Source organism: Strongylocentrotus purpuratus, unplaced genomic scaffold (assembly GCF_000002235.5).
Source record: "Strongylocentrotus purpuratus isolate Spur 01 unplaced genomic scaffold, Spur_5.0 spur5_scaffold_21, whole genome shotgun sequence".
Lineage (NCBI taxonomy): Eukaryota > Metazoa > Echinodermata > Echinoidea > Camarodonta > Strongylocentrotidae > Strongylocentrotus > Strongylocentrotus purpuratus.
The window spans coordinates 35,090,463-35,351,668 of record NW_022145607.1 but is presented as its reverse complement, the minus strand read 5'-3'; the positions used below and the strand labels follow the sequence as shown (position 1 = coordinate 35,351,668).

At 37.6% G+C, this 261,206-nt stretch overlaps 17 protein-coding genes and 4 non-coding genes across 28 annotated transcripts; 12 read left to right on the top strand and 9 right to left on the bottom strand.

Annotated features, from left to right (window-relative positions):
- Positions 1 to 3,762: 3,762 nt before the first annotated feature.
- LOC592432 (SWI/SNF-related matrix-associated actin-dependent regulator of chromatin subfamily A containing DEAD/H box 1) lies at positions 3,763 to 25,174 on the bottom strand. The gene is made up of 19 exons (XM_030994360.1): positions 24,895 to 25,174; positions 23,910 to 24,065; positions 22,562 to 23,028; positions 20,681 to 20,847; positions 19,707 to 19,811; positions 19,349 to 19,629; positions 17,739 to 18,004; positions 16,744 to 16,955; positions 15,063 to 15,153; positions 13,454 to 13,689; positions 12,998 to 13,133; positions 11,410 to 11,544; positions 9,676 to 9,783; positions 8,964 to 9,206; positions 8,136 to 8,324; positions 7,347 to 7,465; positions 6,015 to 6,197; positions 4,713 to 4,822; positions 3,763 to 4,026 (listed from the first exon to the last, which is right to left on the bottom strand). The coding sequence occupies exons 1-19, from the start codon at positions 25,124 to 25,126 to the stop codon at positions 3,962 to 3,964; spliced, it is 3,501 nt and encodes a 1,166-aa protein (XP_030850220.1). The 5' UTR covers positions 25,127 to 25,174; the 3' UTR covers positions 3,763 to 3,961.
- A 5,100-nt stretch (positions 25,175 to 30,274) lies between these two features.
- Positions 30,275 to 44,471, top strand: LOC579174 (CAAX prenyl protease 1 homolog). Its single transcript, XM_030994610.1, has 11 exons — positions 30,275 to 30,425; positions 32,693 to 32,839; positions 34,917 to 35,003; positions 35,455 to 35,571; positions 35,953 to 36,105; positions 37,107 to 37,248; positions 38,100 to 38,212; positions 39,416 to 39,625; positions 41,581 to 41,724; positions 43,354 to 43,582; positions 43,714 to 44,471. The coding sequence occupies exons 1-10, from the start codon at positions 30,312 to 30,314 to the stop codon at positions 43,570 to 43,572; spliced, it is 1,446 nt and encodes a 481-aa protein (XP_030850470.1). The 5' UTR covers positions 30,275 to 30,311; the 3' UTR covers positions 43,573 to 43,582; positions 43,714 to 44,471.
- A 5,327-nt stretch (positions 44,472 to 49,798) lies between these two features.
- On the bottom strand, positions 49,799 to 55,275 carry LOC579239 (peroxiredoxin-4). Its single transcript, XM_779367.5, has 6 exons — positions 54,939 to 55,275; positions 53,708 to 53,825; positions 52,932 to 53,048; positions 51,813 to 51,935; positions 51,132 to 51,297; positions 49,799 to 50,069 (listed from the first exon to the last, which is right to left on the bottom strand). The coding sequence occupies exons 1-6, from the start codon at positions 55,093 to 55,095 to the stop codon at positions 50,004 to 50,006; spliced, it is 747 nt and encodes a 248-aa protein (XP_784460.3). The 5' UTR covers positions 55,096 to 55,275; the 3' UTR covers positions 49,799 to 50,003.
- Positions 55,276 to 64,795: 9,520 nt separating this feature from the next.
- TRNAW-CCA lies at positions 64,796 to 64,867 on the bottom strand. Its single transcript has one exon. It is a non-coding gene; the product is annotated as a tRNA-Trp (tRNA).
- A 229-nt stretch (positions 64,868 to 65,096) lies between these two features.
- LOC105445674 (60S ribosomal protein L13a-like) lies at positions 65,097 to 79,275 on the top strand. The gene is made up of 8 exons (XM_030994609.1): positions 65,097 to 65,152; positions 67,553 to 67,625; positions 68,437 to 68,502; positions 69,026 to 69,127; positions 70,716 to 70,801; positions 73,706 to 73,765; positions 74,384 to 74,506; positions 79,109 to 79,275. Exons 1-8 carry the CDS (start codon positions 65,135 to 65,137, stop codon positions 79,190 to 79,192), a joined length of 612 nt encoding a protein of 203 aa, XP_030850469.1. The 5' UTR covers positions 65,097 to 65,134; the 3' UTR covers positions 79,193 to 79,275.
- Positions 68,261 to 68,346, top strand: LOC115928362. Its single transcript, XR_004066036.1, has one exon. It is a non-coding gene; the product is annotated as a small nucleolar RNA Z195/SNORD33/SNORD32 family (small nucleolar RNA).
- LOC115928363 lies at positions 71,483 to 71,558 on the top strand. Its single transcript, XR_004066037.1, has one exon. It is a non-coding gene; the product is annotated as a small nucleolar RNA SNORD34 (small nucleolar RNA).
- Positions 79,276 to 83,411: 4,136 nt separating the features above from the next.
- On the top strand, positions 83,412 to 95,268 carry LOC579361 (superoxide dismutase [Cu-Zn]). Of its 2 annotated transcripts, none has more exons than XM_030994608.1 (5): positions 83,412 to 83,465; positions 90,905 to 90,995; positions 92,192 to 92,261; positions 93,092 to 93,209; positions 93,968 to 95,268. In XM_030994608.1, exons 1-5 carry the CDS (start codon positions 83,427 to 83,429, stop codon positions 94,073 to 94,075), a joined length of 426 nt encoding a protein of 141 aa, XP_030850468.1. In that variant the 5' UTR covers positions 83,412 to 83,426; the 3' UTR covers positions 94,076 to 95,268. The 2 variants fall into 2 exon arrangements, with proteins under 2 accessions (XP_030850468.1, XP_784574.2); XM_779481.5 differs by lacking the exon at positions 83,412 to 83,465 and adding an exon at positions 83,473 to 83,820.
- Positions 93,591 to 93,659, top strand: LOC115928360. Its single transcript, XR_004066034.1, has one exon. It is a non-coding gene; the product is annotated as a small nucleolar RNA SNORD34 (small nucleolar RNA).
- Positions 95,269 to 101,741: 6,473 nt separating the features above from the next.
- On the bottom strand, positions 101,742 to 123,116 carry LOC578790 (SR-related and CTD-associated factor 4). Its single transcript, XM_030994607.1, has 14 exons — positions 122,957 to 123,116; positions 119,403 to 119,531; positions 118,395 to 118,463; positions 116,426 to 116,609; positions 115,370 to 115,533; positions 114,152 to 114,400; positions 112,615 to 112,697; positions 112,019 to 112,154; positions 110,727 to 110,890; positions 109,198 to 109,550; positions 108,521 to 108,621; positions 107,464 to 107,571; positions 106,473 to 106,647; positions 101,742 to 105,324 (listed from the first exon to the last, which is right to left on the bottom strand). Exons 1-14 carry the CDS (start codon positions 122,984 to 122,986, stop codon positions 102,290 to 102,292), a joined length of 4,980 nt encoding a protein of 1,659 aa, XP_030850467.1. The 5' UTR covers positions 122,987 to 123,116; the 3' UTR covers positions 101,742 to 102,289.
- Positions 123,117 to 129,085: 5,969 nt separating this feature from the next.
- Positions 129,086 to 147,861, top strand: LOC590951 (mitogen-activated protein kinase kinase kinase 7). 3 transcript variants are annotated; one of them, XM_030994605.1, is made up of 16 exons: positions 129,086 to 129,287; positions 129,953 to 130,063; positions 131,085 to 131,338; positions 132,026 to 132,150; positions 132,707 to 132,835; positions 133,337 to 133,394; positions 134,053 to 134,125; positions 135,057 to 135,108; positions 136,157 to 136,302; positions 137,574 to 137,691; positions 142,426 to 142,536; positions 144,609 to 144,661; positions 145,075 to 145,134; positions 145,728 to 145,783; positions 146,621 to 146,714; positions 147,426 to 147,861. In XM_030994605.1, the coding sequence occupies exons 1-16, from the start codon at positions 129,219 to 129,221 to the stop codon at positions 147,513 to 147,515; spliced, it is 1,599 nt and encodes a 532-aa protein (XP_030850465.1). In that variant the 5' UTR covers positions 129,086 to 129,218; the 3' UTR covers positions 147,516 to 147,861. The 3 variants fall into 3 exon arrangements, with proteins under 3 accessions (XP_030850465.1, XP_030850464.1, XP_030850466.1); XM_030994604.1 differs by having other exon boundaries at positions 141,985 to 142,536; XM_030994606.1 differs by lacking the exon at positions 142,426 to 142,536.
- Positions 147,862 to 156,466: 8,605 nt separating this feature from the next.
- On the bottom strand, positions 156,467 to 159,102 carry LOC105440090. The gene is made up of 2 exons (XM_011669850.2): positions 158,319 to 159,102; positions 156,467 to 157,902 (listed from the first exon to the last, which is right to left on the bottom strand). The coding sequence occupies exon 2, from the start codon at positions 157,722 to 157,724 to the stop codon at positions 156,666 to 156,668; it is 1,059 nt and encodes a 352-aa protein (XP_011668152.1). The 5' UTR covers positions 157,725 to 157,902; positions 158,319 to 159,102; the 3' UTR covers positions 156,467 to 156,665.
- Positions 159,103 to 163,871: 4,769 nt separating this feature from the next.
- LOC105440091 (C-type lectin domain family 10 member A-like) lies at positions 163,872 to 169,127 on the top strand. The gene is made up of 6 exons (XM_030994359.1): positions 163,872 to 164,036; positions 164,362 to 164,463; positions 165,922 to 166,413; positions 167,386 to 167,682; positions 168,508 to 168,714; positions 169,117 to 169,127. The coding sequence occupies exons 1-6, from the start codon at positions 163,979 to 163,981 to the stop codon at positions 169,125 to 169,127; spliced, it is 1,167 nt and encodes a 388-aa protein (XP_030850219.1). The 5' UTR covers positions 163,872 to 163,978.
- A 1,246-nt stretch (positions 169,128 to 170,373) lies between these two features.
- LOC100887950 (methyltransferase-like protein 27) lies at positions 170,374 to 173,662 on the bottom strand. The gene is made up of 5 exons (XM_030995471.1): positions 173,525 to 173,662; positions 172,685 to 172,807; positions 172,098 to 172,236; positions 171,430 to 171,522; positions 170,374 to 170,590 (listed from the first exon to the last, which is right to left on the bottom strand). Exons 1-5 carry the CDS (start codon positions 173,645 to 173,647, stop codon positions 170,400 to 170,402), a joined length of 669 nt encoding a protein of 222 aa, XP_030851331.1. The 5' UTR covers positions 173,648 to 173,662; the 3' UTR covers positions 170,374 to 170,399.
- Positions 173,663 to 175,578: 1,916 nt separating this feature from the next.
- On the top strand, positions 175,579 to 186,605 carry LOC591053 (UDP-glucuronosyltransferase 1-2). The gene is made up of 8 exons (XM_790635.5): positions 175,579 to 176,283; positions 176,878 to 177,127; positions 177,280 to 177,484; positions 178,936 to 179,113; positions 182,611 to 182,667; positions 182,978 to 183,143; positions 183,559 to 183,777; positions 185,836 to 186,605. Exons 1-8 carry the CDS (start codon positions 176,020 to 176,022, stop codon positions 185,916 to 185,918), a joined length of 1,422 nt encoding a protein of 473 aa, XP_795728.5. The 5' UTR covers positions 175,579 to 176,019; the 3' UTR covers positions 185,919 to 186,605.
- Positions 186,606 to 188,528: 1,923 nt separating this feature from the next.
- LOC591076 (glutathione S-transferase) lies at positions 188,529 to 199,084 on the bottom strand. Its single transcript, XM_030994603.1, has 6 exons — positions 198,817 to 199,084; positions 195,051 to 195,102; positions 193,906 to 194,037; positions 191,227 to 191,368; positions 189,490 to 189,633; positions 188,529 to 189,257 (listed from the first exon to the last, which is right to left on the bottom strand). Exons 4-6 carry the CDS (start codon positions 191,350 to 191,352, stop codon positions 189,138 to 189,140), a joined length of 390 nt encoding a protein of 129 aa, XP_030850463.1. The 5' UTR covers positions 191,353 to 191,368; positions 193,906 to 194,037; positions 195,051 to 195,102; positions 198,817 to 199,084; the 3' UTR covers positions 188,529 to 189,137.
- A 2,561-nt stretch (positions 199,085 to 201,645) lies between these two features.
- LOC580572 (protein D3) lies at positions 201,646 to 206,210 on the top strand. 2 transcript variants are annotated; one of them, XM_011669854.2, is made up of 4 exons: positions 201,646 to 201,855; positions 202,227 to 202,372; positions 203,881 to 204,088; positions 205,648 to 206,210. In XM_011669854.2, the coding sequence occupies exons 2-4, from the start codon at positions 202,247 to 202,249 to the stop codon at positions 205,869 to 205,871; spliced, it is 558 nt and encodes a 185-aa protein (XP_011668156.1). In that variant the 5' UTR covers positions 201,646 to 201,855; positions 202,227 to 202,246; the 3' UTR covers positions 205,872 to 206,210. The 2 variants fall into 2 exon arrangements, with proteins under 2 accessions (XP_011668156.1, XP_011668157.1); XM_011669855.2 differs by having other exon boundaries at positions 201,647 to 201,855; positions 202,247 to 202,372.
- A 1,860-nt stretch (positions 206,211 to 208,070) lies between these two features.
- On the top strand, positions 208,071 to 223,088 carry LOC105440092 (protein D2). Its single transcript, XM_011669856.2, has 4 exons — positions 208,071 to 208,404; positions 212,882 to 213,046; positions 219,490 to 219,685; positions 222,396 to 223,088. Exons 2-4 carry the CDS (start codon positions 212,918 to 212,920, stop codon positions 222,635 to 222,637), a joined length of 567 nt encoding a protein of 188 aa, XP_011668158.1. The 5' UTR covers positions 208,071 to 208,404; positions 212,882 to 212,917; the 3' UTR covers positions 222,638 to 223,088.
- Positions 223,089 to 224,258: 1,170 nt separating this feature from the next.
- LOC588570 (protein D3) lies at positions 224,259 to 228,988 on the bottom strand. Its single transcript, XM_788247.5, has 4 exons — positions 228,868 to 228,988; positions 227,935 to 228,073; positions 226,400 to 226,592; positions 224,259 to 225,677 (listed from the first exon to the last, which is right to left on the bottom strand). Exons 2-4 carry the CDS (start codon positions 228,064 to 228,066, stop codon positions 225,433 to 225,435), a joined length of 570 nt encoding a protein of 189 aa, XP_793340.4. The 5' UTR covers positions 228,067 to 228,073; positions 228,868 to 228,988; the 3' UTR covers positions 224,259 to 225,432.
- Positions 228,989 to 231,405: 2,417 nt separating this feature from the next.
- On the bottom strand, positions 231,406 to 249,832 carry LOC588545 (DNA mismatch repair protein Mlh1). Of its 4 annotated transcripts, none has more exons than XM_030994601.1 (19): positions 249,734 to 249,832; positions 248,388 to 248,610; positions 247,840 to 247,930; positions 246,653 to 246,751; positions 246,241 to 246,314; positions 245,240 to 245,312; positions 244,107 to 244,241; positions 243,525 to 243,613; positions 242,693 to 242,805; positions 242,227 to 242,320; positions 241,320 to 241,473; positions 239,613 to 239,944; positions 238,435 to 238,607; positions 237,362 to 237,470; positions 236,761 to 236,824; positions 235,869 to 236,033; positions 234,111 to 234,203; positions 233,015 to 233,122; positions 231,406 to 232,485 (listed from the first exon to the last, which is right to left on the bottom strand). In XM_030994601.1, the coding sequence occupies exons 2-19, from the start codon at positions 248,492 to 248,494 to the stop codon at positions 232,312 to 232,314; spliced, it is 2,247 nt and encodes a 748-aa protein (XP_030850461.1). In that variant the 5' UTR covers positions 248,495 to 248,610; positions 249,734 to 249,832; the 3' UTR covers positions 231,406 to 232,311. The 4 variants fall into 4 exon arrangements, with proteins under 4 accessions (XP_030850461.1, XP_030850460.1, XP_030850458.1 ...); XM_030994600.1 differs by lacking the exon at positions 249,734 to 249,832 and adding an exon at positions 249,611 to 249,722; XM_030994598.1 differs by lacking the exon at positions 249,734 to 249,832 and adding an exon at positions 249,413 to 249,651.
- A 120-nt stretch (positions 249,833 to 249,952) lies between these two features.
- Positions 249,953 to 252,476, top strand: LOC105440093 (syntaxin-binding protein 5-like). The gene is made up of 2 exons (XM_011669857.2): positions 249,953 to 250,096; positions 252,356 to 252,476. The coding sequence occupies exons 1-2, from the start codon at positions 249,980 to 249,982 to the stop codon at positions 252,464 to 252,466; spliced, it is 228 nt and encodes a 75-aa protein (XP_011668159.1). The 5' UTR covers positions 249,953 to 249,979; the 3' UTR covers positions 252,467 to 252,476.
- Positions 252,477 to 261,206: the final 8,730 nt, after the last annotated feature.

The window sequence follows — 261,206 nt, the reverse complement described above, 5'->3', positions numbered from 1 at the left end:
TTCAAAATAAGTACGTTTACTGTTTGAAAATGTCACTGCACATCGTGAATATTCATTACAATTACAACCACTTAAAATAAATAAAACTTTAAAAAATTACCAAACTAATTGGATCTTCGACTGCTCAGTCAAAAATGATGCCTCCACCATAAAGCGATTTTAAAAACCAAAACAGAAGCAATTTAAAAAACATAAATTTGATTGTAATCCATTAACAGGTTCTCAGAATATCGTAATTAATTTTTTTTTTCATATACATGTATGACCCTGTGATCTTTGACTACATGACCCTAAAATCTAATCAGTTCATTGGCTCTTCAAGATACATACATGACCCAAGTTTGGGGGTACAGACGGACGGACAACCCCTGGCTACTTTGTAGCGGAGGCATAAAAAGTGTGCAGCAAAGCCTTGCCTTAAAAAGACGCCTATCACATAGCACCAGTAAAATGAAATTCATACTTATTCGTGAACATTTTCACGAATGAAATCATTGAAATAAGATGAATTACCACAATAAAAAGGAATGTATAAAGAGTTCGATAACACAGGCAAATCCAAATCAATAAAAATAAGACTAGACATTTCGTGCCAAGTCCCACCAAATCACAGGTTTAAAAAAAGAGCCATTTGACACCGAGGTCTGCACATTGAGAAGTTGAAAGTCATATATTAGTAAATATGTTATAAAATCTGATGAAAGAAATAATTTTAATACTAACCACTAAAAGTATATCATGTCATTTCCAGGTACTTCAAGTGACATTTTGTTTTCATGAATACTTTCTTTTTTAACTGTCCCCATTCACCGTTAAAAAATCATTGTTTGAAATGGACCAATCAACAATCCCCTTTGTCATACATATTTGGGCTGCTACGCTGGAATGCTATGATTAAAAAGTAAAAGCTTCAAAGTATTCCATTAAATGGGTTTGCAAGTTTCAATATAAAAATCACATCTTTCAGATGGAGATGTTCACAGTCAGTCCCTACATGTATATCATAGGCCATTTTAATATTTCAATCATATTCAAATGCATCCATCTTTGTCAAGTGCCTCATTACGATATGTTTCATTCACTCGTCACAAGTAATTGTATTTTGATAGTCACAATGCAAATGATACATTATGTGGTGTTACACTGGGCAAGCAATAATGGTTGTCTGACCTAGCACCAACTATTTTACAAAAATGCTTTCTGGCTTTAGAAATACATAAATAAGAGGTGATTGTCATAGCTAAACAAAATTGAATACATTTTGAAAATTGTCTATCAGATCCTAATTGATGCATGTGTATAAAATCCAATTGTGCACACAACTCAAGTGCATTGAAGTTACTTCCTTAGGGGACATGTAACAACTGTTTTCCCTTCATGTTCTTCAAGCATTAACCAATAAACTGTCTGGTATTTAACATGTAAGGTGGAGAGGGAGTGGATCTTAAGGCTTATCAGTACTAGTTTACAGGAGGGATTAGACGGCCCTGCAAGGTCACTGGACAGGTGGTTATCTCATCAAATCAGCTCTCAGTTAACATCAGAAAAAGAGGATCATGGGGGACCAATGGTCACCGATTAGGCATTGTTTAATAAAGAGAGGGCGCAAGTAGCTACAAGTAGTGCAGTGGGCCTTTAAGACAATGAACAAATTGTGTTGGCATTTGGTCCCTTTACCGGTAACTGTTGACCTTTTCCACAGTCTTCCTGCAAATACTGTCACAATGCAGATCAGTATCCAGCAATATCTCTGACCATTCAAAGAATTGAGAATAGCAATACGATATACACATTCAGGTAGACTTTAAGGCCTAGTTCAGATATGCTGTGGATAAGCTACTGCATTAAATGATACATGATGTATGTGTAATACACTTCACATTTTTGTATCTTGTAACTCAGAACTCAGTTAAAGATAAAGTTGAGTTCTGGTCATTCGATTGCATTGTGGAATGGATCAGAAAAGTTGATCATCTAGCACATAAGTATTGGTGTGTACTGCAAGGTTCTGGAGTCATCAAAATCATAATAAATTTGGCCCAGTCTTGGTAAAGTAACAAGCACTGTACACAGAAGGATGTATATGGGACTACACAAATGGTGTCGGGGCTACTATACCTTGATTTCCTTATCTTTCTATGCTCATTACTCAGCCGGTATACATTTTCTTCAAAATTGTTTAGCATATGACATTTATTTGTAATCTTGAACATTCAGCGTAAGTTTCGTTTGATTCTGTGAAAATTCATTTTCTTTTTTTTTACCAGAACTTAAGTTTATCTTTAAGCGCAGTTGCCATTCATCGAGCAGCATATCTAAACTTGCCTTGCTAGAAAGAAAAAGGAATAATGCCTCCAAAAGTTAGATTGATCCTTCTTCAAACCCTCTTTGTCAGAGTAATACCCAAGTCATACCAACGAGACCAACAAGGGACCAAACTATGATCAGGACTCGATTGCCAAGAATAGATCAGGGACCCGTTTCACAAAGCCTTTTTTCAATGACAAATGACAAAAATCAGTGACAAATCTGTTGACAGCCAATCAGAAGCAAGGATTTCAGTAGCTTATAACAAAAACTGTCATTTGTCACTGATGACAAGTTTTGTGAAACACCCCCCAGATTAGAGTTAGCTTCTTTGTGTGACTGAGGCATATCTCATTGTCCCTTGGTTTAATACATGCAGGTGGATTTGTCCATGTTCAAGCATTGCACAGTGTATTGAATACCTGGGTCCTGTAACATTAACAATTATGATTAATTTCATCTCCCCAGGGGGTGTTTCATAAAGCTTTGCGTAAAGTAACGCACGACTTTACGAATGACTTGAATATGAAGAGCTAAATGGGATTCTCAAATGCTTTAATTGCATAAGCTAAAGTTGAAATATGCAGATGTAGATTAAGCTTATCATTATTAACAAAACATTTTGATGCAAAGTGTATTTTTGGCTACAATTTAATTGAGATTATGGGAAATACGGTCATGCTTTGTTAAAATGTCAGAAATTTTTTTTGGACATTCCATTTGGCTCTTCATATTTAAATCATTGGTAAAGTCATTCGTAACTTTACACACAGCTTTATGAAACACCCCCCAGATTAATTACATCTTCTTCAATCAGTTGTAACTATAAATAAATTTCATGTACAGATAGATACAAGGCGTGGAAATATGCAATTAATTGCAGCAAGACTGAAGATATCTACAATAGATTTTTATGATTGATTGTAAGTCAATTCTCCATGTTACAGGACCCTTTCCAAATGTGGGAATGGAATTACATCAAACTCAAAGACATGTATCAGAGATAACTTTCTTTGGGGGCTTGCGAATTTCACATACCAAAATAACACACATTCTAAAAATATATTATTTTCTTCTTCACTGGCAGGCAAGCTTGTATCACACACAGCTCAGGCTCATCGTCATATAGAGTGGTGAAGTGTGAAGTCATCAAAAATATTTTTTTAGATTTCGTAATATTTTTTTCATTTTCCGTAAGAGCATCAAAAATAATGTCCAAATATAGAAAACCAATTGAAAATGTTAAGTATTAGCTGAGATATTACCATCTGAATGAAAAGATTTTCTATAGGAGCTCAGTGTTATATTGCTCTGGTTCCTAATGTTATGAACCAGAGCAAAATAACACTGAGATCCTATACGAACTCTATTCATTAAGATGGTCATATCTCAGCCAAAACATTTTCAACTGGTTTTCGACATTTGGACATTATTTGTTATGCTCCTTCAGAAAATGAAGGAGAAATTGTAAAAATAGATTTTTATGATGTCACAGCTTTGGTACTCTATTGATTACTACTCAGCGTCATATCCAGTAAGTAACCATGTGAGTGGTTCATTCGGTTCAATCCAACTCGTGAATACGAACGAGGTAATTCTTTATAGTAGAATGCACATGAAGGAATACGAGGTAGTGATGATACAGGGTGTATCATCATAAATCAAGAGCATCCCTGAGCAGACTAGCAATGTCTTTATCTTCATCCTTTCCTTCTTCACCTGAAAGATAGAAATTAGAGAAACATACCGTTAAAATATGTATTGATGATGATGATTTGGATTATTCATCATTGCAAATGTTTTCGTTTATTTCTTTTTTGGCCTCATAATTTTTTATTTTTTTTTAAAGATGAAAAATTGTATTTTAAGATTTTAAGATTGTATTTCACTCTTATTATCGTACTACAATATGATTTAATCGTACTGGTTGGCATCTCAGGGACAGTATTGACCGACTTTTACATGCCCTTTCCCCTTCCCACCTCAACATTCAATTCTGGATCCAACACTTATTGATTATACAACAACTACTGTAATCGAAAACAAAATGAATACTCATGATAATACAACATCACTTGGTTTCTCTGCATGTTTAATACTGAAACATGTTTTATCATACTTGGGGTGATAGTGAGCACTAAAAAAAGTGGGGGTTTCCTCAAGCACCCCCTCCCCCTTGAGTATTAAAAAAATGGCATCTAACAAAATTCCCCCTTTTGAATGAGAAAATTTGGAAAAAATCAGCAAAAATAAGGAAATAAGGATAAAATCAGGAATTAAATAAAATAATAATAATAAAATCAGCGGAGAAAGAAAAAATCACGAAACCGATTTAAATCAAGTAATTATCAGGCCTGTATACTGTGAGGATCTTGAAAGGTCTTTACTTGACTTGGACTGCTTACCTGAGATTCCACTGGTCATCTGTTTTTCTAGCTTGAGTTTGTACTTGGCACAGGATAACATCCCTTCCTCTATCGTCTGCTTACTCACAAGGCGTATTACACTCACTTCCCTGGGAAAATATATGCACAATAATTAAGTACTGTTAAATATCAGGCATGATTGAATTGAATTGAATTGATAATGGTTTTATTTAGAATAAAAGAACAACAATGCATCACGGCCTAAAAGGCCGACAAAAATCAGTGAAAAATCTGGTGATAACCAATCAGAAGCAAGGATTTCAGTACCTTATAACAAGAATTGTCATTTGTCACTGATGACAAGTTTTGTGAAACACCCCCTGGCAGGAAGGTACCAGAGCTGCCAACCTCCAGAACAGAAAACCAATATTTACAAGGCTCAAAATCAGTAATTTTGGGAATAAATCGGTAATTTCCTAAGCGGCGCTAAGGGCTATGAATCTAAAAATAAAACGGCATGCCAACACTGCGCAGATGCATATGCACATGATTGTTTGAAATTTTGGTGATTTTACTCACAAAAAGTTGCTAAATGTTGATTGTCAGGTCATGACAACACATCAGTTTTCCATGAAAAATTGGCTTCTATTAAGAGAATACCACCATACTGCACAGCACTCGCTACAATAAATTATATTTATGCAACAACAAAAAACAACATAAGTTTAGACAACATTCCGTAATGATCGTTAATTTCTGTACCAATTACAGGAAATCCGTACTAGTTGGCAGCTGTGGGAGACTCTACAAGATACATTGTAGAAAAGCCCAAAACCACAACTTGACCCCATGTTTCTTATGTATGTAAAATTGTAAATGAATGGAGAAAAAAAATTGACCCCATCTGATATCAGTTACGTAGCTCAAAAGTGTTCCTGAAAGTCAAGAACCAGACAATCACACAAAATAAAATAACAATTTCATCAGGGGGGTGTTTCACAAAGATCCTACGTCAAACTAAACTCTAAGTTGGACTTAAAAGTTATGGAGAGCCATTTTTAGCCTTAAAATAAAATATATTTAAAAGTGAAAATTGAAGTATTTTAGACTTTTTTATAAATTCCACATCAAGAACATGAAATCTCCTTGATAATATAAAATATGAATGATTTGAATGAATCAACATTTTATGCCATTCAAATTAACTTTTACAAAATATTTTCATAGATGCTAACGGCTTTCCATAATTGTTAAATCCAACTTAGAGATAAGTTCAACTTAGGATCTTTGTGAAACACCCCCCAGGGCTGATTAAAACTTTCCTGGCAGGCAGGTACATACCTAGTCTGTCCGACTCTATGACATCTATCTTCAGCTTGTTTGTCATTGTAGGGATTGAAGTCTATATCATGTAGGATGACAGTGTTAGCTGCAGTCAGGTTGATGCCCACGCCACCAGCTCGAGTCGATAGCATGAAGATGAAGACAGAGTCATTCTTGTTGAACTTGTCAATCAGCTGTGCTCTAGATGTATTAAGCAATCACAAATCAGGTGTGAGTCCTAGTGTGAGTCATTCATTAATAAGATGCATTTGCCTCAAAGGTACTTTGTCCCATTTGCAGGCCAAAAGAATGAACAGGTTAAAGATAAAGATCCGTTCTGGTCATGCGATTGCATTGTGAAAGAAAAGGTGTGGAAAGGATCAGAAAAAATTGATCATGTAACATATAAGTATTGGTGTTTACTGCAAAGTTCTGGAGTCATCAAAATCAAAATAAATTTGGCCCAGTCTTGGTAAAGTAACAAGCACTGTACAGAGAAATATGTATATGGGACTACACAAATGGTGTCGGGGCTACAAACCTTGATTTCCTAATCTTTCTATGCTCATTACTCAGCCAGTATACATCTTCTACCAAAATTGTTTGGCAAATGACATTTATTTGTAATCTTGAACATTCAGTGTAAGTTTCGTTTGATTCTGTGAGAATTCATTTTCTTTTTTTTTACCAGAACTCACCTTTATCTTTAAATTCAAACGGCATTAGAAAGACAATAGTAATTAGAACTTCCCTCAAAAACGAAAGGGCTTGAAAATGGCTTTTAGAGGGAAAATAACGACCATTAGTTTTCAAATTGACTTAAGTGATTGCAATCACCTAATTAATAGTCTGATTTTCAAACCCTTATACCAGAATGGTCGGACATTTTGTGCTGCACAAAGATTCAATCAGTTCAATTTTGGCCATTACAAGTACCCGTAGTTGGTTATTGATGTAGACAAATGCTCATGCACCTGTTACAGCTCATTTTATGCATGTTATTATCAAAGAAAAAAAGATGTCTGTCAGTCACTCAATAGTATCTGGCAGCGAAGTCTAGAAGGTAAACAGGTTCCTTGCATAATTTGAATATAAGTACACTGCTCATGTTTAAATTTCACAGATAGGACATCCATGACATATTCATAAAACCTACAAAGTCCTACAGAGTTTGATGTGGCTGCAAAAGGGACATACACTAGTATCTTTAAATCCAATTATGATCATCTTCAGTTTTCAGCACTTCAAATAAAGGTAGAAAAGCATTGAAAAGGAAGGTACAACTGCTAATGAATAATGAATATATTTCTGCTACTCCGAAGGAAGAAAGGAAAAAGGATTATTTCTCACCTCTCTGCAACGGGTGTCTGTCCATCCATGCGGACAAACTTGTGTCCTCTGATCTTGAGATATTCTTGTACTATATCGAGGACCATTACAAACTGACTGAAGAGAAGCACTCGACTTCCCTGTGCATGAAAACGATTCGAAAACAACAAATTATTAATTTCTGAATACACAAACAATGTCTCAAAGCACTTAACAAATGACAATGCCCCCCCCCCCCCCAGGAATCTCTTGTAAACATTAATAGAATAGATTGATTAAGTCTGCCCTTTAAACAATTTTATTCCAGTTGGTAAAAAGATAAAAGGAAATCAGTAACCTATTTTCTCTCTCCCTTTTCTTTTTCTTTATCATCCTAAGCAAATAGCTAAGTGTTATGTGCTATACAAGAATGGTTTACTATTATCAGGGGTGATAGTGAGCACTAAAAAAAAAGGGGGGGGGGGTTCCTCAACCACGCCCAGTTGAGTAAAAAAAAAGAGGATTCGGGGGGAAAAAAATCTAACAAAATTCTATCCCTTTTGAGTAAGAAAATTGGGGGAAAATAGGGAATAGAGAAAATAGGGGGAGTATTGGGATAAAAACAGGAATGTTTTTTTTTTTTAATCAGGTAAAAAAAAGAAAAACAAAAATTGGGGACAAAAAAATTGGGAAGAAAAAAAAAACTAGAAAAAAAAATCTGGAAAAAAAATATAAAAAATTGGGAAGCCGATTTAAATAGGGTAATTATCAGGCCTGTATTATTATGTTTATTGGATCAATGGTACACAGCTCCATGAAGTGTCTACTCACCTGCTCCTTAAGGTCAGCCAGCATCTTATCCAGGAGCTGGAACTTTCCTGACTGTGTGACCAGGTCCTGGTCCAGCCTGTACTCTCGTAGGCCACTATATTCATGGCACAATCTGTGAAGCTCATAATCACTCATCACCTCCATGTCTTCATAGATGTACTCCTCATTGGCATCGTAATGGGTAGGCTCCTGTCAAAGATAAAGTTAAAGGGAGTCACTCGTCAGTTTCCATGTGCAGAAGGCCATAATTCGCTGACACCAGACTTGGTGGAAATACCATTAATGGGAGTACAAATCTGCACACAGCAAACCCGTTGGCCAGTCAAGAATTCCCCCCCTAATATCTCAGAGAATACTTGAGATTCTCTGGGTGACGGAAAAGCAAAGCATTACATAAGGTCTAATGGTCATAAAACTAAACGCTAACCCTGGTGATTGACAACACCTGTTATTAGGTAAACACCCTAACGGTGTCGATTTCCCCATGAGAGCTGACTAGTGAGTGTCTTTAAAGAGAAGGTTGAGTTCTGGGAAGAGCGTTATCATTGTTATTATGCAAGTGTGGAAGAACATTAGATAAAAAAATGTTCCATAAAAAGCATGGCTCTTTATAAGAAGGGTGAAGAGAGACAGCAAGTTAGAGAGAGCGAGAGAGAAAGATAAGACAAACACACGTCGTCAGACAGAAAGGGAGAGACTGTAGAGGTAGAAAGAGAAAGGGAGAGGAAGAACGAGAAACAGAGAAAGAAACAAAGAAAGATGAGGCACTGCGAGACAAAGAGACATTACGCAAGAGTAAGAAAGAGAGAGAGAGAGATCTAAACTTACATCCATCATTAGCTTGGCCATTTTCCTCAGCTTCTGGTTGTCATAGTGACCTCTACGAAGAAGTGGATGGTTGGCCTGCTTCCTGAGTTCCATCATGGCGCAGGACATCTTGCCAGCTTTATTCTCTGAGCTCTTGATCTCTTTGGAAATGGACGCCACAAGGTCATTGTAACCTTTCTTCTGTTCTTCTGTCATCTCGACATGCTCGACCCGTTCTTTCTTCTTCGGTAGCTGGCTTAGTACCTGATAGAAAAAAGGATGTTGATTTGGGGCATGACTGATTTGTCCTTACTGAATATGTGGTAATCAAATAACCTCAATGAGAGTGGAAAGGGGGAGGGAGGTTTCATCCCTTTAAATGTTTCCCTATCAAAATGTTGCAGGACTTTTTTTCTCTTAATCACAAGTTTTCAAGGTATTCCGGTGACAATAGAGTGGTGAAGTGTGACATCATCAAATATCTATTTTTAGAATTTCTCAATTTTTTCTTCAATTTCCGAAAGAGCATCAAAAATAATGTCCAAATGTCGAAAAACCAATTGAATATGTTAAGTATTGGCTGAGATATAACCATCTTAATAAATAGACTTTCTATGGGAACTGTTATTTGCTCTGGTTCGAGTTAAATAAATAACCATATTATTATTTTATTAATGATAATAAAAAAAACATTAAATATTTGTGGGTCTGCGCATCAAACTCATATACATACATCATCTTTGATCCTGCGAAGTAAAAATGGCTGCATGATCTGTTTAGCATGCGCTATCCTCTCCATCTCATAGCTGCTCTGCTCATGAGGGTTTTCTGATTTTTGTTTCTGCAAAAGAAAGACAAAGAATATACAAACTTTACCTTTTTCCATTCATACAAACGCTTTGTATGTTATGAACAATCTGTATGTTCTATGACACTAGCTCTCACTACAATAAGCCAGTTCACGGTTGCAGTCTGAGCATGAGCAGATAAAGGTCATTGCAGAACAAATTTTGAAATACAGAGACAAAATACTGGATATGTGCTCATGAAAGTTATGTCATCATTATTCATTCATGCACAATCAATGCACTCCATGATACACTGGTGGAAGTATTCTTTGAAAAGGGGAAACAAAGGCTATTTATAAAGCACCTCCATAGCTGTAGGAGTGATTATTTCAAAATGTACAAAGTGGGACCTCTTCTTGTTTTGAAGATCTGTGGATATTCAGGGTCATTGCAGTAATGTGCTAACCATGAACTGGTCTATTGCTCTTCACTTGCCCAAAGTCCTACCTTCAAACCTGTACCAATCACTTTACCTAACCCTAAACCTAATTAATTCCCAATTGCAACCCTAAACCTAACCCACTTTCTGCACCACTTTCTGGTTATGATGAGCCTGCACTTGGGTAAAGATTGTGACAAAGCCATTTGGATTGAAGATAATACAAAGTTTTGGTATGTGGTCGTGAATTTGGTTCAAATGAACATATTGGAAGCATATGCGATTCTACAATAATCAGTGATCGTTGTCGCGGTTAAAATCGAATCTGAAGTTATGAAATTGTAAATAATTATTTTTCTAGTGCTTATAATACATCAACAGGGGCATCCAAATATATCAAAATTGTAAAGAATCACTATCACCCAATTTTCAAAATTTCCAAAAGCTTTGTATTACCTTTAAATGATTATGTGGTATAAAAGAATCATCAATGGTTGTTTAGTCAAGTGAAATGTTTTTGTTGAAGAGAAAAAAATCAAGAAACAATTACATTAGAAAGCACCAACACAGATATGCACATGTGGGACAAGGTAATGCTTTTTTTAGCCTCAACGGGTTTCATGACGTCATCTTTCTTTGCTTATTGCTCGCTTCTTCTGAAACATGTCATCACAATTTAAGTAGAAATAATCTATCTATAGTTTCTGGTATTGAATGTAAACAATCTATGTTCTGTAATCTCTGGAAGCTCATATTGAATGGGATCTCATACTTCATGGTTTAATACTTCATAATCTTAGCTAGTCACATCACACCTGAATGCTAGAGGTGAGACAGGTTGTTCATTAAAGGGATCCGGTAACTTTGTCTCAGATCCTTAAAAAAAATCCTGGATTTAGCTCATGCTGCAATGATAATTTAAACCTTCAGGTCATTCAGGAATCCCATGACTTAAGCTGATCACCTGTCTGATTATCAAGATATTTATGATTGAAAATCGAAATCAAATTTGGTGTTTTTCTATTGGTTTTCATAACACTGCAGTCTATGGGGGAAAATGAGTATGGTAAAGCCGGTCACTCAAAGGGGGAAAGATTTTTACTCTTTTGAGGCACTTCATGATCATTTTGAAGTGCAATTTTTTTTAGGGCTTCACCATATCACAGACACTGATAACACGAAGGGCCATGCATCGCAGATTTAACATCGTTAAACGATGCCTTTAAGATCTAATACCTACCTTCATACTGAAAACTCTGGTGAGTTCGTCTGCCTTACCACCAAACATCTTTGGCAGTGTGAAAGCTAATAGGGAGATGAGTTCTTGAAGGTTGTTTTGTAGAGGTGTCCCTGTGAGTAGAAGTCTCTTTTCAGCCTGATGGATAATAAAGATGGAGAGCAATTTCTGTCAGCTTAAATTCTTCATTTCTTCCTTTAAATTTTGTTTTGTTTTTGACAACTTGAAGATTGTGCGATCGCAAATGAAATTTTTATCTTGTATTATGTTACAAATAAAAAGCCAAGTAATCACACTCACCCCCCCCCCCCCTAAAAAAAAAAAAAAAAAAAAAATTTAAATGATCAACATAAGATAATACTTTTGACCAAATTTGACTCAAAATAATCACTTGAAAACAGAACAGAAGAATCAGAAGAAAATTAAGAAACATTGTAGAATGGTGCCATTTTAATTTATTTGACTGTTCAGTTTTCAGATTTTCTCTAAGTATCCAGTTATCTGTCTCTCTTATTTTCACTTTCATTCAAGCGATTATATGATGCAAGCTCAATTGCTCTGTAGTCAATTTCCCAATCCAACAGAATTTCTGGCTTCAACCCGAGATCAAACCCTAACCCTGGAACTAACATAATACCAATTGTAACCTTATATCTTTAATTCATATCCTTCCATAAGGCTGCTTGCACTTTACCGTTATAGTGCTTTGTACTAAGAGCGCGCTATCAATTGGTTGCTTCATTCATGCGAGCGAGATACCTCTTAGCTGCTTTATGCATGCATGCTCGCATTCGTAATAGCAGTTATTGTTTGTGCTCATTGCACTGTGCCTGGTATTTCGAACACGCTATTGAGAGTACCATCACGTTAATCCGATTATCTCAAAATTAACTTGGCACAGGAGGTTTTGACGCTTGGCACAGGGGGATTTGATCCTTGGCACAATGGGGATTAGCCCTGTGGCATTAGGCTGTATTCATAATGGCAGGATAAGAGTTAAAAAGCCCAGTACACATGTGGGTCACCAGAACTGCCAACCTCAACTGAACAAAAATCCTATTATTTTCCCAAAAAAATCCTATTTTGAAAATAAAAACCCTATTTTTGATCGATAAGTACTTTCTCACTTGAAAAATGCATATTTTTTTTTTTGGGGGGGGGGGTTCCAATTTGCATAAGTTTTTACATACAGGAAGAAATTTTTCAATGGACCAATGGTATGAGTATGCATGATTTCGTCATGACAAGTGTTCGATGAGCCAATGAACATCCCCAAAATGCTGATGTGAGATACTTGTAGGATACTTTACAGGAGAGAATGGGCTATTTGACCATGGCACACAAACAGACACACACACACACAAAAAAAATTGAAGAAAAAAAAATGTTAAAAAATTAAATAAAAATAAAAAATCGTTTTTTTTTCGTTTTTTGTTTTTTTTAATCATATTTTTTGAGGAAAAATCGTACTATCGTATTTACTTCTAAAAATCGTACGAAATACGATAAAATCGTAATGGTTGGCAGCTCTGGGTCACCCTTCAAGCAACCAAAATCATTGGTGTTAAAGTTGAAGAATTCTCCTACTCACCCTAATCTTCATGAGATGTTGGTATCTCTGAGATTTCATGTTCTTCAGCATATGACCTTCATCAAAGATAGCATACTGCATAGGTAGTTTCTTGAATATCCCTCTATCCTCAGGGGTATTTGCACATAGATTATACCTGGAAAGGAAAGTTCGGACTTCTTTAATATTCTGCACCATTAACAATACAAACTAGTTGGAGCTTCGACTGCATGACCTTTGACCTTGTGACCCTAAAATCAAATCAGTTCATTGGCTCTGCAAGAAACATTCTTGTCTTGAATATAATGGTAATCCGTCCACCTGTTCTAATAATAGTGTGATCACGAGCTGTTTTTGCATACATAATGAGCCCCACTATTCATTGAAGTCTCAAAGATTCATACCAAGACACTCTCTTCCTCTAAAATTCTTTCTCTGTTTGTCCCCACAGGAAAACATAAATGAAATGCCACTTACGAAGTTACAATCACATGGCATGACATGTTGTCGTAGAGCAAGGCATCGCGAATCTCTTGTCTGTCCTTTTGTGATCCGTGATAGAGGATGCAATCGAGGGCCGGACACCAGGTCTGGAGCTCCCGCATCCAGTTGTCGAGAGTGGACGATGGGGCTACAATGAGATGCGGTCCCTTGTTATTCTCCTCAAGGAGATGACAGAGGAAGGCAATGACTTGGATTGTCTTCCCAAGACCCTACATTAAAGAGAATGGGTGGTATTCTCACATAATCTAAATTACTTATATGAACTATTACGGTCAGGAAGGAGATTGCGCTCATTGAAATGACGGACAGGCCGATATTTGGGCTCATATGTTCCATACTCTATTCGTTTGTACAATCAAATGAAGTGAGGAGCATGTGGGCCCAAGTATCGGCTTGGCATGGTTTTCCTTCATTCCTTCTTTCACACTGATGTTAAATCTTTTTCATCATTTTCAATGAGTAATACTAGAATATAAAAATATTTCTATCTTGTCTATCTTTTATTTTGATGGTTCTTCTATGATTATAAACACAACCATATAGTTTCTCATATACTGGTATATATTACATATTTGTACCATGTGTGACCAAAACAAATTTCCATGTATTCTTGTGAATTTGGATGAATAAACAAAATTGAATTGAAAGAGAAAATAATTTCACAAGCTTACTACAAACACAGCAAAAACATATGTACATGAATAAGAATATTTTGTAAGGTCTATTAAAAATCTACAAGAAATATAAATTTGTAAGAAAATCAGAAGAAAACAGGATGTATAGTATACATAACTCTTATGTACATGTACTACATAAGAACCATTCCCATTTGTTTTTCCAGTTTCTTTCACAATGCAATCACAAAAAGTGAAGTTACCAAAGTACTCTATACACTTTACTTGACATGCATGCAAATTTTCATGGCTTAGGGGGGGGGGGGCCTTAGAAGCCCCCGTCCCCCCCCCCCCCCCCCCCCTCCTCACCAGGCTTTGTAGTTTCAAAATAATTTTATCAAACGAATTCGTTTTCACTGGCCGCCTGCCGTAGCAACAAACGGAATTAACAAAAGACTTAACTCCGTTTCGTTGACATTCATCCGTTGACGAAAGACTTCATGCATGGCTGATTGTCAACGAAACGGAGTTAAGTCTTTTGTCAATTCTGCTTGTTGGTAAAATTATGGAAATACAAGCACTACTTTAAACAAACAGAACTTTGTTATTCCTTCCTCATTTTTCCTGATTGAGGTGTCATATGAAAGAGTATAAACTCAACTTTCTAGAAATGTGATTTTCTCTTTAATATTCAGATACCGTCCGCCAAAAGACTTTTTGGTTTCCTCTCTTTAAATTGATTTTAATCACTCATGCTTGAAATATGCATCATATGAGTTACATCACATGAAAGAAGAGGATCTAAGCTGTCCAAACATGTGTCATTTATTAATCATAAATTTTACTAAGTTATGATAAAACATTGATAATTCTCAGTTTCATTTTTTCTGGGACGCACTGTATAGGGTTAACAGGCCATTCAATCAGTGTAGAAAATTGAGTGAGGAGCATTTGTTGTAAAAGCTTACCATCTCATCGGCCAGTATACCATTGACTTTCTCTGTGTGCATGAGCTTCAACCAGTTGAGGCCCACCAACTGATAGGGTTTCAACTGCATACTGTACAAAAGCAAAAGCAACGTTTTCAATTAATGCCATGAGTGCAATTCTAATTTCATCTTGAAATACTTATTCTCACACTTCGTGTTTTGTTCATTTGTGACCTAGGAAAAACAGACTGGTGATGCAAATTGAATTCAAATGAAGACAAAAATTCCCATGTTGAAATTATTGATATTGAAGATGGTGATAATGATGTTGTTTATAGCTGAAAACGTTGACGTTGATGATGATAATAACAAACAAAAAACAAACTAGATTGATCTTCCGACTGCGTGCAGTCGAAAGTGATTGGAAAGCATGATAACGGAAGCAATTTTCAAAATTAAAGTTTGATTGTAATCCATTAAGAGGTTATAAGAATATTGTGATTACAAGTTATTTTTCATATATCTGTATATGCATGACCCTTTGATCTTTGATCTCATGACCCTAAAATGTAATCAGTTCATTGGATCTGCAAGATACATTCATGTCCTGAGTTTGATAGTAATCCATCCGTCGGTTCTAATGATAATGCGTTCACATAGTTCACAACCTTTTTTTGCATACATAATGAGCCCCATGACCTTTGACCTGTGACCTCATGACCCTAAAATCTAATCAGTTCATTGGCTCTGCAAGATACATACACGTCTTGAGTTTGATGGTAATCTGTCTATCAGTTCTAATAATAATGTGATCACAAGCTATTTTTGCATACATAACTAGCCCTATGACGTTTGACCTGTGACCTCATGACCCCCAACTCTAATCAGTTCATTGGCTCTGCAAGATACATAAATGATCCAAGTTTGGCGGGTATCCACCTATCGGTTCTTGAGATAACGCGATCACGAGAGCGGGACGTACAGATGCACGTACGGACGGACGGACATAATGTAGAGACACTGATTTTCCGCGATCACAGAAAACGGACGGAATTCACGGAAATGACCATTTGAAATGGAAAATGCAATTTCGAACGGAAAGTCGCGGAAGACCCATTTCACCTCAAAACTTTTCATTTTTCAAGAAGAAAATCGTAAAACTTACACTATTTTTGTGATTTGTTATGCAGTGAATAAGTATCGGGCCTAAAATCATGGTTAACTCTGAATATTTAGCAATATTCGTCAGATTCTTAAGAGACTGGGCGGCGCTGCCATTTTGTTTCGCTGGACCGATAGAGATTGTGACACAAAACACGGTACAAATAGCAGCGAATCAATCCGATTATGCCAGCTCGGCGCCTAGTATTATGTAGACGTAATACTAGGCACACACACGCCAGCAGGGTGCGCTAAGTGCGGCGAGATAGTACACACGCTGTTGTACAGTTCGAAAAAGGGGCTGGCATGTGCGCCTAAAATCGATCGATCGCTGACATGACAGCCAAGACTGAAATGTTTTTGTCGACGTTGGTACTAGCTCAGCCTCTATCTGTATCTGTTTCATTCCTTCAGGAATATGTTGTGTTCTGACACATGCCGCTAAAGCCTCGGTCGCAAATGCCATTACGAACTGCTACGAACACCGTACGAACGATTTTCAGACAATGGAAATTCGGGAAGACAATGGAAAAACAGGGAGAAAAACACGGAATGTTACCTTCTGTTGAGCAGGGCTGGTTGTCTTGTAAGTTGACCATTGACCGCCAGGTCCGGGTTCTCAATGACCGACGTGACCTTCCTCTGGATGCGGTCTGAGATGCTGACGCACTTAGCCATCAGGTCCGTCATGACTCTACGCTCCTGGAACACTGCCTCACAATTCCAGATGAGACCAGAGCTCAGCGTCTTGGCCTCGTCAAACCTCTCCACCTGAACAACAAACACAAAACAAAACAAAACAAACAAATAACAAACAAATAACAAACAAATAACTTTTCATTGCAAGGGTGAATTAGGTAGCCTACTTTGAAGGGAAACCTTGACAGCATATGAGCAAGGAGATATAGGTCCAAAAACATTGCCTCACATCCCCAGACCAAACCACAGTTCAGGGGGGCGTTTCACAAAACTTGTCATCAGTGACAAATGACAGTTTTTGTTATAAGCTACTGAAATCCTTGCTTCTGATTGGTTATCAGTAGACATGTCACTGATTTTTGTCATTTGTCATTGTAAAAAGGCTTTGTGAGACGGGCCCCAGCTGTTTGGTCTCATTGAATCTCTCCAACTGAACATAAAAGAATAACAGTCTAACCTGCCTATTAATGTAATCACTATTTCTTTTCTATTCAAAATGTATTACAGTCTACATATATCACCTAATAAAGGAAGCAATATAGGTCAACATAACAGATAGATAGCCACTGAGACAAGGGTGACTGAACAGAGTTCTACGAGACAGACGTACATAGACGTAGCATATTCTAAGATGGAAATATATACTTAAAAGCAAGTTATTTTTCAAGAAACCACAAAAAACAGGGAACCTTAAAGTTGAAGTTCTAACACAAAATTTGATAAACAATAAGAACAGTTTGAAATTTTGAAAAATCATATAATTTCATAATTGGAGGGTATATAATAAGATGATAGTACTGCCCAACGGAAAACCCATCACTCGGAAAAGAACTGGAAATTTATTGTCATCCTTACCAGATCAGCAAAATCGTCAAATGGTCTGATAGAGATGATCTTCTCTGCCTTGCCCTTGGAGCATCCATCGATGCTGATCATCTCCTCTGCCGTAGCATCATTGAAGAAAGAGACGGCCATTGCCCTGAACTCTGGACTAACCTCTTCCTCCCCCTCATACTCAGAACCACTATCGCCATAGTGGAGATCCTCCTCTGAATCGCTGTATCGTGGCGCCCGTGGTGGTTTGTTAGGTTTGGTGATGGTTGCTTTTGTAGCTAGAAAGTGATTTGAATTTATTTCCATATTTCACAAATAAATTTAAACAAGTAATTATACAAACAAACAATACATTCAAAAAACGAAATACAATTAAATGAATAAATTGGAGACTAAAGTACAATAAAATATTACATAATCAACAATTTGTTTGTATATATGGGGGAACCAAAAAGAAGCAAGGCTTGTAAAAATATTTGGTTCCCAGGGGTAATTGTATCTAATCAATATTGATCAAGAAAAATTTAACAAAAGAAAACGAACAAGGTAAGAACAAAAAATAAAGAAAAAAATAAAGAAAAGAAAAGAAAAGCGTGAATATTTAGACGAAATGAATTTGTAAAATATAATAAAAGTAAAAAATAATGAGTTATTACACTTGCACCACAATCCTACCCTTCCTTGTATTACAGCTCTGAATTCAAAAGAAATTTGATGCTCAGGACAATTGGTAAATGAAATTCAAAGAGATTTCTCTACTCCTCCAAAATTCTTACTATATTATCTAGTATCTATGACTACAAGTTCTGAATATTTGAGCCATGATTTTTAATGCATCGAGTGAAAACATACACTCTCTAGTAACATCAGAAAACAAAAGACAATAGAATTTAAATCATCATCTGGAATTGTCTTAGTAAGTTTCTAATGTTTAAAGAACATTCCTACCCTACATTTCCTGTGTTAAAAAACATGCATTGTGTAAATGAGGTGTCCATTGTTTCCTCATTCACTCGGGCCTCAAGAAAGGCCTCAGGGAGAGTACCCCCAACATAATACTTCAATGATATTAAAGAGCCAAGTGATTTGTAAAACTAAATTATAGTTTTTATTCTGTAATCTTGAAATGTATGTTATTACTATCAATATGCTTGATGAATTTCAAAAAATTCAATCTGGAACTTGGAAGTCTGGTTAATTTGGTTTCTTACACTAACCGATTCGTTTTTTTTAACTCCTTCGTTAAACGATTGATGTGACCGCTATATGCAAATTTTGGCATACTACATTGTACGTCATCGTCATTACTCGACCGGTCCTACGCTATGCATGCCATATATTACTGTATAATGTGCTTGCAATGTGTACATAAAAACTTACAAAATCTGGACTGGTGATACTACTATGTAAATTTTCCTCTACGAGATTCACAGAATATATTGACTATTGCCGAAGCAAATTGTTATGATAATGATGAAAGTTGCATGGGTCAAGCATGGATCAAAGAAAAAATGACATCAATTTATTTGTTCAGTATTTATCAAATATGGTAAACACAACATTAATTTTTATTTTTGAACACATCAAAATAAGAATAACTCAGCTCTTTAAATGATTTGTAGCTTTATTACCTGCTTTGGCCTGCATTTTATTGGCAGTTGTCTTGGCTGAAGAACTGCTTTCATCTGAGAGAAACCCTGACCACACTTTCCGGAAGGGTTTCTTTCCTGCGATGCCATTCTGCGCCGACGATCCTTTTTTGTAGAACCCATTTGCAATCTTTCCTGAACCAGCACCAGTTTCGTCTTTGCTCTTGCTCTCATCATCATCGTCGTCGTCATCGTCATCATCGTCCTTCCTGCTGTCCAAAGACTTAACCTCGCTCTTCTTAACAGGAGACACATCCTCCATACTGTCAGACGAAAACGTTCTTATCCTCCGAAAGGTCTTCTTCGGCTTAACCTCTTTGTTCTTCTGTGGGACTTCTACGATGTCTTCATCGTCATCTGAAGAGCTGATGACCCTCTTGGGTTGTGGGCGTTTCTTCTTGGGCTGACTTGTGGATGGTTTCTGCAGCCATCCACTAAATGCATCCTGGACATACACATAAAGAGAAATATGAACTATTGGCGCTACACCACCTTTAAGTTAAGAGCAAGTGTCTTGACTTATCCACCAAAAAGGTTTTTTTACCATTATTTAGAATGAAATGTTGGTATTTAAACTTGCAGTATCTCTTTACAGAAGCATTACTTAAAGCTTATAAGTACTAGTTTATAGTAGGGATTAGACCACCCTGCAAGGTCACTGGACAGGTGGTTATCTCATCAACTCAGCTCTCAATTAACATAAGAAAAAGAGGATCATGGGGGACCAATGGTCACCGATTAGGCTTTGTTTTCTGTATAGAGGTAGCAAGTAATTATAAGTAGGACAGTGGGGCTTTAAAAGCTGAAATCTGAATATAGGATAAAAGCAGAATGAAATCCAGAAGTATTTCTTCTTTTCTTCTTCTTTTGTTGTTGTAATAACCAATACAGGGATGAGACAGAGAAATTCCTTAAAAGGAGGAAGATTAAATGGGGTCCGGGGGCAAGGCCCCTGGCGGGGGTAAAAACCATACTTAAATCATTTTATTCACCATCCATCAGCTTTCATAATCTTGGAATGTATTTTGTAGTTGTTGTTGTTTTGTTTTTTTATCATCATCAGCGCCCTCTTAAAGGGGTAAAAGGGGACCATGCTGCCTTTCTGCAGAAACTTTAGAATATATTTACGTAAAAGGACAAGCTTTCCTTGCATTCTGAAGTTCTGAATTTAAGAAATAATTGTTACCCCATCTAGCTTAAAGGGATTCTACAACATTGTTCAGATGAGGGATTTTTTTCCCACCCACCCCCCCCCCCCCCCCCACTCTCATCCCTGCAATAACATGCAAGATTTGGATACCCAAGCCTAATTACCTGGTAGTTCTTTGATTCTTCATTGACCTTCTTGGTAACAAGGGCTTCTTAGTTTCAAGTGTAGGTGAGGTGCAAACCTTGCGCCTTGGGGGACTCCCAAGCAGCATGAGGTCATTGGCTGCCTTGTTGATGTTCCAATCTGTGCACTGCAAGGCCCTCTTCAGTTCCTAAAAGACATGAAAGCAAAATCATTCACATACATTATACAATCAAACCTGCTTTAAACCTGCTTTAGTGACTACCTGTCTACAACGACCATATTTTTGTTTCCCTTGAAAATGGTTTCTCATTGAAACATGTAGTAACCTGTCTACAAAGACCACTTTTTGTGTTTCCCTTGGGCGATCGCTGTTGACAGGTTTGACTGTACATGTACATGATAATAGCCATTTGCTGTCCGTTCGGGGGTGGAGGGGCCCTGACCTCTTTACACAAAGTAAGTGTTCTTCAGGCTCCTAACAGATAAAATTGTAGCTCCTTAATTGTCACTGTCATATATCATAGCCGTCAAATGGTACATATACAATATATGGTTTTGTATTTGAACTGACATAATGTATTTGTTAGTTCCATTATGCTATACTGTAACCATTTGCTGTCTGCTTGGGCCGGGAAGGGAGCTGACCTGTTCCTATTTTTACTGAGTTAAAATCCCTCATCCCTCATTCCGCGGTTTTTTTTACTTTGAAAGTGTGGTTTCTTTGATTGTTCATTAACCCCTATCCTGTGTATTTACAAACAAAAGAATTAAGTTACCAGAATCGGTTTCATATCCCCTTTTGAATGGTTTAAAATGCCATCACATTTATATACAATTATAATTTGAGAAATAATAGCGTTGCAATTAATAATAATGATAATCTTTTAAAATCCACTCCAAATTTTATATAACTGAAATTGGAAATTCTTTTTGCCCAATTGATCGTGAGCCCGGCAGCCACTGAGCAGCGCCAGATCGACGTTGCTCTATCCCTTATTGTTGAACGCCAAACAAGGTAGCAGCAACTCCTGTCTTTTAACATCTTTTAGTGGTATGACGCGGCCAGGGTTCGAACCCACAACCTCCTGGTTGTGAGGCGGACACTCTACTGACTGAGCAAACACACCGGTACAATTATGTTCATTCTTTATGGGATGTCGTCTGCTTGGGCAGGATTGGTTCATATTGTGACGGCATTAAAACATCATTATCTTTCCGGCGAATCTCTTGTATATCCCAGATCCTTTGCAGGTGGTTTCATTTGTATTTTTATAAATCACCCGATATGTAGTTGACCTAAAACTTGTACGATGGCCATCTGTTAGCTTACCAGTTTCTATTAATGTTATTCACCACATTTGTGATTTTCTTGGAACAGGCACTTCAAAGGCGAATTTCCTATCTGCATTTTCTCTTTGACTGCAGATTGAATAAAACAGTTACACAATCCAAAGCGGCGTCCGTCCCTTTTTATCGATTGATCAAGTTATAATTATGTGTTACTAAAGAATTTGAATCTGGTCATGCGATTGCATTGTGAAAGAAAAGGTGTGGAATGGATCAGAAAAAGTTGATCATGTAGCATGTAAGTATTGGTGTGTACTGCATGGTTCTGGAGTCATCAAAATCATAATAAATTTGGTCCAGTCTTGGTAAAGTAACAAGCACTGTACACAGAAAGATGTATATGGGACTACACAAATGGTGTCAGGCCTACTAACCTTGATTTCCTTATCTTTCTATGCTCATTACTCGGCCAGTATATATTTTCTACCAAAATAGTTTGGCAAATGACATTTATTTGTAATCTTGAACATTCAGTGCAAGTTTTGTTCGATTCTGTGAGAATTCATTTTCCTTTTTTTACCAGAACTCAAGTTTATCTTTAAGATGATCCTAACCTTGTGATCCTTATGTGGGAAGCAGACCCTTAGCTGTTCCATGGCATCTCTCTTCATCTTATCCTCCTCCTCTTTCTCATCTTCATCACCACCCTCCTCTCCACCGCTTGACATCTCGGAGAGCTTTCTCTTCAACCCGCCAGACTGGTGCTGAGGTTGTGAACCCTCGGAACGATCTTCGTAGCTGTAAAGCACAGTCTCCAAGCTGTTCTGTGTCTCTACATCTGATATGCGAGTCGAGTCGGACTTTGTCTCAGAGTTTGATTTCATGTCCTGACTTTTGCCGGCAGAATGCGAACTTGATTCTTCCCTCCGTAACATTGACTCACTGTCCGATTCACTCTCATCAGAGTCAACAAAGCAGATCTGCTTCTTCTTGGTCCGACGGGAAGAAGACGGGCTGGATTGCTTTCCGTTTCCATTCGTAAGATGCTGTTGCTTGCCAAATGTGGGGCTCTTAGTACCGCCTGAACAAAAGGTGAAAGTAAAAGAGGTGTGTCGTCAGCAAGTTTTTAGAAAGGTTTTAATGAAATACATAATTAGTGACAAAAGAGTAAAAGCAAATAAACAAAATCATGAAATATGTAATTTTTTGACAATGCATGATTGATAAAGCAAACTCAATAGGGCCCTGCCATACACTCACGGCGAACAGTGGCATACAAACCTAGCCGTTGAGAGAGCACTGGGACCCGTTTCACAAAGCCTTTTTTCAATGACAAATGACAAATCTGTTGATGACCAATCAGAAGCAAGGATTTCAGTAGCTTATAACAAAAACTGTCATTTGTCACTGATGACAAGTTTTGTGAAACACCTCCCTGGTCTTTACTAGATGATGAAATATGAACCAATGATTGAGGGAAGGTGTAGGAAGGGTCATATACTCATCTTTTATCTTTTCCTTTCTGTCTTTCTTTTTTTCTTTCTTTCTCTCCTTTGCTATTTTCTAGAAAAGGAGATACTGCATACCCTTTTCCAACCCATGGACTATATCTCTTACCAAAATAGATATAAAGTCAAACCTGCTTTAGTGACCACCTGTCTACAAAGACCACCTGTCTACAAGGGCCACATTTGTTGTTTCCCTTGAAAATGGTTTCTCATTGAATCATGTACTAAAGGAACCTGTCTACGAAGACCACCTGTCTACAAAGGCCACTTTTTGTGTTTCCCTTGGGCGGTTGCTATAGACAGGTTTGACTGTAGTTTGTTTACCCCAAAGTTTCTTCTAGGCTTAAAGAAAGATTGTGTTAACCCACTGACGAAAGGGTTCCTGAAGCCTACAGGAATGTGAAATTTACAGGCTACTGAGCTGAGGTTAGTGAGCAGAAGAACTTTGAAGTACCTGTGGTAGGTGAGAGAAGGCTGGAAATGGTTGATTTGATAAGCGATCTCTGACTGTTCTCTGCAAGTCTTTTCTTGGCAGAAGGGAACACAGGGCTGCCTGATTCTATGGACTCCGGTAAGTCTGATGTTGGTGTCTCCGGAATGCATAAAATAGCTGAGATTTAAAGAAGTAAAGATCAACTTCAACTTGTAAATTCTATCAAATGTGAAAATTCAATAAATCATTAAAAAATAACCAAATTTATTGACCCTATCTCTTAAAATATGCACAGTAGGGGAAATACTTGTTGCATGCTTTTGGGGGGTGGAAAAGTGCATATTTTCTGCACCCCCGTCAACTTCAGTCAAAGAACTTTGATAGCGATTAACATGTCAGATGTCGAACAATGCCACTTTTAAAAAATATAAAATATGAACAAAAAAAATGACGTCTTTTTAAATACAGATTTTTAAAAAATAGACATTAGAACATAGATAGAAGATGTTTATGTTTATCTTGCGTTGATTTAAGCCCAATAGCTACAGCCATCTCAAAATGAGAAGCCTTGCACCTGGGTATTGGCCTGCTTATTTTTATGACTTTTTTAGATGCAGCGTGCACGCACGATCGGACATCAAATTTTTAGATCGCGATATCTCCAAAATCCTTTGACGATAAATTTTCTAGTTGAACAAATTGGTAGTAAAATACTTTGCCGTCCATTTGGTATTAATTAAAATAAATACATTTGTGTAGAATACGAGAAAACATGGATCGAATATCACATTTTCTAATAATGTTCTAAAATCTGAGCGAACATTGGTCACCCATTCATTCAAGAGGTCTGAGCATAAACTCTACTACAAAGTACAACTACAATAAAAGTAGGATCTACAAAATACAAGTACAATACTACATCATCACTCATCATTATTGCATATTAAACACTGCTAGAGTAGATTCAATGACAATTTTGATAAGCAATGATTATGATTAGATTTACCATCTGAATCTGGCGTTGTTGAGCGAGACAGTGTTGAATCCCCATTCATTTCACTGTGTTTCGCATTCACAGACGACGAATTTTCACAAATGCTCGACGTCTCTAGAACATTGTAACTTGATCCGGAAGCATTCAATTTCTTTTTCGCTTTCTGTTCAAATTTGAAACGATTTAGTAAAGAAGAAACACGAGTAGAAGCCATTATTACAAAATGTCTCCTCAACTCATTCATACAACAAGTACAAAGTGGTTCTCTTTACAGTAATCGTAATTGCACAACGGTAGCCTTGTAGCACTCTTTTTAATATTTGTATTCCTATATCATAAAATCTCCCATAAAATGTATTACCTATTCATTCGAGATAGTGCTTTGCTACATAATTAGATATAACCGAACTATTCAAATTTCTTATTTTGCTTAAAATTATGTTTAATTAACATGATTATTGATATAATACATATATTTTTCATCGCCGATTAATTATAATAGCGTCTGACTTAAAGGTCAAATTAACAAGTCCTAGCGCGCCGAGATCAGTGTAGCGCGCGCCTTTGAACAACAACGACAACAAAACTTTTTTATTTGGCTACTTTTGGCGACCAATAGCCGGTCGAAGTTAGCCCAGAAAACAATAGAATTCACGCTGTGGTGTCTTCGAAAAGGAAAATGGAAATGAATGTGTAACATGGGTTATAAAGAAAGAAAAAATAGATAAAATCGTGGCATATTAAAGCAGAACATATACCTTACAAACTGGTACATTTCAGGCGTTGAAAACGTCTAATTTCAATTTAAAGCTTATCTGCCGTAGTTTACAGGAGGGATTAAACCGCTCTACAAGGTCACCAGACAGGTGGTTATCTCATCAACTCAGCTCTCAGTTAACATAAGAAAAAGAGGATCATGGGGACCAATGGTCACCGATTAGGCATTGTTTGTTATATAGAGGGCGCAAGTAGCTACCAGTAGTGCAGTGGGCCTTTAAAGTTGAGATCATGATACACCCATTTAGGAAAACGGGGAAAACGCAATTCTACGGAGTTTATTAGTTATAAGCAAACGATTAGATGTACGTAATTTTTAGCATGTTAAGACAATTCTTTTAAAAAAAAAAAAAAAAAAAAAAAACGAAATTAAACTTTAAAAAATATAAATTCTTTAGTTTTAAGAGAATTTGGCCGAATTTTAAGAGTTGCGTTTGATGAAATACAATTATAAACCGGCAAATGCCGGGTTTATACGCTCTGTTCTTCCAATAATCCCCGAAATGCGTTTCTAACTTTGAAGGATTTTAAGACTATTGTAGGACATTTTAACTAAATAATGACCTTCCCCAATTTGAAGCTGAGATCTTATAGGTCACATGCCGAAACTTTTTGCCTGGGTCTTAATTATTCTAGAGTTAGAGCTCAAACTGGCAATTCGGAAGGCGTTATCTGCGCAATATAGATTATTATGGCTTACTTTTTCAACTTTGAAGGCTGTTAAAACTATCGTATGATATTTTAAATAAATAATGACCTGCACCAATTTAAAGCTGAGATTTAATTATTCTTTACACTTATATTTGTCACATGCCAAAACTATTTGTCTGGGCCTTATTGTTTTAGATTTAATATATAGGGCTAAAACTGGCATATCGGAAGGCTTAATATTCGCGCAATACGGATTATTATTACCAAAATGCGCTTTCAACTTTGAAGGCTGTTATAACTATCGTATGATATTTTAAACGAATAATGGCCTATACACCTTAAGGCAGAGATCCTACTTTTTACACTCAATTAGGTCACTTGCTGAAACTTTTTGTCTGGGTCTCAATATTATTTAGATTGATTTTAGATCTCAAACTGGCATATCGGAAGGCTTATCCGTGCACGCAATATAGATTATTATGGCTAAAATACTTATTTCAACGGCTGAATGCTGTTAAAACTATCGTATAACATTTTAACTAAATTATGGCCTACACCAATTTAAAGCTGAGATCTATGTCTTTACACTCATATAGGTTGCATGCCGAAAACTTCTTGTCTGAGTCTTATTGTTTCAGATTGAAGGTGGGGCTCAAACTGGCATATCGGTAAGACTTATCCGCGCAATATACAGATAACCATGGCCAAAATGCGTTTTTCAACTTTGAAGGCTGTTAAAACTATCGTATAACATTAAACATTTTAACTAAATTATGGCCTACATGATTGAATTTCAGATCTTACTCTTTATACTCTCATATAGGTCCAGGCCCGTACAAACTAGGGGTTCGCGGGGTTCGTGCGAACCCCCCCCCCTCCCTTTAAACAACAAATTAATAATAGTGCTCAACGAGAGGGAAAGGGGAAAAAAGGGAAAAAAGAAAAGGAAAAGAAAGGAAAGAAAGGAAAAGAAAGGAAAGAAAGGAAAAGAAAGGAGAAAAGGAAAAAAAGAAGGAAAAAAAGGAGAAAAAGAAGGAAAAAAAGGAGAAAAAGGAAACAAAAGATACGGGTGATGAAAGAGAGGAGAGAGAATTTTTTTTCCCTACGAACTGTAACTTTGTATCCGCTGTGACGACTTCGAAAGAGACTACAACTATAATACTTGTGTGGTTTATCTGTGTTTCGCCTTCTTACAATATCAGCAAAAGAAATCAGAGGTTTAACATTTTCGGGGAAACTAAATTCAGACAAGGATTAAAAGTCTAGAGTGGTACGACAAATCGTATTCTTTCTTTGATAAATTAATGAAATGTCAAAGCTTCCTTTAGCGCGGAAGGGGGGCAGGCGCGTAGCCATGCAGGGGGGCGGTGGGGCGGTCGCCCCCCCCCCCCCAAAAAAAAAGGGACGTAGGAAAAAAAAGGGAAAAGGAGTCGAGAACGGTACAACGAATCGTCTTCTTTCTCTAATAATTTAATGAAACGTGAAAGCTTCCGCGCTTCGCGCGGAAAGGGGGAAACTGAGTTCAAATTAAGGATTAGGAGTCGGGAAAGGTACTACGAATCGTCTTCTTTGTCTAATAATACGTCAAAGCTTCCGCGCTTCGCGCAGGAGGAGGAGGGGGGGGGGGACTGAATTCAGACAAGGATTAAGAGTTGAGAAAGGTTCAACGAATTGTCTTCTTTCTCTAATAATTTAATGAAACGTCAAAGATCAGCGAGAGGGGGGGGGGGGGGAACAGAAATCAGACAAGGATTAAGAAGTCGAGAACGGTATACTTTGAGTCGTCTTCTTTCTCTAATAATTTAATGAAACTTCAAAGTTTTGCGCGGGAGAGGGACTGAATACAGATAAGGATTAAGAGTCGAGAAAGGTACAACGAATCATCTTCTTTGTCTAATAATACGTCAAAGCTTTCGCGCTATGCGCAGGAGGGGCGCACTGAATTCAAACAAGGATTGCGAGTCGAGAAAGGTACAACGAATCGTCTTCTCTGCACCCACCCACCTAGAGAGCACGCTGCGCGCGCTCTTTAAGTGATTCGCACGCTTCGCGTGCTCACGACCGCCCCCCCCCTAAAATAAAATCCTGGATACGCGCTTGAGGGGGGGGGGGGGATCTGAATTCAGACAAGGATAAAGAGTCAAGAACTGTACAACAAATCGTCTTCTTTCTATACTAATATAATGAAACGTACGTCAAAGCTTCCGCGCTTCGCGCATGCAGGAGGGGGAAACTGAATTCAGACATAAAAGCCCCTCTGCACTACTTTGGCCAGAAGGGATTATACCTCCCTGCAAGGTCACTGACAGGTGGTTATCTCATCAAATCAGCCCTCAACTAACATAAGAAAAATGGGATCATGTGGAACCAACAGGCACCGATTATTAGGCATTGTTTGCTATAAAGAGGGCGCAGGTAGCTTGGGGCTTCAAGAGTCGAAAAACGGTACAACGAATCGCCTTCTTTCTCGTCTAAGCTTCCGCGCTTCGCGCGGGAGGGGGGATCCTCCCTTCCTTTACCCTCCCCCCCAGGGAGCGGGCTTTGCGCGCTCTTTAAGACAGCCATTCGCATGCTTCGCGTGCTCACTACCCCCCCCCCCCCCCCTCCCCCCCCCCCCCCCGCATAGGCCTACTGACTAAGTTGACAAAATAAATCGCATATTTATGTCGTCCAGGAAAATGACCATCTGCGCATACGCGAGTACAATAGATAGTTCATAGGAAAAATATTTTAGCCTTCGGCCCCGGGTTAATAATATTAAATTTGTAGACATTTTATAGGACATTTGTCGGTAATTGGTGGCTAGTTTTGTCGTTCCTATGCCTCCACACCTCCCCCCCCCCCACCCCACCCCCAATGAAAAAGGTCTAGCGACGTCCCTGCTTGCAATGTCTCACTTTCACCTCTGGCTCAAAGTTGGCAACCCTAAAGAACCCCCCCCCCCCTCCCCCCCCCCCCCCCCACCCCCCCTAAAAAAAAATAGCTTGTACGGGCTTGAGGTCACATGCCGAAACCTTTTGTCTGGGTCTTATTGTTTCAGATTGAATTTTAAACGCATTTTGTCCAATTATATAATATACTCGAAATGCCCGGATAAACCCTGTAGGCTATACCCGTATATGACTTGTAGAGTCCTAGATTCAATCCAAAACAGTAACCCAGACAAATTGCTTCGGCATGTGACATAATTATGTGAGAGTAAAGAATAGGATCTCATGCACCTTTCAAATGGTGTCAGTCATTATTTAGTTAAAATGTCAGTTTTAAAAGCCCTCAAAGTATGAAACGCAGTTGTCGTGGTCGAGTGAATACGTTGCCGGACTGTCGATCACAATGTCCGCGGTTTGAGTCCCGCCGCGGCACTAATGTCCTTTGACGAGACATTGATTTATACTTGCCACACTCCACCCAGGTGAAGTAAATGGGGACCTGTAGGAATTTTTTCCTTGAAACGCAGCACGCGTAACAGCTGCACTGCTAAAGCCAGGGTAATTGTGCTGCATTATTGTAGAGCGCTTAAAAACTTCTGATAAAATAAGTGTTAGGCGCTATATAGACTCTAGGCCTATTATTATTTTGTCCAATTATATTATACTCGAAATGCCCGGATCAACGCTGTAAACCAGTCATATGCCGGTTTGAGCCCTATATCAAAAACAGTAAGACCCATACAAATTGATTTGGCATACGACATATATCAGAGTAAAGAGTAAGATCTCAACTTTCAAATGGTGTCAGTCATTGTTTAGTTTAAATATCATACAATAGTGTTTAATACATCCAAATCTCTTACTAGTAGGCTAGTAAGTACTCTTTGCCGTTACCGTCACCCGCAAAATGCAAAATTTTCTTTTTTCATTTCGATTGTACGATTTAGAGACACTATAGACCTCATTATTGGTGGCTAGCCTCCTCCTTATTGGTCGCCAGTTTTAACGAACGTAGCTTTGTGGAAAAAAAAGCGACGAAATTAGAGTGGGTCTCATCGATCACGAACAAAAATGGAGATGTCTGGAAAGGAAATCGGGCTTTATAATCCAGAAAACATATTCTGGGCAATCTTTACCTTCATGTGGATCGTCTATGTGTGGGAAACGTACCTTTCTCATCGCCAGGTGAATATTTTCAGTCGGCATATGCACAGAAAGTGCATTGTAATTGGCTGCCCCATGTATTGAATTTTATGTTATTGTTTTTTTTTAATGCCTAGCCTAGGTCTACGTCTAGTTGATATTCAAAACATATAGACAAAGTAGACACAAACTTAACGAAGAAAAAAGGACTGTGCGCTAACTGAAGCACAATACAATTACATACCGTCCCAATGGTCGTGTGTTACTGTTAATAGGGTGTCTGATCGCGCACCCGATGTTGTGTGCTAAAATTCTTCCCATAGAGATTACACGCATCCCTATGCAGCCTACGTGCATTGCGCGACCATGCAAAAAAAGTCAAATTTTTTTTTTCAAATCGAGATTCAAACCTTTATCAGTTGTGATCCTGAAGGTGATAATCAATGAATGAGGTGTCATATGAAAGAGCAGGTGAATTCCAATATTTCCAAAGGGGCGTAGAGTAAAGGAGCCCGTAATCGGCCAGCTCCCGTTTTCGGCCGATTGGTTGGATACAAGGTAAAATCACTCTAAAATACATCGCATAATAGCATAACACATATCCCACACATACCATACCATGCCAGTGTCACTGAAGAACCACATTTGCAATGGAAAATATATCCTAAAATATCACATTTTAGCGATGTAATCGCCGGTCCCTCTACCCAAATCTGAAAAATCGAGTATCTTACGCGTGTCTGTAAGAAATATGGGTACCATAAAATGAGCTTTATTTCAAGTATTTTTCAGATTTAAAGCCCGATTTTGTGCTAGTCGCAAGCTCAAAAGTATGTCATCGCATGTATTAAATCAATGCAGCCGCACACGCGCGACGCACACACGATATCTCTATCTAATTCAGATTCCAACTTCCGATCACCGCTGTGCCCGTCTTCGGCCAGGCGAGCACCAGGGAGCTCCGGCGTGGGATACCTGCTCCGCCCGCTTGTGCTGTACATCAGCGCGGAAACGCACGGCGCGCGCGAGCGCTTCCTATTGACTTTGTACATGCGGCCGTAAACTGAAACGCTCGGCCGATAACGGGCTCCAAAACAGTGAAAATTGAAATGGATATTGTCATGGCAATTCGTGATTTTTTTCTGGGATTCTTTTTTTGTGTAAATAATAATAATATTTGCTTCATGATTTGAACAAGAAATGATAATAAATAGGAAGTAAAGAGTCCTAAAAATAGGATTTTGTCTTAAGTGGCCGAAAACGGGCTACTTTACTCTAGCCCCCGAAATTCTAAAAATATCTTGGTCAAAACAGCAATTTAAACATTGTGTCCTGGCTAACTCTGAGGTTTGTCACTTTTGAGATATGACGCCCCGATCGATAAGTAGTCCCAGTCCTAAGGAACAATTCTATGTGATTATATTTTCGCTAGCCCCCAGGGATCACAACTGATAACAGTTTAAAAATACCCTTCTCGCTATTTGGTGGATCAGCTAATTAGGGGGCATGCGCTCCGCTCAGTCCAAACCATGGTTACATCGCGTAACATCTCCGCGCACGAACGAAACCCCAAATTCAATTACACATTATAGTGACTGAAATTATGGTTGGAAATTCCCTCGATAAACCCGGAAGTGAATACACGTTATAGTCAATGGCAATATCGCGGAGACAACGTGCGTTGTCTCCGCGATATTGCCATTGACTATAACGTGCATTCACTTTCGGATTTATTGTGCGACGATTGCCAACCATACTAGTCAATCGCACATGTCGCGGAGACAGCGTAGCTCAAGCTGCAAGTCGCGGATTGGCTTAGCAGCATGCGTACGATATGCATACGCTTGCATATCGCGCGATACAGCTGTTTGGCTAAATTTAGCAAAACAACATCACTTTGCGTGGACGTCTTTTTCGACGATTTTGACCAAAATGATATGAATATACCAGCGTGTTGGAGGGGCTGTAACTTTTGATAGAAACATCGGTGAGACTTGAAATTTGAAATGTATTATTCTGATAACATTTTTTATTCAAATATCAAACAAAAATGGTGAAAAACGATCCCAAATTGAAATTTGAAAAATCGTTCAGACACCCTACTGTTAAGTTAGCTTTACGTGCGACATCCTTTTAGTTTTAAGGCAATGTGACGTCACTGCCAGTTCCTTAAAAATAAAACTGTTGTGCAAATCTTAAAGTCCCTAATATCACTTCCTGAATGGTGAAAATAAGTATGAATTGAAGTGAAAGGGTCTCAAATAATGTGCAAGTAATTTTTTCACTTTACCTTTTTTTTCTTCCTGCAGCGGAATGTGTACAGAAACACTAAAGATGTCCCTTCATCTCTCAAGGATGTGATTGACAATGAGACCTTCGAGAAAGCCAGGCTCTATGGACTTGATAAAAGTAGCTTCGGATTCTGGCATGGGATCTATGAACAGATTGAATCATCTGTAAGTCACTTAGAGCCAGGAGTTAGAGCATGGCTCCACACTCATTTTTAGGGAAGGGGGTTCGGATTAAACTTCCTTCTTCCCCCTTTTCCATTTTCCATCTTCTTATTGTGACAGGTCGAAATGTTTCCTAATTCTATTTGTTGAGGAGGTCCCTGAATGAAGGGATCCATGTCTCTGAATAAGGAGATCCCTTTAAGTGTACTTCTGAGGTGGTCCCTAAAAGGGGAAGTTCACTTTGACCTTAAGTCTGAGAGGGGTGATATGGGGTGATTTGGAGAGAAGAATGGTGGTCCCTAAAAGGGGAAGTTAACTTTGACCTTAAGTCAGAGAGGGTATGGGGTGATTTGGAGAGAAGAATAGATTTTTTGCCACATCATAGGGGAAGTGCACTTTGACCTTGAGTCAGAGAGGGTATAGGGTAATGAGAGAAAGGATATGTTGCCAGATCACAGATTGAGAGGGATGAGCATAGACCATGCATCCACTCAGGACTTAGGAGGTTGGATTTGACAGAGAAGCTAACTCTGAGTAGAACTTCATACGTAATAGTATTTCTGCAGCATCTATGAGGTCTCACTTCATCACTTGGTTGGAGATGGCAGTTAGTTGGAGATGGTGCACTATCTACATGTAGTTGGTCTAATTCTAGTCTCGTTGTCTCGTTAGGAGTCTCTCCTCGAGAGCTCAAGAGGGGGTTGATCCATCCTCAAAATAAATACCACCTACAACTCTAAATGACTTCGTCGAGTGTCATATGTGCCTGCTGTTACATTATCTGTTTTACTTCTCGTTTCGTGTCGTTTCGTGGTTGTTTGTTGTTTTGTAATATTGTCTTGTTTTCCAAGTCATTGTAGGCAAAATTTGAAATGATTATAATTTTTTCTGGTGGATCTACAAACAACAAGCACTGCTTTTTAGTGGATCCCCCTCGCCCCCCCCCCCCCCCCCCCCATTTCCTCAGAAATTAAGAATTTCTTCTAATAATTTTATAATGTGCAAAGTGTATTTGTATAGTTATCAGAAAAAATGAATTATGTATGAAAAAAATGTAATACCTTAGTTTATCTTTCTGTGGGGAAATGAAATAAATATGAATTAAATTGAGTATGAGGCCTATTTAAAAGTTTCGAATTTGGGTACCTGACTTATTTTTGGGGGTGCCCATGTCTCCCAGGTGTCTGTAGCGTCAATCCTTGCTTAGAGTATTGGTGAAAGAATTTTATTCAGTAAGGGTGTTAGCCATGTAGGTGTGATCTTATGCTTTTTTAAAGTTGTTATTAATTTTTTATTTTCTCTCAAGAACCAAGTGGTTCCTGAATTAAGCAAATGAGAATAGGAGTATTCATGAGTTAATGGTCTATATCAGTATGATTTATTAAGCTTTGATGCAAAGGGGAAAAATACAAGTCAATTGTTGCATATTTTTCTATGATTCCTTATAAACCTTGATCCTGAAGTTTAAGATTAGACTTGACATATTTTCTTCTATTCTGTTCTTCTTTCCCTCTCTCTCTCTCTCTCTCTCTCTCTATCTCTCTCTCATGTACTTTAAAAATTTACCCTAGATTTATTAGACTGTTATTTTGATATCAGTTTCTAAAGAATGTATGTCCTGAGTCTCAACAAACATGCATTTCCGAGTTCCAAGTAAATAATGATTGAAACTTTTGACAATTTGGATTTTTCCTGAGAAAGAAACACATGAGTTGAGCTATCACAATATGATAATAATAATAATAGTGTAAACTTATAGTGCAGGGACGCTCATGGCGCTAGCTCAGCAACGGTTCTCTTTAATACACGTACAAGTAAAGTAAATGTTTATTTGATATTAATAGAGTTACACTATCAGAAATTCAAAAACAATTTTGCAACATATGTATCACCCATTTCAATCCTCAGCTCAGGAGGAAAAATCTGAGGTTTCAATTGTCTTTCATTTGTGTTCTAGATCAATATGATTGTATAATGAAAGTGCAAATGAATTTTGCTGAATGCATGTAGATATTTATTTGAAGTAATGGCCAGGTGGAAATATCTGAGGTTCAGTTGCCTTTGATTTGTATTCTGCTAGATCATCCTAGTGCTTGGCGGTATCCCATACCTGTGGATGATGGCCGGAAGGGTCACAGGTCACTTTGGCTTTGGACAAGAATATGAGGTGAGTATCTCTGCTATGTCATCTGAATATACATGTACTTTCCATCCTGTGTTTTATTAATTTGGTGTCTTGGGATTCAGGATTTGCAAATGGCTGATAATATACTAAATGGAAAAGTGGGTTCTAGTCATATTGTTTTTGTAATCATTGTACTTTACTGCTTTTAATGTGTAATATTTGTATTTTGTATACATGGGATTGTGCAATATCATCTGCGAACCCTGGTTCAAAGGTAACCATTTCTTTCCTCTTCTCCTTGCTTCTCATTTCCCTCTCTTTCTCTATTATTTCTTAAATAGTTGAATTTATTACATGTATGTTGACTTTGTATATAGTGTGAATTTCTGATTTTGATGGCCAAATAATGAAATAAATAATAATAATAATATTACAGGTATTGCAACCATGTGTCTCTTTTAAGGAGTTTTCCATTTCTTATTTTGTCCCCCAGATCACACAATCTTTGGCCTTCATGCTGCTTGCCTCTGTGTTCTCTACATTTGTTGGACTGCCCTGGGTTCTGTACAGTACGTTTGTGATTGAGGAGAGGCATGGCTTCAACAAACAGGTAACAGCGATTGACCCGAAAATCTTGAAATCTATTGTCAGCTTTAAAAAATTAAAATAAAATTACCTTTTTTTTTTTTAGAAGAAAAAATTAAAGCATTCAAAAGTGAGAAATATTAACCCTAGGAGGGAGGGGAAAGAAAAAAAAGTTTTACAAAAAAATTATTTCTGACGGACTGACCCATGATTTGGCACCTAAAGGGCAATACAAAATCTTTTTTTGTTAGGCGTTAGATTGGGAAGGCAATGGATTTTAGGGTCTAAATAATCAAGTTTTTCTTGTGCCTTTTACCCATTTGGCAACGAAAGCTTTATTTTAGATTTTTACTGTTGCAATATCCATATGAAACGTCATGTATTGTTCTTTGTGCTCTTTTTTTAGACCCTGGGATTTTTCTTCAAAGATCAGGTGAAGAAGTACATTCTCATGCAACTGATATCCCTTCCTATCCTAAGTGGTCTACTCTACATCATCAAGATAGGTGGACAATACTTCTTCATCTATGCCTGGGTCTTTACCCTCGTTATCTCATTGGTAAGGACATTTTGTCAATTTTCTCTTTTCTGCCCCCAAATTGATTCACTTTCTTTGGTCAGTTTGCCTCTCTGTTTTTTGTTTTTACTCTGTCACTAAATAGCTGCCTCAATTTTCTCTTTTTGTTCTTTATCTTCCTTTACCTCTGCACACAGGTAATTGCTGAGCAATGAAAAACAAAACATTGTGATTGGCTAATGTTCCTGCTAGATTGCTTCTTAACTCATATCCAGCCATAAGGCCGCATGCACGCAACCGTTATAGTGCTTTGTACACGCGAGCGCACTATCGATTGGCTGCTTAACTCACGCAAGTGAGCTACTGCTTCGCTGCTTCATGCATGTTTGCTCGCATTCGTAATAGCAGTTATTGTTCATGTACATTGCACTGTGCTGAGTGCTTCCCACGCGCTATAGATCGCACCTTCAGATTATCAGATTATCTCAAAATAAACTTGGCACAGGGGGGATTTGTGGCCTGGCACAATGGAGATTAGCCCTGTGGCTCTGGGCTGTATTCATTATGGCAGGATAAGAGCTAAATAGGCATATCTTTGATTATTACGGACCTGGGGGAAAGCATGGGTGTTTCATATTCAGGGGTTCGGAAGTAGAAGATTCGCAATAAACAAATTCAAAATGTGTGAATACTCTTTTGTTAATTGTGATGATCATGAATAACATTTTGTATGTTTAACATAAATCTGACATTTTCTTCATTGATGAAAGGAATAAGCCTAATGAAAAAGTTTACTCAACCACATCAAATAATGAGAAAGTTATGTGGTGGTGGTTATTTTACCTGACTGCATTATAACATTTCAATATATGATCTTCCGTTTCTGATCCTCTGCGCGAGGTTGACTGTAGTTACTTTTAAATGACTGGTCAGTTCACTGTCCCAGTGTATTCAATGTGATTACATTAAATAATAAGTGTAGACTTGAATAAACCTGCCATAACTTTGCTAACTTTGTCTTTTTTTCTTAATTTAATTGTCAGTTCCTGATCACAGTATATGCCGACTACATTGCTCCACTCTTTGACAAGTTTACACCCCTCCCTGAAGGAGATCTGAGAACCAAGATTGAAGAATTGGCAAAGAGCATTGATTTCCCACTCTACAAACTATATGTTGTTGAAGGTAAAATATATATATATATTTATCTCTTTATGCACAAGTGAAGAGCCCTGTCTTCCACCTGTCATTAAATGAAATTGTGTATTCTGATGCTTAATTCTCGCGTTTCACAATACATGCGCCACCAACGTTCATACCATGAGAGGCACCAGCACGTCAACATCATTTTTTTTAATCCGATGGAATTTTCACTAAGGCTATGTCTTGGCTCCTCATCTCGCCGATAGTATCGAGATCACAAGATGTCTAGCTAGTAATCTCTTTGTGAAACGGTTTGGGAAGATCAGAGACATCTCCGTAGTTAGCGGATAAAGGAATGACTGTCTGGTTGTTGGTTTCGAGAAACAGCCCCCTGATTTGTCAAGAAAGTTGTTGACCCATCTCCCCAAATTACCACGCTAGAGTGACTGTCGCAACTGAAATGAACGAGGGCGCAAGGATTGTGAAACGCGAGAATTTATATGAGCTCTTGTGAAGAACTTTGTATTCTCACTGTTCAAACTCAATGTCATCTTAGATATAGATGAAATTTCATGTTCTTATCCTAATGATCTCTATGAACTCGAGTAAAGAGGATTGTATTTTATTTGTTGTTGGAGATATATATCTTAATTGCTCTGAAACACTGTTGTGGCTTCTAGACCTTTTCCATGATCTTAAATGCATTGAATTTTATCAATATGTACTTGTTAAACTTTTGAAACCATACAAAAAAAGACAAGCATAATATTAAATCAAAATACACATAAGAAATTGATTAAACAAAAAGATTCACAGGATAACCTTAGTGACCAATCATATTTTAAACTCAGAAATAATAGCCGAGATATTCCCGATGTTTCTCTATATTACAGGCTCCAAACGTTCCTCTCACAGTAATGCATATTTCTATGGATTCTTTAAAAACAAGAGAATTGTTCTCTTTGATACCCTCCTAGAAGACTACAAACCAGCCGTTACAGAAGAGGTAAGTTTAAAGGGGATTTTTACAGACATCTGAGCAGTCGTTTTACAAAATCATATTACACTTGTTGTAATCCTAAAAGAGCTAATCAGTAAATATGAGACCATATTACCCTCTCATGAAAAGCCTATGGACTTTACGTGTTAAAAAAGATGTAAATAAAGTCTCATATTCACTGCGTCGTATTTTGTCATTTTCATTGTGCATCTATTATGGGTACGAGAACCTGCACACTTTGCGCGCACTCTATTGTGACGTACATGTAACAATCACACCAAATTAGGTACACCGTTTGCAGTGTATTGACAATTTCGTCAAGCACTGGATGCACAGTGCTGGTTTGACAAAGTTTTTTTGAGTTCTATGAGATTGTCATGGTTGATTTATGTATTTGCTCTAGATGTCTGATTTGGATAACAATATTGACTGGCTTAACTTTCGGGAGATACCACATATATTGCCCTCACAAGACCCATATTGCCCTCGTCTTTGACTCGGGGCAATATGAGTCTAGTTTGGGAAATATATGTTGTATCTCCCTCAAGGTCAATCCATATTATATAATTATCACCTGAAAAGAATCCATCAGACACTCAATTTTTGTTAAACCACAGCAGTTCAGAATTTTCTTATTTTCTAAATTATTCAGTTTTCATCCACAAACTATTTTTATTTTCATTCCTTCATAGTAGGAATGGATATAAAAATGTTTAATTAATGAACCAATGTGAAAGAAGATATCTAAATTTAACCAAAGATTGCCAATATGTACAGGATAATTATATACTATTGGCTGCCCTTGAGTGGTATCGTATATCAGAAATATTGCATTCAGCTCATGAAAATCGCACGAGTTGAAGACAAGTGCAATATTAATGCCAGCTGAATGCGACATATCTAATATACCAGGAAAGAAAGCCAATATTATTGTGACATTTAGAGGATTGAAAAGATCAACTTATTTATACCAAATTCCAATGATAATGCACTACATAAAACAAGAAGTTTCATGGCAAATTCCCAATCCAGCAGTATCTTGTCTAGTCTTAAAGCAAAATTTGGTCAGTCAAATTGAAAGATGATCCAAATTTTGAATATAAAGTGGTGTTTAAACACAAAAATAGCAACGCATTTTACATTATATACAGATCTTTTTGTGATTGATTCCCTCGCTCTTCTATCTCCCTTTCACTATTTTAATGACAGAAAAAAACAGATGAAGAAGAGACAAAACCTGCCGATGCAGAGGGAGATGGGGAAGAAGAGCAGAAGGTAGATGAAGAGAAGAAAACAGAAGAGGAGGGAGAGAAGAAGAAGAAGACGGGATGCAACACAGAAGAGGTTCTTGCTGTTCTAGCCCATGAGCTTGGTCATTGGAAGCTAGGACATAATCTCAAGAATCTTATTATTAGCCAGGTAAATCATTTAATACTTGAAATTTTGCAAGTCCAGGTAAATTATCCTACATGTTATTACTGGCTACATCATAGATTTATTGGGTGTTATTCTCATAAGTTGAGCTTCTATAGAATGCTAGGTGGCATCTCCCTCCTTCAATATTCATGTCAAAGATAATCTACCAAAGACTTTGTTGAAATTCAGTTCATACAAATATTATCTTTTTCTTCCCATTACATTACAGAATTCATTTTTTTTTACACTTTTAATTGCAGGATCAAAATAATCTGTACAGGGTAAATGAGTTGGCAACAGGCACTCCATAAAAGTGTGGACTAAGTTAAGCCAGGCTTAACTTAGTACGCGCTATCGCAATACCACCCATCATATCTGATGATTTTATCACAAAAGGAAGATGGCAATTTTGCTTGTAATCTATAACATTTCCTTTTTTATACTGATTCCATACCTGATATCTGTTGAAGAAAGAGAGAGAGATAATCCAAATATGTGTGCCGCTGCTCAGCATTGTTGTACAGTCAAACCTGTCTATAGCGACCGCCCGTGGGAAACACAAAAAGTGGTCTTTGTAAACAGGTGGTCTTTATAGACAGGTTCCTTTAGTACATGTTTCAATGAAAAACCATTTTCAAGGGAAACAAAAAATGTGGCCTTTGTAGACAGGTGGTGTTTGTAGACAGGTGTTCACTAAAGCAGGTTTGACTGTAGTGCCTTGATGCACAACCTTGGCTTTAAAGCTCCTAAAGGTCTATTTTTCCAGGCATTGGCCTTGGACTTGGGCTTGGATGTGAGGGTTTAAAGCCTTGACATTTTCTAGCAAATTTAAGGCATTATCAAGGCATCAATAACAAATTGTTAAAAATAGTTTGAATTCTTTGTGGGATAACACTGTTATGAAGGCAAAATAACAAATGTATCAAAACATAATAATAATAATAATAATAATAATACATATGATTTATAAGGCGCCAAATCCACTTGACAGTCAAATGCTCAAGGCGCAGCTTGTGCAAAAGATGAAATACATACATGATACATTTATACAAAGTGCGATAGGAAAGGTAATAGGCCTCAAAAATGAAAAACCTGCACCCGGTACTATTTATAACAGGTGCAGATACTGTTGCATAATTAGCTGCTCGGTTGGCATAGGCTTCTACTTATCTGTTATATTCATCCCATGGTCATACAAATCACCTGGCTTTATAAGCTTATTAAATCTGAATTAGCAGTTATTCATCAACCCTCGAAATGTATCAATAGTTATGAAGTATTGATCTGCCTTTAATGAATTGTTTTGCAATTAATCAATGGGACAGATATTTAAAATCAGATTGCAAAGTTACCAAATAACTTAAGTCAATTCAAGAATCCTACCACTAGATCATGGATCAGACAACGACAAAATGGTCCTGCTACGTGCTATAACCTGCTTTAGCAGTGTAAACATTACATTTTTTAGAGAGTCCTTTTCATTTAAACATATTATTCATTACCTGTAAGATCAGATAAATATTCAGGATATTTCCTTAGAGGTATAGACCACTTCTGGTCATGCAATTGCATTGTGAAAGGAACGTTGTGGAATAGATCAGAAAAGGTTGATCATCTAGCATATAAATATTGGTGTGTACTGCAAGGTTCTGGAATTATCAAAATGATAAGAAATTTGGCCCAGTTTTGGTACAGTTACAAGCACTGTACACAGAAAGATGTATATAGGACTACGGGATATCAATCCAGGCCAGATAGATAAGATAACTTACCAAAATATATGAATTAGTTGTCGGTTTCCCGGCAAAATTTGTATCCTCACGTATTAGACAAAACATATTCTTTCACATGATTGGTAAAAAGAGCTTCCATTTCATTTTTTGAGAGGGGGGCATTTCCAAAACTGGTCTATACCTTTAAGCATTTGTTTTGTGATGTTCTTCCTTGTCTCCATACAGGTGAATATATTATTGTGTCTCTTCCTATTTGCCCTCCTGATTGAGAGGACAGAATTCTTCAATGCCTTTGGTTTCTACGACGCATACCCCACCCTCATTGGACTCCTCATCATATTCCAGTTCATCTTCTCACCGTATAATGAGGTATGTAATGTTAACTGCTCTGCTTGTTAACTATGCTTTTCTGCTATGGGGAGTGTTTCACAAAGACTAAGATCGACATTAAGTTGGACTTAACTATGGCAGGCCATTCATGCCACTGATTGCTATCACCATTGGTCTCTGAATTATGATCTTTAGATAATATTTTTTCCTTCAATAATGAACTATCAAAAAATGTAAATTTGTGACCACAAATGATACGTCCCTTCAGAGACCGATGCCAGTAAATGGTAAGAGCAAACAGTGGCATGAACAGCCTGCCATAGTTAAGTCCAACTTAACGTTGATCTTAGTCTTTGTGAAACACTCCCCTGGTCCCATATTCATGAAAATGCGCAGTTGACCTAAAGTAAGACATTGGACCGTACTGTGTCCCGACACATATGGTCATGTAGTCACAATTCCAACACAGATAATCAAGTAACACCACCTTTAAACCTTCCATTGCTAAATATTGTTTCACTTGTAGTTCCAAACAGTGTAAGGTTTGTTTATACTCCACTTCAGTTCAGTAGAAACATATTGATATCGAATCCCAGTTGTAGGAATCCACCGATGTATCACAAATAATCTAAGCAATATTGAGAATAGATTCCACATATTAAGAAAGGTGCTTGCCATGGGCTTGAAATGTTTGTAATACTCTGCAGTTCCTCCTGCGTTTGGAGTTTGCATGTCAGAAAAGCCAACTTCATAGGTAAAATGGTAAAAATTTGCATCCATTTGTTGTACTTTAACCCTACGTTAACTGGGGGGGGGTCAATTTGACCCCCCCCTGTAGAAATTTCGCGACTACTCCGAAACCGCGGCAGATATAAAATTTTCCTCTCGTGACTTTTTACTTTCGAGTGTTACGCATCTTTTAAAACAATTTTTTTGAAAATCGGACCTACGGTTACAAGGTCGCGTGACCTTTTGTCTTTGCATGTCAGCCCGAAAATCGCTCATTTTCGTGATTTGTGTACAAAACATATGTAAAAGTCATTTTTCCTAAAAATAGATAAAACATTGGTTATTCAGTCTTGTTTAAAGTTTAGATGTCTGTTTTGGGGTCAAAATAGTTGAATTGTAGTTATAAATGAAATAAAACAACAAAAACAATAAAATACATAAGTTAAAAAAACAATGAAATACATAAGAAATTATAAAAACAAGAGATAACATAAGGAATAACCTGGCTCTTCCAATTTTTTGTGTTGTATTATTATTCCAAATGGTCTAATAAATATATGTAGTGAAAAAGAATACTTAAATATTAATAATCTATGATTTATGGGCCGAAATGTGAATTTTATGACCTTATTTGCATAAATTACCATAAATATGCAAATGAGTGAATTTTTCAAAAATTTGAAATTACCATAGTATTCTATACACTTCACTTGACATGCATGCAAATTTTCGCGGCGATCGGCGGTGAAACGGCCGAGATCTTAGGGGGGGGTCAAATTGACCCCCCCCCCCCAGTAAAAACCTGGTCTGAAATAGCCCAGTTAAAATAGGGTTAATTTATACATCCTGGCAGAAAATACTGTGTTACCGGTACTTTTTAATACATGGAAGCCTGTAGCTAGACCATTTACATTTGATTTGGTGTTCCTATTCAAACAGGTTCTATCCTTCTGCATGACCGTGTTGACGAGGCGTTTTGAGTTCCAGGCTGATGCCTTCGCCAAGTCCCTCCAGAGGGCGTCCTATCTGCGTATGGCCCTCATCAAACTCCACAAGGACAATCTAGGCTTCCCTGTCGCTGATTGGCTCTTCTCTGCTGTTCACTACTCACATCCTCCTCTCCTAGAGAGATTAGCTGCCCTAGGCAAGACTGACTAGGTCTAGATAGTCAAAGCTCCACAAGGACAATCTATGCTTCTCCGTCGATGACTGGCTCTTCTCTGCTGTTCACTACTCACATCCTCCTCTCTTAGAGAGATTAGCTGCCCTAGGCAAGACTGACTAGGACGGACTAGATAACCAAAGGCCACCGAACGTGTCATCCTGACTAGACTGGATTTTAAAAGAACCTGAAAAAGGATTGCAGAAATGACTCCTTTCGAAATGTGAAATTTACATGATTAAGGTCCCAAATTGTCACATGAAATTTAAAATACAAACCACAGGGTGTTGTAAACATTCAAGTTTATAGAGTAGAGGCCTAATCTGCTGTGATTTTGTTGTAATGTCATGCCAGTTGCATGAGTGGTGACCAACTGGTCACCAAATTGAATTTCCTCTTACAGAAAGGTTTGAAATATGATGCAATATATATATTAATATTCATGTGATCATTCAGGACTTCAGTCAGTTTCATCTCACATTCAATGATGTTTCTTTGAAGTCTTATCGTAGTTGGATCGCGAGGTTGTTGGTGGCCTGATGGAAATCTGATCATTCCTGGTATTGCCTCATTCCCCTATTACCTGTAGCTTATACAAGTGGAATTGCATGGTAAACTATTCATTGATGAAAGTATAGATGCACAAAGTAAGAAGTATTGTAAGACTTAAAGAGAAGGTTGAGTTCTGGGAAGAGGTGTAAAATAATTTGTAAGCGTTATCATTGTTATTATGCAAGTGTGGAAGAACATCAGATAAAACATGTTCCCTGAAATGCATGGCTCTCCAAATACTTTCATATTCTAGATATGGCATGTAACAGCATGAAAATTGGGACAGATTTTCATGCCACATGTTTGTGTAGTCCTATATACATCTTTCTGTGTACAGTGCTTGTACCAAGACTGGGCCAAATTGTTTATGATTTTGATGACTCCAGAACCTTGCAGTACAAACCAATACTTACATGCTACATGATCAACTTTTTCTGATCCATTCCACACCTTTTCTTTCACAATGCAATCGCATGACCAGAACTCAACTTTATCTTTTAATAACCCATTGCCTATAGGAAGGTGTATATAATCCAGTTTGCGAATGGGCAGATAAATTTTATTCGTATAAAAATCGTAAAACCCACCAAGTTGAATACAGGGTATGTGCTTATGAAAGTTACATTATTCATTTATAAACTGATGGTACATTCTGTGGATCACAGGTGGAAGAACTCTTCTCAAGAGGGCAAATGAAGGGTATTCATACAGTACAGCCATGAATTTAGGTATGATTATTCTAATATGCGCAAAGTGGTTTTCCATGTGTATTAAAAAGATTTGTGGATATTGAGGGTCATTTGTACTATGTGCTAACTTCAAACTGGTCTATTGGACAGTGAAGATGATATTGGTACATGTCGAGGGGTCGGTAACACCAAGACGGTTTATGTGTCACTGAGCACTTGGGCCTTAAGGAGTTAAGTCTGTTTCACTAGCCACTGACTTCAACGGGGTGTTGGGTGGAGTTAAGTCTTTGTGTTTCCTAGAAAGCCCACATTTTTCTGAACATACTCATTTTGGCAAAATGTAGAGTTACGTCTTTGTGTCACTGAACCCTTGATGTTTACTTTAAGAAACTGTATTTCATTTCTCTTGGACATTGTGTTTTATTATTGAAGTACATGTAGATCAAAGCTTAGTGTGGAAAGCAAATCGGATCACTGATCTACATGTATTTCTTTATATTTACTTTATTTTTCTGGTACTAATACCGCTTAAAAATATATAAAAAGTTTGAGAAGTTATGCAGGGTCAAATTTATAGAAATCATCACCCGCTTCACTCAAATTGCTCTCACATTTATCAAACAATTTTTATTTTTAGAAAAAATTCTTGATCGCCAGTATCAAGAGGTACTCTGATCGTTCACTAAATATTGTCTACGTCTTGTAGCTATTGCTTCTGTGGTATTATGATATTGTACCTGTATTCTACTGGATGTCATGCTTTTTGTTTAAATGCACATTTTTCTTCTTTTTCTTCTTTTTCAATAGAAAATTTCAGCTGTTAATAAACCTTCCATCGTTCACTTCAACAAATCAGTGTTTTATTATGTGTATTGATCATGGGAAAAGGTACGATTATATGCCACAACTTCATGGTATGATATTAAATCTCTTCAGTTAAAAAAAATATCCTATTGTGTATTATGTGGGTTCTTTAACTTGTGATATTTCATAAACCTCCATTGCCAAGTAAATTAATTCCTTTGTCATTTCTAAGTGATATATCAATGTATAATAGGTGTTGATGGAATTAGATCTGAAAAGTTCTGTAGATAAATAATAAACCTGAATAAAACCAAACAAAAACATAGTGGTAATACTGTGCATGTACATGTATTAATGAAAAGAGGCAAAGTGAGAGGGGGAGGCGCAGCTCTATGCACAGTGTCCCATATCTGAATGTTCCTGAGAACCAGGGAAATTCAGTATGTGGATTAAGTCAGTATTTTACGTAGCCTTTTTGACGATTAAAGATTACATCCGAGCATGTTGCTTTAGTAAGCCCACTTGAAGGCAAATAAACTTGTGCACAATAAATGTGTTGCATTACAAATTAAAGTACCTAGGACTTTTTGTTTCAATTGATAAACTCCCATTTCTTTACTGTACAGTACATAGGCAAGGCATTGTCCCCTCATGGATATTGTTCTGCTCCTTCTTTTGAAACATCATTACATCATGATGACTGCACATTGCTGAACAACATCCATTGACATAGTCAAAACAAATTAAGTCCTAGGTACTCCAATTTGAACAGCTGCTCTTATACCTAGGTGGGGGTGCTGCTTAACTTTTTGCTCGCTTAATAATTTTCAAAGCTCTTTGAAGTTTGAACAATATCCATTGACATACCCGGTAGTCAAAACAGATTTATAGGTACTCCAATTTGAACAGCTGCTCTTATACCTAGGTGGGTGTGCTGCTTAACTTTTTGCTAGGTTAATAATTTCCAAAGCTTTTTGGAAGCACTTTTATTATGTGTATCTATCACAGAGGTATGATTGTATCCTACAACATATATTGACCGTTAGTCGAACAAATTTAAGTCTTGGGTACTCCAATTTGAACAGCTGCTCTTATACTTAGGTGGGGTGCTGTTTAACTTTTCGCTAGGTTAATAATTTCCAAAGCTTTTTGAAAGCGCATAAACGTTGTATAATGTGATATGCGCTATACAAGAACCGAATATTATTATTAATGGGAAAGTGAAATATTCATTTTTCATAGAATACCTGCTCCTTCTTAGTTGGGCTATGAACTTATCAATACCCCTTGTAAATATGTGCTAATATCATTTTGCACAGCTAATGACAACTGCTAATAAAGGCCTCCAAAGTATTTGGCTTAAGCCTGCTTACACCGAGGTTTAAAACTTGGCGAACTAGATGTATTTTACCTACTACACTGAAAGACGAATTTAAAAATGTGTATTTATTTCATAAGTATTGCATTGAATACCTGCTGAGAAGCCCATGACTATGTGTATGGACAAAAGTGTGATGAGGACAGTATGAAAGGGTGATGAAGACAATATGAAAGAGAGATGAGGACATTATGAAAGGGTAATGAGGACAGTATGAAAGGGTGATGAGGACAGTATGAAAGAGAGATGAGGACAGTATGAAAGGGAGATGAGGACAGTATGAAAGGGAGATGAGGACAGTATGAAAGAGAGATGAGGACAGTATGAAAGGGAGATGAGGACAGTATGAAAGGGAGATAAGGACAGTATGAAAGAGAGATGAGGACAGTATGAAAGGGAGATGAGGACAGTATGAAAGAGAGATGAGGACAGTATGAAAGGGTGATGAGGACAGTATGAAAGGGTGATGAGGACAGTATGAAAGGGAGATGAGGACAGTATGAAAGGGTGATGAGGACAGTATGAAAGGGAGATGAGGACAGTATGAAAGGGAGATGAGGACAGTATGAAAGGGAGATGAGGACAGTATGAAAGGGAGATGAGGACAGTATGAAAAGGTGATGAGGACAGTATGAAAGAAGATGAGGACAGTATGAAAGAGAGATGAGGACAGTATGAAAGGGTGATGAGGACAGTATGAAAGAGAGATGAGGACAGTATGAAAAGGTGATGAGGACAGTATGAAAGAAGATGAGGACAGTATGAAAGAGAGATGAGGACAGTATGAAAGGGTGACGAGGACAGTATGAAAGGGTGATGAGGACAGTATGAAAGGGAGATGAGGACAGTATGAAAAGGTGATGAGGACAGTATGAAAAAAGATGAGGACAGTATGAAAGAGAGATGAGGACAGTATGAAAGGGAGATGAGGACAGTATGAAAGGGTGATGAGGACAGTATGAAAGGGTGACGAGGACAGTATGAAAGGGTGATGAGGACAGTATGAAAAAAGATCAGACGAGAAGGGGAAGGGTGGACGTGAGTTCGGCTATCAACATCAATCAACACGTACACACAGCTAAAATGAATGACTAGAGAACCGACTGGCAAGAAATCTAGGAAAGTTGAATTTATTTGATTCTCAAGAAATGCAGAGAAATTGCTGCAGTAATGACAAATTTAACAGGATACAAAAAACAATTTAGAATCGCTTGAATATACTAAAAATAGATATAAAGTACCGGGTAAGTAGAAACACTGGAAAATGCTTGGAAAGGCTAATAAAGTAATAGCCAAGTACAAGCATAATCTTTAACCTTAAAAGTTTGGACATTAATTGTAAATCCTTTGCAGAAATTTGGTCATAAAATTCTTCCAATCAGGGAAAAGGAGATCCACAAGAACAAAACCTTACGTTTGAGAAAAATCTTAAAAACAGAGTGTGAGCATACTGGACCAACTTCAGTAAACTTCTACATTGTAATACCTACACAATTCAAAGATTTGATGATGAATTTAAAAAATGGTAGCACAGTTCACTACTCTATACACTGACCATGACCAAGCAAACCGGAATGCCTATGAAAAATAAAGAATAAATACATGATTAGATGACCCTTAACTTCTATAAAGAAGCGTGTTGTACAGTACAGGTACATCATATTGCATTTAACTACATGAAAAATCAGAGCTACATTTAAATCCTGAACAATGGTAATGGTTAACATGCAAATTTCATCTCACAAAGAAAACAAGATTTTATCCAGTTATTCTAAAATAAAATAAAATAAATTAATTATCCAATATTTGTTCAATTCAATCATATACCAAATTTCCCATACAAGCGTTATTCAGCATGCACTACTAGTATTTCCTTAAATTCCTTCTCACTAATTCCATTCAAGAAAAACAAACAGGTTAAACAAGACAAAAGCAAACAGAATTCTACATAAACTACATTCTTGAATAAGTTAATCGCTCTTTTGCATTCTAGTAAATGTTTCTCCAAAGACAAAAGTACAATATATTCAAAACTACAAGGAAAGTGACAAAAGACAGTAATACCATCTGGGGAAAAAACTACAAAAGGAATTTTATGTATCAACAATTCTAACTCAATCTCCTTGAAGAACCATAAAGGGGAAAAGATGCAATTTCCCTACAAAACACAGTGTAAACACAAAGTATACAACACAACAGAAAAAGATGTAGTCATTTGAACAAACTTTAAGTAGCTAACAAAGTCTTTTAAATACTAAGGTAGAGTAAAAATGTTTCTAAAACGGCCGCCTAGGGGAAAAGAATCAAAGTGGCCACTGAAGACAGAAGGTCTTTGTAGAAAGGTTCTACAACACACATATTCTACTAGATAGGGGCCATAATGAGTGACTACAGAAAGATGGCCCTTATAGAGAGGTGAACACTATAACAGTTTGGACTGTATTTGATTTGGATCAACAGACGTTCATTTGACACCAGGATCCATATACATAAAACCTTTAATACTAAGCTAGTTGTCAACTAATGACAAAGGCTATAGTACATAGTTTAACCAACTAGGCTTGGTAAGGTTCAATGAATATGAGCCCTAGGGCATGTTTCACAAAGATCCTAGTCAAACTTAACTCTAAGTTGGACTTAAATATTATGGAGAGCCATTTGTAGCCTTAAAATAAAATATATTCAAATACAAAATTGAAGTATCATAAATTACACATCAAGAACATGAAATCTCCTTGATAATAGAAAATATGAATGATTTGAATTGAACATTTTATGCCTTTTAACATAACTTTTACAAAATATTTTCAAAGATGCTAACAGCTATCCATAATTTTTGAGTCCAACTTAGAGATAAGTTCAACTTAGGATCTTTGTGAAACAGCCCCAGCTCTAGAAGTATGCAAACCCGTTATATATTATTACTGAAGAGAAATAAACAGGGGAAAGAAAAAAAATCATTAACGATGTTGGATTATTGAAAGATTGATGAGATGAATGTGGACTATGCATTGCCTCCGTTAGGTTGCTTAGCAAAGTACTTGAGTTTATCAGCCGGGTTGGGTATAATCTGAAAGAAAGAAAGAAATTAAGAAAAGGTTTTACTGATTAGTTTCATGCTGGTAGGTTACATCTAACATTTCAGTCGTCTACGGTAATCATTCTGGCAAGGAAACTAAGATACTTGCAGTCCCTTAAAGTACAACTTAAAGATACTATGTCCCTTTTGCAGCCAACATCAAATTCTGTAGAACTTTTTAGTAATTATGAATATGTCATGTATGTCCTATCTGTGAAATTTAAACGTTAGCAGTGTCCTAATATTCAAATTTGCAAGGAAACCTGTTTACTGGCTAGACTTCACTGTCAGACACTATTGAGTGACTGACTGGCTTTTTTTCTTCTTTGGTAATAACATACATAAAATAAGTTGTAAAGGGTACATCAGCATTTGTCTACATCAATAACCCACTTCTTATAAAGGCCAAAATTAAACTGATTGAATCTTTGCACAGCATAAAACATACGACCATTCATGACAATGGTCTGAAAATCAGACTATTACTTACTGGCTCTGTAGCTCCTAAGTCGATTTTACAACTAATAGTCGTTATTTACCCACTTAAAGACCTTTTCAAGCCCCCTTTTTTTTATCGGAAGTTCTAAATTAGTATTATCTTTCAAATGCCGTTGGAATTTAACCTTTTCATTTTTTTACCCTGCAAATGGACATAGTACCTTTAACAACAGTATCAAGACATCATCAAGCTAAGTAGATTAAGGAGAAGGCTTACAAGAAACATGGCTATGTCCTAAACACATATGTAATCAGTGGGGTAGCTGGGGGGAGGGGGCAATCGAATGGCCCAAAAATGAGAGCAAGGGGAGAGATGAAGGAAAAAGGAAAAGAATATGAGATAAGGATGTAGATTGTTCAATGTACTTTGTGAATATGAAGGGAGAAAGAAAGAAAATGTTGACGATAAATTCAGAGAACAAGAATATAAAGCAAAGAAGATGAATGAAGAACGAGGAAAAAGTAGGAGATGATAAAGAAGAAGAAGAAGAAGAAGAAAATGGAGAAGGAGAAGAAAATAAGAATCAGTAGGAAGGAGAAGGAGGAAGGACTTACTGTATCACTGCCTGGTTTCCATCCAGCTGGGCACACCTCTCCGTGTTTATCCGTATACTGGAATGCTTGAACTAATCTTAACGTCTCATCTACCGATCGGCCAACAGGGAGATCGTTCATAGTGATTTGGCGTAATACACCCTTATCATCAATGATAAACAATCCTCTGTAAAACAATCAAGACAACATTCCATATTAAAAACATCCAACTGAATTCTTGATCACTAGTATTAAAGGTAAAGACCAATTTTGGAAACGCCCCCCTCTAAAAAAAAAAAAATGGAAGCTCTTATTACCAATCATTTCAAAGAATATGTTTTGACTAATAGGTGATCATACAAATTTTGCCGAGAAACCGCCTACTTATTGATATATTTGGTAAATTATTATATCTATTTGGACCAGATAGATAAAGCACACGTGTCACACACGTGTGCGTAGTCCCATATACATCTTTCTGTGTACAGTGCTTGTAATTTTACCAAGACTGGGCCAAATTTCTTATTATTTTAATGATTCCAGAACCTGGCAGTAGTAGTACACACCAATACTTATATGCTAGATGATCAACCTTTTCTGATCGATTCCAAAGCGTTTCTTTCACAATGCAATCGCATGACCATAACTGGTCTTTACCTTTAATTCTGTAAATACATGTATCATATCAAAGCAAGATCTTACCTTAGAGTATGCCCTAAATCTTCCAGGAGAACTCCATAGTCTTTAGCAATTTGATGGGTAAGATCTGAAAGGATTGGCAGTTTGATAGGACCAAGACCTCCTTGTGTTCTTGGTGTGTTTATCCTGAAAATAAAATAAGCATGGTAGAATAAGGGTTTGATGATGCCATATCAGTTTGATGGGTAAGATCTGAGAGGATTGGCAGTTTGATAGGACCGAGACCTCCTTGTGTTCTTGGTGTGTTTATCCTGAAAATACAATAAGCATGGTAGAACAAGGGTTTGATGATGCCATATCAGTTTGATGGGTAAGATCTGAGAGGATTGGCAGTTTGACAGGACCAAGACCTCCTTGTGTTCTTGGTGTGTTTATCCTGAAAATACAATAAGCATGGTAGAATAAGGGTTTGATGATGCCATATCAGTTTGATGGGTAAGATCTGAGAGGATTAGCAGTTTGATAGGACCAAGACCTCCTTGTGTTCTTGGTGTGTTTATCCTGAAAATACAATAAGCATGGTAGAATAAGGGTTTGATGATGCCATATCAGTTTGATGGGTAAGATCTGAGAGGATTAGCAGTTTGATAGGACCAAGACCTCCTTGTGTTCTTGGTGTGCTTATCCTGAAAATACAATACACATGGTAGAAATAGGGGTACTTTGATGATGCCATATCATGTTAATTTTGCAGAACCAGGAAATTTAATGCGAAAAAAACTTTGACATTTTCTGTGAGTGGTCTAGATTTGTCAGATAATTCAATGCTCTTAATAACTGAATCACAACAATGAATCTAAGGAAAATCATAAAAGTCCACCCACCCCCCCCCCCCCCCACAAAAGCTAAGCCTATGGTATGTTACTTTGAAAATGGCAATATTTAACAATTCACAGAGTCACAGTACCATCAACATCATACAGCTGTGAAAGATTAAACAACAGGTTAACTATTTTTTATTTTAATTGTTATAAAACCACTTACCATATGCTAGTAAGGAACCCTTCTTTGCCATAATTTTTATAGAAACTTTCTGTATTTCAATTAAAGTAGTCCAAACTACCATATCCCCCTAGGAAGCAAACCCTATTTAATACCATAACTGCTCACATCCATACTCACCAGGCAAGATGAGTGAACTGAGAGTCAACAGAGATAGCAACCACCTCGGTGTTGATGGCTCTGAATTCATCAACTCTGTCACTGAAGGCAATGATTTCAGTTGGGCAGACAAACGTACTACACGAAAGATAAAACAACAATTAAAGAAGACAGCAATTATATATTAAACAGGGTAAGAAAAAATGTTCACAATTTTGTATATTTTCATAGAAAAATACTGGACTCTGTACAGTCTAACACACAGATTTAAGTTAAAGTGATCTATATTTGCTAGGTTTTGAACGTTCACCCTATATTTAACAGGGTAAAAAAAAAATGTTCACAATTTTGTATATTTCATAGAAAAATACTGGACTCTATACAGTCTAACACACAGATTGAAGTTAAAGTGACCTAGTTTGTTAGGCTTTAAACGTTCACCCTTTTTGAAGAATGGAGAAATGTTTGCATGTTCCTATAGTCTTCAGGCAGGGTACCGTAACCTGTTTCCAGTGATTTTCTGAACGATGTAAATAGGGCTGGTGCAATTTCTTGAGGACAAGTTTGTTTATTTAAAGTAATGCTTGCATTTTCATTATTTGATTAAACGAATTCGTTTTCACTGGCTACCTATCATTGCAACAAACAGAAGATCAGCCACGCACAAAGAAGACGAAAGACTTGATGTATGGCTGATCGTCAACGAAACGGAGTTAAGTCTTTTGTCAACTCTGTTTGTTGAAACAGCAGGCAGATTTATTATTGAATCACATAATAATTGTCAAGTTGAAACTTACAAGTCAAGAGGATAAAAGACCAGGACAAGGTATTTTCCAGCAAAGTCTGAAAGCTTCATAGCTTTGAATTCTCCCTCTACAACAGCTGTGCCTTCGAAGACAGGAGCTGGTTTGGATACTAGATAATAGAATTAAAAAGTGATGTTGGATAAAGGGTTTCATTCTTGTGCACAATTTAAGTTTACATGTAGGTTAAAGGTAAAGACCAGTATTGGAAACACCCCAATTTCAAAAAATGAAATGGAAGCTCTTATTAACGATCATGTGAAAGAATATGTTTAGATCAATACACGATGATAAAAATTTTGCCGGGAAACCGCCTACTAATTGATATATTTGGTAAATTAGTTTATCTAGATCTACATGGCCTGTGAGAGATAAACGCATGTGTCGCGCACATGTGCGTATAGTCCCATATACATCTTTCTGCGTACAGTGCTTGTAACTTTACGAAAACTGGACCAAATTTCTTATCATTTTGATGATTCCAGAACCTTGCAGTACACACCAATTAAAGAATGTTAGATGATCAACCTTTTCTGATCGATTCCACATTTCTTTCACAATGCAATCTCATGACAATAACTGGTCTTTACCTTTAAAGGTTAAAAATCTGTTTCTTCATATTCAGTTAATTAGTGATAAGCAATAACAGCTGCAAACTGAAATCTTCTGCAGAAAATAATAACTAATTTGGTGGATAGTGATTCTTTACAACTTTGGATGCCCCTGTGGATGCCCCTGACTGAGGCAAGCAAGATTATAAATCTAGATATAAAAATTAGACAGTATAGAAAGCGTCTGCCTGTCAATTATCCCAGGATCGAATCCCACCCAGGCGGATGACTGAAGCCTGCATTGTATGATAACGTGCCCCTTCTCTTATAGACTATTAAGTGGACAACACTGTCCCTTATTAGACAGGACGTTAAATGGAGGCCCCATGACCATCCATCATGTCCATGTAGATCTACAGGAGAGTCACAACCTTCGCATGTTAAGAACCCACTGCACTATTTGTATAAGATTAAAGAGAAACCCCTGTGCAGTGGTCCACCTGCAAAAGCTGCACAACCCAGTAATAGTTACTTGTCTGCCAAGCGCAAACCCCAGCCCAGAAACCATATTCACACGGGTGGCGTAGCCCAGCCCGCGCGCCCGGCGCCCGCGACCTACTACTGGAGGCACTGAGTGGTAGGAAAGCTAGAGCATAGACAGCTGGAAAACTTACTCTGAACTTTACTCCAATGTACTGCATGAGCAGTAGAGCGAGGGGTCTCTCCAGGATAAACATGGCCTCCTGCAAAACTGTGGCAAGCCTCCTCAGCTGCTACCAGTGTAGAAACTGCTAGAATCAAGCTTAAAATTCGAATCATCTTGGAGTTCATAAAATTGAACGGAGCGAGATGGGACTATCAACAACAGCCTGACCTGGCGCGCGCTGCTAGCTATATAGCTGCTGCATGCTGACGATGGCCTTGCCTGAGCTGCTGCGCTGGCATGCAGCTCAGCTAGCGCTGTAGCTACTCGAGGGAACGGCGCGGGGAAGTTCGCGTACGCGACGCTAATTCCTTCAGACCGCAGCGTGCGCGATAATGAGGCTGTGCGGCAATTTTTACTCAGATTCCCGTTCGGTGAAAAGCTCGCTTACAACGCTCTCGTAAAACACGAGACCAGCCACGGGATTTTGGTAGCATCATTTTGTCGGCCTCGTATGGCTTACAGTGTAATTCATCATGGCGGAATCGTGGGGTAAGTCAATCTCTGAAATTTTCGCTGTTCTTTGACACCAAATTCGCCCAAATTATTTAATTTTTTTCCTTACTTTTATCGCAAACAAAAAGAGCGTTTTTTAGTCCTCGGAAATTAACTACTCATTACATAGTGCCGTATTTTGCTAGTTCCTGACTGGTATTGATAACATTTTTTCGAATTTTTGCATCCTACGTCGACTTTGATAACCAGTCCATCGTTTGATGTTGAAAACACGTAGACGCAAGTAATGTTTGAATACGAAATATGCCCAAATTGTTGGACTATATTTTGGAAATCTACCGGAAGTAGACGGAAAATGATTCGAAACCGCGGGAAATTGCTATGGTTACGGCCTTTTAGTCAGGTATGGCCGGGTTTCTTGTGGATCGCTGTGCTATTGTGTGGCGCATACAGTAGTCCCATGTGTATATATTTTTGTCAGCTTTTTAGTTTTTGTTGTCGCAAATCGACAGCCAAACCAATGTAAATAAATCGACTGCGGACACTGCTCATTAGTCATTGCTATTTATTATAAATCTAGATCAAATGATATGTTTTAAATGTATATTTACAAGGGTTTAAACATGTTTAGACAAGTAATGAAAGGGGTTTGATAACTGTGATCGAATTGTAAAGAACTGGAATCCTGAGCTGAGCTTAGCTGGATATTGGATTTGGAATGACAAATTACAGGATAATTAATTCTATTAATTTGGGTTTCTCAAACTTTGGTTCTGCCTTCTGGTCAACTCAAACCTTACAGCCAGCCACAGAAATAAGCAGCATTGCCTTGTGCGAGTTGTATATATTATGATTATGAACAGAGCAAAATTAAAACAAAAAGCCAAAGTAAAAGTTAAACACTTACATTTTAGAACTTGTGCACATCTTGAAAAATGAAGGGAAAACTTCATGAATCTGACACCTGTAATTTGTTTTCATTTAAAAATTAAATTTGAAAGCAAGCTACTTTGATAAGTTCTTTTCAAATTCCCATACATTGAACTGAGCCATTTTATTCTTCTTATCATTTGTTGTTGTTTTTCTGACAGACGCACTCAACCATCAAAACTTGCGGGACATTGACAGACATCACACATCAGTCTCCATTGCATTCCTGGATCAACATTTGCTGGACTCCATGCCTTTGTTCATTTTAATGGTTATTTACTTCAAGACTCATCAGCAGTTTTGCTTCACGTTGGAACAAACAATCTTGAACGGGGAGTTTGGGAGGACGAGAAGGATTTTGTTCAGCTTAATCCTGTCAATAAACAAAAATCTCTGATACTTCCAAAGTTCCAAGGTGTGATTCGAGAGCTTCACACGAACAAAGCATTTATTATATTAATAGAAAACTGACTGAACAACAATCATTTGTTGTTGTTTTTCTGATGCACTCAACCATCGAAGCTTGCGGAACATTGACAGACGTCAATCTTCGTTGTATAAAGTAGCATTTACCGAGGAAGAAGAAAGAAGAACTGTCACCTTTATACAATTTAACAATATTTAACTCTAATAATACTTTTATTCTCAGCAACACATTTTATGCGTGTGATGGTCTCAATATAAATGTCAAAGTCAGTTCATAAATAAAATATAAATATTAGAAAATGCACACTTTATTGCTAGTCTTATCGCATTTATTATTAGTAGTAGTGTTAAATAATACATTTTTTGTTTAACCATTGTCCGTTTACTAGGCTATTCAGAAGAAACCAGAGCTGGCCTTCTTCTGGGTTAGTTAGCATAAATTTTGATTAAGAAATGTAAATCACACAGACCTGTTAAATAATAGCCCCCCCCCCCCACAAAAGAAAAACAATCTTTTTAAAAGATATTTTTTGCAGATTTGTATTTCATCCAGAAATAGTACCTACACAGGTAAATATAATATAAATAGTCAAGCATTGACATATTTTGATATGTTGGTGATGATGATTGTGATGGTGGTGATGGCGACGGTGGAGATGATGGCTATGGTGATGATGTCAGTGGTGAAGGCGATCATGATGGCTATGGTGATGATGATAATGATGACGGTGATTATGATAATGGCAATGGTGATGGCGATCATGATAACAGTGATCATGACGACGATGATTATAGTGATGATGGCGATGATGATCTTGATGGCAATGCTGATGGTGGTGATGATGAGGGTGATTATGATGGCAATGCTGGTCCTTATGGTGATGGTGGTGGTAATGATCGTGATTCGTGATGGCAATGATGACGGTGATTATTATGGCGATGATGATCGTGGTTACGATGATGATCATGATGACGGTGATTATGATGATGGCGATGATGATTGTGATGGCAATGCTAATGGTGGGGATGATGATGTAGGTGGTGACGGCGATGATGGTTATGGTGATGATGATAATGATTGTGATGGCGATGACGATTGTGATGATTTTGAAGATGAAAATTAGAATTCGACAAGTTTTATTTGAGCCCTTCAGCCCACCACACATTAATATTTCTAACCGAGGGTCAAACAAACCCCGAAAATAAATTTTCAGATATATATATATACCGAGGGTCATTTAAAAAAAAAAAAGTTTTATTTGAGCCCTAGCCCACCAAACACTAATATTTCTATCCGAGGGTCTTGAAAACAAACCCCGAAAATAAATTTTCAGATATATATATATTCCGCGGGTCACTTTAAAACAGAATCAAACAGAAAAGAGAATAAGGGAAAGAATTTTGTAATATTTTATTTCCAGGAATACACATGAACTGGAGTAACACAATTGACAAAAGAACTATGAAATAAAATATTACCATCCTCGAATGTCTGGGAATTACCCAAAGAAATTCCTGTTTAAGGCTCTTATCATTAGCCCACGGTTTACAAATATAAAAACATGTTTCAGAACTTTTACAACCATGATATTATTAGCAGGGATGGGAACAATCATATTTTCAATTTTCAATCACATTGCCCCCCCCCCCCCCCTGGAAAGTTTGTATTTACACAAACATACATTTCATAACGAATAATGTGTCTTCTTTGTTAAAATGATATCAAAGCCTGGCCAAAAATAGCCTATATAGACACTTAAATCCCCTTTTCTGTCCCTAGAGCTGGTATTCTATATTGTACTTGATTGTACTTGTGTGCGTATCTGTGTCCAACTTTGTACTTTCCGCTCACTTCTATAAGTAGGTAGCGCATGAATATCGTACACAATAATAAGTATGTGGGGCAGTACAAAACCTCTACTACCGGGGGTTACGCACACGAGAGTAATTCATGAGTATCCTTAATCTCCGTTTACCTTCCGTGCGTGTTCGCATATAGCGCGCAGACTGGTTGGACCGCGAATCGACGCAGAGCTTTATATAACGTGGTATCCCCCGGTTGATCTCGATGCGAAACGCTCGTCGATCGGCCATGTCTTATTTTCCGCCGAAGTCTATTATGCATCAGCTACTACTTTGCTAGTTCCTGACTGGTATTGAGACAGACATTGACAGGAAGTATAATATTATGTTAGAAAAATATCTACATTATGTGGTAAGCCAAAATTCAGCGAGACGCACCCCCGATAAAAATGGTTATTTAGCATGTATATCCGACTCTTCAAAAAAAAAAATTTGCAAGTTTTATTTGGTGTTTTTTTCACATTTTGAAACTTCACTTACTATTTATTGAATAGTACATTATAATGTTTATAGTTCTGGCTCAATATTCATGACGAATTCAATGTCATTAAATGAATCCTGAGCATAGCAGAAAGATGAGAACTGTGCCATGTTTTTGCTTATTACGTATTCATGAGGAGAAAAAACGTGCATACGACTTGAGTAAATACGTGCGATTTGGCGAGCGCTGCGGTCTGACTGTGGATAAGCAGACTTATCAGGGCCCAGCGCGCCTGTAAAGTGTTGCGATATTGATCCGAATCAATCAATCAATTTGCAGATGAAAAAGCGAAATGATTTTAATTCTTTTGCATCTGGGATCATTTTGCACTCCTGGGCAGTGGCGAATCCACGGGGGCCCGGCCCCCCTCCCCCTGTTAATTTTACAATTTTTTGGAGATGGCCCCCCCCCCGGCGCTCAAGGGGGGGGGGGGGTGCAATTTTTCGAGGCCCCCCCCCCCAAAAAAAAATGTGCTCACTACCCCCCCCCCCCCCCCCCCCCCCCCCAGGTAACATGTAACTTATTTTTCTTTTGGGAAATTTTATATTCTATTTTTCTGTTTGAACTTTACCATTGAAACAAAAGCTTCGAAAATAAGTTCTTTTCCCTTAAACCTACAGGAGTAAATGTAATATTTTAAACATAAACAGAGAAAAATTATACATGAGAGGCGTGTTTGTCCCTTGACTGTATCCCAAACAAATAATTAAAATTTGACAGAGTCAGATTACAACTGTGATCAGTGCCAGTGTTAATCTTATCCACCAATTTTTCCCACTGCAGTGGTACAACAGATACTTTTCTACAGTCACAAAACAAGTGATCTAAAGTTTCTGGAAATAATTAGCAGACTCCTTTCTCCCAATCTTGAACCAAAATGCATTAAAACCAATAGTATTACGGAAATTTTGAAATAAAAACTCCTTAACTGAGTCTCAATTGTGCAACAAAAGTTACTCGTATGAATATTCGACCAATCCTCTTTGGGTTGATGGCCAAAGAGTTCCTCCCATTTACTCTCTCTTTTGGCATTAGTACAACTGTATTTCTTTAGCAGAATATTGTATGTATAATTAGACATTTTCTTTTGACTTAATAGATCTTTAAAAATTCGATTAAATATATTCTCATCCACATTAAGAGAATTATCAAACCACTCCAAAAATATGCCATTCATGGGGGAGTCATATTTTCTTCGGTCTCTAAAAGGAATGTCAAACTCAATTACGAGGTCTTCAAATGTTTTGGGGTTACCAAAACCATTATGTAATTGAAAAATGAAATTATTTTCATACCAAACTGGATAGAAAAAATATTAATGTGTTCTATATATATATATATACCAGGGCAAAGTCTCACCTCCCTGTATATACATTTCTATTCCACCAAATGAAATCTTGTAAATGAAACTGACATGAACCCAATTCTCTTTTCATCTCTTGCTTATATAAATACCATGTCTTAAAGGTGATACAAAGTTTTGGAAAATTTCGAAAATTGGGTGGATAGTGATTCTTTACAATATTTTGATGCCCCTGTGGATGCATTGTAAGCACTAAAAAATTTAGCCCCTAAAACACTTCTGCTTTCGAGAAAAATTGAATATACAAATTTACCGGTGCTCCCGGTAAATTTCGATAAATTTCAAATAGCGCCTACGGCCGTATATAGCTGCGACCATGAAAATCACAGAATATGTAGTTGTGATATATAATTTCCAAACGGGAATATAATCGGTCGATTTCAGTCAAGAAACATTGTTTTATAGCTTAATTATTTATTGACCTTGAGAGGGAGCTATACAACATAAATAGTTTATTATTTATAATTTCATAACTTTAAACTCGATTTCAACCGCGACAAATATCACTGAATATTGTAAGATCGCATATGCTTCTAATATGTTCATTTGAACCAAATTCATGACCCCATACCGAAACTTTGTATTACCTTTAATAGACGCTGTTAACTGGCAATTTTTAATTTTTGCCAAAACCGAATCTGGGGCATCTGCCTTAAAAAGGGCAAGATAGTCATCACAAAATGTAGACAGAATATATATTTCGATTGTTTTCCAACAGCTTTCATATTTATCGTTTAAGAGTTTAGCCATCCACAAAACTTTCTGCGCTTGTGCAAAAACTAAAGGATTAATCATCCTTAGACCCCCTTCTTCAAAATCATTGCATAATATATCTCTCTGTCATTGCCATTGCTCGAAATGAATTTAAAAAGCAAACCATGTAATCTTTTAAAGAAAGAGTTTGGCAGGTCAATGCATAATACTGAAATCAAAAATAACATTCGGGGGAGTAAAAGCGACATTTCAACAGCAATTTTGCCCAACAAGGATAGGCTTCTATGCCTCCAACAATTTAAAATCTGTAGTATAATGACAAGTCTGAGAACTAAAGCAAAATAGACCCTTTATAGAGCAGCACATACCCGCAGAGGCGGCACTCCCGAGAGGGGGGGGGGGGAGGGGCAGCCCGGGGGGGCAGGGGGCACAGTGCCCCCACTTGTTCAATTACCCGAAAAGTGCCCCTTTAACTTTGTAAGAAGTGCCCCTTTTTACATAGGAAAGGTGCCCCTTTTACTTTGAAAAATGCCCCTATTGATTTGTAAAAGTGCCCCTTTTCCTTCGACAAGTTCCGATTTTTCCTTTGCAATAAGTGTCATTTTTCCATTCTGATAAGTGTCCCTTTTCAGGTACGAGAAGTGCCCCTTTTCCTTTTCTTATAAGTGCCCCCTTCACTTCCAATAAATGCCCCTATCAAAATCCGGTCGGTGCCCCTTTTCTTTCAACTAATGCACATTTTCCTTTATTATAAGTGCCCATTTTTCATTCCCATAAGTGCCACTTTTCATATTTGGTCATTGCTCCTTTTCTTTTCTGATAAGTGTCCCCTTTTCCTCTCACTATTAAATGCGCCCCTAATTTCAAGCGACTAAGAGCAATTTCTCCTAAAGCTCGCATTTATAGATGATATACTTATGTTACCTATCAAAGGCCTTTGCAGTATATCGTTATGAGAATGTGCTTATAACCCCATCAGGATTGTTTTTTCCTCTTTATAAGATGCAATTTTTCGCACTGCGACCTCAAAAATCTTTAAAATTTTCCTCGCTCGCAAATTAATATTCAGATCACCAAACCCCACTGCAAAGTATGATGTATAAAGTGAAACAGATATTGAAAATCATCCCTGATAATGTAATTACAATGTATAGGGGTTTATACCAAAGTCTTAAAAATTGTGCATTTTTGTTTTGAGATTTTCCTTTGTAGGTGCCCCTTTTTTCCATAAAGTGTGTCCATTTTCTTGGTGCCCCCCCCCCCAACTTTGGAAGCATACCCGCATTAGTCGAGTATAATCATGCATAGGCGTCAGGCGCGTACGCAAGATTTTTTCAAGGGGGGGGGGGGGGGGGTTTTAACATTTATAAATCGGGCCGAAAATTTCGCAACGACTCAGCCAGCCGCTGAATAAGCGGGGGGGGGGGGGGGGGGGAGGTCACTTTTTTTTTTTTTTGGTCCCAAAAAAATCGCAACGACTCAGCCGACCGCTGAATAAGCGGGGGGGGGGGGGGGGGGGGGGGGGGGGGGGGGGGGGGGTAAGAGGACACATTTTTTTTTTTTGGGGTCTCGAAATTTGAAAATTTGACATTTTGCTCCGTTGGGGGGGGGGGGGTAAGGTCAGCTTTTTTAGGTCAACCATGGGAATTTTTTTTTTTTTAATAAAAAAAATTAAAAAAAATCCAAAAGGGGGGGGGGGGTTTTAGAGAAATTTAGGGGGGGTTTACACACAAAAAATTACCAAAGGGGGGGGGGTTTAACCCCCCAAACACCCCCCCCCCCCCTGTGTACGCGCCTGATAGGCGTATATGCTCCCATCCATACTTTGCAGGTTTAAAATCGTGGGTTATTTATGTTCAGATGTGGCGCTCCAGGGGAGGGGGGGGGGGGGGCAACCAAGGCGACCCAAGGAAGTGCCCTTTTTACATAGGAAAAGTGCCCCCTTTTACCTCCGATAAGTGCCCCCTTTTTCTTTCAGATAGAAAGCTGTTCCACATTCTTATAAGTATACCCTTTACCACCTCTGATAAGTGCCCACTCACTACTTCTTGTATTTGCCCCTATCCAAATAATACTGAGAGGTGCCCCTTTTACCAGTTGACAAGAAGTGGCGGATCCCTTTCCCTTTCCTTCCTTCTCTCTTATTTCTGTGATGGGAGAGGGAGGCAACAGCCTGGGAAGCAAGTCCCTTTTGCCCCCCCCCCCCTTTCTTTTCTTTTCCCTCCTCTTTCTTTCCCTTTCCCTTCTTTTCTTTCTCTCTCTCTCTCTCTCTCTCTCTCTCTCTTTTGTGGGGGGGGGGGGGGGAGGAGGGTAAGGCCCGGTCGGCCCTCTCGGATCCGCGCCTGCCACCAAGTACCAAGTAGCATATAATGCAGGGGCGGCGGAGCGTCTTCAGAAGTAGGGGAGGCACAAAAAAAAAGAAAAAAAAAGAAAAAAAAGGGACACCTACAAAGGAAAACCTAAACCATTTTTAGACATTGGTATAATTTATACCCCTACATCGTCATTATTGTAATTATGCTACTAGGGATGACATCAATATTTGTTTCTTTTTTTACGTGGTACAATATACTATAAGGGTTATTAAAGAGAAAGGGGCTCTACGTCGCCTTGAATTATGGGTGTATGTTATCAGGGGCGTACGCAGGATTTTTTTCAAGGGGGGGGGGGGTTAAAATCTGGCCTAAAATATTTTGCTCCCGAACCACCCCCCCCCCCCTGCGTACGCCCCTGTATGTTATGGAGAATGGAAAAGTAGGCACTTATCAAAAAGGGAAAAAGGACAGTAATTAATTAGAAAAGAAAAGGTGCTCGTGTCAAAGTAAATAGGGCAATTATCAGAGGTGAAACGGCACTTCTTGCACTTAAAAAGGGCCGCACTTGACAGAGATAAAAACTGGCACTTGTGGGAATGGAAATGGGGAATCTGTTTAAGGAAAAGGGCACCTATCAGATTTTCTTAGGGGATTTTGTCAGATGTTAAAAGGGGCATTTTGAAAAGGGGGAGGGACTCATTAAAAAAAAGGAAAAGGAGCACTTATGCGATGGATGGTACTTATTGGAAAGGAAAAGGGGCTCTTATCAGAGGTGAAAAGTAGCATTTCAAAGAAAGGGAAGGGAGTTCTTATTACGAAGGAAGAAGTGCACTTCTTAAAATGGAAAAGGGCCACGAGTCAAAATAAAATAGGGGAAAGATATCGGAGGTGAAAAGGGGAATTTCTCGCACATGAAAAGAGGTACCACGGTACTCACCAGAAACGAAAAGTGAGGAAAAGGACAAATATTGTAAATGAAAAGAGGCACTTGTCCTATGTAAAAGGGGGCACTTTGGGGATACCTGAAAATTGGGGGCATAGTGCCCCCCCCCCTCCCATCGGGATTGCCGCCTCTGGCATAATGGGCAAAAGTCAGAAACAACCCTCGTTGATCTCAAGCAAGTGTTCACCTTATTGAACGCTCAGCAGAAACACTAGTATGTTCGAAGGTCACCATAATTTTCAGAAAGGTTGTTATAGCGCTTCCATTCATCAGCCTTGATGAATTCAACAAACAGAAGAAGAAATGTAAAAGATTATTATGAAAAAAAAAATCATGTTGACCCCGACGTGATTCGAACACGCAGCCTTCTGATCTGGAGTCAGACGCGCTACCGTTGCGCCACGGAGTCTTCCTGTTGGATAGGGAGTTATAAGCATATTTATCTAAATTAAAGATTGATCTCCAATACTGTTTTGTTTTTTTGTATAAACATTTGCATTTCAAGTTTGAAAAAAAATAAGTAATCGAGATTTAAATGTTCATTAGTACTTCATCATAATTATTTCTTATCATTCTACATTTTTATGTCAAATAAAAAATTTCTTCGCTGAAAATAGTTGTGAACGTTGTAATGACGTCAGAGTTGAAAGGTCATTTATCGGTCTTTTTGGCAGCCATGTCGAGTTTTGCGAAGGTAGTTATAGTGTAATCCTCCGATTAGAATTGTCCCTGTACTAAAATTATGAGGATGGAAGTAAAAAAACTCTTATGATTCGAGAGTATAATAATCATGTTATAAAGTACTCTGAGTTCGGTTGATCTTAGGGGTTCATAAATATGAAAAATTACTTTTAAAATTGTAAGATTGAACTGCGCTCGCACCTACATGAATTATCTGCATAACGCATGGCAGCATGGAAGGCCAGGCGCACTTGCATTGGACGTGGGCCATCGTGCGTACGTTGTGCATGTGCCACTTCCAGCTCGGTGTGCGGCGCCATGCCATGCCCATTTGCTGCAGCGTTTTGTTCCATGCGACTCTAGCTGTTCTCGTTACGCTCGTCTTAAACTAGATCTAGAATATAAAATGTAGCCAGGATTCAGTCATTGAATTGCATGTAGCCATGCACTGCCACTGTTCATGTGATGAATGTCGTGTTGACAACGAATTCAGACGGTGAGAAGTTGAGTGAGTGGCTTGGCAGTTCCATGGCATGCCTGTGCTTAGCGTTGTCGTTGAGCGACTTGCAAAATTGGGAGTGAGAGGACTGAGCTGAGGCCAGTACTATTTTGATAGTATATTTTACTGGAAAGGGAGAAGTGCCTTGTCCACACCATTTCTGTACTTTGTGGCACCTTTTTTGTCAGGGTGCGAGAATGTCGGGAGAAGATGTGACACCAAGATCAAGATGTTCTGTGTTCAGTGCGTTGGGTGAAATGTTGTATTAATCGAGAAGAGATTTGCAGAGTTTCATGGCTGGGTGTGATTTCTATTAATGTGAATACATCTACTAACGGTCTTGAAACTTAACGATCAAGGCCAAGGAGAGTGTGCAACATGTGATTGGTGAGACTCTGCTGCTCTGTATGTGAAGAGCGGATGAACCAAGAGTCACTTGATGCACCCTTTGAATTAATGTTGTAACAGATCGTATTGCATTTATGTGTACCATGCATGCGCTGGGCGAGATTCAGGTTTTTTTTTTTTTTTTATACCCAATGTTTTATGCCTATTCATCAAGAATGAAATACAGTTAGAGAAGATGTCGGTTTGCATATAATTGCCTTGCAACTAAATATAATTAGGGTAGAGTACCCAGTATTCGGTCACTTAAGGGGAAATCACTAATATTTTGAATTCTTATCTCTTTCATTGGGCAATCTACCCATCAAAAGAAAAGAAATTTATTCCTCTAACAGGATTTTATAGTCACTGAAAATATAGAATAACGATAAGCAAAAGACTTCCGAAAGAAGACGGAGCATTTTTCTGCCCAGAATTCGGTCGCGCCGACTAGAATTCGGTCACGCGATTTGTGCGTGGTATCTCCGTTGCAAAGGAGCGTAGCGTATTTGCGCACTATTTTCACACAATTGCGCGATAAAGCACTGAATGTCAATGCGTTGACCGAATACTGGCTGAGCGATACCGCATGGCAAGGGTATCGTATAAATACCTCTTGCACATCGGCAAGTGCGTCATTTGCAAATTCGCTGCGATGGAGCGAACACGGAAGTGATTCTCTTCACACACATACTAAATTCATTGTGACAGCACACGTAGTTGTTTCGCAATAGACTTCTACATATGGCTATGCATGTTAGCGCATGTGCTAAGAGAACGCGAAAGTGCGGAAAGTTGTGCGACACTGACCAATTTCGAGCTAAGTTGGAGATCTTTCCGGGGCCCTAAATCTGATTTAATTTTGAGAGTTAAGAAAAGTTGTTCAGCTGCCTGATTTGTGCAAGTTTCGTGGCTCATAAATTATTTTTTTAATTGTTACAGCTGTTGAAACGGCTGTCTGACCGAATACTGGGAATAGACCGAATACTGGGCGCGCTACCCTATCCATTTTGTTCAATAGTAATAACTACAAGTATTCTTTTAATAGTTGTCTGAAATCAGCCTTTCAATGATGATACCTCACTGTTTCGAGTGACAAGCTATGAGAAAAAATTCTTTTACATGCACTACCATCTGAGTTGGGCTGAATTTCAGTTCGATAGTAGATCTAGTCTATTGCATTTTTAAAATTAATTTTTGTAAATTGAATAGGATGGAAAAGATGTGTTTTGAATAGCAAGTCTGAGATTTGTTCTATCATTTACGATCCATACACTTTACCTAAACAATTGAAGAAATTTGTCCTAATTTTGCATTTTATTTCTTTTTCTCCATTCTCAATTGTGTGATGTTATAAGACATTACATTTTTGTTCTACACAGCGTCGGTTAATAACAAGCAGTTCTCACCCGACGTGTGCATGGTACAGAAACTTTATTCAAGATTCAGGTTTTCTTTTGTACTCAATGTTTTATACCTATTCAACAAGAATGAATTTAAAACGGATCTTTCCTTATTTTTTTCTTCCAGGTGCTGGTGATTGATGGGAGAGGTCACTTACTTGGACGCCTGGCGTCCATAGTGGCCAAGAACCTCCTCCAAGGTACGAAACAATACACCACTCTTTTCTTTTTAGTAGGGCCTTTGGCAGCACTGATCTTTCTCTGACATGTCATTGTATCTCGTAAAGTCTGACTAGCAGAATCCTTGTGAAGATTTATAACAAGTCTAAAGTCAAAGGAGTTCTCATGTTATGATTAGATATTTCGTTAAAAGTGCATTATCTTCCTCTCTTATTCATTTATGAATGTAAATCTAATAATATCTCTCTGTGCAGAGCATAAACCTTTGAAAAAATGCTGTTGATGATGGCTCCACTTTCTAGTGCAAAAATTAAAAGACAAAAGTACTCACTGAGATTGCATTGTAATTTTGATGTACTTTTAAGAGGGATTTGCAGAGTTTTTTAATTTTCAGTTGGAGATATTGCTCTTCCTTCCAGTTTGTTTCTATTGTATTAATTTTATCATCCCAGGACCGTACACTGAAACAAAATGTATCTGCTAATGCTAGAAAATACAAAAAAATCTACTTGAACGACACTTTCAATGTAATGTGGCTTTGGAAGATATTACAAATTTTCTTTACAAGCCTTTACCCTGGGATGTATGACTGTACATAAATCTTTTGCTTCTGTAAGTTCTGTTGATGTTTTGAAATGGTTGTTGATTCAATTTGACCGTCTGTGATGATAAAAGATCACTATTTTCGAGTGATGAGCTATGAGAATAATCTTTCTTACATGCACTACCATCTGAGACAGTCTGGTTTTTACATTATGATTTCAACAAAATGTTATTTTACAATGTTCAAATCTAAAAAGTGATTTCCACCTTTGTTTATCACTCTTCTAGGTCAGAAGGTTGTCGTGGTACGATGTGAGCTCATCAACATCTCAGGCAGCTTCTACAGGAACAAGCGTAAGTGTTGAACTCTCGCTATCACCAATATGCCCCAAATTCCCGAATGTTAGCCTCATGGACGTAATTTCAAGTAATTTCAATTTCAAGCATATAAATGTCTTGCAACTAAATGTAATTATCCATTTTGTGAAATACAAGTATAATTTTAATCGTCTGAAATCAGCCTTTCAATGATGATACCTCACTGTTTCGAGTGACAAGCTATGAGAAAACTTTCTTTTACATGCACTACCATCTGAGCTGGGCTGAATTTCAGTTTAATTATCAATGCCTTTTTATTTATTTTTGTATAAATATTGAATTGGACAAAACAAGCTTTGAATTGCAAGTCTTGAGATTTATTCTACAATTTAAGATCCATCCATACACTGTACCTTAACAATAGAAGAAATTTGTCTTAATTTTGCCTTTTGATTCTTTTTTTTCAATCTCAATTATCACTTGCAATGGTAAAGAAATTATCTGTGAGCTATTGGTGAGTGTGATGTTAAAACTTGTATTACTTTTTTGTTCCACATAGTGAAGTACATGCAGTTCATGCGCAAGCGCACAAACACCAAGCCCTCCCGTGGGCCCTACCATCTCCGCAGTCCTAGCCGTATGTTCTGGAGAGTCATCAGGGGTAAGTACAATGCACAACTAGGTTCCTTTTTAATTAAACCCATTCGCAACAATTGACCACATTGTGTGGTTTGCTGTGTCTACAAGAAAACTAGAAAGTATGTTGACCTCAGAGTTAGTCAGACTGCAGAATACCCATTTTGTGAAATGAAAGTATAATTTAGTTGTCTGAAATCAGCCTTTCAATGATGATACCTCACTGTTTCGAGTGACAACTATGAGAAAACTTTCTTTTACTAGGGTGTCTGATCGCGCACCCGATGTTGTGTGCTAAAATTCTTCCCATAGAGATTACACGCATCCCTATGCAGCCTACGTGCATTGCGCGACCATGCAAAAAAAGTCAATTTTTTTTTTTCAAATCGAGATTCAAACCTTTATCAGTTGTGATCCTGAAGGTGATAATCAATGAATGAGGTGTCATATGAAAGAGCAGGTGAATTCCAATATTTCCAAAGGGGCGTAGCCCCCGAAATTCTAAAAATATCTTGGTCAAAACAGCAATTTAAACATTGTGTCCTGGCTAACTCTGAGGTTTGTCACTTTTGAGATATGACGCCCCGATCGATAAGTAGTCCCAGTCCTAAGGAACAATTCTATGTGATTATATTTTCGCTAGCCCCCAGGGATCACAACTGATAACAGTTTAAAAATACCCTTCTCGCTATTTGGTGGATCAGCTAATTAGGAGGCGTGCGCTCCGCTCAGTCCAAACCATGGTTACATCGCGTAACATCTCCGCGCACGAACGAAACCCCAAATTATAGTGACTGAAATTATGGTTGGCAATTCCCTCGATAAACCCGGAAGTGAATACACGTTATAGTCAATGGCAATATCGCGGAGACAACGTGCGTTGTCTCCGCGATATTGCCATTGACTATAACGTGCATTCACTTCCGGGTTTATTGTGCGACGAACGCCAACCATACTAGTCAATCGCACATGTCGCGGAGACAGCGTAGCTCAAGCTGCAAGTCGCGGATTGGCTTAGCAGCATGCGTACGATATGCATACGCTTGCATATCGCGCGATACAGCTGTTTGGCTAAATTTAGCAAAACAACATCACTCTGCGTGGACGTCTTTTTCGTCGATTTTGACCAAAATGATATGAATATACCAGCGTGTTGGAGGGGCTGTAACTTTTGATAGAAACATCGGTGAGACTTGAAATTTGAAATGTATTATTCTGATAACATTTTTTATTCAAATATCAAACAAAAATGGTGAAAAACGATCCCAAATTGAAAATTGAAAAATCGTTCAGACACCCTACTTTTACATGCACTACCATCTGAGCTGGGCTGAATTTCATTTTGATTATCAATGCATTTTGTAATTACTATAGGTTTGGTAAACTGCTGCACCAATAAATAAATTAAAAAAAACACTTTGTTAAAAGTGTGAATAAATGGCAACTGCTGGCAACAATAGTTGGTCATTGTTTTCTGCTGTAACATAACAGAAATGTGAATCATATTATACTTAACTTTTTCGTTACAAAATTGGGGAAAACCCAGTAGTTTCACCTTTTCATATAAACAAGACGTAATGTTTGATGAAAACCTTTTCTTTGTCTGACTGCAGGAATGTTGCCACACAAGAGGACACGTGGCAAGGATGCTCTGGAGAGGCTCAAGGTCTTTGAGGGCTGCCCTGCCCCTTACGACAGGGTGAGTTAATACCTAGGGTCACATCACAGTCTCGATTCAATGTTAAACTCCTGGGGGGTGTTTCACAAAGATCCCAAGTTGGACTTAACAATTATGGAAAGCTGTTAGCATCTATAGAAATATTCTGTAAAAGTTATTTTAAATGGCATAAAATGTTGATTTAAATCATTCATATTTTCTATTATCAAGGAGATGTTGTGTTCATGATGTGGAATGTATAAAAAGTCTAAAATACTTCAATTTTCGCTTCTGAATATATTTTATTTTGAGGCCTCAAATGGCTCTCCATAATTTTGAAGTCCAACTTAGAGTTACGTTCAACTTAGGATCTTTGTGAAACACCCCCAGGTTTTAAACTTCAAGGTTATCTTTTATTTAAGGACCTTTAGATGCACTCTTTGCTTCAGAAACCTTAAGTTGAAGATTTAATCCATAAGTGATTGTATGGTTTACATGAAAACTAATAGTAGCAGAAAGTCCTCCCTCAAAATTATGTGTTGTGTGGACACATTTTACTTTGAGGTTTATCAGCTTTTAGTTACCACGTCTGTTTGCCTGGCTTGTAGTTTAAAACCTCAAGTGGTGTTAAATATATATGTGGTATGCCTTGGTGGAGGGCTATCTCTGTTCTCAAAGTTAAACTTTAGACTTGTACCTGGTAATGAACGATCATCTGGATTGCCTGTCAGTGATGAATTATATCATCCTACCTACATTGTTTGATTGAAGATGAGAATAAGCATGATTCTGAGACAGGAATTTTGAAACTTTATAATTAATTGCTATAACTTGGCATTGCAACAAAAATAGACACAATCAGGGGGGGGGGGGGTATGGTAGTCCATCTGTTTGTCGGTCTGTCCTGATTCCTCGTCACGATAACTCAAGAACCACCAGTCAGAAAAATGAGTTGGTAAATTAACTTGTTTTTAATTTGCTTTGTACTAGGCTTGAGTCGGTACGGTCGATCACACCGGGACCCGACCGTTGCCGTCGGGTCCCGGTTTCGTTTTTTGAGAACCGGCGCTCCGAAAAAAATAATGAAATATGTAAGAAATTGCAGTTTTGCACACCACTAAAATCAATCCACCCTAAAACTTAAGTATTTAATTGTTACCAATCGTATTCTAGCTCATCCAGAATCAATCCGAACTGCTGATATAAATATGGGTTGCAAAGCAGTTCGCCCCATGGGGTTGTTGTTGCCAGCTGCTAGCTAGCTACTGTACTGGCCGGGTCTCTCGGCAGAATTAATAAATCAGGTTGAAAGAAACATTAATGTTTGAATAATAAAACGACTTTCTAAAAAGTACTTCTTTACAACATACCGATCGAATAATCTTTAAAAGACAAAATATATATTTTTTCTTTGATTTTGAACACCTCATGCTTCTTTTAAAAGCTGAAAATGACTTGGTAATCACAAGAAGTTTCGATACGGATAGCTGTTGCAATGCAAGTTCAGACTAGTCTCGGAAAAATGCGCAGTGCTCCTTGTTAGCTATAATGCGTGCCAGAACGAACCCAAACAAAGACGTGATCGTAACGAGAAAAAAATCATTAAAAACTACGAGAGCACAATTGGAAAGACAACTACTCAAAATTATCGTAAGCAGATACATAACTTGGAGGAAGAATACAATAGTTGTCCAAGAAAAGCCACATAAATAGTGATATTTAATGAGTTACTATAGGTACAATCATTATCGGAAGGGCCTGCTGCAATATATCTAAATGTTAAATTGAACACGAGGCAAATACCGCCCTCTACGGTAAAAAGCAGTATAACAAAGGATTCGAGTATTTGCAGCAGGCCCCTTACTCCTCGATTATCACAATTTCTGTGGCATTTCTTGGGCGATTATTGAATTCTTTGTCCAAGTTATGTATCTGATTATGGTAATTTTGAGCAGTATATCTTTCCAATTGTGCTCTCGTAGTTTTTAATGATTTTTTTTCTCGTTACGATCACGTCTTTGTTTGGGTTCGTTTTGGCACGCATTACAGATAACGAGGAGCACTGCGCATTTTTCCGAGACTAGTCTGAACTTGCCTTGCAACAGCTATTCGTATCAAAACTTCTTGTGATTACCAAGTAATTTTCAGCTTTTAAAAAAAAGCATGCGATGTTTAAAATAAGAGATAAATATTTATTTTTGTCTTTAAAATATTATATGATCGGTATATTGTACAGAAGAATTTTTTAGAAAGCCGTTTTATTATTCTAACATTCATATTTTTTGACCAGATTTATTCAACCTGCATAAATCAAAATGGCGGCTCGATTGTAGTCTTTATATTTTTGCTCGAGTTTTTTTTACTTTTAGAGGCACGATAATGGCACTAAACATCGCTAATCATGGATGAATATAATGTCAAATGGAAGAATATACCAATCTGTGCCGAGGTATGCATGTGTTGATTTATTTGACTGATAAAAATGTCACTTTTAAGGGACATACTGATGATATGCGCTTTTTATAGAGGCAAGTGACAAATCCTGCGAGCTGATTTCGGGACACCGGGTCCCGACCGGTGCAAGGCCGTCGGGACCCGGTTTATGAAAATCCCGACATGACTCAGGCCTACTTTGTACAGTAAAACCTGTCTAAAGACCACCCAAGGGAGACAAGAAAAGTGGTCTTTAGTACATGTGTCAATGAGAAACCATTTTCAAGGGAAACAAAAAAGGTGGGCTTTCTATACAGGTGGTCACTAAAGCAGGTTTGACTGTTCATACAGAAGAGTCCTGTTTTAGTGGTCATCGTGTGTAGTATTTGCTTTATTCATAACTTCATTTTAACTCCTAGTCTTCAGTGGATGGATTAGTTTAGACTGATTTTTTCCATCGCACATGAAATAGTTGTTGAAGTGTTTTTTTATCCATCGTTCTTACCTTTGCAGAAGAAGAGGTTCGTTGTGCCCTCTGCACTGAGAGTGATGCGCCTCAAGCCCAACAGGAAGGTAAGAAACCCATCAGAGTGCTACAGATCATGAGACAATACAGTCTTGGTATTCTGAAACTATATTAACTTTTGTCTGCGCAGCCTAACCTGGCTAAGTATTCATTAACTTAACTCAAGTACCAGTCAATTTGGTTTGTAAATACATTTGTCATCATTTGTAAACTGCTATTTACTGGTCTGAAATGATCATTATTCACATGCATTTTCAAGACTTGTCTACGGGGAAGTGGTCTGTTTGTGATGAATTCAATTCAGCGGATCGATCTAAACATGAGAACAAAATCTGCAAGTTCTGAAACAGATCACAATTTTCAGGGTGGAATTGTATGTAATATCTTACAACAGCGTCGGTGAGAAACAAATAATGTTGATTCTCTAAATGAGATAGAGGGAAAAATGGTAAAACGATTTGCAATTTTGCACTTCATCTACCTTCTTTCTATGATTTCTTTCAGATTCTATAATTATAATTATAATTATAAGAACAACAGCAAACACAATAATCATGAAAAAAGTGCAAAAACTATGCAAGTACATATTCTACTGTGATGATTCAGATGATGAAAACATGCTTAATAGTATCTTTTCTATGAATTATCCTTTCAATTTGTAATAGTTCTGCGTACTTGGACGTCTGGCTCATGAGGTCGGCTGGAAGTACAAGAACATCATCGAGGCTCTCGAGGAGAAGAGGAAGGCACGCGCACATCTCCACTACCAGAAAGAACTGAGGAAATCGGTAAGTCTTTAATGCTCAACAAACCACACCATTGTATTAGTGATTCATCACTCTTGACATTTATTGTTATCACTTTAAATCCTAATGAGGCCAGAGGGGTGTTTCATAAAGCTGTTCGTAAAGTTACGCATGACTTTACGAACAGCTTGTATATGAAGTGCCAGATAGGATGCCCAAAGTTTTTTTTTCTGATATTTCCAATAACCTCAATCAAATTATGGCAAAAAATTTACTTTGCATTACAAAATGTTTGTTATAATAAGAATGTTAGTCTTCATCTGCATAGTTCAACTTAAGTTGATGCAGTTAATGAAGATTGAGCATCCCATTTGGCTTTTCATATACAAGTCGTTCGTAGAGTCATGCATAAATTTACGAACAGCTTTATGAAACACCCCCCAGGGTACTTGGAAGGTTTCTTATAGGGGGCCTTTGAGGCCTTATTATGGTTAAAGCATCACCTGCACAAACCTATTGGAATAAAATAATGTAGTAGTAGATGTGTTAATTGACCAGCTTGCTATGATGATGTATCATCCTACCTACATTGTTTGAGAAATACAATGAGAACACAGTATGAATTTTCTGATGCAGATTGGTCAAACTTACAATTACGGTATGCAGATTTTTAAAAGATCGTGTTGATTTCCATCAATGCAAGGTACATTGTCAAAAAAAAAATGTAAGACAACAGTTGGTAAAGTTAAATAATGTATTACATCAAAATCGATGTGTGCTGGGAAATTTTTTAAACATTAATTTTTATGCCTCCGTTACGAAGTAGCCGGAGGCATTATGTTTTCGGGTTGTCCGTCCGTCCGTACGTCCCGTTCTCGTGATCGCGTTATCTGAAGAACCGATTGATGGATTCCTGCCAAACTTTGGTCATGTATGTTACTTGCAGAGCCGATGAACTGATTAGATTTTGGGGTCACGAGGTCAAAGGTCAAAGGTCACAGGGCTCATTATGTATGCAAAAACAGATCGTGATCGCGTTATCTGAAGAACCGATTGACAGAGATGCCAACCCTCCCGATTTTATCGGGAGGCTCCCGATAATTCACCCCAACTCCCGACCTTACGATCACCATCCTTATCCTCCCGATTTATTAAAAAAAAAAAAATGATTTTTTTTTTTTTTTTTTTTTTTTTTTTTTTTTTATGATTTTTTTTTGGAGGGCGCTTATCAGTATATATATCTGTGAATTGAAAGAGAAATATCATCTGCTAACTTAAGCATGTAATAATTCCACTATGTTAAAAGACAAATTAAGAGTAGCGAAAGATTGTTTCAGCATATGGATCGCCGTAACCAATGCGTGGATATTGCCACAGAATCCAAATGGCGGAAAATCAGCAAAATAAGACCAGGAAATGGTCTCGGAAGTATAAGACCGAATACAGTATCAAGTACCTGTGTAATCGGAAGTCTGAAAGTAATTCATCATGCATTTTGTACAATTTTTATGTTATTTAAAAAAAAGGGGGAATTATTTAACTAAATACACATGTAAAATGCTCCAAAATAAGGCTCAGATTGCACCAGAGAGCATCTAGAACCCCAGAGCTTCCAGGGCCCTAAGGCGGGCCTTGGACCCCGGCCGCATGTGTCGGGCGCTACGCGCTCGAGATGTGCGCTACGCGCACATTAATTGGTGTCGATTACAAATCCTCCCTATTTCTGATTTCCAAAAGTTGGCATCTCTGGATTGATGGATTCCTGCCAAACTTTGGTCTTGTATGTATCTTGCAGAGCCGATGAACTGATTAGATTTTGGGGTCACAAGGTCAAAGGTCACAGGTCACAGGGCTCATTAGGTATGCAAAAAGAGCTCGTGATCGCATTATCTCAAGAACCGATCGATGGATTCCTGCCAAACTTTGGTCATGTATGTATCTTGCAGAGCCGATGAACTGAATAGATTTTGGGGTCACGAGGTCAAAGATCAAAGGTCACAGGGCTCATTATGTATGCAAAAATAGCTTGTGATCGCATTCTCATTAGAACAGATTGATGGATTCCTGCCAAATTTCGATCATGTATGTATCTTGCAGAGCCAATGAACTGAGTAGATTCATGGGTCATGGGGTCAAAGGTCATGGGCTCATTATGTATCCAAAAATAACTTGTGAACGCATTCTCATTAGAACTGACAGATGGATTACTATTTAACTCAGGACATCTTGCAGAGCCAATGAACTGAGTAGATTTTAGGGTCATCAGGTCAAAGATCAAAGGGTCATATATGTATATGAGAAATTGCTTGTAATCACGATATTCTGAGAACCTCTTAATGGATTACAATTGAATTTGAATTTGAAAAATTTCTTCTGTTTTGGTTTGTAAAATTGCTCTATGACGGAGGCATCATTTTCGACTGCGCGCAGTCGAAGTTCCATCTAGTTTAAACCTGGATGTATGGAGTATTTGAGTCAACAAATATGATGAATGCAGGCCTTAAATTTCGTCATTTTTAGGGCAAGGCCAGTTTGGCCTCGAGTACCTCATATTTTTAAGGGCACCAAGGCCAAAATATTTTTACAAAAAGGGCATCGAGGCCAAAATATTTTACAAAAAGGGCATCGAGTATGAGGCCAAAAAAATTGATTCTATTTTTGTTAGATGTCATGTGTATTTTATGAAACTTGTGCAGGATCAATTTCCCATGACTTTTAGCACCAGCTTCTTCACAGAATGTATAGAGATCTACGGTACATACAAACAAGCAGGCGCGTAGCCACGGGGGGGGGGGGGGGGGGGGGGGGGGGGCACGGGGGGCACATGCCCCCCCTAAAATTTCCAGGATCGGTTGAAATTTTGTAGACCCCTTTTTTTGACCTCGATCGATTACATGTATATATGTATGTGCCCCCCCAAACACCAAACTCTGGCTACGCGCCTGCAAACAAGGCGGCGGCCCGCAAGCCTTAGATTTAGCAGCCAGGAGCAAGGGGCAATTTTTTTTAAGTTGCCCTTTGCCACGGGAATTTACCAGAGCAAGGGGCAATTTTCCAAAAACAGATAGGCCGCTTATCTAATCATAAGTTCAAAGAGAGTCTACAAATGTTAATTTCATAATGTGAATAGATCGAACGATCAATTTAATAACTTTTTAATCTTAACAATATGAACAGGAAAGATTGATTAAGAACATCAAACTTGCACATTAAACAGTATTTTAAAGTAACTAAAAATATTGATGAGCAAATTAATAAATAAATTGTCAATTTCACAAACATCGAAAGTCAGAAGGACTTAATTGGCAAGTTTACCGGGCCGGGTATTCCAAATCAAAATCGCACCTCACACACAAACCTTCCACCACTCTCTCGGTAGTAGGAGCAAAATTGAAGAAATTATCTTTTTAAATGTTGTATAGAAAGGTCTACATAGGCCTAACTAATAAAATAAGATGTAAAAATGTCCTTATAGACATTCGACAGCTGAAAGTGACACGCTCAGCTCAGTTGCGTAACGTGCATTCACGAAACCAAAATCGTTCCTCGCACACACACTCTCGCCACTTTTGGTGGGAAGCTGTCGGGCTGGAAGTTTGCCAGCGAAACCGATGCACCCTCGGAATTTTACCGGGACTCGAAACGTTCGTCTTGGGAAGCTGGCGGGGTAGCTTTTTGAAGCGAGGTCGGCTGGTGGCAAAATGAGAGTAACTACGATCGAGAACATCGTAGGTGTTCTTAACTTATTAATAAGATAATTCTAAATTCTATTTGAGATAAAATAATAAACTAGGCCTACAAACAAACCTCGACAGATCTCTAATGACTATTTGAATGCTTGTTTATTTCTCCATTTGACGATTTGTTTTCTTGATCCTGGCCTTCGATTTGTACGTACGTGCGTGCGTCAACAGCATGCACCATATGCATATCATGTCATGCGATGGCGCGATCGAATAATATGAACGTACGTACGTGCGCGCGCTAAATACGAAGCTAGAAGAGAGCTCGTGGGCGGCAAACTGTTCGTGATTCGTGTATTTTTACTGTTCTAATAATTTATAGGCGCATTTTCACGGAAAACACTTGCGCCTTGCCGTCTAGTTTTAGATGATTATGGGCGCAATTGGTGGTTTTATGTGCGCAAATTTAAAATAAAAAGGGCACGTCCAGTTGGAAAAAAAGGCACGTCGGCCAGTTTGAAAAAAAGGGCACGGCCTTTTTGGCCGTGAATAAATCTTTTTTTGGGAGGGCACCGCGGCCAGTCATAGGGGCATCGACGGCCTGGCCGTCGATGGCCGTCGATTAATTTAAGGCCTGTGAATGTACAGGTTACCCAAACAAATCATTATGGACATTTACTTATACTGAAACGATGTCCAAACTAAGAGTCACTTAAGGTTTTCAATGTGATGAGATCAATATTATTGGTCATAATTTGTCAATAACGTAGGTAATGTTGTTGAGTATGTACGTCAAAGGTCACAGCTAATTGAATATGCAAAAATTGCTAGATACAGGCCGTTTGTACCCGGTGAGGGAATGCTACGCTTTGCAGTGCCTTGTTTTCATTATTATGTTATCTAGAATCATCATTATTTTATAATCTTAACATTCTCTCTATCTTTCATTTTATCCTACCAGGCCCTGCGAAGGAAAGCTGTGAAGAGTGTTGGAGACAAAATCGCCCCCTACCAGACGATCATTGAAGCATATGGCTTCAATTGAAAAACATTTGTCAATGAACTGTGAATAACATCACCACACATCGTGCATACAGCAGTGAACAATAAAGTCATCTGCAAAAAAAAGGAAACGTGTGTTACTGTGTATCTCTTCGAGTTGTGATTATAACATCTTCTATGGGTTTCTTGTGTATTCCATCCGATTAAATTCCTGTTTCTTTTATCTTTTCATGTAGTAATATAACATACAAAATACATGTATACATACACAAGACATAAATATAAACAATTCAATATATACATTAAAGTGACTCGGTAACATTGTTGCAGTTCAATGAAAAAAACTGTAATTTTTGTCTGAAATGTTACTTAGTATGTTCCTTTTACTGTACTTGCCCTCAAACATGCAAAAAATCCTGAAAAAATTCTCAAACCACAAATATATTTATGGTTTGATTTGAAGGCGTCCCTGTGCAACACCCTCGAACAGTAAATTCTCCCAACCATTTTTGAATTTTCCCAACCGTTTGTCCATGGACATAAGACAGGCTTTCAAAAAGCTGATTTGTGACAATTTAAATTATCTTAAAAATGTAATTAATTTTAATAATATATTAGGGAGAATTACGGAATCGACCAAATCAGTTTTTCCCAATTTTGATGTACATGTAGATTGATATCAATCGCAAATATTATTTGCTATTAATTGCAACTGTTAATTAGATGGGGCCCACAACAGACCTGCCAACCAGTACGATTTAGTCGTATTTAGTACGATTTTTAGAAGCAAATACGACAGTACGATTTTCCTTAATAAAATACGATTTTTAAAAAAAAAACGATTTTTTTTTTTTTTTTTTTTTTTTTTTTTTTTTTAAATATTTTTTTTATTAATATTTTGTGTGTGCGTCCGCCATTTTCAATGGCAAAATGTCCATTCTGTCCTGTAAAGTATCCTACAAGCATCTCACATCAGCAATTTGGGGATGTTTATTGGTTCATTGAACACACCAGTCGTGACGAAATCATGCATATTCAACCAATGATCAAAAAAAAAATCTTCCTGTAGGTAGAAACTGTAAGAGGCATTGATTCGCGTAACAATCCGTGTTTATTTTCAAGAATACAACTTTTGTCAGTAAAATACAACTTTGACACTAAAGAATACAGTTTTTTGAACTCCAGAGGTTGGCAGGTCTGCCACAAGCGATTCTGTTCAATTCCGCAACTGAACAAAAATCTATATTGAATTCCTGTATTCACCTGCAGAGATTGGTCCATACAAAATATGTTTTGATTTGTCATTTTCACAATCGCAGCTGATATGAGGCACTAATTGCTCGATCCAGAAAAGCTGGAATGGCTCGGTACTGCAAGGGTTAAATCCATAATAATGCTGAAAATAGGATATAGTCATATATTTCTGTCACTTGTCCAGCTTTCAGATCTTTTAATTACAATTTTTTTTTTTAAGTGAAGTCACCTACCTCGTTAGTCATAACTTGTAACTTGTTGTGTGTTGGAGGGAAGATTGAAAGGAACTAGACCAAGAGGGAGAACCAGAATCGACTGGGAAGAGAATGTCAAGAACGGGAGTGGACTAAAACTGCAAGAGTGTGCCAGAATGGCAGAGATGTTGCAATCAACCCCCGAACCGGGAGAAGACAGATAGATGAAACTTCCTATACATGAAGGACTTTCATTAAACATAAAGGTTGTTACTATTCATATAGGCATAAAGACCGTTGTTCATAATGTGAGATGAGGGTCGCTATTCATAATTTATATTGGGGGTCACTACTCGTAAGGACTGCTATTCATAATACTTATTATGAACAGGGACCCTCATCTCGCATCATGTTGAGTAAAAAAAAAAAAAATCTGGGGGCAAAAAAGAAAAATGAGTGCTCACACCCCCCCCCCCCCCCCCCCTTAAGAAATCCTGGATCCGCGCCAGAATGAGAGCATCGGGGAAAGCATGCATTACATTTTTACATCGTTGACCAGACTTGCAGATAGAAAATTCATACCATGAACTGAATCTTAATGTTTATCCATGCAGTGACATCTGCCGTTCATAGTGACCATGCAAAACAATATAACCCCCAAAGTTAGAAATTTTTGAACACGTAAAATGCAGCTTGGAACATGTACAATGCAATGCAAGTTTGTATAGTTATCAAAATCATATAATACAGAGGATGGAAATTTTGGAACACGTACAATGCAGCTTGGAACATGTACAATACAATAACTTGATTGATGCAAGTTTGTATAGTCATCAAAATCATATAATACAGAGGATGGAAATTTTGGAACACGTAAAATGCAATAACTTGAATGATGGGAGTGTGTATATAGTCAAAATCATATAATAGAGAGAATGGAAATTTTGGAACACGTAAAATGCAGCTTAATTGGAACATGTACAATGCAATAACTTGAATGATATGGGAGTGTGTATATAGTCAAAATCATAATACAGAGAATGGACATTTTGGAACATGTAAAATGCAGCTTGGAACATGTACAATGCAATAACTTGAATGATGGGAGTGTGTATATAGTCAAAATCACATAATACAGAGAATGGAAATTTGGAACTCGTAAAATGCAGCTTGGAACATGTACAATGCAATAACTTGAATGATGAGAGTGTGTATATAGTCAAAATCAAAATACAGAGAATGGACATTTTGGAACATGTAAAATGCAGCTTGGAACATGTACAATGCAATAACTTGAATGATGGGAGTGTGTATATAGTCAAAATCACATAATACAGAGAATGGAAATTTTGGAACACGTAAAATGCAGCTTGGAACATGTACAATGCAATAACTTGAATGATGGGAGTGTGTATATAGTCAAAATCATAATACAGAGAATGGACATATTGGAACATGTAAAATGCAGCTTGGAACATGTACAATGCAATAACTTGAATGATGGGAGTGTGTATATAGTCAAAATCATATAAACAGAGAATGGAAATTTTGGAACACGTAAAATGCAGCTTGGAACATGTACAATGCAATAACTTGAATGATGGGAGTGTGTATATAGTCAAAATCATAATACAGAGAATGGACATTTTGGAACATGTAAAATGCAGCTTGGAACATGTACAATGCAATAACTTGAATGATGGGAGTGTGTATAGTCAAAATCATATAATACAGAGAATGGAAATTTTGGAACACGTTAAATGCAGCTTGGAACATGTACAATGCAATAACTTGAATGATGGGAGTGTGTATATAGTCAAAATCATAATACAGAGAATGGACATTTTGGAACATGTAAAATGCAGCTTGGAACATGTACAATGCAATAACTTGAATGATGGGAGTGTGTATAGTCAAAATCATATAAACAGAGAATGGACATTTTGGAACACGTAACATGCAGCTTGGAACATGTACAATGCAATAACTTGAATGATGGGAGTGTGTAGGCAAAACAATATAATCCCCAAAGATAGAAATTGTACGTAAAATGCAACTTGGAACATGTACAATGCAATAACTTGAATGATGGGAGTGTGTATAGTCAAAATCATATCAGAGAATGGAAATTTTGGAACATGTAAAATGCAGCTTGGAACATGTACAATGCAATAACTTGAATGATGGGAGTGTGTATATAGTCAAAATCATAATAACAGAGAATGGAAATTTTGGAACACGTAGAATGCAGCTTGGAACATGTACAATGCAATAACTTGAATGATGGGAGTGTGTAGGCAAAACAATATAATCACCAGAAGATAGAAATTTTGGAACACGTCCAATATGCAGCTTGGAACGTATACAATGCAATAACTTGAATGATGGGAGTGTGCGTAGGCAAAACCAGGGTATGTGAGTTTAAATATTCCTGGGGGGTGTTTCACAAAGATCCTAAGTCGAATTTATCTCTAAGTTGGACTTAACAATTATGGAAAGCCGTTAGCATCTTTGAAAATATTTTGTAAAAGTTATTTTAAAAAGCATAACATTTTGATTGAAATCATTCATATTTTCTATTATCAAGGAGATTTCATGTTCCTGATGTGGAGTTGATAAAAAGTCTAAAACACTTGAATTTTCACTTTTAAATATATTTTATTTTAGGCTACAGATGGCTCTCCATAATTTTTAAGTCCAACTTAGGATCTTTGTGAAACACCCCCCAGGCCTAGCAGTACACACGCCGTGCAGGCACAGGCATAATGCATATTCATTAGGGGGAGTCGACATTTCCTTTATGTAGTGACGTGCGCAGCACGCTACATAATGTTCCAAAATATTGCCTGGACTTACACTGTGTTAAAGGTATTAATTTAGAGCTCTGTTGGCATGATAAGTTAGAGACTTAGGAGAGAGGATTTGTGAGTTTGGCAGTGGTTTGTATGATTGGTGTTATGATTGATTGGCAAGAGGTTAATTATTTTATTAGTTTACAACACTTTGCACACGTCGCGCAAAATTAAAAGCTAGCTAGCTTGCTCTCGTAATAATTTGTACCTTGTGCAACATTGCTCTCGACATTGACAGTATATCGTCATATTCGTCGTATTCTCAACTTAAACTTAATAAAGAACATCAATACATCATGTCTGTCAAAGCTGTCTGTATGCTCGTAGGTGAGGCAGTAAAGGGGAGAATCGAGTTCGAACAGGGAGAAGGGGTAAGTATTTATATTTGTTAATTTTTAAGCCAAAACGTAAACGGCACACAAGGCAACATGACGATGCAATATCGCCACTGCAAAACCATGCGCATGCTATGTAGCACGATCACGAGCGGCTAGCGGTGCAGTGCGTACCTGAATACCTAACTCCGGGAAGCTCCAACACCGGCGCCGCCTGCGGCGCCGGTGTTGGAGCTTCCCGGAGTTACTGAATACCCAGGCCAGGTACATGTACGGTCAACAGCTTTTACATACATGTAGTCCTAGACCTACATGTTGTGTATTGATATCCGGACAGTTGATATTTTTTTAATATTCGGAGCTAGTTCAGAAGTAGAGTCGGGCTAACTCGGAGTCGGACCAGGGGACAACTTGGCCCAGGTACAAAAATGGTCAGTTTTTGCATGTTTAGATTAGGGTTAGGGTTAGAGTTAGGGTAAAATGAAAAAAAAATGACCGTTTTTGCAGCTGGGCTGAGTTGTCCCCTGGTCCGAGTTAGCCCGGATCCTTGGCTTCAGAAGTCTATCCAAACTTTGACCTGCAACTCCGGCGTGGAGATAGCTAGGCCGAATTTTTCTGTCTCTTTCGTTCGTTAGCCTCATCTGATTTGGGTAGAGTCGGCTCTCAGTTTTAGAGAGGGCCGACCCTACCCAAATCATGAAATCAGAGGCTAACGAACGAAAGAGACAGAAAATTCGGTCTAGGAGATACCCTACTAAAACTAGCCTTAAGGGCTCCCTCGAAATGTTTTTATGCCTCCGTTACGAAGTAGCCGGAGGCATTATGTTTTCGGGTTGTCCGTCCGTACGTACGTACATCCCTTTCTTGTGATCGCGTTATCTGAAGAACCGATCGATGGATTCCTGCCAAACTTTGGTCATGTATGTATCTTGCAGAGCCGATGAACTGATTAGATTTTGGGGTCACGAGGTCAAAGGTCACAGGGCTCATTAGGTATGCAAAAACAGCTCGTGATCGCGTTATCTGAAGAACCGATTGATGGATTCCTGCCAAACTTTGGTCATGTATGTATCTTGCAGAGCCAATAAATTGATTAGATTTTGGGTCATGAGGTTAAAGGTCAAAGGTCACAGGGCTCATTATGTATGCATAAACAGCTTGTGATCGCGTTATCTCAAGAACCGATTGATGGATTGCTGCCAAACTTAGGTCATGTATGTTACTTGCAGAGCCGGTGAACTGATTAGATTTAGTGGTCATGAGGTCAAAGGTCAAAGGCCACAGCACACATTATGTATGCAATAACAGCTTGTGATCGCGTTATCTCAAGAATCGATTGATGGATTCCTGCCAAAATTAGGTCATGTATGTTACTTGCAGAGCCAATGAACTGAGTAGATTCTTGGTTCATAAGGTCAAAGGTCAAAGATCATGGGCTCATTATGTATGCAAAAATAGCTTGTGAACGCATTCTCATTAGAACTGACAGATGGATTACTATTTAACTCAGGACATCTTGCAGAGCCAATGAACTGAGTAGATTTTAGGGTCATGAGGTCAAAGATCAAAGGGTCATATATGTATATGAGAAATTGCTTGTAATCACGATATTCTGAGAACCTGTCAATGGATTACAATTGAACTTGAATCCGAAAAATTTCATCTGTTTTGGTTTGTAAAATTGCTCTATGACGGAGGCATCATTTTCGACTGCGCGCAGTCGAATTCCATCTAGTTTTATGATATTATTTGAGTCGAATTCCATCTAGTTTTATGATATTATTTAAGGGAGCCTTAAACGGCACCCATAGGGTCCCACGGAGAGGTAGGTAAACAACAACTAAAATATGTGTCCAAAATCACACTTTCCCGCACCCGACCAATATTGGACAGTGGCTTTGATAAATTTTGTTGTAATTGTAGTCCTAATTACCTCCTGAATTTATAAATCGGAGGTAAAAATAATAAAATAAGAGCAATTTTCTTACCAGACCGATACAGCTCAGCTCCCTTTTCACGTGTACCGTGTGAATTCACGATCTCTACGATGATGACCTCTGACTGGCACTTCCGTGATTGTGCTGCTTCCGTATAATGCGCTGTATGAGTGTTATTCAGCGCATTATACCGAAGCAGCACATTTACAAAGTGCCAGTCAGAAGAAGAAGAAGAAGAAGAAGAAGAAGCTGATGAATGCATACTGACTTGTCTTCGAAATACATCAAATGTGCTGTCTCATCATTACTACTTTCGTATTTGTTTGTCAGAGAATGTAGCCACCACCCCAGCAGAAATCCTGGATCTGCCACTGATGTGACAAAGACAGATCTAAGCCAGCACCATACTGCTCATGATGATCAACAACTTACCTACATTGATATGCAATGAGAATAAACTAATTCTGAAGCAGGTTTATGGTACTGTGGCCTTCTCACTCCACGTATAACCAACTAAACATATTTCATATAGAAAAATCAAGCTTTACTGACAAACATGTACGCTCCTAGAAGCACAGTTTGGGCCAACAGAGCCTTCTACTTCTCTGTACCTAAGCTGTGAATTAGCCATTCGCAATCATCCAGGAGTGCCGAGTCTATGACAACGTTCATGTCAGCCATCAAGACTTTCCTGTTCCCAACTTCCCATCATATACTCACTATTTATCAATTGCTTTATATATTTTATCCCATTAATTTCCCTTATCCCCCAAAGCTTCATTTCCCCATGCCTTTGCCCAGGTTATATGATTTTAATCATATTGCGAGCATGACATTTCACATAGATCTAATCTTTTATTAAAATTTGAAGAATTCATATTGTTTTCTGATGATTGATTTTTATACAAATAGTTTTTCAAAATTCACATTTTTCATGATTTAAACTGAAAAAGAAAAAACTCTATATTAGTGCATCCAATCAAAAACATATCACTATCAATATAACTTGAATGCTGGTGTGAGGAAATAATATCTATCCTTTTGGGGGGAAATGGGAAATTTGTATTACCGGTATCAATATAAAGAAAACAATTAGTGGATAGTGAGGCAATGACGTCACAGACTCATGAATGAGTTGCCAATTAGTCTTGTAATTTTCAAAGTTTTTCATGTCATTAAACATTCATAACTTTCTTATTAGTTATCCGATTTTGCTCAAACTTTTTTTGATTGTTTTGTTTGGTTTTTCTGCTTCTATTGAAAGTAAGTTATTTTTGGAGTGGACTAGCCCTTTAATGGATGTATGATTAGTACCGTATACTGACTTGTCTCCGAAATGCATTGGATGTGCTGTCTCATCATTAGTGTACTGTTATATCACACAATTTCAAAAATCATTTGCAGGGGATTACGTTATTCTACCAAACTGACATAAAATATTGTTTCACTTTTTCAAGAACTCAACCATGTCTTGAAATCATTGGCCCGTATTCTGAAGTCAGGTTTAACTTTAAACCAAGGTTTAAGTCTAGTCTAAGCCTCGCCTAACTCTCAGATTTAAACCTAGGTTTAATTTTGCGTTTCTGAAGTCGGGTTTAACTTAAACCTAGGTTTAAGCCTGGTCTAACTCTGTGGAAATTGTACACATATTTAAACCTGGGGTACACCTAGTTTAAGTCTGGCTTAAGTCAGGTCTAACTATTTGTTGGATATTCAGAGGAGAAGAAGACAACATTAAAAGACATTACGACGAATTATTGCAAATAATGAGACCGGAGAGAGCTCTTGTGGAAAGAAAAAACCTTTCACAATCATGGCGACGATGATTTGTTTGTCATCGCTGTCTTTTTTTAAATACCAAACAAACAGCGATTTGCATTGACTCCAACATTGGAGAGACACACACATCGCTTGCGGATAAAAGTGGGCCTTGCGATTTTATGCCTTCGGCAAGTTTGAACATTAATTTGGATACTTCATGTGCTTATTGAATCTTTATGCCTAATATTTTTCTAAGTCTTAAGATTTTATATTTTATATAAGATTGTGTGATTTGTATAGTACGACAATCCTTGAAACTAAAAGTTGCCAAAGTAAATCAACACGTATCACTTTGTTGCAGAGGAAAACAAATATAGTAGCCCCATACCTTTAGTTTGACGTTATGCTCACGTAGTTTTGAAACTGTGAGTGCAATACACATTTTCAAATTGCGTCCCAACGATGTAAACAAATGCGAGATGAAATAAAACTGTAGGCCTAAGGTTGGATTAGAATAATCTATATTTATAAGACAATCATGGATTAGTATAATTAAGAGCCGACGAGTGTATTAAGCCGGAACTCTAGACCTAGATCTAGGAGAGTTTTGGGTAGAATCTGCCCTAGATCTAGTCTAGACTCTAGACCTAGACCGATTAGGCGCGCCTAGTCTATTTATATTATGATGTCAAAACATCGAGAACATCCTTAAGATGCCCCGAACGATGCACTAGACTAGAGGTCTAGATCTAGATCTAGACCTAGGCCTTAATAAGATTAAAATGACTGAAAGCGAAATGATCACAAATACCTTCTTGATGCAGAATAACTAGTCCAAAGTCAACATTGAAGCTCATATAATATGGTCGAATTTTAAGCGTTTTTTGTTAGGACAATGCAATATTTCTAAACCGTGTGTACTTGTACAAATGAATGCGCGCACGATCGATGATATGCGCGCACGGTGACCGAGAAGGGGATCATGATACCCGACATTGCGGTTCGAAAAAGGATTCCATTGTCCTAAAAAAAAACTAAAAATCAAACAAATGAGCTTCAGCAATGTTGACTTTGGACTAGTTATTTTGCATCAAGAAGGTATTTTTGATCATTTTTAGTTTCTCTTTTAGTCATCTAAATCTTATTTAGAGCATTTTTATGTTGTTCTGGAAGTTTTGACTAATCTGCATGGGCATGCAGAAATTGTAGAATCCCGATTTTTGTATTATTTATTATTCGTAAAGATCAATTCCACCTCGATTCAGACTTTTTCAGCAGTTTAACAATAAATCAAAGGGTAAAACAAAACAAAAAATCATGTCGTAACGTTCAATGGTTGCTTCGAAAGAGATTTGTTTGTGTCGAATATTTTGAATTGAAATTATTAAATTTGCAGCACGAAATCCAGCTATAACAAAGCCTATAAAGGCCATATCAGCTACCCTTGAAGATGGATGAGCTGTACTGAGCATGTGCAGTAGAAGCAGACTACATCTCCATGGTAGTTAAACCTTGGCTTAACTTTAAACCTGGGTTTTAGACTTAAACCTGGGTTTAACTAAACCTGGCTTTCAGAAACTGAAATGATACTTAGACCTGAAGTCTGGCTTAGTTAAACCCGGGTTTAACTAAACCTGACTTCAGAATACGGGCCATTGTCTCCAATATCTTTCTCTCAGGTTGTGAGCTACATAGAGTGTGTGAACCTGCTGTTAGAAATGCCTGTAATAAAGACATAATTGATTGAATTAGGACTAGTAGACATCTGTGTAACAGTGATTCAAGTCTGTGGCGTGGGTTCATGTATAATGTACATGTACTGTACGTTCAACACTGTTCCACACTGTAAAATTATTTGAATTGAAACAGGACTGGACTGTTTTTCCAAAGCTGCTTTTACTCTGTGGATAAAATACTGAGATTTTCCCACATACTTGTAGAATCTGTCCATTTTATTTTTGAAACCAGAGGCATTTAAGGTATTTTTTTCTTCATTTTCTTCATATCTCATTTGAAGGCTTCCAGAACCAAATCGCTCTTTGCCCATCCCCCCCCCCCTTTTTTTTTCTGGTTGGATTGAGCTTGTTATACATGTAGTTGTACATTACACGTACTGCCACTGGTGTTTACTGGAAGGTTTTAAAGATCATCATCAAATAGATACAAATTTTGACTAAGTAGTGCTGAAAGTTACATTCTGTGTACATGTACACATAATTTTGTATACTGTACATGTACATGTACATGTATATACACTGTGGAAGAATCAGGAGTATATTAAAATAGAAATGGTCTAATCATATGAATGAACATAAGAATGAAAATGACTGAGGGACCTCTTTAAAGGTAAAGACCAGTATTGGAAACGCCCCATTTTCAAAAAATGAAATGGAAGCTCTCATTACCAATCATGTGAAAGAATATGTTTTGACTAATACATGATGATACAAAATTTGGCAGGAAACCGCCTACTAATTCATATATTTGGTAAATTTGTTTCTCTCATGGTCTGTGAGAGATATAGGGTAGTCCCATATACATCTTTTTGTGTATACGGTAGTGCTTGTAACTTTACTAAGAATGGGCCAAATTTCTTATCATTTTGATGATTCCAGAACCTTGCAGATGCTAGATGCTAGATGATCAACCTTTTTTGATCGATTCCACAACGTTTCTTTCACAATGCAATCGCATGACCATAACTGGTTTTACCTTTAATATTGAATATAGTTGAAGGTGCTCTCTCAGTAGAAAAAGATACAGGTACCAGGCAAGTCTGCCTATGGCCCATGACCCCCCCCCCCCCCCCCAATAGTCCATACCAGCATTTGTACATGTACATCCTAATGTACATTTGTGACGGTAGCAACAAATTGGAGAAGGTTGTTTTTTATGTAGTACACAACTACTGATGTGTACTGGAACGTTTTGGAATTATCAGAATTAAAGGAAATTGGCTCACTCTTGCTTCACACACAATGCACCAGGGTTTAAATTAATCCAAGGCCGTCATGGCCGTGGATGCCCCTTTGTTTGGCCTGAATGCCTCTCTCATTGGCCTTGGGAGATTTGTTGTGCCCTTTTCAATTCTTCCTATTTGTGCTGTAATATAGAAATGTGCCCTACAGAAAAGTGGCCTTGCCCTAAAAAATATTGAAATTTAAGGCCTGATGCACTAGTAGTATTGTCTACCTTGTAAACGGGAATACATAAACATATGGCATAAAAGTTTGGTCCAAACACTAACGCTAATTCTTTTCATACTGTATTTGAAATATTTGGTCATACGAAGAGCAATCCCTTCCAGGGGATACCTTTCCTATGAAAATTCTCACAAACTATTTTTCACCTCTCCCAGAACTTGACCTTTTCTCTAATTGATAAACAAACTATTCCTGTTTTGTTTGTCTTTTCCTTTTCAGAGTAATTCAGTAAGTGTGAAAGGTGAAGTGACTGGCCTTGCACCTGGTCAACATGGCTTCCACATCCATCAGTTTGGAGACTACACTAATGGTAATTACCACCATTTATTTGTATTTGCAATAAAGCCAAGTTTCCTTGACAGGGGAAGTTGGAAAATACTGTAACAAGCAAAAAAGGGTCCTCTGTTTTTTGTGTGTACTGTTCTGACTTTAGAAATATTTTTTTTTACTGTAAGCCCCCCCCCCCCCCCCCCAAAAAAAAAACCTTCCTCATTTTTGTAATCATACTTTCTTTTAGGGGGTACATGCCCCTTGTGCTTTGCCCCCCTCCCCCAAGAATTTGCCCACTGACTCAGTAGATTTGTTCATGATCGTATTAAGCAATCAACCTGTACACACATTTTTGTTTGTTGTAAAGGAGATGTGATAGATATATGAATATCATATTTTACATGATTTTAAGGACTCGCTTTAGTTACTCCAGGCAAGTATCATCTGATATCTGTTCCAGACATAACAGGTAAAACTAAAGGTGATTGGTGATTGGCTGGATGCTTCCCATTGTTCAAAGAGCCGCAGGAAACACTATGAACATGACGGACAAAGAAAAAGGACAAAATATACAGTTCCTCATTCTACCCTCAACAATTGCTGTGGTAGACAAAGGATTATCCCTTCACTGCTATTATGTAAAAATGTGTAGAACAGGTGTCACATGCATATTCACCTGTTCTACACATTTTTTACATAATAGCACAGCAATTGTCCTCTTTCTTTGTCCGTCATGTTCATAGAAAAGACTCCCTTATAAATCTTTTAGGGATGGTGCTTTGTGGTGTATGTTTCACAAAGTTAAACATACTGTACGAATGACAGATGATGTTGCATTGAGCCTAAATTCTTGTTAAGAAAAGCAATTTTTAATTATTGACAGACCTTAATATTGAGTTCAGGCATTGTGTAGAATTGGTAGAAGGTACCCCAGAATGATTGCCTTCATTGTTTATTTTGATGAAAAAATTGTACATTTTATCTTACTTATCAAGCAATCATAAACATGTTTTGAATTTGAAGAAGAAATGGAAGTTGATAACGTGATATTCGGTGAAATTTACTTTGAAGTGTTTTAATAATAATAATAATAATAGTGGGTTCTTGTATAGCGCTCATGTCAGTCAGATTTGACCCTCCTACAAGGGTATTCACTGGTCAGATTAACCTCTTTTATTAAATAGATAGTTGGGATAGACGTTAATTGTTGATCTATGATTCTCATTAATTAAACAGGTTGTGTGTCTGCAGGAGGACACTTCAATCCCTTTGGCAAGGAACATGGAGCACCCGAAGACGAAATGAGGTGAGTCGACGAGGAGAATTTGTCTACCAAATTTGAGTAGGAGATTGTTAATTTGCAGTTTTGAATATTCAGTGTAAATTTGGATTGATTCTGAACTTTCGATGTTCATCTTGAACAGAAATCAAGACTAAAAATACCCTCAATGGCAGAGCAGGGGGTGGGGGGGGGGGGGGGCACACAGGGCGCATGTACCAGAATAAATGAGGGGGGGTGAAAGGAAGGAAAATGAAGGGAAATAAGAATCATGGGTCACTGTTTTATGTTAACTTTTTAAATTTGTTTGTTAGAGAATGCTGTAGCCCAAACTGCACTCCCCCCCCCCCCCCAAAAAAAAAAAAAAATCCAACCAGAGAATCCTGGATCTGCCACTGCAGTGACAAGAGATATTAAAGCCAGTACCCTACTGCTAATGATTATCAACAACTTACCTACATTGATATGCAATGAGAATAATGTTATTCTGAAGCAGTTTTATGTTACTCTGGCCTTCTCATTATTACCATTCCAGACATTTAAGTTGACAGATTTTTAATAGCCTGTTTTATGTCTTTTCTTCATGGAAAAATGGTTGGGAGAATTTACTGTTAATCCCCGTTAGAGGGTGTTGCACAGTGACGCCTTCAAAGAAAACCATAGATATGTTTGTGGTTTGATAATTTGTTTTGGATTTTTTGCATGTCAGAGGGTTAGTACAGTAGAAGGAATATAATAAGTAACATTTTATACAAAAATTACACAATTTTTTCATCAACCTTCAACAATGTTACCAAGTCACATTAAAGAAGCTGTCATCTATATAATTTGATGATGTTCTTGCCTTTGTTCTCCAGACATGTTGGTGATCTTGGCAACATTATTGCAGATGCCTCTGGTAAAGTTGATGTGAACCTCTCCGACAAACTCCTCTCCCTCTCTGGACCACAATCCATCATTGGACGTGCAGTGGTGGTAAGCTTCGTTATATGGGGGTGCACAAAGATCCTAAGTTGAACTTATCTCTAAGTTAGACTTAATAATTATGGAAAGCCGTTAGCATCCTTGAAAATATTTAGTAAAAGTTATGAGTGAATTGTCAAAGATTTTGTTAATCTTTAACAGAACTCAAGATTGCCCTCAATGGCAGAGCAGGGGGGAGGGGGGGGATAAAAGGAAAGAAAAAGAAGGGGAAAGGGCATCATGGGTCACACTTTTTTTAACAATGTCAATGATTTTTGTATTTGTTTGTTAGACTGTTGTAGCCAAAACTGCACTCCCCCCCCCCCCCCCCCAATCCAACCAGAGAATCCTGGATCTGTATGCAGTGACAAGAGCTATTGAAGCCAATACCCTACTGCTTATGATGATCAACAACTTACCTACATTGATATGCAATGAGAATAAACTAATTCTGAAGCAGGTTTATGGTACTCTGGCCTTCTCACTCCACGTATAACCAACTAAACATATTTCATATCAACCGATTATGACGTCAAGTGTAATATGCGTCACATTTCTGTATTTTATAACACAGAGCTCAGTTAATTTGGCATGAAAAGTCACAAATTGCACGAAATGTTTGGTTCATGTGTATACTGATGATGTAAATATGTTCATGCTTATTCAGGGCCCCATGGAAGACCACTACTTATTGGGTGAATGGGCTACCCTGACAAAAGATCAGAAAGAAATAAATAAATAATCCATGTTCTTTCTATCAAACCATTCAGGTGCATGCTGATGTGGACGACTTGGGAAAAGGTGGCCACGCGACCAGCAAGACGACTGGTAATGCAGGAGGACGTCTTGCGTGCGGAGTCATCGGCATCCAGGCTTGACTAGATACCCCTCGACTCTGAACACCACTGCTCAAACATTCACTACTAAGTGTAATCTTTGATATATGTATATGTAGGACCACTTAAATTTTGTTTGTAGACGGTGATTATGCAAGTTTCACTGCAAATTGTTTTTGTACTACCAGTTATGTAGTTAATTCTTTGTGTTTGAAATCAATATTTTCGAAGGAGTTGTCAAAATGACCATAGTGTAGTGCATCGGTGAGGGGTAAAATTTATCAAATGATGTTATAATGGTTCAGCATATATAGAGCAGAATGCTATATTGAATAATGCAACTCCTGCACACTGGCAATTTTTTTTTTTTTTTTTTTTTTTTTTACTTGTGTTGCTCCCATCCATATAACAGCGGATCGTGGTACAATTGATATTGATATGAAAAGAGATTGCGAAAGGCAAATATTTTATCAACAATCGAGCTGAAAATGATATCGCTATGAGCAAAGGTTTTGGGAATCATATTTTTCATAATCATTCGTAGTGGTGAATATGATATCTTTTGAGCAAAGATTGTGGAAGCCAAATTTGTCAGCTACAATCCTGATAATTTGGCTTTCATTCGCAATTCACGTGTCAGAGTTGTTGGCGGGAATAAGCCAAACTTTAAAGTTGAAGGATTTGTTTTCCTCAAACCATGGAATGATCAACCAACGACAGTTTTGTACAAACTTTTTAGAGGCAGAAGGCATTGCTTTTTTGATAGGAGGATATGAGAGAACGCACTTCAGGCCCTCACATGACAATACATGTACTTTCTAGGATTTTAAAGTTCATTTGTATGCAAGTACTATAATTGTTCAACATATTGATAATGTTGCAGAGCTATTTGTAGTTTAAAAACAAATGATTAAAGTACTGTCATGTATAATGAGATTTTTCCAAAAAAGGCAAGTTATTAATGTAATTTACTGCATCTAGACTTGTGCTTTATGGAACTTTCCTGCCACTTGCATTGAGATCCATGTCATTGTTTGCCAGATAAAGCACCTCTTTGTCAGCTGTCTTTTCCAGAGACTTTAAAGGGAATTTAACAAAATTATCTTGGCACTTTAAAATGTTGCCTAGATTACGAACCTAACGTATAGAATATTGTGAGCCAAGCTCCGTAGCATGTTGCACAAGAATTATGTTGATATTAAAAATGAATATAGTATTTTAAGGGATAGAAAGCATACGGTTTGTGGACTCTTTTGTTTCTTTCATGTTCAGTAGGCCATTTTCGTAATGTAACCAAATTTAATGCACAAGTCTTTGTGAAGTGCCTCAATACAAATTATTTCATTCACCTGTTGCTAGGTAGGTCAAGTCATAATGTTTGTCCAACCTAGCAACAACTAATGTATGCAGTTTGGATTATGTCTATTGAAATACTATTATTCTTACCAGGTGAATGAAATAATTTGTATCGAGGCACTTCACAAAGACTTGTGCATTAAATTTGGTTACATTACGAAAATGGCCTATTGGGTTCGGATTCTGGAGTGGAAGTACTGATGTGAATTTGGTGTGAGTTTTATTAGTTATATTTTGCAACTTTGTGTTAGTTTGTGACGTAAGAGTTCCAATTGTTGGGAGTGGTTTTGAAATGGCATGTAATTTATAGCACTGCATTCTGGACAAATTTGTAGCCCTCCTCTCTCTCCCCCCCCCCCCCCCCCCAAAAAAAAAGGGTCATACCCTGTATCTTTCTTTTTAAGTTTGGCAGGCACTCATTAAGTAGCTCAAATAAGATCTTTTAATGCTTCAATAAGAATGATCTGCCTCAGAATTGTATTATTGTTATCCAGGTGAATAATTATGTAAGTAATATGGAACATGCATAGAAACAAAAGTATGCATTGGAGAGTGATGTGTACACACAGGTTGAGAGGTGTGTAAACAACCTCTCAAAATGCTATCTCACCATTGTCTGGGCTCCACACAATCTTTTATCATTGGGAGGGGGGTTCAATTTAAATTGGTGGGGCCCTACATGCATGAACTAATAGGTTAATGAGCTTAAGTTAGAATTTTGAAAATTGTGGGGGGAGGGGGGGGGGGGTTGAGTGTGCATGCTTGGATTTTGGGTGCATGTCCTAGGCACTTGTTTATGTCCATCTCTGCATTTGTGGTAAAAAAATTATGAAAATCCCAACGTAAAGTGCCCCCCCCCCCCCCCCTATCCCAGGCAATTTGTCACATCTCAATTTAAGGCATGCTCTGTGAACATAGCTTCAGAAATGTTATCTTGTGTCAATTCCATGCATCGAGGAATGACATTTCCAGAGAATTTTGTTTTTAATAAAAAATATTACAGAAATTGTAATGAATATCTACAAATATATGATACGATATTCATGTATTTACTAATGTGAGATACTTTCACATTTGGGTTTCCTTTCAACCATTCATCAAATTTATAACAATAAGGGTACCAGTTTTCAAGCCCTGGCAAGTTATTTTCAAACCGTAGTTAAGGCTTTTTTGCGTACAAATACATTCTAGGTGATTTTCAGGCCCTCTGAACAATTCTAACTGGCATCCCTGGACAATGAAGTATGTTTACATGTTTGTTACAGAAGGACTTAAAATGATAAAGTTTTCAGTTTGGTCATTCTGTAACAAAGCTTAACATTTGGCAGAATTTGATGAATGGTTAATAGGAAACAATCGTTTTGACAGTACCTCATATTATATCATTAGTTGGTAGATTTTGATGAAAAAGTCCATGTTTTTTTATAATTGGAAATTCTCAGGAAATGACATTCTAATATAACACTTGGGAAAGACTTCCTTTACTGAGGTGCACACATGGCAAATTTTTCTTTTCAATTCCTTATTTAAATAACCCAAATGTGGAAATGTTGGAGATTCTCTACATATACCTGCACAAAAGGCACAATGTACATGTACGTTTTAATATGAACCCATGTGCCGATTTTTTATATTTTTAATTCATATAAAAATTGTGGAGGGATTAAGGAGCTGTCAATCAGGCAGAGAAATTGTCTGCCATGTATAATGACTCAAAAAAATATTGAGATCTTGGGAAGATCTTAGAGGACCCAATTTTAGGGTGAAATAATGAACAGGAAGGGGGGGGGGGGTACATCGAAGTGATTAATCCTATATTTTGCCACTGAATACTACATACCTAGCTGCCAACATTTAAGAGCTAAAATTAGGAATCTCTCAATGTAAAATTAGGAATTCATTCCATTTTGTATAATGTTCACATGACAAGTTCTGAAAAAGAAAGAAATCTACTCAATCTAGGGTTCCAAACAATAACGCTTGAACCCGGTAGGCAAAAAAAATAGGTATCATACCTCCAAAATAGGAATGGTTGGCAGCTATGAATATTGTATGTAAATAATGTAGAACACATTGAATGCCAATCCCATGCAGTATAGCATATCAGTGAAACTGCAACAGTATACCTACAAAATGTTCAATAATTACCCCCCCCCCCCCCCCCCGAGGCCAGATATGCCTTTCTAAACTCCCTTCCCAACCTCTCTCTGTGATTATAAGGTTTAAAATGTGTACCCCAAATGGGAAGGCAAATTCAGTGTGGTTCCCAAAGGATTCAATTACCAATATCATTTTAAGGGGCGAGGGCAGTGATGACCCCCTCTGCCCGCCCCCCCCCCCCCCCCTCCCTGCTTGAAAAAAAACCTCATTAGGAATATTGAGGTAGGCCTATACCTCCACCCTTGGAAGGGTGAACAGGATTTTAGTGGAGGGGGAGGGGGGGGGGTTGGAGGATGGTCCTAAATGATCGACCCATTTTATGGTTATGGGGTGTATGTATTTATTTGCACATCTTTTATGGAAATGGGGTGTATTGTTATACATGTATATGATGTTAGTACTGCATGCATTTCCTACCCCCCCCCCCCCCTTCTTGTTCCAGTATATGTACTTGCCTGCAAAAAAATGTCCATCGATCGATGCACCCACCTAGCTGTTCTAAAAATGAAAGTTTCACACAAATACCAATACAAATGAGAATATGGGGGAAATGTACTATCCACTTGTTTAATTCACCAATATGTAAACATCTAATCGACTAAACACAAACTCAAGAAACAGGTTTTATTTGCTCAACAGAGAATTCTAACACCAAACTTGGCCCTTTTACAGAAATATGGTGCCAGAGAGAAGTTTCAAGTCATAATTTTCAATACCTAGATTAACGGTTCAACTCTGGCAACATTTATTTTACTCAATTTCTATACCTAATAATTGTACATTAGTCTTGAACCAAACCGTTATATTTTTTTTTAATGTTTCAATAAATGAATATAATATATTGAAGCATTTTTTCTAGAAGTCTCTGCATCACAGCTATATACATTGAAATGTCTTTGAGATCAAATGTTGTGAAAAGGGGTAAAATCACCAAATATCGAGCACAAATTTGAAAATTACCTACCCGGTACATGTACATATCCCAGTTATCCCATCCCCACTCAATACTTCTTTCTCTTCTAAATAAGTTGCATGCACATTTAGCCCATCAAATAAACAATTGTAAATGCAATTTGGAAAATCAATTTTGAAATAAGTACGCATTGCAGAACACATTACCAATCTTTAAGCCCATGTGATTAAATCCCTCTTTTACGACAAAGAAATCAGTGCGAATTAAATATGTACAAGGTAATAACATATATATATACTGGAAATGACAAAATAAAATAATCATTCAGAACTGGTTCCCTTGCCTACGTTAGAGGCAAGGGAGTTACCTGAATGTTCTTTAAGTTCAGTTCAAGTCATGATCCAACGTTGGGTCTTTGTTAAGACCTGTTCCAACGTTGGGTCTCAGTTAAGACCTAATGCGCTTCCATCGTTGGATCTTTGTTAAGACCTGTTCCAACGTTGGGTCTTTGTTAAGACCTGTTCCAACGTTGGGTCTCAGTTAAGACCTAATGCGCTTCCAACGTTGGATCTTTGTTAAGACCTGTTCCAACGTTGGGTCTTTGTTAAGACCTGTTCCAACGTTGGGTCTTTGTTAAGACCTGTTCCAACGTTGGGTCTTTGTTAAGACCTGTTCCAACGTTGGACCTCTGTTGAGATCTATTCCAACGCTGGGCCTCTGTTGAGACCTGTTCCATCGTTGGGTCTTGGTTAAGACCATTTATGTACATCTTTCACTACACATTCATTGTTACAATATTTTACCTTATCTACAGATGCAATGTATTAGCAGTTAATTTACCATCAAACATGCCAAAATCTTGGAAAACATGATTCAATAACAATATGCAAGTATATACAAGTAGCCAAATTACTAATTAACATCCATCTTTTGGGGGGAAAAGTAATCAAAACTGTGGCCAAATAAAATTATTCTCAATCCCCTCGTAATCAGTATTTACATGTATTTGGGTTTGAGGGGTGATTTTTTTTTGTCTTTCATTCATATCTAAATCTATCCTGTCTTCTTTCTGTTTCATAACCAAATCAAAATTTCAAGTAATAACTATTCAAACTATTCTTATCATTCTCTCCCATAGAAAAATGCTTTTATGTCCTAACTGAAACAACTCTTTGTGATACGAGTTAGCAAATAAGGTAGTTAAAAAAATTAAAAAAGGAAAACAACCGAGATGGAAGGATTACACTTAGATGTGCAGACCAGTATTGTTTCATTAAAAAATTGCGAAAATACTATCTTTATTTGCACTTTTAAAGAGTAACTTAAAAGAAAAATATCCTTCAACATTTGACATCCTGCATGGTTATGACAACAGCTTGCTGGTGATGAGAGCTAATGCCATCATTTTGGAATAAAAAATGGGTTGCGATATGGCTGTCGCTATGTCGGATATCAAATTCATATCCTCATGAAGGGTAATAGATAGGTTACACAAATTTTCCTGGAGTGATTATCAAATTGGCAACATACATCGCTCTCATCACCAGCAAGCCTCGTCAGGTTTTCTCATAAAATAAACAAGTCTACTTGGGGAGAAACAAATATATATCAATGAGATCGACTCGTAACATGATTGCATCATAGTAATTGAATATTTCAGAGGACCAAAAAAAAGATTTAAAATTTCATATGAAATGAATCAATGATCAATGATCATTGAAATCTGACCAAATTATTAGGAAACTGGTACTCACTCCTTAAAATGTAATTCCTGGGACTACAACAAATTTGTGCACGTAACAAAAGTGACATAACTAAAGCTGTCAATAAAAATCTCTATGTATCCATAAAGCCAAAGCAAATAGACCACAAGAAAAAGAGATCATTAATTAAGGATCAGATCCGATTATGTAGAGGTAATAAATTGAAATGACGATCTGTGTCTCACATAAAACATACAAACCAAAAATTCTCAGATAAAGATTGACCAAAGATTGTAATTTTGAGTTTAAGATATAATTGCTGTGGGTTTTTAGTGCAATTTCTAGGTATCCTCAAGAGTAGAAAATACAAGAGATTATTTTTTTTTTTTTTCCATCACAATAAATTATTTTACTTTTCAGTGTTTGTCTTCATTATTTAGATTAGATTTATGAACTAACCAACCATGAGCTAGCTTTTAAATATTGTCAAAAGTACCTTCAAAATTAAAAATGGTAACACATCCTAAATCCCAAAAAAATCCTTTCAACTTAAAGGGATAGTTGAGTTCTGTTTTCAGACCGCAAATTTCTTCAAAGTGCATGGTTATTGCTCTTATTCTTATCTATGACATTTCTAGTGCCCTTTCAGGACCTAAATGTGCTATGATCAAGCAAAGATGATTTTGTCATTTAAATTGTATGTTCTTTCAAATTTGACACTCAGTTTTTCATTATCTCACAAAAAATTGTTTTGTGAAGCGCCCAGAACTCAACCATCCCTTTAAGCCTAAGACAACATACAGGTATCAAGAATATCATTTAAATTGATTACTTTTTTACCATGGTTTGTAAAAAGTACAGTAAATCATAATTTGAAACGTAATTGTATTCTTCAAGAATTACAATAGAAACAAAAATACAGATATTTCATGTACAGTTTGAACATTTCACAGCCAAATCAAAATCAACCATATCCTAAGAATTACTTCTATTTGTAGAAGTAATATTTGAAGCTTAAAGAGAAGGTTGAGTTCTGGGAAGAGGTGAAAAATAATTTGTGAGCGTTATCATTCTTATTATGCAAGTGTGGAAGAACATCAGATAAGACATGTTCCCTGAAAAGCATGGCTGTTCAAACGCCTTCATATTCTAAGTATGTCATGTAACATCGTAAAACTCGGGGGTGGGATTTTTACGCCACGTGTTCGTGTAGTCCCATATACATCTTTCTGTGTACAGTGTTTGTAACTTTACCAAGACTTGGCCAAAGTTTTTATCATTTTGATGATTCCAGAACCTTGCAATACACACACATTCTTATATGCTAGATGATCAACCTTTCTGGTCGATTCCACACCGTTTCTTTCACATTGCAATCGCATGACCAGAACTCAACTTTATCTTTAAAGTTTGATTGAAGTATAGCACATGGAACCCCTTGCATTGAGAGCATAACAGGTTTTGGTCATTCGTCCACGTTAACACATCATTGGGTCCTGTGCAAGAATGATTAACTTTCCTTTGCATCTTACACATTGATCAGCAAAATCATCTCACTTGTGAAGAAGAAAATAAGTTTTACAATGGTTGGTATGCTTGCTTTACCCGACTGCTAAGAAAGCATGCGTATGCTTGTAAGCAACCAACATGGGGACTGAAATCTAACAGAATTTCTTTTAAAATAAACAGTTCAGAATGTTTGGACTTGTAATACATCCATGCAATATTTGAGTTTTAAAGGAGGATAATTCATGAATACAAATATTTAAGTAATTTCATGAAATGCTACATGACGTTGCTCAATTCCATAAATTTATAAAGTATCAATTTATTTTAGGACAATTTATACCAGGTATGTAGATTAAAAATTACTGACATATCACAAAAACACATCGATGGAAAAATGATGTCTTTAATCCCTCGAGAGATCTTAATATTCTTTGAGAAAACCTGACGAGATGCAAACAAAAACACCTTGTGTTTTTATGAACCCACCTCACACTATTTCAGTGTCTACAATGAAGAGGTAAGTCAGTCACTTGGCAATAACACAGATGAACAGTGCATATAGGTGAAATATGAAATAGTTGAATCATTGGCACTTTTTGCACGGACAAGAAAAGTTCAAGATTCTTCTGGGTTCTCTTCCGCTTCCGATTGTCCAGCTTCAGGTTTGCTTTGCTCGCTTTCCACTTGGGCAGTTTCAGTAGGGGCAGGTTCGGCCGCAGCCTGGGGCATGTCTGGTGATGCTGGCATGTCTGGTGAAGCTGGCATGCCAAGGTCTGGTGGAGGGGCTTGTTCATGAACTGGAGATTCTGGGTATGGTCTAGCTGGTTCAGGCTTAGTACTGTCATCAACAGGCTCCTGAGGCATGTCAGCAACACCAGGAACATCACCAGGAGCTCCTCCTAAGTCTTCCATTGGTTCTTCTGGTGATGGAACCGATGGAGGAATGGCTGCAGAGGACATTTCCGGATAAGCTGGCTCGGTATCTTCGGTTGGTTTGTCAGGTTCGTAGCTGTCTTCTTCTTCGAAGGATGGTTGTCTCGGCTCTGCAGCCTCAAATGGCTGGGCGGGAAGCATGGCCTGTGGAGTATCAGATGGTTTCATGATAGCCTCCTGAGGAAGTCCTGGAGCAGAGGCAGAGGCATCTGGGACTGCTCCTTCAGCGCTGGTGCTTTGATCTGCTTCGGTGCTTTGAGGAGGTGGCTCTTTACCAGGGGGTTTCCATTCTGCTGAGTCTCCAGGAGGGGCTTCTCGTCCACTATCCCTCTCCCTGTTCCTGTCTCTGCGATAATCTCTTTCTCTATCGCCTCGGTCACGCCAATCCCTATTGCTTTCGCGGTCTCTATCTCTATCCCGCCCTCTGTCGCGATCACGATTGCGGTCTCTCTCACGATCTTGCCAACCACGGTCCCTCTCTTTTTCTTTGTCAGAATCACGATCATGCCGTGAATAACGATCATCTCTATCGCGGGTAAATCTATCATCCCGATCCCCACGATCTCTTCTCCAGTCCCTTCCTTGGTGATCCCCTTCATCGGGGCGACGGAATTCCCTATCTCGTGGTCCCTCGTTCATCCTCATGTCAACATCTCTGCCAAACCCTGCACCAGACGAGCCTTCTCTTCCACCTTGGTCATTATTGCCTCTGTTCCTGTTTCTCCATTCTGGTTGGTTTCCGTCTTGCCAGCGGCTTGGGAATTTATTGCCTTCATCTGGTGTAGCATTACTCCATCTACTAGGTGCCCCACTCTGTCTTCTTAGATCTTCTTCTCTTCTATTTTGTCCTTCAGGCTTGTCAGGTAATAGAGGTGGTACATTTTGTCCCGGCCTCTTGGGTGGGTCATTCATGTCAGGAGGCATTCCTTGATTCGATGGTGGCATTCCTTTGTTTGATGGTGGCATTCCTTGATTTGGTTGTGGCATTCCTTGATTGGTAGGAGGCAAACCTTGATTTGGGGGAGGCATACCTTGTGGGCGCATCATACCTGGAAGGGGTCCTCGGGGATTCCCCATCCCCGGAGGTGGCATACGCATTCCACTGTTTGGAGGGTACTGGACTCCTCCAGATGGACCAGCCATTCTTACATTCTGCATAGGTGGACCTACACGGATCTGCATACCCGGGGGGATTCCTCGGTGCATCATTTGCTGCCCAAGGATCGGACGCAACATACGTAGTGCAGGACCAGCAAATCTATTGACATCTCCAAACTCTGGCCTCATTGGTCTTGCTTGCATTCCAGGTCCGGGAAGTCGGAATCTTTGCATACCTGCCATATCTGGTCTCAAACCAGGTCGATCCCCAAACATCATCTGCAACTTGTCAAGGCCAACTTCCTGATCATCAGACTTCTCACCAGTTCCTCTATCAGAGTTTCCTCGAACTGCTCCACGATTTCCAAGCCCTTGCCTATCTGGCATTCCAGGTCGAGGACCCATACTCCCTCCCATTTCCGGCAAATTGGGTTTGTCTTGCCTATCTGGTTGTCCAACTGCTGAGGCATCTTTAGGTTCAGCTCCTAATTGTTGGTTATCTCCCTGGCCAGAGTTTGGTAGTGCAGCAAGACCAACCGGTCTCATTCCTCTAATACCAGGTACAAGAAAAGGCCTAGGAGGTGCCCCTAATCCTGGTCGCATCTGGACAGGTTGCGGTCTTGCATTCTTCAAGATGCCATGCAACTTTGGAGGTTCAGACTTCACAGCAGTAGCCTCTGAAACTGTCTTCTGAATTGCTTCCAATGCCTGTGGGGTAAGACCAAGTAGATTTGCATTATTCAGCAAGGACTGGATAGGACGAATTGAATTCGCTACCGAAGCTGCTGTGATAGACGCCGCCGAAGGCATAGGTTGGAACATGGTTGTTCTGGGTGGAGGCATCCTTTGTCCTGGCATCATCCCTGGGTTCATAATCAAACCCTGTTGCACTAAACCTGGTAGGTTGAAACGAGGTCTTATACCACCCGTCATGACGAACGAAGGTTGCGATGTAACCATTGAGCCTGTTAATCCTGCCATGCTAATATTTGCAGGTGTAGCATCTTCTCTTGGTTCCATCTTGGGCTCTGCCACTCCAGGAGATATGCCTGGTGGTGGTTTCTGTGCTTCTTGAGGCACTGCTCCAACCGCCGTTGCTTGACTGACATTCGGAATCGAAGGCTGCATGGCTGGTGGTATTCCAGATGGATGCATCATTCTTGCAGGAGGAGGCACACCCATTGGTGGTGGCTGTCCTGGAACAAAACCTGGAGGGAACCTGTAACCTTGAGTGGCCAATTGACCGAATCCAACAAACGGTGGGAAGACACCACCAGGCATGACAGGCATGCGCACCATGTGGGGTGCAGGAACAGCTGCTGGAGCGGCGACAGTCGAGGCTACCTGCGGCTGGGTCCCCATGGGTGGCATCAGTGATGGTATGGGTGCCATGGCAGATACCTGGCTGCCTGCTGGAAGGACACCTGGTGCGACAGAGATGGAAGGCTGGCCTGGCATCATTACGGGCATGCCTGGTAGAGGAGGGGCAGGGACAGCGGCTACTGCAGCCATAGGAGGCAGTGGGGCAGGTGCTACGGTGGTGGCAGCAGCAGCAGCCGCACTGGCGGAAGCTGCTGCCTCTTCTGCTGCCTTCAGAGCTGCTGCATGTGCCACTTTGGCTGAAACAAAAACAAAAAAACAACATTTAAAAATTTGTCTACAAAATAATCTCCTTTCAGTACTGAGAAATACTCCTGGACTACCTAGATATACCCATCTCTAATTGCTCAGCAAATGTTTGTTAGCACAAGTGTGTCAGATTTTAAACTTGTTATAGTTGTTGTGCTGAAGTAAAATACTTTTACTGTTAACAAATTGGATGAAGTAGACACTGAACTGTTATCATAGTAAAATTTATTAAATTAAATTATTAAATTGGATATCTTCTTGCTTTGTATTTGAGAATATTCAAGTATAAACAAGTACCGTATTTGCCGGTGTAAAGGCCGCACCCCCGCATAGGCCGCACCCCCGATTTTGACATTAAAAAAAAAAAAAAAAAAAAAGTTTTTTTGTTGTGTTGTTGTTTTGTTGTTTTGCTGCCGAAAACCCACGCGTGGAAGGACCTTCATTTAACATCGAGGTGCAGTTAAAGGCGCTGATTTGCGCTTGTAAACTTGTCACAAATAATAGTAACAATGTCGTTTTTAGAAGAATGTGTAAGATCATTAATGTGAATTAAAAACAATAAAGTACCTATGGTACCAGTGGTGTACCTTGTGGTACACCATTTGTTATAGAAAAAAATTTGAGGAACTATTATTATAAACTACATATTGAGAGCTATTAGAAAGATTGCTTTCAAACCAAGATGACAGTCAAATTTTAGTGTTGTTGTAGTTTCCGAGTGGTGAGTCAACACACTGATTACTGAGCTGGGAGACATTGCCAGGCATAGCGCCATAAATCGAAACTAAAAAAAAAAAAAAAAAAAAAAAAAAAAAAAAACTTTTTTTACTCTTTCGCCGCATAGGCCGCACCCCGACTTTTTGATATTTTCTCTTCCAAAAATACTGCGGCCTATACGCCGGCAAATACGGTAACCAAATGTTTGGGCCCTCATGGTACACAGTGAAACTATGTAAGGTAACTAGTTTGCAAAAAAACATCCCACATTTAGATTAGGGATAGAGCAACGTCAATCTGGCGCTGCTCAGTGGCTGCCGGGCTCACGATCAATTGGGCAAAAAGAATTTCCATTTATTTGGAGTGGACTTTAACAAATTATTATTATTATTATTATTAGAGAACACCATCCTAATCTAACCTTCTTTGACTTCTGGAGGCATGGTCTCTTCATCGATCATGGCTCCTTGGGCAATGACCTCGTAGTTACCACTGGACGGCAGCTCGTCCCAAGGGATGTAACTAACACCCTTCTCCACGTCCCAGTATTCCTTGTAGTTAGCATCCTTCATTCCCTTACCAAGGGCCCAGGCAACCTGTATTATCAAACCAATCAAGCTTAGAGTTAGGCAATATTCAATTAACCTGAATAAGGTAAATTGAGCTGGAGTTAAGCAAAATTATAGCAACCTAAGCAGCATCCCTAATATCCATGGTGATAGACCCCGGGGCAGACCAGCCAAGAAATGGTTAAACTGTGTAAAGGTCGTTTGTGCTACTAGATGTCTGGGACCCCTCACAGAAACGACCAGAACGTCACAAGATAGGAAGATCTGGCTTGATGTCATGAAGCAGAAGCCATCACACATCTCCCAGATGGTGCGGAAGGCTTAGGTCAAGATAGGTCAAATAGCATCCCATGAAACCGTCATAAATACCAGTTTCCCAACGTCCCATTGAGGCACATGTTGATAGTACATCATGCCTTTTAATATGATATCTGCGAACTTGAAACATGATGCTTTCTTGAGATGCTGCCCTGCATTATAAGACCAAATGACCTAGACTTGTACAATATTCAGAAAGCTTGCACCTGAGACTAATCATGGTAGAGTTAGGCAATAATCAAATGTCAATGTACCTTGATGTTATCTCTTGTTTGGTTTTAATATTTTTTCTCTTGTTTGGTTTAAATAATTTTTCAACACTTTTCGGCCCCATTTCATAAAATTTGCAATGAATGCTATCTCTCACAATTATGAAACAAGTTTGCTAATTCTGCTTCACTGATTGTTGTCTATTTATTTACTTGTTTGTTGTTCGGTCCATACACTCAAATTAATAACATTTGAGCTGGATCCAACTGTTTTCCATTACAATTCTCAACCACAGGACTGCAGGCTTACACTCACCTTCAAGTTATTGCCATGAAGTCTCACATCTTTGATTTTCTTGAGAGTTTTGTGTGCCTCTTGTCTCTTTGCCATGCACACGTAGGCACATCCTCTAGTCCCAATGATCTGTGTACCAAAAGTAAAAGACTTTTTATTTACGGCTAAAAGTGATATTAACATGTTATACAATAAGTTTTATATCAGGACAGGAAGATAAAGGGGATGAATAACCATTACATAATTTGTATAACTTTAGAAGACATAGAATCATGTCCCTTGCTCTTCCGAAACTCTAAGTAAGAACCAATCTTTTATGAATAAGCCATTTCTGCGCAAGGGCAGAGAAATGTACATTGTACATTTTAAAACGCTCTGAGACTGATTGTGGATATGTGCTCATAAAAGATATGCAATTGTCATTCATTCATTCATGCACCTATGGGACATTCAATGATACATGGGTGGAGCAGAGATGCCAACCTTTTGACACAAAAAAACAGTACCGTATCCTAAAAAATCAGATTTTCATGAAAGCTCGACACTACCACTGGCTCGTCGGCCCCAGGCCAGTAAAATTTCAGAAAAATGTTTGCTCTTTCATTAAAATTTAATGAGAAAATTGTAAAGCAAAGTTTTTGTATCTCTACAGGCAGGTCTCCAAACAAACTTATTTCTTTGGATCAATTTTTGAGTCTATATCCATCTATTTGAGTCCTATGTATACATTTTGAAATTTGGGGGTCTGAAAATAGATTGTCACAGGTGCCTGTTAGTGTCAAATCCTGCTATAGGAGAAAGTCATACGATGATCAGGGGTGATAGTGAGCACTAAACCAACTTTCCTCAGCCACCCGCCCTGGAGTAAAAAAAAAAAAAGGATTTAAAAAAAATGGCATCGAACAAAATTCCCTTCCTTTTGAGTAAGAAAATTAAAGAAAAATAATTGGGAAAAATCGGGGGAAAATCTGGAAAATACGGGATGGGGGAATAAAAACAAAACAAAACCACAAAAAAATCGGGGAACCGATTTAAATCGGTAATTATCAGGCCTGGATGGTAGAAACTAATGAGCTACCTCAACTGAGATGATCTCTCCATATTCTGCAATAAGTGTTCTGATGTCCGACTCAGCAATGCTCTTGGCCAGTCGACCTAACCACAACGTTGTACTGCACACTGTTAAAACAAGATACAAAATATAAAACATTGGAGGACTACAGTATTATCACATGAGGAGGAACGTTAACAGAACGTAAAATGGAGGTCTTGTGTGTACTGAGCCACACCCTATGCACGTTATTATGCTACACTTTTTATGAAGAGCAGGGTGTAAACCCAGGCCCATATTCATAAAACCTTATGGAGCTAGTTAACAACTAGGCTGAAACTGCCTAATTATAAACTATGAAGTCCCCCCCCCCCCCCCTGTTATCCTTTTCTTTTTCCTAAGATGATCTCTCACTTCTCTCTCTCTCAAGTTGTTCTCATTTTCAGTTTTTTTTTTTCTCTCTTTCTCTTTCTTGCTTTTTTTTTTCTTTTTTTTCTTTTCGTCTGTCCCATTCATTCCTTTATTTTTCTTCATAAGAGCTCTAGTGATGTCATATAAGTTTTAAATGTTACTCAAAATTTTGAATTAAAATTCCAAATTCAGTTTAAAAGTTGCTGAAGAATATTAATGAATAATAAGCTTAGAGGTAAACACAACTGCTACAGGAATTGTAATAAATCAATTCTCAGCATTTTTCTTCTCACCACTAAGATGTTTATCCTTCATGGATGGAAGACCCTTCTTTTCTCTTTCCTTCTGTCTCTCCCTCTGGCGTTCCTCCTCTTCTTTCTCCTTCTTTCGTTCCTCTCGTTCCCTCTCCTTATCCCTCTCTTTGTCCCGATGTCTGTCGCTATGTCTGTCACTATCCCTGTCCCTGTCGCGGTCTCGGTCACGGTCCTTGCGGTCACGAGAGCGCGATCTTCGCTTGCGGGACCGACTCCTGGAGCGGGATCGTCGTTTCCGCTTTGATCTGGACTTGGACCTGGACCGGGAGGTAGACCTGGATCTTGAGCGTGACCTGCTTCGTGAACGCCTGCTCTTCTTTGGAGTATGTGATCTAAAGAAGATACATCAATTATTTATCAAGGCATCAAATCTACTTTTCTGAAAACAATGTCATCATAATTGTCATGTTTGTAGTAAGTGTTAGCTCTGTGCATTTTGAGTTTGTTATGACAATTATCATCTTTTTCCCCAACATAAAAGATCGCATCTTTCTCAGATTACGGCCCCAGAACAACACCCATGTCCATCTTTCAAGTACAAAGAGATAATAGTGACATCAGTATATCCGCATGACACAAATACACCTGTTTTATGAAGTTGGTTGTAACCATACAACTCGGAGGGAAGTGTCCAGGGTCCACCCTGCTAGGGTATAGGTTAAACGTATAATTAACTGCTTAAAAACATTGCTAATATATTGCATGTAAAATGTCTTGAAGAAAACAAACCAAACCAACGGATTTCACGGCCATTCGACTAAGGTAATGTTTTTGTTCAGTTTGTTGTCAATCTTGTGATAAAAATAATAATAATACTCAGTTTTTATACAGCGCTTATTGCAATCGCTAAGCGCTTCCAAACTTGGAGATTATTACCCCGGCTTTACCTGAGCTGCCATTACAGCGCTCTAGCATTTCAAAGAATTAATTCCTGCCAGGTACCCATTTACATCACCTGGGTTGAGTGTGGCAAATGTAAATCAATGTCTTGCCAAGGGACATTAGTGCCGCAGCAGGTCTCGAACCGCGAACCTTGTGATCGACAGTCAGGGGACTTAACCACTCGACCATGGCACCTCTTTTTGGTGTAACTAAGGGCGCGTTCATGCTTGATTTTGACGGCCAGAATCAGGCATCTGTTACGCGTTTAGTTTAAAACACGGTTGCGTCTTAGCTTACTTTTGTAGAATCACCGAAAAACAGCGATCACGATCGCCGATCGTAAACTCACAAAAAGATGCGTTTACAATTTGTAAACGCGTTTAAATGCGGTCAACGCTCTGACCTCTAGTTGGTCTACGTAGCATGCACAGTGAAGGTTTGTGAATCCAGCTGGAAGACCAATTAAGACCGCACAAGGAGAATTGCCTGGATGAGCCAGAGAAGTAAGCATGAACAGTGCACCGTGGAACTGCGATCACGATGAGCGTTTACGATGAGCGTTTCAGATCGCTCATTCTACCTTCAAAATCAAGCATGAACGCGCCCTAACTGAGCTATAAGCCTACCTGCTCCTGTCTCTCCTAGATCTCTTAGCTGAGGAGGAGGATGACTCCTCCTGCCTGTACTCTTCCACCTCCTCAGACTGGTAGTATTCCCCTCTACCATCCGCTTCCTCTTGCCCATGCTCTGCCTCTATCTCCCCTGGCTCCGGAGCTGCAATGATGTTATCCTGGTAAACATAATAATAATAAAAATAATAATAAAAAGGTTGCTTGTAAAGCGCTAACAACTGAAGTCTCTAAGCACTATAACAAACAAAATAGACTGATAAACAAATACATATTAAACAAAACAAAAAAGTGCAAATAAACCTACAAATAACAATACATATGAAATACACATAGATGGTTAACAGAGTAATTTAACCATCAAAAGCAATTTAGAATAAAAGTGTCTTGAGACAAGTTTTGAATTGGAAAACGGTTAGACAGTTTGCCATTTTGGTATTTAAAATCATTTTTTGTAAGAACAGCGTTAAGCCAAAAGGAAAAATCAGTCTATCTAATGGATTGCGAAAAAGTAACCAGTGACCATGCCCTTTTTTGGCCCCATGTTTTTTTTGGTGAAAGTGTAAATAAGTTAACGGGTGTTAAAATGTGAAAACGCTTAAACATTACCTTGCACATTGCATGAATGACAAATCTATGTTCTCTTTACTTGTAACCATTATGCAATTCGGAGGGGGGGGGGGTAAAACAACATTACAACATGAAACAAGAGCCACTTCATTATGATAAGTACGTAAATGTGAAGGGCACTATGCATATTTCATTTACTTTGCTTTGCCACTTCCATACCTGCCAACATTTGAAAATAAGAATTACAAATTTTTAGCACGGTATGTCTTCGAAAATGAGAATCGCACTTGCAGCGGCAGTGTAACTGGCAATACGCAGTTAATACATGGTAAATCTGTACCAAAGAGCAAGTACAAATTCGCTGCTCGATCATGCAGCCATTAAATGCACACAATATGTGAACTCTCAATCGCAGCACATGATAAAACAAGCTTTATTTGGCTTTAATTAGCACCAAAAAAAAAACTCAAAAAATATATACATTTTGAAAAATCAGAATATAACGGATTTCAGGTCCTAGAAATCCAGAAAAACAGAATATTCGAGATTATTTGTAAGAGTTGGCAGGTATGCAATTCATTTATTTATGTATTTCTTATGGAAGGGGGAAGGAGGGAGGAGGGAAGGGGGAGGAGGGAGGAGGGAAGGGGGAGGAGGGAGGAGGGAGGGGGCTGACGGTTTACAGTCTGTCTGAATGTTCCATACGGAAGCGTGCCTACCCCATCTGGTTGATAATGTTGCTGCTGAGGATCAGGGTATGCCGTCTGTGGCTTGACATTATCGTGGGACTCGGCCTGTTGCAGCTGATGGGTGAGGCGTTGAACTGCCTCCAAGCTAGCCTGAAGGCTGGGGATCCTGTGAAGGGTAAGCAAGACCAAATGTTCACATATGTCTTACAAATTACATGCTTTGCAAATGGTTAAAGACATCGTTTAACAATGTTATATCTGAGATGCACGGCCCTACATGTTATCAGTGACTGTGATATATGGTATAATATTGAAGCCCTAAAGAAATTGCGCTTCAAAATGATCATGAAGTGCCTCAAAAAAGTAAAAATCTTTGAGTGACCGGCTTTACTATACCCCTTTTCCCAATAGACTGTAGTGTTATAAAAACCGTTAGGAAAACGCACAATTTGATTTCTATTTCCAAACCTAAATATCTTGATAGTCAGACAGGTGATTGGCTTGTAAAAGTCATGGGGTTCCTGACTGACCTAAAGGTTTATAATTATCATTGCAGCATGAGCTAAATCAAGGAATTTTTTTTAAGGATCCAAGACAAAGTTACCGGATCTCTTTAATTAACTTACATGGTACTTGCTGAGGGAGTGCTATCTTTCTTGACAATCTGAACTTCATCTTCCTCATCTCCATAATCAAAGTCAAGTAAAGCCTGCAAAAAAAATATAGAAACCAATGAGAATGGACCATACACTGACATGTATGCTCACAAATGTGAATATACGGGGACATACAGATGTCAATATATGGGGACACATGTATGTCAATGGGACACACAGATGTCAATATATGGGGACACATATAGATGTCAATGTATGGGGACAATGTATGGGGACACTCAGATGTCAATGTATGGGGACACACAGATGTCAATATATGGGAACACACATATGTCAATGTATGGGGACACACATATATGTAAATATATGGGGACAAACAGACATAAATATATGGGGAGACACAGGTTACAATATACAGGGACACACAGACATAAATGTATGGGGACACACAGGCAGGTGTCAATATATGGAGAAAGTGTGTTATACTCTACTAGTTTTTCCTTCCATGAGGGATTGTTTTCATGAAATATTAAGGTAAAAAATTTGAGACCACACAAAATGAGCTGAAAATGCATGCACAAAAATGGATTGTATACAGTTTGACTTAAAATCAGCAACTCAAGAATAACTCATGAAAAAATCAGTGTCCATATCATCCACTATTTATTTTATTATGGGCTTATACAGTACATAATTGTCCATTTGTTCCAGTGACATTTACTCTGGTAAATAATTCGTTGAAGAAGGCTTGAAGTGGAATTGGGTTTCTGGCTAGGTTTACGGTATTAAAGAGTTTACATTAGGTTTAGTGCTGGGTCCATGGAGAAATATTACTGGAGCATTTCTTGTATGATTGTGTAAACTCATCAACTCTTACTACATACAATGTATAGTGTTAAGTCTGCTTGGTAATTACAATATTTATGATCTTAATTTGGCAGAAATCATCTATTTCAATCATTAATTCTATCTTTGAATATTGAATGTAAAATTCAGTGTTTTTGTAACAGTTCTGTGTTTCATCATTATCAGAACTCAAGGCTAGCTGTAACTTTGTCTAAGTATTGATCCTGTCATGTGTAATTCTACTGTATTCATGTTCGTGTGTACAGTGACTGTACTTCAACAATGATGTGTAATCGTCCATGACCTAGCATCGTTTATCCATCCATGAATGAACCTGCATTCAATCAGCAGATGTATTAGATTTATTGTATTATTACCAGCGCTCCTTTCTCTCCCCTTTCCTTTTCTTCTCTGCAAGTCACCCTTTTTTAATTATTTTTTATTGTTGTATTTAAGTTGAGGGTTGCGGGCATGTCAAGCTATTTCTTTAGCCCTCCTGCATCTAATGTATGTTAATTATGCATTCAATATATTTGTTTAATTTAGTTTATTATCTGTATAAAATTATATACACTTAAAATATTGTATCAAACCATATTATGTTCATGAAAATGTATGATGTAAAAAAGAAAAAAGATGCAGAAACCAATAAATCAAATCAAATCAAAATCAAACTTCTACAAGTCAGCAAGATACTGACCTTGTTAAACCCTGAGCTGGGTTTGGAGTTTGTATTGCTGGCCTGCGCTGGTGCGGCCTTTTCCACCTTGACCGCTGCGGCATCCCCAGCCCATGCTTGGTTGGTCAAGACATTGAGTTGGCTGGTCAAGGTCTGCATCTGACTGAGAAGGGACGTGTCAATGCCAGGAGTGGCCTTGGGCGCCTGGGACTGCTTCTGGAGCTGCTTCTGCAAGAGCTGGAGTTGCTCTATCTGCTGCTGTTGTTGTTGCTGTATGTGAAAATTAGGATAAGTTACATCAATAGACTAGTTCGTAGATACAATCTGGGCATGCAGGTCACTTATACAAAATTGTAAAATCTACTGAGACTGAGACTAATACTGGACACATGGTCACAAAAATTATGTAATCATTATTCATGCATGCACCTGCAATACATTTTTTCGAACACAGGTGGAAGTAATCCTTTTAAGAGGGCAAACAAAGAATCACCTCCATGACTTTAGCTGTGATTATTCCAAAAAGGCACAAAGTGGGATTTATCTATATTTGGGGTCATCTGAACCATGTGCTACTTACGAACTGGTCTATTGTGGTAGCCTACGATATGGAGAGAAAAAGGGGCATTTTACACGCTAAAGTGCCACCATGGCCAATCATCAATTGGATACGTTGAAATGGACAAGAGACAATATATAAGAGGCTGACTAGTAACACTTGGAGCCAATGAAATTCCTGGATTCCCACACGACTTGAGAGATGTTTCCTCAATGTCCCAGATCCTGCTACTGGTCTACAAGTCTCTCAACCACCCATGTCCCCCGTACATAGCTGACTGCATGGTTCGTCGTCCTCAAGTTCGAAATACCAGCTCATCATCATCTATCTGGCTCACTCAGTGTCTCTCTAAGAAATGTGCCGGTGAATTGTCTTTCCCATCGGTTGCCGCAAAACTGTGGAACCAGTTACCTAGTGCTGTGCAGAGGGCCTCATTTGTTGACCAGTTCAAGAAATTACTCAAGTTACATCTATTCTGCTAGAAAATACTTATTACCAGCCTACATATATTTGAATGATCTCTGAGAAGTGTCTAACTTTTGTTTGTAGTGGCCCAAATAATGTTGAGCGGTGTGTGCAGCACTTTGTAACCGCAAGGAAAAGGCGCTATATCAAATATCTATGGGATTGGATTGGAAGATAGTGGGGTAACCCAGAAAACAAGAAACATTCCTTCCTACCACTTGTTCTGCTGCTTCACTATGTTTGGAGAGCCATGAGCCTACATCTGCTGCGCCCTTCTCCTGTTTGACTGCTGCAGGCGCCATGGCAGCAGCAGCATTGACCGGGGCAGGGGCAGGGGCTGCTGTCTTTACTACATGTGCCACAGCTCCGCCTCCACTACCTGCAACAGGTAAAAAATTAAAGGCATCATTTAACAATGTTAAATCTGAGATGCATGGCCCTATGTGGTATCAGTGTCTGTGATATGGTGTTATATTGAAGCCCTGAAAAAATTGCGCTTCAAAATGATCATGCAGTGCCTCAAAAAAGTAAAAATCTTTGAGTGACCGGTTTTACCATACTCGTATTCCCCAATATACTGTAGTGTTATGAAAACCGTTAGGAAAATGCAAATATTTCCAATATAAATATCTTGATAATCAGACAGGTGATCGGCTTGTAAAATTGCAGCATGAGCTAAATCCAGGATTTTGTTTCAGAACCTGATACAAAGCTACCCAATCCCTTTAAACAATCATTTTGGCAAGTCCAAGGAAGTTAGGAATTTCAGGCCAGTTTCTCAAAACCATCATAAGCTCATGGACATCCCATAGATATGTGTGTTCATTCTATAACACATGATTCAATAGGATGTTCAAGAAGTTAGACTTATGATGGTCGAGAAACGGCCTCCCAGTGTCGTGTATGTTACAAAGCATTGTGGAGTTCTGTACATACATTGACAACAACTTCCCTTAACATTTGCATAGCTGCCAACATTTGGAATTTTCAATTAGTAACATTAAGGTAAAGCTGAATATCATGTGCGCAAAGCGCACATCTACATGTATGTAAGACCTGCCAACCTCTGGAGTTCAAAAACTGTATTTTTTTTTTATCCCAAAAGCTGTATTTTACTGACAAAAATTGTATCAAAAAATAAACATGGATCAATGCCTCTTACAGTTCCTACATACAGGAAGACATTTTTTTATGGATCATTGGTTAAATATGCATGATTTCGTCATAAATGGTGTGTTTGATGAATCAATGAACATCTCACTGGTTCTCACCTGGGTTTGCCATGTCTAGGAGGGGCTGAATGACATCTTCACCATAAACCACATTCTTCTGCCAAAGGTTGAGCACTCGAACAATCTTGGCGCGGTCATCTGTGGGACACTTGAACAGGTGCAGGAACGTGGCGTGGATGTTCTTTAGAAACCGAGGTGCAAAGACATCTTTCTCTGCTCCAAACTAAATGCAACAGTATGTATTTTAAAGTTGATTATTATGTTACTGATTTGCATTAGAAAATGACGACATTAAGAAATTCAAATTTAAAAAAATCTATTTTGATAAAACTAAGGTGTAATGAACCAAGGCCACAAAATAAATAAAAGAGTTTGTAAACTAGATGAGAAGAAGCTGATACAGTTAAGTATTTCTACAAGTAAGTTTACAAAGCAAAAATAAAAAATACAATCATTCTATCAATTAAGAAAAACATTCCCTGCATTTACGATTTCCCATTGCCAAAAGTAATATAGAGATGCTACTAGTTCCTGCAGATGACAGCACTAGTTTACATCCAAACTTGCACTTTTCTTGCCTCTGAAGAGTAATAACTATTTCATCTTCTTTGAGTCATACAAGGGGCAATTTTCTGTTTGCAATCTTTCACAACAATAGGAGAAATTATAAAATGGGTTCAAGAATGTAGCCAATGATAAGTGTCAAAATGGATCACGTGTGTGTGTATTAATTTTAGCCATAGGCGCATGGGGAGTGCATTTTGATGATAACAGTCTACAAAAAAGGTGCAACATAAAAGGCATAATGCACGCTACATGTAATTTAATGGATGTTAACGAGAAGTCGCACCATTCAATGCACAGCCACTGCTGCCGCGAACGTCTGTGTGTGCGCACGTTATTTGTTATGAAGGTTGCTGGGAGACATGTTATTGCACTGCTCAGACGCCCGATGCACTAATCATATTTATTGCGTGAAAAGCTGCTTGAGCAGCAGATGACCAACATGCGACCCTTCAACGCGCATCGCAATAAATCGCACGTGAAAGAGATTTGATAGTAGACAAATTTCATAAAACAAACAATACACAGGTTTTCCGTTTGTGACGTTATGGCAATTAGGGCTGCGACGTGTAGTCGATTGCTCGAGTACCCGCACGGTTGACAACTAATCGGGTACGATTTTTCGTACCCGAATATTCGACCGCAAAAACAAAAAAAAAAAAAAAAATATGTCCAGGCCGATGCTTACCCGTGCCTGGGTGAGCAGCGGCCGCTGGCATGGTGCCGTTGGTAAAAATGTTTCCCAACTCAAGCACTGTCAAACTCACCACTCAGAAATTGGGACCAAACGTCCGGATTTCTGTTTGGACTTGGAGGAAAATGGATTATTCTGCCATCTTTGGTTTTTAAAACATCATTGTTTACTGTTATTATTATTATTAAATTGGCCCCTTCAACTGCAACTCGAGGTAAAATTGCATGCGTTTTCGCCAACAGAACTGGGATACTGCTCCAGTGGTATGTATGGTGGTGGCAAAAAAAAAAAAAATTTAAATAAAAAATTTAAAAAATTCAAAAAAATTCAAAAAAATTATAAAAAAACATGGCGTCCAAATATTTGAGTATTCGCTTGTGAGCCTGGGAGTGTACTCGGGTACCTCATTACACTGTTGTGCACAGCCTTAATGGCAATGCAGCCCTATTCAGGTACTCACAATCACAATGGCACAAAATTCACTCAGCTACGCCTCATGAATTTTATTGCACCATAGTGAATACCCTTGTGCACTGCAATCGACCATAATGAACTCACACCTGTGTATTATTTATATATTACACATTGTTCAGACAAGGTGCACAGAACAATTCCCGGAACAAAAAACATGCTGAAATATTACTTGAAGAGATAAATTAACTTTCTGTAGTGCTTGAAAATCTGTCCTATCAAAAGTGAACTACATAATGTATCAAATTTAAGATTCTTTGGTTTTTTTGAATAACTAACCTGGTGTCTAGATTGCCGCACGATGGAATCAATGACATAGAGCCCTGGAACTTTGTATTCTGGTTTACACTGTAAGAGAGGAGAAAAGAAATATGACAATAAAGTTAATCTCTTTAATAAGATTAACAGTTGAAATATTACTGGTTACTTATCATTTGTAAGATCAACATAGCATTATTGCAAGTCTCCACACTAACTACTTTTTAATAAGGTTAGGATCTAACTTTCAAAATTTGTACAGTGTATTGTATGCATGAGCCCTATGCAATTTTTAAAAAATGTTGGGGTCCGGACTACAATTTTTGGCACCAAAAATGTTGAGCCCAAATTTATGTATCTGTTTACAGGATTCATAAACACATTCCTAGGTCAATAACGCAGCAGGTAATATTTTTGCAAATAGGAGATTATACAGGGCTCCATACTTTACATATCAAGACATACATGTCTGTTTATAAACATGTAGAAGCAACAGTAATCTCACAAATTTCGTGAAAAATACAGACTTCATTTTAAGGACTAATAGAAAAAGACTTCTAACCATGACTTCCAACTATCTGGATCAGATTGTCCGATTGACTTTAGAGTAATTGTCTTAGGACTAATATTTATTTGATTGCCTTTTAGGGTGCATGTATGTAGAGCTTTCTTGATTGAGTTTATTCAAATGGAATATAGGTGGAAGTGAAGCAGGAGAGAATATATCACTTCATTATAATTGGAGAAGTACAACATACCAAAGGTGATAGTGAGCACTAAAAAAAGAAGTTCCCCCCCCCCTCGAGTAAAAAAAAATAAAAAAGGATTCAAGGAAAAAAAATGGCATCTAACAACATTCCCCCCCCCCCCCCCTTTGAGTAAGAGAATTGGGAAAAAATAGGGGAAAATAGAGAAAATAAGGGGAAAATCCAAAAAATATCAGGAAACCGATTTAAATCAGGTAATTATCGGGCCTGAACATATTTGTTTCTCATACCGGTAATTACTTCAACTGTGAAATGTACATACCTTTTGTATAAACTTTTCTACACTCTGCACAACATGCTTGTAGAGTTTGATTGCTTTGATGGCAGACTTGGTCACAGAGGTCATCTTCGCCCTTGAGATTGGCGGCTTGACCTCGTACAAGCTGGACAGCTAGAAGGACAAAAAAGGGAAAATACATATCAGAAATTTTTAGACATACATGTAGATGTTTTGTGCCTTTCGAGGCATAATATCCTTCCCTTTCTTACATATTTCATGTTTGTTATAAAAGCTGTTGGTAGAGTAGGCTGGAGTTATTATGGGTTTTGCTGAACCCAGGTTTGATTTGAAAAATTCAGGCAGGGACCAGGTCCTTGGATGGGAATTTCCCCCACACCAGAAATTGTGTGCATGCAGCGGCGGGAGTTAAGATTAAAATGCTGAACTAATAATCTGACGGAAAAGACGGCTACTGTATTCAAATCATTTAAAAAATAACTTATCTGGGATACATAATTTTTCAGAAAAAAATGACATTATTCAGAGTGACAGCTACAAGTTTCTTTCATTTCTGATATCAAGGAATGTAAGGAGTCACGCTTCACACCTTCACGGTAGTGAGCATGTTCAGAAATGGAAGCCAAAAATAGTAATTGTGTGTGATAGTATCACACACAACTTGATAAATATCCATGATATCTCACAGAAATAACACCATTTGAGAAGCTACATGTATGCATGCACTCGATATCAAGTTCAGCTAGCCATCAGTTTGATTAAAGACACTGAGACTGTGGGTGCGTTTATTGACCAAATTTTTGGCTAGAATCAGGTTTCTCAGGCAAATTTAGAAGGTGATAAACGCAAAGCCTTTTTTAAAGGTCTTTAGATATGGGCATATCTAAAGACGCAAAAAGGTGTGTTTTGAATGTGACATACAGCCAGAATCACGTTTCTGAGAGATGATAAACGCAAAGCTGTTTTGAACCCCACATACAAATTGGACCACCCAGGTTAATTTCCGGTTCGGAGGCTAGCGCGCGCCATGTGTTGTGTACAAGCATGTGTATGTAGTTGACCTCCGAGAAACTGTCTGCTTCCTGGGTCAAACGGCGCAAAACAGCTGTGCGAACACAAGGCCTTTATTTTGAATCGTGAAGAGACGATAAACACGACATTCCGCAAATCACTTTCGTATAGTGGGGTTCGATAGTGGGGTATGATAGTGGGGTACGATATGTACATATCTAGTGGCAAGACCCAATAAACACACCCTGTATCACATGACCTAAGGCCTGCAAAATTGTTCCTCTCTGCTGCCATCTACACTTTACTGCAGGACAATGTTTCTCTCATTTAAAAAATGATGGCTAGGTGACATAGTTATCGTGTGCATGCGTACACTGCAGCTCATGAAATATCGTATTTTGAAGAAATATCATACTTTGAAGAGGCATTATGGATATGTATAGTATTTTTTGTCAAAGCAAAGTATTGTTTTACAGTAATTTTGTTGAGCTGTAGTACATGTACTAGTCTTTTAAAGTCTAAGGTGATATTTTTTGGTTTGTTTAATTGTTATTGATCCGATCAGTTCAGACTTTCGTCTGCATGCATGTACATGTATGCCAGGGTAGAGTTGTATTCATGCACATCAAGCATGACAGACTCCCAGCTTAAGCTTGGTCATAATATGTAGCGCACACCCACACTATCACCCAATTTTGCTAATTACTACCTTATTGTGTTTTTTGCAAGAATTTGACTTGCTATAGAAAGTAGATCAACAACTTTTAACCCTTTAAGTAAGGGCTTTGATCGGATCGGAAGATCGGAGCGATACCCTCGCCCTGTGATCGGTATCGGCAAAAATTATCGGGCAAACACAAATCGGCAGTTTTTTTTGTTTGTTTTTTAATGCTGAAAATTTCCAAGTTTTTGGCTATCAATTGCTTTAAAAAAATGCATAGCTGGGATTATTTTGTCATTTGGAGTTGTTGTAGACCATGTTTGTTGATATTTAGTGCCTTTTCATGACTTTGAAATTAATAATATTGGTCTAAGAGAAGAGGCAAAGCATGGGGGCAGCCATCTTGGATTATAATGTAGGCACTCAAATATCCCAGAGGCTTCGATCGAGTCACAAGAAAAGTAGTTTTTAGATGGATTTTTCCTGGAAGGGGGGGGGGGGGGCGGCTCACTGAGTTTATTTCAACGTGACTTTGGCGTCAATGGAGATGAATTTCCTGACAAGCATTAGAGATTGAAGTCCGAGAAAAATCATTTTATAGTTGGTCTACTTTTTATCATGGTATTATATTCCGGGTCATTGTCATATTTACCCTTGCACTAAATAATCTAAATTATCAATGTAATTCTATTGGTCTATGTTGGAATTTGTGAAATTAGTTATCCAATGTTATAAAGAAAACAAAATGAGAATGATCCTAGTTGTTTGGATTTTTTAAAGCTGTAATTATTTTCCTTATATTAAAAACAATATTGCAATATTGGTGGCGCTAGGTCGGGCCAATCAGGAACGAGTGGCGCGCAGCATAAAACGTATGACCATTCGGTACAATTGTCTGAAAATCAAGACTATTACTTTTGGGCTCTGTAGCCCTAAAGTTGATTTGACAACTAATAGTCGTTATTTTCCCACCTCGACATTTTCAAGCCCCACCTTTTTTAGGGAAGTTCTAAATTAGTATTATCTTTCAAATGCAGTTGGAATTGAACTTTTTCATTTTTTGGGCCTGCCAATGGGACATAGTACCTTTAATGCAACAACTAACACAAACAAAAGTCACAATGAAACGCTACTGACTGTGCATGAGTGGAGCAAATGGTGGATTCCTAATCCTAGCTGGGCTATCAACCCTCCAGCATTTGGAGGGAGTCTCACGCTCATTCTTCCGCCGTCCCACTGGCTCGTAGCGGGAGATCCCGCCACCACGCCCTTCCTCCCGCTCTCCCGCAATCTCCCAGTCCCAGTTTATGAAAAAACCTCCCGACAAACGTGTAAAATGAACCAGCGTACAGTATCGTACGCAATTCTTTTGGGCTCAACGGGAGGCGGGCGATGTGAGCACTTCAACAAAATGTTTACTCAACTACTACCCCCCCCCCCCCCCCCCCCCCGTAAAAAAATGCATAGGTCTAGATCTACGATCTCCCTTGAAGTTGAAGCAGTCCCCCAAAGTTGACCGAGTTCATTATGCAGTTTTTCACATTCACAATATTCATTAATCAATCATTTCCATCGACAACAGATTTAAGCAAAGAATTTTCAATAAGTCACTTGATTACTTAAAGAACTACTACGATCTAGCAATAGCTGCCCAGTACACGCATTGGCTGTTTGGTCTCATTCATTTAATTTCATGCAAACTCTCCCAAAGCCAAGCACAGCACAGCCAGCAGGCCAGTGCGTCTCAAGTGGGCGAGATTCAGCTTCAGCGAGGTACGGCCGCTCTTACAAAGACACACACGTACACACAGTCGAAATCCAATGCAAAGACAGTTTGATTTTGAGTTTGTCACGCCAGACATGATCGAGAAATCAATTGATAATGCACTCGAATTAGTTTTCTTACCTCATTATTGAAATGCTTTACGGCTTCCATCTTGACAGATTTATCCAATTCTAAAACTTTACAGCCATAACATACATAAAATCAAATTATTCCTTCTAATCATTGTTCGTGTTCAGACCGGCTTTTCACACATGTTCGTCCATTTTTGTTATCTGCTACATTATGGGTGATAAAAACAAATTCGACCCAAGGACAAAACGACCCACAAGTAAACTCGCTAACGTAAGTAGATTACTCGGTCTTCTCGATTTTTTCATCAAAGTCTGTCTTTTCTTTTTTTATTTTGTTCGTACCTTATGTTTTCTTTCTTACTTACTTTCTTCCTTTCTTCTTCTCTTTCTATTTTCCTTTCTTCCTTCCTTGTTTAATTTTTCTTTGATTTATTTTCGTTTCTTTCTCCTTCCTCTATTTCTTCTTCTACTTCTTCTTCTTCTTCTTCTTCTTCTTCTTCTTCTTCTTCTTCTTCTTCTTCTTCTTCTTCTTCTTCTTCTTCTTCTTCTCATTATTCTTATTGTTCTTATTATTCTTATTATTCTTATTATTCTTATTATTATTATTATTATTATTATTATTATTATTATTATTATTATTATTATTATTATTATTATTATTATTATTATTCCTCTTCTTCTTCTTCTTCGGCATACTTTTTTATCATTAATTGTTTTTAATTTACTATTTTTGAAAGAAGATAGGGCTATACTAGTTTTGCTATGGCATACCAAGATCATGCTTCTAAATTCGCTTTCATGGCATGTGAATTATATTGCTGTAGTTTAATCATAAACTAAAGAAAATCCCCAAAAGTCATGACGTTTTGAAATCTATTCATCGATTTATCTTCTATCTTGTCGGAAGAATGAATACCTGTCGAATATGAGTTTTTATTGTTAACCTATAGGCTCCTTTTCCTTCTTCTTGCCTGTTAGGAAACTCTCGACTATAACATCGTCGTTAAGGCGATTTTCTTCTCAATTTATTTCCTTATTTTCCCTTTCATTAAATTCTTTACTAGGTAGAGGTGTCGTTGTGTATAGTGAATACGTCACCGGACTGTGTATCACAATAATTATAGTTCGCGGTTCTGCCACGACACTAAAATAATATCCTTTCAGGCAAGACATCAATCATAAATATTTACCACTCTCCATCCGGGTGTATAATCATATGGGTACCTTGCAATATTGCTGTGGTAATTTAGTTTCAAGACCAGCAGGAAAACGCGGGAGTACTGCTGATGTGGCTAGCCTGAGTATGCAAATTATTGTTGTTATACTAACTATTTTATTTTATTTTATTTTATTTATATTTAATCTTCACTTTATCTACTCTTATATCCTAGCTATCATCTCCTCTCCTCTAGATTGACCTTCTCTATCTTCCTCTCTCCTCTTCCCCTCTCCTCTCCTCTCCTATATAGCCCTATCTTCGATCCTCTCTCCTTTTCTCCTCTCCTCTCCTCAGTCTCCTAGCTCGCGTCTCCTATATAGGCCTCCTCTATCTCCCAGAGGCGGCCCTCCCGGGGGGGGGGGGGGGCAGGGGGGGCACAGTGCCCCCACTTTTTCAGATACCCCAAAAGTGCCCCTTTTATTTTGTAAGAAGTGCCCCTTTTACATAGGAAAGGTGCCCCTTTTACTTTGACAAGTGCCCCTATTACTTAATTAAAGTGCCCCTTCCCCCTTTTCACCTCTGACGAGTGCCCTTTTTATTTTTGACATGTGCCCCTTTTCCTTCGACATGTTCCCATTTTCCTTTGCAATAAGTGTCCATTTTCCATTCTCATAAATCTTGAAATTATCTTGAATAAGTGCCCCTTTTAATCTCTAGTAAGTGCCTCTTTTCAGGTACGAGAAGTGCCCCTCTTCACTTTTAATAAGTGCCCCCTTCACCTCTGATAATTGCCCTATTCAAACTGAGAGGTGCTCCTTTTACTTTGACAACTTCCCCTTTTTTTCCTTTGTAAGAAGTGCCCCTTCTCCTTTTAATAACTACCCCTTGTTTAAACTCGGATAAGCACACCTTTCATTTTAACATGTGCCCCTCTTATTTTCTAATAAGTGCCCCTTTTCCTTATGATAAGTGCCCCCATTAAAAAGAGAGAGCTCCTTCCCCTTCTCATAACTGCCCCTTTTAACAATCTGAACGGTGCCCCCTTTTCATTCAACAAATGCACATTTTCCTTTATTATAAGTGCCCCTTTTAATATCTGGTCAGTGCCCCTTTTCAACTCTGATAATTCCCCTTTTAATAATGATACGTGCCCCTTTTCCTTTCTAATAATACCAATGTCTAAAAAATTGTATATTTTTGCCTTGAGATTTCCCATTGTAGGTGCCCTTTTTTCCAGAAAGTGCCCTTTTTGTTGGTGCCCCCCCCCCCCCCACTTTGGAAGTCGCTCGGCCACCCCTGCTATCTCCTCTCTCCTCTCCCCGGTCTCCTCTCTTCACATTTTCCCTCCTTCTGTTCTTTAATTGACTTACAATATACAACAAAATACTATAACTGCTTCAGCAGTCAAACAAACTCAATGCTATACGCACCTCTATCGTGGTCTCGTCATATATTTCGAAGTCTTACAGAAGTGGAAATAATTAAACAACAAATTATTTCAATCTGGACAGCAGAAATCCAGATTTACACCAAAATTGTTTAATTTTCAGGTTCTGGGTTTCTCTTTTACTTTTCTTCAAGGCTTTGTGATATACACCAGTAGCCAGAATCAATTACAAATTTATTGCTCATTAAAATAATCAATAATACACATGAATCGTTAAAGATAAACTTTAGTACTGGTAATGCGATTGCATTGTGAAAGATAAGGTGTGGAAAGGATCAGAAACAGTATGTAAGTATTGGTGTGCACTGCAAGGTTCTGGAGTCATCAAAATCATAATAAATTTGACCGAGTCTTGGTAAAGTAACAAGCACTCACATAGAAAGCTATATATGGGACAACACACATGGTGTCGGGGCTAGTACTACCTTGATTTCCTTGTCTTTCTATGCTCATTACTCAGCCAGTATACATTTTCTTCCAAAATTGTTTGGCACATGTCATTTATTTGTAATCTTGAACATTCAGTGTAAGTTTCGTTTGATTCTGTGAGAATCAATTTTTTTTTTTACCAGTACTGGAGTTTATCTTTAATGCATTAAAGAAGCCACAAATAATAAAACAGGCATTCAATCAATTTGTTTTGTTAATTTTATTTTCAATTAGTAAAGCAAGACATTCAGTATTTAAAAAAATGCTTAGTACAAATAACATGATAATTTCAGAAATTCGAACATAAAAAGAAAATTACAAGACATTATGACTCTTATTATTATAGCAACATTGATGGGAAATGAAATATGCTACTTTAATTTTATTAACTGAGCGCTAAATGGTATAAGCGTTATACCAAACAACAGAAAACGAAAACTAAATGGTATAAGCCCCCCCCCCCCCCCCAAAAAAAAAATAAAAAATAAAAAAAAATAAAAAAATCCAAGATCGGTTGAACTTTTTAGACCCCTCCCCGCGACGTTGATCAATGACATGTATGTGCCCCCCTCCCCCAAACATCAAACTCTGGCTACGGCCCTGCATATAATACAACGAGTTTAATTTTCTAGAGTATACAGAGTCAATAAACAATTATAGGCCATAATTCTAATGGTGACACAGGTTTAGCATATAGCATAAGCATTTGTTACGAATGAAATATAACAAGTCATGAAGATACAAATGCAATAACGATGGTGACTATAACTTAAAAAGATATATCAATATCTGTCTCCGAAGTATTCTGACTGCGTCGAGTCCAAAACAAAGCCCTTTTAGAATGAGCAAACCCTCTATAAACTGTGAGTTAGTCCATCTTGAGTCTTTGACCAAATAATACAAAATAATAAATAACATAAAGTACATCATAACTTTTACTCAGTAGTGGAGAGTGGGTCGTTCTGGCAGGAGTGATGTTGTGATTAAAAAGACCATGAACACCGGTGCGTCATGAACCTACCTGGAAGTTGTAAGGGTTTTGACAAAAGTGTGAAGTTTAAACTTCCTGTGTATTTCCTGTAAAGGCGTATATTTGATAAGTTATTGATGATAAGGAATGTTGCATGGTCTTATCATTACATAAAATCGACTTTTGTTAGGAAATGTGTCTCCCAACAAATTTGTTGAAATAAAGTAATAAACTTTTTATTTCAATTTAAACTATACTTATAATGAAATTCAATTAATTCGATTTAACAACTATAACAATTCTCTTCTATCATTAAAAAGTATAAATAGGCCTACACTAAATTATCAAATATTTTTAATTAATCGTGATTTTGCAATATATATGAGATGAAATCATTATACAACTATTTAATAGGCCCTATTAATTATGTTCAATTGAATTTATTATCGCACATAAATCAATCCGAACTGTAAATTTAGATTAGCAAGCAATGAACAAATAATTTTTGTTTTGGAACTAAAAGAACAAATATTATTCCACTAGTGAACCTAGAGTTAAAAACTGAATGTTTATGTAAATAATAAAGTATAATGTTGCTTATCAACGTTCTGTTATATAAAATGTAATTTTCATAATAATATCTGTAATGTTCTCTCGGTAAATGTGTTAACTTATTGTAGGCGTTCCCAAATCAAGCTATGCTTTCCGGGTTTTTGCCTCCTTCCGTATATCTGAATTATTTACTGTATACTCTTTGTTGAAAAAATTGTATATCATTTATATATACATTGTGTTTCATATTTTACTGTTGAGAAGGAAATAAATGTTAATAAATACAAATACAAAATACCAGTACTGTCTAGTCAGATAAACATGTGTTAGTAAAAGTATGATCTAAATAATAGCCTTATTCAATGACACCGTAGAAATCTATCTCTCAAGCCGTGGGTGCCCTCATACGCAGGCACGTAGCCAGAGTTTGATGGTTGTTTTTTTTTTGGGGGGGGGGGCACATACATGTAATCGATCGAGGTAAAAAAAAAAAAAGGGGTCTAAAAAAGTTCAACCGATCTTGGAAATTTGGGGGGGGGGCACATGCCCCCGTGCCCCCCGTGGCTACGTGCCTGCTCATACGGGGAAGATGTCGATCAATATGTATGTGTACTTATCTATCTCACTTCCAATTCTGAACCATATAAAACCCACAATATTAAAGCACTAACAAAATAATCAGATATGAGTTTCACTCCACTTTGCTCGGGTGTTATTGTTTTTAATCATTTTATTTGTTTTCGTAGGCCTATTATTCACAAAGCGTTGAAATACTTAGACAGTGGAGCGAACAAGTATATATCCAATGCCATTCTCACTATAATTTTGTTTTGCTTATGATGTTAACCAAAAATTATCAAGATAAAAAAAATAATGTGTTGTTGTTTTACATTGCTGTATAGCATTTTATTTTATTATAATAGTACAGCAGGTTTAGTTTAGAAAAATAAACATAACATGAGTCCGCATATCAAGTCTGTAAGTTGCGTCTTCATATCATTTTCATTGATGCCTATTAATTTTCTCATAAGAAAAATCACCCTTATTTCACTTGATCCAGCCAAATGTTTCTTGTTCATGTCAAATTGGATGCATGTACGAAGTTCATTAATTATTAGAATTATATAATCAATAAGAAATCATTCCGTACACTTGCATTTTTTTTTCTTCCAGTTTTAAAGATATATCACTGTATTCCTTGGAGAATAAAACGAACTTTCACTGCCACACGTAGGCTACATGATGTTGCCTTCTACAGGCCTATAGGAGAAGTTCTTATAATAGGTGGTGACATTCACATATGTGTTCATTGTACTAAGTCAAGTAGCAATCAAGATGCAGTCGTCAGTAGATCGCCTGTTGTATCCATCATCTTCTAGGAGTTTCCTTCAGGTTCAAACAGGATGTCATAGATGTCGCGTAGAAGAAAAAAAAAGTTTCTTTTGGAGCATCTTAATTATTTATGTGGACTAGGTTGAAAAGTGCGGAATTGTAGAAAATCTGTCAAGATCCATCTTTATCAAACAGCAAGCACTTCCTCATTAAAGTTGATGATGTTGTTTGCATCCCTAATGGTGAAAAGATTAAGAGCGCCATCTATAATTAACTCTCAACAACAACAAAGAATTTCGCATGTATTATCGGAAATCCCCATTCTCTTGTCTTCGCTGTGATGACGGAACATCTTGTGATTTGCCTGGTTTTTAGACAAATCGGGCGTATTTATTCGAAAGTTTACGGCTCATGAATCTGAAATGGCTCGTCTCGTAACACAGATGAGCTTTAAAGAGGAGGTTGAATTCAACGATATAGACTTTGAGAAGGTATGACGTCAAATATCGGTACCATATTGATATGTACAAATTCAATGGGCGGGGACTGACTGTAGTCCGGTAGTATTGGGATCTGTGTAGGTCTACTGTAATAGTGGAGCTAGTCAGTAGTTTCGCAGCGGAGCTCCAGATCCTACACCGGGAAACAATTCAAACATCGGCATTGGTCTTATTTTTTGGAAATCTAAAAAATTAGTTATTAAAATTTAGACGTATAAAATTTAAACGTTACAAAGTTTTTCGACTCCTCTGGGCATCCGGTCAACCACTTGAAATTTTAATTTGAACTTTGTTTGAAGATGTCTTTGATGGAAAAAAAGGGTGATTCCTTGTCCTATTCCTAAACCAATTCATCCATGTTGTATGTCGTTGATTCAACTTCGAAGAGAAAGTATGTGTATTCATGAGTAATGTGCTGCACTGCTACCAAGTGTGCGTACTTTCTCTTTGCTTTGTTGAATCGGCGATATAGAGACCGGCGCCTAGTACTCATTTTTCCCGTCTTACCACTACCAGGCGCCAAAAGTCAGGGACTAGTAGAGTGAGATGATTTTTCCTTTGTTATTTTGAGATGAATGATTCTCTAAACTCTGGAATTTGCCCGCTAATCCGATTACTACAGTTATTTATTATATAGAATTTGATTCTTTTCCCAGGTTGTCGGCAAAGGAGCGTTTGGAGTGGTGAGTAAAGCATCATGGCGAGGTATGAACGTGGCTGTCAAGATGATTGAGTCAGAAGAGGAGATCAAAGCCTTCAGAGTTGAGGTAAGTCATATATTTATTTTGTTTTGTGTTGTTGAATTATTTGGACTGGTCACTCTTTATATCTGTCCACCATTCATTACCACAAACTATTTCACTGGGGTCTACAGCTTTACAAGCTTGCTTTCATGTGGGTCCCATCATATTTCTCTCAGTTAATTCAGTACTCTATATTGACCATTTATCTTTATGTTATTTATTATGTATTATTGATTGTTATTGTATCACACAAAACACAACTTGTATTTTACTTTGGAATGTATACCGGTATGTAACATGAGAAATATAAAAAATAAATGAAATTAAAATATTGTTATGCCATGACTTAAAATCTGCAAGATTTATTTGAAACAACAATTGGTATTATTTTATTTGAATACCTGGGATAGCCTCATCAGTATTGGTAGTGCTCTTGGACAAAGCTCTTCTTGAAGGCCCTGCAATTAATATTACCGACCCCGGCATTACCAGGTATCCATTTAATACACCTGGGTTAAGAGGGACAAATGTGGTAAAAACACTTTGTCCAATAATGTAAGCTCCAAGCAAAGATTGAGCCCAGGGGGGTGTTTCACAAAGATCCTTAGTTGAACTTATCTCTAAGTTCGACTTAAAATTATGGAAAGCCGTTAACTTCTTTGAAAATATTTTGTAAAAGTTATTGTAAAAGGCATAAAAATGTTGAATCAATTCATTCATATTTTCTATCATCAAGAAGATTTCATGTTCTTGATGTGGAATTTATAAAATGTCTTAAATACTTGAACTTCTGCTTTTGAATATATTTCATTTTAAGGCTGCAAATGGCTCTCCATAATTTTTAAGTCCAACTTAGTGTTAAGTTCTACTTAAAACTTTGTAGAACACCCCACAGGACTAGTATTCAATTCGATACTTAGATTGGATGGGATGGGATGAATGTCTTGAAATTATACAAGCTCGCATAAAACTTGCAAAGTATATATAATGATTTGATTATATGAAATATAAACATCTATAAAAGTCAATGAATTTGTTATTTCAGGTGATGCAGCTGTCCAGGGTAGATCATCCCAACATCGTGAAGCTCTATGGGGCTTGCACCACCCAACCGGTATGCCTAGTCATGGAGTTTGCCGAGGGCGGGTCTCTGTACAATGTCCTACATAGCAGCCAGCCCCAACCCATCTACAAGGCTGCCCATGCTATGAGCTGGGCCCTACAGTGCGCCAAGGGAGTGGACTACCTGCACAGTATGAAACCAAAGAAACTTATTCACAGGGATCTCAAACCAGCAAAGTAAGATCCTTTCTATTGAGTTCTTCTACCTGTCACTTACCTTTATTATATTATCCAGTGTGTCTCACTTCATTTTATCCCCACAAACCCTAAAAATGTTCTTCTTCTTGCAGCAGAACATTGAAATTTTCAATTAGATCACCTTATGTAAATGTATCCGATAATGGTCAGTTAAATGGCAAAAAAATAAAAACTTTCTAATATGACGACGTTGAGAATTTGCATGGATATGTATCAATAAAAAGATAAATCACAGAGTTAACAATATGTATTTGATCAGCTCCAACTTTTTCTTTGTTGGATTTTCCTCAAACTTCGCTAATATGTTTATCTCTTCCCTCTCCCCTCCTCCTTCTCTCTCTATCTCTCTCTCTCTCTCTCTCTCTCTCTCTTTGATTTTAAAAACAAACAAATTAGTATTAAGGTTGACTTCCATTTTAACTCTTTAAGTTAATATTTTCTGCAGACCTTTATCTAGGATATCATGTACTTTTCTACATTTGTATTGTTATAATCTGTAAGCAATTGAAAATATCTTTCTGTAGGTGTTTTTCTAAATGTCTTTTAACACAATAATACATTTTTTGTTACCGTAGTTATCAGTTCCATTAACTTAGATTTCCTTAATTCACCCTTCTAACCTCCATCATCATTCATATCAACATCATTTGTATTCTCTCTTTCTAGTTTGTTGCTGATGTCGGGTGGCACGGTGCTGAAGATCTGTGACTTTGGGACGGCATGTGATTTCCAGACCTACATGACCAATAACAAAGGCAGTGCTGCATGGATGGCTCCAGAGGTGTTTGAAGGTCAGGTCAAACTTTGCTTTCAAAAACATTTTAAGGACACATTCCTGTTGTGCTAGTTAGAATATTTACAGGAATATACAGCCTGTGTCACTAGAGCGCTTTCGCAAATACGACGGAAGGCTAGGACGACAGTAACGAGAGCGAAAAAACAATCTGCATTTGCGCGAATCAGAATTTTCTCCGTCTTGTTGATTTTCTTGACCGTACGCGGCCATGATAGTTCCCTAAACACGGCAGAAGAGCTGCATTGCCGTAATTCTCCCGTCATCTTTACTCCTGTCGTGTTTACGAAAGCGCTCTACTAATGTGTGCGTGGTCATGGATTACATGTACATTTTTTCAGGAAATATTCCGCGGAGAGGTTACTTTCAGACTAATCTTGCATTTCCTGACAGTCTGGACTGAATTTGCCTTATTTTTCATTTTGCGTGATACAAATTAACATAAACATTGAATAAAATATAAATTTTGTTGTCATGATTTCTTCATCTTCCAGTGGAACAAGTAATTGATTGAAGATTTTTTTTTTCTTTAATTTGAAAATTCTGCACTGCAGGAAGGACGTACAGTGAGAAGTGCGATATCTTCAGCTGGGGAGTCATTCTTTGGGAGGTTATATCAAGAAGAAAACCCTTTGATGATATAGGTGGCCCAGCTTTCCGTATCATGTGGGCTGTGCATAATGGTAAGTCCCTCACATAGGATGTAAAATACACAGAAATAAGGTGTGAAATAAAAATTTAAAAAATTGATGATTTAATAGCATCAGCCTTCTGTATTGTGTGGGCTGTACATAATGGTAAGTCCCTCACATAGGATGTAAAACACACAGAAGTAAGGTGTAAAAAGAAGAAAAAAAGATTGATGATTTAATAGCATTAGCATTGTGTTAAAGTAAAATTATCTAAAGGTAGATATCTCAGTTTTATAGAGGTGTGTTTGATAACAAAACGAAATTGCACTAACTGCTTTTTGATTCCTGTCCAGAACTGTTGTCCAGAATCTTTGCTCTACAATGACATAATGCTACCTAAAGAAATATGTTAACTTGAAATATTTCTGCACCATTTAATTCTAGTTCTGCATCATGTACTTACTTTAAATTAAATTTAAAACTTGTAACTTTACAATTACAATGTTACCACTTTTTGAAATTTTGATTGCATTTTTTCTCTTTTCTTTTCAGGCCGTAGACCACCCTTAATCAGAAATATACCAAAGCCTTTGGATAAGTTAATGACAAGGTGAGCATAGCTTTATATATATTGTAGATTTATATGAACTATAAACACAGTAAATTCTTGATTACAATAACTTTTCATTTCTGTAAATAGATGGAGACTCAATGATATAGTCCTATCAGTATTGTTGGGGGGTATTGTCCAGATATGAAGTCAAGAGCACTATAAGTGTATGTCCCTCTTTATAAGTCGGCTTATTGCTTACAAATAACCAGTTTATTACGAGCTATTAATTACGAGGAAGATGTACAAACAGTAAGTCATGAAAGTGAATATTTGCAATATGTTTTAATCAAATTTGAATATGCACATCTTTGTTATGCCTCGTTTCATTGCCATTGTGGCACCATGCCCCCCCCCCCACTCAGTGTTATTTATGGTAGGTGTATGTATGTTCCCTCCCTGTGAAAGCGCCCCCCTAAGCCCGGTGTGTAAAGTCAAAACGGACCAATTTTTTGTGTACTACGAGCCAGACTTTGTTGCATGGAAAGTACCCCTTAACCAGAGATTTTGGGAACACGAATTCGGTCCCTCTGTTCCCGGAGTGGGGGCGGGGCGGGCGGGACCGTGGTCTGAAAGAGTTGAAAAGAGAATTTGCATTTTTCAGGAAATCAATCATATTTTGACCAATTAATTATTAACCTTTGATTGTTTATTGCAGGTGTTGGTCTCAGGAATCCACCATGAGGCCGTCAATGCACGAAGTCGTCAGTATCATGTCAAACCTTATGTTGGTAAGTCAAATATGTCACTGAGTTTTACAAGGTTAAATTCCAACGGCATTTGAAAGATAATACTAGTTTAGAACTTCCCTCAAAATGTCTTAAAGTGGGAAATAATGACCATTAGTTATCGAATCGACTTTAGTGCTTGCAATCACTAAATTAATAGTCTGACTAATGCTCATGTACCCTTTACAGCTCATTTTATGTACGTTATTACCAAAGAAAAAAAAAGAAGTCAGTCAGTCATTTGATAGTGTCTGACAGTGAAGTCTAGCAAGTAAACAGGTTTCCTTGCATAATTTGAATATGAGGACTCTGCTAACGTTTAAGTTTCGCAGATAGGACACATGAGACAAGTTCATAATTCCTGCAAAGTTCTACAGAATTTGATGTTGGCTGCAAATTGGACATAGTACCTTTAAGAAAGTGTTGAAAACATTAAATGACTTTATGATTACAGAAGGCTTTGTACCAAACATTTGCCTGGGGTTATCAATTAGTTACTATTTTACTTTTTTCAGCTGTGTCTCATGACAAATCAATTACATGTATATGCAAAAGCTATACTCCTTTCTTGATTATATTTGTGATGTTGTATATTCTTTACTGAACAGCTGACGTTAGGGGAAGTGCAAATGAGGGCTATACTGTAAACGCTATTATTTTTCGCGTGATCAACTTTTCGCGCTGAGCAACCCCAAATCATATTTCCTGGTTCTTAAATTCGCGTTGCATGTATTTCAGCCTGTTCAAAACACGCATAAGAAGTCTTGCTTATATTTTTCGCGAGTTCTAAAATTTGTGCTTGCCGATCTTAGCGTGAAATCCGTGAAAATTAATGTACCGCGAATATTTCTACTTTTTCAGTAAGTGTAAGTTATATATGTTAACGCCTTGGAACTAACCACAGAGAATATTTGTCTATCGTTTTCTTGAAAAGGTTTTTAAAGGAGCTGACCAACCTCTTGTGTATCCTCAGGTCTCAGAGGAAGGTAAGGAAATCTTAAGTCTTTGAATACCGCTGTTGCGTTTCTTGTTACAGAGACCAATGGAGATGGGTGTTATAAGAAAGGCATGTCCTATTGAATGGGTTAAAACCTAAGATTAACACACAGAAGACAGGAAGCAATTATCTTCATGAAATCCTCTAGAAAGTGGAGACTTGTACATTTGATACTTGGAGGTATTTACTTAATCCAAGTGTATCACTTTATGTCACAGCTTCTGGAACACTTGTACATTTAGAATAGTGCAAATTGCAAATCTGTTTAGATTATTATCCATCTTCATAATTAATAGTATGCATGTTGCAACCATCCTTTGCTATTGTGGGGACTTCAAACAAAAGCCTAAAAGAAAACTTTTGTGTAACATCCTACAAAATACATAGATATTATAAATCATTTTGCCGGAGAGATCCTTAATTTTTGTTGTTGAAAGTTAGTTTAGATGCTGCTTGTAAGTATCGGCTTGCATGGGGATATAGATATACAGTAGGCTTGCAGATGCACCATGTGAGAGAGAGGGAGGATTGAGGAGTCCTTAAAAGGACTCTTGGTTATCATTCTTGAGGGTGTGTAGTCCTGAAAAGGACTGTTGGTTTGTACCTCTTGAAAAGTTAGTTTGTACCTCTAGGATAGTTGTGTAATGACAATTCTGTGTGTACCAAAAACTATGTGATCCAAAATTCTTTATGAAAATGAACAAACTGATTGAATATGTCACTTAAGGATAACTCTTGTATAATCACATGCTTTTGTAAATATCTTCTGTTTATCCAGATACCCTTATTTATATACAAACCTATTAACTGGGACCTGCATAATGCAAGCTTTGCTTATCAGTAGATCCCCCACTTTATTTAGCTTTTTGCAATGTATTTATCATACTTATGTTTGTATCTTTTGTTATAATTATTACCATGTACATTATGTTTTCTATATTGTATGTTTAGCTATAATTATTACCATGTTCATTATGTTCAATTATGTTATCGTCGATAAAGTGGAAATAAATAAACTTGAAACTTGAATTATTCAGAGGAAGGTGCTGGCAGAGGAATGGCAGACAGATTGGCGGAACAGACGGCTGATATGAGTATCTCAAGTAACTCCGGGAGCACTATCAGCGACACCGTCATACACTCCTCCAGTAGTCATAGCAACGGTCCACAAGATCCACAGAAGGTAAGATTATATAATAATAAATTTCTAAGCTCTTTGGAAGCGCATAGAGACGTTATTTCATAATGTATTATGCGCTATACAAGATCTGAACTATTATTATTATTATTATTATTATTATTATTATACTTCTTTCACTTTGGGTGTCGGTCTTAGTGTCTTTTGCAATGAAAAGGTCACTTTCAATTCAGGATAGAATACAAGATACAAAAATCATACAAATGCAAATGAAATTATGATTAATGATAATCAAGTTACTGCTACTACTACCAATACTATAATAATAATGATAATGATAAGAAGAAGAAGAAAAATAAGGAGGAGGAGGAGTATTAGTATTTCTTAATCTGTTCTTGGAGTTACTGACTTACTGACTATTAAAAATGATGTCATCCTAGTAATAGTTTTGGTCATATTATATTTTGCCCATTCAAACTACACATCTATTGCATGAGGATCCATTCAAAATCTATTCACTCCTAATAGGGACTGTGAAAGGATTAAAGCCCCACTGTCCTACTTGTAGCTGCTTGCTCCCTCTATATAGAAAACTTCCCCAATCAGTGCCTGTTGGTCCCCCATGATCCTCTATTTCTTATGTTATTTGAGAGCTGAGTTGATGAGCCACCTGTCAGTGACCTCACTGTGTGGTCTAATCCCTCCTGGCCAAACTAGTGCAGATAAGCTTTAAAGGCCACAAAAAATACTTTTTATCCCATCCGCTTGCTTGATGATAATGATCATGTTCCCCATCTTCCATTAGATTGAACCTCATGATGCCTTTAGTGATCTTCCTTCTGTTCAAGTTCTAAGGACTGTATTGTCAGTGGTTTAAAGAACATTGTTTGTTGAGAGCCAGAAGGGCATTAAGTCTGTGTTAAAGTATATGAGTTAATGCTCTACTGGGGAGTGTTTCACAAAGACTAAGATCGACTTTAAATTGGACTTAACTAGGCTGTTCATGCCACTGTTTGCTCTCACTATTTACAGGTATTGGTCTCTCAAGAGACCTACAAATCGTGGTCACAAATCTACAGAATTCACCTTTTTTGATAGTTCATTATTGACGGAAAATATATTATCTTAAGATCATAATTGAGAGACCAATGGTAAGAACAACAAGTGGCATGAACAGCTTGCCATAGTTAAGTCCAACTTAAAGTTGATCTTAGTCTTATCTTTGTGAAACACTCCCCTGTTTCTGAAGTGATGGTATTAGATGCTTTTATCTCATACTTGATGATGATGTTAATGTTTCCCTATGAATATGTCAGATTGAACCTCATGCTGCATTCAGTGATTCTTCACCGGTCCATTCAAGCGCTAAGGACCAGCAGAAACGCCATTCCGTGGACCTTCTAGACCTGAGAGTCGACAATGATAACAGTGCAAGTAAGTCAAGCTTCCTGTCTTCTAAATCTCATATGCCTGGGTGATTGATCAAAGCAAGCTTAAAGAGAAGGTTGAGTTCTGGTCAGGCGATTGCATTGTGTAAGAAACGGTGTGGAATCGATCAGAAAAGGTTGATCCTATCATGTAGCATATAAGTATTGGTGTGTACTGCGAGGTTCTGGGATCATCAAAATGATAAGAAATTTGTTCCAGTATTTGTAAAGTTACAAGCACTGTACACAGAAAGATGTATATGGGACTACACAAATATGTGACATAAAAATCCATACCGATTGTTATGCTGTTACATGCCATATTTAGGATATTAAGGCATTTGAAGAGCCATGCTTTTCAGGGAACATTTTTTGTCTGATGTTCTTCCACACTTGCATAATAACAATGATAACGCTCACAAATTATTTGTCACCTCTTCCCAGAACTCAACCTTCTCTTTAAAGAGAAGGTTGAGTTTTGGGAAAGATGAAGGATAATTTGTGAGCTTTTCCAATCTTTTTATGTTAGTGTTGAAAAGTGTTATTAAAGAAATATTTTCTGGAAAGGATGGCTATTAGTGTGGAAGCTAGAGTATCATTGAAAATAAATGTCCCCTGGAAAGAATGGCTCTTGTTATGCCCCTCATATTTGAATTATGACAAGTAACAACTAAAGGTTGTGGACCACTCTTGCATGCCACATGTGAGTATAGTCCCACGTACACATTTCTGTGTACAGTACATGTGACTTTTAGCAAGACTGGGCCAATTTCCTATTATGTTGATGATTCCAAAATCTCACAGTTCACACCAAAACTAATGTGCTTCAAGATCAGGCTTCCACAGATACTTCCCAACGTAATCACATGACCAGAACTCAACTTATCTGTAAATCTAACCACTGAGTATGACCAGATGCGTGAAGAAATTTTGAGAGGATTAGTTATTCAAATCTAAATTCTTTTTGATGAAGATCTCATATTGTCATATGAATATAAAATTCATATTGTTGGCTATTGAGGAAGAGGAGGAGGACAGCTCCAAAAAAAAAAGAGAAAAGAAAAAAAGATTTCCTGATTAGCTTATAAATTACTGACAGACAGACAACTAGTCTGACATGTACATGTATGTGCAGTAACGTACTATTTATTCTGACTAATATTCTGAAACCAGAATACATCAATATGGAACAACAGTATTCAGCATTTTATGTTGACATCTGCTGGTCTTTTTATTACAGTTTGAAAAACCCTAAGAAATTGCAATTCACAGCCTTGAAAATTGAGAACTAAAAGTCTTGGTTTCACAACTTACATAATTGATATCAGTTTATGGAGTTTAGAATATTTATTGATTCTTATGGAGCTCTGTACACACCTCAAAATTGCAATTCCTTTCAAAATATTCTAATAAGTTTTTCAGTTTCTCAGCCCAAAACTTGACTAAATGCAAATTGAAAAATTCAATCTCTGATGAAAGGGAAGGTCTTTGCAGTGTATGGTGTTCATTTTCAAGCTTTCTCTGAAAACTTTTAAAGCAGGGCCATCTTTGGAAACAAGAAACAGATAATTATGCTATCATTGCAAACTATATATTTCCTAACTAATTGTATTCCTTCATTTTATATACATGAAAACAAAAGAAATAATTGGAAATAAAATGCAATTCATTTGCGGTTATGGGCGTTTGGTCATATGGGATACATGCAGTGATACATTTCTAGTCATAAAGCTATACTTATCGGTAGTAAATATCTGACGATACTCTTAAATCCTGTGCTGATACTTTTTTTAAATGTGCAGCACTGTTGAATAAGTCAATTGATTGATGGCAACTTTAAATGCTAGTTCTGTCAATCCTCTCATTGAAACAATTTGAACTTATTAGTAAGGGAGTTATTAGTCACTTTGTTATCATGCTACGTAATTGTAGATCTACCGAGAGACTTAGCCTGATGATGTTATTTATGTTAAAACATAGATTAACTCATACTTACTTCATTGCACGGAACTAATATGTCAAGATACTTTTCAACTTTTTAAAATACATGTTGAGAAATTAGTCCGAAAGAGAATGGAAGCTAGAGTGTAGGTTGTGACAATGAATGACATTCCTTGAAATCAATCCTTTATTTACGATAATATACATGATTTAAAGATTTATTTGTAAGTTGCAGTATTAACCAATTCTTATTCTTACTGAATACTATACTGAAATAGTCATTAAATCTTTTACTGAAATCCAACAATTTCTTCAGGGACCTATTTTCCTTACATTCTAAGCCAAATTAAGAACAATTTTTTTTACTTTTACAAGTATTTCAAAATGTTTAATAATATATTTGATTCCTAGTGCTGCAGAATGGTGTATAAATTGGACCTTATGAATTGTCAACATATCATGTTCTGCCTTGTTGTATTGATGTTAAGTGTAGATAAAAGGATTTTTGTTCAGAGATTGTTGATGTTAATTATTTGTCATCTTTTATCCTTGATGCACCCAAGGACTTTTTCTTCTTCGAAGGTTCCCCAGAATAATGAAGTGTAAGAATTAAATAGGGATATGTAAAGGATAAGGAACCTTAAGACCGAATTGAATTGAATTGAATTGAAAAAAATCGACTGAAGATGTGTAGTAATGAGCTTTAGGACATGTAAGAAGATGGGGAGAAAAGGCATACATTTTTTTATCTAAAACTGAGAATAAGCTCATGTCAGAACCAGAACAATAAGAATAAGGCATAATATGAAATCAGAGATTATTAGAAAATGTTATTATCACAAGGACGAAAAAACATTAAGGCATATTTAAGGGCGTTTTTATTTTACATGTTAAAATATGGGGATGTAAAAATGATGGCATTAAAAAGTGAGGGCGCTTAGAAAACAGTGAGGAAGAGTAACTCTAAAATTTTAATATACATGTATTCTGGAAGGAACAAATTTATATACAAAACACTGTCATTATCTGAAATAATGTATAGCTCATTCTTTAATTGAATCACATTGCATTTTGCAATTTGCATTGTATGCAGTTTTAAAATCAAGGCAATGTGAAACTGTTCATTAGATATTACTTCACAAATGCAAAACTATTCTATAAAAGTAACATTGCATCCCCCCCCCCCCCCAATTAAAAAGACGAAGAAGAGCTGTTTTGCGTTGATAACATAGATCAGATTAATTTTTGTATTATTATAGCCAAGAGAGTAATATAAAATATGAAAATATGATTTGAATATTCTTGTGTTAAATGCTCCGTTACATGAAGCTCATCAGTGCCACCCAAAAAGATGTTGTACACTTCCCCCATGTACATGTAGCTTTATCTTCCCAAGAATTGACCATACATACATGTACACAGTATGTAACATGCAACCATTTGTATTGTTAAAACACATTTGAGTAATAAATGTGCTTGATATTATTGTTGTGCTACCCTCGTGTGCTTGACTTGACCAAAATAAAAGGTTAACTCGCACCTATGTACGATGCATGGTTTAAAGCATCACTGTGTTATATGAAGTAGTTCAATATTTCAGCATTTTTCTTCCATGTTTTTTTTAAGAATTTTTTTTAATATCCCGCTTTACATCACTTTATTTCCTCAGTCATGATATAAAAAAATTATCACTAATCCTTCTTTTTTGTGTGATTGATTGCTTTAAATGTTGTTGATTAAATTGGAAATGAGAATATCGGATATATTTAGTATAAAATGATAAGTTCTTATAATTTATATATTTATTTGTACTATTTGTTTGTTATTTTTGATTCATTTGTTAGAATTCATTTAACACCTGGATGACAAATGAAGATTTGATTTTTTTGTTTTAATTTGAAGTAAAGATGTAAGCAATTTACATGTGTAAGGATAACACTTTTCAGGGAATGAAAAAGGAGTCCACAAAAATTATTATTACTATTAATATTTTTGCATTAAACAGGGGACATCATTTTTTTCCAGGCATTTTTAGTTGCAGTGAAGATTATTGAGAAATGTTTGTACAATCCTGCATGATAGATGATCAAGAAAAGTTTTTTACCACACAAACGTACCTAACATGTACCTTTGAATGGAGGTGCTGTTTTTGAATTTGTTAGTTTTTAAAGAATTGTTTATTTGATTATTAGTTGTGTGCCAATTAACGTACTGTGTAGAATGGCTAATGATGATATGCTGTGCTGCATGCTAAGACGGTGTTTTTTTTTGGTTTCTTTTGTTTCTTCCCTTTGTGTTGTTTGTCTGTTTGTCCTGTTTGAATGTTTGTCCCATGTGTGATTGTGCATTACTCATACAGAGTCTGCCGTTAAATCCCATCGTCGGTGTAACTCCCACGGGCGAATCCTTGACTTTCCTCCCCTCCCTACCAAAGCACCGGTCTCCACCCCACCCCCTCCCACCCTCAACCCCCCATTCCTGGCCCCATCTCCCGTGACCCCCACCCCAGTCCTCTCTCCAACCACCAACAACCCTCCACCCCGTGCCACCACACCCACACCCATGTACCCCCATCAGTCTTACCCCACCACGCCCCCCATGCACCCCCCTCACCATTCCATATCCGTCCCCAATGACCTCTCTGAGCTGGACCACCCCCGTCAGAGACCCAACTCCTACCACAGCACCTCCTACCACACCCCACCGACAACCCTCGCCCAACCCCATCGCCACAGCTCCATTGAGCTACGGCAGGACATTACGCCCCTCCCCCAACATCCTTCTTATCCACCTACTACAGTGCTGGAGAGCCGTATGGGGACCAGGGAGTCCACAGGTTCCAGCACTGGACAGGGGCGCTATGACCGTAGCCAATCGCTGGAACAGAGAGTCTCGTCAAGCAGAATGAAAAGTATGCTCTATCTACCCTAGCCCAACCTATTTTGTTCAATGTATGATCAGATAGCCATATTACATTGTTACATCTGGGGGGTGTTTCACAAAGTTCCTAAGTTGAACTTATCTCTAAGTTGGACTCAACAATTATGGAAAGCCATTAGCATCTATGAAACTTTTTGATAAAAGTTCTTTTAAAAGGCATACAATGTTGATTCAAATCATTCATATTTTCTATTTTCAAGGAGATTTCATGTTCTTGATGTGGAATTTATAAAAAGTCTTAAATACCTGATTTTTCGCTTCTGGATATATTTTATTTTAATGCTACAAATGGCTCTTCATATTTTTAAAGTCCAACTTAGAGTTAATTTCGACTTAGGATCTTTGTGAAACACCCCCTGTACATGTAGAACGTAGCGTCTGTTTGGCTCCAGAAGGGCAGTAACTCTGTATGAAACCTTATGATTTTTACTTCCTTCTGGCCCTAAACAGACGATAAAGCATATATGAAATTGAAATGTACCTTTGTGTCAGTAAGGAATGAAAAAAGTACATGTATTTCACAAAATGCCAGATAATAAACATGCTGCAACTTTGTGTTCAAATGAGTTAAATGCTTGTATTTTTATTTTTTACTAATCTGCATTTACTGCTATACTGGTACACATATTATTCACATTTTTGCCCATGCTCGGCAACCAAGTTGAATTTGGGAGCAAGTTACCTTGGGCCATTAAAGTTTCATATGCTTGGGATAATCTGGCAGCCACTTTTTTTTTAGTCATCCATAGCCATATATTGCCTGTGATAGTTTTATAACACACTAATTATTCACTTCTTTCATTTTAAAATGAGCTTTAAAAAAAAATTATTGGGTGCAAAAGAGGTAATGCAACTTTGCTTCTTGACTCTCTTCACAAACTGATAATGACTATAACAGTTCAATGATTAGATATATATATATATATATATATATATATATATATATATATATATATATACTTAGATTTGGTCTATACCTCCGTACAGTGCTCAATGCTTATGGGCAGAGCAAAATATATATTGGATAAGGCAGACTAATGGAGCATGGTTGCAACTCCGAGTTTCACGCCTTGCGAGCGATCATCAGGCAACTGATAGCATGATTACTCTACAATCTACAATACGTTCAAAATAAGGAATACAATACAATACAAAACAATAAGATTTACTCATGGGTGAAGGGGCTATTGTGATTGTTCAGGTACTGCGATGGAATTTTAAACATGGGAGGGGGTATCGCAAAATAGTCTCCACCAAGGTGCTAGTACATAAATATATATATATTTAATTAAGTATAGTCTCTTTTGAAGTTGCAGAGGTAGAATTTGTTTTCGTGGCGGCATTTGGAGATGAGTTCTGGTCTTTTGTTCAGGAGTGTCTGTTTCTCGGCGTTGATGATGGCAAGCTTCTCAGTTAGGCACAGGTTGCATTTCTTCGTTTCGCTGGAGTACGCCTGGGCCTTGCTGGAGATCGACCACTCGATGGTGAATGGGGTGCTTTGGTGTTTGAGTTGCCAGATGTGTTTAGAGAGTTCTGTGCTGTTTTTGTGCTTCTCATGTCGGAAGGACTGTAGATGGTTGCCGTACCTCAGCTTGAATGGGGGCTCGGTGAGTCCAATATATTGCTTAGGGCTTTCTGGGCCGGAGACTTTTGCACTGTAGATGATACTGCCGGCCTGGCAGTTTCCTTGTAGGGGGCACACATTCTTTTTCCGGCAGTTGTAGAGTAATCATGCTAATCATGCTATCAGTTGCCTGATGATCGCTCGCAAGGCGTGAAACTCGGAGTTGCAACCATGCTCCATTAGTCTGCCTTATCCAATATATATATATATATATATATATATATATATTAATTCATGTTACTTTATATATCTTCTAAGATGCAAAAAGATTCTTTTTCAAGTTTTTTAACACAGTGTATGTGTTTTTCCTGGGTTTTTTTTTCTTCCAAGGGTCCCCTTAAGTGATCTTTTTATACAAGTTTCATTCTTTCTTTACATGATGGTTTTATATTTTGTTTGACAATTTGTTGTTTCTTCAGATGATGACTCAGATGTATCTATGGCTTACAGTACACTGGAACCCCATCTACAGGTAAACATACACAATCTCTGATTAAAGGTATAGACCAGTTCTGGTCATGCGATTGCATTGTGAAAGAAACGTTGTGGAATCAATCATAAAAGGTTGATTATCTAGCATATAAGTATTGGTGTGTACTGCAACGTTCTGGAATCATCAAAATGATCAGAAATTTGGCCCAGTCTTGGTAAAGTTACAAGCACCAGTTACAAGTTCCAGTCCGGATAGATATGATAATTTACCAAATAGTAGGCGGTTTCCCCAATGCTGGATATGTTGTTACAGCTATTTGCCATTCCAGAAGAGTTGCGTAATAATGAGGAATCTAGTGAATTGCTAGTACTAGTTTTACCCAAAAACGTTGTAAACGGTGTGTAGTGCTTGTGAAAACAAATTGATTTAATTATTTTTCCTATTTTTTTCAGCCTCTTCCACCAAACCCTAATTCCAGGGAATCACAAGATATATTTGATGAACACATGAGGGTAAGATCTACTAGTTATAATTTATTTATTTAATTTCTTTTGTGCTTTTTGTCAATAACTTTTGATGAAGAGCCACAAGTACACAATATACATGGTAGAAAGAGTGAACATTTCTACACACACCATTTGTATTTTCATAATACTTTATTGCATTGATACCCGGTATTCTATAATGGAAAATAAGCTTTTGAATCCCTAAATTGCGACATTATCAGTGCTAAGAAATTGCTCTTTTTCTTAGTAAAACAATGAAGGAAGGAAAGAAAAATAAGTGATGCCAAGTTTATTAGTATACACAAACACACAAAATGTTTACTTGAAGTAATAATAGGGTAGAGATTTTGAGTACCAATGAATTATCATACATCATAACTAGTACTTTAAATATTGTATGGACTTCATGTGTGAAATCAGTTATTGTTGATGAAATAATATGGTTGAAAAATTGAGTTGTGCCAGCGTAACATTGCTTGCAGCTTGGCTTTCAGTAACAAGGCTGTCTAGAATTGTTTCATATAACAGGAGCCTACAGGGCCTGAAGAGTTTCATACATGTAATGTTTTATTGTTTCTATTTGACTTTGTTATGTCTAGATGGCCCAAGAATTCCTTCGTGTTCAAACCGAGTTGGCTCTGCTCCATACAAGAAAGTAAGTCATCCATCACTAGTATGTAGGTTATAGTCAGTATATTTTGTTCATTAAATTTATTGTTAGAAAGAAAAAGAAAAATTATTAAGCAGCAAAGAAGTTTAAAGCATTTAGCTGTTTATTTTGTTTATTGCTGATTAATATAAATAGCTTGTGTCCTATGTCATCAAATGTATGGATTCATATTTAACTTAATTGTTCATTAGGTATTCAATTTTCATGGGTTTCTATTCTATATTTTCAGTATTTGTGAATTGTAGAAATACTTCTACCATTTTAGTTTTCCTTTCATGTTCCCTTTTTAATTCCTTTTTATCCCTCTTTCTCACTTTCTCCTTTCTTTCTCCTTCCTTTGCTTTCCTTCTCTCTTTCGTTGTTTCTCTTTCTCTTCCCACCCTCTGTATCTCTTTCATTTTTTGTCTTCCTTTTCTCCTCTTTCTTGTTGCTGTCTATATTCCTCTGTTCCTGTTACTCTATGTATCTTTCCATCTCCTCTCCCTCCCCTCTCTCCCTCCCCTCTCTCTCCCTCCCCTCTCTCTATCCCTCCCTCTCTCTCTCTCTCTCTTTCTCCCCCTCTTTCTCTCTCTCTTTCTCCCCCTCTTTCTCTCTCTCTCTCCCCTCTCTTTCTCTCTCTCTGTACCTCTCTCTTTCTCCACCTCTTTCTCTCTCTCTCTCTCTCTCTCCCCCTCTCTTTCTCTCTCTCTGTACCTCTCTCTTTCTCCCCCTCTTTCTCTCTCTCTCTCCCCCTCTCTCCCTCTCTCCCCCTCTCTCTCTCTCTCTCTCTCTGTACCTCTTGCTCTCCCTCCCTCCCTCTCTCTCTCTGACACATACCTATAGGAAAGAGTTAGCCGAAGCACTTGATCAGGACTGGAAGGACAAACAAGCCAGCTTCAAATTAATCGAGGAATACAACACTCTACAGGGAGAAAAGGTAACGTGTCTGAAACAAGGGCACATCATACCAGGGCCCCATTTCACAAAACTTGTCATCAATGACAAATGACAGGCTTTGTTATAAGCTACTGAAATCCTTGCTTCTGATTGGTTATCAGCAGATTTGTCACTGATTTTTGTCATTTGTCATTAAAAAAAGGCTCTGTGAAACAGGCCCCTGGAGTGCATATGACCCCCTCTCCCTTGAGATATTCCCCTTCCATACCTTGAGGTGACAACTGCTGTGGGCGGCAGATGTTGCGCAAGAATTTCAGTGCTGATTATTGAAGTAGCAAAAAAACGAGTTTGTACCTACAAGATATTTGATACTCAATTCAACAATAATACACCGCATTTATATTGAAAATTTAAGATATGCGATCATGTTTTATATAATTTGTTTTAAACTTGTTGGCATATTATGCATTAGAATGGGAGTGAAGATGTTACTCCCATCCCCCCTCATAATCCCTGATGAATATTGAACTTAACAACTACAGCTTACATTTTTTTTAGAATTGGTTGTAATAAATCAGTTTACCTGGTAACAATATGATCTGATAATTATTAGCCCAGGAAGTGACTGTGGAAAGAGGAATGATATAAAAGGAGAGATGGAGAGAGCGAGGGGGGAGGAGGTGAGGAGGGACAGAAATTTGAGGCAGTTAAAAGTCTGATTTTTTTTCAACGTTTTTTCTTTGTATTGTAGGAGAGCCTTGTGGAGCTTCACAAACGTAGAAGGTCTCAGCTTGACATGTTCAGACTTCAGATGCAGAGACAACAATTCAGGAGAATGTGAATGCATCGTGGTACTTCAAATCTCTTGCAGATTGGAAATAGTGGACATGTTCACACTGCTGCAATTGCAAGATTTAATCCAGCGAACAAACATATTTATTGATGTATCGTGAATGAGACGGTGTGTGCTTTTCTGGTATCGTCGAATGAACCCTGCAACCTCTTAAGATGGGTCTGCGATGATGATGATACCTACGCTTGCTGAAGGAGAATGGGATGTGAGACTGTATTTACACAAGAAGAGTCAGCGAAAATTAAAAATGAGTTATGTAACAAATACATATTGGCTATCTCCTATTTTGAAAATGTTATACAAATAATACACAGCAGTGAGGGCATTAGTATGAACTACCTGCACAAGGTACCGAGTGTGGGTAATTTTACGAAAACCCGAACAAAATGATGTGTATTATTTGTTTTATAAGATGATGTTTATTTGTTTTATAAAATGGTGTTTTATAACATGATTTTACTAATGACCGGTCATTAGTAAAATTACGTGTCAGGCAAATAAATGCCTGGTCACATGTACGCTCTCAACTAATCATTTGGTTAAGATCCGCTTAATCAGCTTATAATAATATCTAATGAATGATATGTGATCTACCTAGAAATCCAAGTCCTGTTCCATAAAACAAGTTATACTTATTGATATAAGTCAAATTATCAGATGTAATTGGCTTTTAAAAAAGTTTGTCATAGAATTGTGACTGTTGTGAATAATTAATTTTTTTGTTTAAAACAAGGTATATAAGTATGATCATGTGATGTATATAGTTGCTCTATCCAGTCCTGACACCTCATAATAAGTGGGTTCTCAAGGCTTTTAGTATTAGACAGGAACAAAGACACGACATATACATACTTCAACAAATTATTTGTATTACATTGTATTGTATTGTGTTAGGTAAATGTTTACCTTCATACTTAGCTACAGTAAACTAAATGATTCATACCCCTTATCAATTTAATCATGTTTGTTTTGTGCTACTGGTAATTCAAGAATATAAGGTAGGCTTGGTTTAATTAGGGCCTATGTTGAATACTTTTGGATAAAAGTTTTGATATGTCACATTTTCAAGAAACAAATCAGGACAAGTCAAATTTGTGTATACTTAAAAAATGACATAACTTGGTATTGAAGCCCCACCGCACTAGTTTGGCCAGGAGGGATTAGACCTCCGAGCATGGTCACTGACAGGTGGTTATCTCATCAAATAAGCTCTCAATTAACATAAGAAAAAGAGGATCATGGGGGACCAATGGTCATCGATTAGGCATTGTTTGCTGTATAGAGGGCACAAGTAGCTACAAGTAGTACAGTGGGGCTTTAAAGGGTATGCATAATTAATTTGTTTACTGTGTATCCCACTTCTGATGTAATGTAACATGTGGATTCTCAAGACATGGAATATTTGACAACTACAAGACACAACATATACATGCAGAGGAGAAATATGTTATAGATCTGTATTGCCTATGGTTAATTTTTCTTTTCCCTTCTACTGTTTCTACCTGCTTTCTCTTTCGTTTTAATGTGCTGTTAAATATGAACTTTCTTTATAGGTCAACATTCAACAAGGCTGAATGCTCTGTTTTGTTGACCCCTCATTCAACATAAATTTGCTTTCTGAACTTATTTCCTTGTTAATTTTATTGTATTCTTATTATCTGTAATGTTGTCCTTCTACATGTATTTCAAATTTCCATTTTTTGGGTGGTAATACTATGTATGTATTGTATATGTTTTTTATGAAAAATGGAATCAATACCAATACCAATGTATGGGTAGTTCCATACTGAAGTACAGCCCAAAAGATTTTATACCTTATCAATCTAAAATGACAACAGAGAAATATCTTCACGATTGAACAGAGTTTAAAGCATGCCACAATGTGAATGACTCTTACCTTGCCAAATTTGATTGCTATATATTTATCTACATTTGGCCATGAATTTGAAATTATTTTCCTCCTTTTTCATGAAATGATTGGGAAAATATGATTTATTCTTGATTGATAGATAAAGTTTATATATTCGCTGAACTTACTGACCAATAAAGACTGATCAATAAAGTCCTGAAAAGATTTAAACTTTATTGATATCTATCTATCTATTTATCTATCAAGAATAAATCATTTTGTCATAATCATCTTATGAGAAGAGGTACCCTTTTGTAAGACAAATTATTCCAACTTCTGGGCAACAGTATATGCTTGAAAGAAATGGAGGGGTTAACTGAGACACTGTAATATTTGTTTTATATATGTATATATTGTAAGTTTAAATTTGATTGTTATTTTTGCAAAACCATTTGAATATAGCTACGTGTATTTGTATTTTCCAAATGCAATGACATTGTTATTTTAACAGCAATATTATTGGACGTTTCTACCCTGTTTTCTTTAAAATGAATTCACATTTGCTCAAGTTAGTACAGGGAGTTATGGAATGCCATGTGCCAACCTCACAGCTCCATACTCATTGCTGCAATTCTATAACAAAATGATTGGTTGATTATTTAATCAGTCTCTTTTTAAGTTTCAAAATGATGTAATCTGATTTTATTTAGCTGCATAATCGGTAATTTGTACAAAAATTGGTACAATGGTAATTTGTTCATGTGTATATGATCCAAAGATGACACTTGTTGCTTCATAATTCGCTTTTAAGAGTACTAGCCTTACATTTTGTAAAGTTACTGTTGATTTGTTCTAATTATTTTAATATATTTCTGCTTGATGATATGCATGTATAAATTATTGTATTTTAAATTGACCTACCTACAAATTCTTGCATGATGAAAAGAAAAGTAATAATGAACTCTGAGTTTAAAGTAGGCTGTCATTTTCTTGCAATCTTTTAGGAAAAAATTCCTAAACCTAACATTGTTGTTGACTTCCACTCAGTTCTCATAGCAAATACAACTCATGTGATTATTACTTGTTGTTTGTGATATAATCAACATATAAAGAGTTTAATTCCCAAAGGAGCTAAATCCACTTTTGTAACTTTGGAGAAAAAAAGCATTTTTAAACCAGATTTTGTACAGGCATCTATGGAAAATTGATATTAGAAGGTGCATATTTTCATAACTGCTCCCAAAATTTAGGTAAATAATTGTGATGAAACACTGGTACTTGAGTGAACAATGTTCTGATATCAATAACTTAATTTTCATCCAAAGTGGAGTTAGCTCCTTTTGGAATTAAGCTCTGCAATTATAGTGTGTCATTAAAAGTGCCTTTGTGACTTCAGTTCAAGTGACTTATCCCTCTCCTAGCCACGTGTGTTGGGCCATCTCTTGTATTGGGAGACTTCCCATTCTTTCTTATTACCATTGTAGTAAGCAGGGGGCGTTTCACAAAGCCTTTTTTCAATAATAAATAACAAAAATCAGTGAAAAATCTGCTGATAACCAATCAGATGCAAAGAATTCAGTAGCTTATAACAAAAAATGTCATTTGTCACTGATGACAAGTTTTGTGAAATGCCCCCCCTGAGACCTGTTTCACAAAGCCTTTTTTCAATGACAAATGACATAAATCAGTGACAAATCTGCTGATAACCAATCAGAAGCAAGAATTTCAGTAGCTTATAACAAAAACTGTCATTTGTCACTGATGACAAGTTCTGTGAAACGCCCTCCTGATGTAGCTTATTCTGAAGATGTTGAGCCTGTAAATAGCTTATTTAATTGCATCATGATGAGGGGGATGTTTCACAAAGACTAAGATTGACTTTAAGTTGGACTTAACTATGGCAGGCTGTTCATGCCACTGTTTGCTCTCACCATTATGATCTTTAGATAATATGTTTTCCTTCAATAATGAATTATCAAAAAATGGATATTCTGTAGATTAGTGACCATGATTTGTACGTCCTTTGAGAGACCAATGCCAGTAAATGGTGAGAGAAAACAGTGGCATGAACGGCCTGTCGCTCGGTGGCCGGGCAGCCGCTGGGCAGAATTGGTTAAAAACTCGCCGCTCGGCCGCCGAGCAGGCTACTTTTGGGTAATGTGACCATAGCATTAATCATGAGCGATGTGTGCAAAAACATGTGTTAATAGTCCTATGTATAGCAAAGGCATACATTAATTGTGATAATAAAGTAGTACAAAAAAAGTAAAGAAATTATTCTGTATTTGTTATTTTAATTGAGATTCCATGTATTAAAAAATGTTCCTGTGTGAGGTGAGGTTCTGGTATGAATTTATGATTTTGATTTGTTAATTGAATTCTCTTCATACTTTTTTGTCTCGCCTGCGTAGCAGAAAGCGAGACATAGGCGCCGCTTTTCCGGTGACGGCGACGGTGGCGACGTCAACATCAAAAACTTAACCGAAGGTTAAGTTTTTGAATTTTTGATATAATTTTTAAAGTATAAGTTCTTAGTCAATGAAACTTTGACTACAGGTTAATCAAGTATCCCCAATCATGTGAGTAGAATTTCAGATCACAAAGTCAAGGTCAAAGGTCATTTCAGGTCAACAGACTTGGACTATGTTGTAGCATCATCTTCGAAAACTTAAAGGGGAAGTCCACCCTGAAATTAAGTTAGTTTTAATAGGAGTAGAAAAATGAAAGAAACAAGTCAGTGAAAGTTTGAGCAAATTCCGATTAAAGATAAGGAAGTTAGGATTTTTGAAGTTGTGATCAATCAAACACAAATTGGCAACTCTATGACGTATCATGCGAGCTCAACTTCCATTTGCTCAGTACTAAAAAAATCTAAAATTTTCATTTCCCCTCAAGAAAAATTTCAACCATACATGCACCCTAAATATAATAATTGCAAATATGTTTCTATACTCCCCCTGCAAGGAACAAATATATATTCCGTCATCGATAACGAAGAAAACATGATTTTATGGAATATTATGCACAAAGCAAATGAAGGAGAGCTCGTATAATAAGTCACAGAGTTGCCAATTTGTATTTGATTGATCACAACTTCAATAATTCATAACTTTCTTATTTTCATTCAGAATTTGCTCAAACTTTCACTCACCTGATTTTCTTATTATTCTGCCTCTATCGAAACAAACTTATTTTGGGGGTGGACTTTCCCTTTAACCTAAGGTTAAGTTTTTGAATTTTTGATATAATTTTGAAAGTATAAGTTCTTAGTCAATGAAATTAGACTATAGGGTTATCAAGTCTCCCCAATTATGCGAGTAGAATTTCAGGTCACTAAGTTAAGGTCAAAGGTCATTTAAGGTCAACAGACTTAGACTTTGTTGTGGCATCGACATCAAGATTTTCAAAATGCTTCTTCTTCGTTATTTTTTAACCGATTTTGATTCTGATCGTTTCATATTTCATTCATTTCATTTCAAAGACTTTATTTTCTGCAATCAAACAAATCAGTTATACAACAAATATGGATAATTATATAAAACATAAGGTATGCAAACAATATACAAAATATAGAAACAAATGTATAATACATGAGTAAGAGTAAACTTATACGTTGGGCCATTGCGTGTATAAAGAAAGAAAGCAGAAGGTCGCCGTTATAAGCAAAAGCTTGAGTAGACGGTCAACCGAGCTAAAATAAAAATGAGATGTGAAATATTGGCAAATTAACAAGAAGAGGGGGCCATGATACTCAAATGATATTATTACAATTAAATGTGAATATAGACAGTTGTATTCAATATAAATAATTATAGAATTAGCATATGAATCTCATATTTATATGGCTACTAATATTATACGTTAATGACAGAGATAAGAGAGAAACTAAACAAAAACAAGGGTGCAAGTGGTGCGTGTGTGTGCAAGTGCAAGTGTCCTCAAGCGCCAAAATGTTGAATCATCAGTATTACTATGTAACGTCAGACCAAAATTTAATGTAGTTTCTAAAGTTTTAGAAAAAACGCTTTAAATTTTTTTTTTTTTTTTTTTTTTTTTTAAACCTTTATACATTATATTGTGAAATAATGTGTTTTTTTAGTGTAGCTTTAAATGAATAGAGAGATGTACACTGTTTAATATGTCTAGGGAGTGCATTCCAAATGTCTGGACCGTGATATCTTATGGACTTAAGCGCTAACAAAGTTTTAGGATTGTGTAAATGAAAATCAGTACAATTACGCGTTGGATATGAGTGAACATGGGAATTAGGAATAAATACGTCATGAAAAAGAGGAAGTGAATTTTGTGTGTATTTAAACATACAGATTGCTGTTTGATATAAGTGCAAATCACTCACTTTTAAAATGTTTAATCTATAAAATAACGGATTTGTATGAGCTAAGTAATTAGAACGAGTACAAATCCTAAGTGCTCTTTTTTGCAAGAGAAAAATTATATTAATCTTAGTTATACTACAGTTCCCCCAAACTACATTACAGTATGTAAAATAAGGTAACACTAATGCATTATATAATGTATAAAGTATTTTCTCGGGTACAAGATCCCTCATTTTACCAATTACCCCAACTGCCCTTGAAATTGATGTTGTAATATTATTTACATGATTATTCCAAGTAAGCTTTGAATCCAAAGTTATACCTAAAAATTTTGTCGATTTCCTTTCAACTATAGAAATATCATCAATAACAATGTTTATAACCTGATCAAAGTGTGTTTGGGAAGCACAAAAATTTATAAAACATGTTTTATCTAAATTGAGTGACAATTTATTGCATTTAAACCATGTTGAGATTTTAACTAATTCATTATTGAGAGTATAAATTAGAGTATTCAAGCATTTATGAGAATAAAATATGTTGGTGTCATCTGCGAAAAGCACGTAAGTAAGAAGTGGTGATGACTTTACTATGTCATTAATATAAATAAGAAAAAGAAGGGGGCCTAAAATTGATGCCGGTATGATAGAGCTAAGAGGGGGATTTAAAATTTCATTATCTATGAAATTCATTATCTATGCTAATTTATGCAAATTTATTCGAAATCACAAAAAATGCTTCTCCTGTATTTCTCGACCGATTTTGATTTGGTTTGCTTTATATCGTAGAGCTAACTTTGGTACACTACACTTTTACACAGAATTTTGAAATTGTTCTCCATTAATTAATTTGGTAATTTATGTAAATTTATTCCAAAAATTACAAAAATTGCTTCTTTTCCCTCATTTCTTGACCGATTTTGATTTGGTTTGCCTTATCCGGTAGAGCTAAATTTGGAACACTAAACGATCTACACAGAATTGTGAGATTTTGCTCCATTGATTATTTATGGTACTTTATGCAAATGAAATGAAATGATGTCCCTTCCAGGGCATCAAATTTTTATTTTTTGACCATTTCAAAAGTGTACCACATAAAATTTACGATATTTGTTGTTGCGAGATGAGGGTGAGCGCTACGTCATTGACGTTCTGGTTTATCATATTGAATTGCGTTGTGCAGGCGAGACCGCCGAGAGCGTATCCCTAGTTTTTCTTTTTGTGTGCGTGCGTGGATGGGTGGGTATGCGCATATGTTTATGTGTTATTAGTTGCCTAATATATTAAGATTTCATGTTGAGTGAAGAGAGAAAAATTACAAGTAAACGTATACAGGATAGAGGATGACATTTAATCTGCTATTAATTCGAAACAATATTATTTTCATTCCAAAACTATATTTATTATTAAAGGTACATGTCTGGAGTCACGGACATCCTATGAACACCCATTACATCAATCACAATAAAGACATACAAAAAGATGGACTGGTTAACTCGTAGCATCAATAGTGAATCTTTTTGTCATAAAACGATTGTGATGTGAAAACACACACTTTACCCCATTTTGAACCTACACGAAATAGAACGTCTTGATATCATCGTGAATAAACTTCAAGATGACCATATTATTCTTTGGAAAAAACGGGAATTCTGGAGTGTTGAAAATTAGGATAGGCCTACATAATGAGAGCCAAAATCAAGTTCGATTCTTCATACATCAGATAATGCAGAAATTTGTTTTCCATTAGAGTTACAATCAATCTAAACATTGACAAAACATGTATCGTGTGCTGAAAGCCATTTACTTCCAGAAGGGCGTTAACTCTGTGCAGGGAGGTGATAGAGAAGGAGTGGAATCGAGCCGCTCTCCTTTGACCCCATGCTCCAAGCCGCCGAAAAGTTAGGCGCTAATCTGCAACTGTTGACCAGGTGGTGAGATAAAGAGCGCATGAAATATCAGGATTTAGAATTCCTACATCAGAAAATGGTATCTCAGAAAAATGTTCGCGGTCCCTTTCAATGATTTCTCATCAATTGTTGAATGTTTAATGAGTTGAAAAAGCGAACACAAACTTTTGTATTTTTCATACTTTTCATACTCTTTTTCAACATTACTGCAAAAAATACAAAAACCAAAAAGCACGCATCAGCAAACTTAAAGCTATATATCAAAGATTGTAAATCATAGATTTAATGACGGGACATTAAAACATACGAAAATGAAAATAATCGGATTATCCTAAGATATTGAGTTTTTGTCAGGATCTAATTTTTCTTTTTCTAATTTACCAACTCTGGCACACAAATTAAAGGTAGGGCGGAGTACTAAATTTGAAAAATTGTTTGATGCACCCTTCCCAATACAATCCCCATATAAGTTTATAATTTACATTGAAATTTTGCCGCTAATTTAATAAATGTGAAACTGGTGCCTGGCCTCCGAAATTTTCCGCAGTGGAAGAGCGGCGCTGAGCATGGAACTTCAAAGCCATGTGGAATGTTACGCATCCTATTGTTACGCTTTAGAACTCACGCATGCGTTTGAATAAATTACAAGAGTTTCCACTCCTTCTCTATCACCTACGTTACCTGGGCCCCGTTGCACAAAACTTACCATTAATGGTAACTCTGCCATCAATGGTAACTTCCATGGAAACACTGATTTTGATTGGCTGTTGAGCCCTGTTACCATGGTAGTTGCCATTGATGGCAAAGTTATCATCAATGGTAAGTTTATGTAACGGGGCCCAGCTCTGCGTTCAGCTAAAACCGTGACCCTCAGTCTGGCTCTCAAAGATCAACAGAACCGATGGTTTAAGAAGAATCCTATATTCAGTCTTCTGAGTTTTTATCACGTCATTAATATCAGTTGGTTTAAGTAGCCTACATTCTACTTGCCCGTTTAGTGAACTAATCTGATTTGAAATCATATAGCCTAGACTTATGCCAGATTAGTATTTAGCGAAGTAATCATCGATCTTTCTCGTCACCCGTTTATTCTCAGCTGTCTGCTGAATCTTACCAAGGTAGAGTTTAGTTTCCCTCTCCATCAACTTCCGACCTTCCAACTTATTTGAGCCACTAGCTACACTTCTATTTACATGAACTGATTCGTCATCAAATGTAAATGATGGTAAGCGATAAGCCTCTTTGTTCGTAGAACGAACGCCGTCTTTCTCTCGTCGGGGAGTTCGCCATCCTTGTGCACACCCAGTTTTCGTCAACGAGTCGGTCACCTTTTCTCGTGCTCGCAACTCGGGTCCAGACGATGACGAAAACTTTTTCCCGCCCTTCTTTGCTGCCTCGGCTTGCTCCTCACGCATTTTTCGCTGCTGTCTGCGCTTCATAAGCTTCATTGTGGATTCGACTGCTGCTTCGGGGTTCTTCGAATTGTTTCCGTGTTCCAGGGACTCCTGGACTTTCCTCTGTAGTCGCCTGTAGACGGTCAATGCTCGTGTGGAGTCGAAAATGCGCTCGGCAGAAAAGGCGACATTTCCTGTTCGTTCTCCCGGTGATATCGTGGCAACTGACGACTGTTTTATCGGTTCCTCTTTCGCTGTTTTCTCCGGATCATCCTCAAAACGCACTTTCCTTTTAGATGATGCTGTATTAGGAAAGTGTCTCGAAAGATTTTCAGTGGGTATCTGACCACGCGCGCGAATATTCCCAGGCGACATGCCTTGCAAATCGCCTGCACTCGCGCTTCTGCGCATGCCCAGATGACTATCCGCTCCTGGTGATGCCGAGTCCCTCCAAATATTCGTCAATGTCGACCCGCCTAATCTCCTCCCTTCCCCGCGTAGATGGACCGGAATCGGCTCTGTCAACCTCGCATTTCGCTGCTGCTGAAGTTCAATTTCGATCTTCCTTGTCTCCCGAAAAATCTGACCCAGTGCAAGCATCTGCTTCCGGTCGAGGTCGTCAATTTGAGAAGCGTATTTCTTCTCGAGACCTATGTTCAAGAAGCGAAATTTGTCAGCCTTGGTTGACTTTTGCAGGCGACCGGCCATGATGTAACCAAGGCGACCGCGCCTAGTCGATTGTTATTCCTAAACCAACACAAAGTTTTGCTCACGATACAATAGCTCAGCGATCGTTATTTACCTTTCCCCTCAGATATCGCTTCCTTTATGATGTCCACGAATATGATTTTATTAGCAACAGATGTACGACGATGATGATCATCAGCTGCATTCATGGGGCAAAATGAGATTTAAAAAAAAAATTCAATTAAGAAAGGTGGCTATCAAACAAGAAAATAAACAGTACAATAGTTAATCGCATATTAGATAATTGAATTCAACGTAAATCAATTACTTTATTAATCAAGTTTACAACATTTTGTGGAAAATGTTTTGAAAAAGATTGCGAATAGAAAATTTAACCCTTGGAAATAATGCTCACATTACTCACATCCACTTTATACAACATCTTTTTATTTTTGGTGGGGTTTCGTTTCTTTATGTCGTAAAGCATATTCCAAACCTGCTCTGGGCGAAAACGATTTTCATACAAATGCAGACTGCCACATAATTATTTATGATTACTCAATGCTATAATAAAAAGTATAAAGTATGACTTACAATAATGAACAAAATACATACCTGTTATGATTCATTTTTGAAAGGGTATATTACGACTCTCGTTGACTCGACCACTGTATATTCTGCTCTCATCAACTCTAATGAGGATTATGAAGATTATGACCTATATATTCGAATGTGATCTTATCAATACTTTTAAACGCCTAATTGCAGGCATCGTTTCCAAGGTTGCAGAAGACCGCCTTCCAACTATGCCAATTTCAAGTATTTGTTTACTATCCCATTGTGTCCCGATCTAGTTCTGTTGAATTGTTGAATATTGTTATGTCAACATTACTTCCGATGTGACAAAGAGTAGAACATATCTCTCCACACACACACACGCACACACACATACACATACACGCACATGGTTTTTAGCACGTACGTATAAAAATATTTGCCTATTTTCCTCAACCTATTTTTTCACAGTAGTGTTAGCTACATACAAGTATTTGAAGTAAAATAATGGAAATCTAATGATGAATGATGCTGATTGTTTACTAGTTGACAGCGTGACAGTTATCCAGCTCTCTTCTGCAGATATCCTAATAAGAAAGTTCAGCTATTTAATAATAATTTCTCAAACTTAATTCTAACTATTATAATCCTATATATGAAATGTTTTTGTTGATGCTATTCGTTTTGTTTTAACTAACAACTTGCGCCTCGGGGATCAACTCCCCCACCCCCATTATCTGCACCCTCCCCCTATTTGCGTGTTCATCATGCGTGGCACACGCCTTGTGTGCTTACATCCCCCTTCTCGCTCTCCTAAAAAAGAAAAATCTTTAAAATGCGCTAACTTTTACCGCTATGTGATTCCCCCCCCCCCCCCACCGAAAAAAAAGGGGAAAAAAAGGTGTTCATACAATCTGGCCATGACTATCTATAGACCGTATTTTATGCAGGAAAGGTGTTCATAATTTTTGCAAAGTCCCCCCAAACCTGATAACGATCGCTCTTTACAACCGAATCTAATGTATTCTGGTGAATGCACGAAATGAACGCATAATTATGTGGTAACCCTCCTCCCCCCCCCCCCCCCTCAAAAAAAAAAAAAAAAAAAAAAAATGTCTGTAGATTTGATTCCGTTGTGATATCAATAGAACGGATATCTCACCCGACATGCCATTTCAGTATTTTCTTGAGGGAAAAAAAAGTCTGATTTTTATTTCAGTACATAGCACATGGGAGGGGAGCTCACTAGATAAAGTTACAGAGTTGCCATTTTGTGTTTGATTGATCGTAACTTTCTTATTTTAGTCGGAATTTCCTTAAACTTTCGCTGACCTGTTCCTCTTATAATTCTGCTTCTATTAAAACCAACTTATTATCAGGCTAGACTTTCCCTTTAATGTTGTAAGGGGGCCATCCCACCGCGCCCCTTACCCAAATTGTAGTAATATCTAACTATATACGTTAGATTTCATATATCTCTTTAACTCCCCATCACTGAACAATCTCCATTCATTTGATAATAAGTATGCTTGCATCAAATAATTATAATGATTCCATTCCCAATTCTACAGCTATACTTTCCAAATGTAATGTTGGAGCGCCTTGAGGACCTTGCAAGGTCGATACGTGCGCTATATAAGAATCCAATATTATTAATATTATTATGGATTAAATTAATGGTTATATGATGACAGACAAGAATAGAATACCGGCCCAATTCACAGACCTAAGTCAAACCCTCTTGCTGCTTCCAAACAAAGACAAACACCTATTAATGGGTACGAGTGAACAGGAGAATCCGCGATTGACAGTTTAATAATTAGGGGCTTTTAGATTTGCACGACGAGAACGTGGACTGCGACGTGTGACATCCTTGTAAGGCAATGTGACGTCCTTTTAATGCAATGACAGTGACGTCACATTGCCATAAAAGGATGTCCCACGAGCAGTCCACGTTCTCGTCGTGCAAATCTAAAAGTCCCTAATTTGACGGGGTACAGTTACGAGTGCTTCGGTCCATTAGCTTGGCAAACCTAATTTGATAGGTTGACATGTCTATATTCATGAAACTGTCGCATTTTGGATGTAAACATGCTTGCGAGTGGCCGTACGCTGTTTCTGGGGAGAAATCACCCAGAGAAACACAATTAGGAATAATGGTGAGTACAGGATTATCTTTATCTATATTTCAACATCGATTCTAATAAGAAAAATAAAGCAGCAATTCTAATTCTTATATTTCATTTGTCTTCTGAATAATATCGTGTGAAAAAACATGTTCTTTAGAGAGAACATCAAGATTAAGAACACAAATATAATTATGTCGATTAAAAAAAAAATAATGTCGCATTCATCATTAGCTCTTGTGATCACGTGACATCTGTCCTATTTGATTGATTATTTTACCTGACTGGTATATAAGAAAGCAGGACTATTTATGAATACGCAAACAGGGAACTTACGGCTCCAAGTCTTATTTGATGGAGTTGGTCATTGGGGGTTAATACCTTACCAAAGAGCATTAGCGCATCGACTATAAGTTCGAATCCTGAATTTCGCTGTTACGAGACCACTGAGCCATCACGCCTCCTTTATTTGCATCTAGCATTTATCAAGTAATTTTGCCATGTTGTTTATTTCAACAGCATAACAACGCTTCAAACAATTTCCCTATCTATTTATAGCCTTATAACTATATATGATATTTTGTAAAATCATATTATCTTATATCACTTATTTTGTTCTTATTTAACCCATAATATACAGACATTCCTATATCTAATGGTGATTCATCTGATGATTTTCGGATATGCAGTTGTCTGTAAGTATAATTATATTGTGATATAAATGCTTATGCGTTTTTCACCCGTTTTTGAAAGTATGCATGTAAATCATATCAATAAAAAAAACATCTCCTTTTCTTGATTCGGCAATTTTTGTCCTGGTGAAAGTCATCAAGACTAACTATAATCATGCATGCAATTCAGCCATTGGCTGCGATATGCTGATGAATAAATACCATACCTTACCTTACCTTATGTAATAATAAAAAGATATTGATGTACAATGTCAAAGAAGATTCATAAAAGTCGAAATACCAAATTCAAAAGCACACATGTATTTCTGAAGACTAATATCTCCTTATGGATGAATTATTGATTGACATACAAGTTTAAGTACGCGTGGAATATGAACCTTAATGTCATCTCTCTCGGCTTATATTCATTGCGACTTAAATCCCGTATAATAATTATTACTATTATAATCTACATTTACAAGGTTTAGATGAAGATTTTTTTTCTTCTTCAGGAATCATATCTTTATCAATTATGCTAATGACTGCAATAAATGATATGAAATGTACTATACTTAACATATATTTATACATAAATGTACATATAGATGAATATTGCTAATAATCTTTAACTAAAATGGGAGGGGGGGGGGTATGATAGACGTTAATTCCACGGACGATGATTGCATTGGGTACAAGATTCTTACATTGTAAGTTCTCCTGGTCTTTGTTACTGCAGTTGTCATGGCAACGGTATCGCACTAACATTCAGAGGCGGATACGGGTTGTTGGGAAGATGAATGTGGAAATTCAATTCAATTCAATTTATTTCCATTTTAAAAACAATTTACAAATCAATAAGAAATACAAATGAACAATAGTGGCGGGATCATGAAAAGCGCAGTCTTAGTATTATTGATATTAGTTCGGAGGTTATATTAGTCCATGTTAAAAAAATGAATTCTGAGCTGTTGACGTGAGGGTTAAAGGGAGATAAAATCCCTATATGCGTTTCCAAAAAGCCCTGTAAATTATTATGCAACCTTAATCAGCACATAGTGCATTGACATGAATAATGACCATTCACATTTATTGGCAATCATGTAATTGCCTATGCTTATAAGTCTGATAGCCTATGTTATATTAATATTACTTCTCACTGATGAATAGTATAGTATTAATGACTGCTTTGAGAGAAATAGTTGTTTTTATACGCTCAAGGGAAGGTTAGAATTGTGCTATTACCCGAGGCGTGCCGAGGGTGATAGCCCAATTGTAACCTTCCCGAGAGCGTATAAAAACAACTATTTCTCGAATATTAAAGCAGTCATTAATACTTTTATATGCTGAAAAAAAATTAAAAAAAGAAAAGAAAAAAAAAAAAAACTTTTTTTCGAAGATGGGATTCGATCTCTTGCGTACAAAAGTTGATGTAATTAAAATCAGCATTCATAGTAGCTTTTTCTTATGTATACATTAAAATGGATTGAAACGGCTTCGCGTGGTGGATGCTTCGCGGCTGCTCCATTAAACAGGCCCTTCTTTTACTCTTGCAATGCATATTGGCACGAATTTAGATCAAGATCTATCGGCAGATGTTGTTTTTTTGTTTTTGGAAGTTTATTTTCGTCTTCATGTCAACAATGCAAGATAAAATTGTCGGTAAGATCGATCGAGATTCAATTGTATTGAAATTACCGACCAATTCTTCGCACACGTACGGTATCCTCGATCGCTCAGACCATTTTTTAACATGTAAACCTATGGGGTAACCATGGAGACTGACCTATTTTCCCAATAACCATGGTTATTGGGATTTTGAACTGTTTTTTAACCATGGTTACCGGGAATTTTCGGGAACAGTTAAAGTTTATGAATGCAATTTCGACCAATCAGATTGCTGGATTACTTAAGTGAGGTATATAATAAGCTACAGTGGATTAAAAGTTAACTATATTTCTAAAGATGTTTGATTGTATAAGGATTGCGTATGAAATCATTTTATTTCCTATTATTAACCTTCCCCATACCAAACGGTTATTTCTGCCTAATTTAAATTCTAAAATAGGGTCTAGAATGATTTCGAAGAATGCAGCCCCTAACTGAGTCAATTTTGAAAGATATTAATGAAAATTTGGCTATTAAAAAATTGATATTACGCAAATTTACATCATTACCATCAAGGCCTACATTTAATGAACAGATGTATCAATATCAGTATCACTATGACTCTTATACCTCAGAAATCTTTATCACATTCATTTACTTATGTTTTATTCATCATATTTTTGTTTACATGCACGAATGCTTGCCTACCCGCATAAAAGTTTAGTAGGTGCTTAAAAAATATATTAGGTTATTATTACCCCAACCAATGAAAGTTGTCCTCTGAGCACACCCCCTTTTGGATTCATATCGAAATCTTGTTTGCTCGTTTTGATGTTAAATTTTTATCAATTTTCTTTTCTCTTCTAATGACCATATCAAAGATTTATACCATAAATTAGTATCGGACAAGTAATATACAAACATAGCCATGGTATGTTTACCATGTTTATGGTTGCCAATTTCACACACCCCACCAAACAAAACAAAACAAAAACAAAACATGAAACAAAAAATCGATTATGACATGTGAATAATATATTGTTTAGTGTTAATGTTCAGTTACTTTTTACTAAGATTTACGTAAAACATCATTCTTAACATGTCAAGCACTTTTTATCTGAAAAATAGTAAATCAATTAATTGAGATCTGAATCTGAATTCTTCTGCACCATGTTATTTTTCATTATAATGACATCTAATTAAAGGTTGCCAAGGTAGCTGTGGTCAAGCCAGTGATATATGGGTAACTCCGACGTGTGAGGGAGCTGTGCAGAAAGTAGACGATGCAGTAGTTCAATTGGTACCGAAGAGACGGATCATGTCCCCGACGACGATCGGTTGCGCTCGGCCGTCGATTGTTCTGTGTCGAATTCCCGGTAAGTATATAGGAAGCCCAGTCGAATTGAAAATAAATATTTCTTATAATATAAACCAAATTGCACCCTCTATGTTTATTCATTTGTATGAGTGTTTATGTGCAGTCATATAAGTTGATTCATAACTTATTTTTGCATTGGTATCATAATAAGTGGCAATTTTAATTAATTTTTCAATTTCATAAGTTATCAAAAGGATTTTAAAGTATTACCATTCACAAAAGCACACGTGCACGTTCTCTATCTTGATGTATATTATCTTTTCGCTCCAATAGTAGAATTTTGAAATGTTATCACCATACTTTTGTCAAATCCTTTCCTTCAGATTGCCTCGCTGGGCTTTGTTCCCATGGTGACTGCACGGAGACTTTAACAGGCTATTCATGCCGCTGTCAGAATGATTGGACTGGGAATCTCTGTGATATTGGTAAGATCCATGGTTCGTCAAATTGAGTTAATAAACTGTCATAAAAACCCATTAAAGGCATCGTTTAATTAACAATGTTAAATCTGAGATACACGGCACTACGTGTTATCAGTGTCTGTGATATGGTGTACTTATATTGAAGGCCTAAAAAATTGCGCTTCAAAGTGATCAAGAACTGCCTCAAAATAGTTTTAAAATCTTTGAGTGACCGGTTTTACCATACTCGTTTTCCCCAATAGACTGTAGTGTTATGAAAATCGTTAGGAAAACGCAAAATTTGATTTCGATTTCCAATCATAAATATCTTGATAATAAGACAGGCGATCGGCTTGTAACAGTCATGGGGTTCCTGAATGACCTAAAGGTTTATAATTATCATTGTAGCATGAGCTAAATCAAGGATTTTGTTTCAGAATCTGAGACAAAGTTACCCAATCCCTTTAAAAGTTTGTTTAGATATGTCGCGGTAATCTGCCCCCAAATAGTCGCCCAGACTTTTTTGAACGTGTAAATGACTTTCAACTACAGGACTTACATGTATCTACTGAGGTTTGTGTCATGAGAAACAGAAAAGTGAAGTTATTAAACATCAACATTACAAATAATATTAATTTGATTTAATTTAATTTAATTTAGGAATTGTACATTAATCTTGATCTAAGAAGACGTGAACGAACGAACACTAAAAACCGGCGTCTTTACGACAACTTCGCCAAACCAAATACTTGCATTCAAACTATCCAGGGAGGTATTTGTCCAAGGGTTCATTGTCCTGGGGGTAAAATATCGAAGAGTTTGGGTTTATATCCTGGGTATTTTAGACCTGGGGGAGTCAATCCCAGATGGTAGTTGTCCAGGATGATCCTCCAGGGTTAGTTTACCCAATATCACCATGAGCTATTCTTAGCTAGCTACTACGAACTGTGTATTGGTTTTATCGATAATATCATGACGTGGTGCTGTACGGGCTTTGATCACCTTCTTGTGGGGAGTTGGTATAACCATATAGTAGGTCCATGGTATAACAATGATTTAGCAAGCATGTGTGTGTGATCGAGTTTGCACTAATACCTTAATAGTGATCAGTATGGTAAAGGAGCATGTCGTAGAGGATGGAGGTAGTTTTGACTATAGTATCATGATGACCGGTGCAGTGGCTTAGCAACAGGGGGCACAGGGGCACGTATCCCCGTCCAAATAGAACTACAGAAAAATGGAGAAATTGGAGAGGGGACGGAATAGCGACAGGAAGATAGCAGCCCCCTCCATTATTGGTGGCCTTGTAAATTCATCCACCTACTTTAAAGACAGAAGCACCCCTTGCTCCCATTATGCCAGCGCCCCCTCGATGACTGTGCCCACATTACTCCATTGCACTGGTGTATGCGACACTGTAATATTCGCAATTAGCGTTATAATTATGTAAATCAAATGATGAGTATTACTTCTAACATACAGAAGCGGATATGACATTGTCAGACAACACAGATCTCTCAAGCACTCCAGAGTCGCCTACGACCCCAGCCGATCGGGAGAAGGAGAACTCAAGGCAGGTCTCATCGACAGCTGAAGCAGGTAGTGGACAAGGAGGAGACAGTTCTGCTACTGTAAGTCCAGACGCCGCGTCCGAACCGAGCCAGATCACCTCTATACCCGAAGCAACCGTTGACCAAGTAGAAGGAGCTTCCTCAACAAAGGGTCCAGAAGAAGACCCTGATACAAACACTGCAAGAACGGAGTCTGTCGGACAGGCGGACCCAGCTGAGACTACAACCTCTCAAATGGTAAGCTCACAAGAAAAACCTGAAGTCTCTCAGACGTCATCATCAGACTCGCAAGAAACACCTGAAGTCTCTCAGACGTCATCATCAGACTCACCTTCTACCAGCGGTTTGAACGCGATGACTCCAACTACATCGCTCCAGACCGAGTCTTGTTCACCAAGTCCGGGTAAGAAATGATTTAAAGGGCAATCCAACCTTTGCAATAATGAGGGATACAGCATGGCGAAAGTTTAAAATAAATCGGACTAATAATAAGAAGTGTTAAGAGTGTTTGAAACATGATAACTCTCCCATTTGTCGTGTACAAAAATAACATACATTTTCTTTGTTACTTTTAAGCGCCTTCTCCCTTGGGGCACTACACAAAATATATTGTGGATAGCATAAAAGTTCTCTATAAAAGAAAAGACACACCCGAGCCATAGATTTTGAAAAATAGAAATTTAGTCTTTTGTGTGTCGGAAGAAATGCGAAGGTTGTCCGGCACTTCGCCGTAATGACATTACCGATCCTGAAGTGCCCATACGTTTAGTAATTATTACTCTCGAAAATGTTATAATTTTCTTACGTTTTGAACGATTTCGTTCAAATTTTCACCAATCTGCTTCATAGCTGTCTATTTTCTGCTTTCTTTTAGAGTAGTTTGCTGTTATGGTTGGGTTTCCATTAAGGCAAGGCGCCACTAGATATGTTGGGATCAACCCCCCCCCCCCCCCCCCTCCCCCCTGGTGACTAGAAATTTCTGTCGGACAATCTAAACTGTCGTCGGCAAAATGATATTCTATTTAGTCTTTTCTCTCCCGCCATCCCAACAAAGAGAAAAATATAATCACAACCACCTATGTTTGACTTAACCTATCTTTTTATTGGCAGACACACATTTCCAAAACTTGGTTTCTTTATGAGCGCTTTTTATGAACCACTTCCACACTCTCACGTTCCAAGCCAGCGTATCGGGATTTATAAAAAAAAAATGTGTACCATTTTGTTTCTGTAAAGTTTTTGGAATAGAAAGTTGATTATATTCTTACATCAGAACATCAACTCAAATGAATAAGCTTCAGTTACTAATATTAGAAAGTTTCTCATTTTACAAAGGACTGGCGTTGTTGTTTCTTTTGTTTTCTTGATGTCAAAGTTTCATATTGCCCCGACGATTGGATCACGCAACAAGGAGAGATTAATAAATGCTACAAACTCATCGGGATGGAATCAAACTGGCAAGCTTCGCGCCAGGCGTGTTGCGAGCTGTCCGCGACAATGCTCGTCATCGATTCCCTCATCGAAAATGAGTTCATCGAAGATACCTTTGGATCCTCGGGCGAAGTCGACACTTGGTTGGGATGCCACAACGTCGATGGCGACAATGATCGGTGGTCGTGCATGAAGTCGACATCTACGTGGGTGCGCAATGAGGATCAGTCAGGATATTGGCGTAAGTGTGCGTTCATCGTATGCCTGTTGCACACGAATTGTCATTTGCCTGACGCAAGGTTGCGTCAGCGACCCTTGTGGTCTTTGACGCATCGTGTGAGGGTGACATAGTTCAGAAATGATTGTGAAATGAACAGAACAAAAATTCGTTGAATTAATGATGATTGTATGCACTGGTATCTTACGTTCCATTTATTAGCGCATTGAAGAACGCAATCGAAACGACGCTCTGTGTGCAATGAAATATGTATCGCTTGGTTTGTCGAGTATCGGAGGAGGGACTGGTAATGTTTAAAACAAATCTTTTACTCGATCGGCGAAGTTGTGTTAGATCATAAAGGGATAATTTCTGTTGCCATACAAGGGGTATGCTTTTATTCGGGTTTTCATACACCCAAAATTTTTGTACCCCTTTTTGTCCAACATTAATCTGATGTTCCGTAATTCCTATTTATCGAAATGCGATATTAAAGGGGGGCCGCGGCCGATTCTGCACCCGTCTGGATCAGTCGATCTCTGCATAGTATAGCGTTTTTTTATGCAATTTGCCTTGGTTTGGTTTGGGATTTCGTTTATATTTAGTACACCTCTGTTTTGTTTGTTTTTGTTTGTTTGCTAGTTTTCTCATCAATCAATCATATCAGAATCTGATTTTCATGATTTGAATTTGAGTCCCCCCCCCCCCAATCGTTCTAGTGCCCCCTTAATGGGTGAACTCATTGCACGCTACGCCACTCTGTATGTTTGTACTAAATGTTAGATCAAAGAGGGTCAGACAATAGGGCATTTATTCCAAACAGTAACTGCTTTTTCTAATCTATCTCAGGATGGGAAACGGAATGGCCCGATGAAACTGCCTCTGGTTCCCGCTGTGCCTTCATCGAACTCTCAAAGGACTCGCTTTGGAAGGACACTGATTGCAACGAGTCATACCGTACGATATGTCAGATGATCCTCTTACAAGACCAATCATCCACGGAGGAAGCAGTAGGAGTAGAAGAAGAAGGAGGAGACGAAGAAGAAGAAGAAGAAGAAGAAGAAGAAGAAGAAGAAGAAGAAGAAGAAGAGAGAAGAAGAAGAAGAAGAAGAAGAAGAAGAGAAGAAGAAGAAGAAGAAGACGAAGAAGACGAAGAACAGGAAGAAGAAGAAGAGGAGGAAGAAGAAGAAGAAGAGAAAGATGAAGAAGAGGGAGAAGGCGAAGAAAATGAACCCTAGTTCTATTAGGAAAACACTGAGCTCGTTGTAGAGTTATTCTGAATAATCTAGTACATTGCAGTATAATCATGTTCTCGAATACTACGTGTATATTATACTTAATAAGGAAAACTCCGAGCTTATTGTTTTCTGACAATTATGAGATAAGAATGATCACACTAATAATAATACATTACAATATAATTATATTCTCTTTTTCGCGTATACTATGCTGAATAAGGAAAACGTTGAAGTTATATTAGATTCATTTTATTATTAATGTAATACGAATATTAACAATAACGAAATACATAGCAGTATAATCATGCTCTCAAGTATCACAATGAGCTTATTTGTAAAGTCATTCTGAAATTTAAGAAATAAGAATATTAACAATATTATACATATCAGTGTAATGATGGTCTCGTATATTTCCAAACTGCGTGCGGCGTTGCTACATGGGGAACGCGACCCTGACCAAATGGCTAAAAAGAGACTTGAAGAAGAAGAAGAAGAAATGACGAGAAAGAAATGAAGAAAGGGAGAGGTAGAATACAGCTTGAAAACAAAACAATACCCCCCCCCCCCCTCTCTCTTGCATACGCTCGCCTCAATTTGTGGTCTTGTTCTCGCACATGATATCCATCCAACTTGTAAGACCTATGCCTCGCCATTAATTATTATCATCAATGCCCCAAGGCGCGTCAATTTTTTTTCTGTACCTCCTCGGGCGTCATTTACTGCGTCATTGAAAGCCATCATGGACACATTTAATGCCTAAATAATATAACTAATATAAGTACAACTTATCACCTTAATTTCTGCCATTAAATAAGCATCATAGGTCATTCACTGTACACTGAAATAGCGTAATGTTACGTCCATCATACACGAAGTGTCATTTGCTGACGTTGGACTGCGTTGGCGGTCTTTAATCTACGCGCTATGACATCGTACAAATATTGAATACAAAATGTATTGATTGCCTTCACATGCTTCATCCCAATGGCGTATCCAGACCTTGGTCTCAGGAGGGGCACTAAGTATTTGGAGGATGGTCCGGGTTTGCACTTGCGTTACGGGGGGGGGGGGCATCGCTCAAAATTAGTTATTTGAGAATATGTCTACACGTCCGTTTCTCTGCTTGCATTTCAACCTGGCAGGAATTAATTTCTTGAAATGCTAGTGCGCCGCAGTGGCTGCCTTGCTAAAGCCAGGGTAATAATTGGGGCAGCGCCAGGAGCACGTGACGGACATGTGCGCTATATAAGAAGCCACCATTAATAGTATTATTATTATTATTACTATAGTGACTGAGACTGCATCACCCCTTCCCAATAGTCAGAAGGGGAACAACCCCCCCCCCCCCCCCCCCCCATCATAGACGCAAGTTCTTTATTCGCTTAAATAATAAGCAATCGAAATGACGTCTCGTGTGTCGGTGACGGACAAAACAAACAGCCTACGATTTAATTTTTTTTTTTTTTTTTTACAAAAGTCGACTTTTACTTCCAAAAATTTGGTTCACTTTTTCTTGTAAGTGAGGACTATTCCTGTGACATCCTCGGTAGCAAACCCAAAGTAGTCATTGAACTCTTGATAGGAAGTCTCTTCTAAGACGGATGTATCCACATAATGCTTGAGTGTGCTTTTGACCCGGTAGCTATCTGTCTCGTTCAGGGACGCCTTCCGGGTCGAGATCACCATGAAGCCACCTATCGCAAAAAATTGTTTGCATTAATCATGACGAGATTGTTATGTTCCGTGTAAGACAGTATTGTAGCCAATTTGGAGTTCGTATTTCGTACGATACAAGCAATTTTCAAGCTTCTCATGGTATCATCATTAAAGGAGAAGTCCACCTTGATATAAATTTGTTTTTCAGTAATAAAAGCAAACAAAGATTAATGACAGAAACAATTAGTAAAAGTTAGTGAGCACTATCCGATTAAAAATAGGAAAGTTATGAAGTTTTGAGGTGTCATCAGTGAAACAGAAATTGGCAACACTGTGACGTATCTTGCGAGCTTCTCTCTAATTTGCGCTGTACAGAAAATGTAATAACATTTAATTTCCTTATTCATTGATTACGCGATAGATATGTTTCATTCTGGGGTTGTATAAATAATTATATTCAGGGTGAATGTATGATAGAAAATGTTCTAAAGGGAAAATATACATTTTTGGTTTTGTTAAATAAAGAAAGGGGAGCTCGCAAGACTCAACTTAGTATCATAATCTACTTTTGTGTCGTTCGTTTGTTTGTGTTTAACTCTTGTCACATCTTCACCAGGTAAATGTCAAACTATAGGCCTCTAACAAATTGTCTGTAAGCTTATCAAATAAAATAAAAAACAATTATATATTATGAGGTCTTTCTTAGTTTCTTTAATTATTTGATATTTGTCATTAGTGTACAAACCTTTGGTATTACACGATAGTTCGTTCAGTTTACGGAAATCACTCTTGTGCATTTAACATTAAAATTTCATAAATAAGATTTTTTTTTTTTTAGCCATAAATCATTTAAAATTCAAAATCGAAGGGTGTTTACCTGATCGTAAAAGCCGAATAAGTTCAGGGATATCATTTTGATCGCAATGACCTGGTTGGAATGTTCCACTGCTTACTATCGCATCAAAATAACCTGTCAGGAATCAAACGATTTGATTTCCATTACTAACTTGATCTTCTCTGTATCAAATTGCCAATATCGAACTCTAATTATGCACTCATTGTGTTATTCAAAAATGAAAAATCACTTGTGTCCATGCGTCGTTCATTTGGACATTTTGGAGACAAAATAATGCATATACAGGCTAAATGGGGAGTGAGTGTGTATGAGAGAGAGAGAGAGAGAGAGAGAGAGATGGGGGGGGGTATACCACAATTTCCCCGTCCTGAATATGACAGGGAATGCCATTGACGCCGGGGAACAAAAAAACTGCTGCTACCCCTACCCACGGCACGCCCACTAAGATAAATTTCCCAAGACGCACCCCCTCCCCCTTTATGACCACACTCTTAGATACGCTTCTCCATGTCTGGATAAAGGATGCAATGGAGAAGAACAAGAAGAGGATGGACCCATCCCGCCCGAATTTGTTTTAAGTTTTAAATTGCTACCCCCCCCCCCCCAAAAAAAAAAAAAAAAAAATCGAAATGGGAGGGGGGGGGGGTTGGAACTTGCCCCTATCCCTTTAGTGACGCCCCTGAACTTACCATCGTCAAAACTTAATGGTGTCTCTGGTCTTGCCACACCTTGAATGATGGTCGCATAGCAGCCTTTCGACCTTGCTACGTCACAGGATTTATCAGATGGATCTAGGCCGTAGAGGTTGCTATAGCCGTCTTTATGAAGCTGAAAAATAATAATCGCGGACAGCACTTTTTTTCAACAAAAAATAATGTAAACAATTTCAGCATAAGACTTGCGCGTTGATAGGCCTTAGAAATGAGGCTAGCTCTTTTACACACCACATGTTAAGCTCTTGTCACGTGGGTGATTTTGAAGACCGCCTTTTGGGGAGAAAAGTGTTATACTGATGTTTATTTGATCAATAATTTAATAAGTATACATGGTCATGAAGTCGAAAACCATAAGCCGAATCCGAAGCCCTAAGCTAGGACCAATCCCCCTTAAAAAAGAAATCTTTCAAAATGTTTTTAAACACATAATTAGGCTTGATTATACCTAATGTCAAAGTCGGCATATTAGCTAGGAAGTTAAACTTTCGTGATTTTTTCCAATTTTGCCCAAGCCAATTTATTGAGCAATAGCATAGGAAATATATGTGAACATTACGTACCATTTCACCAAGCATTCCGGTCCCGCATCCGACATCAAGAATCAAAGCCTGCTTGTTCGGCACTACTTCGGGTAATCTTCGGTAAGCTCCGGCCGGTGCCGAGTACCCGACAAATTTGGAGTGCTGCGGTGGAAATTAGAAGGCATTGTTTCTTTTACTGAAGAAATATGTTAAAAAATATACCACCTTCAGGAAAAGTAGGAAAGTAGCAAGTATAAAAATTACGCAGTTCTTGTTGTTCTTGCTGTAGTTTTTTTATTGGCAAGCTATTCCAGTCAATAAATTAATGTTTAACGAATACGTACAGGTTCCAATATTGTCATACGAAGCAAGCAGGTTGGAATTTACATTACAAAAGAATAGGCATTTGGCGATTCCAATGTTACCCTAATGGTATTCGACTATGCCTTATATTACGTCAACTTTATATTGATCAGTCAGTGGCGGATCCAGGGGGGGGGGGCCCGGGGGGGCCGGGCCCCCCCCCCCCCTTGAGAAAAAAATCATGTAATTTTTGGGGGGTTGGGCCCCCCCCCTGGCGCTCAAGGGGGGGGGGGTGCAAATTGAAAATTTTTTGAGGATCAAAAAAAAAAAAAATGTGCTCACTACCCCCCCCCCCCCCCACTGAGCGAATTTTTGGCCGGCGCGTTTTTCAAATTTTCGGGAGCAAAAAAAAAAAAAAGTTGGGCCCCCTCCCCTAAGAAATCCTGGATCCGCGCCTGTGATCAGTATTGAACTAATTGACGATTAAACTGATCTCACTTTCACAGCATTCCGGCAAAATAATAACTGACCTGTTTATGATATATCATGATTTGGCTTAGATGTGTTGTTATATACCTCATCATAAGTTGCAGCTAACTCATCATAACTCTCTATGACTTTCTGCGGATCTCCACTGACTGGTCGAGCTTTCGTGAGCTCTCGGTAGTGCATCGCTAGCTCTTCGGAATTCTTCGCCATCCCTCGTGCATTCAGATTCTTAAACAAATAAGGGGGAGGGGTAACATGAATGGTAGCAATTAGGAGTAAAAGAAAAATAGCACAAGACCAATCTTAGATATTGCTCAATGGGTGTGTGAAAGTGAGCTTAAAGTTTACTTTTTCTTTTGTTGTAATTACAAAAATAAATAAAAAGCATTTTAGGTGGAAATTAATTTACAATAAAAGGAGAAAAGGTGACATGGGAGAAAAGAGATTAGAGAGGAATCAGAGAGAGAGAGAGAGAGAGAGAGAGAAGGGGGGTGCGGAAAAGAACAGACATAATTGCGACCGGAGTGCAGCGAGAGAGATGGGGAGGGGGAGCGGCCGGGGGGGGGGGTAGATGTGAGAGGGGAGAGGTGACAAAAGGAGAGAGAGAGATAGAGAGAGGGGTGAGGAAAAGAACAGAGATAATTATGACCGGAGGGCAGCGAGAGAGATGGGGTGGGGGCGGATGTGAGAGGGGAGAGGTGACAGAGATAGAGAGAGAGAGATGGGGGGGGGTGACAGGTGACAGGTGACAGAGGGAGATATATATATATATATAGAGAGAGAGAGAGAGAGAGAGAGAGAGAGAGAGATGCGTGAGGGGGATCGAGGGGGACAAAAAGAGAGAGAGAGAGAGAGAGAGAGGGGGGGGGGGGTTACGCAATTCTGACCCATATAAAACTTCATCTTAATAACGGAAAGAATTTGTTATAATAAACACGATCACAGATTTCCCCAAAACCAACCTTGGGCACAGCTTTCTAGAGCAATGTGCATGAACTTGAAAATGACCTATGACCATTATGACGCAATCCGAACATAAATTGTTTGGACAATAAGCCTTAAAACTGCCCTTGAGTTAGTTTTGTGAAAGTCCTTGCGATTATTTTAATGTAATGCAATGTAATATAATTCAACAGGTGCATGCCAGCTCAGTACGTCTTCTCCATTTTTAACCCCGCCCCTTTTAAAAAACAGTATGATTAAGCCTTTGATTCAATATTTTTACTTTACCTTTTTAACTGTAGTTTATCTCGCTTAGCGTCAGATGTTTTAATATTAATGGTTACTCTCCTCGATCACGATGCGACTTGCTGAGCAGCCGACATAGATTTAGTGGTCACCTGACTCGATCCTTGACAGTGCATGGATATAGGACAGTACATACGTGAAACACATTCACGATTCAGCTAATTGTATAAAATCATACGTATAGTTCAAGGTTCAAGCAATGCAATCGGAGCTCTAATTCAAGAGTTTGTAGTTCTGCAGTCAACTAAGAAGGATACAGTACAGTTCTACACGTAGTGTATGATAAAACATTGAGTTCTATACACATACGTATTTGCACCGCCGGAGTAACGTTTCTTTGGCTGAGTAGGTATAGTAATGAACTTGTATTTATACAGCCGTGGCTTGCTACCCCGGTTCGATTCGGTATACGGGTCAGGTCTGATTTCTCCACCATTTTATATGTGTGACGTCATCATAGATTTCGACTTTGACCTTCTTGTCTATCATATGCCGTGCAGCGCCGTAGAGGTTAGCCTCTTTTACCCCTCAGGGTGGCTCATCTCTCCTTCTTTCTTTCTCACATCTCGACCATGCCAGATCCATGCATATCATTGTCTAGCCGACATACTTATCTCTCCACCAGCGTATCGGGACAATAATATTTGTTCCCCTATTTAAAAACAATATTTTTTTTATATACACCCACGCCCACACATATTCTGTATAATATATATGGGAATTAAGAGAAAGAGAAAGAGAGAGAGAGAGGGGAGAGAGCAAAGAAGAGGGACAGCAAGAAAGAGATTTTAATTGGGGATGGGCAGAACAATACCACCACGAACAAGACACACAGAGAGAAAGCCAGTAATATTTCATTTATCTTAAGTGCATTATCTATCATGAACAAGGTTACAAATTGTCCCGGTATATAATTTGAAAAGTTCGTTTGGGTGAATATTATCAGACTATGAAATTAAATATTTGTACCGTCATTTATTTGCTCAATGCATACGTACCTGGTTGCTGGGTACACAATGTAGGCGTCACATTTCTCCCACTCACGCCCTTTTCAATGTAAAAAAAAAGGTGTTTACTTTAAAGGGGCACGTTCCCGACAGTGTAGTTATCGGAACATGCCATCTGCGTAAGAGCCGTATCAATAGGCAGCTATAGCGCCGTCCGCCAGCGCGTACGTATTGTGAGCGCCCTCTGGAATACGGGGAACATGCCCCTTTAATAGGCAGCGCAATGAGCATTCTGCACGTGAGAGCAACCGAGTAAAGTCAGCTAGCAGTAGGCCTAGATGTCAAACAGCAGCCACGTGTGAAACTCAGTCTAGGATCTAAATCAAAATGGCGATTTCAATCTCTTTCCGGCTCCTGGTCATTTACGTACTCGGTGTCGGTTTAGTCTCGACGATACCGTGCGCAAGTGGTGCCAATTTCCTGACAGGGTTGTTCAATCCTTTAGGCCAAGCCTCGCACATCCATTTCGTTGGACGAATCACTGCTGGTCTAATTAAACGAGGCCACACTGTAACTCTCCTGGTAGCTGATACCTATGACCTACATAGTCTTGACAAGGATAATGCCGTCACAAGGATTCTCACTTTCAAGGTAACCCCTGTACCTTTCCATCGTAACTGCGGAAAATTAAAACAAGTACCCTATAAAAAAAGCACAAACATCAGAAGAAGGCGGGTTAAAGGTTGAATGAGATCGGGTACAAAATAGTAAAGTTATTCTTAACCTTAACGTTGCAATCACTATTATACGCATGTGCACTTCAAATTGCCTGTATCGGAAAAGTCTTCACTTGTTTCAACGAAACAAATGACCAAATTTGATTCAGGAAGGTCTTTTCTTTGTAGACTTCTTATAAAAACAATATTTTATCCATAATCTATTTTTAGTAGTGCGACTAGTGAGAAAGCACCTAGGAGAAAGACATATAAAGTAATTATATTATTGTACACAACAAACGGGAGAGTTGCCAAGGACAAATCATCGACTAAATTGCCAATTTGAGATTCTCATAAATTTATGATCTCATATTTCAAATATCTAGTACTCTCTTAATATTGGTCCGATGAAATTCGAACTTCTGCCATGCTGTTTCTCCTATATTTCTGCTTTTATAAAATGAACTCATTACAAAGGCTGGGTTACCATATAAAGACATTGGTGTTGTGTTTATGGTTATTTCAACAGACAACCACGTCCTCGTCAGACTCTGGTCTAAAAGTCTTTTCCGAGTCGATGTCCGCAACTCAACAAAACGACGCCAGTTCGATCGGGACGCTACAAATATTTCTGGCCCTGAGAGATGTCTCCTCGCAGAACTGTGCGGACATGTTCAACGACCAGGTCGTCATGAATGAAATCCGGAAGAATAATTTCGATCTCCTTCTTCTCGAAATGTTCGTACCGTGCGATGCGTTGCTTGCCGAGTATCTTAAGGGTGAGTTTAAATTCATGGTAGAGAAAAGGAAAAGGATTAACATAATGTTGTATATAATTATGAACATTGTCTTCCATGTGTATGGTCAAAATATTTGTGCCAAATTGTTGACATATCTCTCACATTGTTTAAATTTATTGTTGCGATTTCAGTACCATTCATCGCTATGACGTCAACTCTCCGATTCCCAGCTTTCGACGAGGACTTCTTTAACATGGAGATTCCTTCATCGTATGTGCCATTCGAGAGCATGGGCGCCCTCACCGATGAAATGAACTTTGCTCAACGCGTGCAGAACTTCCTAGACCGGCATGTGATCGCAAAGGTAGTGCAGTACTTGAACATGAGACCTTATCGGTAAGATATTTGTTCCAGATTGAACCTATTTAGTCCTATTATTTTTCATAGCAGATTGGTTGATCAAATCATACAGCGTGGTGTTCAAGTTTTCCAGTTAGAATATGGTCTAAACTTGACAGAATCATCGTTTTTCTTTCTTACAAAATGTCTTAAACTAGATCCATGACTAGATCAAAATTGGGGTTCATCTGTGACAGGCTGGGGATACATGTCCTATTTTCTTTTCATGCAGGCTAGTCTAGTTAGCAATACACCCCATACTATTCTGGTCCACAGCAACACCCAAGTCCTCCGTTTAAAGCTCGCTGCATACTATATGATCTGACTACGATCCGTTTAAAGCCCGATGCATACTATATGATCTGACTACGATCCGTCTAAAGCCCGCTGCACAGGCCTACTGACTACGATCCGTCTAAACTCCGCTGCATACTATATGATCTGACTACGATCCGTCTAAAGCCCGCTGCATACTTTATGATCTGACTACAATCCGTCTAAAGCCCGCTGCATACTGATCTGACTACGTTCCGTCTAAAGCCCGCTGCATACTATATGATCTAACTACGATCCGTCTAAAGCCCGCGGCATTCTATAATTATGATCTGACTACGATCCGTCTAAAGCCCGCTGTATACTATATGATCTGACTACGATCCGTCTAAAGCCCGCTGCATACTATATGATCTGACTACGATCCGTCTAAAGCCCGGGGCATTCTATAATTATGATCTGACTACGATCCGTCTAAAGCCCGCTGTATACTATATGATCTGACTACGATCCGTCTAAAGCCCGCTGCATACTATATGATCTGACTACAATCCGTCTAAAGCCCGCTGCATACTATATGATCTGACTACGATCCGTCTAAAGCCCGCTGCATATTATGATCTGACTACGATCCGTCTAAAGCCCGCTGCATACTATATGATCTGACTACGATCCGTCTAAAGCCCGCTGCATACTATGATCTGACTACGATCCGTTTAAAGCCCGCTGCATACTATATGATCTGACTACGATCCGATTCGGAAGAATTTGCACTACCATTCAACGTTAACATTCAAACTTCTAAAATCATAATGAGCGGTGACATGAATAGTCATTATGATTAATACAAATTTAAAGTACAATGGATTTCAAATTCCCTTGGAGGAGGAAAAGCTAAATCGGCTTAGAATCGTGGTGACGTCATACCAGGAGTGCGATTGTCTACGATCTGAAGCCGATTCGGCTTTTATTTAGACTAGAAGGGTTAAATGCATTAAAAGTCCTGCTGTTAATATTCTTATTGTTATTTAGAACCTAAAATCATAAAGATGATATTGTTTAGATTTCAGTATCTAATATAATTGTAAGTTCTTTTAAATCGAATCGCAGGAATATCGTATAGTGTGCGGCGAAAGAACGTGACGAAAATAAATGATCTTGTTTGTTCTTGGCAGGAAGATACAGCTTGAATACAAGATCGATACGACATCTTCCATCAGGGAACTGACCGGACGAGCTCAACTCTGGTTGTGCCACATGGATTTCGCCCTTGATTTCCCCCGTCCAACCGCTCCGAACTGGAAGATGATCGCCGGTCTCACAGTGGATGCGGGGACCAAACCACTTTCTCAGGTTAAGGACACTATCCTCTATATTAGATTATCAGTCGTCCCAATAAACAAAATCACGTGAAAATCACGTTAATATCAAGGTATCGACTTGAGGAGAGTTACGTTCTTTAAACACCGGACATTTACGTAAATGTGTTAATACGTTTATTGCATTAGGTAACTTAAAACACACGTACACTAAATCACGCAATTGTCACTGCAATATCACCATTATAATAACGTGATTATCCCTACCTTGGAGACCATGGTTTGTAAACCTAATACTCCCGTGTTTGTTTGGTTATGAAATTACATCTTCATACACGAAATTATCGCTTCACAGAAACACGTGAAGCGTTAGTGATAGTTTTAGTCAAAATATCTGCGTGAAATTCACGTGAATATGACGAGGCTGACTTGAGATGAATCATGTTCTACATTCACGTGAAATTTACGTCGAAGAGGAAGTATGTTACTGTAACCCGCGGTCAAACCCAATAATTACGCAAATGTTACACAATAAATGAACCAAAATAATGACGTTCTCATCCCGTTTCTGAACATCGTGTCTTGGATCTTCCATAATTACGTCCAGGCGCGCCGGAAGCAGTTTGGGATTAGAGGGGGTTGGGTGGGGGGGGGGGGGGGGGGGGGGGGGAGTGCAAACATCCCAGAAGAGAAAGCTAGTTGCAACTGGTCCAGTTGATGATCCATTTAATGCCAACTGGTAACCCTGGAAATTGAAATGGCTAAATGATCCAGTTGATCCAGGCCAGTTATAATTCAACTGGTCTAGCTGAGCCATTAGAACCATTTGGTAAAACTTCCAACCAGTTGAACAGCAACAATACTTCAATACTGGTACGTCTGTATTTCCAATGTAAGGGCATTGGTAATAAGTAGACTTACATAGTTGAATTAATCGAGAAAAAAATCGTATACTTGTACTTTATTGAAATTATTTTAGTTCACAGTTAATGTTTTCCTTATTCATGTTTAACTATTTATACGAAGTAGCGAAATGTTCTAATAACTGGTAATTTATATATTTTGTAGTATTTTCGAAATGAATTGCATATAACTAAATCATCAGTAATTAAGAAATATGCTGTAAATTCAGATAAATTGTTTAAAAAACATAGATCTGCACGCACCCCATATTCAATATGCAAATGAATTGGTGTCAGCTGGGTCAACTCTAAATATGCCAACGCTCAGTCATCAACTGGTGCAACTGGAAATATGCACACTCCAGTTATCAACTGGTGCAATGAAAATATGCCAACAGTCAGTTATCAACTGGTGAACATAGAAATATGCCAACAGTCACGGGATTATCACCACGGAACTTAAATGGTAACTGTGAAACCATCAAGACACCCAAGAATAACTCATTTTCCCACATGGAAAACACGGAATACCCAGCTTATATTAATAATCCGTTTGAGTCACGCGATCATCACCGCGGAACTGCTGGCAACTTTGACTACGATTTAAAGAGGTGTTTTAAGACACCTAATCATGACTAATTTTTCACACCTAAAAGTCACGTATGCCCAGCTTAGATTAATAATCCGATTGAGTCACGAGATCATCACCGCGGAACTTATGGCAACTTAGACTTCCATTTAAATAGGTGTTTTAAGACACCTAATAATGACTAATTTTTCACACCTAAACACGTATGCCCTGCTTAGATTAATATTCCGTTTGAGTCACGAGATCATCACCGCGGAACTGCTGGCAACTTTGACTACCATTTAAATAGGTGTTTTAAGACACCTAATAATTACTAATTTTTTACACCTAAATATCACGGATTCACAGCTTAGATTAGTTATCAGTTTTAACTACGTGATTATCACCAAGAAAGTTATGGTAACTTTGAAACCATTTAAATAGGTGTTTTAAGACACCTAATAATGACTAATTTTTTCACACCTAAAAGTAACGTATGACCAGCTTAGATCAATAATCCGTTCGAGTCACGAGATCATCACCGCGGAACTTATGGCAACTTTGACTACCATTTAAAAAGGTGTTTTAAAACACTTAATAATTACTAATTTTAACACCTACATATCACGTTTTTCACAGCTTAGATTAGTAATCAGCTTGAGCCACGTGATCATAACCAAGATATTTATGGTAACTTTGAAACCTTTTAAAGAGGTGTGTAAGACACCTCAGAATTACTAGTTGAATATAACCAGAGATTCACGGACAGAACAATAAGACGATTAGCCGGTGTAAGTAACGTGATTAGTACCATAAACCTTGGATAACCTGTGAAACCAATCAATAAAGGTGCTTACAAGACCAAATAATTACGTATTTATCGCCACCATCGGTTAACTGACAAAAAACTCGTTGGTTGGTCAAGTGGTTATTTGTTCATAAACACTTGATTTACAGAGGTAAGTGGAATCACGTTACTCCAGTCGCGTGATAAACTGGTGGTTTTTAGGTTAGATGAAAACGTGAACAGGAGTACCTTTTTTGTTTAAATGAAGGCACGTGTCGATAACGTTTAAATCTAGTTCAAAAGGCCCTATACTTTAAATCACTTAAAATACACTCCCAAAAGAGGTTACTTTTTGGTGTTCTATTTATTGGGGTTATAAGATGATGACGTGGATCCTAATCAAATGATTGGTTGAAAGCGTACACGTGACCAGGCATTTATTTTGCCTAACGCGTAATCGCGCGTAATTTGGGTAATGACCGGTCATTATCCAATGGTAATGACCGGTCATTATCAAAATCATGTTAGAAACATCATCTTATAAAACAAAACAAAATATGAAAGATAAAAATAATACACATCATTTTGTTCGCGCATTAGTAAAATTACCCACACTTGGTACCTTCAAAACAGTCCAAACGCCCTCGGCATCGCTTCGGGCGTGTTAGACTGTTCCAAAGGTACCTCGTGTGGGTAATTCTTACTAATGCCCCCACTGATGTGTATTATTATTATCTTCCATACACCCACAACAAAAAGTGAGTCACCCTTACTCAAATTGATGAGTCACTGGTTTGTCCGTACAGCGAAACACTTGAAGGATCATGTGAGTCACTATGACTCGATACAAATGAGTCTTATTCAGCGGCTGGCTGAGTCGTTGCGATTTTTTGGGGAGTCGTTGCGAAATGTTTGGTCCGATTTTCACCTCCCCCCCCCCCCCCCCCCCCTCCTTGAAAAATTCCTGCGTATGCCACTGTTCACGTGAGACATCTTTTTGTAATAGTTGGACTGGATTTTGATATGTCAGTGGTACTAGGTGGGCCTACCAAAAGCACATCGGCTTGGAAGTTTTTTTTTTGTATCGATGTACTGCTCATGATCTGTTAAAGTACCAAAAACGCGGGTCCTCGGACTAACATGAAATCGAAATTTTTTAATTTTTTTATTTTAGTATGAAACCTCTGTTGGTCTATTTCTCATATTTGATTTTTGTTTTAATGTCATGAATGTAAAGGTACCAATAATGAACACATCCGATTTTTTTTCTGCAGGATTTGGAAGCCTTTGTTGAAGGATCAGGTGATCATGGTGTCATCGTGTTCAGCCTGGTAAGACGCCCTCATTCAGACTAGCAATGTTGTTTGTATAATCATAGAAATTCCCAAAGTCCAAACTCAGTTAGAAAAGGAAAAAATCGCAAATAGCAAATCGTAGTTTTGAGTCACTTTTCACAATGTTCCCGTTTTTTGGATGGTTCTTTGCAGATGATTATCTTCAAACAGTGAAACAGCGAAAAAAGATCTGATTGTCTTCTTTAATTGCTCTACAAAATAGTTGGGGAAATCGGTCCTCCTTTTACAAAATCCTAGGGCCGCCCGGATAGTGTGAAATGAAATTTTCCTCCTTCTTTCACTACAGGGTTCAACCGATGTGAGCCTATTGACTGAACAAATGAACGAAGATTTCGCACAGGCGTTGAGTGAACTGCCTCAAAGGGTACTATGGAAATATGACGGCCTTCCTCCTCGTAACCTTGGTAACAACACCCGACTAATGTCATGGTTACCACAGCGTGACCTCCTCGGTAAAAAAAATTTGCGTCTTATTTTTATTTATTAAAAAATGAACAAAAACTGTTAATCAATTTTATTTGTCAGGCAGATGTTCTTTCCAATTGATTACCATCGTTTGATAAGTTTGTTCAAACTTCAAATACATTTTGATATGAATATTCACTAAGTGTCTTCAAACTCAAAAGGCAAAAACAACAAACTCACGTTGTGCTGTAATCATATGCACGTAATAACACATGTGTCAGTATCAAAGATCATATTAATATTTACACCTTTCCTCGCGGTTTTCTCAGTCTATCATTTGCCATCGATATTAATTATTAAGTCTTTTTTTACTTCATGGTCGAGATACTATCGAGGTCTTTTCCCGTATTCCATCTGGGGTCTAAGGGCTTGAGTTTGGTTGGTGTTCTCTTCCATCCACAGCTCACCCCAAAACAAAACTCCTCATATACCACGGAGGACTCGCCGGCGTCTATGAGGCTATGCACTTACAGAAACCCATGGTGATCCTCCCTGTCTTTGCTGATCAGCCCGCCATAGCAGCCCGGGTGGCGAAGAAGGGGATGGGGGTTGTCTTGTCGAGGGCCACTCTCTCCGCTGAGATCATCAATCAGCGATCATGCAAGTCCTTACCGATCCAAGGTGAGTTTTCACTTATCCACGCTATGAACATGACGGACAAAGAAAGAGGACAAAATATACAGTTCCTCATTCTACCCTCAACAATAATTGCTGTATTAGAAAAAGGAACATCCCTTCACTGCTATTATGTAAAAATGTGTAGAACAGGTGAATATGCATGTGACACCTGTTCGACACATTTTTACATAATAGCAGTGAAGGGATGTTCCTTTGTCTACTACAGGCTACAGCAATAAGGGTAGAATGGGGAACTGTATATTTTGTCCTCTTTCTTTGTCCGTCATATTCATAGTGCTATTTGACTAATAATTAATCAATACAGCGTTTTACCTGTGTTTGATTACCTCGGTCAGTGGGTTCCCTTATGATTATTTACTCCACTTAGGAGCTTCCTAGCCTGGGGGCCATTTTATAAAATATGCTTTTCCATCAACAATGACATTCGAATCCTACCGTGTACACATTAAAGACCTGGGTGGAGAGAAGCAAATCGGATGAAATGCCTTCCTTTAGGACATGGGTGCCGTGAAGGGGCTCGAACCCACAGAAGTTGTATATCGATAGTCAAGTAACTAAACAACTCGACTGCGATGAATATCAAAATAGTGTTGACGGAAGATATGTAGATAGATACTAAAGGGCAATGCAAATTTTGTAATAAGTTCACCCAGGGGCGTACGCAGGGGGGGGGGGGTCGGGGGTTCAAACCCCCCCCCCTTTGGATTTTTTTTTTTTTTTTTTTTTTATTATTAAAAAAAAAAAAAAAAAAATGCCCACGGCTAACCTAAAAAAGGTGACCTTACCCCCCCCCCCCCCAACGAAGAAAAATGTCAAATTTTCAAATTTCGAGACCAAAAAAAAAAAAAGTGTCCGCTTACCCCCCCCCCCCCCCCCCCCCCCCCCCCCCCCATTGAGCGACTTTTCGGCCGGCGCGATTTTAAATTTTTCGGAGCAAAATATTTTGGGCCTGATTTTAAAACCCCCACCCCCTTGAAAAAATCCTGCGTACGCCCCTGAGTTCACCTGTATGAAAGCAGAAAAACAGGATGGCAAAATTATGAAATATATCGGACTAATTATGAGAAAGTTATGAATTTTTGAAAATCAGATCCCTATAAGTCTATGCGCTTCTCAAATCGACAGTTTGGTCAATGGATTGTGACGCAGTCGCGGATAACTCTCCCGTTTATCGTGTACAAAATATCATTAATTTTTGTTCTTCTCCTAAGTGTCTCCTCCCTAGGGGCAATACTTAAATATGTATTATAGATTATAAAATAAATTATCTTAGGTCGGAATAGACCCTCCTGAGTCATTTTCTTGAAGAAGAAAAAAACACGTTTTGTTTGTTGGAACTAATGGGAAAGTTGTCCGCCAATACATCCCAGAGACATTACGGATTCAGTCAATTTGAAGGGCCAATACTTTTAGTAATTACAACTTTAAAAAAAGAATGAATAATAACTTTTGATTTATTTAGCGCATAATAATTAACACTTAATTCTCTATGCGCTTTACATTAAAAGAGTACGCTTTACAATCTACATCAACATGATATATTTTTAGTCCGATTTCCTGCAAACTTTCACAAGTCTACTTCTCTGATTTTTCTACTTTCAACTAGAGAAGTTTGCTATCAAGGTTGGATTTCCCTTCAATGTCTACATGACCTTCAACTCTGATCCTGACCCAAAAATATTCATAAAATTCTCAATTTTTGTCCGATTTCATGCAAAATTTCGCAAGGCTACTTCTCTGATTTGTTTAATTTCATCTAGTAAGAGTAGTTTGCTGTCAGGGAGGTGAGACTATTGTTTAACCTCCCTGTTTGCTATCAAGGTTGGATTTTCCTTGAATGTGTACATAAACTTCAACTCTGATCCTGACCCAAAACCTATCATAACAAAATATATTATCATAACTTTATCATAACGTTCTTATGTATATTCCTGAACAAAGGTCAAAATATTGAATATGCTATCCGTCATATTATCGTGTCGTGCCGTTTTCCTTTCCAAAGGGTTCACTTTGCTTTTCCTCATTACTTTTCATCGTCAGTTATAAAGCCAACGTTGAGAAATTCGGATCCATCAGTAAGGATACAATCGTCAGCCCATTGGAGACCGCCATGTTTTGGATAGAACATATCGTCAAGTTTGGCGGTTCGCATCTCAAGTCTAGAGCTGGGGAGTTGAATATCATCACTCTAAACTCACTTGATGTCATCGGTTTTCTCAGTGGCATCGTCCTGTGGGGACTATACCTAGATTTTCTTATCCTTCGTTCATGTTACCGCTGTTGTATTACCAGAAATAAAGCTAGAAAATCAAAATCAGACTGACAGTCTGAAATTGTGGCAAATCCGTATAAGTTATCTCGAATATAAAACCATACAAATGTGAAAACAACATTGTATAATAGCACCCTAGTTAATCACTCCCACAATTATTTTATGGGATAATTCTTTTTTTTCTACTTTCCTCAAATAAAGACCTTTCTTTCTGTTATGGCGTAAATGATGTATAATCTCCTTTTCTATATAAACTTAAAGTCAATGTAATATAACCAAGCATGCTCCCATACTAAATTGCTTTATGGAATCGTCTGGGTATTTTTTACACTGTTAATGAATTGTACAAATTATATCCTGTAAATATTGTCTGAATACCTTGTGAAATAAAAGTGACTGATAAGATCGATGTTAATTTGAAGTGATATGAATACCGCCCTTGTACTAAAATAGACTACTTTTCCGGATTTCAATAAATAAGGGAGTTTACAGATACAATCTGCGCATGGACAGATAAAGGTCATTTGTACCAAAATGGTAAAACCCTCAGAGATGAATACTGGATATGCGCTCATGAAAGTAATGTAACATCATTCATTCATGCACCAACGGTACATTATATGATACGCAGGTGGAAGTATTCTTTTCAAGAGGTCAACAAAAGGTATTCATGAAGCACATCTAGGACTTTGGCAGTTATTATTGTAAGATGCTCAAAGTGGAACTTTTCCATTTGTAAAAGATCTGCGGATATTTGGGGTCATTTGTACCATGTGCTATCTGTAACTCCCTTATTCAAGCATTGTTTACGTTTCGCTCAATACCTAACTTCTTATTTTTCAAGCTGTTATGCTATTATGTAATATTATAACCGAAATAAATTACCTTTGACGAAATCGTGGACAAGGTGACAAGTATTGTTATTATTTAATGATTTCTTTTGTATAGATTTGTTGTATTTCTCAACTTTGATTAGGCAGTACTAACTGAAACAGACGGATAGAATACTAACACTTCAACAAGCTCTGCTTCAAGATAATTCCTCTTTTCTCGTGCTATTTCCACTATATTTATCGTTTCATTACATATTTGTTGTGATATAATTATTTTTGTATTATGTTTTGCATGAGAAATAAAAATAAATCATTTCATTTCATTTCATTTCTACTCTGTTTAATACAGAATGTGCACACACACCCTAGTATACTCAAACATAATAATAACATTAATAGTAATAATACTGATACTAATAATAATACTAATAATACTACTACTACTACTAATATTAATGATGATGATGATGATAAATACCCAGGTAGGTAACCAGTAGGAAGGGATTCCTTGAGTCATGTGAGCACCGAAGTCGATAGCCTAGCAGAACAGGAGTAATACTGGAGCGCCTTGAGCATCTTACATGGTAGATAATGTGCGCTTTAATGGTTTTATGCATTCCCTGTCTACCACCGTCTAGTAAAACAGTGTTATGCAATACACCTATATTACAAGAGTTTCACCGGCTTGATTATTTTGTTTCTGATAGAATATTACTTATGCTATATAATAGTCTAATTTTACCACTCTCTCTCTGTCTCTCTCTTTCTCGTTCCTAGCTGGCTCTCTTCTCTCACGCAAAAGTCCCCTCTCTTTCCCCTTTTCTCTCTCCCTCTCCCTCTTTATATCTCTCTTTCTCTCTCTCTCTCTCTCTCTTTCTCTCTCTCTCTCTCTGTCTTACACCCCGTTCTCTCTCTATCCCCTCTCCCCATCTCTCCCCCATCTCTCTCTCTCTCTCTCTCTCTCTCTCTCTCTTATATCTATGATAAATGAGCCCATCATACACCTATGCTATCGTTCTTAAAAGTCTGTCACAATGACATTGGCGCATGAAATGAAACAGTATGGTAAAGGAAAAACATAATGTAAAGAACACATAATAATTATAGCTCTCTTTGTGGACGGTTCTTACTTATCGAACATTGAGGGGGCGTTGCAAGAATGTTGCGATCGATTGCAAGTTGTAAAATCAGTGCAACTGATATTGCAATCGATTGCAACTCAACTTCTTGCAACGCCCCACTAGTCTCCTAAATTTCCTAGGATTTTGTTAGGATTAAAGTTTTAACAATTAAAAAACATAACTAGATCTAGCTTGTATCCCCCCTCTCTCTCTCTCTCTCTCTCTCTCTCTCTTTTACTAATGGGGTGTTGCAAAAAAGTTGAGTTGCAAATTTGCAATTAATTGCAAGACTTACGCTTGATTTGGGGTGTTTGCAATAATTGATTGAAACTTTCTTGCAACGCCCCATAAGACTGACGATGAAATTCTATAATATGTATTTGCTGTACTAAAATGTTTAATAAGATGTATAAATAAACGCACGTGTCATTTCCTCGGTTACAAAAATATATTGTGGTTCACTATTGGTATGTCTTGCAAACAAAACCCATCTTCCAAGGTAGTTAGTCAGATTGAATTGAATTGAATTGAATTGAAATTTATTGTCCCTTTCAGGAATTTCTGTTTTCACTGGTTTTACAGTCATTGTACAATAATGGCAAATTTACATCGTCACAAACATAATAACATTCTGAAAATGATTGTTACATTGGAAACGGAACAATACATACAATGGACATTGATTGCAGTATAACGTGAACTGCATCTATAACATTTCAAGTGAAAATTTGAACATTATTAAGCTTACTATGTGTTTATTTGAAAAAGTAGGTAAGTTTAGTATTATGAGCCCTAACAAAAATTAAATTAAAAAAACAAATAATAAGTTGAGACCAGTATTTACGTTTGAGTTCCAGACCTCCGGGCTTGTGCGTTAAAGAGGTGAATGGCGTTGGGAACAAAAGATTGCCTGAGACGGGTTTTCTGTATGCGCGGTGCACACACTCAGACGTATACCTGAACGGTTAAATTTAAAGTTCTCGTTGAGTGGATGGGTCCTGCATTGCCTGTTTAAATTTAGATGAGACTCTCTCTTGGTACAGATTATCAAGGAGTGGCAAATATATCCCTAGTATACGTTGAACTATTTTTCCTGAGTCGCCTTGTCGTCGATGATCACCAAGCAAGCGTCGCTTTGACGTCAATGATGTATTCTTTGGTGGGAACTGGACTCCTTCTCGAGCTAGTCACGTACTCCGAGATGCCAGGCTGACTGGCGATGAAGTCAACAAATGCCTGCATAGAGTAAGAAAAAAGCTTTGTGAAACATCAACAAAGAATATTATAATCTTTTGTAGGCGCCTTTGTTGAATCGTCCCTTATAAAATATGTACTATGAAATACCAGATTGAGCCTGCACAAATCAATATTTTGATATCTTGATAGAAAATATTTTCAAGTCTGGTAAAATTCAGACCCCCTCCCATATTTCCTTTCCAGTATATTTTAGGGAAGCTCACGTACTTACCGCGCATTTGGGATACCCCTGAAGGACTGAGGCGAGTTTTGGGTAGGGCGAGTCGGTGATATGTGTGAGGGAGTCAAAGGCAACGATATCTGCGATAGAAAGACGAGATCCAACGAGAAAACCGGAGCTATTCTCTGTCAGAGTCTGGATGGATTAGGAGAGAGAGAGAGAGGTGGAAAGGGGGAGAGAGAGTGGAAATGGGGAGAGAGGGGTGGAAAGGTTGAGAGAACGGGAGAACCAGAGAGGAGAGAGCCAGACAGAGAGAGAGAGAGAGAGAGAGAGGAGAGAGAGAGAGAGAGAGAGGGTGGAGAAAAAGAGGGGGTCGGTATAAATTATCATTATAAATATAAAACAAAATCGAGGGATATAATGACGGTTTATACAGAGAGAATAGGACATTATTTTTAAGAGGAGCGTAACCGTAGAACGGGTGAAAAGGGAGTGGGTATATATTTATATAAAGAGAGAAAATAAATGGGACAAAAAAGAGAGATTCCCGGAGCAAAGGACAGGGTTCATCTTTGAAAACGATGACTTGACAATAGAGAAAAACGATGACTTGACAATAAGAGAAAAACAAACAAGAGTCACAATTGGGTATAAACATAAGAGACAATGGATATGATAGCAGAGATAACAAATATCAATCGTTAATACATGTATTGCAATGTTATATGTACTCACAAAGAAAGATTGCAATAAACTGAAGCATTTGGCAGACTGAAATGCACGTAGCATGACTAAGCTGTTCGGAGCCTCTTGACTTATGTCATTATACCTTTGTTCCTGAATACCTTTGAAACCATTATCATTATCGTTATAAATTGGGGACTTTCTTCCCATACCATTTGTATGATCATTAATGATCTCTTCCGATTGACTTTATTTGTTTCCGTTTGAGTATTGTCCTATCTTATGTAATTATTATCTTATTTTCCTTCTTGTTATCAAACTGTTATCTCAGGCTGTGTTGAGGATAACCTCCTCGTTTCCATTTAAAATCAATGGTAATACATGAACATATAATTCCGATACAGAAATTGGTTTGCAATATATAATAATGGTTTATGCTAAAATGCTTTCTATTCTTTATACATTATTTAATTACATTGTTTTGATATTGTTCAGATAAAGTCGAGTTCTGGTCATGCGATTGCATTGTGAAAGAAACGTTGTGGAATTGATCAGAAAAGGTTGATCATCTAGCATATAAGTATTGGTGTGTACTGCTAGGTTCTGGAATAATCAAAATGATAAGGAATTTGGCCCTGTCTTGGTAAAGTTACAAGCACTGTACACAGAAATATGTATATGGGACAACACGAACATGTGGCATAAAAACCTGTCCCGATTGTTATGCCGTTACATGCCATATTTAGAATATGAAGGCATTTGAAGAGCCATGCTCTTCAGGGACCATTTGTTATCTGATGTTCTTCCACAATTGCGTAATAAGAATGATAACGCTCATAAATTATTTGTCACCTCTTCCCAAAACTCAACCTTCTATATGACTGTTGAAAATGATCCTAGCTCTTTGCAAATTGGAGAAGTAAATAATTGAAATTTTATCGAAAATAAATTGAAAACACCGAAGTTAGGAGCAATTTAGACTAATAGTCTCCTCTTTCTTTCTTATACATAATCATTCAAGGTAAATATGTTTATAACTTTGAACGAATGGTACCATAATATTCTAATTTCAATTATTTCAAGACGACAGAGCCTCCGTCCTACCTTTTCGAATGCTGGGAGGTATTTGTCGTTAGCTATCGTTAGGACCTTTCGTTCGATGATGTCTTCAGGATTCGGAGCAAAGAGGTAGCTACCAAGTGCGCCATCAAAAAAGTCCTTGGCACCCATCACAAGAATATCGATCCTGAAAATAAAATCCAAAACTATGATGATTTTTTAATCAGTGTTCAAAACTTACCGCCAAGGTAAAGTGTGAAATACTGAAGGGCAATACATACTTTGCAATAAGTTGAAGCGTGTAAAAGAAGAAAGAGACCAAAACAAGACTGATCGACATTGGGAGGGTATTTCAATATAAAATGTTATATAATTTAATTTATACAAATAAGCATCTATACACTTTCAAACATGCAGTAAGCAATCTTTGCTCCTTTTGCAATAAACACGAAGAAACCTATGAGCATCTGTTTTTTACCTGTGAAAAGGTAGCAAATATATTGAAGGACTGCGGTGACCTTTTTGCTTTATCAGCGTTAAAAAATCTACACTGGCAAGAAATTCATATCGGGATAAAAAGATCCAATGCGGGAGAAGAACAACTGTTAATCACATTATTCTTTTAACAAAACATATGATTTTTAAATATAGTTCAACTAAAAATAGACCCCCAATTCCTCAAGAAATTAAAAAAAGAATTATAGAAAATAGGCAAGAAGAAAAGGAATTAGCGGGGAGAGAGGCACTTTAACACTGCACTTCAGATGGGACAACTTCCACAGTTAAGGACGGCGAGGCAAATACTTCTTTCTCAGACTCAGACATTTTTTTAAATATATAATTTGGTCTTAAGGAAAAGGAAGAGACAGGATTTCCAACAAATATGTAGATGTGAATGCTCGGGAAAAGAAGGGGGATTTGTTGAGCTTTGGAATGAAGGGGGAGGGGGATATGTAAGTTTGTATGTCTTCTGAATATGTGAGCGTGTGTGGTGTGTCTGTCTGTTTGTAAGTAACTCTTTAATTTATAATATTCGTTCAGTATAATTAATTTGAAAACATTATGTACTGTGTATTAAACTATCTTATGTATTTTTTGAGAGATGTACAATTTTCTTTATATTTTGATATGATATGTAAATCAATGAAGCTGTATGTTTGTTTGTTATATATTTTGTACTGAATGAATACAATAAAACAATGCTACAAAACAAAAAAATACTTGAGCTATCATCATTAGCGAGCGTCGCTAAAGCGGGACTCCCACTTGGAGTTGGAGCCTCGAGTTGTGGCGAGCTGGCGCGAGCTTGAACTCGCGTAAACTCGTATGAACTCGCTTGAAATTTACTTATTTTTATGATATTTGCATGAATGATCTACGACGCAACATCGAGTTTCCTACGATGAATGTGACGAGTAAACCGAGCGCGATACGAGTCACGCGAGGTCGGTATGAGTGGCGATGCCATGTGTACGACTTGTACCGATCTACCAACGAGTTATCAAGCTCTTCTAACGAATGATAAGAGTTTTCTACGAGTCATATGCGGGCGGGAAATACATAATTTTGGCGCTCTCCAAAGCCGCAAGTCCCGTGGGCAACTCGGCATGACTCGCAGCACGATCGTCGTGCTCGTACTCAAGTCTTGGAAACTCGAATAATACTCGGTATACTGAAGTATAATAAGGTATAATTAAGTATAATTCAAGAAGGTGGCGAGTTGCTACGAGTTATGAAGAGTGAAGCGCGAGCTTGTTACGAGTAATGCGAGTATATTACGAGTGTAACTGGTCGCGACTTCGAGGATAGTCTTGGAATGTTGTAAAGAGTGACGCCGAGCCATACCGAGTTGTCCCGAGTTACAAAAAGAGCTTTTCGCGAGTTACTGCGAGTGCCTCTTTGAGGGATCTCACCACGACTCGCCATTACTCGCTAATACAACTCGGCTAAAGCAGGGCTCCCACTTAGCCGAGTTGTATTAGCGAGTTAAGGCGAGTTGTGGCACTCGCAATAACTCGCGAAGGTTTTTCTTGAAACTCGGGATAACTCGCGACAACTCGGTATGGCTCTGCGTAACTCTTTACAACATTTCACAACTCTCCTTGAAGTTGCGAGCAGTTCCAAATTTTGAACATGTTCAAAATGTTCACTGCTTCGTTATAACTCGAAGTGAACTCGCTTACATTCGTAATATACTCGCAATACTGGGAAACAAGCTCGCGCTGCACTCTTCATAAGATGGCGAGTTGCTACGAGTTATGAAGAGTGCAGCGCGAGCTTGTTACGGGTAATGCGAGTATATTACGAGTGTTAAGCGAGTTCACCTCGAAGTACAACGAATCAGCGAAAATTTTGAACACTCATAATATACTCGCATTACTCATAACAAGCTCACGCTGCACTCTTCATAAGATGGCGAGTTGCTATGAGTTATGAAGAGTGCAGCGCGAGCTTGTTACGAGTAATGCGAGTATATTACGAATGTAGGCGAGTTACAACGAATCGGCGAAAATTTTGGAACTGCTCGCGACTTCGAGGAGAGTCGTGGAATGTTGTAAAGAGTTAGGATATTAATCACGGACTAATTGTCGCGGAAGCATTTGCCGTATGAAGCCCCCCCCCCCCCCCTCAACCCCCCAACCCGCCCACTCCACCCACTCCATCCATTAAGAATGGTCTCGCGACGTCCCTGATCATCGTTTTAAAGTCAGAAATCGTCCATACCTTGCTTTATCTTCATTGGTGTCACCATAGAGATTTCCTTTCCTGCCAAGGTACCTAACTATGCTGTCACTCCCAATAAGCTTCAACCGTCCATCTCTAGCAGCGGTAGTTGTCCGAATAACAGTTTCCCATCTTCAAGTAAACGAATTAAATAAAGACAAAACAATTATGGATATGCTAAGTAGCATAGTTTTACTTTTTGAATGTGCTATCATCGGAAACACGGTCTATCTCAATCACATTTTTTCAAATAAATTCGACAATATGAAGAAGAATCGATGTTGGGCAGGAGGTTTATTTCCAACCCATTGGCTTTTGGGGCGGGGTTCGCCGGATCCCTTGCGGTGTGGCTGAGATGGGCTGGATTAGGGGGCGGAGCGGTTTTGTTGTTGTTAATGTTTGACCGTTTCTGTGTTGGGGAAAGAGGTGTAGTGCCTGTGAATGGTGCCTGTGAATGTGCGCGTGTGGGTGTCTGAGGGTGTGTGTGGATGTTTGGACCGCCCCGCTCCTTGGTCCTGCTTGTTTCAGTTTCCCCTTTGATGATTGGGTGTTTTCGATGGTTGTCCAGATGATATAGATGAGACTTGACGTATGGTCGCTCGTCTGTATGGATAGGGTTGGGGTCGGAGGGGGTCCGCTATTTCACCTTTTTGTTGTCTCGGGGGGGGGGGGGGCTTCGTTCTTGAACAATATTTATTTTGTAACGTTTTCAATTTTCTGCCTTTTAAATTTTTATTTTGTACTATTTAATATACTTTATTGTTATTGCTTTATTCTGTTAAGTGAATTTGTCTTTAATTATGTAGATTATCTATAAATATTGTGATTTCTCTTGGTTTACCAATAAAAACACAAATTAAAAAAAAAAAAAAAAGAAGAATCGATGTTGGGTATAAATAGGTCAGGAATGCGCAATGCAATACACGAAGAAGTATGAAATCGATTAAATAATTCAAACCATCACCAAGCTTCAAGCTTAACAAGTAATACGCAAGAGTAATCTTTGACAGGTTATCATATAATTGATCAATCACCTTCTATTCTGTCTAATGACAGCTGTCATGAATTATATCATTTAAATTGCGTAAAAACAGGCAGCGCATATTTCGAATTGATAAAAACTCTTTCTTTTTTTTAAATTTCACCTTTGATCATCTGGAGAAATGGCTCTCTCGTCCTAAGGTTGGTTTCATCAAACTGCATAAATAAACATAGTGAAATACATGTAGTATTAATATTGTTATTATTATTATTATCATCATCATCATCATCATCATCATCATCATCATCATTCTTATTATTGTTATTATATTGACTATTGCGCAAAAAAGACCGTTTTTGATTTTTCTTGAAAGACTGTGATTGAACGAAAAGCAATAAGTTCTATCAAGTTCAATATTGTATCCTACTCTACTGTCCAAGTGTTTTCCTAATGAGTCTCGTTGTGCCCAGTATAGCTGCCTCCTCCTGTAGGTCGCGACGTGTAGATTCGGTGAGATCTTGGTGATGAGACCTTTAAAGGGAAAGTCCACCCCAAAATAAGTTTGTTTCGATAGAGGCAGAATAATAAGAAAATCAGGTGAGTGAAAGTTTGAGCAAATTCTGAATGAAAATAAGAAAGTTATGAATTATTGAAGTTGTGATCAATCAAATACAAATTGGCAACTCTGTGACTTATTATACGAGCTCTCCTTCATTTTCTTTGTGCATAATATTCCATAAAATCATGTTTTCTTCGTTATTGATGACGGAATATATATTTGTTCCTTGCAGGGGGAGTATAGAAACATATTTGCAATTATTATATTTAGGGTGCATGTATGGTTGAAATTTTTCTTGAGGGAAAATGAAAATTTTAGATTTTTTTAGTACTGAGCAAATGGAAGTTGAGCTCGCATGATACGTCATAGAGTTGCCAATTTGTGTTTGATTGATCACAACTTCAAAAATCCTAACTTCCTTATTTTTAATCGGAATTTGCTCAAACTTTCACTGACTTGTTTCTCTCATTTTTCTACTCCTATTAAAACTAACTTAATTTCAGGGTGGACTTCCCCTTTAATTCCCTTCTTCACCATAGCGGTGCATGTGTCCTCATAATGGAACCGTTTTCCTCTTTCCTAGACTACACAAGGTTGATGGTTGATGTGATGTCACGAGGGACAGAGACGTCTCCAAAGGGGAGACGGCTGTGGGGGGTGCGACATCCCCCCCCCCCCCCCCCACCTGTCAAGATATTGTCGGTAAAATTGCGCTGCCGTCGGGAAAAAAAGAGAATGGGGGGAAGAGGGAAAGGGAAAGAAAAGAAAAAAAGAAAAGAGGAGAATCAAACAAAGAGAAAAAAAGAAAAAGGAGAGAGAGAGGGGGAGGTAGGAGCTTGAGACAGGAGGGGTGGGAGTAAAAGAGAGAGGGGGGTTGTTGGGTGGAGTCGTATCGTCGAGGGAGCAAAAAAGACACGCATAAATATGTTGCTGTGTCGGTCAGCTGTGTCGGTATTCTTGCTAGATCCCCGTGTACTATATCAATGCAGAAGTTTGAAGTCGGTGAGATGTATAATGTCGGTCGGCCGACATGATTTTTTCCTACGAACTGTGACCTTTTATCCGCTGTGACGACTTCGAGAGAGACTGCACCTATAATACTTGTATTTTCTCGAAGTTTCACTTTCCCATAATATCAGCTTAAGAAATCAGAGGTTTAAAATTTTCGGGGAAACTAAATTCAACTAAGGATTAAGAGTCAAGAACGTTACATCGAATAGTCTTTTTTCTCTAATATTTTGATGAAACGCCATAGCTTCCAAACTTCGCGCGGGAGGGGGAAACTTCATTCAGACAAGGATTAAGAGTCGAGAACGGTACAACGAAATATGAATAGTCTTCTTTCTCTAATACTTTAAGGAGACGTCTAAGCTTCCGCGCTTTGCGCGGGAGGGGGGGGGCGGGGGCTGAATTCAGTCACGAATTAAGAGTCGAGAACAGTACAACGAATCGATTGCTTTTTCTAATAATTTAAGGAAACGTCTAAGCTTCCGCGCTTCGCACTGGAGGGGGGAAACTTCATTCAGACAAAGATTAAGAGTCGAGAACAGTTGTACGAATCGTCTTCTTTCTCTAATAATTTAATAAAAAACGTCTAAGCTTCCGCGCTTCGCGCGGGAGAGGGGAACTGAATTCAGACAAGAATTAAGAGTCGAGAACAGTTGTACGGATCGTCTGCTTTCTCTATTAATTTAAGGAAGCGACAAAGCTTCCGCGCTTCGCGCGGGGGGGGAGTCGAATTAAGACAAGGATTAAGAGTCGAGAACAGTAGTACGAAACGTCTGCTTTCTCTAACAATTTAAGGAAACGTCAAAGCTTCCGCGCTTCGCGCGAGAGGGGGAGACTGAATTCGGAAATTAGGGCTAATCAAGAGTCGAATCTTCTTCTTTCTCTAATGATTTAATGAAACGTCTAAGCTTTCGCGCTTCGCGCGGGAGGGGGGGGGGAACTGAATTCAGACAAGAATTAAGAGTCGAGAACAGTTTTACGAATCGTCTGCTTTCTCTATTAATTCAAGGAAGCGACAAAGCTTCCGCGCTTCGCGGGGGGGGGGGATCGAATTCAGACAAGGATTAAGAGTCGAGAACCGTTGTACGAAACGTCTTCTTCATCTAATGATTTAATGAAACGTCTAAGCTTCCGCGCTAAGCGCGGGAGGGGGGAACTGAATATAAATAAGTATTAAGAGTCGAGAACAGTACAACGAATCGTCTGCTTTCTTTCATAATTTAATGAAAAGTCAAAGCTTTCGCGCGGTAGGGGGAGGGGGGGACTGAATCCAGACAATTAGGGGTAAGAGTCGCGAACGGTAAACGAATCGTCTTCTTTTTCTATTAATTTAATGAAACCATCCGAGCTTCGCGCGGGAGGCCCTTCACCCACCCCCTATAGGAGAGTGCGCTTTGCGCGCTCTTTAAATGATTTAAATATATAGCTATGATACTGACTAAGTTCGTATATTTAGGTCGTCGAGGAAAAGGACCATTTGCGCATACGCAAGTACTATACATAGTTCATATGAAAAACAATTTAGCCTTCGGCTCCGGGTTCATAGGGTTAAATTTGTAGACATTGGGACATTACATTTTGTCGGTATTAAATTGGTGGCTAGTTTTGTCGGTAATCGGTGACCTCTACACCCCCCCCCCCCCCCCCACTGAAAAAGGTTTAACGACGCCCCTGATGAGGGATGGACATTTCGATGATAAAATTACTCTACTACTTCTCTCTCTCATGACGGCGTCTTCCATAGTTGTTATGGATTTGTCCGTCAATGATATCATGCTTTCATCGATCTGGGTAATCGTTTGCAGCTGGTGATCCCTAGTCTGCAAGCAAAAACCCTAATTTGACACTTTATCAAAAAATCATTGAGCCTTGAGAGAAGCCTAGCCCAGCTACCTACTGGTTGTGTCCATATAGGAGTAGCTATCGTGCATGGCCTATGGTAGTCGTATAATGCAGACTCCCTTGTACGACTGACCAGGGTTTGTGCCTGCAAACTAGATGATCCCATGGATGTACGTGGGCAAGCTACATTTCCCCGATCTCATGGATAGTAGCAATAATCAATTAATAGGCTCTACTCTAGCTGTTTGAATCATAGTCCCGATCATAGTCATCCAGAAACAAACGCATCAGTGTTTCAGGTTTATAATCTGACTTTATCTTCTCTATCATTGCGTTGTGGTTGATGATGTCATTCTCTATTATACCTCTAGATACTTGTAGGCAATATTGATTTGTCAGCTCCTAGATTGAAGCTTCTCGGCAAAGAGGGGGGGAGGGGCATCTCGGAGGCGCAGCATGTTATATACGATAATTCGCGTGTAATTTGAGCCAAGAATGAGTATAATTCAGCAATTCCTACCTCGATTCCTGCCGCTGCACAGGTCAGCCGTGTCATCTCGGCCTTGCCCCTGCCTTTAAAGTAATACAACCTCGGCTTCTGCTGTTCAGCCATCTTTCCTTCTTCAACACGAGTAGAGCGAGCTCAAAACCACGAACTTGACAAAGATACACCGCTGCTGCTGAATGCGATACGGCAATATACACGTGAACAGAATATGACTATATATTCACTTGTGTAGTCATTTAGGCGTACCTACACACGCTGGATCAAAGTGCGCCCGGAAAATGCTTACACAATTGACAAATAATAGATTGACGGTCGCGACGATTTGGCATTTACACAGTGATGATTGAATAAGCTACTCTGTCTCTGAGATCTATCTCGCGTCGAAATTTGTTTTCTGTAGGCTGAAGTTGAGTGAATCGTACAGTATTATTACGACTATTATGAGCTATAGGTCCACATGCACTATGCCCGTTGGCTCACTTCTGTGCCTAGGCTTTCAAGACAGATCAAGTTCTTGGTCAGTGGATTGTGACGTATTCACGGATACTTCCCCCGTTTGAACTAGGCTCTCTCTCTCTCTCTCTCTCTCTCTCTCCCACTCTCTCACGCTCTCTCTCTCTCTCTCTCTTTATCTCTCCGGGCTGACCAGATTAAACTTTAAAAAAAAAAGCAGAAACACGAAGTTGCAAACCATCCAGAGACTCCTAATAAATTGCGTTACTTATTAATTAATTATTTCATTACAAATCTTTATTCTCAGTTTTCTTATGAAGACTATAACTGATTTTCTTATAAAATTGAAGATATTTATGGCGTATATAAAAAATTATTCAATACTGAATGAACGCCATAAATTTTACCAACAACAACAACAGCAACTTTATCTCTCTCTCTCACGATCTCTCTCTCTCGTTATCTTTCTCTCTCACTCTCTCTTTCTCTCCCTCTCACTCTAACTATCTTCTCCCCTCTCTCTTTCTCTAACTATCTTCCCCCCTCTCACTCTCTTTCTCTCACTATCTCTCCCTCAGTCTCTCTCTCACTCACTCCAACCCTCTTTCTCTCTCGCTCCCCGGGTCTCTCCCACACTCTCTCTCTCTCTCACTCTTTCTCTCTCTCTTCTTATAACTCTCTTTCTCTCTCTCTGTATCTCTCACACTCTCTATGTCCCCCTTTGCTACACTCTCTCTTTCTTGTTCAGTGTTCAGTTTTTTTTCATCATTCAATGTCGTGAAAGCAATACACACCTCACATATCTTAAATGGAGAAAATGAATTTTTCGAATTCATATGAGCTTTGCACTAGGCTATTTTCTTCTCCTTCTCTCTCTCTCTCTCTCTCTCTCCCACTCTCTCACGCTCTCTCTCTCTCTTTATCTCTCCGGGCTGACCAGATTAAACTTTTTTTTAAAAGCAGAAACACGAAGTTGCAAACCATACAGAGACTCCTAATAAATTGCGTTACTTATTAATTAATTATTTCATTACAAATTATCTTTATTCTCAGTTTTCTTATGAAGACTATAACTGATTTTCTTATAAAATTGAAGATATTTATGGCGTATATATTCAATACTGAATGAACGCCATAAATTTTACCAACAACAACAACAGCAACTTTATCTCTCTCTCTCACGATCTCTCTCTCTCGTTATCTTTCTCTCTCACTCTCTCTTTCTCTCCCTCTCACTCTAACTATCTTCTCCCCTCTCTCTTTCTCTAACTATCTTCCCCCCTCTCACTCTCTTTCTCTCACTATCTCTCCCTCAGTCTCTCTCTCACTCACTCCAACCCTCTTTCTCTCTCGCTCCCCGGGTCTCTCCCACACTCTCTCTCTCTCTCACTCTTTCTCTCTCTCTTCTTATAACTCTCTTTCTCTCTCTCTGTATCTCTCACACTCTCTATGTCCCCCTTTGCTACACTCTCTCTTTCTTGTTCAGTGTTCAGTTTTTTTTCATCATTCAATGTCGTGAAAGCAATACACACCTCACATATCTTAAATGGAGAAAATGAATTTTTCGAATTCATGAGCTTTGCACTAGGCTATTTTCTTCTCCTTCTCTCTCTCTCTCTCTCTCTCCCACTCTCTCACGCTCTCTCTCTCTCTTTATCTCTCCGGGCTGACCAGATTAAACTTTTAAAAAAAAGCAGAAACACGAAGTTGCAAACCATCCAGAGACTCCTAATAAATTGCGTTACTTATTAATTAATTATTTCATTACAATCTTTATTCTCAATTTTCTTATGAAGACTATCACTGATTTTCTTATAAAATTGAAGATATTTATGGCGTATATATTCAATACTGAATGAACGCCATAAATTTACCAACAACAACAACAACAACAACTTTATCTCTCTCTCTCTCTCACGCTCTCTCTCTCTCTCTCTCTCGTTATCTTTCTCTCTCACTCTCTCTTTCTCTCCCTCTCACTCTAACTATCTTCTCCCCCTCTCTCTTTCTCTAACTATCGGGTTCGAAACCAAGGCGATGCGCTAGTGCCCTTTGATAAGGCATTAATCCTCATTACCAGGTCCCTCGGAGAGGACCTACCTTAAGCCGTCGGCCGTCTGGTTGCTTACTTAAAAGCATTTATGCTTTCTTAGCAGTCAGGTAAAATAACCACCACCACCAAACAAAGTGATCTGCTGGCATATAGCTGTATCCTACGTGCTTTTCACTCAACAATTGTAGATGTACCATCATTTTGGAAAGATACAGGTACCAAAATGAGGGTAATAAAAATGAAACTGAATCTTAATGGCAATATCCTCAGCTCAATTTCGTTTGAGAACAGCGAGATAAAAGGAAGTAATCATACCAGTATATTTTAGGCTCTTTCCTGTCCGGTAACGTATTATGGGAAGACAAAACAAAAACTACTTTGCACATGTATAAACATACATGTATCAAGTGCGTTATTCCCGTCATACTTCCAGTTTCGAATTTGCTGTTAACACATCTGGATATCTTCAGTACGTGGGTGATAATATCACATATGATAATATCACATACTCTAGGAATATTAATGAAGGACAGTGAAAGATCAAGGTGAGTACTGTTCTGGTCATGCGATTGCATTGTGAAAGAAAAGGTGTGGAATGGATCAGAAAAAGATGATCTTGTAGCATGTAATTGTATTGGTGTGTACTGCAAAGTTCTGGAGTCATCAAAATCATAATAAATTTGGCCCAGTTTTGGTAAAGACTTAGTAACAAGCACTGTACACAGATGTATATGGGACTACACAAATGGTGTCGGGGCTACCGTCCTTGATTTCCTAATCTTTCTATGCTCATTGCTCAGCCAGTATACATTTTCTACCAAAATTGTTTGGCAAATGACATTTATTTGTAATCTTGAACATTCAGTGTAATTTTCGTTTGATTCTGTGAGATTTTTTTTTTTTTTTTTAAAACCAGAACTCACCTTTATCTTTAAGATGGAATGCTACAGTGAGCACGAGATTGTCCCACACGTGTTGGATGCACCACCGCCCGCCATCTTGAAAGTGGAATGGAACGATGACGTCAAATGCATGCTTGGTAATGAACTTACTCCAACCCAAGTGAGTAGTAGTAGCAGTATAGTCGTAGCAGCAGCAGTAGTAGGAGGTGGGTGCAGCTAGGGAGGGGGAGTATCAAGCTTTGACGTTTCATTAAATTATTAGAGAAAGAAGACGATTCGTTGTACCTTTCTCGACTCTTAATCCTTGTCTAAATTCAGTTTCTTTTGACGTTTCATTAAAGTATTAGAGAAAGAAGACGATTCGTTGTACCGTTTTCGACTCTTAATCCGTATCTGAATTCAGTTCCTCCTCCCCCCCCCCCCTCCCCCCTCTCTCGCGCGAAGCGCGGAAGCTTGGACATTTCATTCAATTATTAGAGAAAGAAGACGATTCGTTGTACCGTTCTCGATAGTCCTTTTTCTTCCTACGTCCTCTTCCTTTCTTTTTTCTCTTTTTTTTTTGCCAGCGTTTTTTTTTCTCTTCTCTCTCTTTTCTCTCTCTCTCTGCCTATATATCTCTCTCGCACATGTTTTCTCTTATCCCTCTCTTTCTCTCTATCTCTTTCTTTTTCGTTTTCTATCCCTCTATCATCAAATAAAAATGTCAAAGAATTTTCATGATTTTGTGAAATTCAGCTTGTCAAAAATATCTATCAACAATGACATTAGTCTGCATTAATGACTTGAAATGACCAGATGTTTTGTTTATATGTGTGTTTTTTCTTCCTTCAATATCAGGGACCTTTAGATTTGCACGACGAGAATGTGGACTGCTATGTTTGTTTGTTTGTTTGTTTGTTTTATTTATTCACCATGTAAAATAACTGTTTACAGATAACAAAATACAGTAGGTTACATTAAGATATAATACATAGTAGGAACAATGCATGAACAAAAATGTTTGAATCACAACGTCCTAAGATAAAATAGTTAATACTTATTAGGAAAAGATAGAACATGGCTTAAAATAAGACATTTTTGTCGTTACAAAATAAAACAAAATACAAAAATCATGCCCCCTTAACGTATTTGAATAACGAGCAAAAACAAGGAAATACACAATATCTCTTCTTGACACAACTAGCACTATACAAAATTTACCTCAAAAGTTAACAAGAATATTTTAAGAGAAATAATTCCTTCATTTTCTTTTTAAATAACAAAAGGTTGTTACAAGCTCGTATTTCAGGTGGCAAAGCGTTCCAAATATCAGGACCTATTATGTGTGACATCCTTTTAAGGCAATATGACGTCCTTTTAAGCCACTGCCGGGCACTGCCAATGCCTTAAAAGGACGCCACATTGCCTTAAAAGGATGTCACACGTGGCAGTCCACGTTCTCGTCGTGCAAATCTAAAAGTCTCTAATGTTTTAATTGCAAGCTTACTTTTCATTAAATTTTTCTGGACCCTTAGAAATATTGACAAAGCTGAGTGGGTTATCCAGCCATTCAATATATTCTTGATTTTAAATGTACTTTTCTATTTTGTTTGTATTGAAGTTTTTTTATATCGTAATTTGGAAAATAAATACCTTTACTTACCATACCATATTTTTTAATATCCAAAGGTACAAAAGCAACCGTCGGTTTTGGAATGGGAGACGGAGGAGGACGCCCTCTATACCATTCTCTTCACAGATCCCGATTCGCCTACTCGAACCGATCCGAACCGAGTCGAGGTCGTTCATTGGCTGGTTTTCAATATACCTGGTTGTGACGTCAGCAAGGGACTTGTCCACGCTGCTTACATTGAATCAGGTCCCAGGGAGGGATCAGGTAAATACATGTATGGCGGATCGAGGGGGCACATGCAATCATTCTATAAGTTAATATGCTTGATGAATGAACTTGAATTATGTTATTTTATTTTACCGTTACATGCCGTACATGATTGTTATTTTCTTCATGCCACAACGTTCAACATACATGCAATCATTCTATTAGTTATTATGCTTGATGGATGGACTTGAATTATGTTATGTTATTTTACCGTTACTTCTTAAATATATTTATATGTAACACCAGTGGATGTGGAGAACCTCATAACATAATGGAAATTCTTTTAGGTTAATCCTCAGGCGTCCGCTGGTGGCATTTTCACCGTCTTGTAACTCTTAATGTTATATGCTCTGTGTTGTCATTTCTATTTTGTTTATACATGTACCTGGAAATCAAATAAATTTCAAATTAAAATTTCAAATGGGGGCTGGGGCACGTGCTCCTTTAAAAAAAAAAAAAAAAAAAACTAAAAGGGCCGAGGGCTTATTATTTTCCAGGTGCATTATAAATCACGTTAGATTTAATATCTTTTAGGATTCTGATTTTTAAATTGTTCTGAAATACATTTCTTTAAAACCATATGAAATGAAATATTTTGTAGCATTGTTGTAATAATATTAAAACGGTCCCAAAAGTAATACGACACACGTACCTTCATTCTACAAATATCTTGATTTAGGAATGCTAGCTCTCCTTAAAACAAACGCGATCGCAGAGACTTTTGAGAAATCAACCGAAGTGCAATTTCATGGCCCTAATATTGCATTATAATATTCCAGCTGTTCACTAGGTGCTGGAGGCAAAACTGTTGAAATTGTCTTAAAGATAAAGACCAGGTATGGTCATGCGATTGCGATTGCATTGTGAAAGAAACGTTGTGGAATCGATCAGAAAAGGTTGATCATCTAGCATATAAGTATTGGTGTGTACTGCCAGGTTCTGGAATTAACAAAATGATAAGAAATTTGGCCCAGTCTTGGTTAAGTTACAAGCACTGTACACAGAAAGATGTATATGGGACTACGCACACGTGCGCGACACGTGCGTTTATCTCTCACAGTCCAATATATAAACTAATTTACCAAATATATCAATTAGTAGGCGGTTTCCTGGCAAAATTGTTATTATCATGTATTAGTCAAAACATATTCTTTCACATGATTGGTAATAAAAAGCTTCCATTTCATTTTTTGAAATTGGGGCGTTTCCAAAACTGGTCTTTACCCTTAAGTTGATTTTCCGAAAGTCTTTGCGATCGTGTTAAACTGGCAGAGCCCCACCTACCCCCCCCCCCCCCCCCCCCCCAAGGAGATATATTTGAACTCCTTGACAGGAATAGTTCTAGAGGGGGAAGGAAATGGGTTCAAGCTCCCCGGCCCCCCTAAAAGAAGAAGAAATAATGATAAGAATAATTTAGACAAATAAATAAAATAAAAAACTACTTTTACAAGCGCCCCCTTTTCTCTTGATTACAGAAAGATTTATGTAAATGTAACCCGAAGCCCCCAAGAAAAACTTCTATAATCCTGCCTTCTCCTTCTTCGATTCTTCTCCAGGATTCCATAGGTACGTTTACCTCGTCTACAAGCAGTCTCAACCCATCACCCCTAATGATTCCTACCGCCCCCGTAGCCCTGAGAGACGCAAGCCCTGGAACACGAGAAAATTCGTCGAGGAGTACGGCCTAGGGGCGCCCATCGCGGGCAACTTTTACATTGCTCAGTTTGACAATTATGTGACCCAGTTCAGAGCGGAGATGATGGCTGCTGGATCAAAGTAAAGCGTGTTCTCTCAAAATGTTTGTGTACAACATTTTGAAGGGTCATGTACTTTGACAAGTTTTCTTGAAAAGTCTGAAGTTGACGAAATCATAATTTTGTAGACTTCCATAGAAAGAGTTCGGCAGAAGGACTGTGTTGTTTTGGATGTGTGTTGTGGGGGGGGGGGGGTGGGCATTATCAAGACGACTGCTTGTAACACTCAAAGGCAGAGTATTCTACTGACACTATATCAGATTTAAATATACTGCCATCTGTTGCTCACATTGTCTGCTGTGTCCACAATGCCTCACCAATGGCATGACGCATGGGTACAGGAATCAGAAATCACTCTATGTACGCCTTAAAGGCCCACTGCACTGCTGGTAGCTACTTGCGCCCTCTATATAACAAACAATGCCTAATCGGTGACCATTGGTCCCCCATAATCCTCTTTTTCTTATGTTAACTGAGAGCTGAGTTGATGAGATAACCACCTGTCCAGTGACCTTGTAGAGCGGTTTAATCCCTCCTGTAAACTACGGCAGATAAGCTTTAACCAAAAGATGGTGCAATTGAAATACATTACAGTAGTGGTTGCGATGTCGGTAAAATATACGGTCTATACCAGGGTTTTGTTTTGTTTTGTTTTGTGTTGGCATAAGATATTATTTAGAGCGTATCTTTTCGAAATTGTGTACACACAGGGTGATGGGATTTTGTTGTTGTTGGGGGAGGGGGGGGGGGGGGGGGGTTCTGTATTTTGTGTCTTGTACCATCGAAATTTGAATTTGTCAACTTAAAGGGGAAGTACACCCCTGATGACAAATTTATCTTAATACAAAGAGAAAAATAAGAAGAACAGATCAGTGAAGGTTTGAGAAAAATCGGACAATAAATAAGAAAGTTATGGATTTTTAAAATCCATGACTTTTCATGAAGTACTTCAAATCTGCGAGTCAAATTGGCAATGCGTTCTCTAAATACGATGTCACCCCCCCCCCCCCACATTTTATCGTTTGTTGAATGCAAGAAATGCCAGTAAACTATTTTGATCAAAAGGTATATTTTCTTCATGCCTATCTCGATCATAATTACCACGGATAACATGTTCTTTCATGCACCCCATATAAGATTAGTCTTCTATTTCAGAGAAATTGAGATTTGGGGTCATTCAAAATCAGTGGTGAATTGTGAGGGGATGACATCACAATTTTTGACCGCATTGCGAATTTGTCTCAAAGATTCCATGATTTTCATGAGTTTGAAGGATTCATAATTTTCTCATTTGTTGTCCGATTTTCTCAAACTTTCACTGCATTGTTTCTCTAATTTTTCTGCTTCTATTAAAACCAATTTAATATCAGAGTGGACTTCCCCTTTGAGCAATATTGTTTGTATCTTCCGTCTGGAAACTGAAACAAATAAATTACTCAGAAATCATGTTTGTCATAGTTATTATTATTATTTGACGTTAAAGTATAATCCGTATACATTTACAGTTTCTTCTTTCAAGTGGGAGTTTCAAGCCAGTTGAGTATATACGCAAACAAATTTGTGCCCCAATATATTTTTTTTTAGAAGAAATAGTATTATTTTTTATTTTTTCACTTTTGCCTGCCAGAGATAAATGAAATATACACGACTAGATGATTGAACATTTTATTTTATTTTCTGTCGTTTTTCAAAATTTGTGCTCCTCCGCTCGTGAATACTGAATTATCTTGTATGTATATCTTGAGTAATGTTGTGTCACTATGATTAATTATCTAGCTCTCGGTACGCTTCCCGATCACCTGACCATAGGTGTCACGTGTTCGATACGTGATGCCCACCGAGTAACCAATACATCAAGTGATATCACTCGTGTCCTACGCCTGTAATCAGGGTCGGATTCAGGGGGATGAGGGCGCACGCCCCATTTTTACCTTCACAAAAAAAAATCACATTAATGTTATGATCCCAATCCAATCCAGGTAGTTATAAAGCGCCAATATCTAGTCGCTTAATCAAATGTGCTGATTATGATCCCTGTTATGACTCTCCAAAAAGGGAGTGGATTTTGTAAAACTATGATGACATTTAGGTTGTTAACAAATACAAAAATAACTGATGTGTCGTCTTATATACCTCACACACATCTTGTACATTACTCTATAGGAAATTGAAGCTGTGTCCACTTTAGCTAGGCAATTCACGGAGCTCATAAAATGTACCATGACCAATTTTGCCTTTCCCTCAAACCCCAATTCCTCTTCTCTAATCTGATACCATGATTTGATATCAAAATATGTCATAAACCTAGCGTAGCGGGCTGCATTATACTAATAAAACTAATTTATATCTGATCTCGAGCGGGTTTCGTTTCACGTGAGCGCATATTCTTGATTTCCTTCCACATTCACATCTGGACTGATGTTGCAAGGAGGCGTTGACAGTTAACATCGTTTTTGTGAGAATTCAGGCGTTGAAAGTCGGGATATTCTTTTCCATGTTTAGGAACCGTATCGGATTAGCTTGATCGAGTAGGCCGAACAAAAGATCTCACAATATAAGGTAGGAATGTGTTAGCTTAATGATGTTTCTAAATATTAAAGCCAGATGATATTTCTCGCCTTTCAAAATATGCAAGTTCAAGGTAGAATCAAACTTGGCACGCAATTATTCCAATCGAAAAATTAATTACTATGGCGCCAATGGCGGAAGCATATCCGGAAATTCAGCATTGGGTGGTACTTTGTTCTCTTTATTTATTTCTATTTTTTCTCATGTTTTTCTAAAGTGTTGGGAGCCCCAAACAATGATGGCAAAAGTTTACTTAAATTGTATCATAATGTGAAAGAGGATGTTATTTAAAACAAATGAGTTTGAAGATTTTGATGAAATAATACAAAATTTAGATTTTATTCGTACAATAGAAATCCAAAACATGTATTCTTTTATCAATATTTGTCTTCAAACACATTAGGGGGGGGAGTCTTTGCAGAAGTGTGTCTTAAATGACATGCTCTTTCACATTACGATACATTAACCTCCCCCCCCCCCCTTTTGATTTTTTTTTTTTTTTTTATAAAAAAAAAAAAAAAAAAGTTATGCCCACGGCCGACCTAAAAAAGGTGACCTTACCCCCCCCCCCCAACTGAGCAAAATGTCAAATTTCCAAATTTCGAGACCAAAAAAAAAAAAAAAAAGTGTCCTCTTACCCCCCCCCCCCCCCCCCCCCCCCCGCTTATTCAGCTGAGTCGATTTTTTTTTTAGACCAAAAAAAAAAAAGTGACCCCCCCCCCCCCCCCCCGCTTATTCAGCGGCTGGCTGAGTCGTTGCGAAATTTTCGGACAGATTTATAAATGTTAAAACCCCCCCCCCCCCCCCCCCTTGAAAAAATCCTGCGTACGCGCCTGCGTGTGTGGGTGTGTGTTTTCGACATAGAGAGGAGGCAGGAACGTGTCAGTTAATATAAATAACACCCCCACACCGCCATACAAACACAAGGTATATTTCACACTACACAATAATATCGTACAGTTTAGAAATTCTGTGTTTGTATTGACAACATTTTGTAGTTCAGTTATTTGTTCTCACTACTATAGTTTGATGCTTGAATGTAAATAAACACAAACAAATTACAATAAACAATAATAATTATTTCCTACAAAAATCGATCATTCTCGATCATTTTTAGACTGGAAGCTTCTTGTACAATGTCAGCTCACATGACCAGAAGTATTAAAGCGGAAATATAAAAGCTAGAGAGCAACCATTCAAGCACTGGTGATTGAAAGTAGGGGAGGGGACCACATCCGACCCGTCACCCCCTCGAAAACCAAGTGGCATATACCTTAAAGGTATAATACAAAGTTTTTGTATGGGGTCATGAATTTGGTTCAAATGAACATACTGGAAGCATGCGATTTTATAGCTCCCTCTCAAGACTGATATTACTTCACCTTAAGCTTTAAAACAGTGTTGCTGTTCTTACTACAATTGACCGATTTGCTATTCCCGTTTGGAAATTATATATCAGAACTGCATATTCTAAGATTTTCATGGTCGCAGCTACCATGGAATGGCCTTATCGAAAGCAGAAGTGTTTTAGGGGCTAAATTTTCTAGTGCTTATAATCATAATACATTCACAGGGGCATCCAAATATATCAAAATTTTGATCAAATTTTCAAAATTTCCCAAAATGTGTAATTACCTTGTTCCGCCCCTGACTAAAGGTCATGTCATTAACATAGGCCTTATTGAATTCTTGGGATTGGTGCAAGATTATAATAACAAGCACTATCGAACATAACGAGGAAAAGAATGGGTCCCGACTGATAAATTAAAGACTCCATTTTCTTTTCAAAGACACGCCATTTCTAAGGAAAATAATACATCAGATTGGGGGGGGGGCATTAATTAAACCAGTGATTATTTTCCTTAATTCAAACTGCCAAGCAAAAGCACGTATTTCTCGTAAATTGATAATGTATTTCAACACTGTTGACGGATCCTGGGCTGGTATGGGGCAAGTGGGCACATCCCCCGTTAAGAGGCCACTCTTGTACGTATTTCAAACAGAAATGTGCCCCCAATTTTCACCCCCGGCAATAATTTCAGAGCCCCCCCCCCTAAAAACGTTACCTGCAAATGCTATATCCCTGTGTTTGTCACACTTTTTCATTCTTTATTTTTTTTTAAAGTACTAGTGCCCCCTCCCCTGCCGAAAAGACTCATCGATCCGCAACTGGCGAACAAAGTTCACACTCCTGATGTGAATAAAAAGAAGTGTGAAAATTGAAATCAGTTGTGAGAATAAAGTTCAATGCCAACGAAAAAGACAGAATAAATAGGAAAATGTAACACTTTTTAAAAGGATCAATAGTTATTTGCAACTCACAATGGATGGTTGTTCAATGATTTGGTAATTGTTGGTGTTGCCTTAATTCACATCTAAGCCTTTATTCCACTGCTTTAAAAAAGCGATATTATGCGTGTATATTTGGAGTACTATCGGGAAATACCCACAAAGACTTTTTTGACAATATATATTCGCACTCTAATGTGATAGGCCTATTGTTTATGGGCGATTCCATGCATTGTGTTTCTAATACGACATTATGGGCCCGTATTTTGAACTCCGGCGGTAATACGGGCCACGGCCTTTTTCACGTATTTCATTAAAAATATATATATATATATATATATATTCTCTTGATATGACTATTGACCATTGAATATTGAATATTACGGTCAAGCGGAACCTAAAGCGGGGGCAAATCGAAATCAAGACCTGGACAACTGCTGCAGGCCAGCGAGCTGTCTGGAGAACAGCTGTAAAGTGAAAGAATTGGCGCTTCGCGACAGACAGCTATACTACTACCATTGAATATTGGGACTATCTGGTTTACAATAATAAGTCATACTCGCATCAAGAGACTTTTCATTCATGGGTGAAATATATGGGTATAAAATTATGTCATATATTATGTCCTACGTATTGCAGGGAATTGTTTAATAACTATATTTCTTTCAATAAACCTATTTTACGCTTTCCCCTTATTTGCTGATATGAAAAGTGACCTTGTCTGACACGCCATTCATATCAGGAACAGACGATTTCAAATATTTTTCTCACTCTGTATTGATTCTCATATACTGGTTTCAGTAGCGTAGCGTGGCGTATCTAGTGGGACAGGGGGTCAGGTAATCCTTATTTTCGTTGCTTTTCCCTTCTCCATCCTTCTCCTTCCCTTTCATTCTCTTCCTCTGTCTGTGTCTTTCTCTGTCTGTCTGTCTCTGTCTCTCTCTCCTTACCTCCCCCCTCTCTCTGTCTCTCTCTCTCTCTCTCTCTCTGTCTCTGTCTCTGTCTCTTTCTTTCTCTGTCTCTCTCTCTTTCTCTCTCGCCCTTCCCATCTCTATCTATCTCTCCCCTCTCTCCTCCTTCCGCTCTTTTCTAACATTGTCTTTTTCGCCTTTTTATTTATGGACTCGTGCCTCTCTTGCAACTCCCTCCCCCATCACCAGCTATATTACACTGAGTGACAGAACCAGAAGGAACATGAAGAAGGGCTGGGGCGTGGCATATATGTTATTCTCAATGCTTGTTATAATTCATATTTTAACCACAGCTCAATATACAGTCGAACTCTTCCTCAGTTGCTCAATAATTACCGTTTCATCAGTTGATTGTGTCCCAAAATTATATAAATTTACCATAGAAAACATCTGGTCACACATCAAAATGATGCCAAAACCCGGTCTATGATAAGTTAAAGTTATTTAAGTTGGCACATAATGATTCTGGCACATCCTCTACTTGTTTATGCCATCTTTCCTTGATCATTGTGAAGATATTATGTTAGAAATAGAAGAAATACAAGAATCGAAACTAATAAACCAACAAACATTGGATTCGAGAATATCAGTGACGAAGTCTCATTAGCATAAATTGGTGTCCCACAGTGATATCTAAATATCTTTTCTACATAGAGGCCGATTTAATGATATATGGGCTCTTCCGTGCTATTGTTGTCCATACGCTACTATAATCGCATCATGTAAACATGCACAATCCAGCATCTTGGCTCCGAGGCATCGTTTTCTAATAAAATCATTATTGAATTGAATTGATAAGATTTCAGTATCTCCGGGTTTATATTCCGAAAAACTTAATTAAGCTAGTTATCAAGTAATTACAATCATACTTCATTAGTATGGTTTTATGATTATGGGTCCAGATGACTGTAACAATTAGATAAATTTGAACCCTGAATGAAAGGAAAACCTCAAAGGAAATAATATATCAATCTCAGTTTATGTTCACAATTATATATATAATACAATACAATAATACTAACTTAGCATTGTATTTGTATGGAACACACCTTGGAATTGCCCATATCATAATTGTTCTTGGTGACGTACGTGTGACTGACCCTTAACAGCTGGAACCCGTTCGTGTGTGAATCGTTAGGGTCTTTAATTTACTCGTTGCGTGTTTCATTACGTATTTTTGTAATTTTGTCTTCCATTCGTCTGCGTAGCTCCGATCGTGTAGGGTACTCTAAAAGGAAACAGTCATGCAGAAGTATCAGGAATACAAGATTGTACCCGACATCATTGACTCCCCGCCTGGGGAGGAGCTGTCTGTAGAATGGAAAAGAAGTAAGGTGAAGTGTTACCCTGGTGATAAGCTTACTCCAACTCAGGTAAGGGAATACATCATCATCGTTGTCGTAGTCATCATCATCATCGTCATTATCATCGACTTCATCATCGTTATCATAATCATCATCAGCATCAATATAAATAACATTATCATCGAACCATCATTATCATCACCACTATAGTCATCATCAAAATCGTTAGCATCATCCTTATCATCATCCTTATCATCATCACTGTCGTCGTCGTCATCATCATCGACTTCATCATAGTTATCATAACCATCATCAGCATCTATATAATTAACATTATCATCGAACCATTATCATCACTAATGTCATTTGGCAAGACATTGATCTACATTTGCCACACTCAACCCAGGTGATGTAAATGGGTACCTGGCGATTATTCCTTGAAATACACTGAGCGCTGATAACGGCTGCCAGGGCTAAAGCTATTATTTTCAAAGCTCTAAACGGAAGCACATAGAGATGTTATTTCATAACGTATTATGCGCTATACAAGAACTGAATATTATTATTATCATTATCATCACCACTATACCATCATCATCATCACCATCATTATCATCTTCATCATGTTCATCGTATGCATCTCCTATCTTTGTTTCTCTCCTTATTCATTCCTACATGTATGCCTCCTGTCTTTGCCGTTTTCATTGCTCTTCTTTCTCCTCTTCTCTTTTTTCATCTTTTTTCTCTACTCCTCTATTCTGTTTATTTCGTGATTTGTATGTTTGTGATGAAGAGGTACATTTTCACTGTTAAATTGTCATTTTTTTCACTCCCTCGCAAAATTTAGAACATTGATGTTAAGGCAAGAGAGCCCGGGGTATTGTGCGTGCCTATAATGATTGCCGTCTTCTATGTTACAAAAAAAAAAAAAAGGTATTCATGTGGGTAACAAAAATAACATGTCGTATACATATCCATGTACATGGGTTACAAAGAAAAAGAAAATATCCATATTTGAACCATACAAATTAAGTTAATCATATAACATGTCATATCAAAACCTATGAATTAGCTATAACTTAATAATACATAGAGATTTGTGGCTGGAATTGAAATTCACAGAGTTCCAATAACGTATAAGTGATTCAAATAAAGGTTATTTTTAAACTTTAAAAAAACTTAAAATGTTGTTAAAGGGAGAACCAAAAGTTAGCACGAGTGCTAGTCGGGATTGGTTCTCCGAGTTTCTAAAACTGTATGCAAAGTCATATAAACATTTATTTTGTCTTAATATCATATTATTTGATCCTTATAATTCATCTCTGCTTAGGAGTTTAATTCTGAGATTTTGACGAAATGATGATCTTGTTTTTTCTTCTCTGATATTTATGGGCAAATTATTCCACAGCTTTGCTCCAATGAAAGAAATTGAAAAAGTCCCACGTGTCTTACTACATTTAGGTAATCGTATCATTAAATGTTCTCTCCCTCTTGTTCTATACATGTGATTCATTAAAACAAAGTAATCCATTAACGAATGTGGTAGATGTCCTTTCTGCAGATCATATACAAATGTCGATACTGAATGCTCGAACAGATTATGCACATCTAATACCTGTAGACGTACGAACAGTGCCTTTGAACTTGTTCTAAACGGGGAAAATGTTATCACACGCATGGCCATTTTCTGTGCCAATAGTATGCAATTTAAATGACTTTTATAGCAACTTCCCCAAACTTCAATACCATAAAGTATGTGCGGCTGGATAAAGGATGTATACAAGAGCATGAGAATGTGCTTAGGTACATAGTGCCTCAGCTTACACAGCAGTCCAATCTTCCTCCGTATACACTTATTAACGTTCTGAATTTGCTCCTTCCACATCAAAGTTTCATCAATTTGAATTCCTACGAAAGATGCTACACTGACTCTATCTATCACTGTATCACTGAGTTTTAAAATACCCCTAATTTCACATGATTGCCTTTGTCCCTTAATGAGCATATAATTTGTTTTCTTTAAGTTTATTGTCAACTTGTTAACAAAACACCATTTTTGGACTTCCAAAAATTTGACATTTACTTCATTCATATCTATTTCTTTCTGTCTTTTATCAAAAGTATGAAATAGGTTTGAATCATCAGCAAATAATCTAAATTCAAAATATTTAGTAGAAGATGGTAAATCATTAATATATAATAGAAACAAAGTGGGCCCGAGGACTGAACCTTGAGGGACACCATATGTTATCCTTCTCCTACTTGATATTATTTCCTTGTAGCATAAGACTTGCGATCGATTTGAAAGGTAACTTTGAAACCATTGCAATACTATGCCTCGTATACCGTAATTTTTTAACTTTCCTAAAAGGATTTCGTGATCAATAGTATCGAATGCTTTCTTAAAATCTATAAAAATACCTAGCGTTGGTTTACCTTTATCCATTGATTTTACAAGTGTATCTACAAGATTTATCAATGATAACTTTGTACTATATCGCTTGCGAAAACCGTACTGATGTTCATACAAAATCTTGTTAGATTCTAAGAAATTCATTAGACGACCATTAGCTAATTTCTCAAAGACTTTTGCAATGACCGGTAGAACAGAAATGGGCCTGTAATTTCCAGGATCGGTCTTTGGTCCTTTTTTGTATAAAGGAGTCACTTTTGCCGTCTTCAATGCATCTGGGAACTCTCCCTTTTCTAATGACAAATTGAATATGTACGTCAGTGGCGCAACAATATAGGGTATCGCATCCTTAATTAATCTTACTGGCAACTTGTCATATCCATGGGATTTCTTCGCATCGAGAGCATTTAGACTATCAAAAACTTCTGTTTCTTTTATGGGTTTCCAAAAGAAGGATTTTTCATTTCTTCTAGCTAAATAGTTTTCGAAATCAAGATTAACAGTTGGAATGTCTATTCCTTTTATTCTCTCTTTCTTCACCATTTCAGCATTTCTCTCTGGTACCTATTCAAACTCTATTCTATTAATCTCACCTTCTGGCAATTTTAAAAACTTGTATGATAAAGTTCGAGTTCAAGTTAAAGTTCAAAAATCATTATACTCGTGAAAATTTGATGATCATTCTTTGCACATGATTATATTCGCACTATTGTACTTTGTAAGTTTATTGCAACAGCCTTTATAGTGTGGTACGGTATGTCACTGAAACAGTTCCCGTAGGATTTTTGTGCCAAAGTTGATTTTTTTTTTTTTGTTGTTGGTTTTTTGTTGTTGCATTTTTGCATTTTTGGATTCATTGGGGTCCAAGCTATCAGAAATTGATGGGGTTCAAATTTTCCGAAGACACCAAATTTCCCTATTTCGCGTTATATAAGCCATTTTGGCGCCCAATATGGACCCTCCAGGAAATGAAGGAGGGGTCTGAAACTTTGAACCCCATCATTTTTGGCCAATTGGGACCCTTTTGAAGCCAAAACAGCAACAACAACAAATCAACTTTGGCACAAAAATCCTACGGGATTACTTACCATACCGCACTATTATGTTTCATCGGCATATGTGAAAAGCCATTAACTTTCAAAAATAACATTAGAGGGTTTGACATCTACTGTATATCGAAAATGAAATTCTTCGAACAAAGTTAATCGGTCACGTATTTTGCTTGTATTGTAAATGGACACAAAAATTCAATGTCAATGTCATGATGGGCCGTCTCTTGATAACATGTTTTCATGTGTTCAAGTCGAATACTCGCAAATTTCAATAAGCAATTCATATATTCATATTTATTTCATTTCCAACAGACAGGTAAACAAAGATATTACATTTGATTTCATACATAATTCATTTTTTCAAGAAACTAATTATTACAAGAATTTCTTAATTTCTGAGGAAATGGGGGGATCCATAATCATCATCAGCATCAATATAATTAACATTATCATCGAACCATCATCATTATTATAATCACCACTATCGTCATTATCAAAATCATTATCATAATCATTATCATCATCGTCACCACCACCACTATACCATCATCATCATCATTATCACCATCATTATTATCTTCATCATGTTCATCGTATGCATCTCCTATCTTTGTTTCTCTTCTTGTTTATTTTCATTCCTACATGTATGTCTCTTGTGTTTGCTCTTTTCATTGCTCTTCTTTCTCCTTTTCTGTTTTTTCGTCTTTTTTCTCTACTCCTCTATTCTGTTTATTTCGTGATTTGTATGTTTGTGATGAAGAGGCACATTTTCACTGTTAAATTGTATTTTTTTTCACTCCCTCGCAAAATTTAGAAAATGCATGTTCTGGAAAAGGACCCCGTTGGTACATTATTGTGCGTGCCTATGATTGCCGTCTTCTATGTCTATTCCTTCTATTCTCTCTTTCTTCACCATTTCAATAGCATTTCTCTCTGGTACCTATTCAAACTCTATTCTACTAACCTCACCCTGTGGCGATTAAAAAAAAAAATCGTTAGTGCATTCCATAGTTGTATACAGTGGCGTAGACAGGTTCGAACACCTGGGGGGATGACTCAGGGGCGGATCTAGCTTTTTGCTAAGGGGGGGTGTTGACCAATAATGACGATGCGGAGCATCGTCCACGAGCCGCGAAGCGGCGAGCCGATTTTTTTTTTGGTGTTTATTTGAACCCCGTAAGTGATGTTTTCCTGGCATCTATTAACACAATGGAGACCATAAAAAGCAGTGCATGATAACGTCTTTTTAAATCAAGTAACAGTTAAATACACAGTTATATCCAGAGTTATCATGTGTTTGGTTAAGTTACCAGATGAGTTGAATATCTTCTCACAATATTTGCACTTGAAAGGGTTTCTCTCCAGCGTGCGTTCTTTATTCTTTCTTTTTTTCTTTTTTTTTTCTTCTTTTTTTCCCTTTTTTTGTTGTTTGTTTTTTGGGCCGCCCAAGGGGGGGGGGTTTAAACCCCTAACCCCCCCCCCCCCCGTAGATCCGCGCCTGTTTAATCTTGTGGTTATCTTGTGGTTTCCAAACCACAAGATAACCACAAAATACTTGTAAGATTTTCTTTTTTTTTACCGTCTGAATTGGCTTTCACCGTGTGAATGCGGCTAATAACAATGAACACAATTACAATAATGATGAGGATTATTATTATCATCATCATAATTATTATTATTATTAATATTATAATTGTTATCATTATTATTATTACTATTATTATCATCATTATGACTTAATTATTAAGTAAGCAAATATCATTCCCCAAAACCTGGGGGGGATGATTGTACATGCCATCCCCCCCACCTTGTGAGGTGGGGGGATGCATCCCCCTCATCCCCCCCGTTGTCTACGCCCCTGGTTGTATATATATGCTTATCACAGTTGTAATGAAAAAAAAGGTTGCTAACACCAAAGAGCTGCATTGCGACTGTAAATTAATAATACAATTGTGACAGTTAACAATGGCGTATCCATTAGAAGGTAAAAACAGGCCACCCCTCCCACCCACGGCACCTACTTACCCAAGCCCGGACCCTGGGAAAAGCACCCCTCTTATTTTTAACGGGTCTATAGCACGCAGGGTTATCCATATACTACCCCTCCCCAGGCACGTAGCCAGGGGGGGGGGGGGGGCACGTGCCCCCCCCCCCCAAATTTCCAGGATCGGTTGAACTTATTCAGACCCCTTTTTTGACCTCGGTCGGTATGTGCCCCCCAAACATCAAACTCTGGCTACCTGCCTGCCCCTCCGCTCCCCACTCACAACAGAAATAAATCTTCCCCCATTTGACAAACTTCTTGATGAGACACTGAGTCAAATGCCTTTTATTTAAAGAAGGGTAATATTAGTGTTGGGGTACTGCGTATACAGATGCGCAGTGGGTCAAAGGTTGAGGTAATTTAAATCCCTTTCATTTTTTCATTATTTTGTCCCGTCTCTAAAGAATCTAAAGTGTTTGGGGCTCGATTTTGATTAGCGGCGTTGCCATAATTTTTTTTTTTAGGTGGACGGTAACATGGAAAAAATATTGTGGTGCAATGTTAAAGTACACGCTTGCATAATTGTTATTCTTCAACGGGATATGTAGCTACTAATAAAAGCCTTTCATGTGTATTGGTGAGACACTAATGGTTGCAGTTTCTTTTTTGCACTTTAAATTTCCTGAAAGTAGAAAGAAATGGAAAGAAATTTTAGGGGCACATGCCCTTCGTATGCAGGTTCCACACTTTGAAACTCCACTGATAACAAAATGAAAATAAATGAAGAATAACTGTTACCCTCTGATTTTTCCCACTCTCTCTCCCACTCTCTCTCTCCCTCTTATTTCTTTCTTTCTCTCTCTCTCTTTTCTCTCTTTCTCTCACCCCTCTCTCTTTCTCTCTCTCTCTCTCTCTCTCTCTCATTTCTCTCTTTTTCTCTCTCTCTCTCTCTCTCTCTCTCTTATTTCTCTTTCTTTTTTCTTATCACTCTCTCTCTTTCTTTTTTCTTATCCCTCTCTCTCTCTCTCTCTCTCACTCTCCATGCACACTCTCCTAATTCTAGGTGCATACACCGCCCGTTCTTGACTGGCGTGCCCGCCAGGACAACCTCTACACTGTCCTCTTCGTCCATCTTAGACCCGTGGGCGAGCCGGTCGATGAGGAGCTTCATTGGTTGGTCTTTAACATACCCCAGGAGAACATGATGAGGGGCCAGGTCCATGCCGAGTACCTCGAGTCAGGACCAACGGAAGGCACAGGTATGTATTGTTCTTGTTTTTTATTTTTTATTTATTCATTATCATTATTTATATTATTTTTTATTTATTTGTATTTTGTTTTATTTGTATTTTTATTATTATTATTTTTTTTTTTTTTAATTATTATTATTTATATTTGTATTATTTTTTGTATTTGTATTTGTATTTTTTTTTTTTTGGGGGGGGGGTGGACCTTATAATGATAATAATAATAATAATGATAATAATAATGGTTCTAATAATGTATTCATATTGTACATTTTCTTTATGCATGTTATACTCTTCTTTGCCGTTTCCTTGTAATTTAATATTTTTAACATGTTTCTTTAGTATCTCTCACTTTTCCTTCCTTTTCCTTTCTTCTTTTTCTAGCGCTTAGAAACATTATATTGAGCGCATTATAAATGTAATGTCTTATTATTTTTTATTATTATATGTTCACATGCGCTTTACTATAACTTTGTTAACAGAAGAGGTGAGTTTTGAGATAATTTTAACCCCCCCCCCCGCCCCCTCCTCTCCCAACAAGGAAGCCTTAGGAGGGGCGTCTCAATTCATGCGCCTTTTGAAAATTAATCACGGGATCTATCCTATTATTTCTGACAATCCCTAATCCGCTACAATTGAAAGGAAGTATAGGTGCTCCAACATAATGATTATGCTCCGGCGAGAGCCCAGGTCTTTATAGTTCGTCAAATGTATTTGAACGATCATAAAATAAGCCATTTTCGTAATATAATCAAATTGAACGCACAAATCTTTTATAAGTGCCCCGTTGCAATTTATTTCATTCACCTGTTACGAATGATTGTATTTCAATAGTCAGAATACGAATTGCATACATTAATTGTTGCTTCGCAGGACAAACATATTATGGTATGTCCCAGGTACCTTACGACACGGAATGTATGCAATTCACATTCTGACTATTGAAATACAATCATTTGTAACAGGTGAATGAAATGATTTGTAACATGGCCCTCAACAAAGATTATATGCATTAAATTTGATTACATTACGAAAATGGACTTTTGGCTTTGCAATAGAGCGACACAAAATAGGGTGACTACGAGTGACAATGCTTGTAATATTCTATTATCAATAAGGGGAACTTTTGAAAATATCATCTACTCAGACAAAGAGAAAAAATGAGCGACAATTTGCATGGATCGGTTTCCAATAATAATAAAAGCGTCTGAACAAAAAAAATCATGTCCATACTCAGTGAACTATGAAATAATTCTCATTAAAAAAGCTTATCTGCTGATCCGATGGATTTCAAACCGTATTGTAGGCATGATACACGTGATAGGCGTATTGTAGGCATGATACATGGTTGTACAATGTTGCCCAATTAGTTTGAATAAATATTTCTTACCTCTTTTCATAATGATTGTGACAATGCGATTTATTCTTGATAGATAAAGTTTATATCTTCTCAGAACTTCATTCACCAAACATTATTGATCGTTCTGAGAACAAATAAACATTATCTTTCAAGATCAAATCTAGTTGTCAAAATCATTTCAAGAAAAGAGGAAAGAAACGTTTATTCCGACGTAATGGGGAATAGTGTTTATAATATTTCCACGTTCATAGTTATTTCGTGAAAACGATGAAATTGTGGGAATCAATATCCAGGGTTTGAGTATACTTAACAGGTGCCTGACCTTGCTTCCACGTTGGCCCACATACGGTTTGGGATTCTCGGCGTGCGATGTATAATAATTATTATAATGCATTGTGAAAATCGACACTGTCTGAACAGGGTACGTGTTACATTTCACGTTGCATAATTAGCGCAATGAAGAATAGCAGTAGACCTACTACCGCATACAATCATGGACAAACATATGGGCATACGAGGTAGGCGGGTCTAAAGAGGGGCGGCTCGGAGGTGCAGCCCCCTACCCTTCCGATAATTTTGTAATGACTCGCATTCGGGGAAACCCTTACCTCATATCCCGGCAGCGACGTGGTCTATAACAAATATTAAAAAAAAAAAAAAAAAAAAAAAAAAAAAAAATCGTTTCTAATATTGGCGACGAAATTTCATTCTCACTATCTATGACAAGTAACGTCAGACTTTCGCCCGCTCGCCTTGCTCACTCGACACATTTAGAAAATGGAAAATTGATATTATGGCAAGATATTGATAAATTGAAATATATTTAATAAGAAAAGAACTCATCAAAATAATGACGCATTTATCAGTAAATAGTGTATGAAGAATGTAAAAACATGAACATGTTCATTTAAATCAAAGAGTCATAAATTTGAATTAAAATGCAATGTCTGCACCATTTTGACAATCTGATCACTCTACTTGCGAATAAAAAAACTAAATCTTCTCCGTCTTTATGCTGATTCCACAAACCATATGCTCACACCGTCACACGATGCGTCATTTTCATGACGTACGTAGGACTGCGTCAACGACTGACGCTGTCTTTGACGCAACATTATGATGGGAGTAACATCATGATGAAGAGCGCAAACATTGCGTCGAATTATTAAAGTGTAAACATTAATTTCCTTCGTATATAGGATTGGCATTGGTAAAAACGCAATAGACATGGCACCGCGACATTAGACCTACAGTTTAGCAGGCAAACATTGTGGCACTGCTGTGGGCTGTCGTAAACCTCGCGATTCTTTGATCGTCGCAACCAATGAAAATGTTCTTCTTAATTCTCCATCTTCATCCCAGGAGTTCATCGTTACGTCTACCTGGTCTACCGTCAACCCTCGACCACTCGTATCACCCCCAAGTTCCCCTACCAACCCCGTCATCTCGATGGACGCAGGCCATGGAACACTCGCAACTTCGCCAAGGAGTACGATCTGGGCAAACCCGTGGCCGGCAACTTCTACATGGCCGAGTTCGATGAATCCGTTCCCCCGTTCGTTCACGAGGTCACAAGCAACACAGGCCACTTCTTGGACTCGTAGAGTGATGTCGGCAATTAGATCACGGTGGCGACCACGGCACCAGGGATGACGTGACCAAGTACAATGATGTCGACCCTGATTGCTTCGCACTTGCGAGCGCGATAGGGAAGTTATGCTAGCTTTAAAGAATTTAGTCGCTTAGAATAACCTTTAAAAATAGTAGTTGATCGTTTTATAAAATGTTAAAAGAATATACTCGAAGGGCGAGACAATAATTTTGTATTGATATCCAAGATTTTTGGTTTGTTCGGTGCGATGTATTCTAAGCTTTTGTAAGGATTTTGATATATAACAGAACCTTTATGATCCTTTATCTTGTAGTAAGGTATTCAAATAAGGCCTATGAAAGTAACCAAGGCTTAATATCCATAATCATAAATAGTTCAATGTGCCCTTCAACCGTTTGGTTGCTACCTTTTCGAACGTTCTCTCTCTCTCTTTCTCTCTCTCTCTCTCTCTCTCTCTCTCTCTCTCTCTCTCTCTCTCCATTTTATGTTATATATATATATATATATATATATATATATATATCTTTATTTCTATCTCTCCCTATCTCTTTCTGCCTGGTCGTAATATTTTTATCTAGCAGTTTTATTGGCGATTTGCCGACTTTCTATTTTTCTAAAATTTTGATCAAGAAAAAGATGGGTATTATAAACACTCTCTATTGCCACAGTTCACTCATTTCTAAAATGTTTCTAATCATTATAACGGCTTCCATTCGAAGTGCAGTTCATACATGTATATCTAACTAACATTCCTCTGTTCAAATATCACTTTACTGAAATACAGTGTCTAGAAAATGTCATAGTTCTGACATGTATGTACGGACAAAATAAATATATAAAACGGTAGTAATTACTAGTGATGGTATAGTACAGTACTATATGGTATAATAAATATTGCAGTAAAAGAATGAGTAGTATTAGGAACATGAGGTGAAGTAGAAGAGTAGGAAGAAGAAATAGTTTTGATAACAATTACTAATATGAAACAATTTAAAACAAAAATAACATCATTGTTTTTACTATTGGATTAAAATTTATTTAAAGAGCAATTCAACCCTTGTAATAAGTTCATTTGTATGAAAGCAGTAAAATAAGCTAAACAAAATGGAGAGAGCTTAAAATAATATTATGAGATCACCAAGTCTATGCGAATCTCAAATTGGCAGTTTGATTAGTAGATTGTGACGTGGTCATGGATAACTCTCCTGTTTGTTGTGTACAAAAATATGATGTCATTAATTTGTGTTTTTCTTTGAAGTGTCTTCTCCGTTGGGGAACTATAATTAAAATATATCATGGATGGCATCATTATTTTAGGTCCTCTAAAGAGAATAGACCCTCTTGGGTCATAATTTTTGAAAAATGGAAATTTTAGTAATGTGTTGGTACAACTGGGAAAGTTGTCTGTCACTACTTCACAGAGACATCCCAATTGAGCCAATACCTGTAGTGATTAACAAATTAAGAACTTTCTAATTTTTTGTCTGATCTCATCCAAACTTTCATAAGTGTATTTTCAGATCTTTCTGCTTTCTTCTAGAGTAGTTTAAAAATACAGTAACCATTAATCGATAATAATAATAGTCATTCATTCATACACTCATTCATAATTTTCTATCATGTAAATTTATTTCATATCATGATGTCATATTTTCGAACATTCAATGCTATCACAAGCGATGGAAAAATAGTACTGCACTTTATAACATACATTCTGTGTTCACTAATATCTCAAGTCTTATTCATTTCACCATATACAGTACCTAACCTAAATTGCTTCCAATTCTGTTTCATTCTCAACTTCCAGCAGAAAAATAGACTAGGCCTTTAATTATTTGATATCACATAATAAACTCTTTTCACTAATACTTAATTATTTCAAGTCTGCTCAGAAAACACATCAAATCTGGTGTATATATAATTCCTTAAACTGAATGTTGAATTTTGAGGTAATATTGCACCAAATTAAAGTCCTTAGTTGCATTGTTTTTGTCCCAAAATTGTTCACATTTTATCAATATGACATAATTTCACTTTTAAAAAGTTTGTTATACTGACCACGAGCATAAAAGAAAATATCTAAATGTTACAATATAGAAATATAAATCCATGACATTTAATATACAAAACAAGTGTTCCATTGATAAAAGATATTAAAATTTCTTGTATATAAATTCCTGATTATAGACCAGTTTGTACTTAACACATGGTACGATTGATCTCAAATATGCATCTATAGTTTACACGACAGAGAGGTCCCACTTTGAAAGTTTAGAATGTTCCCTTCAGACGTGATGAAGTACTTCATGAAGAGCTTTCATTATTCATTTACAAAATAATGAAGGATACATCATTTGTGCATAAGTGAAAAAAAGATTACATAACTTTCATGAACATTTATCCTGTATATTTCCCAAATGGTTTACAACTCGGTATAAATGACCTTTGTCTGCTCACACAGAAGTTGTATTTCAAAACTGGCATCTATATATTCCTCAGTCACAATGCTAGACAAATGCACACTGATTCAAAACTGACAAATCTGTGGTCATTTAGGGTAATCCAATTTTGTTCTGGGGGGGGGGGGGGGTGTTTCACAAAGCCTTTTTTCAATGACAAATGACAAAAATCAGTGACAAATCTGCTGATAACCAATCAGAAGCAAGGATTTCAGTAGCTTATAACAAAAACTGTCATTTGTCACTGATGACAAGTTTTGTGAAACACCCCCTTGGTGTTTGTCTGGTCGCCGTGACTGAGGATATCTGTAACGACCTGGGCAAATCTCTATGAAAAAAACTGTAAGTTTTGAGTCTTGGTTGCTGCTTCTAACGCAGCCTTCTGCTTTGGCACCCAGTCATCGTACTGAGCTCGGAAGAGGTTCCCCGCCACCGGGTCACCTAGGTTGTTCTCCGCAGCGTAACGCTTCAAGCAGAATTTGATCCGTCGTTCACGGCTATATGGGCGATGAGGCCCGGCAGGTTTGAATCCTGATGGCTGCTTGTAGATGAGAAAGCAATAGCGATGAAGACCTGGACAAATAAATCGTTCAGAGAAATCTTGTTTCTTGGGACCGGGAAATTAAGCTTGTCTTCATGAAACTTTGTTATACATGTATTAGGGATTGAAATTCAGACATGAAATGCTCTGACCAACAAAAAATTACAAGACACAAAATAAAATCATCAGCCTTTTCAGGTGCCCTGTGGGTCAAAAGGATGATTTTGATGAATGGGGCAGAGTCAGGTGTGCCCCCCCCCCAAAAAAAAACCCCCACATCTTCAGCACTTTCAGCATTCCAGACACCACCAGCTACCAGGTCTATAACCCCATCCCCCCCTCCCCCCTCACAATGACTGCACCTACGCCACCCCCAGCTACCAAGCCTGGGGTGTGTTTCACAAAGATCCTAAGTTGGACTTAACAATTATGGAAAGCCATTAACATCTATGAAAATATTTTTTAAAAGTTATTTTAAAAGGCATAAAATGTTGATTCAAATCATTCATATTTTCTACTATCAAGGAGATTTCATCTTCTTGATGTGGAATTCATGAAAAGTTTACAGTATTTGAATTTTTGCTTTTGAGAATATTTAATTTTAAGGCTACAAATGGCTCTCCATAATGTTTAAGTCAAACTTAGAGTTAAGTTTGACTTAGAATCTTTGTGAAACACCCCCAGGTCTATAACTCCATCGCCCCCCCCCCCATGACTGCACCCATGCAACACTCTTCTCCCGAGATTGACCTACCTGTGCCCTCTGGTGCCCCTGACCCGATGTACTCGGAACAGACCGTGCCAGTCTTGGAGTCTCCGTTCGACACGTCCACCATCATGAAGTGATGGATTTCCCTCACGCTCTCCGACGCATCCCAGTCCGTCATGATGATGGTGTAAAGAGCGCCCTCTTCAGCTGGGAATGTGATGTGAGGCATGTCCTTCACCTAAGCCATTTCAAATCGTTCAAAAGGCATTTTTTAAATGGAAATAATAATAATAATAATAACAATAAATTGTTTCTTTTATAGTGCTATTTCCAATTTAGAACTGATCAAAGCGCTTTACAAAAATTCAAGATTTAAAGCCACACTGTACTACTTATAGCTACTTGCTGGTTAAAAATATAAACTACACCACCACCAACAGTTACAATTCGCAAATTTTCTAACTCATCCATGGTGAAATGTACTGTAGGTCAAAATTGTAAAGTGCCCTTAGGAACCCGCTTATGGGGCAGAGAGAAACAGGGAAAAAAATGTTGATATAAATTTACAAATGACCAGACTTTCCAAGACTTTAATAGGGTCACTACATCCCATGTAGGTGAAACATGTAAGATTAATAATACCAGTACTTCTGAGAGGGGGGCGTTTCCAAAACTGGTCTATACCTTTAACATCCCTCAAAGACTACATAGAGATCTGAATCAATTTAATTAGCATATCCCCTATCACTTAAATTTTGTAAAGAAATGGTGGGAATTAAAGGTGCTTAGAAATGAAGGATTGTTCACAATACATAAAAGGCTACCAGCACCTGTTACAAGACACTAGAATTGACGGCACCAAAGGAATGCAAAGAGTCAGTTATTCAAATTTGCGTACCTGTATCAGTGTATAAAATTGTACAGGTCCCAAGCATTTTATAATCAATTTCTCAGGAATTTTTTTCCCAAAGCAACACCACTGTATGTGTTTAATATGAATATATGGTATTTTGGAAGTGGTCACCGATAAAGTGGTATTCAAATTTCAACAATTTTAATTACACAGGAGTCTGGTAACGTTAACATTTTCATGATAATTATATTCTAGCTATACCCATGCTCTTCAATTTATTCCACTCAGTGCTTTTAGATGAATAGAGAATACATTTCTAGGTATGCAATCTAATCAGGTGTTTTCTTGTCACATGTACCGGTATATAACCAGGATGAGCAGTTGCTATGTTAGGCAGAATAGTGAAATGTCGGTGTAAAAGACCGCTTATAATATGGGAGACAAGAAAAGTGGTCTTTACAGGCAGGTGGTCTTTATGCTGTACGGGCTACTTACAGGTGTCATAGACAATGAGAAATGCTGTTGATCAAGATCGAGGAACAACAAAAAGTATGGTCTCTCAATACAGGTGGCCGTGCTGTACAGTCTTCCGATATATATAGTTGCTAAGCAGGTTATTAGATCTGAATTTGGAATGCCATATTATTTTTGTACTTCCTCAAGTTACAAAAAGAGATGGTGTTGAACCCGATCCTTTACCCAACAATAAATAAGCAGTCCTACTCACTTGTGTCGGTGTAAGCTCCTTCCCAAAGTCACATGACACGCCTGAAGGGAAGACGACCTCAGCTCTGAGGGGCGGGGCTACGTCAATCACTTCTGGTACCACACCAAGCTCTGCCCACTTTGAGGATGCCATTATTCAGCTGAGCAACCAAAAAAAAAAAAAAAGACACAATGAATCTATCAAAATAGAAGCAAAGATACCAGTATAGACCCTATTTATAGACCCTGTAAGTTTGGTTATTTCTATTGGGTACTAAGCAACAATTGAAATATATATACTACCATGGGCAAACAAAATAATACCATAAATAGCCCATTTTTTCAAAAGAATATGAAGGGCATTCTAACATTTACAAAACAGATTCTATCAAATCAAATCATTCTGTGATTTGGTTGGAGGCATTTGCCCAGAGCCCCATAAACAAAAAGAAAGAAATTAATGCTGATTTTGAATACATAGGTCAGACAAACTTCTGACAAGCTCTATAATATATAGACTATGGTATAGCTCAAACCAGAAGTAAGTTGATTATAAAAAACAAAAGAATTTTATAAAACAAACATAGACTACAGAACACACTTAATTTCTTAAAAGTTAAATAAGCATGGAACTTTTAACATGACACAAATTCTACACATCACCAGATTGATATTAAATGTACGATTAGATGTTTCTAAACAAGGAAATGACCCTATAAGGCACACTCACCAAACAATGGCCTAATTCAACAGTATAGGCCTACCGGTAAAATATCAACTCAAGGATCATAATAGGCGCGCCTTAACTCACAATCACAGTGCACGCTCAAGCAAAGAGGGGGATTACCTATTTTATACTTAAAGCCCCTCAACAGGTGCAGTGGTGGAGTATTTAATTGCTAACAGCTGAGCTAAATATTGAAACATAAGTCTTACAAATCCTCAGTTTACTTACTTTAATGAATTGCAGAATGACGATCTCTTCCTTGAAAGTACATGTATCTCGATCGGCATGTATGGACTAGACTGAGTGACAAGTTGACATGTAGTTAGAGAAAACTGTTTACAAAGAATTTACATAACTTTCAAGGAGCCTGGAATCACCTGACCTGGGCTCTAGAGGTGGCGCTATTTCGAAATTCATATGGTTCACACATAGAAATCACGTTGGCGACAACTGCGATTCATAACTTGGTATTTAATACTAAAAGTTCGAACTCACCTTGAATTTAGTATCGTGAAGTGTTACTACAGGACTCCTGGCAGGGGTAGCGCCGGAGAATTTTTAGGGGGGGGGGGGGACTCAGGTAACTTCTTTCCATGTAAAATTTGAAGAAAAAAAAACTTTTCACAAGGGATGGAATAAAACGTACCAACAGTTTACAGAGGTTTTTATTTCTCGATCCGTCTCTCTCTCTCTCAGCTCCCTTCCCCGCCCCCATTCTCTCACCCTCTCTTTTCATCTTTATCTCCACCCCTCTCTGCGCATTATCTCTCCCTCTAATTACTTTTACTCTTACTCACTCTACCACCCCTTCCCCAACTTATCTCTCAACCGCTCTCTCCATCTCCATCTCTTTTTTTTTTTTATATATACCCCTCCTTCTCTCATTCTTCCCTGTGTAACCACACACATTTTCTCTCTCCCCATCTATTTCTGTAATTCATATTTATATCCACCTCTCTTCCTCTGTACCCACGCAATCTCTCTCACTTTTATTCTTGCTCTCCCCCCCCCCCCCCCCCCCCTCTCTCTCTCTCTCTCCTTCCTGTCCCACCTCCTTTCTCTCACCCTTGCTTTCAATCTCTCCCTCTCCTCTCACTCTTTCTCTCCTTTCTTTTCTTCCTCTCTTCCTCTTATCTTGTAATAATTATTTTTAATAATTAATTTCTTAAGCCCCACCGCACTAATTTTGCCTGGAGGGATTTGACCTCCCTGCATGGTTACTGACAGGTGGTTATCTCATCAAATAAGCTCTCAATTAACATAAGAAAAGAGGATCATTGGGGACCAATGGTCATCGATTAGGCATTGTTTGCTATATAGAGGGCGCAAGTAGCTATAAGTAGTGCAGTGGGGCTTTGAAGTCTCAAAGGATATTGATGACAGACAATTTGCTTGGCTTGCTTGACCCACCAGTGCACAAACAACGAGAAAAACACATTAACATTATTACAACTTCATGCATAGGCGTACCAGATTGGGGGGGGGGGGGGGGAGGAGTCCCTCAAGTGAAAGTACTTACCCACTACTGGGTAAAGGTCCCCTCATATTTAGGTTAGTAAAAAGCAAAAAAACAACTAAAGGTTGTTTTCCCCATAAAATCAAGCATAAAAACACAAAAATACTGAGTACTGTAATATGATTTATTAATGCATTATTTAATATGTTCATTTAAATAACTTCATAGGAAAACAGCCTACACTAGCAACCCTTTTTTTAATAGGACTTTAGGAAAAGTAGTGTAACAATATAGTCACTTTTATGTTTTGAATATTTCTATTCAGTTATGAAACTTCATATCATATACCATTCTCATAGATCATAAAATATTGTAAACCATTTTCAGAGAGTGTGTGTAACATACATGTACATGTATCTAAAAAAGATGCAGTTTTTAGAATAACGTCTTTCAAATAGCCTTGCAATAAATGTTAGAAACTGATGTTAAGCTAACAATCATCCCATACATGAGATGCCACAACTCACAGTGCAGCATCAAATCAAGAAATTGAAGAGCTTAAGAGCAATCAGTCTGTGTATATAGTGTGTGCTTTACAAATGTATATCCATTGTCCAATGTGTCTAAGAAATTTATGTGCAAAAGCGATTTCCGCAGGAGTAAGCATTTTTAACATTATGAGAGAACCATTGAGAGAGAACTGTGTAATACATCAGTACATATAACAAGGCAAAAACTAAATCTAAGATTCCTTAATTTTCAAATTTTCTGAGGCTGGTCAGCATTTCCGAAACTCTTTGTAGAGGTAAGGCAAAGAGTTTGTTAACATCTCTAAAGGACTTCATAGTGGTCTGAAGCAGGGATTTTAACATCTCTTAAAGAATTTGTAGAGGTCCTTCCTCTCTAAGGCTTCCCAGAGATTTCTTGAAGTCCTCTCAAAGACATGTCAGAGATCTCTCAAAGATTAAATAAAAGTTACAAAAGGGCTTGTTAACATCCCTCAAAGACTACATAGAGATCTGAATCAGGACTTTTCATAATCTCTCTCAAACTTCATAGAATGTAGAAGACATTGTAGAGCTATGAAGCAGAGCTTTTTAACATCTATCAATGAGTTTACTGAGGTTGGACCTCTCAGAGATTCTTATGGAACTTTCAAAGACTGTCAAAAAGGCTACACAGAGGTTGGAAGCCAGGCATGTAATCATCTCTCTCAAAAGTTGGAAGACTTTGTAGAAGCTGGAAGAAGTGCTTGTTAACATCTCTCTGAGACTTCATAGAGGTTGTACAAGTTCTTGTCAACATTTGTCAAAGACTTGTAGAGATGGGATGACTCAAAGACCTCTCAAAGACCTCATAGAGGTAGGAAGTAGAGCTCGCTTTCACTTATGGACTTTGTAGAAACAGACTTCTCAGAGAGTTCTCAAAGACTTCATGGAAATAGGAAGCTTGACTGGGTAAAATCTCTCAAAGAATTTGTAGAAGTTGGAAGGAATTCTTGTGAACATCTATCAAAGGTTCGATCGAGGTTGGAAGCTGGGAAGTTAACATCTTTCCATGATTTTGTAGAGGTTGGAAGAAGTTCTTTTAAATATCTCTCAAGATTTTGAGGACGTTGGACGAAGTTCATATTAACATCTCTTAAAGACTTTGTAGAAGTTGGAAGGAATTCTTGTGAACATCTATCAAAGGTTCAATCGAGGTTGGAAGCTGGGCATGTTAACATCTCTCAATGTCTTTGTAGAGGTTGGTAGAAGTTCTGTTTAAAATCTCTCAAGATTTTGAGGACCTTGGAAGAAGTTCGTATTAACATCTCTCAAAGTCTTTGTAGAGTTTGGAAGAAGTTCTTTGAGGACGTTGGAAGAAGTTCATATTAACATCTCCCAAAGACTTTGTAGAGGTTGGAAGAAGTTCTTTTTGAAGAAGTTGGAAGAAGTTCATATTATCATCTCTCAAAGACTTTGTAGAGTTTGGAAGAAGTTCTTTTTGAAGAAGTTGGAAGATGTTCATATTAACATCTTTCAATGACTTTGTAGACCTTGGAAGAAGTTCTTTGAGGACGTTGGAAGAAGTTCATGTTAACATCTCCCAAAGACTTTGTAGAGGTTGGAAGAAGTTCTTTTTGAAGAAGTTGGAAGAAGTTCATATTATCATCTCTCAAAGACTTTGTAGAGTTTGGAAGAAGTTCTTTTTGAAGAAGTTGGAAGATGTTCATATTAACATCTCTCAAAGACTTTGTAGAGGTCCGGTAGATTGGCTACCTGGAGAATGCTAGCATCTCCTGCAAACCTCTTGGGAGGAAGTAAGGTGGACTTGAGGGCCGGGAAGATGACAAACTCTATCGTCCACTTCCAGTTGTATGAAGGCATGTCGGCACCAGAGGCTGCATCCTGGATAGAGCCAAATAAAACAAGACAACTTCTTAGAAAACATAATCAAATCAATTTGACTCTACACATCATAAAAAGTAATGAGTGTAATATTTTGTACCACAAAATATAATATTCTACTGAGATAATGGACAGTATTCTTTAATCACTCAAATCAAATCATATCAAATATTAATGAATATTTATTTTGTTGTCTAATGTGTTATGTTTCAAATAACCTAGGCAGATTTTCCATCTAATTTTGCTCTCAGAGTTTAACAGATTTGTACTTCAGTCTATTCAATATCACAAGTGGATCTTCAATCTAACTGGCAATCAGCATATAACACACTTGCCTTTAGGTCAATAAACCTATTCTTTACAAATTACTTCTACACATCATTAACAAAGTTTTTTTTCGACGTTATTTGCCCAACATATTCCAAGTCCCAGCACTCTGTTCAACTCCCAAATTCTTTAGCTGGATTTGTTTTTCACAGCAGATGAGTGGTTAATGGTAGAAATGTAGAAATAGATCATAGATTCTTACATTTTCCCCTCTGGTATCTGTCAGTTTCGAATTTTTCTGGATTCTGTAGAAGAGACTGCACTCCTTGGCAAATGTTTGAAAGCAATCTCTTTCTGAGTCCCAGTCAACCTGGTGGTGGGGGAAAAACAACATTAAATGTAATTCACAATGTTGGCCAAGGCCATGGTTATGGATTTGTTGAAAGTGAATTTTTAATTTTAGGTACATCTTTAATACGCAATGGCCGCATCAATACTTAACTTTATTCAACTGGTCAATCAGTCAAACCTGCTTTAGTGACCATCTGTCTACAAAGACCACTTTTTTTGTTTCCCTTGAAAATGGTTTCTCATTGAAACATGCACTGAAGGAACCTGTCTACAAAGACCACTTTTTGTGTTTCCCTTGGGTGGTGGCTATAGACAGGTTTGACTGTACCTTACAACTTTGAGAAGGGCAATGTATGCCCTATCTATCTTGTCGGGCAAATCATGTTTGTCCTTTTACTATCCTGTTCTTCTTTCAAATTTCAATTGTAATTATATTCTGAAAACTATCAGTATGAATAGAACCTGAAGTTTGGTTTGTAAGGTTGGAAGTAAAGATAACTATTTGATTAAGCCATAAAAACAAAATAACACACTATGAATAATTTCTTTTTCTTTTTAAATGTTCTGTTGTAAACCGCAGGGTGGAAGGGGAGGGGGGAGGGACATGTTTGCAAATTTTATTAATTATAATCCAAACAAATATGACTGCATTTGTCTGTGTGATAAAGTCCCAATTTGGCTCAGGTAGTCTGGGGGAAGTTGTCTATCAAACGACCTGGGCCCAGTTTCATAAAACTTATTATCAATAACAGGTTCCAATAACTGTTATAAGCTACTGAAATTTGGTTGGCTGAGAGCAACTTTGTCAAAGAAATTAGCATTTGTTATTGATAACCAATTTGATGAAAGGGACCTGTTTCACAAAGCCTTTTTTCAATGACAAATGACAAAATTCAGTGACAAATCTGTTGTTAACCAATCAGAAGCAAGGATTTCAGTAGCTTATAACAAAAACTGTCATTTGTCACTGATGACAAGTTTTGTGAAACAGGGCCTTGGTTTCTCACCTCAGTAGCTAGTCTCAAGATGAACATTGGAAGCCCCTCCATGGCCGGGATGTACTTGTCCAATATGAGAGGAATGCTACATAGATTCCCTTCCTGTGAACAAGAATATCAGACACAATCAATAAGACTTTAAAACACAGAGCCAAGTCAATGTTGTGACAGCCCCATCTGTCGAAGCCTTTCGTCTCTAATTGACGAGACGCTGCAGCAGCTAAATCCAATGCTGCTTTTACATGCACCTTGTTAATTATTGGCACATGCACCCTATCCTTATAACACACACTACACCAAAGTTCTGCAAGAAGCTTCAAGATTGAAGGAAGCAGACTGCACCGAAAAAGAAGAAGAAGAAGGCAATTTCAATAGTCTTGCGGATCAGTTTCTGAAATATGCAAACATTACAATGAATATTTCATTATCCGAACATAATTTCTGTAAGCAATACAATAGCATCTTGCCAAACCTGCCAACCTTTGAAGACTAAAAATAGTAATCATTTTTTTACGAGGACTATGACGGAGCGGAGCGCCAAAACGAAGGAGCGAAGCGACCAAGCAGGGGGTGGGTGTGGGAGAGGGCTGTCCCCCTCCCACGGTAGGGAACTTTTGGTATTTTCAACATGTAGGAATGCCTTTTTCCTTCACTTTAAATTCATTTTTCAACACTTATGCAACCCCCTCCCCCATAAAAAAATATTTTAAACAACAAGGACTAAAAGCTCAAAATTCCCCTGATGAAATAGAACCTGGAGGAGAAAATAAAGGGCTATGCATAGGCGTGTAATGAGGTACTCAAATACCCAATTTTTTTGTTGTTGACACCACCATACTACGGTTGAAGTATCCCAGGTCCGTCACCGAAAACTCAAGCGATTTACTTGGAGTTGCAGTTGAAGGCGCTGATTTAATAATAATAATAATAGTAAACAATGCTGTTTTTAAAACCAAAGATGACAGACTAATTTTCCTCAGAGTCCAAACAGAAATCTGGACATTTGGTCCCACTTTCTGAGTGGTGAATTGACAGTGATTGAGCTGTGAATTTTTTTTTTACTCTTGGTACCATGCCGGTGCTCTCCCGGGCACGCTTTAGTGTCGGACTGCACAGTGCCAGGTGAATGGGCAAAAAAAAAATTAAAAATCGTAATTTTATGACAAAAAATCGTAAGGCGTAATTTAAATAAAAAAATCGTAATAATTATGCCAAAATCGTAGTAGTTGGCAGGTATGTCTTGCTTTGCTATTGCCCTGAAGTTTATTGCTATTGGTACACTTACTAAAACATCGATAGTAAAGCAATATGGCCTAATGCCATATGATTTGTACATTCTGAAGGGAAAAAAGGCCCCAATGCATACCCACTGATCTGTGTGTTAAGTGAAATGGAAATATGAAGAGCAGTATGCTTATACCATTTCCTTTTTTGCTACAGTAGTTTACTTTTCAGGCGGTTTTATGTGTGAAAGAGGCCTACAAAACAGCACTGCAGCTGAATGGTACAAGACTTGTACATTCATACAAATAATAATAATAACAATAATCTGGATTTATATAGTACTTAATACATAGTACCATCTCTACAAAGAACCCACAACCCTTGCATTTCAAGTCAAGTGCTTAAACTACTCAACTACGACACCTCTCACTTCTGATAAGGGAGTGTTGGAGACAGCAGGTAGAAAGACAGGGGGGGGGGGGGAGGGGGAGAGGGCAGAGAGATGGATACATAGAAAGAGAAGGAGATGGGGGGAGCCCTTACCTCATCAATCACTATACTAAAGTAATCATTGAGCATATCTGCTTTAGACTTAAGGAAGTCTACGATGTACTGGGCCAGTTGATCTTTAGGACCATCACTCTCACTCCAACCGCTCTCTGCTGAGTCCAGCGCAATCATTGCTAACTCAAAGATTGGTGCAGGATTCTGAGAAAAAAGGGGGAAAATAGAATACTCGTTCGTTCGTTTGTACAAAGAATATCAAGGGGTACATCATCTAAAGAGGAAGGTCCTTATGTAGCCAACTGATTGTCTTATCATCGAGCTCTTGAAGTCCAGAAGCACAGTAAGGGGATTTGTAGATAGGACAAGCATCAATGACATGATCCATAGTTTAGATCTCTCCACAGGTACAGTTTGGTGATGGATCAGCTCCAATTTAGTGCCGGAAATATCGTGTACGGCCAACTCCAGTTCTGATGCGGTTGAGGTTGACCCAGGCTAGAATACTAAGGTTCGAACTTAACTTTTTATTTGCTTACAGAGAATTTTTTTTTGGGGGGGGCATGATCAAAGTGAATGTCATCACAATCTTAATGATTGTTTCAGTTCTTAAAGGCAATTTATGGTAGTCATGTACTGTAAACTGTATGAAAGTCACATGAAATATTAATGATAGTTAAATTTATCCGATCTCTACCAGGGCAACAAATTCAAGACTTTTAGGTTTTAGGTTACGCGGCTAATGGCTCCTGGGCACTTACTGTTAATTTTGAGCCCTGGAAAATATAATTTCTGTATTTCTTATGTACTTATTCATTCATTTATTTCTTACAGCACATTTTCACCAGTAGTTGTGATCTTCCGTCAGGCCTTGTAACAATTCAATAAAACCTATATAATGGTAAAGAAGAACATGACAAAGAATACTTACCGAAAGCTTCATTAGACCAAAGTTGCCGAAGTCATACAGCGTTAACTGGTAGAAGAGCTCTTGACTGGTGAAATAAAAATCAATCAAATAATACCTTTATGAAATAGTCTACGCAAAGTAAGTATAAAAAAACATCTAATCACAAACATGTACAGTATTGATTAAGAGTGGATCAATCACAATTTGCCTTTCTGAAGCAAGGTTTAGTAAATGAGTATTCGTTCAAAGTAAGAAATTCCCTGAATGCTTGAGCATCTTATTATGGAAACTTGGCCAAAGCAAAGCTTATAATAAGAGCTGATATATTTTTACATGCTGTAAAGCTTATTTTTAGAAGCTGCACAATACAAATCTCTCTACAGTTTTATTTCAAATTAATTCTGAATATTTCAGAGGCTGTAGCCACTCACTCCTTGTGCTGAAACACGAGTTCCCCCTCCCCACCCCCTCCCCCTCTAAATCCCTTTAGGGTGTTTTAAACCCAGTGTGTCATTCCCTTAAAGACCCTCACCCTCGTTTCAAAGAATACACAACTTAACCTCATAAACTTTCATCACAAGAAAATATTGATTCTTTTGTATATTTAGTGTAATATGTTTACCTGAGTTTGAGAGTGTTCACGAGATATAATTTGGTTTTGTGTTGAATCAACGCATACTCTGCATCTACTGTCCCAACAAAAGTGTGTTGCTTCAAGAGATCTCGTAAATCTATTCCAAAAAACCAAAAAAAGCATATGTATACGTAAGCATTCCAAAAGAAAAACAAATTGTACAGTAGTCAAATTTACAGTGTCTAAAACAATTATTTGTACACCTGTAAATCAATGATTATAATGAGGATAAAATAGTACTAACTCAATATATTTCATTTTATTGACTAATTACAATAGTGGATAACAGTTTTGAACACTTTTCTTATTCATTTCATTTGGAACAAAGTAAAAACATAAAATCAAAACATTTTGGGAGTTCAAGTAAAAAAGCACAATAAAAAAAGCAACAAATCATCTCTTTAGAGCCACCCACAAGGTCTTAATTCTATGTAAAATTATGAGTTAATGCGCTTCTTACTCTAAACACATAACATGTACTTTTCACAGATCCCATATAGACGCACCAGTATAAATTAAATCACAAAGACAAGGATACAAATTCTAAACTATGAGTGTTGCCAAAGCTACAGTCTGGGTAATAATTTTCAAAACCCTGAGGAAACACACAGATATGTTACAATATAATTTGTTCTGTGCTATTCAAGTACATAATGATTATGATGCATATGGGCAATTACGAGATTTAAAGGGGGTGTAGCATGACGAGACTATGTGTCTTTACCGTGGCCTGACTCAGGGCCAATCGGATATAATACGACTATGGACGGCGCAACCGCAGTATCCACGTGCGTGCAACATACGCGGAACCGAAGCGTGAGGTGAACTCCGGTCTGTTTTGCTAACGCTAGGGCGCGCTGACCGTTAATCAAGTCCATTCGTTTACGTGCAGTTGTTCAAAAGGAGTCATAGATGGCATTAACCAGTATTTGCCATGCTACACCCCCTTTAACTGAAGATGCAAGAGCATATCCAGAGGATATGTGTCTGTATACAAGATTTTTAAAGAATATGACCATGGCGTAAAGTGCTAGACCAGACAGTGTCATGGATACTTCTACCTTCATGTGTGTCTTCTTCTATCTCTTTCTGGAGTTCCAGAACACTGGTTAGCTGGATCTCTTTGCGCTTGGGCTTAGGCTGTCTGGATACCGGTTCCTGGTCCTCCCCACTGGGTCCCGGCCTAGACGAGGGACCTTCAGTATCACTGCTCACTTCTGAACGGGGCCTCTTCCTGCATAGATATAAACAAGGTCTAGTCTAGTCATTGTAGGATGGATTGTGACACAGAACGAGCAGCGAGCTATAGAATGCATGATATCATACAGAGCTGCCAACCTCCAGAACAGAAAATCAGTAATCATAAGGCTCAAAATCAGTACTTTGGGGAATGAATCAGTAATTTCCTATGCGGTGCCATGAATCTAAAAAGAATGGCATGCGGACGCATGCACGCAAGATTATCTTAAATTTTTGGTGATTTTACTCCCACAAAGTTGCTAAATATTGATTTTCAGGTCATCACAATTAACACATACGTTTTCGATGTAAAATTGGCTTCTATTAAGAGAATACTTAATACTTTTCCTTCTTTCTCAGCGAGTGTTGGATGGCCACCATACTGCACAGCACTCGCTACGATAGATCCCTTTGCGCAAAAAAGGAAAACAAGTCCATAATTTTTAGACAACAATCTGTACTGCTGTACTGGTCGTTAATTTCTGTACCAATTACGAGAAATCCGTACTAGTCGGCAGCTTTCTTGTTGATGGATTGGTCAAGAGCTCTTCATCCGATCTTTCATAATTCTACAAGAAGATCAATTCTTTTATGGCGAAAAAATATGTGTCATGTCGGAGTAGGATAATTTTGTTACTATTTTCCCTCCCAATGCAATGTTTCCTGAAATGATTTCTGCTCACGCACACAGCAAACATTCCCATGAGTTGTCCAGGTAACTCTAGCAATGCGCCGGTTGAGGAACCAAGACAATTACACAAAGTGCATGAGTAGCTCGAAATGATAACGAATATAAAGATGTAGGTCAGTCAATCAGCTGTTTTTCTTGTGCAAATCTCGCTATCCCCAATATGCCAAAATGCCCGGATGTAGCCTCATGGGATATAATTTTGATCCACTTCTGGGACTAACATACTTCATACATACTTTGTTTAAAAGACTATGTCAGGGAATTCATTTAGTCAGAAAGATCAAATTTCCTATTTTTTTCTTCAAATACCTTGGTAGAGTTTGCCCGTCATCAGTATCCATCCCTTCTGCAGGTGCAAAGATTTCCACCACCCCTGGTCGCTGTCCACCATCACCACCACCAATACCACTACCACCAGCCACACCCACATCACGTTGGTATCTAGATGATGATGATGACGATGATGATGACCTGTCTTTGGTGCCGGAAGGGGTCACCTGTAGGAAGGCATCTAATTTCTGATCCTTCGAGTCCGTCCTCACCATGTGTTGTGCGTACACCTGGTCCGTAGAGCTTGACTTTTGACCTTTTGACTTGTCTTCATCGTCAGCGATGGAGAGATTTGATCCAGGCAGCAATGCCTATCAAGAAAGAAAGTAAACAGTTCTTATTTGGGCTTCCTATACAGTGCGTCCCAGAAAAAACGAAACCGAGAAGTATCAATGTTTTATCATCACTTAATCACAACTATACTTAATATATGACACATATTTGCAAAGCTTAGATCCTCCTCTTTCATTTGATGCTACTCATATGATGCATATCTCATGCATGAGTGATTAAAAGCAATTTGAAGGAAGGAAACCAAAAAGTCATTTGGCGGGCAGTATCTGAATTTCAAAAACAACAAAAAATCACATTTCTAGAAAGTTCATTTTCTGCCCTTTCATATACATGTATGACACCTCAATGAAGAAAAATGAGCAAGGAATAACAAAGTTCTGTTTGTTTAGTTGTGATTAAATTATGATAAAACAAAAATACTTCTCGGTTTCGATTTTTCTTGGACGCACTGTATTGCAACATATTGTTGTTTGTCATTGATCTGCACACTGCTGGTTTATGACTTCATGCACATATCCAATGCTTACGTGAGAATTGCTCCATGTTATATAAACAAAGATATAAGGAAATGAAAAGGGCTGTCATTGGGTTTTATGGTAGCTCTAGGGTAAGGGTTTGGTAGAGTTTAAGTTCACGACTGAAATTAAGAATTCAGTTGGTAAACAAATAATTCATTGGTGAATATGCACCACTCACAGGCCGAGTCACAATCGGATAAAGAAGGAGACTTGTCAAGTCAATAAGTGACTTATGCATACACACATCTCAACCATGCTTTATCACTTTTAGCCCTGGATTATCACTTCTGATGGGAACGTATTTGCACGGTAAGCATAGTAGAAAAGAAAGATGGATGATCACGTGGTGTCATTTTAGCAATTGGATTGACAATATACATTCTACAGTATAAGAAGAAGAAAAAAAACTTTGAAAAATATATCCTCCAAAATTTTATTTTCATGATATAAACATGATTTTTTTCTTACAAAATTAAAGATGAGGGTCTATTTAATTGGATGCTACTAAAATAAAGTGGGAGAATTTGGGCCTCTGCAAGTTATCAATAATCATAATTTCATAGTGTAAATCATGAAAAAAGTATCTAGTCAAAAACAAAAATGGCCTTTGATAAAAATTGGGAGAGTTTCTGATTTGACAGTATTAGTCATCAAACTTTTAAAGCCCCACTGCACTACTTATAGCTACTTGCGCTTCTATATAGCAAGCAATGCCTGATCGGTGACCATTGGTCCCCCATGATCCCCTTTTCTTATGTTAATTAAGAGCTGATTTGATGAGATAACCACCTGTCAGTGACCATGCAGGGAGGTCTAATCCCTCCTGGCCAAACTAGTGCGGTGGGGCTTTAAGTGTAATGAATTGAGGGATCACCTGTGTGAAGTATGTCCTAGATGAGTTGCAGCCCAAGAGCTTTTGCTCCAAACATTTCTGGATGTCCTCTATGATAGCCTCTTCATGCAGGAAGTGAACTTCATGCTTGGTGGGATGGACGTTGACATCGACGTTGTGGGGAGCTATCTCAAGGCTAAGAATGAAAGATGTTTTCTGTTTTAGAGTTTTTGCCTATTAAGTTTGTATTATTTAGCCCTATGAGTACTTGAAAGTGTTTCACAAAAATCCTAAGTTCAACTTAGTTGGATTTAACAATTCTGGAAAGCTGTTAGCATCTATGAAAATATATTGTAAAAGTTATTTTAAAAGGCATAAAATATTGATTCAAATTATCCATATTTTCTATTATCAAGGAGATTTAACGTTCTCAATGAGGAATTTATAAAAGTTTAAAATACTTGAGTTTTCGCATTTGAATATATTTTATTTCAAGGCTACAAATGGCTCTCCATAATTTAGAGTTGAGTTTGACTTTGGATTTTTGTGAAACAACCCCCTGGTGTGACATTTAATGTCACATTGACCCATAGATATGTGTTTTTATAAGAAAATCATGGTGATGAGGGAGGACTATCACAAAGAAAATAATTTGTATCTTTACAAGACACATAATCACCCTTAAAAGCCTATTTGAGAGTTTATTTTGATTAATGATTAAAACGCATACAGGAGCAGGTTACATTGCACTTCATTCCAATGTGACCACAGAAGTTTATGGAGAGTACTCCTGTGTGCATGAGTGTGTGGGCGGAAGGATGGACTAGTCTACTCCCAAGTATCAAGGATTTTCTTGTAAAACTAGGGAATTCCAGAACAAAATATTTGTTTGTGATTGGTATACTCTTTCGAAATTGAAATCTGGGAGGTGAAACAAAATACCACCTACCTGAAGTAGATAAAGGGATGTGCATTCTTGGGAAGATAGGTACTGTACACGGCTTCTATGGCCTTCCGTAGACTGCTGGAGTCAACCAAACGATCTGAAGTAATGATAAAAATAAAGGTAAAAGTAGACAAATAATACACAGTTGTGAATGCGTTGGGGCAATACGGCGCAAGATGACAGTATTTACAATGGTGTCAAAGTCATCGAGGCGCACCTATGCTCATTTACGGGCAGTCGATATTAAGGGTTATATCAATCAGAATATTAAAGAGAAATGTATAGACATAATGCACTATATAAATGTAATTTATGATTATTATTATTATTATTTTTGAAATGCATGTTAACATACAGATGAAATTGTCTGGATCACGATAAAATGTTCCCAATACGATACAAATAAACAGTGATTTTTTTTATATCATCGACAAAAATTGTGATTACGCTACCTGAGAAGCTAACTTACGGTTGATGAAAAGCAGAAAGATAAGCCTCTTGACCGAGTAGTTTGCATTTGATACTTGACCACTCAATTTGAAACCCAAACCGCTGTTCTCATGGTTGATTTCTAGAAGTTCTCTGTGACACGTGAAAGAATAATCAAATAAAAAACATGATTCTAAAATTTAATGTTAGAGATTTGAGATGACAGCCCTAAATTAGTCAAACAGGGGCCAGGTGAAAAGTTCTTGACTAAATTAAAATTTGAAGATGGTTGACATGATAGGTTTACTGCGGAATTTTGTGAATCATAATTCAAATGATGAATGATACTGCATTTATTCTGAGGACCCATCTCATGTCAGATGCGGGTCTGAGGCCAGACTGAGGCTAGACAGTTTTCATTTTGATTACTCCATCCCGCACAAAACTAAGGCGGGTCAGTCCTGTCTTGCCTTCAGCCTGCACAAAACTAAACCACCTTTGGGGGTACTTGGTACTTGGTACTTGGTTGGGTAATCCCTTTGACAGCTCACTCAGGAAGCTATACTGGGATGGTAGGTGAGGCGAGTAACTACAAGGAGTGTCATAAATTGCAGGAGGTGATGAAATGCAGCACGGACGGACATACGGATGGACAGACGGATGGAGGAACAACCCCAAAACATTATGCCTCCGATGACGGAGGCATAAAAATGTCCACCACTAATATCTTTCAAGAGATCCATGGTTTAAGAGGCTTAGAGTACATATAGTTAAACATGATAAGGAATGGGCTATTAATTGGCAGTTTTCATTCATCAAAAGAGTTCATCAATGATTTCAAAGTTGAATGATAGACAATGATGCTACATTACCTTGCTACAGTAGGGCCAAATACAGATCGAATGTTATCAACCGTCGATGCATTCTGGGAAGTCCGCACATCAGCTGTACTCTCTCCTGACTGTTAACAACGAGAAAAAAACAGATAAGTGAGAATTAGTGTCATGGAAAAAAAAGAAACTCCAAAAATAATAAATCGACTGTTGTAATGATATGTACTTCACAGTAAAGTGAAAGCAAATGTCACATCCCAGTTTGTATTATTTGGTAAACATTATCATTCTGCAGTGAATAATAGTGGACAATTTTTTCTCTTTCTCTACTTTTGTATATACATGGAATAAATGAATTTTTTTTTATCCCTTTAATGGAATAATCCCCCACCCCCACCCCTAACCCCCCCCCCAAAAAAAAAAAAATTAAAAAAAATCAATGGCTCACCTTAGGTTCTGCAATATGAACCTTAATTTTACTTTCATCGACAGAATGACAAATATTTCCCGAACAATTTTTAAGTGAAACATAGAATCAAAATTCATATTATCCTCCAAAATAAAATGTAATAATTGTTTTATCTTAATTTGACAGTAGAGAAAGGATGAATTCACATTAACCTTTTTGAGAGTGAAAGCTACCCCAGCATTATGAATGGCATATCTTGAGACCACCTCCGAGATCTTGTTATGTTCCTCACTTGCACTCTTCAGAGCCTTCCTCCTTGTAGCTACGTTGTAGAACAGATCCTCTACCTACAGAAAAGCAGTCAAATAATTATCTTCATGATAGAAGTGTCGCATGGTCGAGTGGATCTGTCACCGGACTGTGCATCACAAGGTCCGTGGTTCAAGTCCCACCGCGGCCATAATGTCCTTTGGGAAGACATTGATCTACATTTGCCACTCTCCACCCAGGTGTTAAATGGGTACCCGGTAGGACGCGAAAGTTAATGTGGTTAGATGAGCAAGGGTGCACTTGTAAAAAGGACGCCTGGCTGGAATGCTCCCCAGGGAGTGGAAAATGTGCATACATTGTGTGCGGGTAAGCCTGAATCCGATGACCGGGTAAAAATAAATCTGTAAAGCGCTTTGAGAGGGCCTGCGGTCCTGAAAAGCGCTATAAAAGAACAAACTATTATTACTATTATTATTATTATTATGATTATGAAAGAGTTTCATCAGGACGGTTGTAATAACGATTTTAAAGTTCTTTTATCATATCCAAAAGGATAAAATGCTCGCCTGACAACATGAACCAGGATGGGTGTGCATACCAGCTGTCTGACATATATACGACGCAGTAATCGCCAAAACGGCAACCACACTGGCGAATCGTAAAATAGGCAGCTTACTTCAGTCTGCCAATTCGCGTCTGAGGAAGATGTCTGAACTCTAGACATCAAAACTGTTACAGGAAAATTCTCCTTTTGGATGTGATAAAAGAAGTTTAAGATAATTATCTTCATGATTTAACTAAACAGACCACAAAGAGATCATGGCAGGAAAGATGTCCCACCTACAAAAAATATCCACGAATCTTCTTCCTGATTTAAATCGCTTTATTCATTTATGACTGAAACAGTCATTCCGCAGTGTATGCTAATTTGCATCTTTTTATTAATTTTTTTCTCAAACAATAAACAAATCTTATCAAATACTAGTATTCTAGTCAATCAAGAATAACTTGACCTGCAGGTGCTATTCTAATGGTTAGATCACCGTTAGTAAAGAAAGGATTTCAGTCTACTCACTGTTATCTGTGTGCCTCTGTTACCAGCGCAAGGTTTGATAGCTGCCTTCAGTTTACCATCCGAGAAGTTTCCCCTAAAATCATCAACAGATAAGAATAGATTACAAGATTCTTGGACGCTAATCATTTATCAAAAACAAACACATCAAGTAACAAGTCTCCCAGATTGATATAGTATGCATTTTGATTAATACATCCTTTTCACTCTAGGAGCAAATCAATGATTGTATTTGTTTAAAGATTTGTTACCTTTCATTTTAATGCTTAAGCACTTAAACCTTTTTTTTTTGTAGAAATGAAAAAAAGAATTACAGGATACTGCATTATTTTGTGTATATATGTGATACAAGACAAATAAGTTTACATGCAGATATTTAAAAAAAAAAAATCTTCCCAAAGAGTGGAACTAGGCTCGACTAGCACTTGTGCTAACTTCTACTTCATATGAAAAAACTTCACCTGAATATCAATAATACACATACACATACATTTATTTGTGTTTATATTGGTATGCAGATCTATGTCAAAATATGGTTTTAAAGCCATTACTGTTCAGTGACATTACTCTTTCTTTATGTATCATCATTATTCTTTGTATTGTATAAGTTTTTGTATAAATTAACTGTCATTAATGTGATGTGTTGTTGTTAATAAATTTAATCCAATTCAATTCAATTCAATTGATTATTTTAACCCTAAACTCTTTTAAATGATGTACATACAGCTGTTGAGGGCCAGAAGAGTGTAAAATATATGAGTTAATGCCCTTCTAGCTCTCTGTATTCCTTGTATCTGTCTCCCCTGTCTGTCTGTCTCTCTCTCTCTTTCTTCATCTTTAAAAGTTTATACCGGTCAGTCTACATCTAGGTCTGTCTCCCCACACCCTCTCCCCAAATCCATTCAAACTTCTCTCACTCCATGTATCCATCTCTCTCTCTCTCTCTCTCTCTCTCTCTCTCTATCCCATTATTTCTCAGGCCATTCCTCTACACTACTACTTACTTGTAAGCACATTTTGAATCCTCTGTTCTTGTCACTATGGTAACATGAGCAACATGACTGATGCTAGCCAATGCCTGTAGGAAAAAAAAAAAAATCAGGTTTTAAGTCAGGAAAAATAATATTCCATTTGTGTAGTTCTTGGTCAAAAAGCATGATTAGAAAAAACAGTAAATATGAACAGAAGTAGATATCGTTTTATCATTATAATCCTGTTATACTACTCCTAATGATTAATTTAAAACTATATTATCTTTTGCTAAAATTAATTGAATGCATTTTGATGTTTATTGATTGGGTTTGTAAATTGTGAGCAATTCAGTCCAGGTTTTCCAATTTGCAAATTCATTAAACCATGAACACACATTAAATCAATAAATTAATAATTTGAATAATGAACGAATGGAAGACGAACCTCTCCTCTGAATCCATATGTACTGATGCTTGTAAGGTCATTAAACTCTCTCAGTTTGCTGGTTGTAAACCTCTCGCAGACAATGTCCATGTCATCTTTCTGTTTAAGAAAAGACAGATTGATGACAAAAGTGAAATGAGACAGAAAATTGTAATTTATCTTTTTGTAAAACTTTTTTTTTCTACCTTCCTTCCTCATCTATCTCTCTCTACTTCTTTTCTCCTACCTCTCTTTCTCTCTCCCTTTGTTTTCTTTCTTTATGTTTGTCTATCTTTATATATATTTTTCAATTATTCACTGTCATTCTCTTTTTGTAAAGCTATTTTTTCCCATCCTTCCTTCCTCACCTGTATCTTATCTATCTCTCTCTACTTCTTTTCTCCTACCTCTCTTTCTCTCTCCTTTTGTTTTCTTTCTTTAGGTTCGTCAATCTTTATATATATTTTTCAATTATTCACTGTCATTTCTTTACTGATGTGTTTCCATCTCCTCACCTTCAATCTCCCTGCCTCTCTCCCTCCCTATCTCTCCTTCTCTCCCTTTAATTCCCTTCCTCTACTTTTTTTCCTGTTAATATCAAACTAATAAACAGATTCTTCCTCTACCTAAAATTACAATAAACCAGATCAACATATCTATGGACTCTATGTACATCATATGTTGCATTGTAGATGAGTTATTATCTTGTGGAGTGGGGTACAGTCAAATTAATGAAGCATACTTTTTCAATTCTTTTGTTGAGAGGGGACAACCAGATTAGGAACTGACTCAGAGAGGAATTATCTTTGATGGTAGTTGATGATTATTTTTCCCAACTACTACTAAAGCATGTATATGCTTCTAATTAAGCAACCAGGGGACTGACGGCTTTAAGTTCTCTCCGAGGGACTTGGTAGTGAGGATTAATGCCATACCAAAGGGCATGAGCGCATTGACTTGGTTAAGAACCAGCGACCTCTTGCTTACAAGACCACTGCTCTACCACTGAGCCATTGTGCCTCCTCTTTATGGTCAAGCTGTTGAGATGACTCAACAATCTATCTTTCTTTTCTGCAATATCTGTTTCAATCCTTTGTTTGATATTAACAAATGTCAAAACTACCTTGAAAGTTGGAAAAAGATAATGAAATACAGTCCTAGTCTGGTCACATTGTGTGCCAACAATAAGCTATGTAGTCTATACTAACCCTTATACCAGTTCCATTGTCTTGTATCTGAAGTAGCTTCATCCCTCCTGATTTGACAGTTACTTGAATGGAGGTAGACTTAGCATCCAAGCTGAAATTGAAAAGTCAAAAACAAATTACAACCTTAAAATAACATTGAAAATGTCAAACCATATCCACATGCATATAGATTTATATGAAAAATGAAAGTCTCAAATCAATGTACACCAACATAAAAAAGGATGTTAATAAATCTATTCAAAATACTAATGAATTTGAAATGATTTATCTTCATACATTTTGCCCAGGAATCTGTCATCTAGGCATTAGAGGTTAAAGAACTTGCTTTTCTTTGTTACACATAGTAAAAACAAATACAAAATAATATATTGAAAACATGTGCTGGATTAGTCTAATTACAGCCCTTTCTTATGCAATATGGGAGTAGTACAAATGTGTGTTACTTCAGAATATTGCTATCTAGATATCAATGTCAACTGTAGGCAAAACTGATGATACATAAGTCGCTCTTGAAGTGTACTTTGCAATCTTACAATGGATTCATTTACCAGTTTTCTATCATTTCTTTGAGGGCGTTTGCAGGCCTTTGAATCACTTCCCCTGCCGCTATTCTGTTCACTACTGTCTCATCCAACTTTCTGATAGTCCCAGCCATTATAAGCTATGCTGCTTTTTCTCTAAAGATAAAGATGTTGGGTTGAAACATTGATGTTGTGCCGGTAAAGATGGTACATGTAGATGGAGCTCCACGTCTTGAAAACTTAGACTGTTCTGTTTTGGGAGATATTGAATGTTGAATTTATGGAAAAAAAGAAAACAGGTTATTTCATCAGTTTTACATTACAACAACATTTTAGTATAAAATGCCTGTCAAAGTTTGAAGAGTAGTCATCAATTTATGTTGTGGCTCATTTAATGCAAACAAGTTAAATGATTTAAACAAAATAAATTAGAGGAATACAGGGGGAGCTTGATTAACACTTTTGTCTTTAGTTTTGATGCTCTTTATAATCTCAAAGTGATTTTTCTAAATATATATCTGCACAAAAAGTACGAAGATACACCAACAACATGGTGGCCTGTACTTCAACAGAAGAAGAAGAAGGGTCTACCTCAAGTTTAGCATACAGTTGAGTTATTTTTCAAACTCAAAATTCTGATTAATTTTCTCCTGTCATGATCATTTACTTCCAAAAGGCAGTTTCAAAGGTTCAGGAATAATAATCTAATAATTGCAACAAAACTTCCTCCCCATTTTGAAATAATTTGTCAATTTTTCTCCCAAGCTGGCAGCTAGCCAAAGGCAAAACAGGGTGGTGATCAGCTAAAATGTCATTTTTCAAGATGACAAGATTCAAGAAGAAAAATGTTGATTTCTGATCCACATTCTCTAATTTCCCACTAATGTCTAAATGATCATATCATCATCGATCGAAGTCAACATAGTAATCTCCTCCTCAAAACAAACACACAAAACAGTCAAAGCAAACAAATGATCAGTGATCACACATTTTTCAGTACGTGGGACCGGGATGTAGATACCTGTTCAAACTACGCGCGGTAAAATACTCACAGAGGGATCACTTCCGATGTAAACATTTCAGAACATCAATTTTCCCAAGCGAAAATATATTTTATCAATAAACACCACTTTCTAACTTACAGCATTCTGGAACCATATTATTCCAAATTTTCACGTCGTGGCTGCTTTGGATACACTAGATATCAAAATATGCTTAAAATAGCGAAAATATGATTGCCTGTCGGAGACCTTTGCAGAGATTATTGCAGCGCAGATTCACATCCGGGATTGGCTCGCAAGGTTAACCCAGAATTCCCAGCCGTAACCTTCGTAATATGTTGATGTGCATCACATAGTTGTGCATAGACTTACACGCAAATTTAGCCCGGCGTTTAGTGCGCCTACACACAAGAGTGACTTTACGTAGGCTAGCAGACTGGGCAAATCGAATTGGATCGCTGTACGACCACCTCACCGTACGAATCCCATGCACTGCCCGTCTACGTTATCTTGCTTGTTTTTCTCGCGATATATTCCAAACGGGCGATGGATAGGTGGAATGTATATCGTGGAGATATGGCAATTTCTTGAGGAACAATCGTGGAGAAATTAAGCAAAATGAAGCGTCTTGTGAGAGTGCTGGACGGGCTCACGGCGGGGGTGGGATCCAGCTCCTCTCCGAAAGATTCGGATGTTGTGGAATCTCTATCACAGGAGCACTTCAACATATGCAAGGTGGGTGAAACGATTTCTACTCCATCCTTCGCAGGTGGTTGTAGGCTAGCGCACATACCGTATGTGCCCCGCTGGTATACAGTGTGTGTATGCCCCATTATGTGTAGCACAGTCACGGGCGATAGATCTGTCCACTGACTTTCTACACGGAATCAATCTCGTAGAATTTTAGGTGCATATTTAACATATTTAATGAATTTTAGATACATAAAAGTGATAGCTAGAAAGATAACATCAATATTATGCTATTTTGATTTCTTTCAAACATACTATTTTCCCTTTAGGTCTACATGATCACATAAAGGAAGGATGCTTACAGTTACAATAACAAACATCTTTATTTTTATTCTTACATGCCAATTTATTCTTTATGATTAATGGGGATGAAAAAGTTTTCCCCAGCAATTTTATATAGCCTGCTACAGTACTAAAGGCAAAGCCCAAACGAGGTATTGGATCACAAAGAGATGCGTCTGCAATGCAAAATGCAGTATGATGTTGGTTAATTATAGTAAGAAAGCTAAGTTATTCTACTTTTCTAGATAACCTTGCTCCTCTTTTGATAATGAATTATAAGCCAGCTAAAGTACACCCAACATTACATGCAAAGTTCTGCCTATAATAACGAGGCCATGATAGAAAAGTAGATTGTATATGAACTGTTGCAATGTTAGGCATGTTCCAAACTTGCCAAGAAAGATGAGATGTGTCATGAAAGGTTATTTTTTTATCAATTCCAAATCCAAGCTGTTTACAGGTCTTGTCAGGAGTAACAATACTGCAGGGCATAAAGAATAAATGCTTATTAGAATTATGATCTTTTCAACAACAAAAAATCAATGATATTAAACAGTTTTTAATTTGTAATAGATTGCTATTGCTAACACTGCCTTGCCGGTGCTGGCATTACAGAAAAACCATTTTTCTTCTTATGATAAGAGGAGATCTCCGATGGGTCTTATATATACTGGTATATCAAAATATATAATAATCAATATATTTAATTGCTCATTTGAGATCTTTAAAGGAATCCCAGAGCTGATTTACTCTCTACTTTGGTGCTTTTTAGCTCACATTAGCCAAGGTGTGTTACATTTTTATTTTTTTCCTCAAAAATACAAGCCCAAATTTTAACCAAACTTGGTAGCAATCATCCTTAGGCAAGGGTTATCTAAAGTTGTACAAATGGGATAGGTTCTCCCCAAGGGTGGCCTAGGGTTAGAGCCTCCAAAGTTCCTCAGTGGCAGTAATTGGACATTTTCTTCTTCTTCTTCTTGAAAACCCATGGCTGGAATCTAACAAAAAATTGTAGGAATCACCTGCAGGAAAGAGAGATCAAAAGTTGTTCTAATGGGGAATATGCCCCCAAGTGGGCTTTCGGGCAGCATCCCCCAAAGTGCCCCTATGGCAATAATTATAATTTGTTTACTTTTTCTTTAAAATTCATGTATAGATTTTGACTAAACTTGATAGGATGCATTCCTTAGGCAGGGGTATATGAAGTTGTTCTGAAGATCTATTGACTCCTCCAAGGGCAAAAGGTTTAAGAGTTGCAACCTCCCCCCCCCCCCCCCCCCACCCCTACCAAAAGAATTCCCCTTGTTAACATTTTTGATTTATCCTCAAGAACCCATGGGTGGATTCTAGCCAAAATTAGTAGGGACCACCAGCAGGAAAGAGAGATCTTAAGTTGTCCAAATGGGGGTATTTGCCCCCCCCCCTTAAGGGGCTTTGAGGCAGCTTTAATATCTACCATCCAAACGGCAATGCGAGTGTGGCAATGTTACAAACTTATGCTTGCATGCGCAAATCTTGAAAATTGTTGAGAAATGGTTTTTAAAATAGTTCCCCATGAATCAAAGAAATCTCTTTAAAATGCATGGTTACCCTCATTTTTATTTTATTTTTTATTCTGATAGATCATGAAGTGTAGATATAATTACTTACCAAAATATAGGTATGGATTCTGGCTAAATATTATAGGAATCATTTTTTTATGTGAAGAAGACCTACCATTAAATGTGTTTGAAATGTGATACCTGCCCCTGCAGGAAACTTGAGAGCAGCACCCCTAAATTGCTTTACTGTTCCAATAATTTCTATGTTCCTGGTGCAAAGGGGAGGGAGCTAGGTTCCTTATTACAAGGCCCCTTCTTTCTTCGGCTCAGGTGAGAGTTAGGTCCGCAGGCCTCTTGTTTTCTGTATAACATTGATTTATTCTTGCTACTATCCTTTCTCTCTCTCTTGTTCTGATTGTAGGTTGTTCGCCATGGATTCCCGTTTGAACCGACCGCCATGGCATACGACCCTGTACAGCACATTCTGGCCGTCGGATCCAAGAACGGATCAATGAGAATGTATCCTTTCTAAACTTGTTTACCCCCCCCCCCCCCCTCCCCAGGGGCTCCTGCCCAGTCAAATACTACCAGTATGGCATTTACATGTAGGTGGCCCAAAACATGCCCATTTCTTGTGAAAGAGACCCTATAATATTTTGTATTCTCATCGATATCATGGAACAGACTGTTTTTGTCAGATTTTTTTTTTCGTTTTTGTGGACACCCTATGATTCTTTTTTGGCTATTCCCCCCCCCCCCCCTTTTTGCTATTTTTCCCCTTTTTTCTCCCTCAAATTTTGACACCCAATTTTGAAATCCTGTCTAATCCTGCTTTATATCCAGTTCCAATCCACTTCCAATATGCCTAGTGCTGCCCCCACCCCAAAATGATTGGTTAAATATTTCTTGTTTTGCTCATTTTTTTCATTTTATTGTTGTTATTTGTTATATATATTTGGAAGGTGTGAATAATGCTATGTTAGATCTATCAACAAGTTTTGATGAATTTGTCACACTGTATTTTTTGTATTGTGGCACTAGTCATAATTCTTTATACTGTAGCCTTTAAAATTGTACTTAAACACAAATTGGTATAACATGTACTGCCTGATTTGCAAGGGTGACTAAATAACATCGTTTTACATGTATCAGATAAAGCAACCCCCCCCCCCACCCCCCCCCCCCCCCAAAAAAAAAAAGTTAAGTTGATGCAAGTATGAAATGATAAATTATTAGCACCCTGTCTAAAATTATTAAGCCTGTGATATTATGCTACCATTCATATATTTATTTGTGTTTGTGAATATATTATGAATTACCAAATTGTGATGTGAATGATGTGCTATTGTTGATTATTACATGTATGTACCTTCTGGGCTTCAATGAGGTAAGTACATACAAAAAATGAACGCAGGAAACATATTGATATGTCTGTAATGTATATCCATCTATCTGTATAATATGTATAAAACTGAAATTAAATAAAGAGAGATAGAGAGAGAGAGGGGGAAAGAGGGTTTAAGATGGAGAGAGAGAAAGATAGATTTATAGAAAAAGAGATGTGTGTGTGTAGGAAGTGAGAAAGAGTATGTGTGTGTGAGAAAGAGAGAGAGAGACAGAAAGAGAGAGACAGAAAGATTGCAAGAAAAAATACAAGGACATTAGTAGGTATTTATAGATAAATAGAGTTTGAGAGAGTAAGAAAGAGAGAGTAAGAAAGAGAGAGAGAGAAAGAGAGAGTCTTTAATTAATCAGAAATCACCACTCAATAGAGTCATTTGAATATATCAAAGTAATTAATGTAATTACATGCATCGCAGTGGGTTAAAAATAGAATCGGTATGGAAAAGAAAACCCGCCAAGAATGAGCATTCACAGAGAGAAGGAATGAAAGGGAAGGACAAGTAATCTAACGTAAGATTGGGGTGCGTGTAGGGACTGCAAGGGTTATTATGATTGCATGCATGTGATAATGGCTCCCATGATATAGAGGGAGGATGGGGGGGGGGGGGGGGGGCTTTTACTGTAGTGTTCATTACTTGCTGCACACTGTATGGTAGGAGGAAGGAGAGAGACTTGTAGTGCTCATTGTAATTATGGACATCTGTTCGTAGATTTATGGTGTTTGCATGGCTTGATACAAAGCTATGATATTGGAGCCTTTTGATATTTTTATCTCCAACCCCAAAATGTTGGCCCTTTTTCCATTATTTTTTACAATGTCTTGAAAATTATACTGCTAAGTATATAAAGAAAGGTACACATAATGCCCAAACAGGGAAATGATATCCATGACTATTGTCAATGAGATCAGCACATCATAACATTTATATTAAAAAATTTAGTCAGTAATATACATGATTTTTCATTCATTTCCTATAGCCCCAGAAAATAGATTAAAGCAGTCCTCTTGACTGTCTAGATTAGCTTGTTCTTTGGGCCCTTTTAGCGCAACTTCGGGGCCCCTGTGGTCTTTTGCAGGTTTTAATTCATCCCATATTTCTTTGTATTTTTCATATTGGGTTTTCTACACCAAATGAACATTTTCAGCCAAAGTATATGTTCTGAAATGCATACAAACGCTGGTGGGCCTCTAAAACAAACCAAACTTTGGGCAGCATAAGGCAGTCGACATCACTATTAGCATTAAATTTTTCTTTAAAAAAAAGGGATCAACTCTCCCTGTCGGAGCCGCCTGTGTACCTACTGTAACTAACAAGGGCATTTGCTTAAATCTTTTTACTTAGATTACCAGCAGGGCAACCTAGATGATTGCTTAGGTTGCCCAAGTCAACTTTTGATGCTTATTTATTCCACTTGACTACACCAAAATCACATTAATCCAACAGTAATACAACTAATAACGGTATATTTTTTAGTTGCCACCTGTTCAACAAAGGCAGAAGTATTACTTGCTGTGCAAGGTTTTAGTTGATCAATGACCCTTGGGCAACTGCCAACTCCTTGCCCTGTAACCACCTGCCCAGGGGGGTGTTTCACAAAGATCCTAAGTTGAACTAAACTCTAAGTTGGACTTAAAAATTATGGAGAGCCATTTGCAGCCTTAAAATAAAATATATTCAAAAGCGAAATATCAAGTATTCTAGATTTTTCATAAATTCCACATCAAGAACATGCAATCTCCTTGATAATCGAAAAATATGAATGATTTGAATCAACATTTTATGCCTTTCAAAATAACTTTTACAAATATTTTCAAAGATGCTATCTGCTTTCCATAATTTTTAAGTCCAACTTAGAGATAAGTTCAACTAAGGATGTTTGTGAAACAACCCCAGGTGTAGTAGTTCTAAGGATGGGTTTGTTTTGATAGGGATAGTGGAGAGATAGTGGCATCATGCTCATACCTTAATTGATGGGTGAACTTTGACATCCAGGGCCCATGTTTGTTTTGAAATTGAGAGTACACCAGATGGTGGAAATTCACAATAATATTGACAAATGTCTGGACCTATTAATAGTGCCTTGTTAAAAACTAGATTTGGATCTCCATATCTGTGTTATTAAAGCTTAGTTTTTAATTGCAAACGAAACATGATAGTGGAGATATGTGTTGAGGCTTCTGAAATAATTATGAACGTGTTTATAAAAACAGTACGTAAGATTTCAGTCCTTAATAAATAGTCTAATTTTCTTTTTATAGCATTTAATATGAATAACTACTGATGAGCATGCTTTACAAATCAGTATTTGGTTAATTCTCTGATTCGTCTTATAGTAATAATGAAGTGTGTATCTGGAAGATAATGCCTCAATTTAGCAGATATAATCGCTAACACCTCTGCCTCTGTCTCCTGTTATTTCTTTCATTTTAGGATAGACCAAGTTGCTTCCTCTTAGGTTAACCTCATGTTGTGTATATTATCGGGGCAAAATTAAATCTGTTAATTATACATAACTGCACTGAATTCCTCACTCTATACAAGAGATCAGATCGTATGATATACATGTACTGTAAATACCTCGTAGCATAAGTTTTGATGGAGAAATATGGAAATTACAGAAATTACTTGTATTTGGTATGTTTGTAGTTTAAGTAAGAGCAAAATGTCTTGTATTTCAGCAAACAAACCATTATTTTTATGAAGTGTTGAAATGTAAGCTTAGTAAGATCAGTCACTGCGCTGCAATTTTTTTTTTATTGACGTGTTTCTGGATATCTTAAAAAGGTAATTTCATACCCACAGGCAAAAAATACTTAATAACTATTCCTCAAGATCTCCCCGGAAAAAACGCACAAACTATTTGCAGTCTTATTTGCAATTTATATGCCACAATGAGAAAGGAATCTATCTGCACCAAACATTCTAAAGTCTGCAGATATCCTGTACTAGACCAAAGAAACTATTCATCTTCGTAAAGAAAAGGAACCATATGGCATTATTTATGTGAGTAAATACCTCAACCTCAATTGATTTTATTCTATATTAGATGAATAATTTTGATTAGAAAGGAATTAGTGCTAAAATATTCAAAATTTAAAACATTCATGGTAACTGATCTGTTTTTGGTAAACAAGTGAAATTCTACATTTCACAATGTTTTAGCAATTTGTTCCAACACAATTTTGTTTTCCTTTGAGAAGACATCTATAGTAGATGACAACATGTTCTATCCTTTTTTGTTTAGTCAAGAATGTTCTAACAGTAGATTTCACATATTTAAAAAAAAGCCAGTAGTTGTGAACAAAATGTGTTCTTAATGACCCCAGATCTTTGCTGAGGCTACTCAACTTAGCAACAACCAATTAATGCAAGGTGGTTTCTTTACCTAGGAATGCTCTCAATATTTTACAAGAGGTGGTTCAAAAGCTTTTCATGTTTGTTGTATAAAGTACATCAATGAATATAAACATTTATTTTAAACCTCTTCTCACGTTTACACATAATTATTTTATCTCTTACTTTCTTGAGCATTAGATTACCTTTTTTTAAATGAGGAGATCTTCAATCGAAATGTTAGGGTGTATGCATCAGCCCCCAAATAAAGTTTTGAGGATTTGAGCTCCAGAAAAGATATAGTGTGAGTCATTATGAGTACGGACATAGTTTAATTCAATAACGAATCAGGGGTGTAAATAAGTATTATGAATTTTGCAATCTTGGGTAGTCTAAAAACAGCATTATTTGGGGAAATCAAATATGAAATAGATACATCATAAGTCATGCCCTATGAAAAGTTTCTCTAAATACTATTATGATAATGGTATATTTTTATAGAAGTGCTTGCATTGAGGCCGACTTGTACACTATTATTTATGTAATGGTAAAAGTTAATCTTATGAACTCTGCTGAATGTGGTTAGAACAAATTCACATAAAGAGGAGTAAACATAATAAACATTACCTCCTTCTCAAGTTTCTCAACACTGAATTGAGTTGCACACTATCAGTGCTTGAATGGCAGAGAGGGGCAGTTTAATAATCAAGAGGGGGGAAATGAAACCCCTGGATGAAATATTTGCTTGCATCATCTGCTGACAAACTAAACTAGGTCTTGATGCCTTCAAGTCAAACCATAGAATGAATAATGCAAATATTTGCTTTCAATAAACTGGGGCAATTCAACGAGAAAGCAAAATTTACACTCATTGAACCCATATATGCCTAGTATCCTTTTTTGTAATATTGAAAATAATTTGTTGTTTTGTTCTTTCTTGTGTTCTTAATCGTCATTAACATGAATTAGGCGAATTTTGTATAAATTGATAGTTATTGCTCTTTTCCTTCATTCTCTGAGGTCGTAAGCCCATGGAGGTCGGTATTAAAGTAAGCCAGGTTGAGTAATTCCTTAATTCCCATTTCAAAGGACTGTTCACTGTATTATGAATAGTTTATGATTTGATCGATATAGTTATTCCCTTCCTTCACTGTTGTGTAAAGAGGTCACTCTCAAATGTAGGTTGCTGAAACAAGCTAGGATGATATTTAGAGGAAAGTAGATTTTTAAGGTAATCCTTATTTCAAAAGGTTTACCGCATCATGAATAACAGATCTCCTCCATCTTAATAACTACCTGTGAGTGAGCAGTAAACACGTTGGTTGCAGAAGAGGTGAACTCTAGCACAGATTAAAACTATGGAGTTGCTTTTTTGTACTCTATTTTTTTCTCAGTATTTTTGTGTTTGTTTAGAAACTTGAAAGCTTGCCTGACATACCAAGGGACATTTATCTTCTCTCTTTGTCTGTATTTACTTTGTCAAAATGTTTGGAGAAGATGATACAGATATTTCCAAACTAATAATAATTTGTGTATAATTTACATCTGAATGAAATGAAATGTTAATACATAAATTGATATTTTTCATTAAAAGCAATCATGATTCTCATTTATTTTATTTAAATTAGTTTTTGTAAAACATTAAATGAGCATTAAATGGCATATTCTTTAGTACATGAATTCTGAGCTTTGCTTTATTACAATTCAGAATGCAGGCATAATAGTCATTGCATTTGACATTCATAGCTAGTAGATTACTGGAATCATTCATGAATTTGCATCTTTTTATCAGTATGATATAAGCATTATGTAGTATAAGCATGTACAGTGTACAGTAGTACATACCCATAGTTGTGATAATTGCTCCCATATGTTATGTAAGAAGGCAATTATTTTTTGCCAGCTTTATTTGTTTTGGAAATCAATGGCATTCTCATTTGCACCTTTCCGTGATAGGCTGTCCATACTTAATTAAGAATCATGAACTTAATATAGTCGGTCAATAAATGTAACCGTCGCTTTAGATATATTCCTTTCTTACTCCAGTTGTATCATAGGTTTCATTCATCATGCATACCTAGCATGTACTCCTTTAGTAAGCTTGTGATGCTTGCAGTAGTTTATATTGAAATTATAGAAAGTCTGTTTGCTGGCATATGTTGGCTTTCCTGCATTGGTGTTGTTTGTGTATTTTTCAGAAGGAAAGAGAGAGAGAGAGAAAGAGGGAAAAGTCAGTAGCTTGGAGTGCATTATTACATGACAAGCATAGCCCTGCGTACATATATCGTAGTGTGAGCAAATTTCAATGTCTGATCTACATTACGTGGCAAACATATTGCAGCACAGAACGGCACTTCGGTGGGTGTGTGTGAGTGTGTGTGTGTGTGTATGCATACCTCGGTCCATCTTGTCTGCTAACTAGTGCTGGTTTCGCATAGCCAGCTAGCTGCTGTAGAAATGTGGAGGTTGAGTTGGTATTTTTTATGCCTAATTGTATGTATGAGGCAAGGGAGAAAGGGTATAATATTGATGCTGCCACGATATGCTGTGTACATGTTTGTGGCGTGTGCCCCGTAGTGTGGGTCTGTGCCTGTGTGTATGACGAGTGTGTGTGTGTGTTTGTGTGGGAGGGTGTGTTCTGGGGAGCATGGGTTAGGTCGATTGATGGATGTGCACTGGCATAATGCTACCAACATAATGCGACAGCTAATTATTTGCAGACGGAGCAGCCATGCCTGATGAAAATTAGGGGAATCATGGATTCTGCCATTGTCTTCGTCATCATTTATGATGTCCATTGGATGTATGATGGGTTCTTAAAGACTAATGAAGCTTAGTTCAGAACAAAGGATCGATTTTCAGTTTTTGAATGATTACTGGCCGTGCTTCTTGCGTATACACACCCACACCCACACCCATGCCAATATTCTTCTTCAGTTGTCTTTTTCTTGATTTATTCATTCCTGGTTTTTCTTCTTTTTCTCTTCTTATTTCTATTGAATAATTTTCATGCTTTTCTCCATCCATGATACAAGTATATTTTCCTTCAAAATTACATTAACAAATTACGTCTGATAATTTTAATTTTAGTAATGAATTATAACAAAAAGAGAAAGAATTTAAGATATGAAGGAAATATTTTATATTTTTAAATACCTTAAATTATCTGTAATCCATAATATGTTTATCCTCACTCTCCTTTCTCTCTTTCTCTGGGCAATTATAACTTCAGTAAATTGTATATATCTACTATAACTTTGTATTCTCATGACAAAAATAGATTATCACAGAGTCAGCTGAATGTTACACTGAGTAATTGAAGGCAAAATAGAAGCAGTATTTGCAAAATGACGTAATATAGAAACACTATTCCAAAACATAGAGCCAAGAATATTAAGACATCTAAGTTTTTGTTTCATCCAGTTAGTATGATTTCCCACAATTGTTTGAATGTATTTTACATATCCGTATAAGCCATCCACTTCCTGATTATCAATGCAGAATCGTTGAGCCAGTTTTTTTTTTCTTCATAGTAAAATTTCCTTATTCTACTCAGATGCGCTGAAGTAATATTTGAAATGGAATATTTATCTTCAGAAATGGTTTGAAGCTGTAAACAAGTCTTTCTTTGAAATCAGGATATTACCAGATCAATTACTCCGACGACTTTAATAAGCTTATAGTAATGTACAATGTAGGAGGTTGTAAAGCCCAAGATTATATTTTTTTCCTGTTATCTGAGGACAGAAAAACACTTTATTTCTACATGAAATTCAAAACAGGATTAAGGAATTGTGGAGTTAGATATATGGAGGGAGTTTTGTATCTTATGATCCAGGTAAAAGATGCAAAACATTGCACTATGATTCAAACAATATTCTCAAAATAATTACTTTTGATGTATATTTGTAACCTGGTGGTATGATAATTGTTAATTTGGTTGTATTGTTTGCTATAGTTGCTGTTCTTACACCTCCATGTGTGAGGTCTAACTTCATTGTATTGACAAGGCACTTATAAATATCATAGTCCCATACATCATAATTGAGGTTAAACAAATCTGGCAAAACAGTGAATAATCACTTATTATTGACATTCCTATATGTTTAAAGGGGAATCCAACCTGAACAGACAACTACTCTAAAAGAAAGCAAAAAAAATCTGAGAAGCAGACTGGTGAAAGTTTGAATTAATTCTGACCAAAAAAAGAGAAAGTTATGAATTTGTGAAAGTTGTAATCACGATACGTAGGGGCAATTTCACTTTCCCATTTATTCAAAACACAAAATTATTAAAATTTCAATGTTCAATAAGTATGATTCAAAAGGGTCTTCTCTATTGAGAGGACCTTTTAAAAAATGCGTAATCCATAACATATTTTGAGTAGTGTCCCAAGGGAGAAAACAGAAATTAATTATATTTTTCTACATGACATATGGAAGAGTTGTCCCATTACATGACTGTGTCACAATCTACTTACCAAATTGCTAATATGAGATTCGCATGGATTTAATTATCTCATATTTCAAACAT

Coding starts and splice junctions, on each gene's coding strand:
- LOC592432 (XM_030994360.1), bottom strand. CDS start 25,126: ATGAATGAGTTGAGGAGACATTTTGTAATAATGGCTTCTACTCGTGTT. Junction 19,812..20,680: donor AAGAATCAAAGAACTACCAG/GTAATTAGGCTT, acceptor GTGTATGTCCAG/GATGCATTTAGTGGATGGCT. Junction 11,545..12,997: donor AACATCTCATGAAGATTAGG/GTGAGTAGGAGA, acceptor ATTATCCATCAG/GCTGAAAAGAGACTTCTACT.
- LOC579174 (XM_030994610.1), top strand. CDS start 30,312: ATGGAGATGTCTGGAAAGGAAATCGGGCTTTATAATCCAGAAAACATA. Junction 32,840..34,916: donor ATGAACAGATTGAATCATCT/GTAAGTCACTTA, acceptor GTATTCTGCTAG/ATCATCCTAGTGCTTGGCGG. Junction 35,572..35,952: donor GGCATGGCTTCAACAAACAG/GTAACAGCGATT, acceptor CTCTTTTTTTAG/ACCCTGGGATTTTTCTTCAA.
- LOC579239 (XM_779367.5), bottom strand. CDS start 55,095: ATGAACTCCAAGATGATTCGAATTTTAAGCTTGATTCTAGCAGTTTCT. Junction 51,936..52,931: donor CAGTTCACTCATCTTGCCTG/GTGAGTATGGAT, acceptor TTTTATTTTCAG/GATAAACACACCAAGAACAC. Junction 50,070..51,131: donor GGAAACCAGGCAGTGATACA/GTAAGTCCTTCC, acceptor TCTTTCTTTCAG/ATTATACCCAACCCGGCTGA.
- LOC105445674 (XM_030994609.1), top strand. Junction 67,626..68,436: donor GGCCAAGAACCTCCTCCAAG/GTACGAAACAAT, acceptor TCACTCTTCTAG/GTCAGAAGGTTGTCGTGGTA. Junction 74,507..79,108: donor AGAAAGAACTGAGGAAATCG/GTAAGTCTTTAA, acceptor TTATCCTACCAG/GCCCTGCGAAGGAAAGCTGT.
- LOC579361 (XM_779481.5), top strand. CDS start 83,746: ATGTCTGTCAAAGCTGTCTGTATGCTCGTAGGTGAGGCAGTAAAGGGG. Junction 83,821..90,904: donor AGTTCGAACAGGGAGAAGGG/GTAAGTATTTAT, acceptor TTTCCTTTTCAG/AGTAATTCAGTAAGTGTGAA. Junction 93,210..93,967: donor TCATTGGACGTGCAGTGGTG/GTAAGCTTCGTT, acceptor CAAACCATTCAG/GTGCATGCTGATGTGGACGA.
- LOC578790 (XM_030994607.1), bottom strand. CDS start 122,986: ATGGAAGCCGTAAAGCATTTCAATAATGAG. Junction 112,155..112,614: donor ACTCCCTCAGCAAGTACCAT/GTAAGTTAATTA, acceptor TACCCTTCACAG/GATCCCCAGCCTTCAGGCTA. Junction 105,325..106,472: donor GCCTCCAGAAGTCAAAGAAG/GTTAGATTAGGA, acceptor TTTTTGTTTCAG/CCAAAGTGGCACATGCAGCA.
- LOC590951 (XM_030994604.1), top strand. CDS start 129,219: ATGGCTCGTCTCGTAACACAGATGAGCTTTAAAGAGGAGGTTGAATTC. Junction 132,836..133,336: donor CATGTGGGCTGTGCATAATG/GTAAGTCCCTCA, acceptor TTTTCTTTTCAG/GCCGTAGACCACCCTTAATC. Junction 133,395..134,052: donor TTGGATAAGTTAATGACAAG/GTGAGCATAGCT, acceptor TGTTTATTGCAG/GTGTTGGTCTCAGGAATCCA.
- LOC105440090 (XM_011669850.2), bottom strand. CDS start 157,724: ATGGCCGGTCGCCTGCAAAAGTCAACCAAGGCTGACAAATTTCGCTTC.
- LOC105440091 (XM_030994359.1), top strand. CDS start 163,979: ATGTCCCCGACGACGATCGGTTGCGCTCGGCCGTCGATTGTTCTGTGT. Junction 164,464..165,921: donor TGGGAATCTCTGTGATATTG/GTAAGATCCATG, acceptor TCTAACATACAG/AAGCGGATATGACATTGTCA. Junction 167,683..168,507: donor GGATCAGTCAGGATATTGGC/GTAAGTGTGCGT, acceptor AATCTATCTCAG/GATGGGAAACGGAATGGCCC.
- LOC100887950 (XM_030995471.1), bottom strand. CDS start 173,647: ATGGCGAAGAATTCCGAAGAGCTAGCGATGCACTACCGAGAGCTCACG. Junction 172,808..173,524: donor TAGCTGCAACTTATGATGAG/GTATATAACAAC, acceptor TTTCCACCGCAG/CACTCCAAATTTGTCGGGTA. Junction 172,237..172,684: donor CCGGAATGCTTGGTGAAATG/GTACGTAATGTT, acceptor ATTATTTTTCAG/CTTCATAAAGACGGCTATAG.
- LOC591053 (XM_790635.5), top strand. CDS start 176,020: ATGGCGATTTCAATCTCTTTCCGGCTCCTGGTCATTTACGTACTCGGT. Junction 176,284..176,877: donor CAAGGATTCTCACTTTCAAG/GTAACCCCTGTA, acceptor TTATTTCAACAG/ACAACCACGTCCTCGTCAGA. Junction 177,485..178,935: donor TTGAACATGAGACCTTATCG/GTAAGATATTTG, acceptor TGTTCTTGGCAG/GAAGATACAGCTTGAATACA.
- LOC591076 (XM_030994603.1), bottom strand. CDS start 191,352: ATGGGTGCCAAGGACTTTTTTGATGGCGCACTTGGTAGCTACCTCTTT. Junction 189,634..191,226: donor ACCTCCCAGCATTCGAAAAG/GTAGGACGGAGG, acceptor TAATCCATCCAG/ACTCTGACAGAGAATAGCTC. Junction 189,258..189,489: donor AGGGGTATCCCAAATGCGCG/GTAAGTACGTGA, acceptor TACTCTATGCAG/GCATTTGTTGACTTCATCGC.
- LOC580572 (XM_011669854.2), top strand. CDS start 202,247: ATGGAATGCTACAGTGAGCACGAGATTGTCCCACACGTGTTGGATGCA. Junction 202,373..203,880: donor ATGAACTTACTCCAACCCAA/GTGAGTAGTAGT, acceptor TAATATCCAAAG/GTACAAAAGCAACCGTCGGT. Junction 204,089..205,647: donor AGGTCCCAGGGAGGGATCAG/GTAAATACATGT, acceptor ATTCTTCTCCAG/GATTCCATAGGTACGTTTAC.
- LOC105440092 (XM_011669856.2), top strand. CDS start 212,918: ATGCAGAAGTATCAGGAATACAAGATTGTACCCGACATCATTGACTCC. Junction 213,047..219,489: donor ATAAGCTTACTCCAACTCAG/GTAAGGGAATAC, acceptor TCCTAATTCTAG/GTGCATACACCGCCCGTTCT. Junction 219,686..222,395: donor AGGACCAACGGAAGGCACAG/GTATGTATTGTT, acceptor TCTTCATCCCAG/GAGTTCATCGTTACGTCTAC.
- LOC588570 (XM_788247.5), bottom strand. CDS start 228,066: ATGGCATCCTCAAAGTGGGCAGAGCTTGGTGTGGTACCAGAAGTGATT. Junction 226,593..227,934: donor AGGAGCTTACACCGACACAA/GTGAGTAGGACT, acceptor GAAATGGCTTAG/GTGAAGGACATGCCTCACAT. Junction 225,678..226,399: donor AGGGGCACCAGAGGGCACAG/GTAGGTCAATCT, acceptor TTATTTGTCCAG/GTCTTCATCGCTATTGCTTT.
- LOC588545 (XM_030994601.1), bottom strand. CDS start 248,494: ATGGCTGGGACTATCAGAAAGTTGGATGAGACAGTAGTGAACAGAATA. Junction 245,313..246,240: donor GATTCAAAATGTGCTTACAA/GTAAGTAGTAGT, acceptor TGATGATTTTAG/GGGAAACTTCTCGGATGGTA. Junction 238,608..239,612: donor GACGGGCAAACTCTACCAAG/GTATTTGAAGAA, acceptor ATATCTATGCAG/GAAGAGGCCCCGTTCAGAAG.
- LOC105440093 (XM_011669857.2), top strand. CDS start 249,980: ATGAAGCGTCTTGTGAGAGTGCTGGACGGGCTCACGGCGGGGGTGGGA. Junction 250,097..252,355: donor AGCACTTCAACATATGCAAG/GTGGGTGAAACG, acceptor TTCTGATTGTAG/GTTGTTCGCCATGGATTCCC.